The 216,603-nt window shown below is 39.8% G+C and overlaps 5 protein-coding genes, 1 long non-coding RNA gene and 1 pseudogene across 7 annotated transcripts in view; 4 read left to right on the top strand and 3 right to left on the bottom strand.

Annotated features, from left to right (window-relative positions):
* Positions 1-1,597: 1,597 nt before the first annotated feature.
* On the top strand, positions 1,598-23,011 carry LOC117530831. The gene is made up of 3 exons (XR_004566457.1): positions 1,598-1,638; positions 5,104-5,108; positions 22,871-23,011. It is a non-coding gene; the product is annotated as an uncharacterized LOC117530831 (long non-coding RNA).
* Positions 14,377-45,191, bottom strand: cpn1 (carboxypeptidase N, polypeptide 1). The gene is made up of 9 exons (XM_034193769.1): positions 44,565-45,191; positions 37,935-38,131; positions 35,735-35,890; positions 26,432-26,608; positions 26,201-26,312; positions 17,164-17,303; positions 16,151-16,250; positions 14,890-15,008; positions 14,377-14,794 (listed from the first exon to the last, which is right to left on the bottom strand). The coding sequence occupies exons 1-9, from the start codon at positions 44,788-44,790 to the stop codon at positions 14,684-14,686; spliced, it is 1,338 nt and encodes a 445-aa protein (XP_034049660.1). The 5' UTR covers positions 44,791-45,191; the 3' UTR covers positions 14,377-14,683.
* Positions 45,192-48,842: 3,651 nt separating this feature from the next.
* LOC117531243 (integrin beta-3-like) lies at positions 48,843-95,158 on the top strand. Its single transcript, XM_034194255.1, is given in 17 exon segments — positions 48,843-48,991; positions 53,209-53,294; positions 53,487-53,691; positions 54,023-54,275; positions 62,305-62,467; positions 62,619-62,780; positions 62,874-62,969; positions 65,016-65,105; positions 68,737-68,871; positions 69,978-70,413; positions 85,278-85,415; positions 85,418-85,450; positions 85,453-85,501; positions 87,216-87,316; positions 87,649-87,768; positions 91,895-92,061; positions 93,699-95,158. Coding segments are annotated over 17 exon segments (2,418 nt in total). The 5' UTR covers positions 48,843-48,876; the 3' UTR covers positions 93,768-95,158.
* A 3,260-nt stretch (positions 95,159-98,418) lies between these two features.
* On the top strand, positions 98,419-128,939 carry LOC117531487 (annotated as a pseudogene).
* Positions 128,940-129,030: 91 nt separating this feature from the next.
* becn1 (beclin 1, autophagy related) lies at positions 129,031-134,524 on the bottom strand. The gene is given in 13 exon segments (XM_034194603.1): positions 129,031-129,747; positions 129,932-130,074; positions 130,172-130,232; positions 131,463-131,612; positions 131,741-131,747; positions 131,750-131,886; positions 131,968-132,162; positions 132,253-132,389; positions 132,482-132,572; positions 133,766-133,824; positions 133,925-133,989; positions 134,059-134,194; positions 134,353-134,524. Coding segments are annotated over 12 exon segments (1,341 nt in total). The 5' UTR covers positions 134,186-134,194; positions 134,353-134,524; the 3' UTR covers positions 129,031-129,578.
* A 644-nt stretch (positions 134,525-135,168) lies between these two features.
* Positions 135,169-177,950, top strand: LOC117531486 (breast cancer type 1 susceptibility protein-like). 2 transcript variants are annotated; one of them, XM_034194601.1, is made up of 21 exons: positions 135,169-135,323; positions 136,501-136,589; positions 136,691-136,744; positions 136,884-136,964; positions 137,078-137,166; positions 137,250-137,286; positions 137,403-137,521; positions 138,247-141,087; positions 142,586-142,659; positions 144,831-144,966; positions 145,307-145,355; positions 147,487-147,572; positions 148,679-148,914; positions 149,058-149,145; positions 152,754-152,831; positions 153,011-153,051; positions 153,502-153,585; positions 156,835-156,892; positions 162,589-162,662; positions 163,857-163,917; positions 177,672-177,950. In XM_034194601.1, exons 1-21 carry the CDS (start codon positions 135,303-135,305, stop codon positions 177,764-177,766), a joined length of 4,491 nt encoding a protein of 1,496 aa, XP_034050492.1. In that variant the 5' UTR covers positions 135,169-135,302; the 3' UTR covers positions 177,767-177,950. The 2 variants fall into 2 exon arrangements, with proteins under 2 accessions (XP_034050492.1, XP_034050491.1); XM_034194600.1 differs by having other exon boundaries at positions 145,307-145,364.
* Positions 177,951-200,845: 22,895 nt separating this feature from the next.
* LOC117531033 (rho-related GTP-binding protein RhoN-like) overlaps positions 200,846-216,603 on the bottom strand; it is a 58,498-nt gene continuing 42,740 nt past the window's right edge. The window contains exons 4-5 of the mRNA XM_034194039.1: positions 205,707-205,841; positions 200,846-201,736 (exon numbers count right to left, since the gene is read on the bottom strand). Of these exons, the coding sequence (XP_034049930.1) occupies positions 201,482-201,736; positions 205,707-205,841 (390 nt within the window). The 3' untranslated portion in view covers positions 200,846-201,481. The remainder of the gene's footprint in view (positions 201,737-205,706; positions 205,842-216,603) is intronic.

The following is a 216,603-nucleotide window of genomic DNA, read 5'->3' as shown; positions in this document are numbered from 1 at the left end:
AAAAAATAGTAAAAAAATAAATAAATAAATAAAAGGCTGGACAGATTTTCCCCAAAAATAGTCTCAAGATGAGGATCGGTCAATGTCAACAAAAACAGGGGCAAAAGCATATTTTCTGCTATATCTTTGCAACCAACGGCCTAGATAGGTGACCTAAAGTTTCTAGTGATCACCAAAATATTTACGATTGATAGGTAACATGAACTTATTGACATGTCAAGTCAATTTTATTTGTATAGCACATTTTCAACAACACAAGCTGCCCAAAGTGCTTCACGTTAAAAAATATCAATCAATCAATCAATAAATAAATATCAAAACATTACAACAACATTACAAAAAAAAAAAACAAGGGCAATTAAATCCAAAAACAAAAGAAAAGAAAAGAAAATCCAGACGCATACAGCTTAAATTGTATTAAAAGCGCAAAGCAAAAAGATAAGTCTTAAGAGCAGATTTAAAAGTCTCTGGAGTTGGAGCAGCTCTGATGTTTAAACTTTTGCTCCTACTCACTTTCATTCCTCTTCTCTCCAGAGTGTATCTCCACATCTCCAGGCTAGTTTCAACCTGCTCTCTACTTTCACTACAGATCACAGTGTCATCAACAAATGTCATAGTCCGTGGAGTCTTCTGTCTGATCTCGTCCGATAACTTGTCCATTACCATTGCAAACAAAAAAGGGCTCAGAGCTGATCCTTGGTGTACTCTACCTTGAATTCTTACTGCTCATCTCACCAGTGTCATATTGTCCTTGTACATAAGAATCCTCTACTACCCTCTCTCACTCCAGATGTCCTCATGCAATACCACAATTGTTCTTTTGGCACCCTGCCATAAGCTTTCTCTCAGTCCACAAATACACAATGCAACTCATTCTGGCTTTCTCTATATTCTCCATCAGTATTCTCAGAGCAAACATTGCATCTGCAGTGCTCTTTCTTGGCATGAAACCATATTGCTGCTCACAGATCTTTACCTACTTTCTAAGCCTAGCTTCTACTATGCTTTCCCATAGCTTCATGCTGTTGCTGATCAGCTTTATGCATTTGTAGTTGCAGTTCTGCATATCACCTTTGTTCTTAAACATCGGAACCAGCATACTTCTTCTCTATTCCTCGGGCATCCTCTCACTTTCCAAGATTTTATTAAACAATATGGTAAAAAATTCCACTGCCATCTCTCCTAAAGATTTCCATGCCTTCACTGGTATGTCATCTGGACCAATTGCCTTTCCACTCTTCATCCTCTTCATAACTGTTCTTTCTTACCAATACCCAGCACTTCCGGATTTACTCTCTGTACAAACTAAATTTATGTTAGAATCTAAATTAGTTTTTATTTTTGTAAATGTGCTTGTGTTCTAAATGTAAAACTTTTATAACTTTTGTTTATAAGTGTAATTATCAGACTAACCCAATAATGTCATTGGGTCATTACCCGAATAGGGTGTGTGTGTGATTTAAATTTTAGTGGCAATGACATGAAATCTTGTGACATGTCCACCATGTCATATGCAATTTCTACCATAACTCTAAATGGTAACAAGTTCCCCCAAATAGATCATCAATTTTACATTGTTTGAAACTACTGGCGTGGGGGCAGTGCAGTGGCTTAGTGGTTAGCACTGTTTGCCTCACAGTGAGAAGATCATGGGCATGATTCCACCTGTCCTTTCTGTGTGGAGTTTGCATGTTCTCCCCCGTGTTTGCGTGGGTTCTCTTCGGTGTGCTCCGGCTTCCTCCCACATCCAAAGACACGTAGGTTAGGTGTTTGGAAACATTAAATTGTCCATACATGTGTGTGCGGGTGTGACTGTGTTTGTCTCTCTCTCTCTCTATATATATATATATGTGTGTGTGTGGCCCTGTGACAGACTGGCGGCCTATCCGGGTGAGACGGGTGTACCCCGCCTCATGCTCTATGACTGCTGGGATAGGCTCCAGCCCCCCGTGACCCTTAATTGGACTAAGCAGTTGAAGATGAGTGAGTGAGTGAAACTAGTGCAGAAGGTATGTTAGTGTTTTAATGTCCTGCTCGGTGTGTAGTGTAGTGTAGCCAGTCATTATTGTTCGCAATTGGGCAATATTCAATCAATCAATCAATTTTTATATAGCGCCAAATCACAACAAACAGTTGCCCCAAGGCGCTTTATATTGTACTGCAAGGCCATACAATAATTATGTAAAACCCCAACCGGTCAAACGACCCCCTGTGAGCAAGCACTTGGCTACAGTGGGAAGGAAAAACTCCCTTTTAACCAGGAAGAAACCTCCAGCAGAACCGGCTCAGGGAGGGGGCAGTCTTCTGCTGGGACTGGTGGGGCTGAGGGAGGATAACCAGGAAAAAGACATGCTGTGGAGGGCAGCAGAGATCGATCACTAATGATTAAATGCAGAGTGGTGCATACAGAGCAAAAAGAGGAAAGAAACAGGCATATGGGAACCCCCCAGCAGTCTACGTCTATAGCAGCATAACTAAGGGATGGTTCAGGGTCACCTGAATCCAGCCCTAACTATAAGCTTTAGCAAAAAGGAAAGTTTAAGCCTAATCTTAAAAGTAGAGAGGGTGTCTGTCCTCCACTGATCTGAATTGGAGCTGGTTCCACAGGAGAGGAGCCTGAAAGCTGAAGGCTCTGCCTCCCATTCTACTCTTACAAACCCTAGGAACTACAAGTAAGCCTGCAGTCTGAGAGCGAAGCGCTCTATTGGGGTGATATGGTACTACGAGGTCCCCTAAGATAAGATGGGACCTGATTATTCAAAACCTTATAAGTAAGAAGAAAAATTTGTAAATTCTATTCTAGAATTAACAGGAAGCCAATGAAGAGAGGCCAATATGGGTGAGATATGCTCTCTCCTTCTAGTCCCCGTCAGTACTCTAGCTGCAGCATTTTGAATTAACTGAAGGCTTTTTAGGGGAACTTTTAGGACAACCTGATAATAATGATTACAATAGTCCACCTAGAGGAAATAAATGCATGAATTAGTTTTTCAGCATCACTCTGAGCACAGACCTTTCTGATTTTTGAGATATTGCGTAAATGCAAAAAAAGCAGTCCTACATATTGTTTAATATACGCTTTGAATGACATATCCTGATCAAAAATGACTCCAAAGATTTCTCACAGTATTACTAGAGGTCAGGGTAATGCCAATCCCAGAGTAAGGATCTGGTTAGACACCATGTTTCTAAGATTTGTGGGGCCAAGTACAATAACTTCAGTTTTATCTGAGTTTAAAAGCAGGAAATTAGAGGTCATCCATGTCTTTATGTCTGTAAGACAATCCTGCAGTTTAGCTAATGGTGTGTGTCCTCTGGCTTCAGGATAGATAAAGCTGGGTATCATCTGCGTAACAATGAAAATTAAGCATACCGTCTAATAATACTGCTAAGGGAAGCATGTGTAAAGTGAATAAAATTGGTCCTAGAACAGAACCTTGTGGAACCCATAATGACTTTAGTCTGTGAAGAAGATTCCCCATTTACATGAACAAATTGTAATCTATTAGACAAATATGATTCAAACCACCGCAGCGCAGTGCCTTTAATACCTATGACATGCTCTAATCTCTGTAATAAAATTTTATGGTCAACAGTATCAAAGCAGCACTGAGGTCTAACAGAACAAGCACAGAGATGAGTCCACTGTCCGAGGCCATAGAAGATCAATTGTAACCTTCACTAATTGCTGTTTCTGTACTATGATGAATTCTAAAACCTGACTGAAACTCTTCAATAGACCATTCCTCTGCAGATGATCAGTTAGCTGTTTTACAACTACCCTTTCAAGAATTTTTGAGAGAAAAGGAAGGTGGAGATTGGCCTATAATTAGCTAAGATAGCTGGGTCAAGTGATGGCTTTTTAAGTAATGGTTTAATTACTGCCACCTTAAAAGCCTGTGGTACATAGTCCAACTAACAAAGATAGATTGATCATATTTAGATCGAAGCATTAATATGGTTTAGTGACACAATATAGTGACACAAGTTGATAAACAACACATTACGCGGTATTTCATGTATAAAATTATTGCAGCATCATGGCCACAGACAGCAGAAGGACAATACTGGTGTAACAATTTATTAAATTAGACACACAAACAAAGACAGGAGTCCTAAAATAATTTAACCAGCAAAAACTACAGCTTTCACTACTATTGATGTTTGGAGCAGCCATCGTTGGATTGTGAACCCGGGGAGATAACATGTTGAATTGACGACTTCAGGTGGCAATCCAATTAACAAATTCCTTGCCATAACTGGGGAATTATGAACGATCCGAGTACAAATGAAACGCGCCATATATTGGAGAACTTACTTTTCCAAACGGCAGGCAGGTTGGTTAGTGGTTAGCAACTGTTGCATCATAGTGTTAGATAATATCTGTGCTAATTTCCTTATTTTATGTTGGTTCAAGGATTCAACATAAGTTTCACTTCCAACACGCATGTGTAAGTGTTCAGATAAAAGGGAGGGCTCCCCTGCTGTGGGAACCAATAAGACAGACTGTGAGACTAATCCACACCCACTGTAACGCCCATATGGTAACGCCCACATTGTCTTGTATAAAGGTAATGTTTCAGCCATGTTTGTGGTCCCTTCACAAGATGGAGTATGTCTGTGGGACCCAACGTCCCCCTAAAAATCGGTCCCCCTGATGACGCGGTTCACAGATTAACACCTCATTTCTGCTTCAAACTGCACACCAGTATCATTCATCATAAAAGGCGGCGGAAGCGATCAGAGCGCCACGGCTAAACGAGCTGCTAGCTGATGCGTTCACTGCGCGTCTGACATTTCAAAAGATCACGGAATTTTGCCTCGTTTCTGCTTAAAATGGCCTAGTTTCTGCTTAAAACTGACTTTAAGAGGTTTTACCTTTATCATCTGATGGTTAATAATCCCATTAATTCATTTAATTGCTTTGGGTGAAGAGACTCTGTCTTAGACGAGCTGGTGTGGTCTGAAATGGTGCATGAGCAGATGCAAAAGGCGGACCGATTTTTTGGGGGTGGACCATTCGGTCTGCGACACCGGGCCTGGTTTCAATGTGACTTTCAATAAATTCAAACTGAGGAATATAATGATTTTGTTCTTTGTAAGGGGCAGTATATTACATAAAGAACAGGGAGAAATTACAATAGCAAGAAGGTCTTGGGACCACTTTCCACCTGGTCCTTTCTGTTTAGACTTTGTGTGGGTTCCGTCTGGGTGATCAGATTTTCAAGGGGATGCAGGTTAGATGAGCTGGACACTTTAAATTGACTGTAGGTGTGAGCATAGAATGTGTTTGTCTGTCAACATGCATGGTCCTATGATGAACAGGTGGCCTGAAAATGAATAAATACATTTTCCGCAAGAGTTTCCTGATCACGCGTTCAAGTCTTTTTGCCTGAGCTGGCACTCATAATTTCAGATTTTACGACATGATGAATGTGGCATTTGTAGCCACTCCCCTTTAGGATATGATATCATTAAAATTGCTATAAAGCATTCCAAACGCCCCCCCCCCCCCCCCCAACTTTTCTTGGACAAATTGCAGCTCTTTTATAGGAGATCATTATGACAAAATTATTTTTAGAGGTATAAAATTGCACAAGGGCTTCTATCTCAGATCATTGTGTGATTGTTTATGTGTGGTGTTTGAGAGAGAATGTCATTTTTGCTGTGTCTTCAGTAATGGCAACTTCCTCAAATGTGCTCTTCTCAACCAGAACAATAGCAGGAAACAAAAGTGAGGGGTCAAGTTCACCCTCAATTACAGGCAAGGAAAAGGAAAAAAGATACACAGAAGCACACAAATAGCCTGACTTGTTCACACAAGAACATTATGTACTCGCGAAAGATCTGCTGTGCTGCATCTGATATATTTTGCTCCAGATATCTAATACGAATGTATACATATTAGATTCTACAGCAAGTGATGTCTTTCTTTTGATCCAGATTCTGGGACAATGTTCCAAAACAATAGGTATTGCAAAGGTTTTGAAGCACATTATGGAAGAGTGATTCAAGTTTCTGTTTCACTAATTTGGGGGAACACTGAAGAGTTTTTGTATCATCCCCAGTCACACGTATTGTCAATTTTTAAAGTTATGGATTACTTTATGGTTTTTCTTCTAAATCAAGTTGAGTATTTCCCCACCTATTGAATGTCATATCTCCTTGCAACTGCTATGTTGTTAGCTGATGTTCACATGAAGATGAGCGGCCTGCATTAACAAATTATTTATATTTTACAGAGAAAGCTGTACAAGATTTTTTTTCAGTGTCACTTAAAGATGAGGAAAACAAATACAACAGGGTTCCAGTGGTGGGCACAGTTCAGCTAATCTGCTAACAGCTAATTAGTGAGTCTAACTGTTTTTTTTAGAAGATAGCTTTTCAGCAAACTTTGAAAACCATTACCAGACCAATTAGCTTGCACCAAATTTAGTTCTGCAAACTTTACATCAAATTCCAGCTCCAAATCTGTATTTTGTTATAGCCCAAAATCCAAGTCAAAGTTAAATTCATATATTAAAACTAACGTTATTACAGCTAACTTTTCAGATATCAGATTAGCAGGTATCAAAGCTAACTTTTAGGTTAGCAGTAGAGGTGGGCGAAACTGGGAATTTTGGTATTGATCCAATACCAAGTAAATACAGGCCCAGTATCACCGATATCAATACCGATACCGATACTGATACTTTTGCATATTTAAGCTTCATAGATCCAAAGGATCCAAAAGACCCAGGATAGAATTTTGCCAAACATTGTATGTGACAACAAAATACTTTATTATCACAATCAGCATTTTTGTTTAAAAAAATATCACTCAACACAACTTAAAACAAAATCTCCTGAGGTAGAGGGCTAACTCGAGGAGAGCACTGAGTGGGCGGGCCAGGCTGAGCCTACCTGCATGGCTGTTGGCTGGTGCCGCTGAGCCACGTGACGGCGCAACAACAAAAGACCAGAGGAGGGAGGGTGCACTGCTCCGTGTTGTGTGACACAGCGCAGCGCTGCTCTTACAGACAAAGAGTAGACTTTGATGAATCTGCATGCGCAGCAGTCAGTGTGGCCGGAGAAAAAAAAAGCTTGAGTATCAATCTTTTTACACGAGGATCGTTCAATATCAATACCAGCGCTGGTATCGATATTAGGATCGATCCGCCCACCTCTAATTGGCAGTGCCCAACACTCTCAGGTTGTAACTCTATAAAACGTTGCTGCCATCCTTCTGCTTCCCCTGGTATCTCAGGGTCCCCACAGCGGCTCCGTTACAGATCCTATTGGAAGTTGCCATGTTTACACATGATGCCCTTCCTGACCCAATTCTCATTCTACGTACTGATCAAAATCTGCTGCACATCTAAGATCTGATGGGATCAGGTGTGCTCAGAACAGCATAGCTGTGTCTCTAGTTATATATGAAGTCCTTCAACTAAAACAGTGTTTTGAAGATGACTCTTCAGAAACAGTATCATTTTTGTTCAGCGTCTGGTCTTACTGGATCATCATGACCAACAGATTACTGTCAGATTGATTTGCAGTACAGTTTGAGTCAATGAACTTGGATTAAATTAGTGTAGGAAATTGTTGGCACTTTACAACTCGTGGGATTCATTGACGCCACATTTTGCCAGCTAGCGTGCAAACGTATTTCCACACAATGCTGTAATACCACTGAGAACAGCCCAGATCAGTGACACTGTATAAACGTTGGCTTTGTCCTGCCTCACAGTGGCCACTTTCACTCTCGGAGTGTTTGTGGGCCGATTGTTATTTTCTGCCAATTGTCAGTGACTGTTTGCTCTGTAGGCTGAGAACACACTGGCGGTCACACAATCATTGTATTGTGTCCCTTTGTGAGAAACTGCTGTCACAGTACTGCAATTGACTGAACAATAGCTATTGATGTTCCTGGACTAATGTATGAACTGATGTCAGAAACTGAATGTGTTATTCTAATTTATGGATGATCACTGTAACATGACAGTGCGGTGATGACTCATGAAAAGTTGCTCATAGTTCATGAATGAATTTTGGATTATTTTTTTTTGCCTTTGTGATACAAATAATATGCCAGTGTTGTCATGATCTGAAGACTTAATTTGCTTTCATCACATGAATGCTTCATCCGTCCATCTGTCCATTTTCTGAATCTACTAATTCCAGTTAAGGGTATATTTCAGCGGATAACTGAAAAACTGCTTCAAATGGTGATGCAAGCACCAAATTTGGCACACATACTCCTTAGACATTACTCTTTTAAAAATGCTGAGTGGCCACATGAACTTTCAATAGGTGGCCAAGAAGGGGTCAATCGAAAAATTACACAGGGGTCAAAATTTAAAAATGCTCCAATCATATTGAAAGGTATTCCATATTATTTGTCTGATCATAAAGATTCCAAAAAGGTATAGTTTGGACTATATGTGAATGAATGTTCTGGAGTTATGGGGTAAAAACAGCAAGAATGGTGACAAAGGTCAATTTCAATTTGTACAGGGGTCAAAAGTTAAAGTTGCTACAATTTTGGTAAAAAGTGATGCATATTATTAGTTGAGTGAATATGGTTTTTTAAAGGAATAGTTTGCATCATGTAATATGCTTAGTTATCATGTTTCAGGGGAGCATGTGTCACATGTCACAGAATCCAATGGATGCCGACATTGTTTAACCTTTACTTTGCAAACTAAGTAAACTTATAAACAAACTCTGTGCTTGTTCTGTTAGACCTCAGTGCTGCTTTTGATACTGTTGACCATAAAATGTTATTACAGAGATTAGAGCATGCCATAGGTATTAAAGGCACTGTGCTGCGGTGGTTTGAATCATATTTGTCTAATAGATTACAATTTGTTCATGTAAATGGGGAATCTTCTTCACAGACTAAAGTTAATTATGGAGTTCCACAAGGTTCTGTGCTAGGACCAATTTTATTCACTTTATACAGGCTTCCCTTAGGTAGTATTATTAGACGGTATTGCTTAAATTTTCATTGTTACGCAGATGATACCCAGCTTTATCTATCCATGAAGCCAGAGGACACACACCAATTAGCTAAACTGCAGGATTGTCTTACAGACATAAAGACATGGATGACCTCTAATTTCCTGCTTTTAAACTCAGATAAAACTGAAGTTATTGTACTTGGCCCCACAAATCTTAGAAACATGGTGTCTAACCAGATCCTTACTCTGGATGGCATTACCCTGACCTCTAGTAATACTGTGAGAAATCTTGGAGTCATTTTTGATCAGGATATGTCATTCAAAGTGCATATTAAACAAATATGTAGGACTGCTTTTTTGCATTTACGCAATATCTCTAAAATCAGAAAGGTCTTGTCTCAGAGTGATGCTGAAAAACTAATTCATGCATTTATTTCCTCTAGGCTGGACTATTGTAATTCATTATTATCAGGTTGTCCTAAAAGTCCCTAAAAAGCCTTCAGTTAATTCAAAATGCTGCAGCTAGAGTACTGACGGGGACTAGAAGGAGAGAGCATATCTCACCCATATTGGCCTCTCTTCATTGGCTTCCTGTTAATTCTAGAATAGAATTTAAAATTCTTCTTCTTACTTAGAAGGTTTTGAATAATCAGGTCCCATCTTATCTTAGGGACCTCGTAGTACCATATCACCCCAATAGAGCGCTTCGCTCTCAGACTGCAGGCTTACTTGTAGTTCCTAGGGTTTGTAAGAGTAAAATGGGAGGCAGAGCCTTCAGCTATCAAGCTCCTCTCCTGTGGAACCAGCTCCCAATTCAGATCAGGGAGACAGACACCCTCTCTACTTTTAAGATTAGGCTTAAAACTTTCCTTTTTGCTAAAGCTTATAGTTAGGGCTGGATCAGGTGACCCTGAACCATCCCTTAGTTATGCTGCTATAGACGTAGACTGCTGGGGGGTTCCCATGATGCACTGTTTCTTTCTCTTTTTGCTCTGTATGCACCACTCTGCATTTAATCATTAGTGATCGATCTCTGCTCCCCACCACAGCATGTCTTTTTCCTGGTTCTCTCCCTCAGCCCCAACCAGTCCCAGCAGAAGACTGCCCCTCCCTGAGCCTGGTTCTGCTGGAGGTTTCTTCCTGTTAAAAGGGAGTTTTTCCTTCCCACTGTAGCCAAGTGCTTGCTCACAGGGGGTCGTTTTGACCGTTGGGGTTTTACATAATTATTGTATGGCCTTGCCTTACAATATAAAGCGCCTTGGGGCAACTGTTTGTTGTGATTTGGCGCTATATAAAAAAAAATTGATTGATTGATTGATTAATCCTATTAGCGTTCCATTTCAAAATGAGCAAATATTTGCACAAAAACAATAAAGTTTATCAGTTTGAACATTAAATATCTTGTCTTTGTGGTGTATTCAGTTGAATATAGGTTGAAGAGGATTTGCAAATCATTGTATTCTGTTTTTATTTACATTTTACACAATGTAAATGGTCCCAACTTCATTGGAATTGGGGTTGTACTTTATCACAAAAATCAAAGGAAATAGTGTCAGTAGTGGGATTGTAGCGGTTGTACTTTTGACATTTTATGACAAAATGTTTGTTGGGCAAGAAAACTGTAATTTCTAGGCATCTTGGAATTTGAATTTTGATTCCAAAATTTATATTATTAAGCACACCTGTTCAATTGCTTCTTAACACAAATAGCTAATCAGCCAATCACATAGCAGCAATAGTGGTGAAGACGACTTACTGAAGTTCAACCCAAGCATCAGAATGCGGAACAAAGTGGATTTAAGTGGCTTTGAACGTGGCATGGTTGTTGGTGCCAGACAGACTGGTCTGGGTATTTCAGAAATTGTTGATCTACTTATGCAACCCATCATGTTGGCTTTTATATTTTTAATTAATTTGTATCAAGTTGGAGAGATTTGCTTTGAGTTTGAGTTTAAGGATGTATATTTTAGATTTTTTTTTTTTTTTTTTGTATTTTTTGTACGGGTATTTGAAATGGCATAAACAAATTCAAATGCATGAAATACCAAGGGGCCAAATATGTTTGGAGTGAACTGTAGGTATGTCCCTTTTGGGCAACTGTGTCAACATGGTGGTGCAACATGGTGGCCCCTATGAAGAGGCTCACTCCAGTGTAGATATGAAGGGCTTATTCAAGCTTATGAAAACACATTAATTATTGCAAGTAGTTAATGAACACATGGTTATGAATGCTGTATTTCATTTACACTAATAAACACCACTTAATGTAGCTGATCCATTAAAGCTACACTGTAGCTTTAAAGGGACTCTAGTGTTCAAACCTTGGTATTGTTTGTGTTTTGGAAATATTCAATGTCCACAATCAATGGATAACAATTGGTTAAATCAGATCAGATTTATTCCCACCTCTGGGGACATCAAAGAACCAGTAGGGACCATCACACAACCCGTTGGGGCACTAAATCTCAACATCAAAATTTACAGTGTCTACTTTCAAAAGTGCTTACATTATGATGTATACCACATCAAGGCGGGGATAGGTACTAACATTATACCAAATATGAAGGAAATATACTGAGCGGTTGTTAAGATTTAATTCTGTACAGCCAGAGATAAGACTAACAAACAAACCCATGGATGGTTCTAATATCCTGTGTATGGATCTCTCACCCAGTTGGAATCACAATGTCACGGGACTGAAAACTCAAATTTGGGGCTGCAGCTTTGCACATGAACTATTATAAAGAAAGAATATAGTTAAAATTTTCAAAACAGACATTTTTTAAGAAGGTCTTATAAGAATTTCTTGAAAACACTCAAAGAGTCTGCTTATTTAGGGAAAGCAAAGCAAAATGGGATGCCACACCCTACCCTACCATCACCACTGATTTCCCCTTAGTTTTTAAAAATGATACACATATATTTTTATCAAATCATTTTTTTAATATATATTGAAGGTTGTTATTGCACATTCAGATGTGGAACGTTGGACAGAAATGTGTCCATTTGTGATGAAACAGATAACATCCTGTCCTTTACTGCCATCTCCAGGAAGCTGAAGCTAATTCTTGTCACAAAGCTTCTGCGTCTTCAGCACTGTATTTCCCAGTTAAGAATCCTTTTATTTCTGTTTTCATACATGCAGCTGTATTGTGAGACCTTCCAACATCTAATAATTGTAATGAACTTCCATGAAGTTCCGGACTGGACCACTATGGACCAGTTGGTTCTGGCTGCATCCCACAAAGCTAATGCTAATTAAAATGGCTGACTGATAGAGTAAATTAAAGTATGGCATGGTGGATCAGTGGTTTGTACTCTTGCCTAGCATGGTGGTCTAGGGTTTAATTCCACCAATAGAGCCCTCTATAGTGCTCTATAGATTCCACCCATGTTCCTTCCTGTGTGCAGTTTAAATGTTCTCCCCATGTCTGTATGGGTTTCCTCCAGGCTATCTGGTTTCCTCCCAAGATCAAAACATGCACATTAGGATCTGCTCCTTTCTCTATCTTGACCAAGGCAGCATCTCTACATCTGGAGTTGGTCCTCGGGTGCCGGACTATGGCTGCCCACTGCTCCTAGTGGGTGGATTGTATCTAATCATAAGTAGGATGATTGAGGTTTTTTATTTCAAGGTTCTGTTGCAGCCTTTGAAGCAATAGAGAAAAAATCAAAATAGTCATTGGCAAATCCTATACAGTGCAAGATAATATTTTTGCCATAATATACAGTTACTCTAAGTAATATACAGTCACTCATAATATACAGTCACTCTACAATTACACAGTTACAAGTTTATGAATTCAAAATAAATGCTATGTCATATGACCTTTTTTGCTGACAATATATCAGCAGTCTGAGCAACTGTCTTAAAGCTATAGGGCCTTATCAAATTTCACAAAACTGAGAAAATGTAGTTTCTGCTGAAATCCAAGCATTATAATGTAGGTTTATTTTTGTAACATGTAGCAAAATTACAGCTCATTTTAATGAGGAGGACATATTAATCTGGGGGGAAATTCCATAGTGAATATTGTCTTGTCCTTCATCGGGATCATGCAGACTAAGTACAGGAGGAAACGCGTGTACGCATTCGTGAAATTTTGAGATTACCTGTGACCCATCTCGTATGTTAACATCCATAAGATTTCTTGTACATCAATTTCAAATCTATCAAATGTTGGTCATAGCATCTAATCCCTTTTAATTTCTCTCCCTCAGGGGTTGAAATTCTAAATAGTTTCCAGACAGCATGAATTTGATCATATTGGCAGTATCATTTTATGAATCCCTTATCTTAATGCTAAGAAATAAAATTATAGTGGTGCCAAAGAAAGTTAATTTTATGATTTAGATCTAAAAAAAAAACAAAAAAAACCCAAACCAAAATAAAACAAAACAAAACAATAATAAAAAAAAACCCAGTGGCACTCTACCTTTAAGTAATATGAAGTATACAAATACTCACAAGTATATAAATACAAATATTTGTGTAGTGACCCTTGAGGTTTTAAACATTACAATTTTCTGTGTGCATAGGAACAAGTTAGTACTTTCAAGGAAAAACATAAACCTGAAACTACCAATCCTTCTTCATTTTTAGTGTTAATAAATTCACTAGGAGCATGGCATTATGCTCATACACTGCTTTTGAATGAACGTAACCAGAATTAGTTCAATCAGCTAAATGCTAACTTGGTAAACTAGCATATAGTGTGATTGAAATGACTGCAACATTTAGCTAGTAGGTAGTTAGCATGTACAGCACAACGTGTTGTATGTGTTGTCTTGTATTGTCTTACAACTCACTGAAAATTATTAGTTTATTTTGAAAATTGATTATACTTGAGTATGACAGAATTTGTCAAACTAAATGACATAGCTAGCTAACATGATAGCCAACAACAAAACAAAAACAAAAATGAATACATGAAGGGAGTATATTTTTGCTCTTCAATTGTCTTATAACTTATCAGTTTGTTTGTAGAACAGTTTTTCCTTTTGGTTTGGCATAAATTCGGATTATGTTACATAGCATGCCTAACAAACTAACTGCTGCCAACTTGGAGGCTGCTTCTTACTTCAATTTAATATGATAAGTCTGTGAAACTTAATATTAGTTCCAAGCTTTATTAAAGTCTTTCTGTGGAGCTACTATAAGCTGCATTTTAAACTTCTAACCAAATGATATAAAAGTAATATGAGATTTACCATTGGTATTTACCATTGTAGTTACAACAATAACTATATTACAAGTTGGTGTTCACATTCACACACACACACACACACACACACACACACACACACACACACACACACACACACACACACACATATATATATATATATATATATATATATATATATATATATATATATATATATATATATATATATAAACAGCAACATTTAGACATTAAGAGATAGTCAAATATAACAGCAAAAACATTCTTTTAATTTTCATCAAATTTTGGATTCATAATTTAAAATGCTCTTTACAAGTACAGGATAGTTGTGTTCATACAAATATGCACTATTATATAAATACAACAGGCTTCCAGCATCTCATTAATACAGACAGTTTATATTTATCAACAAAAACTACAGAGGTATGATATACATAATGATGGGACTACACGGGTAAAATCACATACATACATACATTTATCATTTCCATCATTTGTATATGTGTGTGCCTGTTTTCAGTGTGTTTATTTGTTCATGCAGTTATTGTCCATGGCTCATCTCGGGCCCAGTTTTAAGGGGATTTTGTTTGACAAGAGGTTCTTCTTGCTGTTGTGAGGCTTCACTTTCAGGTTTTGTTTCGGCGCTGTTTTCAAGTAAAAATTAAGCTGACAGGGAAGATATGAGCAAAAGGTGAGTGAGTATTATCAACACTGAAGTTATATACACACACGCTTGGACAGCATTCTCTTGTAAAACACACCTGTATAGCCTCTGCTGGTCCCACTGTGACCGTAGTGGTAGACGGGATGTGACCCAGAGCAGATGCTGTGACAGTGTAGGTGCCTGGTAACAGAAGTCTGAAATAGTCTCCATCTACTCCTGAAGATGTACAGAAAAAAATTACACATGGGTATTTTTGTTATGAAATTATCTTCGCAAAGGATGACATCTTGGTTTGTGTTGGTGGTTTGTGGAATACAAACAATAAACGTTTGGGACAGACACCCACAACAAATGGGGGTAAACTGGACAATTAAACATACAGGACCTGTGTTACTAAAGGTTTGTGTGTGTTAGCATGTATGCAAACCCCCCAGCACTTGCAAAACTTGCCTTTATGAATATGCAATTTGGGGTTTGTCCACAAGAGTGCACAAAACTGTGGGAGGAAACATGCAAATAGGTGCGATTTGCACATACAACATGATTTATCAAGCTCAATGGGGGAATTAAAATGAATTGTGAAGAATTAAGGAAAAAAGCACTCTTGGGGAGTGTAAATGTTTTTAGAGTTTTCTTTGAATCGCTTTTAAGACAGTGCTCCTTTTAAAAATTTTGGTCTTTTGTTGAATATTAACTGGATATTTGTGTTTTTATTCTTGTATGGTATATGATGGCGTTTGTATTATGTTTGTTGTAATTATTGTTTTGCTGCTTTCTTGGCGAGTCCTCTCTTGTAAAAGACATTTTAATCTTTTACCTGGTTAAAAAAGGATATATATAAAAGTAAATTTAGCGAGTGCCGATATTGTCTGTTTTTTGCAAGTTTGACACTTTGGCGTTAAGTTATTGCGTTTCACGGAATACCTTTACAGATTTTAAACATTTTTATTTATTAATTTATTTGTGGTTCTTTAAAGGTTTTGACATTGTTAAATTACAGACCTCCCTTTCAAGTCAAATAAAACCCTTGTCGGTGCAATTATTGTTTAATCCCAAATAAAATCTTTTATAAAGTGGAGAAGACCACCTTAAAGAAATAAAATATATTTAAAAGTGAAAAATGGTCACACATTTTACTAATTTATAATATATGGTTATTGAAAGACATTGCATAATTAGGAGCTTTTCCTTATTTTTAGATATTTTAGGCACATTAGAAGGGCCTAAAATCTTTGCTTTTTGTAGATCATGCTGCGGAAACTATTTCATACACTAAACATTTTTAAATCTGTCAAAGCAATATTTGTAGTAAACACAGTAACCATGTGTGCACAGAAATCTATCGGTGCCCTTCTCACCAGTGGTTATGTCATGGTTGATGCCAGCCACAGAGATCTCAGCATTGCGAATGGGATTGCTATTGTCATCATACACCATTCCTTTGATCCCATGGTGTATCTGAAATGAGAAAATGATGATTTGATATTGGACACCATGTTGCTGAGCTGCTTGTCTGCAAAAATAAAGAAAAATGGCATTACAAAACTACATGTCAAGAACAATTTTCTTAATTGTTCAACCTTATCAACCTCATTTTTGTGATCTACAGTAGACATATAACCAGATACAGCTGCCACCAGGGGGCCACACAGGAAATGTGTCAAGAAAACACAATTCAAAATCTGTCAAAAAGTCTATGTCATTATATAACGTGTACTTACATAAACACAATAAATTATATTATATATTGTTTCAATTTCAGGTAAATAATCAGCTAAATGTAAGCGTACCGGAAGGGTAAACTCAAAAATTTGTCTGATGACCTTTTTTCTACATATATATACAAATGTGGCAATTGAAAATTATTTTCATTTTAAATTTTTATTAGCCTAAATTAGTTGTTTGAAGGAAATTTGGAAGACTGGGAATATTTAAAAGTTGCAGTGTTTTATGCTCCTTTTAATTTGTGTAGAACATTGATCACGCATGTTACTATATGTGTTCTGTGTTGCACAGCCCTCCTTGGAATTATTTTCACCAGCCGCCACAGTATATAACAGCACCTTTTCAGTTTGGTATCACTGCCCTAGAAATGTTTCTGAGCTTTCTCTTGTGACTCCAGAAACGCGATTAAGAGCCAGTGCCACGTTGTATTTCATCTCCGACAACTGGGATAAAGGGCATTTTGTCTTCAAACCAAGAGGCTCTTTTCTTGCTTGAAAGAGTAGGTTTATCTCGTTGAACATTACAATAAATGTCATGCAGCGCATTCTGAGACATTATACCCTCGGAATGTGAGCCAATCAAAGCCAGGGACTCTTGCCAATGCATCTTGTTGTGTGTAAGTCTGTGTGTGTGAGTGTTTTCTAGCCTGTTCCAGGTATGACACCAGAGCTTCTCGGTTGGCGAGCCATTCTCTGCGTAGTGCTGATGCTGGAGGAAACTTATCACAACTCAGTTCCAAGGTGATTTCGAAACAGTTGGTGTAGAGGTAATTGAAGTCTTGCATGCCTGAAACATAAAAATGATTGAGACACAGTTGGAGTGCATATGAATCTTTTACCTTTGAATCAGAAACTGTTTTTTTGAGGGCAACTGAGGTAAATCTGGGGCATAGCCATGAATGAATCAAGGTCAAGGTTAACTTTATTGTCCCAAGGGAAATTTATCTTGGGCTTGCAATGCTTTGGTTAGAATAGTAAAAACACATACAATCATACAACAACAATATAATATACAATTACGGGAACACAGGAAACAGTCAGTTAAAATTACATAGTCTTCGGTCAGACCCCTCAACGCCCAGTAATGCGTCTGTAGGTACTATCCAGATTTATTCAAAGGAGTAATAGACAAAGGAGCAAAATAATTTTTAAATCTGTTACTCTTATACCTCTTAGAATGAAGTATAAGAGTAGAATGAGGTATAATTCATTCATTCTAAGAATGAATGAATTAATTTATTTGGCGCACACGGACCCAAAATAGTAAAGAAAACTCTAAGAAAACAATTTAATAAAATGTACCTATGTGCCCGAAAGGGTGTAGGCAGAAGCAAAAGCTTATAAATGCCCACGCCTTTAACCAAAAAGATAAAAAATGTATACATATGTATATATAACTATACATATACCCATGATAACAAATACAAAATATAAATTAATCACTGAACTAAAATTTCAAAACACAAACATGCAAACACCAGTGCACCATGCACACACCCCCCCCCCCAAAAAAGAAAAAAAAAAAATAGAAAAACCTGATTCATCATGCTATAACAAGTAATTAAATATTTTTTATAGAGCCTTTTAAAGCCAACCAAGGTACCAAATGATTTAATATTATCAGGATACTTATTCCAAATATCAACACCTTTAACAGAAACACAATGACTTTTTACAGTAGTTCGAATCTTTCATTTCTCAAATAATAATGAGCCTCACAAATTATAACTGGAGTCCCTCATTTTAAACAGGTCCTAGACACGTTGTGGTAAAAGTTTATTTTTTACTTTAAACATAATTTAACATTTTTAATGTAGTGGGGAGTGGGAACTGTTGTCCACTAGGTGTCATCATCGTGGTGCTTCATGTGTCTTGAAGCACTGAATGAATTTTTGAAGTAGTTCATTCATTTTCTACACACTCTCTTACTCCAGTTAAGGGTCACGGGGGAGATGGAGTCTGTTCCAGCAGCCACAGGGCGAGAGGTGGGGTACAGCCTGGACAGGACGCCATTCTATTGCAGATTGAAGTAGTTGTTTCACACAGTTCACCACTGTGTATCACATTCTAAAGCACTTGTTTTGTTTAGTGTTTCAAGCTTTTTGGAACAGTGGCAACTGTTTTGAAGGAACGGCTTCATTCAGAATTTTGTGCATTTCAAATAAGTGTTTTTTTTTTTTTCTGAAGCAGTTGTTTAATTTAGTGTGTCACACATTTCGAATCTCTGGTTTTGTAAATGATGCATTTTGTTTTTTAAGCGTTTCAGCACTTCAGAACAGTGATTTGCTTCATTTGCTGTTTTTGTCATTTTAAAAACTGAATTGTTTTGTTGGACAATTCATTGATTTTATTTGAAGTGTGTGAAAACAAGTAATTATTTTAAAAAGAAATGAGTTAATTTAGCAATTTGCACATTTTGAAACAGTGAATCATTGTATGGAACAATTTGGAACAAGTTACTGCTCCACATCAGGCAAGCCTCTTCATTTTCTGTTTTTAAAACTAATCTTAAAACCCACTTTTATGTGCTGGCATTTAACCCAGAATGAGATTCTCGATCTGTTTTGGTTGTTTTAACTGTTTTTACTTGTTTTTTATTTGTACTTTGTGATTTGTTGCCTTTTTATGTCCCCTTGTATACAGCACTTTGTTTCAGCTGCAGCTGTTTTTTTTTAAAAGTGCTTTATAAATAAAGTTGATTTGATGTGATTTTGATTTGGTTCAGTTACTGTTTCAAACATTTAAAGGAATAAAGCATTTTGTGATGCAAATGGCCCCATTTGTTCAAAAAGCAGTATGTAGAAAATTTAGGGAGGTTTCAAACAGATATTGATCCCAAAACAATACCTGTATAATGTAAAACAAGCTGAGTATGACAGTTTTAAAAATGTGCATTTTTGGTTAGTGGTCAAATTAAGTCCAAATAATTTATTAAATTTAGGTTAAAATAAGTGATAAATTAATTACACTTACACTTCTTAGTTTCATTTGGCCTTGATAATCACCAAAATGAGTTATTTAATGGCAATTTTGGTGCCAGTCTTTATTGATGTATCAATTTAGAAAGAAATTAGTAAAAGGGAAGAGACAGGTAGACATGAGCCTGACAGCAGTAGTTGACTTTTCACAAATTTCATCTGCAAATCTGAGTGAAAAATTTAAAATTTGACCTCTGACCCCAATGACTTTGACCTTTGACAACTTTGACCTCGCCTGGGCAATTCCAGAACCTGCCTACATGTATGTGCCTGTTTTGGGGCATATTGAACCAGTTCACTTAATCTGCATGTCTAAAGACATGCTTCAGCCACAGACTGCTCCTTTCCAAGTGCAGGACCAACAGACTGAAAAACTCCTTTGTCCCTCACACCATCAGATTGTTCAAGTCCTTACTCTGGGGGGAGGAGGAGTAACAATAAGACAGGGGACGGGAAGGCGAGGAACAGTCGTAGCCATTAAGCCAATAGGGAGCAGTATTTCTGGTATTTGTATTTACATTTTGCAAAAAATTTTTTTACTTCTACTTTTGGTGCTCTGTGTGCTTCTTACCCTGTGTGCTGCTGTACAATGCTGCTGGAATCTCAATTTCCCTGAGGGAGTCTGTCTAATCTAATCTAATCTAATTGGAAATTTTATAATTGTTCAGGTCTCCCTTGTAAAAGAAATCTTGATTTCAATGGGACTAACCCGGTTAAATAAACATTAAATTTAAATTGAAGTGGAAAAACTTCAATTTTAACCTTAGAACCAATGACTGACCTTTGCTAAATTGGATGTCACCCGGGCATTTACAAATCCCACAGACGTGGGGTCATCCACATATCATATTTAGAGGAAATCAGCCTGGGACCTGGTAGGATTAAGGGAACAACCAAAATGTTGACCTTTAACCACAATGACCTTGACTTTTTGCAAAATAAATGCTTTTAGGGAAGTTCTGTGGACATCTTACAGCATAGAAGGAGTTTGGTGGAATTTAGTCCAAACACCTTGGAAGAATAGTGGAACAAGCACACAAGCAAGCAAAAGTTTCTCAAATTATATTAGTAAAGGAAAGAAGAGGCCTCTGTGTGTTTGTGTATCCAGAGCATCAATTAAAATCCAGAAAGAGCTGACTTTCATCCATTGGCATAATTATATATTTTTTCATGAGGATTCAAGAGGTGAAAACAGCAAAGTGATCAGAACAATATGCACTTTCACAATAAGAGCCCGTATTTCAAAATAAAAGCCTGTGAGGTTGCTGCAGACCAGACAGAATTCATCAGTCTGTCCATCCTCCAACATCCCAGACAGCAGATTCACATCTGGACATTTTCTGCATGCATGTGCCCCCAAACTCAGAATTAACATGTTCACACTCTGGACAAAACAGCAGAATTGTGTCTCAACAGTGTCTCAAACAGGCCAAAAGGAATATATATATATATATATATATATATATATATATATATATATATATATATATATATATATATATATATATATATATATATATATATGATCTAATGTGAACACTGTCACAGTGCAAATATAAAACTTCAGTTATTCATAATTTCTTTACTTGGAATATTGTACTGGTTAAGCAGCTTCAGAAAAGCTTATTGACAACAAAAAATCATTTTTGAAAATTGAACACAACTGAAAACAGATTAAACCTTCAGTAAAGACTTTCATGAAAGCCAAGACATTTTTTTATGTCAGCACTTAAAAAAATGTAGCATAACTGTAAACAGATTTTCCTCAAAAGTCAGCTGTCCTCTGTATATAGTACAAACGACTACATCTAGAACCCGTGCTTCCTGGCGGGTCAGCGTCCTAGTTTGCTATGAAGCTGTATGCCGCAAAAGCTTTTTTTCTTCTTCACTGAAGCTGAAGTGCAAATAAGACCCAGATTTACTGCCAAAGTTCAAACGTTAACATCACAGATTGCGATATAACACATGGATCACATGAAGTTGTGAAACAAATATAACAAACGCCCACTAAATAGCACTGAAGGCATTTTTGTTCGAATGAATGGCTCAACAGATTCAGAACCGAGGACTATCAGATCAAAGACCCAGGAGCTGAAATTTGAAACATGTCATGACAATTTAATGAACTTGATTAAGCTGCCAAGCTGAAAAATATTAACTATTAATCAACTCTTTGAAATGATGTTTTCTATACCAATACAGTAAATCAAACAGTTGGCTTAGAGGACTTTAACATGCCTGCCAGTGCTTAAGCCCTTATAATGCCTGAGGGCTTTTAAGGGGCCAAAGCCACTAAATAACATTATACATAAAACCTAACTCAAATAACAGACCCTCTTTTTGCACAAATCAGACATAACATACAGTATGTGGTTCGCTGAGGAATATTCTGTTTTTAAACAATGTAGAATTTGAATTAGATGCCAAACAAAATGCCAAACAACACATTACATGAGACTATTACAAACAATGTGAGTATTCTTAAAGATCTTTTAAATTGTTCATATGTAGCAGCAAGCAATTTTTTTGCATTTGAATGGTCATAATAGCACAAAAAGTCAATAATAACAATAGCTTTTTTGTGTAAAATGCAAGTTCAACTGCATTAATTTCTAGAATAAGTATGATCAATGAATTTATTGTTGATTTCTCACGAACACAGATAGTATAAAAGTAAAATCTTCAACCTTCTATTTCACTGTTCACTGCTATCATGGTGGAGACAGAAGCAAAAGCTGGATTCTTTCAGTGTTGGATTGTGAAAGAAGCAGTGAAAAGGTTAAAGATGGAAAAAAAATGTGGCCAGGCAACCCTCCAAAATACTCTGAGCCCATTTTTTAATAACAAAACTAAATGTCATGAATGCGGCTAATGTTTTCCCGTACTACTTTTATGTTTTCTCAGTTTTTCCCCACAGCCAGTAAATGGTTCAAGGACAACACTGTCTTTGTCTCTCGCAAATGTCCCATGACATCTCATGGTCATAGGCCCTGCTGTTCCCGCCTTCTTACAATACATCACCTGAACTCACATCCATCATCCATCACCTCATCACTCTCTGTATATATACTGTACATTGTTTTTGTTTTTTTTGTTTGTTTTGTTTTTTTCTATCCCAAACTGGTTCAGGAGGGTTCCCTTCTTTGATGTGTGTCACTCTGCATCCTTTACAACACTAAAGTGTTTTTGCATATTTCATTTGTATTTATTTATTTCTATTTTTTGCTCCTCGCATTGATTCCACCATTCTGTCTACCTTGTCTGACTAAATTATTTTCATATTGAATGCATGGTGCAGAGTGTTTGGTGCACATATGGGAGTGGTACAACATGAGTTTTTTTTTTTTGTCTGTTTGCACTGTTGCCTCATAGCAAGAGGGTCATGGGCTCGATTCCTACCTATGGTCCTTCTGTTTGGAGTTTGCATGTTCTCCCCGTGTTTGCGTGGGTTTCCTCCGGGTGCTCTGGTTTCCTCTCACATTTAAAGACATCCAGGTTACGTGAATTGGAAACTTTATAATTGTCCAGGTCTCCCTTGCAAATGAGATCTCAATCTCAGTGGGACTAACCTCGTTAAATAAAGGTTAGATAAAAATAAATAAATAAATAAATAAATTATGCACTTTGCATTTAGTTGTAAAAATGGACTTGGGAGTTTTCAAATCAAATCAAATCAATTTTATTTATATAGCGCCAAATCACAACAAACAGTTGCCCCAAGGCGCCTTATATTGTAAGGCAAGGCCATACAATAATTACGGAAAAACCCCAATGGTCAAAACGACCCCCTGTGAGCAAGTACTTGGCAACAGTGGGAAGGAAAAACTCCCTTTTAACAGGAAGAAATCTCCAGCAGAACCAGGCTCAGGGAGGGGCAGTCTTCTGCTGGGACTGGTTGGGGCTGAGGGAGAGAACCAGGAAAAAGACATGCTGTGGAGGGGAGCAGAGATCAATCACTAATGATTAAATGCAGAGTGGTGCATACAGAGCAAAAAGAGAAAGAAACACTCAGTGCATCATGGGAACCCCCCAGCAGTCTAAGTCTATAGCAGCATAACTAAGGGATGGTTCAGGGTCACCTGATCCAAGTCAAGCTTTCAAATGAATTAAAGCTCTGTCTGGGTTTTGGATTAATTAATAAACTGGAATGGAAGATTGCTGCTAATCCTCCGCCCCGGCCCGTGCTACGAGCGTTCTGGCAGTTAGTGTGACTCAGGGGTGTTGACTCATTTAAACTAACATATTCATCCTGCTGTAACCAGGTTTCTGTAAGGCAGAATAAATCAATATGTTGATCAATTATTGTATCATTTACTAACAGGGACTTAGAAGAGAGAGACCTAATGTTTAATAGACCAGATTTAACTGTTTTAGTCTGTGGTGCAGTTGAAGGTGCTATATTAGTTTTTCTTTTTGAATTTTTATGCTTAAATAGATTTTTACTGGTTATTGGTGGTCTGGGAGCAGGCACCGTCTCTACGGGGATGGGGTAATGAGGGGATGGCAGGGGGAGAGAAGCTGCAGAGAGGTGTGTAAGACTACAACTCTGCTTCCTGGTCCCAACCCTGGATAGTCACGGTTTGGAGGATTTAAGAAAATTGGCCAGATTTCTAGAAATGAAAGCTGCTCCATCCAAAGTGGGATGGATGCCGTCTCTCCTAACAAGAACAGGTTTTCCCCAGAAGCTTTGCCAATTATCTATGAAGCCCACCTCATTTTTTGGACACCACTCAAACAGCCAGCAATTCAAGGAGAACATGCGGCTAAACATGTCACTCCCGGTCCGATTGGGGAGGGGCCCAGAGAAAACTACAGAGTCCGACATTGTTTTTGCAAAGTTACACACCGCTTCAATGTTAATTTTAGTGACCTCCGATTGGCGTAACCGGGTGTCATTACTGGCACTGCTCATATCTGTGTATCGCTTTGAGCATCAGATGGAAAATTGCAATAGAAATGCAATCCATTTAGGCATCAGATTTGTTTTTCCACTCTACATCATCCTGACAACAATAGCATTTCCTGGAGAAGCAGTTCTCTATTTGGGGAGACATATTCGTCATGCTCCATTGTGCAATAGCTCACAGCTATTTGAAACGTACAAAACATTAACGTGATTGGCTGTGATTATTGTTTGTATATTTATGTTGTATGTCTTCCTCAGCAATGCAAACCCTGTAAAAACTCAAATAACGTATGCACAAGGAAACAGCCACACAGTCTTTGTGCACTAGTCGCAGTGCTTTTGTTGCACATGTGACCTTCTCTTCACATTTGCGATCAGGAGACAGACAGTGGTCTGGCTGTTCTTGCAAGTCTTTCGAAGCATGTCATTAATGCTGAAGTCAACATTAGTGCCTGTCATCATTCTGGCAGAAGACCTTGAACATGGGAGGCCTGCTGCACGTGGGAGGCTTTGTGCCTGTGGGAGGTTCTTGCATAGAGACGTGTACTCTGGTTAGCATTGTTTTTTTTATAATTTTTATAATTTGGCAATACCAGCACGCTTCCAGGAACGTCATTCCAAATCAGTACCATACCATAGAAAAATGCACATGCAGGCTTTTGGATTTCAACCAATTTTATCGTCTTCTAAGTAGACAGTGTATATATGTGTATACATATACCAGTTTGAGACAAATGACAAATGTTTGTATCTTTGACTGTATCTTTGTTTGACTGAAGATCAAGGTTGGGTAGGATTACTTTGAAAGAATACATGTGGATTACATGTATGTATGTACATACATTTGGATTACTTGTAATCTGAGTACTTTTGGATTACATTTCAAAGTAATTCTACCCAACCTTGCTGAAGATCAAGCCTGGAACTGCCTTTAAAGGATGTGTTTTCACAAAAATCAATGTCATTGGAGTGAAAGATCACAATTTGGATTCACTTTAATGTCCTCCAAACCTGATGCTCATATATGTAGGTGTATTCTGGGATCAAATTTCCCAGAGGACAATCACTGGGACCAAGATCATGTCTACTAGTTGGTCTCTTTGTTGGCCTTCTTCTCCTCCAAGGTCCTCTTGTTGATTTTGATCCAACTTGCTATGCCAACAAATGCTGACCCTAAAATTGCCCTTAAAGAATAATTTTGGACAAACGTCAAGGAATTTGATTTTCAACCTAATTTTAACCAGTTGTTGCAAACATTTAGGTGGATTCCAGTACTGTCATGGCAAGGTCGGCCAGAGGTCAAACATTTTGGTAAAGGTCAAGGTCAAAGGGATCAAATTGCTGAGCCCTTACTGTCGCCATACCCATGGATACTATTATCATAGTGTATGTATGCATGTATGCAGCAACCCCACACATATAGACTACATCCCCTCACACACAATCTCCACCAACGCCCCACCCATAGGGTGAATTTTTGCTTGTATATCCATTTTCCAGTCTTGCCAGTATCCGTGCCATTTTTTCACCAAAGATTGAAGATCTTACTTATTTTTTCACCATTTTATTGGTTTTTATTTATTGGTTTATTTTATTGTTTTCAGAGCAGAAGCTTCCTGGTTCAAGTCCACCCCTGCACATTATCCATTTAATGTGGAGTTGTGTCAGAAAGGGCATCTTGCGTCATAGTTGTGCCAAATCAACATACATAATGGATCTGCTGTGGCAACCCCCAAGTGAAAAAGGGAGAAGCCAAAAGAACTTACTTTTAATAATTCAGGAGTACGTAGTACTACTTACCTTTGGACAGAGAGTACCAGCTAGCCCCGTTGGTGATCCCCTCATCAAAGTAGTCCCCACAGTTCCATCCATTATGCATCCAGCTGTGAGCGTACGAGTAAGTCCTCGCCAACTGTCACACAAATATGTATACTTGATTATCAACTTGTATTCATACACATACAACACAAACACACAAGCTCAGGCGTGTCCACATCAACATCTGGAGAGGACTTTTCATCTGTACTACACCTTTCTAAAGATTTTGTCATCCGCAGTGGCTGCATATGTCGTTCTTCCTCGAATGCGGGGGTCTCTAGACTTGTCAAAGGGGTAGTTGGCCACGACAGCTCCTCCATGAAGGTTGGCCGACAGGACAAAGTTGTAGTTTTGCATCCATTTTATGACAGCTAGTGTTTCTGGCTCAACCTGCGGAAGACACAGTATTTATTGAAAAGGTTAAACATCATGTGGCTGTTTGAAAGGTAACATTGTAGTTTTCTGAACCTAATTCGCAGGATTTAGTTTGGCAGCCCAATATGAAAACATGACATTTTAGATTAGATTAGATAGAACTTTACTGATCCCTTGGGATGACTCCGTCTGGGAAACTGAGGTTCCAGCAGCATTGTATAGCAGCACACAGGGTAAAAAGCACACACAGTATAAAAACTGAAAGTTAAAAACAAACAAACAAACAAAAAAACTGTTTGCAAATAGAAATAGAAATGCACAAATCAAAATACCAGATATACTGGTCATACTGGTTTCCCGGCTACTACTGTTCCTCTCCTTCCCATCCTCTGTCCATTTCCCATGTATTTAGGTTTAGACACATCTCAGTTGGACATATTCTATAAGTCATTAGTGTAGTAGTGTGCATATTTTGTTTGTAATGTACAACATTAGTCACATTTGCCCTTTACAGTGTCCAGTTACTGAAAAACTGATCCAGCTTTAGTCATTTTATTTGGCAATTTTGTAAATTTTCCATATGTTCCAAGCATATATTTTAATCTTCTTCCAAACTATTTTGTCCAGTGAATGAAATATCTGTGCAGAAGTATATGTTGTGTGTTTCTGTCCACATATTCAGTTCACTATCATTCCCCCAAAAAATCATCCAGATGCTACAAACTGTACAATTTTCACAAATTTATGATTTTGGCCTATATATGCATGAATCTATTTTTTGCAAGTTTTCAAACTTGACTTTTACAGTTTTAAAGTCTTAATGTTTGCCATATATGGGGGCATCGGTTACCATGAGATTACATGTCTATACATGTTATTCCCAAGTAAGTGGTAATTGGTAAAGTCTTTGGTGATGGGTGAATGCTTCCTTCTCTGCAAGACAGTGGCCAGTGTGGCGGCGACAATATGGCTCCTGGATTAATAGCAACACCATTGTTTGTGTAGTTTGCCATCATTCAACATCTTGGAAACTTGTGAGAAAAACAGTCTAAATACTGAAATGTTACCTTTTCGTAATCTAGTTATGTCAACTAGTTTCACAAATGTGGTTGTTTAAATGGGAAACATAATAAACAATTAACTGTAACAGTTTAAAACAATTTGTCTTTCCCATTTAAGTAACCAAGTTAAGATTAAGTAAATACAGCATTTTATTTTTAGAGTGAAACCACAATGGGCAATTACTCAAGCATGTCCGACTCTGGGTGGGGAGACTGGCATAGACAAACTTTTTGTTTACTTTAATGCGATTAACATTCATTAAATCCAATTCCCCTAATGGCTTACTTTAGGCAACACTAAAAAGTGAAACTTGGATGCCTTTACAAAAATTTCTGTAATTTGTTATACAACCCCTGGCAAAAAATTATGGAATCACCGGCCTCGGAGGATGTTCATTCAGTTGTTTAATTTTGTAGAAAAAAAGCAGATCACAGACATGACACAAAACTAAAGTCATTTCAAATGGCAACTTTCTGGCTTTAAGAAACACTATAAGAAATCAAGAAAAAAGATTGTGGCAGTCAGTAATGGTTACTTTTTTAGACCAAGCAGAGGAAAAAAATATGGAATCACTCAATTCTGAGGAAACAATTATGGAATCACCCTGTAAATTTTCATCCCCAAAACTAACACCTGCATCAAATCAGATCTGCTCGTTAGTCTGCATCTAAAAAGGAGTGATCACACCTTGGAGAGCTGTTGCACCAAGTGGACTGACATGAATCATGGCTCCAACACGAGAGATGTCAGTTGAAACAAAGGAGAGGATTATCAAACTCTTAAAAGAGAGTAAATCATCACGCAATGTTGCAAAAGATGTTGGTTGTTCACAGTCAGCTGTGTCTAAACTCTGGACCAAATACAAACAACATGAGAAGGTTGTTAAAGGCAAACATACTGGTAGACCAAGGAAGACATCAAAGCGTCAAGACAGAAAACTTAAAGCAATATGTCTCAAAAATCGAAAAATGCACAACAAAACAAATGAGGAACGAATGGGAGGAAACTGGAGTCAACGTCTGTGACCGAACTGTAAGAAACCGCCTAATGGAAATGGGATTTACATACAGAAAAGCTAAACGAAAGGCATCATTAACACCTAAACAGAAAAAAAACAAGATTACAATGGGCTAAGGAAAAGCAATCGTGGACTGTGGATGACTGGATGAAAGTCATATTCAGTGATGAATCTTGAATCTGCATTGGGCAAGGTGATGATGCTGGAACTTTTGTTTGGTGCCGTTCCAATGAGATTTATAAAGATGACTGCCTGAAGAGAACATGTAAATTTCCACAGTCATTGATGATATGGGGCTGCATGTCAGGTAAAGGCACTGGGGAGATGGCTGTCATTACATCGTCAATAAATGCACAAGTTTACGTTGATATTTTGGACAATTGAAAGGATGTTTGGGGATGATGAAATCATTTTTCAAGATGATAATGCATCTTGCCATAGAGCAAAAACTGCGAAAACATTCCTTGCAAGAAGACACGTAGGGTCAATGTCATGGCATAGGGTCAATGTCAACGAGCAGATCTGATTTGATGCAGGTGTTAGTTTTGAGGATGAAAATTTACAGGGTGATTCCATAATTTTTTCCTCAGAATTGAGTGATTCCATATTTTTTTCCTCTGCTTGGTCTAAAAAAGTAACTGTTACTGACTGCCACAATCTTTTTTTCTTGATTTCTTATAGTGTTTCTTAAAGCCAGAAAGTTGCCATTTGAAATGACTTTAGTTTTGTGTCATGTCTGTGATCTGCTTTTTTTCTACAAAATTAAACAACTGAATGAACATCCTCTGAGGCCGGTGATTCCATAATTTTTGCCAGGGGTTGTACTACGCCTATATTTATTAGTTTTTTCTCAAAGTATATTTATAATATGGTTGAAATCTTAAATTATAAATATACTTTGAGATAAACAAACAAATTTAAGTGTAACAAATTACAGCTTTTTTTAATTAGTTGAAGTTTTTTTTTTGGGGGGGGGGGGGGGGGGGGGTCTGGATGTGTAATAGTCTCATGCAATGTGTTCATCCACACTCCAGGCCAGTAAACAGTTTTACTTCTAAGAATCTTCAGTTTACCTGGAGCCTACTGGCCTTGAACGCAGCTACTGTAACGTTGACCATAAAGTACAGAACTGCTGATATACTTACAATCTGTGAAGTGCGATACACATGTTGGAACTGTCAGTTAAATATCGACACACGTTTGACCAGAAATGTGCAAGCCTCAGTGTTAAATACTCGTATATAAGCTCAGAGAGGGAATATCATGCCAGATTAAACAGAAATAAATCTCTGATTATAAATGACTAAATGTTTAAGGATGTATTCCACAGGCCAATCAATTGTCAGCGTGAAGTCTTGCAAAACCAGCCGAGATTCATGGAGCAAAGTGGGAATGCTCTTCAGAGGCCGTGTAACTGTTTCTAAGAACAGATCCTGCTGTCAGTGGGCGGATGGTAGAAACATTTCCAGCATGGATTCCTGTGTAGATTGAACCATGGAGAACTTGTACCAGTGGGTTTTGAGGACAGAATAAATGATAGCCCTGTTTGCCAGTTTGCCATGTTTGAATCCATGAATGCACCACCAGGTAATCCAGAAACGGCTTTACCTGGACCATTTAACCCAGAGCTAACCCTTTCTCTCGATTTAAAGAAAATAAAAAAATCTTGGAAATCCTTTGTGTTTTGCAATACAGAAGGGTGCAACTGCACACAATGTACGAGGCCCTTGGAGCCCATTTTTACAAGAAATGGTCTGTATTAAAATAAAAGAACAATTGGCTATTGAATGTTAATGGGAAACGTTCAGCAAGCCAGCAGCTGACTCCTTACCATTAAAGTGATTGGAATTTTCGTTGACTGTGTTTATGTAAATGCTACATTACCAACACAATTGGACCAGGCGTGTCTTTTTTTTTTTTATTTATGGGGGCTATTCTCCCTGAGGCCCTGTTCAGAGTTGGGTTGCAATCTGGCTGGAGCCAAATTCAATCCGGATTGCTTTCTAGCCAGATATTGTTCAGACCTGGGGCCTCATGTACAAAGTGTGTGTACACACAAAAACGTGGCATACGTCCCATTTTGGCCGCTTGTACCTGCGACCTAGTTCTTCCAGTCATGACCCAACCCTCATGACCATAGGTGAGAGTAGGAACAAAGATTGACCAGTCGATTGAGAGCTTCCCCTTTTGGCTCAAAACCCTTTTCATTACAACAGTACGGTAGAGCTGCGCAATTCTCTGGCCAATTTCATGCTCCCTTGTCCTCTCACTTGTGAACAAGACCCCAGGGTACTTGAACTCCTTCACTTGGGGCAAGGCCTCATTCCCTACCCGGAGTAGGCAGTCAATCGGTTTCCTGCTGACAAACTGATGGGCAATTAACACACCCACATGTTTGCAATTATATGGGTGGGCATAAATGTCTCTCCACCGACACCCAACCTGTTGGAGCTTGAGAGGTGCTGCAAAGAGGAATGAGAAAAACTGCCCAAGGATAGGTGCGCCAAGCTTGTGGCATCATATTCAAGAAGACCTGAGGCATGTAATTGCTGCCAAAGATACATCAACAAATTACTGAGCAAAGGTTTAGAATACTTATGTACATGTGATTTCTTAGTTTTTCAGTTTTAATAAATTTGCAAAAATTTCAAAAAAACTTTCTCCATGTTGTCATTATGGGGTGTTGTGAGTAGAATTTTGAGGGGAAAAATGATTTACAGTGTAAATCATTTTTTCCCACCATTTTGGAATAAGGCTGGAACATAACAAAATGTGAAAAAGTGAAGCGCTGTGAATACTTTCTGGATGCACTGTATACATGGCTTATTCGAATAGCACCATTCACATTCAGAAATAACCTATTGGGGTCTAAGTTGCCAACCCCAGTCTGAACATGATCAGCACTTTTCTCCCCAAATGTCCTACCTTTCTCATTGTAATCAAGCCTGTCTCTTGGACGATGCTAATTATGCATTTTTACCTCAAATATGGCAATCGGGTATTGCAAAGGCTCTTTCTCTGTCCATCTGTCCGCCCATCTGTCTGTGCTCAGCATAACTCCAGTCCTATTACTGCCAGGGTCTTCAAATTGACAGGGAACATTCTTGGGACTCAGACCTTGGACATGTTCAAAGATGGCTAACGTTGACCTATTTTAAGAGGTATTTTAAGAGGCTAAAAGTCACATTCTGTTTCAGTCTGTTCAGTTTTGTTTTTGAGTGGCTGGTCTCTCCAAAACCACTTTGTTTTGTGTGTTTATATACATGTTTCTCATATATAATGTAAACTGTCAAGAAATAAACACTTCCAAAACTGAAAATACTGTTTTTGGAATCTAATAACACCTATGAACTTATTTAAAAGGCGTTTCGCGGATGTTAGCACGGTGATGTCACAGGCTGGTAGCTAGCTGAAAAATTCCATTTCGTTTGTGTGTAAATACTAGTATAACCTCCTTGTCGAATATTATGTAAAAGGTTGCAAGAAATAAACACTGCTAAAACTGAAAACACTGTTTTTGTAACCTGATAACACCTCTGGAGTAATTTACAAGACATTTTGCAGATGTTAGCGTACATGCTATCTTCAGCTAACTCAAAGCTAACTTTCTATGGAGTTAAATTTGTCTCATTAATACCTGCAAATGCACAGACGGTGATCTACATATATGCCTTGATTTGCGCAACCTCTGCTCTTAAAATGTAAATATAGTTTATGATTGTTTGATAGAGAGGCTTTATTGAATATATTCAAATTGTACGTAAGACTGAAAATTATAAAGAACACATACCAAGGGTATTTTCATGCTAGCACAGTAAGACAAATTGAAATATTCAGAGAGCACAGCAACACCACACGCACATTTCAAATTATCATGGATGTTAAGAAGATGATACACAGTCCTTTAAACAGTCAAATTCAAAAATATCTAGAAAATTATCCAGAAAATTTGCTGTTTTTCCGATATTAGCATGGGGCAGAAAATTTGGCAGTGATTGCTGACTCATTCTAACCAAAATCAAATCACTTCACAAAGCTGAAATGAAGACACGATTATACGGACAAGAGCTGGCATCATGAATATTCATGACATAACTGAATTTACACTGTTGTATTTTAAGTATATATGTTGTCAAAATTTTGGACACATTTTCCCATTCAGTTGAACGGGAGAGAGAAAGAGAGTGAGAGAGACTGCATTATCATTGTTGTATTGTCTGATGAAAATAAAACCCACTAATTTGACCTCAGAGCGAGCAAAAATGTGTGTTTCAGCAAAAATTACCACCCGACCACATGCGCTCTCATCTTTCCTTTTCTTGTGTGCCAGTATAACACTCTGACTGAAACTTAGTATACTGTCCATGCACACCGACAGTCATCCTGCAGAGCCACAAATGCAAAGACTGCCATACTGGAATATACATTATTAATGAAATGATGAACTTTATCTACCCAGTGGTGCTCACAGAACAACGGGCGTTTCTTAATGTTCCGTTGACGGGACATGCAGATGCATGCAGAGTTCCTGACAGTGGAAAATGTTTGAAGTGTTTTTGCCAAGTTGCAAATATATTGACGGGGTTCGGTGTTTGATCGGCTCGTTTTCATCAGTCCCACAGCAACAAAAGTACATACAACCACTTCACAATACTTGCTGTAGTCAGTGGAAAAAGTCAGTGTGGTGGATGGTGGGAATGAATGAATATTGCAGAAAAGTAAGCATCTGTGCTTGAAGGATTTCAGGGTGAAACAGCAGGTTTGTATATGTGAAGCTCTCAGTTCTCACAGCGGTGACGGAAACACAAAAAATGTTTCACAGAAAAACTCTGGATATCTAATCAGGTGTTGTGATTTCACGGGAAGACAGCGGCGAACGCTTCAAGGATGTCTGTGCTTTTGTTATTTTGTTGCCTTCCTCCAGCTTCCTTTTAAAGCATCAAAAAGTCTATATTCTGCAACAAGATAAGCAAGCATATGCAACGCACATATGCAACACAACAGCACACAAATCTACACAGCAAAAAGACATCAGGCAGTTCAACATATGGGTGAAATGATTACCCAGTACCCACACATTCTGGGAGAAATTACAACCTTAAATTTAAAGGTGTATTCTCTCTTGTTTTTGTTTGTTTGTTTTTACCATATAAGTCACACCACTATAATTTTGTTCCTTAGTATTCAAATAAAGGATTCTCAACCTTATATCGCCAATACGATCAAAATTTGCCTCTAGTTAAAACAGTTTAGAATTTTGACCCACTTGGGTTAAAATACAGCAACAGGACATCATGAAGCAATGGGAAACTCACTTTCCCAGCATGCCTGTTGAGAGCCAGCTGGCACTACTCCCTGTCTATCTACTACGCATTACACACACATATTTACACTTGGCCAGTACCCCTTTGCTTTGAGTTAAATATATATGTCATAGAACCATCCCTGGTTCTCAAGACCAGGCACCTAAGTGGCTACTCTACTCTTTTCTACCCTTCTATTTTATTCTTCCTTTTTAGATATTTAGATATACCTTAGTATACTAGCATAGTTACACCGTAGAAATGGAATATAATATATAAGATATACCTTACTGAATTTTCATAGTAGCATTCCATCAGTTCCATACTGTTGGCCCATGTATGTCTTGTTCCAGTAGCCCATTTCCCATCAATTGTTCCTCAACAATAGAAATCCTATCACCAACCTGACAATTGATACATGACTTATACATAATAACACAGAGCATTAATCCATGGCCACTGTACACCATCACAGGCAAATCCACGCATTGTCTTCAAAGCACAAAATGACCATTTAGAAAAGATTGGGTCTTACCAGCTTGACAGTTGTCATGGGTACATGACATCACACTTCAGACCTCTATAGAACTGGGAGGCTGTAAAGATGTCATGGCGATGTTACGCTAGACAGTAAAATCACCAGTGTAAAACTAACACTGACAGTGTACATATGGTCGTACACTGGTCAGAGTGTTAATTTAACACTGGTGATATTACTGTGTATGTTATGATGTAAAGTAATTCATATTGGCCCAATATGAATTACTTACCATTACCAACTAGCCTAAAATCATTCAATCAACTGGGGCAGTGTGACATCAGGAGAAATCAATATATCATCCAAGGGATCCTGTCAACTGGACTAACCCAATCCAGTCAATGGTTCATCCAGTATGTCATACTTGTCTGCAAACTGGACATGTCTGGGCTTGCCACAATTAGCAGTAGGTATGGTTGAGGAAATTAGAAATTAGCAGCAGGTATGGTTGAGGTTACATGTAGTTCAAAATCAGTTTGCTTTTTAGTTTCTTTCATTTCCAAAGCCATGGTCTGGAGGCCAACAAGACCACACAGCTGCTTGTTCAATTCTAAACACATTTAATCTGCATGAAACATCTTCACAGTATTATACTGTGTTTGGTGATCATAGTTCAAGAGCAAAGCCTGGTTGTCCAGAAACCAAAAGGTTGCTGGATCAATAACTACTCCTGTATGTGCAGTTATCCTTTGTGCAGATACCAAACCGATAAAAACTGTGATGTGTCGGCATGAAGAAGGACTTTAATCAAAATGATAAAATAACACAACAACAGCAACACATCAACCCCATACAGAAATAAGAAAAACATGAACTTGTAAACTCTATGTCAGTTTGACATTACTTTAAATACGTATTTTGAAATTGTTTGAGGAATATTATAAAATGTACAAAATGTTTAAATGTTATCTCATATACATTGGCACAAACACCTAAAGCAATAACTAATAAATACTCCTATTACGAATAATAATAATAATAATATCAACAAACTACCATATTGGCCCAAATACTAAACATGTTTACAAAAAAGTATAACTGAAAATATGAGGTCATCTTATATTTTGGGTCGTCTTATATTCAGGCGAATATGGTATATCACAGTTGCTCATTGTTGAAATCTATATTTAGCAGTTATGCATGAAACATAGTCATCCTCTCTTCGGAGAATTACAAGCAGCACACGAATACATGAGGTTTTGTGTGTTTATACCACACACCTGTTGCTCCCAGTTGTCTGGCAGGGGCAGGTGATGGTTTCGCCCATTGTTCTTCTCATAGTAGTACATGAGCGCATTCAGGTCTGGAAAATTCCGGTTCAAATCATAATCTCTGGCATTTCCTCGGCCCACCAGGTAGCCGTTGAACTCTGGACCCTGTTGGCCAACACACATGATTTTGTTAGTCAAGAGTTCCTGTTTGGGCTGAGGTGATCAACAATACAAAACAAATTGGATTTTAAATACAATATTTGCACACCATTTGTTGGTCAAAAGCAATGGAAGAAATTTTAAAAATCCAGTTTTGCACAGTCAATTTAAGGAACCCGACAGTGAAATTATTTTATTATAACATTTAACTGCTTTCAATAAGTAAGTCAGAGGAGTTCCCAAAAAATAACTAAGTCATTTGCAGAAACCCTGATTATATGGTCTGATCTGACTGGATTCCATTATATTTTGGGACATACTCGTATTTATGGGATAAAGGGGTGGTGCCAGTATACTGTATTTGCAAAGTTTTTCACATGGCTGTAAAATAGACAGTTTTACTAATAGATTTTTTATGAATCTTAGTGAAAATATTGGGCCTAGTTTGGTTTTTATGTACATGTAAATAGACAAGCAAAGACTTTAAATGTTGAAATAATTAATTATTGTCTTTCTTTCTTTGTACTGAACAGATTATAATTGCAGTACTGGGCATAAAAAGTAATCTGAAACACAAGCCAGGAATTTTTTGAGGGGGGGGGAGCAGGTGGCCAGACCTGTCAAATCTTAAAGTGACCAGACAAATCTTAAAGTGGTCATATTATGTTTTAATCCACGCTTTAGTTTTTAATATGGTTGCAGTTTCATATACGACTGTAAGCAACTGGTTCATCATTTTTGTCCCACAGCAGCTTGTATTCAAGGTTCTTGAAATGGAGCAATATCTCCACCCAGTGGACATTTACTATTAATGCAGGTACAATAGAATTTAACCAAGACCTCAAATTTTAAATATTCTCAAAGTCTCACAATTTTATGACTGAGCATATAAAACCTCTTCTGAAACAATTTGGCCTCAAATTCTTGACTTCTTTTGACATCCGATAACCGCATCTGGATTTATATTTGTTGTGGGAGATGAACTCACCATATCTGTCCAAAGGGGCAGGGTGCATGACCAGTAGCAACTCCTTTCCATTTAAAGCGACAGGCACAGACACATGTTGTTTCTTCACGACTTGTATAGTAATTATTCAGCATGCTGCATTACTTTGGTATCAATGGGATATTTTCAGCTAAAAATTTTAATATCTATGTATTTTCGAGTCACCTAATAATCAGATGAAAAATTTGTGTATTATGACCCTTCTGACAGTACAAAATTTAAGGCATACACTCTGAATGCTCGCTTAGTTGATGAGAATTTTCTTGTTTTCTTCAGAATTGTAACAAACTGTTCTAAATATGGCTTCAACTTAACCCTCCCAGAAAAACCCTGTTGGATTTGCAGTGTGCATTTATGTACACAGAGATCTTATGTTTCTGTTGTTTCTCAAAAGATTCACAGATGCTTGGAAAAAATAAGGCCATTGTTTTCCTGAAGCCACTGCTCCCGAAACATCTACTGATGCACCAAATTACAGTCCCTCTGCTTTTCTGAGTGGAAACGACAGGGACTGTGAAGAACAACTTGTCTCCTTAGGACATATAATTATACTCAGAGATTGTGTCCATTTGTGTTAGGTGGGGAGGGGAGGTGGAGTATATGTGTCTGTTGGTTCTCAGCCCATTTAATTAGAAAGGCGGGGAACAAACAAGTGGATTCACGAAAAATATAGAGCATATACATATAGGTTTTAGACCTGTAGGCACATGCCTTATGTGAACATATATATATTTAGAGCAGAAATGCAGTATATTATCTGATGGCGCCAGAGAGGCTGCTTGAGTCAGTCTGTCCAAATACCAATGGATATGGACCTGACTATGTAATAACTATATGATCTTAACTTATTTTATCACAATTTATTTGTGTGTATATTACTGATGTTTTGACTTTTAATCTTTGTTATTATGTATTTGTTCATTTTCTTTCATTTTTCCATAGAATTTTGTATCCAACATCTTTTGTTTTAATGTACTGTATTTTGATTTTTCTAAATACTTTGAAATGTGTGACATAAAGGTGATAAATAATTGATGATTTTACCTGTTTGGCAGCCACCTCATAGCCATCGGGGTTCATGGATGGCAGGATGTGGATGCGTGTGTCGTGGATTAGGCTCACGATCCGTTGGTTTCTGGCCCGATACTCCTCACACAGAAACTGGGCGAACTTGATGAGCAGCTCACGCCCAAGCACTTCATTGCCGTGCATGTTGCCCACATACTTGAATTCGGGCTCCACTGGGGAAAGGAAGTGAGGCATAAGGTCAAAGAGCCAAATAGTGGTTCCGGGAGAGACATTAAAAAAAAAAAAAAACTGGCCAAGCATGCACACACATACCTACAAACCCTCTATATCTGTAACATTTATGCTTTTTTACATTGTGTTGATAAAAATTGGAATTACTGTGTTAGCGGATGGGCACCATCTGCTGTTTATATCACGCATTGTTACAATGACTTGACTCCTGATGGACCATTTTAAAGAAAACACTACCTGCAGTTAGCATATACTGTATAGATATGCATTAACAGTTAAAGATGGAATATGTGACCACGCCTTAGTGGTTATTAGCATTAGCATATGGGGTTGACCCTGTATGCTAATCCTAATACTACTAAGGCATGATTGAAACATTTGATTACTGATGGACCATTTTAAAGAAAACACTACCTGCAGTTAGCATATATAGAAATGCATTAACAGTTAAAGATGGAATATGCAACCATGCCTTAGTGGTTATTAGCATTAGCATATGGGGTTGACCCTGTATGCTAATCCTAATACTACTAAGGCATGATTGAAACATTTGATTACTGATGGACCATTTTAAAGAAAACACTACCTGCAGTTAGCATATATAGAAATGCATTAACAGTTAAAGCTGGAATATGCAACCATGCCTTAGTGGTTATTAGCATTAGCATATGGGGTTGACCCTGTATGCTAATCTAATACCACTATGGCATGATTGAAACATTTGACTACTGATGGACCATTTTAAAGAAAACACTACCTGCAGTTAGCATATACTGTATAGATATGCATTAACAGTTAAAGCTGGAATATGTGACCACACCTAAGTGGTTATTAGCATTAGCATATGGGGTTGACCCTGTATGCTAATCCTAATACTACTAAGGCATGACTGAAACATTTGATTACTGATGGACCATTTTAAAGAAAACACTACCTGCAGTTAGCATATATAGAAATGCATTAACAGTTAAAGCTGGAATATGCGACCATGCCTTAGTGGTTATTAGCATTAGCATATGGGGTTGACCCTGTATGCTAATCTAATACCACTATGGCATGATTGAAACATTTGATTACTGATGGACCATTTTAAAGAAAACACTGCCCGTGGTTAACATATATAATTACGCATTAACAGTTAAAGGTGGAATATGCAATCACGCCTTAGTGGTTATTAACATTAGCATAGGGGTCAACAGTTAGCTGTTGACCCCTATGCTAATGCTCAAGGACCCTTTTGATTGTGTATTTATGAAGCCAAGCTAAATGGAAATAAACACAGTAAATAAACGGCATGAAAAATAAAGAAGAAAATGATGTTTGATACTTTAATAAATACAGATAGGTTAAGTTACTAACTACCAACGTAATCATTTTCTCATTTACTATTTTTGTTTTCAGTGTAGACTTTGTCATAGCAATATTATTTTTATATAAATTTTGTTTTTATGTTTGGTGCCTTATAAATCAGAAGTTTGGATTTTTTTAAGACAAACATTGCTTAAAAGATGCTGTAACATGAGCAGCATATATGTAGAGTTTGAAAGCTTCAGTGTGTTTCAGTGTAAAGATATTGTTAGTGCCAAAGCATGACTGAAATTTTCAGCAAGCCATTACTTAAAAAGATATGCATTTTTATTATTAATGGCATCGAATAGTGTAGAACACTCCCTGCAAAATTTAACTATGCACCATGAGCAATTCTATATACACAGAATAACAGCTCAGTTTATATACTCATATACGAGGTTTGTTAGAAAAGTATCCGACCTTTTTATTTTTTCAAAAACCTGATGAATTTGAATCACGTGTGCTTGCATGAGCCAACCTTGAACCTTCATGCGCATGCGTGATTTTTTTCACGCTTGTCAGTTGCGTCATTTGCTTGTAAGCAGCCTTTGTGTGAGGATGGGTGGAGTCTCTCATCGTTTTTTCTTTGCAAGGAAATGGCGGAACGACTGGAGCAGCGCGACTGCATCAAATTTTGCCAGAAACTGGGCGACAGCCAGGTGGAAACCATTCGGATTATTCACACGGCTTTGGGTGACGATCCTCTGGGCATCACACAGATTACGGAACGGTACAACCAGTTTAAAGACAGCCGCACAACGATGGAGGGCGAGCCACGCTCCGGTTGGCCATCAACATGCTGAAATGACCAGATCATTTCCAAAGTGAACGCTGTAGTGATGTGGGACCGTCGTGTGACTAGCCAAAAAATTGCAGAAGAGGTGGACATCAGCACTTTTTCGGCACATTCCACTGTGACAGAAGATTTTGCCATGAAAAGAGTTGCAGCAAAATTCATCGACACGAAGCTGATGGTGCAACAAAAGCACCTTCGTGTTGAAGCCTCACAGGACATGTTGTGACATGCCCACCTCGTCCACAATTTCTTGGATAGTCAAACGACTGAAAAGCCACCGAAAGCCGTCTGAATCTTCCGAATGGTGGAAGAGCTGGGCATGTTACAACATGTCCTGTGAGGCTTCAACACGGAGGCGCTGTGCCATGAAGGGCCAAAACACTGCAGGTTTTCCTATCTACCAATCACTTCAGCAGGTGATTTCATTAAAGATCAGGTGTTTATGTTCGGGGGAGAAGCTCATCAGCAACCCACCTGTTGAGGTGACTGGTTGCAAGAAAAACCAGCACTGTCTCGGCCCTCGTTGCCCACCCCAGGACTCCACCCATCCTCACACAAAGGCTGCTTACAAGCAAATGACGCAACCGACAGGCATGAAAAAAAATCACGCATGCGCACGAAGGTTCAAGGTTGGCTCATGCAAGCACACCTGATTCAAATCCATCAGGTTTTTGAAAAAATAAAAAGGTCAGATACTTTTCTAACAGACCTCGTATATTAGTATCACACTCCTCTCTCTTAAAGCTTCCATATCTCAGGAATTAAAAAAAGATATAAGCCATAAAATTTCCACACTAGTTGTTGGATACAATGAGATTATCTACATAAAGTATGAACCAAATCCAGTCGCAAGGCCTCTGTTGATTTGATATCGAATTATTCAAATGCAACATTGAATCACGGTTACTGCTTTCTTTACTGCAGCCCATTAGGGGTCAAAAGAACCATGCCAACATAACAATGTCAAGTATAAATATACGGTGTGCTCATCAGGAAATCTCAGAACACTTTTGTCATTGAAGTTTACATGGTTGCTTTGGATTAGTGACCAGACTGATGCTTTCTAAGGTTTCATTGATAAATGCATCAGTAGTCTTGCAGTATTTTTTTTCTTTGTTTTGCAGCAATAACTTTGTACTCATAAAAATTTTCTCCATTCTGAGGGAGATTGGGTCTGCAGACTGATTAGGTTTGATTGAATGATTTGAATAAGGTCATCTGGCATTCTTGTGGGTATCTGTGATTGGCTGAGCCACTTATCCAAACAGTCTTTCACTCTGTGTCGGGTTCCCTCCTCTGAGAGGTTCCTTCATTTATCTCTGTTGCAGTGCTGAGAAAACCAATAATCCCTGAACTCCACAAAGCACAATGTTAAGTCCAGTAGAACTTATTTTACACGAAATGTATATTTTCAAGAAAAAGCAGTTTGCTTTGGTTTCTCATTGGCGAGGGGAGAAGCAGTTACTTCCAAATTTAAGAACAGCTTTCACTAATTGCTTTAGGCTGTTTTAAGAGGCAGCTCGGGCACTGCGATTCTCATGCTTTTCTTTATCGAGGGGCCAACTGGCCCCGAGTTCAGAAAACAGAGCTGGCTTGAGTGTGCAGCTTTAAAATTGCACACACTCAGCGGCATGTGAAAGACGTGAACTTCCTTGAGGGAGCAAATGGGGTTAACCCAGATGAGACCTCTGGTCGCTCCCCTCCGTGAAGGACACGGTTCCTGTTTTTAACCTCGGTCACCTTGCAGCAGAACAGGCGCACATCCTTCTATTCTACTAAAGGAAACCCGTACGTGTGCGGAGAGAAGGAAAAAATACACACTTGGCCGCAGGCTTTTAATTGCTGTTAAATTATTGTATTATATTTCATGCATACCTTTAACGAGGTTATGATTCTCCATTTGCAGCAGATGGTTTAAAAAAATAAATTACAAAAAAAGACCTGAAGGCCTCATTCAGCGGTTATGACTCAGAGAGGGAAGACAAGCCGCGCTTTTGTGAGAGCAAGTTCAGGGTTAAAGCCCAATGTAAATGTTTGTGTTGTCTGCCCAGTTTTGACAAAGTGAGTGTTCTGATTGGAAAGTGAAATCTAAAATGAATCGTAGATGCCCCTGCACACTCATATCTTTTCCTTTTGCTCCATTGTGTATGTAAGCTTCTTTTTTTTTTCCATTGCAAACATTCTCCCACAAAGTGCTTTCACAGATGTCTTTCAAGAAATCTTTTGTGAGCACAATACATTAACACATTAGACTGAAATAACTTATCACCCCAACCAGGGACGCAGCCAGAAATTTTGGGATGGGGGATGGGGTGGGGGGTTGTAGTATGTAGTTCTTCAAGCATTTTGAAATACTAACTTCCTGAAGTAATTTTTTTTTTTTTTTTAGTGTCAATTGATTGTTTCAAACTAATTAAATATTTTTCAAAGTATTTGCATTGTTTAGTGTTTGATTGAGCATTTTGAAAGCATGAGTCATTTTCTCAAGCAAGAGAGTCAAGCATTTCAAAATAATGAATCTGTGCCTGAAGCAGTTGGATTATTTAGTGTGTCAAACATTTCAGTGAGTTTTTGTGCAAAAGAAATGTTTTATTTAATGTTTATAACCTTTTGTGAAGCAAAAAGAGAATCTTTTGCTAATCTACTTATTATTAACACAAAGTATATAAGGGTGATTCTTAGACTACGGGCACTTATGTCCTTTGATCATATTGTATGAAAAACAGAAAAAAGGGGAAATTTCACACTTTTATAGTTATCTTTACAATGAAAGTGTGTTAAGAACTTTGTTCTAGTAGTCTATGATGACTTTTTCACCTTTTTTCAGCATCATTATATGCAAATATTGCCGTTTTGTGCTTGTCCCACACCCAGACTTTTGATCTTCAATGATAAAAATGAATGGTAAAGAAATGTTTTTTCTAATGTTTTAAAATATCTCTGAATAAAATATCAGTAAAATAATCAAAACATAATTGGGGTATTCAATGTCATACAACTGTTCTGATTTTTTTAAACAAAATGTAGTTGTCCCACACTATTGCCGTAATTTCCACCACAACACATAATGTCCCTTTAAACAGTTTGTATGAAAGATTGTTTGGGTAGTTTCTATGGAGATAAACAGTGACATCAGAGCACATGTATATAGCGCCAAATCACAACAAACAGTTGCCCCAAGGCGCTTTATATTGTAAGGCAATGGTGTGGTGGAAATTACATTTAAAAGGCCAATAGTGCCCGTAGTTAAAGAATCACCCATAAGTTATACAACTCAAAGTCCCCTCCCCCACACAGCCAAAATTCATTTTAAGTGTTTCAAAACAATCCTTTGTTGTTTGGCACACTTGGTTCATTTAAGGTTTTGAGTGTTTTGAACTGTATATTTTAAAGCAATTGTTCAATTAGTTTTCTGTTTCAAAACAGTTAGATGCTGTTTGAAGCACTTGTTTTATTTACTGTTTTGAGTGTTTTGAACTGTGTATTTTTTAAGCAATTGTTCATTTAGTTTTAAGTGTTTCAAAACAATCGGTTGCTGTTTGAAGCAACTGGTTCACTAAATGTTTCAAACATTTCAAAAAAATCTCTTTGATGCACGAGATTCAGTTTTTCTTCCTAGTATTTTGAAGCAGTGTCTTATTTACTGAAGTGCCTTTTTTTTTCATTTTCAATTTTGAGCATTTTTGAAAAGTGACTCATTTTGTTGTTAAGCATTTATTTCCAAACATTTTAAAGCAACGTGTGTTTTACAAAAGTAGTTGATTTGTTCTGTGCAATGGACTAAAATTGTAAGTGTTTGTGCTTCTGACACCAACTGCCACTTCAAGAAAGGTGCTGTGAGCTTCTAGAATTGGAACAAGGCTCTACTTTGAAAATACAAGGCTCTACTTTGAAAATCACTTTTAAAAGTTTGGGTTTTAGTGTCTCTGAAATGTATAAAAAAAACTGGAAATTTGAACAATACATCCAGAATTGTTAATGACAGCTTTGTGCACTGCTGCAAGTGCTGTGGGGTGGTGGAATTCTGAGATGATCCAGCTTCATTTCTAGAAGTTTACACCTTCCCATATTGCAGGCAACAGACTAATTTACTGTTTCCTGCTTTTCAAACCAGCGAATCATTTTGTGAAACAATTTTTTTGGTTCAAAGTTTAAAAAAGTTTTCTTTTTGCCATCACTATTTGTGGTATATTGTGCAAATTGTGGAATAACGGGCAAATACGCCTGTCCACACTGAAATGTCCCCCTATGAATCAGGTGTTACTCACGTGTTTCATGGATACCCGGGTTGTCGCTGACCTCCAGCACATAGAGGTGGCGCCCTTCAACGCTGCGCCCGATGCTGTAGATACGGGTGATGTAGGGGCACTCGCTCTGCACTGCAAACAGGGCTCGCACCAAATCCTCATAGCGGTGATGCTGGAAGTCCGAACCGGCAACCAGGAGCCCCAGCAGGAGCGCCCCCAGCCAGAGCAGAGTCCACCCCTGCTGCATGGTCCCTCGGCACGGCGGGAGGCCGAAGAGGAGGTGTTGAACTTCCTGCAACAACACAACACACACTTTGGAACAATTTTTGTATCTACATAGCTCCTCCACACACCGAACCACTGTGTTGCTCACTCCTCTTCTTTCTCCTGCTGTCTGCGCCTCCTCCTACATACAGTCCTCACACACTGAAGAGCAAGTAAGGACAGCCCCCCCACTCCTTTGTCTGACTCGCCTCCTCCAACAGCTGCTTCTCTCTCTCTCTCTCTCTCTCTCTTTTCCCTTTGGGTCCTTGTCAAGTACATGCTACTTGCTTTATTGGCATACGGAATACTTCAGCTTCGAGGAGTTCACCCCATGAACCCTTCAATGCGCCGCGGCACATAATCTGAATTTCACTCCGCTACTGGGACACTCATTTTCTATCCCTTTCTTTGTGTGTTTCTAACTCCCTTCCTGGGAAAAGAGGGTTGTTTCCCCGGCACTACTCTCCCCAACTCCTGCAGCCCTCAATCATCCATTCATTAACTCTTAAGTCAACACACTAGCCCTGTATATGTGTGTGTGTGAGCACAGATCGGTGCAAAAGAGCGCTTTTGCAACCTTTGCACAGGCGAAGTGGGATTCATAGTTACACTTATGAAAACATACCCACACATGTTGCTGCAGCTCAGAACAAGTGTGGTGAGTAAACTGCTAAAAGCTACGGGTTGATGCCAAGACTCTCGAGGGGTGCTGTCAGTCAAAGCAGTTGGAGCAAAACAAGAGCTTTTTCCTCTCAGAAACGTGCGCAACTGGTTATGGAAGATTGTAAAAAGATGGAAACATATCGTATAGTGCATACATCTGCCAAGGCTAAACAATGTTGGAATTTTGCATTTGGATGAACCGCATTATTGCATTGGGAACTGGATCGAGGCCTTTTTAACTAACAGGAGAATGTGTGTTTGTGTGTGGGGAGACTGTACAGATATGGAAGAAGTAATAAAGAATCAGTAATTGGGTCATTTCCCTTTACCTTGCATGTGAATGACCTACCCAACTACGTGTTACCAACCGTCAAACCCCTTCTTGATGAAATGATGCTGTATAATGTCATAAAAGATCCAAATTTGAGAAACCGGCTTCTAGCTGGTTTGGCAAGATTGAGACGATGATCTGAGACTTGGTTAATGGATTATACCTTGGGTAAATGCAAGCAAATGCATTTGGGCAATTGCAATGGTGGATATGACTATCATCTTAGTTCACGGGTAGTAGTTGAGGAGTCACTCCTTGGGAATCTATCTTACGTAGACAGATCACAGGTCGAGTCAAGGAGATAGGCGTGTTTGCCGCAAAAGACTTGTTTCCTGGTACACATTTCACATGGCGGTAGATAAGGCCAACAGTGTCTTGGCTAGGATTCAGAAGGCTTTTCCTTTTCTGGATAAGGACAATTTCATCACAATCTACAGACTTTAGCTCAGACAACTGCTAGAGTATTGAGTGCAGGTTCAGAACCCCATTTGGTGAAGAATGTTCACGTCTTGGAGGATGTATGGAGGTGAGCCACAAAATGGGTCCCATGTCGAGGCAACATTCAGCTCTGCAGAGAGTCTGAAACAGTGCGATCCACCCTCAGTAATGAGAAGATGCGAAATGGATAGTGAATATCTGGATTAAGCTTCTCCTGACGTTGTCTCCATCAAGTTAGTAGCTGGATTCAAGGCCCATATTCACAAATGCTGGAAGAAAGAAATCTGGATATTACTAGCAAACAGACCAGTAGGTCTGACTTCAGCAATTCCCAACTGAACTGAGCTGAATATTTGTACAAGCATTGGCTCAAACATTCCTACATTGCCTACAACAAGGAGCAATGTCATTTCAGTGTAACATAGAACTCATGTATTTAAACTCTTTTGATAATTAATTGTTTTATTCTAAGTGTGAACACATTTGGTGTTTTGTCAAAGATGTTGGTGGTAAGGTTTGTGATTGTCCTGTATCAAGACTCTGATCCAGGCTTTCAATGATATCTCGGACTCCGCACTTGGAAGTATATCTGTAGTTGGTGTTGTGCTTTTAGAGGCTTCATTTATCTTTGCAGTGAAATTCAGGTCTCTGGATCATCACCCTTTGCAACCGAGACACCTGAGAAGAGCTCATGAAGTCATGAGGTTGCTGGACAAAGGGCAAAAGTGGTTGATGATGATAATGATGACAATGATGATACAGCTGTAGTTCTTGTTCTGAAACAGTCGTGATTACAATAAAATGTCATATTAAGCTCATAGAAACGCGTGACCAAGGAAGAAGACTGCATGTTTATATAGCATAGCATAGCATGTCAACTTGAATACAACAATACTACTAATTTTATTCTAACTTTAAGCCTCAGGCAACATGTCTTGATGTGCAATGAAACAAAAAGAAAATAAAGTCAAGTCACATAATAAGATTTTCCAAAGATTGATATTTCAGTACACTTTATCATTTTAGGGGTGACATAGTTGTATTTTTATTTTTAATTTTTTTTTTCTCCAATGTCATTTGCTCTTGGTCATTTCTTTAGCGAGAAAGACAAATATTTAAAATACAGTTTAATTAGAAGCACTCCGTGGAGTAGAGGTGGGCGGATTGATCCTAATATCGATAATATCGATACCAACGCTGGTATTGCTACTGAACGATCCTTGTGTAAAAAGATCGATACTCAAGCTTTTTTCTCTCCCGCACGCACTGACTGCTGCGCGTGCAGATTCATCAAAGTCTACTCTCTGTCTGTAAGAGCAGCGCTGCGCTGTCACACAACACGGAGCTAGGGCACCCTTGTATTGTGGTTTGTCAGCCCTCTACCTCAGGAGATTTTGTTTTAAGTTGTGTTGAGTGATATTTTTTTAAACCAAAATGTTGATTGTGATAGTAAAGTATTTTGTTGTCACCTACAATGTTTGGCGAAATTCTATCTATGGCTTTTGAATCCTTTGGATCTATGAAGCTTAAATATGAAAAAGTATTGGTATCGGTATCGATATCGGCAATACTGGGCCTGTATTTACTTGGTATCGGATCAATACCAACATTCCCGGTATCGCCCACCTCTACTGTGGAGCAGTTGTTGAAAAAAAAAAAAATACACCATCTGGTGGCAAAGATACATTTTAACTCAGGGGCAAATCTTTTTTTTTTTAAAATCATATTTACATTATCGAAAATGTGTTTATCATAAAAACTACAATGAAAGTGCTCTCATCTATCTATCTATCTATCTATCTATCTATCTATCTATCTATCTATCTATCTATCTATCTATCTATCTATCTATCTATCTATCTATCTATCTATCTATCTATCTATCTATCTATCTATCTATCTATCTATCTATCTATCTATCTATCTATCTATTTTAATAACTTATCTACATATTGTTAATTGAATTCATTATTTAATTTTATTTTAATAGCTTTGCCTGCATTCAAATACGGACTTTATCCCTTTAGCCATTATGATGTAATATGTTTCATGCAGTGAAGTGAAAAAGAAAGGTTTTTCATATTTAGCTTATAAAAGCAAACATCAGTAAATTGATGCCATTATATATATATATATATATATATATATATATATATATATATATATATATATATATATATATATATAACAACCATTAAATATTCTTAATGATGGAATCTTTAAATATTACTACTACCCTAATTATCCTACAGCTTTTAATATGTGTTTCATCTAATGTCCACTAGGGGGCAGTACATACTAGTTTTTTTTTTTTAAATAATGAAAACTTTAAAATTAGATTTGTTGCATGCTGCGTCAAAACAGTAAAAATATATTCAGTGCGTGTTTAAGTAACTGACAGATGAGTAATAATACTCTTTGTCATACTTAACTTGGTTTAAAATATATGGTTTTTGTTGGATTTTTGAAACTAATATTAAACGTACTCTGCCAGCTAGAGATCAGATCTGAGCCTTTAATGCATCACAGATGTAGTCTCCGCCCACTACACCTAACTGTACAACAGCAGCAGCGGATGGGCAGATGTGGGGGAGCCAGTTGACTGTATTTGGACTTAAGTCGACTTCAGGTTAGTTCATGGGCTTTATGGTTCCTCGGCAGGCTGCGTCCTGCACCAGGATGAGTGCTCCGGGTGCGCAAAGGATCTCTTGGATATGCGTTTTAATCTGTGCGGGAATAACACAACTTCACGGTGAGTTTAAATTTATGCCTTTTGTTGTTGGTGTAACAGATGGAGACTTTTAACAGTGATGACAAGTTTGCTTAAAATATTTATAAACTTAAAGTCCTTTCCAAGATTACTAGAATTTACATATATTTCATTGCAATATAGATTTGATTACTTAAATTATTATCTATCTATCTATCTATCTATCTATCTATCTATCTATCTATCTATCTATCTATCTATCTATCTATCTATCTATCTATCTATCTATCTATCTAGTGTAGTGTATATAATAGTTGTGTGAGTGTGTGTGTGTATATATATATATATATATATATATATATATATATATATATATATATATATATATATATATATATATATATATATATATATATATATATATATATATATATAGTAGTGTTCAGAATAATAGTAGTGCTGTGTGACTAAAAAGATTAATCCAGGTTTTGAGTATATTTCTTATTGTTACATGGGAAACAAGGTACCAGTAGATTCAGTAGATTCTCACAAATCCAACAAGACCAAGCATTCATGATATTCACACTCTTAAGGCTATGAAATTGGGCTATTAGTAAAAAAAAAAGTAGAAAAGGGGGTGTTCACAATAATAGTAGTGTGGCATTCAGTCACTGAGTTCGTCAATTTTCTGGAAGAAACACGTGTGAATCAGATGTCCCCTATTTAAGGATGAAGGCAGCACCTGTTGAACATGCTTTTCTCTTTGAAAGCCTGAGGAAAATGGGACGTTCAAGACATTGTTCAGAAGAACAGCGTAGTTTGATTAAAAAGTTGATTGGAGAGGGGAAAACTTATACGCAGGTGCAAAAAATTATAGGCTGTTCATCTACAATGATCTCCAATGCTTTAAAATGGACAAAAAACAAAAAAAACAAAAACAGAGACGCGTGGAAGAAAACGGAAAACAACCTTCAAAATAGATAGAATAACCAGAATGGCAAAGGCTAGACCCATTGATCAGCTCCAGGATGATCAAAGACAGTCTGGAGTTACCTGTAAGTGCTGTGACAGTTAGAATACGCCTGTGTGAAGCTAATTTATTTGCAAGAATCCCCCGCAAAGTCCCTCTGTTAAATAAAAGACACGTGCAGAAGAGGTTACAATTTGCCAAAGAACACATCAACTGGCCTAAAGAGAAATGGAGGAATATTTTGTGGACTGATGAGAGTAAAATTGTTCTTCTTGGGTCCTAGAGCCGCAGACAGTTTGTGAGATGACCCCCAAACTCTGAATTCAAGCCACAGTTCACAGTGAAGACAGTGAAGCATGGTGGTGCAAGCATCATGATATGGGCATGTTTCTCCTACTATGGTGTTGGGCCTATATATCGCATACCAGGTATCATGGACATGCCCTTGAAATGGGTGTACTATTACTACTAATACTAATACTAATACTATTTTAGTGATTCACAGGATTGCTAAAATAGCAGTTTGAACATAATAGTTTTGAGTTTGTAGCATCAACAGCAGATGCTACTATTATTGTGAACACCCCCTTTTCTACTTTTTTCTTACTAATAGCCCAATTTCATAGCGTTAAGAGTGTGAATATCATGAATGCTTGGTCTTGTTGGATTTGTGAGAATCTACTGAATCTACTGGTACCGTGTTTCCCATGTAACAATAAGAAATATATCGAAAACCTGGATTAATCTTTTTAGTCACATTGCACTACTATTATTCTGAACACTACTATATATATATATATATATATATATATATATATATATATATATATATATATATATATATATATATATATATATATATATATATATATATATATATATATATATATATATATATAATGTGCTGCAGGAAAGGTTCAGTTTATTTTTCAATACTTTATAAGATATTGCAGTCAAGTTCCCTGTAACAGAGGCATATCGAAAACGGTGGATTTGAGGTTTAAACCCTCCCCAATGAAACAAGGCTTTTTGATCCTTTCCACCAGATGTTAACCAATTTAACCAGGAAGTGATCTATTTTTAAATTGTCAAAATATACTAAACTAAACAATTTCTTCTGACAATGGGTCATTGTTCTGAAGTGTTTAAAACAAATAATTGTTTCTGCTAAAATTAACTGTTTTCAAATTGTGTTGTATGAACCATTTGCTTCTGAAAATGGTTGAGTGTTTCGAAACTCTAACGGAATTTTTTTTTTTTTTTTGTCAGAAATGAGTGTTTTTAAACTAAATGGAAGGATTGCTTCTGAAAATGATTTCCTGTTTTGAAATGCTCAAAACAAGATAAAACCACCATTATTTCAGAAAACTATTCACTGTTTCAAAAAGGCTCAAAATGTTGTATGACCCAGTTGCTCCCGAAAATGATTCACCAGTTTGAATCATTAAAGGAAACATTTTCTCAAGGAAATTAGTTATTGTTTCAAAATGTGCTGAATAAAATAGTGGTATCTAGTGGACAGTTCTTGGTTGAGAAATGATTCACAATTTTGATTCTTGGGGTCAATTTCAAGGTCACAGCGAGATATTCAAGATATTGTCATTCCTGCCCTTGTTAGTACGATATCTCAAGAACCAGTTGACAGATTTCATTCATATTTGGCATAAAGGTGTACTTGGGCGATCCCCCGACACCAGTCGATTACAGTGACCTTGGGGTCAATTTCAAGGTCACAGTGAGATATTCAAGATATTGTCATTCCCGCCCTTGTTACTACGATATCTCAATAACCAGGTGACCAATTTCATTCATATTTGGCATAAAGGTGTACTTGGGCGATCCCCCGACACCAGTTGATTACAGTGACCTTGGGGTCAACTTCAAGGTCACAGCGAGATATTCAAGATATTGTCATTCCTGCCCTTGTTAGTACGATATCTCAAGAACCAGTTGACGGATTTCATTCATATTTGGCATAAAGGTGTACTTGGTCAATCCCCTGACACCAGTCAATTACAGTGACCTTGGGGTCAATTTCAAGGTCACAGCGAGATATTCAAGATATTGTCATTCCCGCCCTTGTTAGTACGATATCTCAAGAACCAGATGACCGATTTTATTCATATTTAGCATAAGCGTGTACTTGGGTACACCTTGACACTTTGCATTACTGATTTCTGGGGACCGGGAAGATATGTCATCTCCTGATAACTCTTGTTTTGAAATGGCTGGGAATGTTGAATGATTCTCTTGAACAAAAATTGAAAAGTTGTTTCAGAAAATGACTCACTGTTTTGGAATATTTAAATGGTAAACGGACTGCATTTATATAGCGCTTTTCCATCTGCATCAGATGCTCAAAGCGTTTTACAATTATGCCTCACATTCACCCCGATGCCATACAAGGCGCTCACTACACACCGGGAGCAATAGGGGATTAAAGGCCTTGCCCAAGGGCCCTTAGTGATTTACCAGTCAGGTGGGGATTTGAACCCATGATCTTCTGGACTCAAGCCCAACACCTTAACCACTAGACCATCACCTCCTCTATAATAATTTTTGAAAAGGGGCTTGAAAGTATTGTTTCAGACAATGCTTGAAACACTATAACAGCGATGTAAGTGGTACCAATATGAGTCATCAGTCCATAATGCTTAAAAGGCACAATGAATCAGTTGCTTGAGACAATGAAAACTAGACAATTGTTTCAGAATACGAATACTTGCTTTGAAATGCAAAAGCATTAAATGAAACATTTTCATCAGAAAATTAATTAACATGCTCAAAACACTACAGTGGTGGTATCTAGTGGACAGTGGGGATTTCTTGTTTCAAAAATGGTTAATTGTTTTGAAAATATAAATGAAACTATTGCTTCAAAATGCTTGAAAACTGCATGAAGCAAATACTTTGGAAAACCTTTTCCATTTTCCATTTTGAAACATTAAAAGAAAGATTTGCTTTTGAAAGTGATCCGTTGTGTTGAAACACTTGAAATACTGACAAAAAAAAAGGTTCTTTAAAAGATTCTTTCTTCCAAAACTGTCAAAGCTCTACAGTGATGGTCTCTAGTTGACAGATGTACAATTCAATATTTATAAAATTATAACATTTTATTTTTTATGGTTTGCAAAAATAGACAATACAGAGATTTACATTTGATTGATAAATGTGTAATGAAATTCCAGTTCAGTCCATCATAAAATACTCAGTGTCAGTAGCTTTTACTGTGGGGGGAAAGGGGTGGAGTCATCTGAAAATGGTAAAAATAATTTAATCTTCCTTCCAGGGTCAAACGTGTGCACCTCCAGAGGGGCGAGCACGTGCAAGCAGTGTCTGGCTGTGCACCCGAGCTGTGCCTGGTGCTTCCAAGAGGTGGGTGACTTTTCCACTTCACTTCATGTCGGAAACGATTTTTGCACCAGGCTGGTACGCCCCAGTAATCTGGATCATCCAGATGTATCTGTGGAGGAAATACTGTACAAAACAAATTGAAATCAGGTTACACACAACTTTTCTGTGTTGGGTAGCTGATACCTGATGGAACATTTCTGGTTGTTCTTGCAGGACTTTGGTCACGGGGTTCCCAGCTCTTCCCGCTGTGATCTGAAGAGTAGCCTGGTGGCAGCAGGATGCGCTCCTTCAGCTCTAGAGTCTCCAGCCAGTAAACTGCAGATTATTGAGGACCGGCCCCTAAGCAACAAGGCAGCAGGAGCCACGCAAGATGTGACCCAGATCAAGCCCCAGAGACTCCACATCACCCTCAGGCCAAGTTGGTTTCTCCCTACAAGTTTGTGGGTTTTATGTCCCACCACTGTGGACATAGTATTTGTGGCATTCTGTTGTCATGCTGGTGTGTGTGGTTATATTCTTGTGAAAATTAGTTCTGTGCATTCTAATTCTAATGAGGGGATCACAGTTTTTTTGAACAAAGAAGAAGGAACACTGCATTTCCACAGTGCTTTTCCATTTAGCAGATGCTCAATGCGCTTTACAATGATGCCTCACATAAATGGTATAACTCAAGAAAAAAATCATGGGAAAAAGGCATTTCTTTGTCAGTTTAAAACAAGCCTCACTTTTTGTCAAATTTTTTTTTGCAGATGATGCCAAACGCTTCACAGTGAAAGTGCGTCAGGTTGAGGACTATCCCGTGGACCTGTACTACCTCATGGACCTCTCCTTCTCCATGAATGATGACCTGTTCCGCCTCAGGACACTGGGGAAGGGCCTGGCCGAGGCTATGAACCGCACCACCAGCAACCTCCGTATGGGTTTTGGAGCATTTGTTGACAAGCCGCTTTCACCGTACATGTACATTTCCCCACAAGAGGCTGTGAAAAATCCTTGCTACAGGTAAATGAAAAGAATGGATGAGGTAGCATGGAACTGAAACCATTCAGTTTAGAGCCTGATGTCACCTCTAGCTCTGGGGGTGCTCATTGAATGTAAGTATCAGCAGTGCCTTTTGCAATCTGTGTTGATTTTCCCAAGGCCCTTTTTTTTAACCTGATTGCTGTCTAGGGATCACCTGAGAGTGTGCAGGATCCCCAAGGACTCGTTGGATGCCAAAGCCAGGCTATACACAGTTATTGCCCAGAGTGAGGGCTGAATCTTTGAATTTTTCACTGTGAATACTGGCGTTCATCAAGGATCTGTTCTGGTTCCTTGACTGTTCAATGCTTACATGCACTGAGCACTGGGTAGGTTTGTGAAAAACAGCAGCTTAGATGCCTTTGTGGGTGAGACAAGGTTTCCTGGCCCTAACCTAGACCGTTCCATAATGTAGTAAATTTGGCGATACCCAGCACCAGCACATGCTCCCCTCCTGGACCCGACTTTACCTTGTTGATGTCATATTAAAATTGAAAGATTACTCTGTATTCAACTGCTGCTACAATACTGCTTACCCAACCCAGACTCCTTTTCTTTTTTTGTGATACTGTCACAAAATATATTACATTTTTGTGATGCGGCCACCCGTCACTCACAAACTTTAATCGTAACACTAATCCTGTGACTCAATGGCTAACAGACATAATGTACATGTGTACAAAGCCCGAAAGTGGCCATACTGAGGAAAAATTTTAAAGAGGCCATTTTATTACATTCTGAGGACAATTTGTGCTCACGTTTTAATCTTAATGAAGTTGTTGCAACATTTTATTCACTCCTGCATGTGAGAGTTCATTTGCACATTTTAATTAATTTGTTAGTTTCTGTTTGAACCAGTGGCTCTGAGATAGACTGGCGTCCTGAGCAGGGTGTACCCTGCCTCACGCCCTATGACTGCTGGGATAGCCTCCAGCCCCCCTGTCACCCTTAGTTGGAATAAGTGGGTATATAAATGGATGGATGGATGGTAAATATGAAGTATATGGCTTTATGAAATATACTCATGGATCAGATCTTGGCTCAGGACCGTGTTTTTGAGACCCCTATTCCCTGAAGTACTTTCTATTTTATCCATATATAAGCAAAGCAGACATAATGATGTAACACTCAGCCTGATTTCTTATCTGAACACATGTAGTGTGTAACTGAAACTAGATGTTCCTGATGTAAAATTTATCAATGCCAGGGTTTTACTTTTCTGATTTTGCTGCTTGTTTCTGTCTGCACAAATGTGGGAAATTGCTGCATTATGCAGATGATGTCATACTTGTGCTTGCACCTTTAAGCACGGTGTTGCGCTGTAAGTATACAGGCGCACTCAGAATCACAGCACTTGTTACAGTCTTAAAGTGACTGCCCAGTGCTTAGTCAGCTACAACCACTGATAATTTGCTCGTACAGTAAAACTGTCCTAGTGCGAGCTGGTGGAACCCTGCCCCAAATCTGTTTGGAGATTCAAATGATTTACATTCCCCCTTGGTGCATTTTTTGCAGATTTCTCACCCCCAGGAGTGTTTGGATTGTTGATAAGACCAGACTTTGGTTCAATTCAGATATACTGTGCACACAGAGGATGTGATGTCACGTCTGTTGTTCTGGATTATTAGCCATTATGTCAACAGACGGGCAATCTGTAACAGATCTGTAGCATTTTTTTTGTTTCAGACTTGATATGTGAGGTTCTGTGTAAATTATAATTAGTGCACACTCTTAACTCCTCCCTTCTGAAAAGATACAATGAGAAATATGTTGCACCTTGTCATCTTTCATCACTATAACCACTCCTCAGACACTTATACATAGGAGCCAATTCAACAGACAGAAATAGGTTTATCACTGTAGTTATTTTTGTCTAAATGTATTTATTTTCTAAGCTCAATGTTCCTCAATTTTTAACGGGATAAAGAGGCTGCATATACTGGTTAAGGAAGGCAAATTATTGATATTCATTTATATTTGTGTAGTAACATAATTTACTGCCCAATTAATAACTACATACAGTTGCAGAGATAATTTTATACACTTTAGGTTAAAAGCATTCAAACTCAGTTTTCCCCAACTGCACATATTCCATTTTATCAAACAATATGTGAGTTCATTAATTTAGACCATTGGCAAGGAGCATGATTTAGAACATAGATACAGATACCCTATGGAGGAATTTCCATAGGGTATCTGTATCCTTCGTAGGGTATCTGGGCTTAACCTCGAGGACAGGGTAAGATTTTCAAATATCCAGTTGAGCTAGTTTGGGCATCTGGTGAGGGTGCCTGAGTGCCTCCTACTTGTCTCCATATGCAGGTCTTCCAGGCATGTCAAACTGGCAGTTGGTCCCAAGAAGGGATATTGAAGATGGCAGCCACCCATTACACCCATTTTGGCATCTCTTCACTGGCTTCCTGTCCCAGTGAGATCAGAGTTTAAGGTTCTGCTACTAGCCTATAAAATTGTTCACAGACTGGCACCTCCCTACCTAGCTGACCTAATTAAACCCTACGTACCGGCCTGGGCTTTGCATTCTCAAGGTCCAGGACTACTTTGTGTCTCTAGGGTGAATAAAAAGTTTGCGGGTCATAGAGCTTTCTCTTATCGTGCCCCTGTTCTGTGGAATGACCTCGCTGCATCAATAAAACTGTCAGATTCTGTAGAGGCTTTCAAGTCCAGACTTAAGACACACTTATTTTCCCTTTCGTATGGCTAGCATACTGGCTAGTATGTTTCTATGCTTTTAATGTTTTAATTCATTTTATTAGGAAACAGAGCGTGCCACGGCCTCAACTTTACCTAAATTCTGGGTCTTTTAATGAAGCTTAGGGCTAATGGCCGGCAATCACCTTAGTATTTCTTCTGTTTTTCTTGTTGCTTAATGCTGACAAATTACACTGTATTTGTTGTCTTTCTGATGCTTGATTCTGCTTTTTTTCTTTTCTCTCTGTTTGAGGTGCGGCTCCATCCAAAGATGGGTATGGTATCTGTGGTATCTATACATTTCCTGTATATTCATTTTATGAATTATTTTGTAATTTGTGTCTGTAGCATGGCCCAAGCAGAGGGTCACCCCTTTGAGTCTGGTCTGCTTGAGGTTTCTTCTTCAGAGGGAATTTTTCCTTACCACTGTTGCCTGTGTGCTTGTTCTAGAGGTTGGTAAGGTTAGACGTTACTTGTGTGAAGCTCCTTGAGGCAACCTTGTGATTTGGCAATATATAAATGAAATGAAAATTTAAAAAATGATGAATTCCTCTTTAAACAGAATGGAATATTCCAAAAGATCCCAGAAATGGATGGAATTGTTTGGCCTTATGTAATGGCCTACTAGACGAAAATCAAAGCAGTGAAAGATGTCTACAACCCCTGGCAAAAATTATGGAATCACCGGCCTTGGAGGATGTTCATTCAGTTGTTTAATTTTGTAGAAAAAAAGCAGATCACAGACATGACACAAAACTAAAGTCATTTCAAATGGCAACTTTCAGGCTTTAAGAAACACTATAAGAAATCAGGAAAAAATTGTGGCAGTCAGTAATGGTTACTTTTTTAGACCAAGCAGAGGGAAAAAAATATGGAATCACTCAATTCTGAGGAAAAATTATGGAATCATGAAAAACAAAAGAACGCTCCAACACATCACTAGTATTTTGTTGCACCACCTCAGGCTTTTATAACAGCTTGCAGTCTCTGAGGCATGGACTTAATGAGTGACAAACAGTACTCTTGATCAATCTGGCTCCAACTTTCTCTGATTGCTGTTGCCAGATCAGCTTTGCAGGTTGGAGCCTTGTCATGGGCCATTTTCTTCAACTTCCACCAAAGATTTTCAATTGGATTAAGATCCGGACTATTTGCAGGCCATGACATTGACCCTATGTGTCTTTTTGCAAGGAATGTTTTCACAGTTTTTGCTCTATGGCAAGATGCATTATCATCTTGAAAAATGATTTCATCATCCCCAAACATCCTTTCAATTGATGGGATAAGAAAAGTGTCCAAAATATCAACGTAAACTTGTGCATTTATTGATGATGTAATGACAGCCATCTCCCCAGTGCCTTTACCTGACATGCAGCCCCATATCATCAATGACTATGGAAATTTACATGTTCTCTTCAGGCAGTCATCTTTATAAATCTCATTGGAACGGCACCAAACAAAAGTTCCAGCATCATCACCTTGCCCAATGCAGATTCGACATTCATCACTGAATATGACTTTCATCCAGTCATCCACAGTCCACGATTGCTTTTCCTTAGCCCATTGTAACCTTGTTTTTTTCTGTTTAGGTGTTAATGATGGCTTTCATTTAGCTTTTCTGTATGTAAATCCCATTTCCTTTAGGCGGTTTCTTACAGTTCGGTCACAGACGTTGACTCCAGTTTCCTTCCATTTGTTCCTCATTTGTTTTGTTGTGCATTTTCGATTTTTGAGACATAATGCTTTAAGTTTTCTGTCTTGATGCTTTGATGTCTTCCTTGGTCTACCAGTATGTTTGCCTTTAACAACCTTCCCATGTTGTTTGTATTTGGTCCAGAGTTTAGACACAGCTGACTGTGAACAACCAACATCTTTTGCAACATTGCGTGATGATTTACCCTCTTTTAAGAGTTTGATAATCCTCTCCTTTGTTTCAATTGACATCTCTCATGTTGGAACCATGATTCATGTCAGTCCACTTGGTGCAACAGCTCTCCAAGGTGTGATCACTCCTTTTTAGGTGCAGACTAACGAGCAGATCTGATTTGATGCAGGTGTTAGTTTTGGGGATGAAAATTTACAGGGTGATTCCATAATTTATTCCTCAGAATTGAGTGAGTCCATATTTTTTTTCCCTCTGCTTGGTCTAAAAAAGTAACCGTTACTGACTGCCACAATTATTTTTCCTGATTTCTTATAGTGTTTCTTAAAGCCTGAAAGTTGCCATTTGAAATGACTTTAGTTTTGTGTGGTCTGTGATCTGCTTTTTTTCTACAAAATTAAACAACTGAATGAACATCCTCCAAGGCCGGTGATTCCATAATTATTGCCAGGGGTTGTAAATTTCAAATAATATCAAGATGTAAAAATGCTCACCTTAGCGAAAAAGATTTCTTGAATCCACACCAAAATATCAAGGATTCTTTCTTTGTCCGCATTGAACCTCTGCATCATGCTCCAAGAAAAATGGCCTGGAACATCTTGAGTGTCATAATCTTGTTGGAAACCAATGTTAAAACGTCTGATCTATCCCACATCCAAATCTGCTCCAATGATGTAAGTTAAGCCAATTTTATTTACAACCCCAATTCCAATGAAGTTGGGATGTTGTGTAAAATGTAAATAAAAACAGAATACAGTGATTTGCAAAGCCTCTTCAACCTATATTCAATTGAATACACCACAAAGACAAGATATTTAATGTTCAAACTGATAGACTTTATTGTTTTTGTGCAAATATTTGCTCATTTTGAAATGGATTCCTGCAACACGTTTCAAAAAAGCTGGGACAGTGGTATGTTTACCACTGTGTTACATCACCTTTCCTTCTAACAACACTCAATAAGTGTTTGGGAACTGAGGACACTCATGACTGGGTATAAAAGGAGCATCCCCAAAAGTCTCAGCCATTCACAAGCAAAGATGGGGCAAGGATCACCACTTTGTGAACAACTGCATGAAAAAATAGTCCAACAGTTTAAGAACAATATTTCTCAATGTTCAATTGCAAGGAATTTAGGGATCCCATCATCTACAGTCCATAATATAATCAGAAAATTCAGAGAATCTGGAGAACTTTCTACACTTAAGCAGCAAGGCCGACAACCATCATTGAATGCCCGTGATTCAATCCCTCAGGCGGCTCTGCATTCAAAACCAACATCAGAAAACCATTGTGAGTTAACACAGTTCGTCACTACATCTACAAGTGCAAGTAAAAACTACCATGCAAAGCGAAAGCCATACATCAACAACATCCAGTAATGCCACCGCCTGCTCTGGGCCCGAGCTCATTTGAAATGGACAGGCGCAAAGTGGATAAGTGTGCTGTGGTCCGAGGAGTCCACATTTCAAATTGTTTTTGGAAATCATGGATGTCATGCCCTCTGGAGAAAAGAGGAACAAGACCATCCAGATTGTTACCAGCGCAAAGTTCAAAAGCCAGCATCTGTGATGGTATGGGGGTGTGTTAGTGTCCATGACATGGGCAACTTACACATCTGTGAATGCACCATCAATGCTGAAAGGTACATCCAGGTTTTGGAGCAACACATGCTGCCATCCAAGCAGCGTCTTTTTCAGGGATGTCCCTGCTTATTTCAGCAAGACAATGCCAAGCCACATTCTGCACGTGTTACAACAGCGTGGCTTCATAGTAAAAGAGTGCGGGTACTAGACTGGCCTGCCTGCAGTCCAGACCTGTCGCCCATTGAAAATGTGTGGAGCATTATGAAGCGCAAAATACGACAATAGAGACCCCGGAGTGTTGAAACTGAAGTCTTACATCACACAAGAATGGGAAAGAATTCCACCTCCAAAGCTTCAACAATTAGTGTCCTCAGTTCCCAAACGCTTATTGAGTGTTGTTAGAAGGAAAGGTGATGTAATACAGTGGTAAACATACCACTGTCCCAGCTTTTTTGAAACGTGTTGCACGCATCCATTTCAAAATGAGCAAATATTTTCACAAAAACAATAAAGTTTATCAGTTTGAACATTAAATATCTTGTCTTTGTGGTGTATTCAATTGAATATAGGTTGAAGAGGATTTGCAAATCATTGTATTCTGTTTTTATTTACATTTTACACAACGTTCCAACTTCATTGGAATTGGGGTTGTATATTGCCCCAATCACAACAGACATTATCTCAAAGGATGTTGCAGGTCGAGAGTTTATGCTGTACTATGGAGATCTAGCATCAAGCAAAGAGCTAAACACTCCCTTTGACAGGATGAAACTTCTAGCAGAAGCAGCACTGACTTACTGATTGGTTGGTTTGATGTGTTCTTCTTCATAGATCAGTGCCCCCACCCTTCCAGGAAAGTGTCCTCTTACTCAGTTTACAATGATTTGAATAGTACCAATGGATGGAAGTATAGACAGAATGATCAACAGACAGATAGCTTAGGGACAATACAGCAGTGTTCAGAATAATAGTAGTGCTATGTGACTAAAAAGATTAATCCAGGTTTTGAGTACATTTCTTACTGTTACATGGGAAACAAGGTACCAGTAGATTCAGTAGATTCTCACAAATCCAACAAGACCAAACATTCATGATATGCACACTCGTAAGGCTATGAAATTGGGCTATTAGTAAAAAAAAGTAGAAAAGGGGGTGTTCACAATAATAGTAGCATCTGCTGTTGATGCTACAAACTCAAAACTATTATGTTCAAACTGCTTTTTTAGCAAGCCTGTGAATCACTAAACTAGTATTTAGTTGTATAACCACAGTTTTTCATGATTTCTTCACATCTGCGAGGCATTAATTTTGTTGGTTTGGAACCAAGATTTTGCTCGTTTACTAGTGTGCTTGAGGTCATTGTCTTGTTGAAACACCCATTTCAAGGGCATGTCCTCTTCAGCATAAGGCAACATGATCTCTTCAAGTATTTTGACATATCCAAACTGATCCATGATACCTGGTATGCGATATATAGGCCCAACACCATAGTAGGAGAAACATGCCCATATCATGATGCTTGCACCACCATGCTTCACTGTCTTCACTGTGAACTGTGGCTTGAATTCAGAGTTTGGGGGTCGTCTCACAAACTGTCTGTGGCCCTTGGACCCAAAAAGAACAATTTTACTTGTATCATGAATGCTTGGTCTTGTTGGATTTGTGAGAATCTACTGAATCTACTGGTACCTTGTTTCCCATGTAACAATAAGAAATATACTCAAAACCTGGATTAATCTTTTTAGTCACATAGCACTACTATTATTCTGAACACTACTGTACCTCTGCTGGTTCTTGATGATGTCTGATCAGCTGATCTCTGTTTGATTGAAAGCATTAATACCACCTGCCTACCTCAGTTCGGCTACAAACACGTGCTGTCGCTGACGGAGGAAGTTGGCCGCTTCACTGAGGAGGTGAAAAAGCAGATGGTCTCCAGGAACCGAGACGCCCCTGAGGGAGGCTTTGATGCTATCATACAAGCTGCAGTCTGCAAGGTGGAGACTCTTTCATTTTCTGTTCTGTCGCACTCGGACATGTTGATATTTTGGGATTTCAAATGAAGAAAAACTGGACAGTATATGAAAATTTTAAGGCATTGCCTTGATAATCTCAATAAACATCCATTTAATGTTTGACCGGAACCAGAAGCAGATTGGTTGGCGTCCTGGTGCGTCCCATCTACTCATCTTCACCTCAGATGCAAAAACTCATGTGGCTCTGGACGGCCGTCTGGCAGGAATCGTGCAGCCAAACGATGGGCACTGTCACCTCAACTCTGACAATATGTACAACATGTCGACCACCATGGTTAGTGTCTGAGTTTGCACAAGTAGCAACAGGTTCATGTATATGCACACACACTTGTATTTATTAACCACATTGTCTTGTTTGGGTCTACAGGATTACCCCTCTCTTGCATTGATCACAGAGAAGATGTCCGAGAACAACATAAACCTCATCTTTGCTGTCACCAACCCTGTGGTTGCTCTATACCAGGTCCATACCTAAGACATTCACTGTATTTTATAATGTCCCTTCTTTATCAACATAGAAAATGCTAAAATGCTCACTATTCCATTTATGTGTTTTGCAAAAAAATTCTCACTTACAACCACACAAACTCCAAATTCAAAACAAAGCATTTTTTAATGATCTGGCGCATCAAGATTCATTAGGTTGTAATCAGGTTGCCCTTATTATATGCCTTTTTAATTTGGATTTGTTCAAGATGATGGCATTTATTGCTTTTGAGTTATTATGTTAACGAACTGGCGGGGGTGGACTCATTCAATTATCGAATTATTTATTCACTGCATTTACAAGATGCATCTTACGAGGTCTGTCCATAAAGTATAGGTCCTTATTTTTTTCAAAAACTATATGGATTTCATTCATATGTTTTTACGTCAGACATGCTTGAACCCTCGTGCGCATGCGTGAGTTTTTCCACGCCTGTCGGTGACGTCATTCGCCTGTGAGCACTCCTTGTGGGAGGAGTCATCCAGCCCCTCGTCGGAATTCCTTTGTCTGAGAAGTTGCTGAGAGACTGGCGCTTTGTTTGATCAAAATTTTTTCTAAACCTGTGAGACACATCGAAGTGGACACGGTTCGAAAAATTAAGCTGGTTTTCAGTGAAAATTTTAACGGCTGATGAGAGATTTTGAGGTGACACTGTCGCTTTAAGGACTTCCCACGGTGCGAGACGTCGCACAGCGCTCTCAGGCGGCGTCATCAGCCTGTTTCAAGCTGAAAACCTCCACATTTCAGGCTCTATTGATCCAGGACGTCATGAGAGAACAGAGAAGTTTCAGAAGAAGTCGGTTTCAGCATTTTATCCGGATATTCCACTGTTAAAGGAGATTTTTTTTAATGAAAGACGTGCGGACGGGTCCGCGCGTCGGCTCGCAGCCACCGCAACGCTCCGCCACAGGAAAAACACCTCTGTTGGAAGCCTTAAAGACAAGTTGGAACATGTCCAGCTGTTAAACAATTTCTCATATACTCACTCCACTGAAAGCCATCAAAAGCCGCCTGGATTTTACAAATGGTTATCAACACGGAGGTGTTTTTCCTGTGCCGCCGCTCCGCGCCGGCTGCGTCCCGACGCGCGGACCCGTCCGCACGTCTTTCATTAAAAAAATCTCCTTTAACAGTGGAATATCCGGATAAAATGCTGAAACCGACTTCTTCTGAAACTTCTCTGTTCTCTCACGACGTCCTGGATCAATAGAGCCTGAAATGTGGAGGTTTTCAGCTTGAAACAGGCTGATGACGCCGCCTGAGAGCGCAGCGCGACGTCTCGCACCGTGGGAAGTCCTTAAAGCGACAGTGTCACCTCAAAATCTCTCATCAGCCGTTAAAATTTTCACTGAAAACCAGCTTAATTTTTCGAACCATGTCCACTTCGATGTGTCTCACAGGTTTAGAAAAAATTTTGATCAAACAAAGCGCCAGTCTCTCAGCAACTTCTCAGACAAAGGAATTCCGACGAGGGGCTGGACGACTCCTCCCACAAGGAGTGCTCACAGGCGAATGACGTCACTGACAGGCGTGGAAAAACTCACGCATGCGCACGAGGGTTCATGCATGTCTGACGTAAAAACATATGAATGAAATCCATATAGTTTTTGAAAAAAATAAAAAGGACCTATACTTTATGGACAGCCCTCGTACATGTTTGCAGTGTTTTCAAAAGCAAAAAAGGGTTACAGTCAGGAAAATTTAAAAGCCTTTTTGTTTTGGTGTTCTCTTCTGCTTATGTTATTATGAGCAAAAATACTTTTAAATGCAAGATTCAAATCACAATTTTACACTTTATTGGTAGGAAATTATGATCAAAACACATTTTATTTTTGACAATTCCAGTAAGGTTTTGTCACATGGTTTTACAAGATTTTTCCAAAATGTTATTGAGCCATGTATATTCCAATTATTTGGAATTGATGACTTCTCAGTCCTTATAGACTGATAATAGATTGTGCAGTTTCAATGACTGTGGAGGATAACAAGTAATTTTTTTTTTATTGTTTTTTTGTCGTATAGAACTACAGTGAGCTGATTCCTGGCACCACAGTCGGAACACTGTCCAACGACTCGGGCAACGTTATCCAGCTCATTCTGAAGGCCTACGCTGTAAGTGTTTTACACACACACACACACACACACATACACACTCTCGGTCAGACAGTGCTTTGAGATGCGTTTGTTGACACACACCCCCACACAGTCTGACTCATTCACACCAGTAGATCCACAGATTCCGCAGTGGCTGAAGTGTGAAGATGACCAGATTTGGGTGTCTGGCTTTGTTTCCTTATTTACATTTTTAGGTTTCCTTCTACACAGAACAAGTGAATGGACAGAAAATGTAACTTTGGGAACACAACGCATGCATGATTGTAGACTATATGAATTTGCTTGTACAGTACTTGGACTAGCAGTTATGTCTTATTGCGCACAAATTGTTAAACTTGAAGTTTCCTCTGAGTTTAAAAATGTGCAAAAATTCAGTGAGATTGTATAGGCCTGCCCTGCGACAGACTGGCATCCCATCCAGGGTGTACCCAGCCTCATGCCTATGACTGCGGGATAGGCTCTAGCCCCCCGTGACCCTTAATTGGAGTAAACAGGAATAGAAAATGGATGCATGAATAAGTTTTAATTACAGCTTATTATGCACAAATTATTAACCAAGATAACAGTTATATGTTATGAATTGTGCAGAATCTCTTTCACTTGTACAAAAGGTAGAATCTTTCAACTTGTATGTATCAACAGCAGCATTTATGCCTCACTATCCGTAAATTATTAAACATAGTGTTTATGTTAAAGTTTAAGAATTTGTACACAGTAAATTTTGCAGAGTAAAATATACTCTGCCAGGATAACATTTGGTCCCAGTCCAAATAGAGTTAAATATACTCAATTAAAGAGTGAAATCAGCTCTACCATCTTGTCAAATCAAGTTTTTCAACTCCAGTAAGAGTCATTTACAGCATGATAGAGTTGATTTTACACTGTGATAGAACTGATTTAGCACTGTTTAGCTCTATTTGGACTGGGACCAAATGTAGTCCTGACAGAGCATATTTTACTCTGCAAAATTTACTGTGTACAAGAGTTTCTCTTGTACAAATTATTAAACCTAGGAAAATCTAGATATTATCTTGCGAAAATAGAATGTATAAAGTGTAGGCATGAACAGGTAGATTTTACGGGTTTGCCAGTACTTGGAATGGCAATAATTCCTTTTTGTGCAAAATTATTAAACTTAAGAGTTTAAAAACCATACAAACGAATCATCCATTTTCTATACCCACTTCCTCCAATTTAGGGTCACAGATGGGGCTGGAGCCTATCTCAGCAGTCACAGGACGTGAGGCGGTGTACACCCTGGACAGGATGCCAGTCTGTCACAGGGCCACATATAGACAAACAACACATTAATACACACACCTATAGACAGTTTAAAGTTTCTAATCCACCTAACCTGCATGTCTTTGGATGTGGGCGGAAGCAAGAGCACCCGGAGGAAACCCACGCAAACACAGGGAGAACATGCAAACTCCACACAGAAAGGCCACAAGTGGGAATCAATCGCATGACATTCTTGTTGTGAGGCAACAGTGCTAACCACAAAGCTACTGGTCTGCCCCATACAAGAGAACCCTTTTTGAAAAAATCTGTCAAAATGTATAGACTTACAGCTAGTTAAAGTAAATGTTTTGCCTTATTATGTGCAAATTATTAAACTTAGAGAAACCTAGAGTTTCTCTTGCACAGATTGTGTAGAATGTTTAAGCCTGTATGTGTCATGATTTGTGGTGTGGCACAGAAGGTGGTTGGACACAAAAGCAAACTCAAAGACAGAATGTTAGGGTTAGTTAAAAAAAGTACATAGTGTATCAGTCAGCGAGGCAGAAGTACAGGTAGACGTAGTGCTAAGGCGTGGACCAAAAAAACAAGCAGGGTTCAGGTACATGGCGTGGTGGAGTTCAAAGGCAAGACAGAGGCAAGATCAAAAACAAGCAAGGCCAAAATATGGACAGGCAATCAAACAAGGTCAAAACAAGGTTGTGAGAAGGGCTGGAATGACAACAAAAATGTGTAATGAACTGGCGGGGAAGTGGTGAACTGAAGCTGCTTAAATAAGGCCGGTGGTAATCAAAGGAACATTCCTCCTGTGGAGGAATGTTCTTCACAGTTGTGGAGAACATTCAGGAATTTGGTGTGGCTGGATGAAACAAAGATGAGGGAAGCAGGTGCAAGATAGTGCAGTGAGACAAACGCAAAGTGAACAGGACCTGACAGAAAGATGAACCTAAAATCACAGTGACCAAAATAAAACAACAAAACCAAAGACAAACAAAACTCAAGACCTAATAAATAAGAAAAGATAAAGGAGACCCAGCATACCGAACAAGGAATTAGCCAGAAACCAAATATAAGAACTGAAAAAGATTGACATGAAAATAAAGGTTAAAACTAAACACGAGTGGAAATCCAGAAATTGAGTGGAAACACGAGTGATAATAGAAAATACGACTAAAGATACACGAGGGAAAAACAATAGCTGGACAGAAAATAGAACTGAATAAACCACATGACTAAGTATAATAAACAGAAAGAAATGACAATGGTATGACAAACTGAAGGAACACAATAAACAGAAAACAAAACCAGAGACTGCAAAATACCAAACAGAAAATAAATGATGAATAGAAAACAAAACCAGTGGCAGTAATATGACAACAGAAAATCAAAGACAGAGGATCGAAGTAGTGGGCAAGGGCGCAGGCAGAGGACAGAACAAGACACAGGTCAGGACTAGTGCAAATCCTGACAGTATGTACTTAAAGTACCATTTATACCTGATGGTCCTGAAATGCTTAAACTAAGGGTAGTATCTCACTGGGCTGCGACTGTTTTTTTGGAGTAATTGGAGACACAAGTTTTCAGTTAGAATCTCACTGAACTGGCACTTAGGGCACATTAGCACATTTGGCACAAATGCTGTCCAAATTTCGCAAGGAGTGGTGGTAAAAATAAGGCCAACAGTCACAAGTAGTTCAAATACATATTGTGTGAATGCCGCTCGAATGCTGCATGGCACATTTGCAAATGTCAAGTGGTACTCGAGCAGCCTTCACAGGTGCAAGGATCTTGCTGATTTTCACGTGAATCCCGATCATGATGTTTGTGAGCAAAGTGCTCAGGATGGCTGTGGGCTGCTATTATGTGAAAAGAGGCTGTGGAAATACCCCCAGACTGTAGCCACGGAAGGCAGAGCCCTGCAAATAATATTAACCAAAAAAAGCCTAGAGTGGCTCTATAGAGGATAAAAAAGGAAGAAAAGTGTTGATGGAAGTGCACTGACTGACTAGCAGAATGTTGTCCAGAGTGACAGCCTGCTGCTTCTCGACAATACAGTATATACAGTTGCCAAGGATAACACAACAAAGCATTAAACTTATTTCTATTGTGGTCCTCAAAAAACAAACAAACCCAAAATCCAGATTGTGCACCTCATCAGCCACTCAGCCACTTCCAGAAGTGCTAGTGAGCTACTACCCTAAGGGTTTACAAACTGAATCATTTGTACTAGAGGACCCTACCGTAGATGCTTTGTAACAAATTTTTTTTATTTAGTTGAATCTGATTCACTGTGCACTTGCACACCTACATTTTGAATCCAACATGAACATATGGTTTTAATACTTAGACTGTCTGTTTTCATTCTGTTTTTCTTTCTTGGTGTTTTCAGAAAATCCGCTCCAAAGTAGAACTGGAGCTTCAACGTGTCCCAGCAGAGCTGTCCTTGTCCTTCAACGCCACTTGTCTGAATGGAGAAGTCATCCGTGGCCTCAAGTCTTGCTCCGGGCTTAAAATAGGAGACACAGTCAGTCGAGCGCACTAATATGTAACAAATGACTGTGTATTAAAATGATCAGTGCTGGTTTCATGTCACAGGAATGAGTACAAACAAGTGGTTTGACGTCATTAAATTTGGGCTGGTTGATCATCTTCTTCTCCACATGTTTAACTTTTTACATATCATTTTCATGAAGCAAGTGCGCATAAAACCATAAATAAATTGGGTTTATGTTTATGAAAATTACAAAAAAATCTCAGTTCTTTGAGTATGGGAGATGCGTAGAAAGAGCTTATGGAGTCATGAGGTCTGACTTCAGGGTCATGGGCATGTGGCGTGTTCCTCCCTATATAGCCCAGCGTTCAGGCGCCTCAGTGTTGAGGCGCCCAGCAGATGGAGAAGACCAAGGGGACGTCCACCTTCCACCTGCCTGTGGCAGATACACGGTTACTTTGAAGACAAGGGGATGGGCTGGTTGTCTGCCTGGGTGATCCCCATCCAGGATCCAAAGCAATTTCACGGTGTGGTGGATGCGGCACCACCGCATGCTCCCAAACTTGACTCAGAGGTCTTGTTACCTTTGTCATCCCAGCTGACCTGCCATGAATTAAAAAAAAGATTTCTGCTGGACATCACTTGACTGTAGAAGTAACACATCACTTACTTCCATGTGCTATTTTTCACCATCTTTTTGTTCTCTTTCCATTTCCCTCCCTCTTAATATCAGATTTTCCTCTTTTCTTTGTCATTTGGGGGTTTTCTGAACTTTTTCCTTCACCATTTCCTAAACAGAGCAGATTTGTCTGCATGGTATTCTCCCTGTCCTGGTATTGTATTTCTTTTCTTTATCTCGGCTTCTTCTTCCTCTAGATGACATTTTTTTGGGCCTCCAAGCAGTTATTTCTCCATGTTTTCTCCTCATGTGTGTCCATATATGGCTGTCTCTCCAAATGGAGTAACGGCACACACTCTACGGACATCTACCAATTGTCCATGCACTAGAACCTTGATTGAAAAACATATGCAGTGTCCCCTGTGGCGCATCTTTCATCTGTTTTAAATGACTACACAGTGCTGCAAATCTGAATGCTTTTTCCAATGAAACGCTTCACTGTATACATCCATCCATCCAGGTGTCTTTCAGCGTGGAGGCTCGTGCTCGTGGTTGCCCTAAACAGAAGAAAAAAAGCTTCATCATCAAGCCGGTGGGCTTCAAGGACTCTCTCTATGTCACCGTAACCTTTGAGTGTGACTGCAAGTGCCAGAATAAAGCCCAGCCCAACAGCCTGAAGTGTAATCATGGCAATGGCACCTACGAGTGTGGCATCTGTTTGTGCCACCCAGGTCTATTGGGGCCGCGCTGCGAGTGCGCCGAGGGCGACTATAATCCTTCGGAGCAGGACCGCTGCAGCTTGCCCAGACGGTCCCGGGCTGCCGTCTGCAGCGACCGCGGGGACTGTGTTTGCGGTCAGTGCGTGTGCCACAGCAGCGACTTTGGCAAAGTCTGGGGCAAGCTGTGTGAGTGTGACGACTTCAACTGCCTGCGCTACAAAGGTGAACTGTGCTCAGGTAAGAAGCTGATTTTAAGACGTAACGTGTAACATGGATTTGTGTGAAGCGTAAGAAGCAGCTTAAAGTAACTTGAAGCAGTGGTGTCAAGATGGTGCCCTACAGGCTGGGTAAAGGTGCCTTGACACTTGCACGAATTTGATCCGCGCATTGGTATGCAGTCTGCCTTGCCAGAGAGTAAATGTGCTGTAAACTCATTGTAAACTCGTAAACTGTGCACGGCTGCATGCAAGTGCGCAAAGAAAATTTTGAAATGTTCAAAATCTCTGGCACACATTAATTTTGTGGACTACATGTGAACACTACACAAACAATTCAAAAACACTGTGTGTCAGTGTGAGTCAATGCGTTAGCGATGCGCACCACAGCGCAGCTCATCTGAACGATTATGATGAGATGTTAAAACTATAATAAACAGAATTTTACAGATACACATAAGGAGGAATGAAAATGCAACGGTTATATATATATAAAACAGTTATATTTATTATATATAACAAATAATTACCTATGAGATGATTCCAAATGCGTTCTCCACCTCATGAAGTGCACGAGAACAGCAGCAGCTATAGAAAATTCCTCTGTGATTCCGGAGCAATAAGAGGTGGTTTCATCAGCCAAATTTTGAGAGCAAATGATTAATCCACTATGAAATAATTATTTTATATAATGCAGTGTCCAGCGGCATAAAGCGCATCATCCAGCAGAACACTCTCACTCTATTCACTCTCCTTTCTCAGCACAGGACTTCTTGGATTACTTCAAGAAGAAAATTGAGGATATTAGGTTGAGTATATCTCAGCAGGCTTTGGCCCAACCACTGCATACTGCTGTGGAGGTGGATGCGCCCACTGAGGTGGTATCCAGATTTACAGATTTTGATGGTATCTCGCTAGGCGCACTGACGAAGCTCGTGATGTCTACTAAAAGCACAACCTGTTTAATTGATCCTATACCAAAAAAACTGTTTAAGGACCTGTGGCCCATTCTTGGACCAACTGTGCTGGAAATTATAAATCTCTCATTAACTTCTGGATCTGTTCCTAAGTGTTTTTAAGTCTGCAGTGATCAAACCATTACTTAAAAAATCTAATCTCGACCCTAGTGTATTGAAGAATTATAGACCGATATCAAATCTGTCATTTTGTTCTAAAATCCTGGAAAAAGTGGTCTCGCGACAGCTCGTGGACTACCTCACTGAGAATAATCTTTTTGAGCCACTGCAGTCTGCTTTTAGAAAATTTCACTCCACAGAGACAGCACTTACTAAAGTAGTGAATGACCTTTTGCAAGCAATGGACTCGGATATCACTACGGTCCTGGTGCTGCTGGATCTTAGTGCTGCATTTGACACTGTGGATTACCATATTCTACTCAATAGGCTGGAGAATCACTTTGGGATTACTGGAACTGCTCTTGCATGGTTGACGTCGTACCTGTCCAGTCGTTCCTACTGTGTATTGTGTAATGGAACCTCCTCCGATCATAGAGACATGAAGTTTGGGGTTCCTCAGGGATCTGTGTTGGGCCCCTTGCTTTTTTCTCTTTATGTAGCACCCCTCGGGAATATATTGCGGCATTTTGGGATTCCCTTTCATTGCTATGCTGATGACACTCAATTGTATATGCCAATAACTGCTGGTAATATTACTCACATAAAATCCTTGGAAGATTGTCTTGCATCAGTAAGAAGTTGGATGTCTAGTAACTTCCTACTTTTAAATTCTGATAAGACTGAAGTTATGGTTTTTGGTCCAGCGAGATATCGGCATCAATTTGATCAGCTAGCATTTAGCTTAGGTCCGTGTGTTATACATCATACGGATAAAGTGAGGAACCTTGGAGTAATTTTTGATCCTGCGTTGTCCTTTGATCTCCACATTAGAGACATTACAAGGACTGCCTTCTTCCATTTGCGAAATATAGCGAGGATTCGTCCTATTCTGTCTATGGCTGATGCTGAGACTTTGATTCATGCGTTTGTCTCTTCTAGATTGGACTATTGTAATGCTCTATTCTCTGGCTTACCGCAGTCCAGGATCAGGGGTCTTCAATTTGTTCAGAATGCTGCTGCCAGACTTTTGACACGGAGCAGAAAGTTTGACCACATTACGCCAATCTTGGCGTCCCTGCACTGGCTTCCTGTTTCTGCAAGATCAGATTTTAAAGTACTGATTTTAGTTTATAAAATTGTTCATGGACTTGCACCTCCCTATCTGGCTGACTTGATAAGCCCCTATGTACCAGCTCGGGCCCTGCGTTCTCAGGGTGCAGGACTTCTGTGTGTTCCCAGGATGAATAAAAAGTCTGCCGGTCACAGAGCTTTTTCCTATCGTGCCCCAGCTCTGTGGCACGATCTGCCGGCACACATTTGGCAGTCGGACACTGTGGAGACCTTTAAATCACGTTTAAAGACTCATTTATTTTCCATGTTTTATCATTAGTGTTATGATGTGTTTTTAATCTTGTATTCTTTTACTGCTATCTTTCTTTTATGGTTGTTTTTAATTGTGTTTTAAATTTTTAATTGTTTTTTATGTTGTGAAGCGCCTTGAGACGATTTTGTCGTGAATTGGCGCTATATAAATTAATAAATTTGAAAATTTGAAAATTGAAAATTTGAACACAGTGGGTCACATTGGCATGACAAATTGCACAGCAGTGCGGGGGTTAAATGCGTGCAAGTGTCAAGGTGCCTTAAGGCTGCGAGTCAAACATTTCAGGTCAGATTAATAACATATAAGATACAGTCACCATGAATATTTTCCCTTCTGTAAAAAAAAATGATAAATGATTGGCATGAAGGACATTACAGTTCCCTGTCAAATTCAGTGGAAAATTTTTCAAAACATTATAGTAAAGCAGGATGAAGCAGCCAATCACATAAACCAGTGTAGCTTTCATTTAAAGGTTCAATTTTGAATAGCTGCATTGTTTTATTGTTTTAATTTTTCCTTATTTCTTTATTTGGCAAATGTGAGACAGCAGAGAAAGTTTCTGACTGATGACTTAAGCGAAAGAGGAGAAATATTGTTGCAGTAAATATAGAACTGGAACTTGATTGAGTTTACAAAGTTACAAGTAACCAAATATGGAGAAGGTGAAGAGCAATAAAAATATGAGTACTGCAGCATCGAGGAGAAAGCATTTTATGACGAAACACGTGTGATGCTTCTGACTTAGAATGATAATACATTTATGTAGAGTCTTTCAAGGTACATTGCATTCAGAAAGTATTCACAGTGCTTCACTTTTCCCACATTTTATGTTACATTCTTATTCCAAAATAGATTAAATTAGTTTTTCCTCAAAGTTCTACACACAATACCCCATAATGACAATGTGAAAAATGTTTATTTATTTATTTTTTTAGATTTTTTGCAAATTTATTTAAACAAACAAACAAACAAACAACAACAACAACAAAAACGAAAAGCTAAGAAATCACATGTACATAAGTATTCACAGCCTCTGCCATGAAGCACAAAATTGAGCTCAGGTACATCCTGTTTCCATTGATCATCCTTGAGATGTTTCTACAGCTTAATTGAAGTCTACCTGGGATTGGAAATGATTTGGAAAGACACACACCTGTCTACATATAAGGTCCCACACTTGTAAAGCGCTTTGAGCTTCTAATGGAAAATCGCTATATGAATGCAATCCATTTATTTATGTGCATTATTATGTGCATTATTCATGACCTGGTATAACATAAATGACATACCATATAACAGAAATATGCATCATATTTAAGTTAAATTGCCTCAAGTTGTGTATTTTACAATAGATTACAAAACATTGCAAATCTTGAATTACTTTAATTTATTCTGCCCACTAATATGTGTGAAGTACCCATTATATCGAGCCAATGGCCCCCTACTTCAGGCACTGAGGGGCTGTTAGCCCATGCCACTCTTTTAAAATATGAATTGCTGCTTTCTGGTTTGTAACAAAGTCCGTACAACAGCACTACTTGATTTGTTAGACATCACAAGTTCAGCCTGTCAGTGCTGAAGGCTGCTGTCCCACAGACTGATATAGCAGAAGATAGCAATATACAGACTGGAGCTGTGTCGTCTGTCTGTATGTATTTATTTGTTCAACTTCATCATGTCCCTTTGGCTGCTCCCTTGTTTTGTACTCGGGGTCACCACAGCAAATCCAAGGTGGATCTGCATGTTGAATTGGCACAAATTTTACACCGGATGCCCTTCCTGACGCAACTCCACATTACATGGAGAAATGTGGTAGGGGTGGGATTCGAACCACCACCCCTACGATTTGTTCAACTTCATAATAATATTATTTATAGCTCCCTGCACTTTTTGTGTGAAGGTCATATTGAAAGATTCTGTGAATTAAACATATGCTGCAAAACACTTTAATGAAAGTTTTGTGTTAGGAGTGTGTTCTACAAAATTTTGACACATTTTTGACTGCAGGCAAATATCGCCCTCAAATATTGGTATCGGCCTCCAAACCTTGTCGGTAATTGGTATCGGTCTTTTAAAATCCATATCAGTCAACCTCTATTCTGGAGTAGCAGGCATTATTTTCCAGTGTTCCAATTCCAACTTTGGAAATCCAGTTTTGTTAAAATATGCACCCATGTCAAAACTACATGAGGGTGGAGATCCATATGATGCTACGGTGTCATCCCCAATGAGATGCAGCAACTCAGCGTTTGTTCTTCTATTTGATATGTGGATCGAACCTGACCAGTAATGTGCCTTTGGGCTTATTAACTTTGAGGCCTGTAGCCCAGAGACTGTCATGACAATTGTGTCAGTTTTCTGAGCATGTTTCACAGAAAATGTGTACCTTTGAGGTTGACAGTTGTCTTCACCACACTGGCTTCCCACCCACATCATCTGGGAAGAATTACACGCAATACCAAATTCTCTGCTCAGGACAACGGTTCCTTTCACGAGAAACACATGGTGTGGTGTGGTGTGGTGTGTGTGTGTAAATTCAGGTTGTGTGTTGGAGCCACCTTTAGGCTGAGTTTTTTTTTGTACCACAGTTTAACTGGCTTTGGACATAAAACTAAAAATTTTCTCAGTTCTATGATTTGCTTCAGCCTGCGCAGATTCTCACTTCAGCGTGAGACAGCTAATCTGTTGCAGTTGAAACATCTAAACAAATAACTTTCTCAACTCCTGAGAACTTTAATTTAAAGCAAGATGACATCGTCTTAAGTGGTAGTTTTTACAAAGAGACAGTATGTCATCAAGTTGGTTAAAAGAAAAACATGATGCTTCATTGGGATGTTTGTCATTGAGGTTTTTGCAATCAGCATTTTCAGTTGAGTATCAGCTGTGTGAAATTTGCCTATAAACGTGACTATGTTACACAAGTATTACTGGTTTGGGGAGAAATCCCATCAGTAAAGTTGCCATTTGAATGTGCACCTCATGATGACAGTGTTGCTTTCTTTGATTCATCACCACAGACAACAGCGTATCAAAGGATTATTCTGACTCCACCAAGTCAGTTTCCTTTAAACCACAATGACCTAATGATGACTTTCAGGTTCAAACTGGTTATATAGGACTGCGGGTTTAAACTCTCAGTGGAAAACAGGAAAATTAGAAAAGCACTACGCATATACCTCCTATACAGGCCCTGAGGCCCATTGATGCCGGTGCTGCTCCCCTGATTCCATAACACCAAGTGGATGAGAGTCTACAACTCCTCCAGGTGGGATGCCAGCAGTGATGCCGGTAACGCGTTACTTAGTAACGCGTTACTCTAATCTGACCACTTTTTTTAGTAACGAGTAATCTAACGCGTTAATCTTTCCAAATCAGTAATCAGATTAAAGTTACTTCTCCATGTCACTGTGCGTTACTATTATTTTTCATTGTGGGTCGATAGCAGCATTAAACTTGGTCTGTGGGCAGGAGGTCGGGGTTCAACTGAACTGCCCACTTTAAGTGAGCTGTGAGCTTTTCATCCGCGTTTTTTTGCAGCTGCTCGACTCGTCCTCACCTCTTAAAGCGCGGTGATCAGCACACCTGCACTGAGCTTTACAAAGACATTTTTATACTTTTTTCCCTCCTTTATTTAGAATTCTGATCTGAGCCGCTCCGTATCGTCTCGTTAAAAACAGCTGATCCTCTGCGACGCGTCAACAACTAACACTGTTTTCCACTCAAATGCACCTAAACTCTCTTTCTGAGGACCACATGATGTGAAAACGCAATAAAACTTTCTTACCTGTAAATCTGGTCCTGTTTTCTGCATAAATAAATGTTATCCATTCTTTGTGCTCAAACGCCAAAGCAGGGACGAATCCAGATGGAATGGGGGCGTGGGGCAGGGATGTGCCCCTCACAACACCCCTAGATTAAAGGTCCAGTTTTGAAGCCGTTTTTTACTACAACTACTAATACTGCTTAAAATAATAATAATTTCGACAAGTAAAATGTTTAGAGAATTTAAATGTTAGAAAAATGTTAGAATTTAATAGTTACATTTATAAACAATGTAGGTTTGAAATTGCAAGTTTTACTGTTACAGTGCTGTCAACAGTTAAATATGAGGTCAAGAAAGAGGTCTTTATTTTACTTTTTATAAAACAAGTATTTGTTTTCATTGAAGTCAAGAAAGGGTGACTATAAAGTGAGTTTTGGCAAAACAGGTATCATTGTCATGTTGACGTGGGTTGTTGTCGGCAGCTGGGGAAAGTAACTAAAAAAGTAACTAGTAATCTAACTTAGTTACTTTTACAATTGAGTAATCAGTAAAGTAACTAAGTTACTTTTTCAAGGAGTAATCAGTAATCAGTAATTGGATTACTTTTTCAAAGTAACTGTGGCAACACTGGATGCCAGTCAGTAACAATGTAGGTTACTTTCCCAGTCAAGGGCTGTAGCCATTTACAGTTAGGTGGACTGAGAATGCTGATGAAGTGTTGTGTCCAATGACACATAGAGACTAGAACTATGTGCTCTACAGCTATATGTCCGCCAATGGAGTAATGTGTTAACTCATTAGCCGACGATGGACAGTTAGAAGTGCAGAATCAGAATTAAATTTATTGTCAAGTAACTTCCCACATACAAGAAATAAGAAAAGAATTGAAAACACTTCTGTAAGAAGTAAAAGAATCAAATAGGCAAAACTATATTCACTGTCAAATAAATATAATGTAGTGGAACTGGACTGTGCAAAAACAGGTGATTGGAGTACAGGCCGGGCTCAGCCCGAAAAGAGTGACGTGGGCCCGCCCTCCTGTGGGTTCACCACCTGCAGAGGGGGCCATGGGGGTCGGGTGCAGAGAGGATTGGGTGGCGGTCGAGGGCGGGTGGCCCGGCGGCCCGGTCCATGCTCACAGCCCCTGGCTGTTGGGACGTGGAATGTCACCTCACTAGGGGGGAAGGAGCCTGAGCTTGGGTTGAGAGATACCGACTAGAGATAGTCGGGCTCACCTCCATGCACAGCTTGGGCTCTGGTACCCAACTCCTGGAGAGGGGCTGGATGCTTCATTTTTCTGGCGTCACCCACGGGGAGAGGCGGAGAGCTGGGGTCGCATTGCTTATTGCTCCCCAGCTCAGTCGTCAAGTGTTGGAGTTCACTCCGGTGAACGAGAGGCTCGCGTCCCTACGCCTTTGGGTCGGGGACAGGTCTCTCACCGTTGTCTCGGCCTACGGGCCGAGCAGCAGTGCAAAGTACCCGACCTTCCTGGAGTCCCTGGGAGGGGTACTAGATAGCGCTCCAACTGGGGACTCCATTGTTCTCCTGGGGGATTTCAATGCCCACGTGCGCGGCGACAGTGAGACCTGGAGGGGGGTGATCGGGAAGCACGGCCTCCCCAATCTGAACCCGAGTGGTGTTCAGTTGTTGGACTTCTGTGCTAGTCACAGTTTGTCCATCACGAACACCATGTTCGAGCACAAGGGTGTCCATAAGTGCACATGGCACCAGGACACCCTGAGCTGGAGGTCGATGATCGACTTTGTAGTCGTATCATCTGACCTTCGGCCACATGTCTCGGACACTCGAGTGAAGAGAGGGGCAGAGCTGTCGACTGATCACCACCTGGTGGTGAGTTGGATCCGCTGGGAGGGTAGGAAGCTGGTAAGACCTGGCAGGCCCAAACGTATCATGAGGGTCTGCTGGGAAGACTGGCAGAACCCTCTGTCAGCGATGTCTTCAACTCCCACCTCCGGGAGAGCTTCTCCCAGATCCCGGGGGAGGTTGGAGACATCAGCATTCTCAGTGGACCATGTTCTCCACCTCCATTGTCGATGCGGCTGCTCGTAGCTGTGGTCGCAAGGTCTCTGGTGCCTGTCGCGGCGGCAATCCCCGAACCTGGTGGTGGACACGGGAAGTAAGGGATGCCATCAAGCTGAAGAAGAAGTCCTACTTATCTTTGTTGGTAGGTGGGACCCCAGAGGCAGCTGACAGGTACCGGCAGGTCAAGCGTGCTGCAGCCCGTGCGGTCGCAGAGGCAAAAACTCGGGTCTGGGAGGAGTTCAGGGAGGCTATGGAGGAGGACTATCGGTCAGCCTCAAAGAGATTCTGGCAAACCGTCCGACGCCTCAGGAGGTGGAAGCAGCTCTCCACCAGCACTGTTTACGGTGCGGGTGTGGAGCTGTTGACCCTGACTGGGGATGTTGTCGGGCGGTGGAAGGAGTACTTCGAGGATCTCCTCAATCCCATCGTCACGCCTTCCGAAGAGGAAGCAGAGACTGGGGACTCGGAGGCGGACTCATCCATTACCCAGGCCGAAGTCACCGAGGTGGTTAGAAAGCTCCTCGGTGGCAAGGCTCCTGGGGTGGATGAAATCCGTCCTGAGTACCTTAAGTCTCTGGATGTTGTGGGGCTGTCTTGGCTGACATGCCTCTGCAACATCGCGTGGCGATCGGGGACAGTGCCTCTGGATTGGCAGACCGGGGTGGTGGTCCCTCTGTTTAACAAGGGGGACCGGAGGGTGTGTTTCAACTATAGGGGGATCACACTCCTCAGCATCCCCGGTAAGGTCTATTCCAGAGTACTGGAGAGGAGAATTCGACCGATGGTTGAACCTCAGATTCAGGAGGAGCAGTGTGGTTTTCGTCCTGGTCGCGGCACACTGGACCAGCTCTAAACGCTCCATCAGGTGCTCGAGGGTTCATGGGAGTTTGCCCAACCAGTCCACATGTGTTTTGTGGATCTGGAGAAGGCATTCAACCATGTCCCTCGGCGCACCCTGTGGGGAGTGCTCCGGGAGTACGGGGTCCGGGGTCCTTTGCTAAGAGCTATCCGCCAGGGCTGCCCTTTGTCACCGGTTCTGTTCATTATTTTTATGGACAGAATTTCTAGGCGCAGCCAGGGTGTAGAGGGGGTCTAGTTTGGGAACCACAGAATCTCGTCTCTGCTGTTTGCGGACGATGTAGTTCTGTTGGCTTCATCAAATCAGGACCTTCAGCGTGCACTGGGGCGGTTTGCAGCCGAGTGTGAAGCATCTGGGATGAAAATCAGCACCTCCAAATCCAAGGCCATGGTTCTCGACCGGAAAAAGGTGCTTTGCCCTCTTCAGGTCGGTGGAGTGTCCTTGCCTCAAGTGGAGGAGTTTAAGTATCTCGGGGTCTTGTTCACGAGTGAGGGACGGATGGAGCATGAGATCGATAGACGGATTGGTGCAGCATCTGCAGTGATGCGGTCGCTGTATTGGACCGTCGTGGTGAAGAGAGAGCTGAGTAGGGGCACAAAGCTCTCGATTTACTGATCGATCTACGTTCCGATCCTCACCTATGGTCATGAGATTTGGCTCATGACCGAAATAACAATATCGCGAGTACAAGCGGCCGAGATGAGTTTCCTCCACAAGGTGGCTGGGCGCGTCCCTTAGAGATAGGGTGAGGAGCTCGGTCACTCGGGAGGAGCTCGGTGTCGAGCCGCTGCTCCTCCACGTCGAAAGGAGTCAGTTGAGGTGGCTCGGGGATCTTTTCCGGATGCCCCCTGGACGCCTCGCTGGAGAGGTGTTCCAGGCACGTCCCACTGGGAGGAGGCCCCGGGGAAGACCCAGGACACGCTGGAGGGTCTACATCTCTCGGCTGGCTTGGGAACGCCTTGGGAGGTGTGTGTGGATCGGGAGGTCTGGGCGGCTTTGCTTGAGCTGCTGCCCCCGCGACCCGACTCTGGATAAAGCGGAAGAAAATGGATGGATGGATGGATGGAGTACAGATGTACAGTACCTTACAGTGCATGTATGACCAATCTGTACTTTATGGTAGTGGGGGAAGGAGGTAGCATAAGTGGGGGTCTCTGGCATTGTTTATGAGTCTAGCTGTGGATGCAAAGAAGCTGCTTTTGTGTCTTGATGTTTTGGTCCTGTTGGACCTCAGCCTCCACCCAGAGACAAAAAGTTTGTGACCTGGGTGGGGGGGGAATCGGCCACTATCTTCCTTGCTCGCAGCAGGGCCCTGTAGGCATACAGGTCCTGTAGGGATGGCAGAGTGCAGTTATAATTCTGCCTTTTTCTACGGGGGAGGTGATGGTCTAGTGGTTAAGGCATTGGGCTTGAGACCTGAAGATCCTCAGTTCAAATCCCAGCCTGACTGGAAAATCACTAAGGGCACTTGGGCAAGGTCTTTAATCCCCTATTGCTCCCGGTGTGTAGCGAGCGCCTTGTATGGCAGCACCCTCACTTCGGGGTGAATGTGAGGCATTATTGTAAAGTGCTTTGAGTGTCTGATGCAGATGGAAAAGTGCTATATAAATGCAGTCCATTTACCATTTTTCTCTTACATACCACTGTGGTAAAAGTGAAAATCTTGGAAAATATTTTGGTTTCTGACACCTGTCACATATTTCACTAAAGACTGTGGATACCTCATGGTTCATGTCTATGTGAGCACCAAATGTGAAATGTGTGTGGTAATTAAAGATTTTTATGATGTCAAAAGGCAAAAAATGTTAGAGAAGAGGTCAAAGGAAAGAGATCAGACAAAGGAAGAGAGTTCAAAGGAAAAAAGCAATGGTGTCATAAATCATGAATTGTTGAGAAACATCAAAAGACTGCAGCACCGAGCTCATAGAGCACAAACCTCCGCTAACACTAGTTTCCAATTCCACAAATTTTTACCTTGGAAAAAAATTCAAGGCCAAAGTCCTGTTAGAAGCTAAAATATAATACAAAATATAGATCAAAAGGGTTTTTTAATGTTAAAATCAAATATCTGCTGAAGCCGCAATACGGATCAGATGCTGATCAAACTTAGTCTGTTCATTAAGAGTGCCACTTTACACCTCATTGTCACAAATGAAAGCGACTGAGGCACTTCTGATTGAGATATAATGCAAAATGTACACCTAATGGGCTTTTCAACATTAAATTCAAATGTCCACAAAATCCACAATCTGGATCAGATCAAACTTTGTCATGCGATAGTGAGTGCCAGTCTGCACCTCACTTTCAAATATGAGAATGACTGAGCTATATTTCATTAAAATATAATGAAAAATATACATTAAATGGGGTTCTCAATGTTAAATTTAAATGGCTCCAAAGTCCGTAATCCAGATCAGATCTGGATCAAACTTTGTCAGTCGATAAAGGATATCATCCTACACAAAGCTTTCAAACAAAGAAATTTGATCTTTTTCGAAAAAGGTATGAATTTGTGAAAATTAATTCAATGTTAAAGGGTAGGGGTTTGACCTATGACCTTGAAAACTGAGCCTTGCCTTTCAGGTTACGAATCCTCTGTAAAAATTTCATAACGATATGCGAAAAATTATGGGCTCTGAGCTGTTCACAAACAGACAAACAAACAAACAGGGCTGAAAACATAACCTTCGCCCAACTTCGCTGGAGGAGGTAAAAGGCATTACACAATGAAAAAGAAAGAAGTAAAGGAAATAGGTGACAACCAGCTACAAAAGGTTACTCTATCTCACAATGAAAAACAAACATAAGGGAAATAGCTGGTGATGTCATGAGGTAAGAATCGAACAACATCAAAGAAAAAAGCAAGAGATTTAAAGAAAAACTATGATGCCAAAACTTGAGAATGTTTGCGAAAAGATCAAAGAAAAACAACTCATAATGACAAAATGCAACACTTAATGATGTCATAAACCTTGTATGCTAAAGAAGAAGAGATCAAAGGAAAAGGAAATGAAAATGAAGAAATAAACTTTTTTTTTCTTTTTGTTTTCTTGATGGTGTGCAGAGAACCTCCAGCAGATCGTAAATGCCGCTTAATGAGAAAAACGCACAATTGCTTCACAAATTGCAGCCTGGCTTGTACTGAAGGAGTATTCCACTGTTTACTGCACATGGACAACATTTTGGAACAACTGCTTTCCTGCCTGATGCTATGTACATGACATCATCAGATCTCATATAGTTTCATATACTGGCTCCCCTTCTGCTCCCTTTATCCCCCCAAAAAAGTGTTTCTGTATTCCCCAAAGCCCATATATTATCATGAAAATACCTTTCTGCTTACTCACTGGCTGGTCTGCTGTCATGAGCCTAAAAATAAACCCATGTTTGGTCAGAATGGGCCAAGTAAGAGAGAATATTCTGGATCTGTGGGCATATGTATGCAGAACATGGTCTGCTTTTGTTGCGACATGCCATATTTATGGCCATTATCCCAACATGTGTGCACACACACACACACACACACACACACACACACACACACACACACACACACACACACACACACACACAATGGTCTAATTAGAAGCCAGCAGTCCTGTGGTCCGGTGATAATGACAGTTTGTTCATATTTCATCATTTATTCAGTCAGACGTTTCCAAGCAGCTTCCTGTCTCATTGTTTATCCCGGAATTGTTTTGCGGTAATACAACGCCACAACAAGGCAGTTGTGCTCTGCTGCTCCGTCACTGACATGCACGCAAATATGCAGAGTAATGCCACACCAGTGTGCACAAATACGAATATACACACACATATTGCAACTAGACAAAAATAAAAGCTCTCTAGACACCGCCAAAGGAGAAGGTTGACTTGCTGCCAAACGTATGATGGAGTACAAAAGGGCCAAAACATACACAGCCGCATTGTTTGAAATCGAAATAACACGCCTTCTATTGGAAAAGTATGAAAACCTTGTACCTCAACCAATAATTATTGTCACTCTTGCATAATCTGGTTATTATTTTATGACCGTATACTGAGCTGAGTAATTCCACAACCTGATTAAACAAACCATAACTGAAAGATATTACATTAAGTCACTGTAATCCATCTGTCTTCAAATTCCAATTAGGGTACCAGTAGGTTTGGGCGATGTCCGTTTAATTGGAAATTCATCATGTCTGCAGTAAAACATCGCAATGGATGATGAAATTGGACTAATTTACACTTGTTAAACTGTCTACTCATGAATGAAATAATAATAAATATTACTTTTTCTAACTATTACTAATTTAATAGGCTAAGTAACAGCACACCTTAGGTATTTTTCCTAAGCAGTTGTCGCTGGACCATCTTTAGAGATGTTTGGCGCAGCCAAGTGCTCCTCACTTTTTGGCAAAAGTCAGGAAAAAAACATTTTTTTTGAAGTCCTCACCGCATGACCACATGACTCCAGGCAAAAGAACCCTTCTTGAGATCCAAGATTTTTTTTTTTTTGAAAACTGTGTGAGAAGTTCTGCACCTCCACCGCCACCGTTCTTGCCGACCAGCAGCACACACTGCTAGAGAATGTTCCAGCTTCGTTTCAGCCCACATATGCCATATCTAATCCTTAAAGCCCTGAGGGTATTTAGTATTAGTATAATGTCCACGTGTTGCATATCAAAATGTTCAGAACAGTCTCAGCTTTCTGAATGTGAGGCATGTATTTGTCTAGACCACTGTATAAAGATATAATCTATTAGTAGCAATAAGCAGTATCACATACATATGAAGAGTTGCTGACACAAGATATAGTATATATCACCAATGCTCAATTTTATCTCTGGTGAAAACCCCAGTGCTAGCAAATATGTATTTACGGTAGCACGGATATTGGATTTACTATATGTGACAGCTTTTTTTTTCTTTTTTTGGGGGGGGGGGGGGGGGGGGGGGTGTCACGATGCTGGCACCACATTGTGTTGTCAGTTGGCATTCGACAATGGAAGATGACATTGTCCAACCGCCCAACTCTAGTACCAGTGGGGTTAACTTTGAACCTTTCAGTAGTACTGAGATTCCTTCAAAGATCTTCAATAAGCAAATTAATGCATAGAACTTTCCCAAAATGTAATTAGTAGGGGTGGCATTTTGACACAGCTTTGAGATAGAAGTCAAAATGGTTTAACACACCCTACACACCCCCGATCCAATACAGTGTTTGTAGGCCGTTTCGGAAGATTTCATGAAGATTTCAGGTGACTCTCTGGTAGGTGTTGCAAAGGCCAAGTCATTTTAAAATGGCAAGGAACATGAAACATTTGTGATTCTGGATCAAGTTTTCAATCCCTTACTGCAATCACAATACACAATACTGATAGATAAATGCACATGTTGTCATAGAGAGATGGAGGATAGAGTGATCCAGAGACACCTGATTCATTCTCAATGAACCAAAGGAAAGGTTATGACAAAATGTGGTACACAACAGGTAGCACCACAAATTAAAATGTAGACAAAAATCCTCATTTCGTACAACACACAACTCAAATCACATACTGAAGGTGTGTTCAACACTGCTGCAACTGCATCACCTGCCACTAGATGCCAGCACTGAGTAAGAAGCTTTACAACATTCTGAAACATTGTAAAACAATATAGCCAAATGTTTAGAATTTGTGAAACCTTTAAATTACATTTGTTGTTACTATGAAGTGTACAAATTGTTGTATTTCTATATTTTTTCTGTTGTCGTCCATGTTTTTGTCCTTTGTAGGCCATGGCACGTGTAACTGTGGCTTCTGTCAGTGTGCACCAGACTGGCAGGGTGAGAATTGTAATTGCTCCAGACGTACAGACACCTGCATGTCCACTGTGGGTCTGTTGTGCAGCGGTCGGGGACAGTGCGTGTGCGGGCGTGTGAGTGCACCCAGCCCGGCGCCTATGGGCCACGTGTGACAAATGCCCAACCTGCCCAGATGCCTGCACCATGAAAAGTGAGTCTTCAAAGAGATGCATGTTGCAGATAGAAAGCACATGTACCTCCATGATGTGCAGATATGTACCTCTGAGTATTTGGACAGTGACACTTTATTTCGCACTTGTGCCTCTGCACACCACTTGAAATTTTAAATGAAACAATCAAAACTGGCAAAAGGATGTACATATAAGTGTTAACTGAAGGAAGCTGGAGTAAAGTCCTGTCAAAGCTTCTCAAGGGAAAAACCGCAACATTTGGTGATGTCCAAGGATTCTAGACTTCATGTAGTCATTGACTGCAAATGATTAGCATGAACAATAATCCTTATTTTTAACCGAGGCCATCAAATATGGCCATCGGGTATTGCAAAGGCTTTCATCCATCCGTCCAGCTATCTGTGCTCAGCATAAGTCCAGTCCTATTACTGGCAGGGTCTTCAAATTGAGAGGGAACATTCTTGGGACACAGACCTGGGACAAGTTCAAAGACGGCTAACCTTGACCTATTTTAAGAGGTACTTTAAGAGGTTAAAAAGTCACATTCTGTACCTAATTTAATGGTATGATCTCTTGGACATGAGTGTGGTGACGTCAAATCCGGGAGTTTGCCTGCTGCTAACTTCACTTCATTTTTGGCTAGAAATAACATTTTTCTCATATATTATGTAAAAGCCAGCGAGAAATAAACACTTCTAAAACTGAACACGCTGTTGTAAACTGATAACACCTCTGGAAGGATTTACAAAGCATTTAGCAGACATTAGAGTGGTGACTTCACTTCTTGGTTTCACTAGCTGCTAACTTCGCTTTGTTTTTTGGATAGAAATAACACCTTTCTCGTATATTATATAAAAGCTAGCATGAAATAAACACTTCTTAAACTGAACACGCTGTTGTAACCTGATAACACCTCTGGAAGGATTTACAAAGCATTTAGTGGATGTTAGTGTGGTGACATCACTTCTTGGTTTCGCTAGCTGCTAACTTCACTTCGTTTTTTGGCTAGAAATAACAACTTTCTCATATATTATCTAAAAGCTAGCGAGAAATAAACACTTCTAAAACTGAAAATGCTGTTTTTTGGAAACTAATAACACCACTGAACTGATTAACAAGACAATTTACAGATGTTAGAGTGCACGCTAACTTCCGCTAACTCAAAGCAAACTTCCTATGGAGTTACATTTGTCTCATCATTAATACCTGCAAATGCACAGAGGGTGATCTACAAATATTCCTTGATTTGCAGAACTTCTGCTCTTGTCAAAAGCTCATATATGCACACACACAGAGCCTCATGCAGACGCCGTTAAAATGTAAATATTGCTTTTGATTGATTGAAAATGTACAAATTGTACTTAAGACAGCAGGATCTTAATAATTAATTGAACAACTGCAAATTATAAAGAACACAATGCTCATATGGCTGAGGGCATTTTAGCATTGCGTTATATTTTATAATTATGCTATTTTGTCCAATGAAAGGTATAAAATAATTGTATTTCATAAATTATTAATGTCATATTTTTTGTTAAACCCCTTTAAATAAAGCTACAGTTACAAATGACAAGCACATCTTAATTCTTTAATGTCAGTTATATGTGGAGGTTTACAGAGTCAAAATTATAAATATTGGCACTGTCCAAATAACCGTACTTGGGTAATGAGTGTATTAACTGTGTAACCAACCATGTGTGTGTTTTTTTTTTAATGATTTTTTTTTTCTCCCTTGTAGAGAATGTGTGGAGTGTAAACATTTTAAGAGGGGCAAACTGTTTGAGGACAACACCTGCTCTCAAATCTGCAAGGATGAAATTAAGTTTGTGGATGAATTAGGTGAGACACAAGAAAGACACCTAAAAGTCTCAAAATTCTTCAGCTAACATTATTGTGCCTCTTTTTGTGCATCCATGCCAAGAATTAACAGTATTCTTTTTACGGTTACTTACGGGCTCTGAAATGATGTATGTAATATTTTTGTCTCTCGAAATAAAGCTGAAAATTAGCTCTACAAAGCACATCTCATTGTTTCATTTCAGCTCGATTGTGGTGGTGCACAAAGGCAAAATTACAAAAACTGTGTCTCTGTCCAAATACATGTTGATCTGGCTGCTTATAAATGACTTATCTATCTTTGATGTACAATTTTCTGTTGGTTTTCCGTTCAGTGTTGCATGACACAAATGCGGTGAACTGCACCTATAAGGACGAGGATGACTGTGTGCAGCATTTTCAGTATTATGAGGACACCACCGGCAAGTCCATCTTGTTTGTTGTCAAAGAGGCAGGTGAGAAAAGTCCGTCCTACCTTTGCACCACTAACAAATTAATCTGAACTGAAATTATGTGTGGGCCAGACAATGAAAACCCCAAGACCAAGTCAAGTCTGGGAGTACGTGCATCCCCATATTCACTGCATCACGGAAACACCTTGAGTCCTGTATGGCAATGACCAAGACCATCCATTACCCAAGGTGGTTTCCTTGAGGTAATGAATGCGGGAATGCAGGCAGATAACCATCTATCTCCTGCAGCTAGGAGAAACACAAGCATCTCCTTGGCCTTCTTCAACCACTGGGGTCCTCAACACTGAGGGTGCCAATGTGCTGGATTACGTAAAACACACTCCATGGCCAAATGCTGTAGCTGATGTTCCCACACCATGCAAATTAGACTCCTTACCCGAGTCTCCTTGATGCTGATATCTTTGCAGGAGAATGAAAGTCCAAGTTTTTGGAGTCTTTGGACTTGGCATTAACCAGTAACCTAAGGCAAGGACTAGATGTCAGTGCTGTGGACAGATAATTACAAATAGGATTAAGGTTACAAGGATAAAATTACCACCTGCAAATGCATCATGATGCCACACCAAACACCTTGAGTGAGTTTACTTCAACCAAACACAAGTTGTCACTTCCCCTCTGCACACCCTCATCTGCTTGGTAAATTGGCAAATAGAATGAACAAGGGCCCCTAAAACCGCCTTTAATGTCCGCCGGTGCCGCAGAGAAAGTCTGTCCATGGCTCTGCTTTTAATGCATGCGTGTATTCAATTTAAGCACAACTGGGTAGCAGAGAAGAACACTAAATTTGCCTTGAATGCTGTGCACCCCACCGTGTCAAAGAGGGTCGTAAAGTGCTGCCAAGCTCCTCGAGGAACACGCTGACTCCACAGATCTTCAAGAGGACAGCGGGAGTGGGGAGGAGAGTAATGTGAGAATACAAAAAGAATATATATATAATATATATACTATATTATATATATATTAGTTTAATGTTCCTGCAAATTTTAGAGCGGAAAACATCCGCCTGAGAGACATGAATAAGAAACCAAAAAAAAAACAAACCCCAAATGTTAAGTCAGACCATGAATTAATAGGAGCGTTACGATGACAGTATGACTCCTTTCCCTTTGAAATTCTCAACCTTTGTAAGCACTTTTTTAAGTAGTGGTTGTACATGTAAAATGACGATTGATCATGTCATTTTAAATGTCTCAGGTTGATTCAGAAACTTATTTTGTGGTTAATGTATGAGGTATGGTTTTTTTTTAAACGGCTGGATGATCGGAAAAGAAATGACCATGACAGGCCGAGATGAGGTTTATTCTTCCAGACGGGACACGTTCTGTCCTTTATTGTGCAGCCGTCTTGTAACTTTACGAATCATTTACTGCTGACACCAGACCACAGTTAACACAGGAAAATATGAGCCCCAACTATTGTGTTGCTACTGCTTTCCACTCTGCTCCCATCCTTTTCTACTTCTCTGGATAATAATGCAGGTAGAGCTTTGTTTGTTTCAAACACTGAACTGTCTGGAAATAATCACGGTCCTCCCGCATTGAATCTGACTCAAATTTGCCACAGAGATTCTTTATAGGCTGAGCTATTGTGTACGTCAATTGTGTCAAGATTGGAGTATAGCCCTACAAGTTACTGAGGTTTAAATTAAAACCCCGCTTTGGATTCATGGTTTCTGGAGTCTCACTTCAGTCATAATGACGATCTATGTGAAGGTTCATACACAACTTCATCACAGTGCGGCCAGTATATAGTTAATTTTGACTTTGATCCTACTAGAACCCTAAAAGTTATTGGGGTTAAAAAAAATTACTACCATATTCACGTGTCTCACTTTACTACTGTAGATTACACAGTATCCACTTGAAATTTGGCACACAGCTTGCCCTTGATGTTGGTCAGTACAAACTTAATTTTCATTTTGATTGTACCAAAACCCTGAAGATTATTGGTGTTAAAACAAACCAAACTTTTTAAAGGACAGACATTTTCAAATTTTACACGTAGCTTCGCCACAGTTTTTATCCCCAGCTGGCCAAGCCCAGAAGAGGGATTATGCCATGGCGATTTCCGTCCATCTGTCTGTCTGTCTGTCTGTCGGCCCATCCCAAAAAGGGTATAAGCGTTCTGAAATCAACTCTCACTCTTTTAGGAGGAATTCATGAAACTTGGTACAAGTCCTTGTTATTGGTTGGTAATATGCATATTATTGTATCATTCCAGTTGGGCTCGTTTTACCAGAGTTATGGCCCTTGATTAACAAATCCAGACTCTGTCACTTTCATGCGTGGGTACCTGCATTCTGAAATCAACGCCACTCATATTTTTTAGGAGGAATTTTGTTAAACTTGGTACAAGTGCTTGTTATAGGTTGGCAATATACATATTATCATATCGTTCAAGTGGAGCCCATTTTACCATAGTTGTGGCCCTTGATTAACAAATCCAGACTCTGTCACTTTCAAAAGTGGGTACCTGCATTCTGAAATCAACTCCTCTCATATTTTTAGGAGGAATTTTGTGAAACTTGGAACAAGTCCTTGTTATAGGTTGGTAATATGCATATTATCATATGGTTCGAGTTGAGCCCATTTTACCATAGTTATGGCACTTGATTAACAAATCTAGACTCCGTCACTTTCATGAGTGGGCGCCTGCATTCTGAAATCAGCTTCTCTCACATTTTTAGTCGGAATTTTGGGAAGCTTGGTACACTTCCTTGTTATAGGTTAGTATTATGCATATTGTAATATTGAACAAGATTGACACATTTTGGCAGAGTTATGGCCCTTGATTAACAAGGCTAGACACTGCCAGTTTCAGCAGTTGTTGTCTGCATTCTGAAATCAACTATCATGTTGGGAAAGTGTAGTGACACGGACCCACAACAGGGGGCGTAAATGAACGGACAATGAAAGAGTCGAATATGAATGCTTTACTGTTGTGAATTAGCACAACCACAATACAGAGGAATACAGAATTTTGCAAACAGTCAATCCACAAAGGTGACATATGGACAGGCTCAAGGATAGAAGACGTCTGTCTGAGAAGAACCGGAACCACACGATTTCCTCCGCCACCGAACCTGGAGAATACTGGAGCCGCCAAGTCCCGAAACGGTGTACCACCGTCTCCGAATGTCGGATCTGTACTGCTGGCGAGGAGCAGAAACAATAAGATGTGGGTGTGTGCACACCCAGTAAACAGTCAGAAACGGGTGGGAAACACCTCCACCTCAAACACAGTACAATAACGTGCAGCGCCTGATAACCTATCCCAATTTGTTCGTGAGGAGCGAAGTCCGTCGTCTTCCTCATGATCCCCAATCCCAGCCTCCAGCTGCAGAGATTAATCAGGAACGCCTGCAAAGAATCTAGACAATTGTGCGTTTGGCACCAGAAAACGGCTGAGAGTTTACCTTCACAGGTCGATGATATCTCGGCAACGAGGTGGAGATGACGTCCGGGTTTTATGGAGTAGTATGATGAAGTGTAGATGGGTGACAGCTGTCATGAGATAATGAGTGACAGCTGTCACCCCCGGCTGTGTCCGTGGCGGCAGCGCCCTCTCATGCCTGAAGCCCACACTTCAGGCAGGGCGCCCTCTGGTGGTAGGCCAGCAGTACCTCCTCTTCTGGCGGCCCACACAACATATCACATACCTTGAAATGTTATCAGAATGTAGCAAGCACTTGTACCAAAGCAGCATTTGCCAGTGGGGGATATTGTGCTCTCAGAGCACTCTTGTTTATTTATTATGTATGAGTTTGTAGAGAAATTCATTTATCATGGTAGTCACTACTGTCTCTTTGTCATTGGCCTTTGAGCTAAGAGATGCCTTGGAAGAGCTTCTGGTGTCATGAGGTCGCTTGACAGAGGTGTTTGGCGATGCCAATATCTTTGCAGTAGAATGATGGTCCAAATCTTGAGGGTCTTGGTATTTCCTGTATGGTTGTGAGACTGGATGCTAACCAGTGATCTAAGATCTGGTCTGGAAATCCAAATAATCCAAGGAATGGCAGAAACAGTGCTATGAAATCAGACTTCCTCTGACCTGGAACTGGTTCATCTTCCCCTGTGTGTCCATTTTAACTGCTCATTTGTTTCTTCAGATTGCCCCAAAGGACCAGATATCTTGGTGGTGCTTCTCTCAGTGGCAGGAGCCATCTTGATCCTTGGTTTGGTGGCTCTCCTCATCTGGAAGCTGCTGGTCACCATCCACGACAGACGAGAGTTTGCAAAATTTGAGGAAGAACGAGCTCGTGCAAAGTGGGACACGGTGAGGCAGTTCTGGATGAAGCATTTACAGAATATTTGGAAATGGATTGTCGGGGTAGGGCGCCAAGCATTAGACTGCGTAGAAATACTTTTTTATGAGAGGTGCTAGCATTACCTACTCTGGATTCTTTTTTGTTTTGTTTTTTTCCACGCACAAAAAAGTGTTTTAATTGAAACACATCCATCCAATGCACAAATATGCTCCTTCATAAACACAAACAGACACATAGGGCCACACAGGTGGTGTCTCACGTTGGTTTTCTAAAGATGCTTTTATTATTTGTTGCATGCTGTTACTGCAAGAAGAACAAAGGGCAGCTACGACTCCCAGAGGAATAAGCTAGTGCTAATTAGCTTTTACTAGTGATTCACTGTTTTGTTTTTTTTGGCCTGGCACACTCAACACCCAAATGCCTCAAAGACATCTACACTTAAGGTGTAGATGGACTTGGAACAGAGACAAAAAAGTAAGCCACATATTCAAGATATTGTGTTTTTTTTTTTTTTTTTTTTTTACAATTTAAGGGTATTTGCCTGGAGAATACACTGGTCCTCGGTCCTGTAGTTCTCTATGGGCCCTGAGGTCCATTGGTGTCATGACTGAATGCCAATTCGATGTAGGTTACTTTCCCAACCATGACCAGTAACCATTTACAGCTCTGTGGATCGAGACAATGTATATGACGTGTTTTGTCCAAGGATACAGATGGGTAGCATGACCAAGAGTCAAATCCAGGTCTATATATGAGTAGCCCAGCTCCTTATCCCACTGAACTACCTGCTGTACTCTGTTAGGCTAACTAAGGGGTATGTTGTGAAAGTGTAGTGACACGGACCCACAACAGGGGGCGCAAATGAACAGCCAATAGATGAGCCAAAAAGTAACAATTTAATGTTGTGAAACGTGCACAACGAATATACAGACAACCTCAGAATATAATTACAGTCAAATTACAAAGGTGACGTGTGGGCAGGCTCGAGGATAGAAGACGTCTGTCCTGAGATGAACCGGAACCACACAATTTCCTCCGCCACCGAACCCAGAGAATACTGGAGCCGCCAAGTCCCGAATTCCCAGGTGATCACCGTCCCCGACTGTCGGATCTGGTACTGCTGGCGAGAACAAAGACAGTCAAGTGTGGGTGTGTGTACACCCAGTAACAATAACGGTGGGAATGCCACCTCCACCTCTCACTCAGTATGCTGATGTGTTTGCAGTGATCCCTCAGAGAAAAAGAGTGCCGTCCTGCACTCACTCAGCTTCCACAAAACAAGGAACCGGTATGCCTGCAAACACTCACAATGTACAGATTACAGATAAACACAAAAAGGCTGAGGATATTACCTACAATGAAGTACGATATCTCGGCAACGAGGTGGAGATGACGTCTGGTCTTTATGGAGTGTGATGATGAAGAATGTGTGACAGCTGTCAGGAATTAATGAGTGACAGCTGTCACTCCCGGCTGTGTCCGTGGCGGCAGCGCCATCTCGTGCCTGAAGCCCGCACTTCAGGCAGGGCGCCCTTTGGTGGTGGGCCAGCAGTACCTCTTCTGGCGGCCCACACAACAGGGTATACGCTTTCAATTTTGTGTCCCAGAATCTTACGGTAATCCTGATATGCTTCTGTCTTAACAGGGACACAATCCTCTCTACAAAGGCGCCACATCTACCTTCACAAACATCACATATAGAGGGAAGGACTGATGCTGCTGAATAAGGATGAAGGCCGAAACAGAAAAAACGTGCAGGCTTCTACTGTCACAAGAAGACATTAGTGAAGATGAATAATTATTTGTGCTTGTAAATATGTACAAATTATGAGGACATATTTTAATAGGGATTTGTCATAAACACACATGCTGACACTGACAGACTGACGTTTAACTTGAGAAGTGGTATGGTTAAAGGACCGGTTCACCCAAGTCAACTAACAATCCAGGTTGATCCAGATATGTTTTCCCCCTTAGGTTTTGAGACTACCCAATACAATGGGCAGAAAAGAGATACATAATTCAGCACTTTCAGACAACATTGTAAACATGGAAATAGCTTTGTTTAAGAATAGCAGCTCAAGCTGTTTTTTTAAATCTATTTTTAAGAGTTAAATATCCTCAAATTCCCAAGAAACTGTTTTACTATACACTTAACTTCCCTAAATTATTTTTCTGCTGCTAGATGTCACACTAGTTCCTTTTCAGAATCAAAGTTTCCCTCCTCAGCCACTCCTCCACAAAATTCCCTCCTCCACATTGAGCAGCTCTCTATGTGGAAAAAACCCAAACATATGTGGATTGTAGTCTGATCACATTCTTGGTCAGGGGCATTATTAGCCTCTAAATGTGATTTTTGGCGTATTTATGAAAACTATCTGGCCTCCACCACCTTGAAAAAAATTAAACTGCTGAATACAGGCGAGCAGTGAGTGCTGCTGTCTCTTTAGAACTGTAGGGAAAGGCAATGTGGATTCACAGGGTGGGACTCATATGCATTAAACGTGTACACATGGCCAGACTAATAATGTAAACAGTGGACAGAAAAGGTCACAGCACCGAGGGAGTGCTGCTTCATTTTCTGTACAGGCCAGTATTAAAACAAAAATATTTACATATAAAATGCTTGTTGGCTGCTATATTAATGTGTAAAATGTCATTTAGGACACCCGTAACATTAGTGAAATATGTCCCTGAAACAGGTCATTTTTTTAGAAACTCAAAATAGGATTTTTATTTCATTTTATTTTATTTTTTAGGATGCATGTACTGTTTTTGGATACAAAGTTTAGAATCTTTTGAAGACACCCATTGACACATTAGTCTGATTTATTTAGTGTTAAAAAAAAGCCTACCAGTGACCTTGACATTTGATCTATAATATGACTCCTTTAATTGTGAGACTGTTTTCTGTCATTTGGGTGAGGTGGTCTTTTTAGGTCAGGACTGAAGCGCAAATTTATCAAAATGCACAAAATGTTTTTTTTTTTTAATCAGAATGTTCTGAATTGTTTGTGGTACTCAGTGAGACAAAAGAAAGAATCTGTCCTTTCTTCAGTCAATGTGTATGTGGTTTGTAGTAAATTGTGATTTCCTCAAACAAAAGTATGTCTTTTCTTGTCTATGACAAGCTCTCATAAAGATACGTGAAAACATCATTTCCTAGGGAGTCTATTTTTAGAAGATATATTTACAATCATGAGTATCAATCTAGTGCCAACCCAAGGGCCAGATCTGACACAAAGACAATTTACAGAGCACATGATTGAAATTCAATAAATAAATTAATAAGTAAATTGATAATTGTTTATGCTATTGTTAAATCTGTTCCAGAAAGACATAGACCTCTATTCTCAATATCCTCAGTTTCCCTGAGGGAGTCTTCCCAAGCGATCACTAAAGTTCTATCTAATTTAATCTCTAATCTATACTCCTGAAAAGGTACTGGCTTCACCAAAAACTTCTATCAAGTGACATCACAACTCTATAAGCTCTTCCAAGGCATTTCTCGATTGCAAAAGCAGAGCATTCACTGCCGAAATAAGTGAAACTTTCTACAAGTTCAGCACTTTTGCTGCTTACATTTATACATTTCTGATCTGTCTGGGAAGTCAATGAAAGCCTGGATCTTAGTCTTGATCCAGGACAATCGCAAACCCAAAGCAAAAGGTCAGTAAACCTTGCACCGACAAACGCACGTAAACCGCTGGTCTCCACAACCCTACCCAACTCCCAGTCTGAGAAAGGATTGAAAAGTACGGTGGTTAAGGGATATTTCTGACAAACAGCAGAATTCTCTCAAAGATTTCTGAATTAAACATATTGTTTGGTAAATCTGACTGCGGTGCATCTGGAAAGTATTCACATCTCTTCATTTCCCCCCCACATTTTATGCTACAACATTCTTCCAAAAGGAGTCAATTCATTTTTTTCCCTCAAAGATTCTACTCACAGCACCCCATAATAACAACATGAATAAAGTTTTTTTTTTAAATTTTGCAAATGTATTAAAAAACTAAGAAATAACATGTACTTAAGTATTCACACCCTTTGCTCAATACTTTGTTGATGCACTATCAGCAGCAATTACAGCCTCAAGTCTTCTTGAATATGATGCCACAAGCTTGGCGCACCTATCTTTGGGCAGTTTTGCCTATTCCTCTTTGCAGAACCTTTCAAGCTCCATTGTGTTAGATAGGGGGTGTTGGTGCCACTCCTTTGATATCTTGGCTGTGTGCTTAGGGTCATTTTCCTGCTGAACGATGAACTGTCACCCCAGTCAGAGGTCAAGAGTGCTCTGGAGCAGGTTTTCATCCAGGATGTCTCTGTACTTTTTTGCATTGATCTTTCCCTCAATCCTGACTAGTCTCCCAGTTCCTGCTGCTGAAAAACATCCCCACAGCATGATGTTGCCACTACCATGCTTCACTGTAGGGATGGTGCCTGGTTTCTTCGAAACATGACACCTGGCATTCACGCCAAAGAGTTCAATCTTCATCTCATCTATTCAGAGAATTTTATTTTTCATGGTCTGAGAGTCCTTCAGGTGCCTTTTGGCAAACTCCAGGTAGGTTGCCATGTGCCTTTTACTAAGGAGTGGCTTCTGTCTGGCCACTCTGCCATACAGGCCTGATTAGTGGATTGCTGCAGAGATGGTTGTCCTTCTGGAAGGTTCTCCTCTCTCCACAGAGGAATGTTGGAGCTCTGACAGGGTGACCACTGGGTTCTTGTTCACCTCCCTGACTAAGGCCCTTCTCCCCAATCGCTCAGTTTAGACGGGTGGCCAGCTCCAGGAAGAGTCCTGGTGGATCCTAACTTCTGCCATTTATGGATGATGGAGGCAACTGTGCTCAATGAGACCTTCAAAGCAGCAAAAATGTTTCTCTACCCTTCCCCAGATTTGTGCCTTGAGACAATCCTGTCTTGGAGGTCTATAGATAATTCCTTTGACTTCATGCTTGGTTTGTGCTCTGATATGCACTGTTCCTTAATTTTGGAATTAGGCTGTAACATAACAAAATGTGGAAAAAGTGAAGCGTTGTGAATACTTTCCAGATGCACTGTATGTGTAGTCCTGTAAAACTGAGGTTGAAACTTTGTAGACGAGCTAAGAAAGTTTGTGCAACAAATACTCTGCACAACTGTTGAAGATTGCAGTGGATAAAATGCAAACACATGCTGCTGATTTGATTCAGGAGGCCATCTGGATTAAAATGTTTTGGCCAACCTTGAATATGATGTCAATGTTGTGTGCTGTGGTGTGTTGCCGTTTCATATAGCTTGGGGGATCAGTGGGGTCCATAGACCCGACTCATAATACACATGATTCTACAGAGCATTTTGCATTTCTGTTTGTTTAACATATGGATGAGTCTGCCCGAAACTGGACGCACAGCACTCAGCTTGAACTACTCCGGTTAAACACAGCATTCAGGAACAGAAAAGGCATGGGTGTTACACTTTAGAGCAATGGTTTTCAAACTGTGGGCGTGCCCTCTTGGGGGGCGCCAAAGTTCTTCATCGGGGGGTGCAAAAAAATGAATGTAAACGCTGTTAACCAACAAAAAAGAAGGGGGAAAAAGGAAAAGAAAACATTGTTAGCTAACATGCCAGCAGCAAAACTGATAAATTTTTAGTGCATAAATGTACCAGTGAGAAGACAGAGTTTGGGGAAACCAAACCAAACTCTGTGCGCGTCAAAGACCCAGAATCATAGCTCGCACTAAACAAGAGGTCAGTCTAGATGAGAGACTAAATATGCATAAAAGTTTAATTAATATTATTTGTTAAAATGTGTTAATTATGTCAAAGATGTTTAAAAACACACAGAGATGATTAAATGTAAAAAAAGCAATGTTTAAAATATGACAAAAGGTAAAAATACAATAACAGAAAGTTTTTTAAAAACTCCTTTAAAATGTTTGAAAAGGGTGTAAAATGTGTAAACATGTTTAAAATGTTTGCAAAGGCTGTAAAATGTGTAAATGGATAGACAGTTCCTTAAAAACACATAAATACATTTTAAATGTGTTTAACATGTGTAAAAGAATAAAAAGAAATACACAAAGATGTTGAAATTGTGTGCATGTGTGTCGGGGGGACGGGGAGGGGCGCAGCTATTCATTAGTTCTCTGAGGGGAGGCACTTTGAAAACCCCTGCTTTAGGGCATTTCAAACTCAGTAATAACCAAACATGTTGCATAACAGAAGTGCGGTTAGAACTCAGATGCATGCTTGTGTAAAATTAAATTTGTCATATATTGGGCCTGTAATCAAATTTGTCTCTGGATCTTACAGGGCAACTGGTGCTCTGCTGCCATCTAACGGATGTTGCAAGTACTGCAATCAGCTGTTTTGACTAGCAAAAACTGATTGTGTTGCAAAAGGTGATATGAATTAACCCACCTTTACCACTAGATGAACTGTACTGCACATCTGGCTCGGGTACAACTTGAAGCTGCATGTGACTAGATAAGGCAGTCTAAATGGGACTGAGTCAGTCTGACTGATTTTGTTTTCTTCTGACCTGAGGATCCTAAGCATCACATAAATCTGTCTCAGGTACTGCAGGAGGGGTTTTGATCTTAGAAATTTAAGTATGAACTCTAACATGGTGTCTCCTCAACACCTTTGGGTGTAATTTAAGGACCAAAACAACGCCGGCTGAAGCAGAAATGTGACAGGGTCTTCTCAGGCGGAATCAAAGCATTGACAGCCCCGAGTTCGCCCGTGCAGGGCCCGCAAGACGGACGAGGAAACCCCGAGGATCAAGGCCTCCTGTCCCGATGACACTAACAGGAGCCATCCGCACTGACCTTCTTAGCTAGCATTGGCTAAGCTAAACTAGCTAATGTCTTCCTTGTAGATTGAAGAATTATAAATGGGCAGCCCGAACAGTTTCGAGGTGTAAAACGACTGGGAGCTGTTAGGAGTTGGCAATAGCTGAATGGACGGGAAAGATCATTTTTAGGACTACGACGTGGTGGAAAGTGCAAAAGGTTTCCAGGTGAGCCCGCAGCTCTGACAGCTAATCGCTACTATAGCATGCTATATGTTAGCTTACTGGTTAACCCGACATGCGGAGTAATTTCGATATTATATTTATCCACCAACATCTTAGTAGTTCTGGAATTCGCAAACTTATAGTGTGAAGTGTTGTGTAATTTATTACCAAAATACCCTGCGCTTAAGATAGCCTTATTTTGCTGTTAGCCCACTTAAGTGTTAATTTCTTTATTAGTCAGTAACGGTGTCTTTGCTAACAAATTGTGTACATAAATTTATTTTAATGCTGTGAGTTTATAGGCTAGTTTATAATATATTTGAGTTTAGACCTTTTTTATGATAATAACATGTACATATGCTAGCTAGCCATTGTTGTTTCATTGGATAAATTGACAGGTATATTGAGCAAGATGACCTTGAATTGATTTGAGCTAACTCGCCAAAATGGTGGTTATTGTGCAAGAAGATAACTGGAAATCTATTGCATACAGATAGGTATGTATTTGGACAATGACACATTTTAAAATGGTGCCTCTTTACACCCCCACAATGGAGTTGAAATGTCAGAGTTAAGATATTATTGTACTGTAGGGTAGACTTTCATCTTTGATTCCAAGAAGATGCTTGTAGTCCATTGGCACCAGTGCTTAATCCCAGATTCCGTATTGACAAAATGGATGAGAGTCTATGACTTCTCCTGGATGGCACGCCAGTCCAACATAGGTTTCTTCCCCAGCCAAGGCCAGTATTAATTTACAGCTGGGTGGACAGAAATAATGCAAATAAAGTCTTGTCCAAAGATAAATACAGGTAGCACGACTAGGAATCAAACTCAGGTCTACATATTGGTAGCCCATTTCCTTAATCATGGATCTACCTGCTTTATTTTCTTGGTCTTTAAAGCAAAGGATTCAGAAAAAAGTCACTGAATAAGTCTTGGCCTTCGTTTACCTCAGTCATTAAGAAATACAAACCATATGGTAAATCTGTATGAGTAAGCAGTTCTCAAAATGTGAGTGACTGTGCAAGAAGGAGATTGGTGAGGGAAGCCACCAAAATAGGCTGTGATTGGGGAAAAGCTGGAATCGTGCAACCGTTGGTTGTTGCATTACCAGTCTCAGTTTTATAATGGAATGGAGCAGAGAAGGTTTTCCATACAAGAAAAATCAGATCAAGTCTCCCTGGTACTTTCTGGCAAACTGTAGCTGAAATTCCAGATCATCTTTTTTTAAAAACCTTCCAGTGTCACACCACCATGGAGGTGTGTCACTGATGATGCAGGATACCAAACTGTTCGTATTTGTTTTTGCCCACATTAAATACTTTTAGCATCCATGGATTCAATTTCCATTGCTAGTCCTACTTCTGGACAGTTGCAGTGGCAGCAGGTTGCAGTGTCAGGTAGTTAGACTTCTCAGGCTCATTGTCTTGGGGATACTGGAATGTTCCTTGAAGAGATGGGCTATATCATCCCTCAGAGTGCCTTCTAGCTCTTCTCTGAGGTCTCTTCCCATCATCCTGACTTTGCTTTCTTTTCAGCACAGTACTCTGGAACAGTAATTTTTAGATGCATCCAAACTACCAGTTGATCTGCCATTTATGAACAAGATCCCATTGTAGTTCACAAGAAGGCATTTGCACCAAACCCAGAGTGGAAACAATTGTGTATTCTGGCAGAGTACTACTTTGTTCTTCTTTCTTTCTTTTTTTCCCTTTGTGGTTACTTAGTGCACATATAAACCAACTCAATCGGCTGTTCTCCACATTTTTTTAAAGGGATGCCAGAACTACAGGCATTTCCAGATACTAGGAACACAATTGGAAACCTACATAACCCGGCACTTTCCCACCCTCTTCTACTGCTTAAGGGTCTATCTATATAATAGTAAGGTGCAACTTTGAGCATGGTGAATTATGTAATGGTAAATGGACTGCATTTATATAGCGCTTTTCCATTTGCATCAGACACTCAAAGCGCTCTACAATAATGCCTCACATTCACCCCGATGTCAGGGTGCTGCCGTACAAGGCGCTCACTGCACATCGGGATTAAGGACCTTTGCCGAAGGACCCTTAGTGATTTCTGGTCAGGCTGGGATTTGAACCAAGGATCTTCTGGTCTCAAGCCCAACGCTTAACGACTAGACTATCACCTCCCTAATGGTGTGTGTATAATTTAAAGAATCCCAAAATAAAATCTTTTTTGCAATTAACAACTGGCACAGTGACAATTGTTGCTGTACCCCCTTATAATTTATTGTTTAAAGCTTAGGATTCACCAACATACAACCCCTGGCAAAAATTATGGAATCACCGGCCTCAGAGGATGTTCATTCATTTGTTTAATTTTGTAGAAAAAAAGCAGATCACAGACACCACACAAAACTAAAGTGATTTCAAATGGCAACTTTCTGGCTTTAAGAAACACTATAAGAAATCAGGAAAAATAATTGTGGCAGTCAGTAACGGTTACTTTTTTAGACCAAGCAGAGGGAAAAAAAATATGGACTCACTCAATTCTGAGGAAAAAATTATGGAATCACCCTGTAAATTTTCATCCCCAAAACTAACACCTGCATCAAATCAGATCTACTTGTTAGTCTGCATCTAAAAAGGAGTGATCACACCTTGGAGAGCTGTTGCACCAAGTGGACTGACATGAATCATGGCTCCAACACAAGAGATGTCAATTGAAACAAAGGAGAGGATTATCAAACTCTTAAAAGAGGGTAAATCATCACGCAATGTTGCAAAAGATGTTGGTTGTTCACAGTCAGCTGTGTCTAAAACTCTGGACCAAATACAAACAACATGGGAAAGTTGCTAAAGGCAAACATACTGGTAGACCAAGGAAGACATCCAAAGCGTCAAGACAGAAAACTTAAAGCAGTAAAACGAAAATGCACAACAAAACAAATGAGGAACGAATGGGAGGAAACTGGAGTCAACGTCTGTGACCGAACTGTAAGAAACCGCCTAAAAGAAATGGGATTTACATACAGAAAAGCTAAACGAAAGCATCATTAACACCTAAACAGAAAAAAACAAGGTTACAATGGGCTAAGGAAAAGCAATCGTGGACTGTGTATGACTGGATGAAAGTCATATTCAGTGATGAATCTCGAATCTGCATTGGCAAGGTGATGATGCTGGAACTTTTGTTTGGTGCTGTTCCAATGAGATTTATAAAGATGACTGTCATTGATGATATGGGGCTGCATGTCAGGTAAAGGCACTGGAGAGATGGCTGTCATTACATCATCAATAAATGCACAAGTTTACGTTGATATTTTGGACACTTTTCTTATCCCATCAATTGAAAGGATGTTTGGGGATGATGAAATCATTTTTTCAAGATGATAATGCATCTTGCCATAGAGCAAAAATTGTGAAAACATTCCTTGCAAAAAGGACACATAGGGTCAATGTCATGGCCTGCAAATAGTCCGGATCTTAATCCAATTGAAAATCTTTGGTGGAAGTTGAAGAAATGGTCCATGACAAGGCTCCAACCTGCAAAGCTGATCTGGCAACAGCAATCAGAGAAAGTAGGAGCAGATTGATGAAGAGTACTGTTTGTCACTCATTAAGTCCATGCCTCAGAGACTGCAAGCATCTATAAAAGCCAGAGGTGGTGCAACAAATACTAATGTGTTGAGTGTTCTTTTGTTTTTCATGATTCCATAATTTTTTTCCTCAGAATTGAGTGATTCCATATTTTTTTCCCTCTGCTTGGTCTAAAAAAGTAACCGTTACTGACTGCCACAATTTTTTTTCCTGATTTCTTATAGTGTTTCTTAAGCCAGAAAGTTGCCATTTGAAATGACTTAAGTTTTTGTGTCATGTCTGTGATCTGCTTTTTTTCTACAAAATTAAACAACTGAATGAACACTCCTCCGAGGCCGGTGATTCCATAATTTTTGCCAGGGGTGTACATGATGCATGTCATGCTGCATTGTGCATTCCTCGGATTTCGTCTACTTCCAGTTTTCTGTAAATTCACTGTTTATCTCTTTGTAGGCATGATGGAAGGACTCCATAGCCCTGCTATTAGCCTGGATCCACGCCGGCAGGAACTGCTTGAAGCTCGTTTCACTGGTGTTGGTGTGGCAAAGGTTGGTGTGGTTAAAAAAAAAGAAAAGAAATTAAGTTGCATTTTTCTTTTTGCTTGTACACTTGTTGTAGCTCATGAGCAACCAATTGCTGATTATAACTAGCTCATAATAAGCAATAATTGCTGACTATAACCGGTGTGTGTCACTTCAATTTGACATTCGTCAGTGGAACACTTAAATATCTAATAATGAACATTTATGTACACATTTTTGGGTTTTGGCTTCACATATTGTGTAAGGAGATTTAGCTTGAATTTATTTTATGCTTTTGTATGTGTGTGAAAATGATTATTATGCCTTCAGTTTATAAAGGCTTGGAAATGTTTTCCCCATTATTAACTAATACAATGTTCAGGAGTATCTATCCCCTGCCCAGTTATAAGGACAGAAGGGATGGATATATATATATATATATATATATAAAAACACACAAACCAAGTTTATCAGGTTTTCACCAAATGTGAACCGGCCCCTCCCAAATGAGTGTATGTCAGACAAGTTTGAATTTGAGCATTATGGGTTTCACCAAGATCATCTAAGGAGTATTGATTCTTGTGCGCACAATAACTTGAACAAAATGTATGAGTTTTCCCTAATTTGAATCGGATGTCCCAAATGACTATCTTCTAGTTCAAACTTGCGCATGATTGGGTTTCACCATGTGTGTTGTCCCTCATGGTAATCATTCTCTGTCCCTGAAGCTTAAACAAGACCAGCTCTGTTTGGCTGATACGAGAGCTGGCCTGCAGTAACTCTTTTTTGTTTTGTTTTTTTCTTTTTATACTGGAGACCAGTGCCCCTGAAATGGCACTGCAGCAGCAACTTCTCAGAGTATCGTTAGCCTGTTGTAGCCCCGTGTTAGTGTGTAATAAAATGTCAACTCCTGAGCAAGCATTCACTATATTCTGAAACTGTAGTATGCTCTGAATTTAGCTTTGCTGATATTATGATGAAGATACAAGTATGTTGACTAGAGTAACTCTGTTAAAGCACAGTCTGAAGAAATGAGTTTAGGTCAGTAGTGCATATGTTCAGTTGGAAAAAAAGAATTCCTCCAGCTGTGTTACCTTGAGTATGAGCAGAGAAGCTCTACATGCAACAGTTGGAGTGCTCTTCTGTCTGTTAGTCTCATCAGACTGTGCAGCTGGCTGTGGATGGTATGCACCACAACACACTAATTCTTCCATGTGGATTTTAAACTTGAGATTTCTGAATGAACTCGAAGATGCATCTTACAAATATAGTGTATATGTTTTATGTATTGCTGAAATCTGCACTTTGTGTAAAGAGTTCCAGAGAAGTGAGGAAGGCTCATGAGAATACTGTCCGTATTCTATTGTAGAACAATTGGGGTGGGCGGTACACATGTGCTGTGTCATAGACGTCACCGCTGTGATAGTGCGGCATGACATGGATTTCACTATATTGTCAATGCTGTGAGAAATCAGACCAATGAGAACCCCCGCCAGGCCAGAAATATTATTTTAACTGCACCAATGGAAACCAACTTCTGTTAATTCTTATAGATGTAACTGGCTCTGAAGTAACTTTTGTCTTCATGTAAAAATTAAGTCATGTTACATGTAAATATGGTTGAACTATGATTATATTGTCTGACCCAGTGGATAATTTGTTTAAACATAAAATTCTAAACATCTTTGTTCATGAAGATTTTCATACAGATTTTAACTTTGAAGGAGCACATTTGAAAATTGTTTGAGACCTTGTGTAACAAACGCACCCCAAATGCTTTAATTTTACCTCAGTTTACTAAAAGAAAACACACACAAACAAATAATGCCGTCACCATCCAAAAAGTGAAAAATACCATGGTAAATAGGCTGCTTTATATAGCGTTTTTTTTTTTTTTTTTTTTTTTTTTATGCGCCGTGAGGCGGGGCATATAGCATCTGGGTTGTCCGTCCTTCCATCTGTTTGTCTGTCCATCCGAAATTTGTTCGCCGCAACATAGCTCGACACGTATTGCTCGCAGAAACTTCATATTTGGTGGGTACATGCCTTGGAGGAGTACTTCGCATGGGTTCAAAGGCTGGTGAACTTGACCTACTTTTCAAGGTCACCAATGGTCACAACTGTCAAATCCTTTGCCTGAAATTTGTTCGCCACAATGTACAGCACCTATTGCTCGCAAAAACTATATATTTGGTGAGTACATGCCTTGGAGGAGTACTTCACATGGGTTCAAAGGCCGGTGACCTTGACCTGCTTTTCAAGGTCACCAGTGGTCACAACTGTCAAATCCTTCGCTGCAACGTAGCTCGGCACCTATTGCTCACAAAACTTCATATTTGGTGGGTACATGGCTTGGAGGTAGTACTTCGCATGGGTTCGAAGGGTGGTGACCTTGACCTACTTTTTAAGGTCACCAGTGGTCACAACTGTCAAATCCTTCGCCTGAAATTTGTTCACCACAATGTACCTCGGCACCTGTTGCTCGCAAAAACTTCATATTTGGTGGGTACATGTCTTGGAGGAGTACTTTGCATGGGTTCAAAGGCCGGTGACCTTGACCTACTTTTAAAAAATTATCAATAGTTGCATTTGTTCGAAGGCTACCGACTTTTTATGGTCACTGTTGGCCACATCCTCTAAATAAATATAATTTCAGTCTCCAATTTTTCCACTGTGTATCCCAGTTTACATCAAACACATAAGGGTTCAGCCAAATACCTACCCCACACATGTGCATATTACTGCACTTTACATGGAAAATAGTACTGCGTGCGGGGCATTTCGTGACAAATGTTTCTAGTTTCCATCTGCATCAGAAGCTCAAAGTGCTTTACAATTATGTCTCACGCCCATTCACACAGAACACTCGCACGCCGATATCAGGGTGCTGCCATAGAAGGCGTTCACTACCACACTGGGAACAACTAGGGGAATATAAGATCCCTTAGCAATTTTTTTCAGGTCTACCTGGATTTTGAACCGAGGAGCCTCTGATCTGAAGCCCAACACTTAACCACTAGACCATCACCTCCCCATGGTATCAACTTTAGGTCACCTCACCCACCTGTAATTAAAGGTATTGTGCATATTTATGGCTGTTTTTAATGTACTGGTATCATTTCACACAACCCTGTTGTCCGCATTTTTGAATGTGTTTGTAAGCACAGCAGGTGACAGTCATCTTTTTTTGTTTTTTAAAGCAGAATTCAGCAAACAGCGAATCATCCAATCAGTCTGTCTGCAGTGCGGGATCACTCAGTGACAAGGAACTGGAGGTTGGTGACCTGCAAAGAATTAGCAGCTTTAATAGGAGACTGTAGTCTCGTTTGAACCCTCCGTGATATCACGGATTTGACCACTTACGGGGACCTCCGTTTAATATATACACAACATAACTTCACATGGGTAAATGGTGTAGGGTTGTGTTTTGGCTGCAATCACCGAAGCAGTCGCGAAAAGGTTTTTTTTGTTTGTTTGTTTTGTTTTCGGTTCCCGGTGTGTGAAGAGGCAAAGAGGAAAAGGCGAGGAGGCAGGAGATGTCCTGTCGGTAAGGGTTTGAACCACATCACATATCCACTTTCCCACCGCATCATCACTTTTTCTTTGCATTTTCACTTTGTTTGCGTGTAATTTGCCCAAAACCCCTTTGAAAATGCTGTGGTTTTTACCCCTGTAGTAGAGAAATTACGTCATATGTGTCATATTATATCCCTTTAGCGCCCCGCCCTCAAATGAGACTGCACTGCCCTATTTGTGCAAGCTGTACCAAATGCTTCTGTTTCTGTTGTGTCCAAAATCAGGTTTTAAAACTAGGCCACTCTGCTTTCTGGTTTGTGTCAGGCACCAGACAACAAGGCCAGTGACCATAGAAACAGGAAGAGAAAAGGAGATGTGTTTGACAGCACCAGCCTGGGTGAGTCCAGTCTAGATCTTGAGTAGGCTCCACAGTCTCCAGTCCACATCAGCTGTACGTCCACTGAGCACAAAATCTGTCATTTCCAAAAGAAAACATGTCCATATGTCAGATATTGTTCTGCAGGTGAACCTTTGGTTCTCAACATTTTTTTTTTTTTTTTTTTTTTTTTTAAAGTGAGGAAGCATTTTTGTGTGTCAGGGTTTGACTCAAGATATGAAGATCAAAATTAACATTTTGTTACTTGCTCTGTTTTCTAGGAAAAGGAAGAAGTACACAAACTAACGATTTTGACGTGAGTACAACCTGATGGATGTTGCCTTGTTCTATCACTTGCATTTAATAAATGCACATTGTGTTTTAACCAGTGTTTTGTGCAGCTTTGAAATTTGTGTTTCTGTATTAACATCTCGCTCATATTCCGGACTGTGATCTTTCATTGAGTTCTTTGTAAATGACATCTTTCTGTGTCCTTTCTCTGTGGCAAAAATTTCCCACTTTGTCAAACTGTGAACAGTTTGCTGGTAGCAGTGGTCTCTGGCACCATTCCTGCCCGGGTCATCCCTGTGCTGGTGCGCCTCCTCTTCACAGCTCTCACTGTCTAATCACTCAGGTGAGCACCACCATCCATCTTCATAGCGCCCCACCTGTCTTGCTTATTATTTATTTTAATTTTCAGTTGTCCCTGTGTTTTAAATCCTCTTCAGTCAACCCCATATTCAGCTGTTGAACGTTAAGGCATTTTTCCATTTCCAGTTTGTTTTGAATGTCCTCTAAATTGGATGCACTTGTCAGGAATATTTGCTTCATTTTAACAGTCAGTAAAATTCAGTTTAGCAGAGGCATCATGGCATGGGTCTGATTAATTAAGTCAACCAAAGTGACAACATCTGTTTGTTTAAGGTGAGTAATTTCGAGTCAGTGTTTGAAAAAAAAAATGGAGCCTTTCACAAAATATATAGATACACTTCTAGTGGTGGAATCCACGAAGCCATTGGCAGCCTGGATCTTGGTCTTGATCTAAGACGATCACAAACTCATACTCTCCAAGGCTTTAATCTGCTTCTCAGGCGCTGCACTGAAGGCATTGATTGATTCCACAAAGAACACAACATTTTCTGCAAAGTTGGGGTCAATGAGACAACATAGGCCACAACATTTCTTTTCTTTTTTTTTAAACTTTATTTTTATTTAGCTTTTTTTTTTCCCAGAAAAAAAGGCAACAAATTACAAACAGTAGCTAAGCAAAACACAATAACACGTATAAAACACTATTAAAAGCAACAAAGGTTGAGAGCGTATAAGTTCAGTACTAGAGGTAATGAGATCAATATATATAATTATTCTTACAAACCATACATCAAGAATAAAACAGGTTGTCACCTTGTGTTTTGAGATACATGTCCCATTTTTCCCAGAGAGCATCGTATTTGTCATTTTGGAGTCTTAAACTGAAAGTCATGCGTTCCATGCACTGGATGTTTGAGATAATTGTTACCCATTGGTCAATAGTAGGGGGTTCCCCACATAGCCATCGCCTTGTTACAGCCTTTTTACTTGCTGCCATAAATATTTTTAAGAGGTATCGATCACCTTTGGGTAAACTTAAGTCCATATCCCCCAAATAAAAAGACAAACGTGAATTCAGTATCATAACACAAGACTTCTCTGACAACACCACGAACACTGTCCCAGAAAGGTTTAAGAACAGGACATTCCCAAAATATGTGTGTGTGATCAGCTTCACAACAGCCACATCCCCTCCAGCATTTAGCTTCTGTCCCAGTCTGTTTGGACTTTTGCTTTGGAGTTATGAAATATCTATTAGAATTTTTCCATGAGAAGTCCCTCCATGTTTGTGAAGCAGTAGTTGTGATTTGTGTGTTAATTATGTTTATCCATTTTTCAGGGGTAATTACAATCCCTAACTTTTTTTCCCATTTTGCCTTTACATAATCTGTTGACTAGCCTCTTAATTCACCTATGCATCTGTATAACTCTCCAATAATCTTTCTAAACAATTTTGTATTGTAAGCCCTAATAAACATTTGTGTTACACCTGATGGGTTTCTTGGTAAGAGTCTTTTAATGTTATTTTCAAAGTAATGACGTAGTTGGAGGTACCTGTAAAAATCTTGTCGTGCAAAGCCATATCTGTCTGACATGGTTTTAAAATCTAGAAGTTCCCCATTATTGAGTATGAGGCACAGTGCTGTGAGACCTTGTCTCTCCCACTGGGTAAAACCTCCACCCTCTACAGCAGGCTTAAAGTTTGGGTCATATATTGGCCACGTTAAGATTCTGATTTTTTTTCTGAATGTTGAGCTGTTTTACTATTGTAGACCAAACTTCCAAAGAACACCTTACCCACTGATTCTGGATATCATACTGTTTGGCAGTCAGTGGACATCCTAGCAGGCTCTGCAGAGGCCTATCTAACAGTGACAGCTCCATGGCTTTCCATTTTGAAACATATTCTTGATTACACCAAAGCATCAAAGGTCTTATCTGAGCTGCTAAATAATAATCTTTAAGGTTTGGTAAGCCCATCCCTCCACTATGTTTCGGCAGCTGCAGAGTTCTGTATCTCACTCTAGGGACTTTGCCATTCCAAATGAACTGAGAAATCACCTTGTCCCACTCTCTAAATTGTTTATCTGGGATATGAATGGGTAGGGACTGAAACAGGTAAAGCAACCTGGGCAAAATATTTGTTTTTATTGCCATTATTCTGTTACCCAGATCCAGGGGCAGAGGGGTCCATCTATCAAGATCATCTTTTATGTGTTTGTTAATATGGGTGTAATTTTCTTGATACAACTGAGATATATCTTTAGTTAATGTCACACCTAAATATTTAGAGAGGCAGAGTCCAATTAAACTTGTACTTATTTTTAAGATCTGGAGATGAAATAAAGTTAAGAACCAAAGCCTGTGTTTTATCAATATTGAGAGTGTAGCCTGATAAAGTGCCAAAAGTATGCAGCAGATCCATTAATCTAGGAACCCCAGACGCCGGGTTCTTGAGGCTGACTAGAACATCATCGCATAAAGACATATTTTGTACTCTGTCCCTCTTATTATAATACCTTCTAAGTCTATATCTTGTCTAATGGCTTGAGCGAGTGGCTCAATAAACACGTTGAAGAGCAGCGGGCTGACCGGGCAACCCTGGCGGCAGCCATGTTGCAATATATTGTTCTGGAGAGGCCCCCATTTACTTTGATTCTGGCCATAGGAGATGTATATAATGTTCTGATGATATTTATAAACTTCTTATGGAAACCAAATTTTTCCATAACTTTGTAGAGGAACTGCCATCCCACGGAATCAAACGCTTTTTCAGCGTCCATGCTCAGTAAAATTGCTCCACATTTTTCTTTGTTTATATACTCAATGATATGCAAGGTCCTCCTATATTGTCCTGAGTCTGTCTGCATTGGATGAAACCGTACTGGTCCTCATCGATCAGGAAGGGCATCATCTCTTCCATTCTTTTGGCAAGAACAGATGCAAAATTTTATAGGTCCTGGTTCAGGACACTAATGGGTCTGTATGCTCCGCATTCTGTTAAGTCCTTACCCTCTTTTGGAATAACTGAAATTGTGGCCTCCTTCCAAGATGGGGGAGAACTCCCTCCTTCAGGGTGTAATTGAAAGCTCTTTTGTAATAATGGTATTAATTGCTCTCTAAGTGATTTGTACCATTCTCCTGGGAATCCGTCAGTCCCTGGAGACTTATCGGACTTCAAGGAAGAAATTACCCTATCAATTTCTTCAGAAGATATTTCTTTAATTAATTTATCATTTTGCATTTTGCCAAGAGAGGGCAGGTCCAGCTGGTTCAGGAATGCTTCAACCTTGCAGGCGTTAAATGTTGTAGGTTGGGTGTATAAAGCCTGGTAATATTTCTCAAATGCTGTTTGTATTTCCTCTAATTTATATTTTAACTTTTTAGTAATGGGATCTTTAATTTTATAGATTGTATTTTGTGTTTGCTGTTTTCTCAGCCTCCATGCTAGTATCTTTGAGGCTTTAGAGCCTGATTCATAATATGTCTGTTTTGTAAATCTTAACTTTTCTCTACTTCGTCACAGTATAACTTATCAATTTCTTGTTTAATTGGTCTCATTTGCTGAAGTAATTGTGGATCCTTATTTTTGCTGTGCTGTTGTTCGAGCTCTAGAAGTATTTTTTGCAGTTCTAGGAGTCTTTGAGTTTTGATCTTTTTAACAAAAGCAGTTTCTGATATAATTTTCCCCCTCAAAACTGCCTTTGCAGCATCCCACAGTATGACCGGGTTCACATTTCCATTGTCATTATCCTCTAAGTACATTTTAAGTTCGTTGTTAATTTTTTCCCTGAACCCAGGGTTATTTAGCATACTAATATTTAATCTCCATGTTGTTGTTTATATTGCACTAAGTGCAATTTTAAGTGGATAGCAGAGTGATCTGATATGTCCCTCTGACTTATTTCACATTCTTTTAACCTGTGTCTTTCAGAGTTATGCATAATAAATAATCAATTCTTGAGTAGGCATTATGTCGATTTGAGTAAAATGTATACTGTCGAACCTGGTTGTGAAAATCTCTCCAGACATCTATCAAACCAAGGTCCTGAACTCTTCTTTTAAACCATTTTTCAATATTGGTGGTTTTCCTTTTTTTGTTAGTGTCCATCTTTGGATTTAAAAACATTGTTGAAGTCACCTGCACAAATCAGAGCTCCTGTCTGGAGTGCAATTAGTTCAATATTTTTTTTAAAGAACACCTTATTACTAGCTGGAGGTGCATAAACATTCAGCAAAGTCACCTCTTTATCATCTAACTTACCCTTCACCATTATGAACCTGCCCTCTTTGTCTTTGGTTTCTGACAGAGGCTCAAAATGAACAGAATTTGGAATCAGGATAGCTACACCCCTTTTGCGCCCCTGTTTTAAATGATGAGAAATAGATATGTCTAAAACCCATTTTCTTTATTTTCTCATGCTCCTGGCTTGTTAGGGGGGTCTCTTGCCAAAATATAATTTGTGTCTTCTCCTTCTTTACCATAGATATTATTTTACTCCTTTTTATAGGGCTAGTCAAGCCATTTACATTAAGAGAAACAACCTTAAATTCCTTGTTATGCATGTATGTACCAGAGTCCTCTCAAATTTATGCTCCCAAACCCAAACAAAGAACAGTTTCTATGAACAATGAGCACAGAACGGCTGCAACACTAAAGAAATACAGTAAATAATAAAAACTGGGCTTCCATCAAAGAGGCTGTCCGTGGACCTCTTGTGTAGGGGGATGTTTTGACCACTAAGTGGCAGGGCCCCCTCAAGTCATTTATGTGGGTGGCTGTCATTCAGACTCTGTAGACTGACTACCTCGTTCTTAAATAAAAATAGGCAGGATTAAAACAGTTAATCTCGTCTGTATGTTGATCGTGATCCATATAGACACTTTAAAGATGGGGGAGGGAAAAAAGGGAAAGAAGAAAAAAAAATCTGCTCACTGTCCTGTTTCAGGTTACCAAATAGGAAAAAAGAATAACTTAACACTCCTCGTTGTCTGCGCCGATCTGTCGGTTAAATCCGCGAAGCTTGTCTCGGACCCTTTGCTGGTATTCACCTCCGGTTCCGCGCCGGCCGCTCTTCACCTTCTCCCAGCGGGGGCCCGGTCGCGGTGCTTCTCGCTGTCCGCCCTCAGGTCTCAGTGGTATCGGGAGGCCCCTTGCTCGTAGATCCCGGGCGGATTGGTCCGCACTGTCATAAGTGATAATCCCCCGACTCCAGGAAGACTCGCATTTTAGTCGTCGGTGTGTGGAATCTGATTCCCTCTTCTTTCAGAACTTTCTTGATCGGTGTGTATTCCCTCCTTTTTTCCATCACACCTGTTGCGTAGTCGTGGTCGAAATACAACCTTTTCTCATCCAGGGTTATTTTTTTCCCCCACGCTGCGCTGATCTTCTCCTTAGTGGTGTATTTCAGAAACCTGACTACCGTCGATCTTGGGGGTGCAGTGTCAGCAGGTTTAGGTCCAGCTGCTCTGTGTGCGCGTTCGATGCCGAGGTCATTCAGACCGATGCTCTCACCCAGTTCAGTTTTTATAAAGTTCTCCACAAAGCGGAGCATTGAGGTCCCCTCAGCTCCCTCCTTGATGCCGTAAATCCGAATATTGTTGCGGCGTGAGTGTCCCTCAAGCTCCGTAATCTTTGCTTTCAGCTCCAGCTGGGTTTTCTGCATCTGGGTTAAAACCTCCTGCACCTCCACGCCAAAAGTTTCCACTTCTCCGATGCGCTGCTCGGCTTCGCCTAGTCTTTTTAAAGTGGTCTCTATTTTCCCCGCAGCTTCCCCCAACTTCTGATCAATATCCGTTAACTGTTTGGAAATATTGTTTTGTAGACCAGACATGGCTTTAACCATGGTTTCATTAATGATGTTGCGGATGGAGGCTAACGTTACCGTTTCTGCTAGCATAGCCTCGTCGCTGCCGCTTGTATCTTCGCCGTCGACCTCCTTTTTTTAACTTCTTAATGCCATTCCAAGACCCCTTTCTTCTCTCCCTGACATTGTTGACCAAAAGACACTTTGGTTGTAAAACTCCTGGATTTAAGGGGGTTAATGGTAGATCAGTCAGGAGCTGAAACTTTATGCTGCCATCGCCGTCATTGCGCCGTCGGAAGTCCGGCCACAACATTTCTTGAGTATGAAACCAGATTGTTCTGGCCACTTAGCAGCACTGAATACTGTTAACAGTACCTTGGTCCGCACGGAGAGCAGGACAGTACTGTTGTACTTCTAGTTATTGCAATCCATGTGATCACCCTTTCTTTGCCAGACTGGAACAGCAATTCTGTGTAGACTGACACAAAATCAGTATGTTTGGTGAAGTTCTGTTTCAAAATGCACCATGAGACTTGCAGAGTGATTTATGAACGGTACTTACTTAGTTGGATATGAACTGACAAATTACACAGTTGGACAGTAGTTCCCGTACGTACTAGAAGTCCTGACCGATTTACTAAAGATCACATAAACTGTGCCTGATCTAAAGTCATATGGTTTAGGTTCTATATTCACTTTGGTTAATATGTTGCCTTAGTAAGAATCTTCCCAGCATGCAGGTTTCAGAGCAAGATTGAAGTAGAGTTTTAAGTAGATATGGTGAAAAGGCTCTAGTACTGCTGCAATAAAGATCTTGACAGTAACATGATGATGGGAATACACAGTATGTTTCAAAATATTAAGAAAGACATGCTAGAAATATATGTTTGACACTCTTACTATAAATAACACCTGTTGACCTTCATTTCTTTTCATGTTTTCTTCTGCATGTCAGCTCTTTAATTTTCCTTTTCCTCCTTTTTAATCTGTTATTATCCTGTCTGTGTTTACTGTGTGCTTACATTTCTTTTTAATAGTCTCTCTTCATTCTCTCTCTTTCTCTTTCTTTCTCTTCCATGCAGGTACAACATGGCAGCCCTTCATCCACAGAGTCATCTACCAGCTATCTTAGGATGGTCCCCACACACTCCTTTACACATAGAGCTACCCAGGTAAATAAATGAATGATGCTGATCACTACTTGGAAACTTTTGTTGTTGTGTTTTTGGTATGTTCTGAATCATGGTTTAGAAACCAGGGCCCATTTATCAAACTGTGCATAGAAAAGGCTTTAAATGTTGTCCTACAAACAACATTTAGTATAAGTACAAAAATAAATAAATAAAAATCCTTATTCATCAAACATGCACACGCCATTCATACTTACATCAGTAAGGATCAGCTATTCATAAATCCCACATGTTCTAAAGGACATACTTGTGCACGTTCATGACCTTTTGCATTCAGAAATGCCCTCAACCATGTATGTTAACAAAACATCAGTCTGTTGCCAAGTTTGAAAGAGTAATTCCTTCATAAGCTAAAGCATATTTAGTGAAGTAGGCCAGACCTACTCAGATTTGGTAGCCAGTAACAGCATAATGGAGTGAAAGACTTTTTTGTGCAACTCAGTCCAAACATGGTATGTTCCAAATATTGTGAAGATTGGGCAAAATGTAGAGTAGTCATGAAAAACACTTCTTCAAACAATTCAAAATGGCAGAAAATGTTCTGGGCAAAAGTGGGTGTGCCCAGTGTTTTTATCTGCAGGCTACTCAAAAGATATATGTCAAAAAAAATTTTGATTCTATGTGTTATGGTTCAGGAGTAATTATCCAAAAGGTAAGTGTGGTTATTATAGCGCCACCATGTGGTTTTTGTGAGTAGTCGGTGCATTGTGGAAGCTACACAACAAGTTTCATTGTCATAACTTCTATGGTCTCTGAGCAAAATACTGTATTACTGAAGAGTTGGAATATTTCAAAATGACTGCAAGGTTACAAAATGGATGTAGGTGGGGCCAACATGGCAAGATGCACCTGAACACAAGGAACACCAGGAAAAAAAGAACTGCGATTCTAAGATGTAGGGTTCAGTAGTTATTGCCAAAAGTATATTGCAGTGGCTGTAGTGTCCCCATCAGGCCGCTTAAGGTATCAGTTTTTGAAGAAGGCCATACTGATCAAGTTTGACTCCAAAAGGGTAATTCCTTCATGGTTGCTGCTGTGACGCTGTGTCTCTCCTGTGCAAAGCTTAAGCTAAACGTAGCATGTGGACATCGCAAACCTTTAGAGCTCTAAAGTTTTTTAACAGAAGAATTGTGCAGCACGTCTGTGTCACGGACCAACGTCGGACAGAGAGAAGATGGCGAAAAAGACTGTTTGAAAAAGTCTGATAAGGACAAGAATTTGTGGAATTGTTGCTGGCTTCATGAACACACCTGAAAGATAAAAGAAACGGGAAAAGTGAATTGTGCCATCAGGAAATGGAGTAAGAATTTTTTTCTCTCTGGAAAATAAACATTGTGCTGTTCAAACAGGATTTTAGACAAGATTGTGACTTTTTTCAATAATCTGGACTTTCTTTCATTGGAAAAAAGACTGTGGCTTTGAATGGATTTACATGAATTTACACAAGAATATGTGGCTTTTTTTACTATAAGGTGTGTTATTGATATTTTACCATGATTTTCAAAATATTCTCCAAGCTTTAGCTGTGGTTTTTGAGATTTGTTTGAGATTTTTTTGTTTTGTTGATGCTGAAAATGTATCATTTGATACAAAATTAATCCTCTCCCTCCCAACTGTTCTGTACTTTGCTGCACGGTGAAACCGTCTGATAAGACCGATGATTAAGTTGTGCACATATCATTCATCACAGAACCTACTGTGGACAAACTGTATCTGCATGAATTACCAACCAGTTCTCATTTAAGTCAAAATGGGAGCCTTGCTACTGTCAAGACATGAAGTTTGTAAAATGTGTAAAAATAAATAAATAAAAGATTATAATTTTGCCTGGGCTGAAGAGGATTAATTTGGTTTCTGGGATCCCATGGGGCCCGAGACCTTGGCTCCTGGGGGCCTATGCCCCCCAGACCCCCTGCAAATTTTCCTAGGATTACACAATTTTCATTTCATAGCCCTGATAAAAATAAAAACTCTCTTAAAGAAATTTGAAAAACAGTAACTTGGGCACATTTTTTAAATTAAACTGCAAGGAGGGAAGCTATTTTCTTTATGCCTTGTAGTAGCTGTTGGAGATCAACTTGCTTGTTTCTGAGGGCAAAGGCTGCTGAGTTCACATATGCGTAGGTGTCTTTTGTAGGTTTTGACACCAATGATGCTATGTATCTTTCTAACTTGACATAATTAATTGCATAGTTATTCATTCAAGGAAGTTGCATGCTCTGACTGCAGTGTTTTCTAGTTGCAGTTTCATGGTTTAACCATTAAATGCTCTGTGTGTGTATGGTCAGTTGTGCGGAAATATTTTCAAACATTACGTAGCTTTACGCACAAATGTGTGTGTACAAACTATTTATAAATAGTTCTCAAACCTGTTCAATGAGACACTTTAAGAATCATGTTCTGATTTTAAAAAAATGTTCTTCATATGGCCAGTATACAAATGTTAAATGAAAGGGTAACTATGCAAAGCAGATAAACATACAAGCGTGAAGCTTTTAGTTGCTAAAAGTACTTTCTACACACAATCAGCTATCTGTACAAATTCCCCTAATTGGTCTTGGTACAGGTCAACCTTTTGAACTGACATGTAATATCTAGGAGATACGAAGCCTGATTTAAATGAATTTGAGTTGATGGTGCACTTTGGTACTGAATGGTTTTGGGCTCTGCATTGTTTGTGTGGTATGACATGTTTATTGTTGGCATGTTGTTGCCTCTGCCCTCCTCCCCCAGTCAGAACTGACACTGATGAAAGTGACAGCACTGGAGAAAGACAAGAACATTAGTCTGGAGAAGAAAGAAGGGCAGATAGATGACCTGCTGAGAGTAAGTCAAGTAGAGATAAGTGAAATATGTACTGTATGTGTAGTTTTTACAGCCTGATGTGAAGTTGTTGGACTTGTTTTTCCTCTTTTCTTCTCCTGTTGATCACAGTTACTGATATTTGTGATATTTCTTCTGTGACTAAACACAAAGGTGTTTATCAGCCCTGCTTAGCTGTGGCTTTATTAATCAATACCTAATCTAAACAAATACGCCATGTGTCAGTATGTAACCTGGACCACTTGGGTTAGAGCTTATTGTGAATGATGAGCTCAGCTTTCTGAATGGTTCCGCTAAATGTCAGCTAACCAAGTGCTAATACAGATACCTGTCACAACACATCAGTTTGAAAAGTAAACTGCTAACCATGCGGTTGTAATATTGATGTAAGTGTCATAGCGATGGATTATTTTGGCAGGCTAACTGTGACTTAAGGCGGCAGGTGGACGAGCAGCAGAAGATGCTGGAGCGCTACAAGGAGCGGCTTAACAAGTGTGTAACCATGAGCAAGAAGCTGCTGATTGAAAAGGTGACTACAGATAATTATTCAATTGCAGGAGAGCGAGTCCTTCTTTTGCACACAAGTGCTTACCTTAATGTTGCCACTGTTGTGGCGGAAACAACAGAATCTGTGTTTCACTTGAGGTTCATGTGTCATTTTGTTTTTCTTTAGTCAAAGCAGGAGAAGAGGGCGTGTCGGGACAAGAGTATGCAGGACCGTCTGCGTCTGGGCCACTTCACCACTGTACGCCACGGAGCCTCTTTCACTGAGCAGTGGACGGATGGATTTGCCTTCCAGAACCTCATCAAGTCAGCATTCAGATAGTCACCACATTGTCTTTCTATGTATTCTACATGCATGAAATGTGCACATTATATTGCTGTTGTGTGCTCCAGGCAACAAGAGCGAATCAACTCTCAGCGAGAGGATATTGAGAGACAGAGGAAGCTGCTGGGGAAAAGGAAACCCCCCTCCATGGTCCAGACACCGCCACCCAGCCTGGAACAGAACAAACGAAAGAGCAGGAACAATGGCCAGGAGAGTGAAGCGTAAGGTTTAGTTTCTACCAAATACGCTTCTACAACAGAACATGGAGCAACTCCATTAAAAAAAAAAAAAAAAAAAAAAATCTGCATTCAGGCACAAATTAATTATTGGCTCTTACCCATTTACTGCAAATATTGTTGTTTCTTGGCTTAAAGATCTGCATTGTCGCAGAGAGTTGGAGTTCTGAGTATCTGACTCTTGTTCACTGGAGAAGGCAACTAATATCTCTGTTAGAATTTTATATTATTTATTTTTGGGTCATCATGAAGGTGTGGTATTTCAGTGAACATTTCATTTTCAGACTACCAATAGATTTTTGTCATTTATAGTTATGATGATTTGTATTGTAGATTTTAAATTGAGATTTTATATTCTTGTATCAAGAGTGATAATTTGGATGTGTGACAACTGAATCCTTTATTACAGACAGATCTATCTTTTTAAATTATGGATGTTGAATCTGTATGCTATGTCAGGTTCTCATAGAATATTAGACTTTTCTTTTTCATCTGACAGAAAAGTGTTCAGCATTGTTACGTTTGTTTAATCACTGCAAAATGTACCAAGTCAGTAATTTTACCTACATAGTAGTAAACATTTGTAATGTTTCATCACACAGGTTGTCACTTGCAGAATATCATGAACAGGAAGAGATTTTCAAACTTCGAATTGGCTACCTAAAAAAGGTATCAGCTTCCCACATGACCAGTTGGATCTATTCTTGCATCACTTGATAAGTGCTGGTGGTCATACATGCATGTGTCTGTACACAGGAAGAGGCAGAGATCCAAGCAGAGCTCCAGCAGTTGGAACGAGTCCGTAACCTGCACATTCGGGAACTAAAGAGAATCCATAATGAAGACAGCTCTCAGTATGTGCATTTGTTTATGTATTTTTCCAACATAGCTTATGTGTCTTGTGCTAGACAGGCATGTGACTTTTATCTACATTTGGAAACATTACCCAACTCTCTGTTGCCATTATCTTAAATATTAATCTGACAGATTGACTCGGCTGCCACCTTTTCCATATGCACAGCTAGGAATAGCTGCCATTGGTTATATATTTCATGTTTGTAGTATTAATATCCTGCAGAATCATAGTTTGCCATTAATTCAACTTTCCTTTGCTCTGTAAGTTTCTTTAAATATTCTAGGTCCTCAAAATGACATTTGACATATTACTGTAGCAGCCAACAAGTATTTTCTGTGTAAAGATTTAGTGACAAAATGGTGTCCATCCTGTGCAGAGGGAAGCAACACTGCCTTTGGACTCTGAGCTTTTCTGCTCCATTTACATTCCTGGTCTGTTGTCTGTGCGTGCATGTTTAGTGCATGAGATTTCTGTTTGTCTAGCCCTCTTAAACCATTGCTTATCCTTACATTTACAATGAAACAGCACTATTCACTGCAAAGCTGTCGAAAAATTTTCCAAAAAATAGTTGTCAACAATGACTTACCAGTAATTCCATCAAAAACCACATTCAGAAGCTAAAAATGCCTGTAACTGAGAACGTGGTTGGACTACAATCAAAGTACCTCTGGTTTTTCCCCACATGGAGAGCTGTTTGATCTCTTAGAACTAGGGATGGGTATTGATAAGATTTTATCGATATTGATGCCATTATCGATCCGATTCCTTATCGATTCCCTTATCCATACTGCTGTGAATTTTCAGTGTACTAAAAGTAGGCTTTACAGATTTTCTATGTCAGCAACATTTTATTAAGTCTTAAAGTAAATAAATGTGAAATTGGTCACTGGATCCTTGATTTCTGGACATAAATAGAAATAAACTAAATCTGTAGTTTTTCCTTTCAGACATTGTGGCATGAATGTCACGCCATACTGCTGAGCTGAACTCAGCCGGCTGCACTTCAGCGCAGGATGTCTTATTTTGGGAGGAAAAAAACATTTTGATCGATTGCAGTTTATACGTTGTATTACAACGTTTGGAAAGAGGTGTCATTTGATTTTAAATGGCAATTTGCTTTGAAGTTATTAATTCCGACCAGACTCTATCTTTCTAACCTGACTTGGGCCGCCCAGTGTTTGGAGCTGTGTGAATGGAACGGAGGATGATTCTTGTTTCTTTCTCGCAACAAGATAGGAGTTCCAGTTAGTGACTTTAATCTGCACAAAAGTGACTCATGATTGACATATTTTAATGGCTTTGAGAGGATTTGTTGCTTCTGAAAAGCAGTGAAGCAAGGAACCAATGAAGCAGCAGGTTGGAGCACTTCTTCATTGCTTCAAGCTTCAAGGCAGAGCCACACTGCAGAAGCAGTTGATTACAGACCTGCTGCACGGTCTGCAATCAATGTACAGAAATGATCATTTTCTCGTCAGACACCTTCAAAAATAATGGGCGCTCTGAAGGACCGATAAGGGAATCGTTAAGCACAAAGGCTATTGATGTCGGTGGATCGAATCATTTCTTAACGATTCTCAAAAGAACCAGTTACCGATACCCAACCCTACTTAGAACACACCAACTGCTGTTCCTTCTGCTCAATGCGGAGAATGGAGGGTTGGGGAGGAGTGGCCAAGGAGGGAAGCTTTGGTTACGACCTGAAATGTGGGAGACCTAGTTACAGGAAAAGACTACCTAAGAGACAATGTCAAGAAACTATATTTACCTTTGCTTTTGTACCATTTTGTGAGCTTTAAGATTATTTAACAAAAAATTATTTTCCCAAGAGTAGTGAACATATTGATTTAAGCTTGCGACAGTTTTGTCAGCATTCAGAAGGTGTCTGTTATTTTCTTCACACACCATATCTAATTGTTAATTTGACATTTCCAACATGTTTTGAACTTGGCAGCTACGTTTGGCTTTGTGCTGCACCTTTTGTTTTGTGGGGTTGTGCAGTTGATGAAGCACAGACAATTAAGGCAGTTCTCCTTTTTTTGTAGATTTAAAGACCATCCCACACTGAATGACAGATATTTGCTGTTACATTTGCTTGGAAGAGGTGGCTTTAGTGAGGTTTACAAGGTAAGCATGCTACTTTATTGGTTCCCTGCACAAGTACCTGTTATTGATGTTATAACGTACTTGTTGGCATTTCAAAGGTCTTGTAATAAAGTAATTTCCAACACTTATTTGCTTCAAAAAATATCAGATCAGTAACTTCCTGGTAATATTGTGCTTTTGCTGCCTTCCTCGGTAGGCCTTTGATCTAACAGAGCAAAGATATGTAGCCGTTAAAGTCCATCAAACTCAATAAGAACTGGAGGGAGGAAAAGAAGGAAAGCTACCACAAGTAAGTTTGACCGTTTGCCCACTGCCTGTGCTTCGGTTTGTACAAAGGTACTTCAAAAAGTTCTCAGCCTCTCAAAAGTATCAGAGGCTCAAGATTTGAACCTTCGTCCACCAAGGAAGAGTGAAGCCGGAACATCAGTGGACCAAGAGCATTGCCATCAAGGGAGACTATTCTGAAAAATAATTCAAGAACAGTCTTTCTCCTGTGACATTATCTGGGTGATGGCTAGAGAACTTTTTGAAGTATCTTTGTGTCTTTGCAAAATGTTTGATCCAGACAGAAATGTTACCTTATGGAACTTCAGACCTGAATGAAATGTGCATAATAACTAATACACAGTATAAAATCAAAACCTGTTGTGACATTTTTCATTAGAATTTGACTGTGAGCAAAACCAATTTTTGCCCCCAACACCACACAGACTAACTGAATTTGTTTTGTGTGGTTTTCTTTTTCCTCCAGACATGCCCTGTCGAGAATACAGAATCCACAAAGAACTTGACCATCCAAGAATAGTTAAACTCTATGACTACTTCTCTTTAGACACAGACTCGTAAGTGATACTCTGCCACGAAGTCTATAAATGTGTCCAAGTACAATAGTACGGGAGCAGTTGGACAGTGCAAGAATCATTAAGTTCTGAAGATGTCTGTATGTAGTATATATTTTAAAACTGTATTATTCACAATCAAAAACTCGGTGATCAATTGTAATTGTAATGGGATCATATTAATAACACTGATCATTTCAAAATGGATAAAAGCCAATGAAATTATTCCAGCTTGAAGAAGTAAAATTTGCTTTGTACATTTTCAAGTTGTGCTTTGAATCTGTCTTTCACAGATTATTTTACAAAAATCTGACTTACTGGTGTTGATATGCTAAATATTTATGGGGGTTTATTTAAGGGTTGGGTAGGTGTTTTTAGTTAATATTCCCCATTGGTCCACCTGTTGGTATGTCTTCTTCAGGTTCTGCACGGTATTGGAATACTGTGAAAGGCAACGATTTGGACTTCTACTTGAAACAGAATAAGCTAATGTCTGAGAAGGCGGGGCGCTCTATCGTCATGCAGCTCGTCAGCGCCCTGAAATACCTCAACCAAATTCGGCCACCCATCATCCACTACGACCTTAAGCCCGGTAGTGTCTAACAAATCCCCATTGTTAAATGTCCAGAATTCATGTGGATGGAAGGATAAAACAGATTGTTAGATTTTTTTTTTTTCCAGTTTGGAGTGGACATCCTATTTTGCACACAGGAATTTTTTAATAATTTTCTTTACCTTGCAAGATATTTTTTTATGTATAAATCACTGCTTAAGATAAACGCTTGGTCTTATAAAGTTTTTATAACATGATACCATAAAAATCGTGGTTCGAGTTTAAATTTTTTGAGGTGCTGTATATGTTTCTGAGAATGTGATTTGGAATGTTTGTGGCATGTTTATGGCTTTGTGTTTAGGAAACATCCTGTTGGTTAATGGTACAGTTTGTGGGGAAATTAAGATCACTGATTTTGGCCTGTCCAAGATCATGGATGATGAGAACTATAATTCTTCAGAAGGCATGGAGCTGACCTCACAAGGAGCAGGAACTTATTGGTACATAGCTGCCACTTCATTTTCAAAGCTGAGGATGGAAGTAAATGTGAAGTGTTCACTTTCTGTGCCGACTGTTTGGGTTACAGGTACCTCCCTCCTGAGTGCTTTGTCGTGGGCAAAGAGCCTCCGAAAATATCTAATAAGGTTGATGTTTGGTCAGTAGGAGTCATTTTCTACCAGAGTTTATATGGGCGCAAGGTAATGATTAACCCACTTTATATACAGTACAGGAGTTTTTGTCATGTTTTTCTTATTGCCTGTTAATTCTGTCCTCATTTCTCATTTTAGCCGTTCGGCCACAACCAGCCCAGCAGGATATCCTCCAAGAAAACAACTATAATGAAAGCCACAGAGGTGCAGTTCCCCCCCAAACCTGCAGTCACCACAGAAGCAAAGGTGTGTGTTGTGTGTGTGTGTGTGTGGTTGTGTTGTGTGTGTGTGTGTGTGTGTGTGTGTGTGTGTGTGTGTGTGTGTGTGTGTTGCGCTGCGCTGTTTGCTCACAAACACTCATTTCTTAGTGACTTGAGAATACCTGTTTGAGCATCTATTACCGCTGTGTCTCTTTGTAAATTTTTAAGCTGAAAAGTCAGGTGTTTAAGCCAGTGGTGATGATATACTCTAGGGTGGGTAGGATTACTTTGAAATGTAATCAGATTACAAGTAATCCAAATGTATGTACATACATACATGTAATCCACATGTATTCTTTCAAAGTAATCCTACCTAACCTTGTGTACTGTATATGTAATGTGCTAATCCTCATTTGTTCACTCATATGTTTTCTGTAGAGTCTGTTTGAAATAAGAGTGAGTTATAGTGCATCTAAAAAATATTCACTTTTTCCACATTTTATATTACAACCTTATTCTAAAATGGAATAAATTCATTTTTTACCCTCAAAATTCTACTCCCAACACCCCATAATGACATGAAAAAACTACAAATAAAAAACTAAGAAATCACGTGTACACAAGTATTCACACCCTTTGTTGATGTACCTTTGGCAGTAATTACTAGCCTCAAGTCTTCTTGAATATGATGCCACAAGCTTGGTGCACCTATCTTTGGGAAGTTTGCAGATTCCTCTTTGCAGCACCTCTCAAGCTCCATCAGGATGGATGGTGATCGTCGGTGCACAGCAATTTTCAGATCTCTCCAGAGATGTTCAATCAGATTCAGGTCTGGTCTCTGGCTGGACCTCTCAAGGACATTCAGAGTTGTCCTGAAGCCACTCCTTTGTATCTTGGCTGTGTGCTTAGGGTCATTGTCCTGCTGAAAGATGAACCGTCACCCCAGTCTGAGGTCAAGAGAGCTATGGAACAGGTTTTCATCCAGGTTGTCTCTGTACATTACTGCATTCATCTTTCCATCAATCCTGACTAGTCTCCCAGTTCCTGCCGCTGAAAAACATCCCCATAGCATGATGCTGCCACCACCGTGCTTCACTGTAGGGATGGTACTTGGTTTCCTCCAAACATGGCACCTGGCATTCACGCCAAAGAGTTCAATCTTTGTCTCATCAGACCAGAGAATTTTGTTTCTCATGGTCTTGAGAATCCTTCAGGTGCCTTTTGGCAAACTCCAGATGGACTGCCATGTGCCTTTTACTAAGGCATGGTTTCTGTCTAGCCACTCTACCATACAGGCCTGATTGGTGGATTGCTACAGAGATGGTTGTCCTTCTGGAAAGTTCTACTCTCTCCACAGAGGAATGCTGGAGCTCTGACAGAGTGACCATTGGTTTCTTGGTCACTTCCCTGACTAAGGCCCTTCAATCCCAATCGCTTAGTTTAGATGGGCAGCCAGCTATTGGAAGAGTCCTGGTGTATCTGAACTTCTTCCATTTATGGACAATGGAGGTCACTGTGCTCATTGCGACCCTTCAAAGCAGCAGAAATATTTTCGTACTCTTCCCCACATTTGTTCTTCAAGACAATCCTGTCTCAGACAATTCCTTTGACTTCATGCTTAGTTTGTGCTCTGACATGCACTGTCAACTGTGGGGACCTTATATGTAGACAGGTGTGTCCCTTTCCAAATCATCTCCAATTGACTGAATTTAGCCCAGGTGGATTCCAGTTAAGCGCAGAAACATCTGGAGGATGATCAGTGGAAACAGGATGCACCTGAGTCAATTCTGAGCTTCATGACAAAGGGTTTGAATGCTTATGTACATGTGATTTCATGTTTTTTTTTAAATTTTTAATAAATTTGCAAACAATCTCATTTAACTTTTTCAAATTATCATTATGGCGTATTATGTGTAAGATTTTGAGGAAAATAAATTAATTTATTCCATTTTGGATTAAGGCTGTAACATAAAATGTGGAAAAAGTGCAGCGCTGTGAATACTTTATAGAAGTACTGTAGGTTTGAACGATACGATCTTGGCAGTGCTTGCCTGATAATTGTGGATCTGTCGGTGTACTTAACATGACCCAGCCATCAGTACCTGCTAGCTAATGCTTACATACAAATTGAATACAAAAATTTCAAATCTCTGAAAATAATGGAGCACTCTTTTCTCATGTCTGTTTATGCCATCAATTGTGCAGCAGCCATATTATCTCATATTTGCATTTATACCCAGGAAGGAGCTGGCAGCCCATTAGCAGCTAGAGGGTAGTTGTCACTTAAATTGATCGCCCGCTTGCATACGCATACATTTATGGCGTACATCAAAATACACCTGTTGTACAATTGTCATGAATGGGCAAACAAGACCAAAACCTTTTGTTTTTATTTATACAGGCTGTAATTGTTTATTTCTGCTTAAAAGTAAGACATTTTAACATGGGTTCTATGGTGAGTGATTTGTACAACCCCTGGCAAAATTATGGAATCACCGGCCTCGGAGGAAGACCATTCAGTTGTTTAATTTTGTAGAAAAAAAAGCATATCACAGACATGACACAAAACTAGTCATTTCAAATGGCAACTTCTGGCTTTAAGAAACACTATAAGAAATCAAGAAAAAAAATTGTGACAGTCAGTAACGGTTACTTTTTTAGACCAAGCAGAGGGAAAAAAATATGGACTCACTCAATTCTGAGGAATAAATTATGGAATCACCCTGTAAATTTTCATCCCCAAAACTAACACCTGCATCAAATCAGATCTGCTCGTTAGTCTGCATCTAAAAAGGAGTGATCACACCTTGGAGAGCTGTTGCACCAAGTGGACTGACATGAATCATGGCTCCAACACGAGAGATATCAATTGAAACAAAGGATAGGATTATCAAACTCTTAAAAGAGGGTAAATCATCACGCAATGTTGCAAAAGATGTTGGTTGTTCACAGTCAGCTGTGTCTAAACCTCTGGACCCAAATACAAACAACATGGGAAGGTTGTTAAAGGCAAACATACTGGTAGACCAAGGAAGACATCAAAGCGTCAAGACAGAAAACTTAAAGCAATATGTCTCAAAAATAAAAAATGCACAACAAAACAAAACTGTGACCAAACTGTAAGAAACCGCCTAAAGGAAATGGGATTTACATACAGAAAAGCTAAACGAAAGCCATCATTAACACCCTAAACAGACAAAAACAAGGTTACAATGGGCTAAGGAAAAGCATTCGTGGACTGTGGATAGACTGGATGAAAGTCATATTCAGTGATGAATGTCGAATCTGCATTGGGCAAGGTGATGATGCTGGAACTTTTGTTTGGTGCCCGTTCCAATGAGATTTATAAAGATGACTGCCTGAAGAGAACATGTAAATTTCTACAGTCATTGATGATATGGGGCTGCATGTCAGGTAAAGGCACTGGGGAGATGGCTGTCATTACATCATCAATAAATGCACAAGTTTACATTGATATTTTGGACACTTTCTTATTCCATCAATTGAAAGGATGTTTGGGGATGATGAAATCATTTTTCAAGATGATAATGCATCTTGCCATAGAGCAAAAACTGTGAAAACATTCCTTGCAAAAGACACATAGGGTCAATGTCATGGCCTGCAAGTAGTCCGGATCTTAATCCAATTGAAAATCTTTGGTGGAAGTTGAAGAAAATGGCCCATGACAAGGCTCCAACCTGCAAAGCTGATCTGGCAACAGCAATCAGAGAAAGTTGGAGCCAGATTGATCAAGAGTACTGTTTGTCACTCATTAAGTCCATGCCTCAGAGACTGCAAGCTGTTATAAAAGCCAGAGGTGGTGCAACAAAATACTAGTGATGTGTTGGAGCGTTCTTTTGTTTTTCATGATTCCATAATTTTTTTCCTCAGAATTGATTCCATATTTTTTTCCCTCTGCTTGGTCTAAAAAGTAACCGTTACTGACTGCCACAATTTTTTTTTTCCTGATTTCTTATAGTGTTTCTAAAGCCAGAAAGTTGCCATTTGAAATGACTTTAGTTTTGTGTCATGTCTGTGATCTTTTTTTCTACAAAATTAAACAACTGAAGGAACATCCTCGAGGCCGGTGATTCCATAATTTTTGCCAGGGGTTGTATTTGGAACCAGCCTCAAGTGGCGGTTCGAGGTACTGCCACATTAGCTTCATTTTTCACTACTGGAGGTACTGCTTGATGGCATCTATATTTGGCTTGCAGTAAACGTAACAATCCCTTTACAGCCTCAGTGTTTACATGATGAAAAATGTTAATTTTATCAAGTCTGCAAGACAGAAGTGGTAGATTGCAAAATGACTTTTTTTTTTTTTTTTTAACTGCTACTGCCTCACAGGCCTTCATTCGGCGTTGCCTGGCCTATCACAAGGAGGACCGTGTGGATGTGTTGCAGTTGGCAAGTGACCCCTTCCTGATGCCTCATATTCGAAAGGCCCTGGGCAGTAGTACACCACTGGTACCTCCTTTTCCCTCCACCTCCAGCTGCTACAGCAGCAGTGCCTCCAATTGAAGAAAATCTGGAAGGACAAATCCACCTGGAGATGTTTCGGTAGAATCTTTCTAGTTTTCTTGCATTGAATGAGTGATGTGCTGGTGTAATAGCAGTGCTGACTACAGTCATTCAGGTGGTAAAAATGAAGGACCACACTCTAGCTGTGGAATAAATAGAACTTAACATTTTGTGCATGCACTAAGAGAGACACTCTGGCTCATTTTAGGGGCTGTTTACACAATTAATAGTGAAAGCACTCTTAAAAGAAATGCACAACAGACAGACTGAACGTCTACCTGCATTCTGTTGAAGGTTTACAGAGAATTTTGCAGCATGGGAATTCTTTCTGTGTTGTAGTTGTCAGATTGAAATAAGTTTCCCTCTCATTTTGACCCCTCTGCCTCCTCAGAGGGGCTGGTACAAGAAACAAAAAAGAGTGACTGAACCAAAGATGGCCTGCCTTGATGTGGCACCATTAGGAAAATCACATGATTACATACAGAAGAGGGCTGAATCTAGGAATAACTGGCTTTAAAACTATTTTTAAATAATGAGTAGTTGGAAATCAATTTATTTCAATTAAGTCCATATTTTTCCATGAAATTTACCCCCGTCGGTGTTTCTTTAACCTCACAAGGGGGTGGCTGTGAATGAGTGTTGTGAAAAGAGATATGATCCTGAGCAGAAGAAACTATAAATAAATAAAATGGTGACCTTTGTGGTGTCATACTCATTTTGATGAATTTTGAGAGTCAGCCCAGTGAGAGTGCCATTATTCATACATAGTAATATAGCAATGTGACAATCTCACATTTATTTTTCACAGTATAAGTTTGTTACATTCCATCATTAAAGGCAGCAGTTGTATCCAACAGTGGTGGTTTAGGTGAATGATACAATGCAGTCATCTGGAATTCTGTCCAAAAGTCTTATTTATGACCAAGTTAATTTACAACAAATGTGACAACGCAAAAACTGGAGAGATGTAGTCATTGAAGGTGTTAATGCGACAGGGGGTCACCACCGTCAAGACTCCCAGGTGACTGGTTCTGTCAGATGAGCCTTTCTTTCAAAACCCACGTGAGGAGTTCTTACACGTTTTATTGCACTCTCATACAAGAAACACCATGTTTTGAATAGTGAAAATGTAATGAAAGTAGAAGACATTCTTGCTTTTAGAGGCCACACGTTAGCAACTTGCATGTTGTTGTTGCACCCATAATTTGACTGCACAGTGAAATGTACACCAAGACCTGAACAGTGGTCCAGAACAAAAAGTTGCACAATGCTGTGCAAACAAGTCCTCTTCTTTTAACAGTTATCCAAACAATTATATGCAGGGCGAATGACTAGCGGGTTATCTGTTGTAGAACTGTGATGTGACCCATGCCAGCCCCCACTTGAGGTTGGTCAGCATAAACTTTAGTGCCTTGGTCCACTGCTCCTCAGAGTTGAATTGGGTCTTGATGGAGTAGGAGCCGCCACTGCCGCCCGTGTCCTCGATTTTACCTTTCTCCACATCCATCCTGAAACATGCAATTTATAATCAACTAGAATCTCCACAAAAAGGCCATTAATACCCAACACCCAGTTTGCTTGCACATGCCAGTCTCCAGCGTGCATGTTACCAGCAACTATTATTTAATCACCGGGCAATTCCTTTTCAATAAATTCAATAAAAGTGGGATGCACAGCTGAAGGTTATCTAACCTGTATGGGAGGCAGAAGCCAGTGTCTCCTTTTTCCACCTCCTCTTTGAACTGCTGGACACAGTCGAGAAAGGCCACCATTGCATGGTCAAACTTATTATCCCAGAAGAACCTCAGACCACCTGAGCAGTAAAGTGGAAGTTCCTGTGAAAACACACAAAATTTGGGTAACACTGGAGCCCTCAAAAGTATATCAATGATGTGACTGGTGGGCTTTGTTGAAAATTTTATGTATCATTACCTTGGACTTGTCTGTCAATGACTCCAGATATGAGTGGTTTCCATATGGGACAAGACGATATCTGAATAAGGAAGTGATACTTGACTTTTTTGTTTCCTTGCACAATCATTGCATATACAGTGCATCTGTAAAGTACTTGTAGCACTTCAGTTTTTCCACATTTTGTGTTACAGCCTTATTCCAGAATGGAGTAAATTCCATTTTTCCCCTCAAAATTCTAATCACAACAACAAAGTGTTTTTTTTTTTTTGCAAATATATATATAAACTTAAATCATATGTACTTAAGTATTCACACCCCTTACTCAATACTTTGTTAATGCACCTTTGGCAGCAATTACAGCCTCAAGTCTTCTTGAATATGATGCCACAAGCTTGGCGCACCTATCTTTGGGGAGTTTTGATCAGTCCTCTTTGCAGCACCTCTTAAGCTCCATCAGGTTGGATAGAAAGCGTCGGTGCACAGCAATTTTCAGATCTCTCGAGAGATGTTCAATAGGATTCAGGTCTGGGCTCTGGCTGGGCCACTCAATGACATTCACTGAGTCCTCCTGAAGCCACTCCTTTGATATTTTGGCTGTGTGCTGAGGGTCACTGTCCTGATGAAAGATGAACAGTCGCCCCAGTCTGAGGTCAACAGTGCTCTGGAGCAGGTTTTCCTCCAGGAAACAGGGTGCACCTGGCTAGCTTCCAAGTCTCATAACAATACAGTAAGACACAAAGCACCAGGACCCTAAAGACCTGAACATGTTATACAAAGGTTTCTGCATTGCCAGACACCTCTGCTCAGAGACACTATGACTACATAAACTCTTGCAATCTCAAACTCTATATACCCAGACATGAACGCCACTGCCAAGACAACTGAATATGTCAAGTTTGACACTTGAACACTTGCATGAAGGCCTAGATCTTAGTCTTGATTCAAGACAACTGCAAACCAAGACACTCAGACTCCTCACTCATCTTCACAAGTGCAACAATCAGGGCATCCATTAATTCTGTTAAGATCACAGCATCTGCAAAGTTAAGCTTAACAAACCAAATGGTTTCAACGACAATCATCAGCTGCAAATAAGCAATGCTGATATTTGCTCTTATGACAGCAGACCATACAAATAATACAATCCAAGACAACTACATTCTGTTATCTTAATTTTGTACTTCCATATTTTCATGGAAAATATACATTGTTAGGAGGAGATTGAACTGACAAGTCCTAAAAAAAGTTAAGTCAGATGCACTTTTCTGGTGAATACATGTTATTGAGTGTTTATAAAATGAAACTGTACCTTTGGAAGCATAAACCCATTTTGTTGGCCAGCGCATGAAGTAGTAGCACTGTCTGCCCCCAGGCAGCATTAATCTCATTCCACTCCACAGGGACGCTTGGGAGCCGTCCCAGACGGAAGTTGTTAATGGTACCGAACTGACCACTGTGCCTGGACCAAAATGGAAAGACAAGGGTCACAGAGTGAGAAAGCACACTTAAACACGTAGGGTTTTTTTAAAAACTGCTTCTTCTTTGTCAAAGAAAACACATGGACGTAAACACAATAAACATGCGTACCAGATGTGAATGTGGCATTGAATACATTGGTCTTTTTCAGCCGGTCTAATTGGCTCTGACAGTAACGCATCTGGTTATCAACACTCTTCAGCTCATCGTCCAGCTCCAGCTGTTGCCGTTTAAACTCGCTGTACTCCTTTTGGTACCTTTACCATGTCAAAAAACACAAACCAGTGAGAATAAATGGCTGTCAGCTGCTGCATGACATAAATATAAAGCCCACTCACTGGAGCTCCTCTGTGTCCAGCTGTTGAGAATGCATTCGGCTCTGGGCCAGGTCCTGGGCCACAGCAGCCCTCTGATCCTCCACTGCTTCCAGCTCCTGGACCAGTGCCTCCTCTTCCTCTTTTAGCTGCTGAAGTTCTGCCAGCAAGGTCTCCTCTTCCTCCACTGGCAGGTGTGACAGCAGCTCCAGACACTGCCTGAGAATACATACACCAAAAGCATGCCATAGTGAATGACACCCCCAAGAAGAAACGCATGGATTACAGCCGTAACATTTTGGAACTCACTTGTAATTCTGGCATTCATTCTCTGTGATGTTGAGCTGTGTGTCCAGATGGTCTAGCAGTGTGTCGGTGCATTCTTCGCACAGCGGGTGGTCCACATCTGTCTGTCCTGACATGATGTCAAACAGGTCACTAGTGACCTGTGTAGAAAAGAGTTGCCATTATTTATCCACATTACAAGCACATGATGGTGCATTTTAAGGATTTAATCTATGCTAAAAGAAATGTTTACCTTCAGTCTACGACTCAAATTTTCCATGGTGCCACCATCAGATGCTTCTCCAATCAAAGTGAAGCTGTTGGCACTCTCAGTAGACATCATTCTGCAAAGAAATGCAAGCTTATGTTGGCTGTGTAGGATACTGCAGAGGGTTAACATATTTGATGCAACAGATCAATTTATAAAGCAACTTTGTTTAGCCTACCTAATATCCCAGAGTGACCATATGAATGTGTTTGCCTCTCTACATGTGGCCCTGTGATAGACTAGCGGCCTGTCCAGGGTGTACCCCACCTTTTTTCCAATGACCTCTGGGACAGGCTCCCACCCTGGAACCCCGGGAACCCTTAATTGGAATAAGAAGTACAGAAAACAAATGTATACCCCATAGATGTGAACTGCCACCTGCTGGATGTAGCACCCACCGTAATGTGCGCTAACAAGCGGCATTTGTGAGGAGAGACATGCCTATTGTGTCACCAAATATGGGATGAACTATACAACACAAAGGGAAAGTAAACTGGAATTAAACAATGGGTACGTGTTGCAATTGTGGATGAAACCAAAACTTTCCATTGGCACCACAAAATTACTCAAGGTAAAGTCAAAACCTTGCAAAACCTGCATGTCAAACACTGTTCTTGAGTCTCCGTAGTATGTAAAGGTGAAAAATTGCAGTGCTACTGTGCAAGACTTTCAGAAGTATGCCAAGTCATGGTTCTGGATGCAGAAGTACTGTTCAAATTTCTAACCTTTTTTAAAATGAATTCAGAGAAATTCAGTCCTAACCCCTAAAGCAAAACGTTTAACAGCAAGTGATATGTAGTTCTTATGCAGCTGAGACATCTGGTTTACAGCCTTGCTCCACAAAGAGAAGTGTGCAGCGAAATTCAAAATCTCCAGTGTTTGTCCACCTTTATATATTGTGTGGAACATCTATATGAAAGGAAGTCCTCACGTGCTGTGCTTTGACACATATTGAACAGTTCAGCAATGAGCATCCATGTAAAATTATGAATTTCATATTTAAAGGCTGGTCTGTATGTGCACTAGCACACATGTTGCTATCTCATATTTGGAGGAGGATTTCTAAAGGTGCTCAAAGTGACATTACTGAAAGCACACACAGAAATCAGCAAGTCCCTTTGGCTGCACCCTTGTTTTCACTGGGGGTCACCACAGCAGAGCCAAGGTGGATCTGCTTATTGATTTGGCGCAAATCTTACACCGGATGCCCTTCCTGATGCAACTCCACATCAATAATTCAGTAAAACATTAATCCAGTTCTGTTCTCACCGTGAAGGTGGGATGTATTTTCTTGCTACACCATCTTGTTTGTTTTCTACAAAGGTCTCCTGCAAACAAAAGAACAATGTGAGCCTCACAAGTGGTTCCAGACTAAACACTGGAACGCTGAATTGTAAGAACGATTTGTTTTTGAGGTCCTTTTTTCACCTCTGGTGCTGTCTCCCCGTCACTGCTGTCGGCCTGTTTGCTGGGAGTCACTGTGACTAAGGGAGCTGAAGAGAACAGAGAAGTCACTGTGTAACTGGTGGACCCACATAAATTTGCACACAAGTGGACCGTACCGATGAGTTCTTGGATGGTGACTCGGTCGAGTACGTTGAAGGAGGTGTCGAGCTTCAGAGGCTGACAGCAGCGCTGACACACGAAGCTAACCTGCATGGTTGTGCTCGACGATTTGGAACCCTCCATTGAAAGCTAAAATGAGAATGTGAAGAAAAGTAGTGGCAATATCAAAAACTAGCCGAGTGGAAACCCTGACAATTTATCCGTCATTTTTCAAAAGAACTCGCTAAACTGTTAGCATGCTAACGTTAGCTAGCAGCTAGTCTGCGTCGAGGAAGTCGATGGACTTACCGTTGCTTTTAAAGAATGAAAATTATTACATAATAGTCCTCTTACATGCAAAAAAGTTTTTAAAAATAGCTTAAGTAGTTGACGTGTTTATCACGTTGATTTTGCACCTCAAAACAACTTCCCCGCTACAAATTTCGGTGTTGTTATTTACGGAGGAAATGACATCACCGTGTGAAAGTTTCATGGAAACAAATTTTTCAAATAGAGTATTACCATGTATCTTTTTATAATCTTTTAATTTGGATGGTAAATTTCACATCCATACGTGCAAGTTTGTAAAAATGTCCCCAAAATTGAAACTTTTCTTGTGTGAGTTTTGTGGATATTTCAAATTGTATCATTCAAGAGTTAAAAACAACAACAACAAAAAAAACATCTTCAACCGCTTATCCTGGACCAGGTCGCGGTTTTTTTTTTTTGTTTGTTTTTTTTGAAAATGTAAGAAAGAAAAGAGCCGCTGAAGTTTACAGCCGTAAAGGGTGCATTAACTTTTCTTTTAATCCAGTTTTTCTTCTTTTTAAACTTGTGCGACTAATTTAGAACTGCTTGTTGTGGTATATGTCAATAAAATGAAGTTGAATCACAAGATCTGAATTTGAATGACTGTGGAAATATATGGAGAAATTACGTTTCATCATTGCATTCAGTTTCAAAATATTATCAAGTTTTCAGATGCAATTATTCATCTAGAGCTATTCAAATAATTGAAATTCAGTTTTTAGAGACACATATTTCTGCACACAGATACTGCAAATATATCTTTATGGTGATAAGATTATACGGAGCCCCGGACAATTTATTGTTTGTCGGTATGTTTCACGCTGCACGAAAGAACCGTGGACACTCCTTACCAGCAGGTGGCTGTATGACTCCACGCCAGCCGCCGTTACACACAAGTAGAAGAAGGTGATAGTTGCGGGAAACTGAAGCTAATGTTTGCTATGTTGAGCTAATGACAGCAAAAAAGATCAAGGTATTTGTGTAAAAATTAATATTTTTCTTTCAGCCTGTAGTGTTTTTAAACTGTGCTTTACGGTTTGAGCCAAGTGTGTGACTGACAGTGTATTTTTGTCGATTGCTTCATTATGAAAAAAGTTAAGTTAGTTGTGCAACCTTCCAAACAAATCACAATGGCTAGCCAATCTAGTTTTAGCACTGACTTTAAGTTGACTGTCAAGAGTTTCAGTGCAATTGAGTTTGTTAGAGCTACTCACAGGATGCTTCTGATACAAAGTTACAACTTTATAATAATTAATGATTTACTGTCAGTAAGTCGTTTAAATTGCGTGGTAGTGTCGAGTTCACATTATAAATATGGGAACACTTGTCAGAGCACTTATCTAAAGTTATCTGCAAAGTTTGATCGAAAGATTAGGTGTTCTTAAGATATCTTTCTAACATAGAAACGTGGCTGCACAGAGACCAAAACAATCACAAGAATCCCTATATTTAAGAAGTGGGAACCCAAAAATATTTAGAATTATGTCTTGATGAATTTATGTAAATGATTAATGGTTAAAGGTAGCTGCTATTAAAATATTGCTTGTGCAATCAATTAATTGCCTTAACCATGCTTGTAATCCAGAATTTTAATTACAGAATTTGAAATTTGTTCATAAATAAATGCAGATGTTATCACTTGCCTTAAATTGAGATGGTCCTGGGTTCAAATCTTGTTAATTTATGTTTGGAGTTTGCATGTTTTCTCCATGTTTCCATGGGTTCCTTCTGGGTCCTCTGGCTTCCTCCCACTTGCAAAGACATGCAGCTTAGGTGAATTGTAAACTATGAAATTGATTATAGGCATGGATGAGAGTTTGAATGAGTTTGCAATAGACTGAAGGTCTGCCCAAGGTGTGCCCCACATTTTGACCAGTGATCACTGGGATAGGTTCCAGCTCCCCGTGAACCTTAACAGGAATGAATAAATGCAAATGAACCAATTGTGTATATTCAGAATATGGAGTAAAATGACCAAAGTTACAGAACAGCATCCTAAAACAGCTTTCATAATGTATAGTGGAAAAAATACATACATAAAATGTATGTACAACCCAGTTATTACCAAACTGAGATATTAGCATTCAACTTGGCTGTGAAAGTGGCATCATGTTGAGAGCCTTTGTGTCTCTGATAATTATTCCATGTAGTTTTTTGAGAACACCATGAAACCACCAATGGCCACCGATGTTAAAAAGGGGATTGCAGTTCTGTGGGAGACTCTGCAGTGCCCTATATGGTGAGCAGTATTTCAACAGAAAATGAGTCTGAAACTCCTTTTTAAATTGAAGTGATATGTTAATTTTTTTTTTTTTTTACTTTCTTTCACACATACGGTAGTTTGGATTTAATGACTGTACCAGTGTCGACTAAATGTGACCACCAGTTTTGCAAGTATGTATCATAACGTCTCACAGTTTAAGTTCAGTAATCCTGTTTTCAAGAAATAAATTTAAAGAAATTGTTTACGTGTGATATTTATGTGAAAGTGAATATTTATGTGGATGTGAAAAATAAGTGTGTTTTCCACAAGGTTTTGTATGATGAAAATTTTGGAGAACAACAAACCCAACAAGGCCAACTGTCCAGTTTGTAAAACCAAGATAACGAAAAGGTTTGGTCTAATTAAGAAGATGGCTTTGTAATAATTAATGGACTCTTGACATGTCTTTTATGCTTTGTTCTAATAAAAAATACATAATGTCTGTTTGTATTTGACTTGTGCAGGAGTTTACAGGAGAGCCCTGGATTTCAGAGACTTGTAGTCGGATTGCAAGACATGATCTTGGCATATGAACAAGACACAGGCACAAACTGTAAGACAACATCACTAACTTTATAACGTGACTGTAGAACTGACTTGCATTATATAATCTAACGACAGTATCTTACCTTGTAGACTTCACTGGGATGTATCAACAAAGAAAACGCAAAATGTAAGAAAGCTGATCAATTCAAATTAAACATGTATTCTGGCATTAATTTAACTAAACATCTGTGCTAATTTAATATTGTTCCATTGCATTTTGAATTCACATTGTCATGTTTACAGTATCACAGATGCTGAGGGTACAAAACGTCCTCATATGTCAACTGGCGATACACCTATTTCTGATTGTGACAACAAGGACAGTAATGATCCTCCAAAGTCCCAATCATCAACCATTGCTGGTGAAGTGACCTTCTGATATCAGATTAACACGTTCTCATTAAATAAGTTATCAGAATTAATTTATTTGAAAACTATTTTTATACCATTATGGCATTATTACTTATCAACCCCCCCCCCCCCCCCCCCCCAAAAAAAAAACATAGTCTAAACAAAAGTCATATTTACTTATATTACTGTTGTCGAGTTCTGTCAGAGATGTGGTCTAAAGTAGATATACTATTAAAAAAAAAGCACATCAAATTTGGATGGGTTTTATTTTATTGCTGGCCTGCTTTGGGATGCCTTGCTGTCAGAAAGTATTTGTCAATAGTAAAACTTTTTCTTTCCCCTTCGTGTCTCTGTTCTCCAGCAAATAGAATTTGACAGTTAATATGAATATATTCACATCTGTCCCTGCTCAGTATTCTTGAGGAACGACATAAAGATTTCCTCCTTCCCTTAACTCACAATTCTGCCGATGCAAGCACACTGTAACTTCCTACCAATAGAATCAAGACATTGTTGAACTGGACATGCTTTTGTTTATCAAAGTAGGTAACAGATCACTAAGGATGAGAATCTGAAAAGCAATTGTTCTTGATTGTTTATAAATGGTGATCCAGTTCTCTGGAATACTTTAAATTTTCTTTAAGATAATACTTAGCTAATCCATAATTTGCTATTTAAAAACTTTGCTGTGTAATGAAATCATAAATATTTCTTTTTCTCTCATACTTTCTATTAGCAAAACATGGATTTGCAAGACTCATGGGGCTCGACGACTCGAATCAACTGACTGTGGAAAATGAAGGAGTTGATAGTGGCCTTGGGGAGCCACCTCCAACTTCAGAAAAGAAAGTGCAGAGCCCAATAAATATTTTAGATCTCACAGATATGTCAGACGTTGTGGAAGGAGCAACATCAAAACACAATACTAGGTCAAAAATTGGAGTTGTCCAGTGTGAGAATGCCTGTGACACAAATGTGGAATGTCAAATTTTAACAAAGTCCTCAAGGAAGAAGAAAAAAAGGGATTTGATATCTGACCAGATTACTGTCCAGAAACAGAAGAAAAGTTTAGAGAAAGTTGCCGAGTGGCTCATGAAAGTTCCAGTTGAGTCAGATCTGGAGTTGGAGAAAATCACTGAGGATAACTTTGGCTCAAATGATGCTGACAGCTGTTCTTCCTCTTCAACAGTAGTTATGAAGAATATTAGTGATGTCCTTCCAAAGAGAGAGGAACGTGCTAAAGCCCTTGAAAACCAGGTTTTTGGGGCCGTCTATAAACGAGAGCGAAAAGGCAACCAGGCAGGCTCTCCGCCACAAAAGGTTTTTGTCGAATCACCAACCCATTCCGTAATTAACAAGAAACCGATTTCAAAAAGGTCTTCAAGAAGGAGGAAGAACAGCAACAAGCACACCCCTGCTGATTTTCCCAAGAACTCAAACACTGAAGAAGAAAATCAAGGTCGCATGGAAGAAGAGCAGGATTGTATAGAACAAGTAAATGACATCACCAAGGACCTCTTGGAAGTAGCAGAACTGGTGGTTGAGGAGGCTGATGACATCATGGATATCAAAGACAAATGTGTAGAAGAGGTGAATCCGTTGCTGCAGAGTGATGATAACAAAGCTGAAGTTTACTGTCCAGTGTTTGATGTTGGACCACATCATCCAGAAATAAAGTCTGACAAAAGTGCCCAGAACATATTGCAGCAGGTTGACAGTGATTTGCAAGAGCAACTGAAGTTTAATTTGGAAAGCAATGAAATAAAGAAATCTGACAAAAAGAAAACCACAAGTACTTGGCCAGACAAAACCAAGTCTGCCAGAGTGCCAAAGCCTCTTGTTATAGTTGCTGTTCAGAGTGGAGAATGCAGTCCAGTGGGTGCGCCAAAGCCTAAATCTACACCCGAAGAAGTGCAAGTCCACATTGAGAATTACCCTAGTAGCGAGGACAGAGAAACCCCTCTCAGGAGGAGCGCAAGGAGAAGTAGAAGACTTCAGCTGTTCACTCAGGAGGTTCAAGAAGGTCATAAAAGGACATGTGCTTCAACAAAATTGAAAAGCAGTATGCCCGATAAAGACAGCAGTGTAGCACAAGAGTTTGAGCAAGTTAAAGACTGTATGTTAAATAATGTTTCATTTAAAAATGGGCAAACGCTCAAGCTGGCTAAAAGAAATGGATGTATTTGTCATGAATCTATAGGAGGAATCGATCAAATTGAGTCTGACAGAACAACAGAAGCACCTACAACTGTAGAAGAGGAGCCCATTGCTGAAGTTCCAAATCCACAAACACTTTTGGAAGGTAGTGCTGCATGTTATGTGCCCATCGTCCCGAGTTCTACAAGTCCAGCCCAAGCAGCTACAGCCGAGGAAGTGCCTGGAACTGTCTCTTCTGATCCTTTTCAAAATAATAAATTTGAGAATGAGCTGGAATCCTCATTGTGTGCAACTAAATGTGCCAGAACAGAAAATGAGGAGGACAAGAATGACAGTGAGACAGACATCGAACAACTGCTGAAGAGTTTCAAAGCCACTAAAAGGAAGTCTTTCCATCTTTTTGGGTCAAATGTGAAAAGTGGCTGTAATTTAGATAGTGAAGATGGTCACTGTACTGAAACAGAGGAGAACCATGATGCTGGTAGTGGACCTGAATCTACAGAAAATCAGATGCTTACAAATGCAAATAAGTCTGAGATTATTTGCCAAGATGTTTTGAAAATCAATGACAGCTCATCTTGTAGTGATTTGATCCCACCTTCTAACTCACCTTTCAGTTATCACATGTTAAAACAAAATCTGGAAATGACATCAAAAAGAAAAGCAATTGACAAAGTAGGTCAAGTGGTAATAGAAGGCTCAATGCCCACTGCCAGTTGTGCAGTACAGGATAGTTCTGCTCATGTTAATAATAGTGGTAATAGTACCCTCAGCCCAAATAAAGTGTCAGAATTTGAAATGGAGAGTCCTCAACTTTCTGTTGTGCCTCAAGTAGTTGATTCTGGGATTCGCTTCACAGCTATAGATTTGGCCAAAGATGTGGAATGTGAGGAGAAACTACAGAAGATACCTTTAAAGTGTTCCGATGTCACAGAGAGTCAACGGGATTGTCCCAAAAATGATTCAGACAAACTACAGGAAGGACAGATACAGGACAATGGGTCAGGTAACACGGGTGAACATATGTCAAATGCAGAATCCTCTTTAACACCAGATCTCCAAATAATTCAAGATGCAAAGACAAACAGTTGTGCAAGTGTGGAGCTGTTTGCCAAGTCGATTATCAAGCACAACCCAAGGAAGAGAAAGGCTCAGAAGTTGGCATCTTCATCTGAATCTGACAGCAGTGGAGTTAAGGAGAAATTTCCAACTTTAACTCAAATTTTTGGAATTGCAACTTGTCGTCCTGCAAGTGAGGATCGCTGTGTTCAGGATCCTGGAGGCACCAGTGAGGCTAATACATGTGAGGATGGTGTTGCACCAGAACAGTTGACCCATCCACTTGCATGTCCCAGCCCTGAGTGTGCTGATGCTGATTCCAGCCAAGCATCTGTAGACCTGTTCGGCACACCAGAGGAATGTAAGTTGATTTCAGTGGTGACACCTTTTTTTTAATGCCGTGATTTCAGTAGGGTTGGATAGACTAATAAAAGTCAGTTGTCTAGTTGGGTACCCCTAATTGTTGGTGACTAATCTGCCAATAAATTCATAAGGTCAAGTCTAGAAGTTGACATAGTTAAAAAATGCAAGAGATGCCCTTAAGTGAAGGGAGTGCTGGCTGCTGGTGGATGCTGACCTGTGTTGGTTCATGCTTGATCTCTGTCCTCAGTGAAACAATATCTGCAAAAGTACCATGTCTGTTTGTGATGGCTATGCAGGAATATCGCAACTAGTAGTAGCTGAGAAGCTAGTGTCCGACTAGTCAACTAGAAGAAAATTGGTTGTCTGGTATTAGCTGGTTGTATTTGACTATTCCAATTAGATGTTCCAACCCTAGTTCTCTGTTTGTCAGATTAATGTGCCTGTTGTGTGAACCTGAGAATTTGGACTTGATAAAATTTGGTATATGTATGTTTGAGCAGTGGCAGGGTTCGGTTGTTTTAGCTGAGTTGATAAAGTAATGTCACAAGCTGTGTGCTTCAGGGTAATCTCTTCCCAGTCAGAAGGACAGGTCTACACTTGGAGGTATTTTTTCTGTACAGTCCCCCATTTTTAAAGAACCAAAAGTCATTGAACAGTTGGACAATTGATACGGGTTTTTCGCCTCATAGTGCCATTGATGAGTCTGCAGATTAAAAGATTTCCAGTTGATTTCCAATGCTAAGTAAAAATCCACTGTTAAATTGAAAAATAGGAGTACTAAACTATAATTTTTTTTTCAGAAAGCAATGTGAGACTCGAACCTAGACGTCATGTGTTTTCTTTGTGAGTGTCTCAGAAGCTGTGACTTTTGAAGAAACTGCCAACTCTACAGAGTCTCTGCAGTCACAGCCATTGAAGCTTCAGTATTGTCAAGATGTCAAGTCTAGGAAACTTTAACACACCATGACTATCATTCCATTTACTGTTTTTTTTTAACTGAACTGAATTCTAGAGGATTTGAAGTCATCTCTGGAGCTTTTAACTTCTGATCTGGAATAATATATTCTCAACTGTGAAACAGAACAGCAGTCAGTTGTCCAGTTACTTTTGAAACCTTAAAGCAATGTCACATTCATTTCTTATTTTTTTTCTTAATTTCTACATTGGTCATCTGATTTGGATGTAATTACCCTCAAATCATACTAACAGTCTGCACTATGGGGGGATTCTAATCAGTAATAGTGAAAATAATTTTTTTCAATGTACAGATATGTAAAGAAGAACCTTACAGTGCAGTATTTGCAGTAATTATTTACCATGCGCTTCACTCCTGATATTCTTAAACATGATGATGGTTGTGCACGGTTTTTAAAAATTTTTTGATCTGTAATCAGATCACGTTCTGCTTTATTCCCCACTGTGTAACTGTGTCTTAACAGTGTGTGAAAATTAACTTATAGCAGCATTCAGACAGTTTGATGATTTCTTTTCTGCAGGTGATGCCCAAGTAAATGAAACTGGTGTTTCCATGGAGTCATCACAGTTCTCAAGTGAGGTTCTTGTTACACAGGTAAATGTGACTGTTGTTGATTTTATTTGTGTCACTGCCAATGAGCACCTGTTTCCAATCCAAACCAAAAAATGCTACTTTCAGAGTTTAAACAGTCTGGTTCTTATCAAATAAAAACTTTAGATGTGTCCATCTTTTTCTTTTTCTTTTTTTAATAGTAATGTACTGTCACATTATGCCCTGTGGAGGGCAGTCGCTACACTTTTTTGTCTGAACTGTCAGTTCCTGGATGACGGACTACCCATCTGAGTAAAAAATGTCCCCCTCAGCAGCTTTCTAAATTGCATTTCATTTACGTTCGAAGAAATGCCGCCTAGGAAATGATTCTTATTTTCCACCTCATCCATCTTCCAGTATTTTCACTTTTATCTGTCTGCTATGTTTGACTGGTAGTTCAAGTTCTACACTCCAGGCTTCCAAGGGGCCCAGGTTTCCACATGTCTGAATGTACTCCTTAGATCTCTGTGTGTTGTGCTTGTGTGTGAAGTTACAATTGCCAGATTTTATTTGGTGGTACTTGATACATTAATCAGTTCACGTGTGAGGATGAAATTCAACCTCCCTATCTGATGAAATGGTGAAATGAGTATGAATTGAATGAGAAGACTTCCTCCTCTGACATTAATTTGTTCAGTCATGCAAACTAGAACACCTTTAGCAAATCACAGGACTGACATTTCTCAAAAACATCTAATGGAATGACTAATTATTTCTCCCCACACACATTTTTTTTACTGTTTATATGCCTTATATTTTATAAATCTACTCTCATACATATGTGTATTCTGCTCAGTAACTGCTGTCTAGTAGATGAAGCACCCAATTTCTTTTGATAATGCCTAACAGACTGAAGGTCTCTGTTCAGTGATGGACAGTTATTGCCTCCTCTGTGAAGGTTATGTTTTCAGTCAATCAATCAATCAATCAATTTTTTTATATAGCGCCAAATCACAACAAACAGTTACCCCAAGGCGCACATGAAAATTCAGTAAGGTATGTCTTCTAGAATATATTCCATTTCTAAGGTAGAACTCTACTAGTGTATACTAAGGTACATCTAAATGTCTAAAAATGGAAGAGTAGAATAAAGTAGAGCCACTTAGGTGCCTGGTCTTGAGAACCAGGGATGGTAGGTTTTTTTTTTTTTATGGGAATCCCAAACTTAGATATTATCTCTTGATATCTATTTAAAAAATCTTTTAAAGTGAAGAACCAATTTGTTATACAGAAACCCTTGTTTAACTAATCTACTAGTAAGTTTATGGTGTCTCATGGAAAAACTTTTGTAATTATCACAGATACGACCCATTCTGAATAATTGGGAGGTATAAACACTGTATGTAGGTTTACTCGGTATGTTACTACTCATATAAGGAAATTTTACAATATGAAAGTTAAAATCATCCTGTTTGTGGAAAACTGCTGTTCTAAACTGTCTATCTATAATGCTCAACTCTATAAGTATGAGAGTTTGTTATTGTTTTCTGTAGTATTTTTAAGCTCTAATGCTGATGGATAAATGTTCATTTCTTTGTCGGTTGGTTGGTTTGGTTGTTTCATAACAGGATTATGCAAAATCTACTGAACCGATTTACTTGAAACTTGATGGAAGAGTGGGGTAGAGGCCAAGGAAGCCATGACTTTTGGAGTCGATCAGTTTAAGGGGTGAATCTAGGAATTTTTATTGTTTGTTTATTTTTGTGTTTCATGGATCCTGTCTTAAATAATTTATGTTTTCACTTTACGTTGGGGGGAAAGTTCCTGGATCTGCCACGTTAAACAGATCTGCTGAAAAAGGAAATGGTTTCTTTTTTGGATCATACCCCACTCTTCCACCAAGTTTCAAGAAAATTGGTTAAGTAGTTTCTTTGTAATCTGCAAACAAACAGATGTGAATGAAAACATAATTTCCTTGGTAAATGTAAAAGAAAAATAAAATATGTAGACATGTGGAGTGCTAAAATATAAGAACAGGTCAGATTTGATTTGTTGGTGGGGGTATCCCCTCTGAGTACCATTCTAATTGTCTCTGTGACTAGACTAAGCAGGCTGTTTTTTTAATGTATCTCTATAATTTGTCAAGAAATGTTGCATTGCTGCATTCATCCTATGAATCTATATGACTCATTGGCAACATGTGCTGATCTGTTTTGTTGTTTCTCCACTTTTAGCAAAAGATAGAAATGCAGAAGGAGCTGGTAAGGCTGGAGAAGTTGATGGCTCTGGTGTCGGAAGTGCTTCAAGAGAAAGAGGGCATGCCTTCAAAAAATGCACCTTTGGAAATTTGTGAAAGCAGCAAAACCACAGGTGGGTAGATAGCAATTTAAAGATAATATTGATGGTCATAACAGTTTGAAATTCACTATTTGAGACTTTACGATGTTCAAATTTAACAAATCTTCTCTAGTGTTAATGAATTGTAGTATGTTTTTGGTCATAACATTTTTACGTACCATAATCCAATTTTCAATTAAACTGTTTTGTGATATGTCTTGCTGTCAGACATACCTTGAGGCATAGTTGATGTTTTCTAACAAACTTATATGTCCCGTCATGGGCCTGAAACTTTAAACTCTTTATTGTTAAACGCATTCATTAGATTACTGACAGTTGACAAGAACGTGATAGTAATGTTTTGTGCCACCAGCCACTGATGCCATCATGCCTCCTCCTTGTGACCAGGGCACAGACCTGAGGTCAGTCAGGTAATTAAAGCCATGTTGTTGGATCACTTGATACACATTTTTAACTGCAACTGATCTAAAAGGCCACAAAAACCGAAGAGCAAAATTAAACTAAACCCCAAGGCCTAAAAGAGGACCTGGCAGTCATTTCTTACACTATAGCCAACTTGAAAATGAAAACAACATTGCTTTTCTGGAAAAAGACAGTTTTTATTTGGTGAATTCATACAGTTACCTAAATGACTTGGAAATGGAGAAACAGAGGCTACATCTCAATATAAGCAGATTATTATGTTTAAGTACTGAAATTTTAGTCCATTAAAATAAAATGGTTCAAACAATAATGGCAAAATAAATTACAGTGAAAAGTGAGCTTACAAGTGACAGAGCTGCAAGTCTGTATCAATGGATGGTGCCCCCTCCCCAAAAAAAAGACTGCTTCTTGAGTTGGTTATAGTTGTTACCCATGAGACCAAATTGGCATAAATCAAACTTCCCCAAATTCCTCCTAGCTTGTAGTGAAAGCAGAAGATTAGGACCTGCCAATTTTAAGTTTGCACTATGATGCGTCATCACAGTTCCTACTTTAGATCCTGGACCTGGTTTCATAAAGAAGTCTAATCTTTTAGTCTACTAAGCTTACTTACTCCACCAAGGTTAGTTGCCCAACATTATCCATCTAATCTCTGTTTCGCATCGACGGCTAAACTTGTAGATTGGCCATTTTACACTAGTCAATCATTTTCATGGTCATAGCGGCCTCGTGAGTGCCATTGCTAAGAAAGGCCTCCAATGTGTGACAGTTTTGTTTACTTCCGGGTTAGTCCGTCTTCTACAAACATGGCTGTCAGCCGCAGTAGAGGAGAAGTGCTCCCAACCTCGGCATCTGCAAACATCTCCAATGGATTATTCTGGTCCCAGAACACCCTCTCCTGCCACAAGTCATTCCTTCCTTCCTCCTCCATCAAGTGGTGGTATATGATAGTTGCTTTTTTGAGGTAAGACACTGAAGTTTTATTGAATAAAATAAGATTAGCCTCCTCTGTACCAGGCTAAAAACTTCAGTCGGCTAATGCGAAACTTTAGCCGACTAAGCACTTTGTGCAATGACGTCAAAAAATTAGTCAACTAAGTAAATTTAGTTTAGTAAACAAGATTAGACTGCTTAATGAAACCGGGCCCTAGTATTTTAATGTTGGGAACAAGAACCACATATTTGTTGTTCAGCACCACTTCATGTTTGTTCAGAATGCTTAAACAGTGCCAAAGTTACGTTTATGAACCAGATCAGAGCCTGCCCTGTTTTGATGGAAATGCCTGAAGTGAATTGAAAAACATTTATTGTCACACCTGATAGACAGTAATAATTGCATTGAAACGGTAACTGCCTCACCTCTTTGCATTTCTTTCCTCAGAGGGTTGTATGCATTGTTAATACTTTTTAAATGGAGCTATATTTCAGCAATATGGCCATATTAAGCTCTACAATAACTCAAGCAAGTGGCATATAATTGGTCTTTTACAGTCCATAGCAGATTGAGAAGTTGGCGATTGTCTCTGTGTTGCTAGTTTTGTTCTCAGAGGGTGATGCATCTCGAGAGGACAGGCGGATAGTCTCGCTAATGAAACCAGAATCTGCTTATGCTGTGGAGAATAAAAAAGTCATTACTGACAGCATCTTATATGTCATTTAGAGCACTTAAAGGGAAACTTGTGTTGCCACAGTAATTTATCTCTTCCGCTTGAGTGCACCCCCCTAACCTCTTGTCTTGCACAATTCTAAGTGCTGTCCTCCAGAGAGAGAGAGATGGGGGGGAGGGGGGGAGTGTAAAAACAAGAAGATGCTAACTTGCTTACAAAATATTAAAAACAGGTTCCACTGAGTTCACTGGTGTAATTGGGAAGAATGGTTGGGAAACAAGTTTTCATGATAGGATTATTACTGAATGTGGGTACATTGTGAGTATTACTGTCTAGGCTTTTTGCTGCAGGGAATTTTAAGCGCAGAAATAAGACTGTCACAGATATGCTCTTAATATCTCTATCAGTGCTTCGTCAGTTGATGATCCTTCATGTGCCACTTAAGCATATTTCCCTTCAGTGTCCCACAAAGGTTAGTACAGTTTATGAATCTGTTTTGCAGAAACTCTGTTCATGGTGTAAGTCGAGATCCCAGCACGGATGATGATGAAAAGGTCGTCCAGCATGGTGGCATTGAAGCGAAGGAGGGTAAGACCACTGCCATGGATCAAATGGCATGACTAAATCAAAAAGATAAATCGGCAAAATAAAAGCGCTATAGGAGCAGGCCAGTCATTCTCTGCATCAGCAACTTTCCTAAGGCATTCCCAAGCCAAGCTGTATAATAAAGTCCTTCCAACGTGTACAGAAACTGCTGTAGGAATCCTCATCCACAGAATCCTGTTATGCAAACAAATCTATTTTTACCACATGAAATACTTCAGCACACTTTCTGTCACTGACAGAAGAACAGAGAGTTGTCTTTGAGCTCCTGAGGGATCATGAAGTTCCTTGTATTGCTACATGAGCTCTTTCATCCCACTAACAAATCTGATTTCCCCTGCTTCTACCTCTAAGCTTATTCTTTCAGTCAAATCATTCATGGATCAGAATAAGGAAAACTGCTGTATTATACATTACCAGTGACCATTAGACATTAACATTATTATGTTGACTGATGTTTTTTATGTCAGTTTTTAATCATTTTAATTTGGGGTAAAAATGACAACTGAGAACATGTTCAAAAACAATGATGTGTAGTGTTGATTTCTGAATGCAGAAAGATCAAATTCAAATTTTTAACTAGTCGTGCTTCACGGCTGACACCTCTTCCATTACGTTTAACTAATTTCGGGGTCAACGACCCTGCGCCCTGCATGGTTTCCATATCTCCCTATTGCAAACCCAGCTGATTAGTTAAGCCTGAACCATCCCCCTCCCCAGCTCCTGAATGGCTGAGCACACCTGACTTAGTTAATTAGCAGTGGGTGGAGCAGGGAGAGTTGGAAAACAGGCAGGCCAGAACACCTCAAGGACCAGATTTGGTGACCCCTAATCTAATATCCTTGCAACTGATCTTCTCAGTTGATACTTTAGTCCTGATCATCTGTGAAATCTCCTGCAGAGGCCAACAGTAGCAATGAAAACCTGCACTGTCTAGACCTTTCATGCCCAACCTAGCAATAGATAGAGGGGTCTAATAGTATCTCTTATTTCTTCCAGAAATCTGTTTCTATAACCGATGGAATTCTGTCAAATTTGTTTGAATTTTTATTATTATTATTATTATTATTGCTTTTTTGTTGTCTTTACAGATGGGAAACTTTCTTTACACACTGACTTGGATGTAAGAGACACTGAAGTCTCCAAGACAGTCAGTTCAACTGCCAAGGCCAAAACCCTGACTGGTTTCGAGTCGTTATCAGATGAGCAAGAAGACAAGGAAAATAAAGTGAAACTTCCCAACACATCCTTGGTACAGTGTCCTCCGAGAGACAGGACTAACGCCAATATGGTGTTTGTTTCATCTGGATTAGGACCAAGAGAACAGGTGCAGTCACAAAGTACAACCTTATTACCTAATGTTGAGCAGGGGGATGTTTTTGTTTTCATTAAATTTTACCAATCACATTAATCAGTAAAGTAACTTTGCATACCAGCATCCAACAAACAATCAGATGATGTCTGCTACAGATGATGGTGAAAAGGTTTGCCAAAAGAGTTCGAGCCTCTGTGGTTTCCCAGGTGACAGAAGAGGTGACTCACATCATAATGCACACAGGTATGACATATTCTCCTGGTCACCACCTATGAATCATTTATCAGGATAATGAAGTGATCCACTGGACTTGAATTATTGGTTTCCGGTAAATGAACTTGATATGCAGTAAAGTAGTTGAATTGGTTCTTGAAGTTTCCCTTTAGAATTTTTTTGGTCTTAAATATTTTCTTCGGCAAGAACATTGACATTTCCAGACGTACACATATGTTTAATTTTGCATTTAGTTACAGCTTGTTTTGTGTGCCTTTTCAACCCTTCCTTCGCGATAGCTGTTTCTCCCGCCTACACTCTCATCTAAATTCTGCTTGTTACTAATTACCTTCTCTGATAGATTATTTTTAATTTCAAAGCTCACTGTCTCCAAAGCACCACATTAACTGTCGCCTTTTTAAGTCCTTTTTAATGGCAGCTGTTTCCCTGGCAACGAAAATGTGGGAAGTTTAAACCTCTTGATCTTTTGTGGTCTGTGTTTAGAAAGGAGCAGGTGATGCCCCACCCAATTTGGGGAAAGTAATTTCAAGCCTTTAAGAAGTTTTCTTTTTTTTCTTCAGTTGCATTCCTTTTGTGCTTGTCAAATGTCATCATAATTTTCAGACGGTAGAAGAACTGATCCTGATAATTAACAAGGATTTCAGTCTGTTAAACTGGTTTTAGTCACAGCAGAATTGTTGGGTCCTGTTTAAACCGCTAATTTAGGATCGCAGAGCACTTTGTCAAACAGCTGCACTGAGACACCTCAAAGTTTTTTTGGGGAGGGGGGGGGTTCTGAGCGATCTATGGTCGTGTTTTTTTTTTTTTTTGCGATAAGCACACATGATGCAGCAGGAGCTCAACCAGGGAATTCTGTCTACCTGTCTACAACTGAAGACAGCCGTCAGTATTGTTGATACCCCGTCACACACTGAATGCCAGTCGAATGACAATTCAGGCCACATTTGGGAGATGTCAAGGTGTATTTGCAGGCGTGTTCAGGCACATTCTGGACATTTGGCCAGAAACATGCCAAGCGTCCCTGTGAATGTGATCAGAATGTCACAAATGCTGTTTTGATGCCATCCGATTGTTTAGAATGCAGTCAGACAAGCAATTTGACTGCGGTTCGATTTTTCTCCACTTCGACTGCACCCCAAGTGTTTTAAACATTATCAAAGCATTAGGGGTGGCCGTACAAATTGGGCCGACTGTTTGGACTCTACTCATAATGCTGTCCGATGCCTGCAAATACACCTTGACATCTCCCAAAAGCACTAGTGCTGCTGGAATATATTCTGCAGAACCGCAATCATACGGCTTGTAAGTGCATTCTTAAGAAGGCAGCTGTCTAGGTACTCTTACAGTGTTCCACCTACATTTGAACGGCGTTCGGAGTGCAGTCTGGGTATTTGGACGGCTGTCCTCCACAGTTCTTATTCTTTCCCAGATGTGGCATAAATTTAGTTTTTTCTTTTCTTGACATTCCGCCTGATTTCAGTTTGACTCATGTTCATTCATACTAAGTGTGACAGGGCCCTTTGGTGTGGTCCAGATCATAGCAGCTATGCTATGGTCACTATTTAAGACCAACTGAATTTCAGTTGGTGTTTTTTTGTTTTTGTTTGAGACACAGCTGTCTGCCATGCTTAGTCTGTATTCTTAGAGAAAAACTAAATCATTACCAGAAAGGAAGAATTGTAGTGCCCCTTACCTTTGCATAAGTTGTTAGCGCTCTTTCTATATAGATGGAGAACTTCTGTACATTCAGCCAATCAAATGATTTCATCCAAATCCTAATTTTGCATAAAGCACTAACAACAATCTTCTCTTGTCAACTGAGTTTGTCACTGATTTGCAGCCAAACACCAGTTACTGACCAGGTACTGACACGTCGTGTGTTCCAGCTTGACTGCTTAACTGCAGGAGCAGGTTTGTTAATGAGCCTGTCAGCATTAGCACAGTGAACAGCTTTAAAACATGTTTGCAGGAGTCAGTATCACTCAGTCAAGATGAAAAAAAATTATGTTTTTCATTTGGACGATTACCTAGTGATGTTGGGTGTTGGGTATAGATGGTGTTGATGATGCAGAAACAGAAAAGTTCCTGTTATTCCTCACCTCATCATACACATGTAACAAAGTCTGTTCATGTAGAATGAGAGTAATGATCATGCAAATGGGTGCGTGTTGCAGGTAACAACTGAATGAAGCTGCGACAGGCTAAGGGTTATTATAGTCTAGTCAAGTCTGGGATTATTCTATCGACATTACCAGACGCCTCTGTCCTGCTACCTCATCAATCCGTAAGCGCTTCCCCCATGTCTCTCGATCTTATATTATTTTGGAAATGTTCAAAAAAGATGGTGATGGACAGCAAACTTCATGTTAGCTGCAAGGTTTTTGCCAGCACTCTGTATTGCCGTGTGCATCTTCTCAGTTTGAGCGTACTTGAAATGCATGTGACGTGATCTCTACTGTATTTCTTCATGAGGTATAAGATGAAATGTTGTGTACTGTCACAAAGACAAACGGGAAGGCGTTACATATTTGAACTTTATATCACAAAGCTGCGTGCACAGCACACTCATCCATCACCATATACAGGAGTTTATGAGTGCGCCCCCCCAGGATAGCTCCATAATTCTCATTTGTCTTGGGGTCAAGAGCAATGATGAGCTGTTTGAGACCTTGAACTCTCGCAGGTTGAATATGGTAGCGTCCATGTCTATATACGACTCTCCATATTTGTCCCTGCAGCAGTGACGCTGGGACCACAACCTGTTGCGTTGCTCATGGGCAGACTTATCATAACATCTATGCATTTCTGGGCTTGCATCAAAATAATAATAATAAAAAAAAAAACAGCACAATTAGGATCTTGCATTTATAATCAAAAGCACTTGCAAACTGCTGCCCCATCAACAATTACTACCTGTGGCAATAATGCAATTACATTGCAGTGACAACTGGGGGGGTAGCCCCTGATTTAAAGGCACATGTACTCTTTTTCTTTTATAAAAGCCAGCGTGTCAGTCTGTGAAGTTTGCGTTGAAGAGAAAACAACGCTGAGCCTTTTCTGATGAGTCCAGTGTTTATTAACGAGGATACACAGTAATTTTTATGAGAAGCATACGTAGTGCTGCTCAGTTGGGACATATTTATACTTTGTTTGCATCACATTAAAGACTTAGCGTTGTCCCTCAGAGCACACGGGGGTTCTCGCCTACGCACATTTTCTGTGTATGTGTGCGATGTTTTCAGCTTCTTTGTCATTGTCGTCTGCCTCAACTGGTGTTTTAAATGTGAACAGTCTGCTTCAGATCACCAAGAGTCATTCAGTAAATTCTTCTGGGAGCTGAAAGATGATGCACTTGCAGCACAAATTAATGAAATGTGTCTACACGTGCATAAAATACATGCATTCATGAAACCATGTCTGAAGAATCTATTGTTTTTATCTAAAGCAGCAGTAATAAATGGGTCATTTTTAAGGTGCATGGCTGTCAGGTTGCTCATCAGGACAAAATGTGAAATCCATTGGAAAATCTGAATCTGCCTTTTGTGTGTATTACCTCGTGTATAACTGGAGTTAAAAGTTTTAAATGTGGTTATTCATCCTTTGTCCTCCTTTGTCAGATGAACAGCTGGTATGCGAGCGCACGCTGAAGTACTTCCTTGGCATAGCAGGCAGAAAGTGGGTGGTGAGCTTCCACTGTGAGTCTGACATACCTCATTGTCGAGCTCCTTCACTAATGTGTTTGAAACACTCTAAATGCAAAACAGCATGATGAGAGGGAGGCACATAGGCTGGAACTGAAGGGTTTTTACATCAAATAGTGTTTGTGCCTCGTATAATAAACTTCTAAAATTTTGTTCTTCTTTCCTTCTCGTAGGGATTTCCGAGTGCTTCAAACAAAGACAACTCTTAGATGAGGTATGCTTTGCTTTATGTTTTCTGACTTTGAGCAGTGATCTCCTCTTATATCTCTGTACGTCTCAAAATTGAATTAAGGCCACATGATGAATCTCTCCATGCGGTTCGCAGCGATACCTCATAAATTATTTGCCGTCCATTTGCTTTAGCAATCCCTGCAGCTGTTTCTTTGCCAACCTTCATTTCATACCACCATTAATTAAAAATACTTTTTCTGTCATCTCTGTCAATTATCAGATGAAAACCCAGATTGTGAAATGTGCACTGAAGAGCATGTGACCATCAAAATAAATGTCATTTGAAACAGTCTGGCAGATTATATCCATCTTTGCATCATTGCCCTACCATTGATTTTTGGAGTGAGAAATTGCACCAGGTGTTTCGAAACCAATAGCAACAGCAAAAATGCTGAGTAAGGCTCTAGTCTTAATTTGGTGTGTTTTTCTGCAGAGTCTGTTTGAGGTGCGAGGTGATGTAGTGAACGGGCCCCTTCATCAGGGCCCCATGAGGGCTCGCACCACTGATGACAACAATGTGAGGTCCATTATGTTACCATGTTATACTCTATTTATTTGATCAAATTAGAGTCTAAATGTTAGTCAAGTTTAGAAATCTGACAGTGACATTGCATCATTTTGTTCGCCTCATCTGCACTGAACAGTGTTTTTACACCACAGCTGTTTCAGTTACTGACTAGACCAGCCATTCTCGAATGCAAGAACACTGGGGGCCACTTTGAAACCTGAAAATTGTCTAGGGCCCACCCAAAATGTAATCAATATTTTGATCGAAACAGGAGACTTTCCAAATAGGTATTATGTTAAACGAGGCCAGATAAATGATGAACGCATAATTTAAATCCCGTTGCTTTATTACTTTTATCAACTAACAAGAAGTAGCAGCAATAAACAACGGTATTTTTAAGTTTAAACCTGACAAATTTGAAAATCAAAGGCTTTTTAACGAATTTTTTAATGACTTCTCATGGCCCACCTGCAATACCTTCATGGCTCCCTGATGGGCCATGGCCCACTTTTGGGGAATCACTAGACTAGACCTGAAACTGTTCAGCAGTTAATTTGGCAACACTTTACAATAAGTACACATGAGTTAAGACTTATGTTCTGTCATCATTTATTATATTCATGTTAGTTAATATTTATTACTGTATTACTCTAACTAATGAAGCGTTACACATGTTTAGTAATCATCTATTAAGGGTCTTGAGTATCTTTATTAATTATTAAATAATGCATAAATGAATACCTCAGTTAACAACACTCTTAATAAATGATTATTAAACGCAGTTAAGTCTTAATTCACTGTTAATGCTTATAACTGAATCAATTAATGTACACATATCGTAAAGCCTTACCATTAATTTTCTGGTAGGTGGACAGAAAAATAATCAACTATTGTTAATTAAATAAAACAAAAAGCCAATTCTTGCCTATACATATATATAAACTATTTGGATGTTTATCAGACAAAACAAATAATTTTGTATGATGAAATCTTTATAGACTCAAACAGAAATAATAAGTAGCTTGGATTTTAATTCATTTTTACACCTGATTTTAATTAATATATTTTATGATATCTTAAAATTACATATAAGTATTAGAAGATACGTTTGGATGGATGATGTGAAGAACAAGAAAAACTGACAGGAGGTGTGGCCGCTCACTGAAGCAGCAGTGGAGATCTGCCATTCTGGACATCCTAGCTGGACAGTACTGTGTCTGGACAGACATGGACTAACAACTGATCACTGTGATGCGCATGTGTCTGTTTGTTGTCATCAAGTGGACATAAATAAAAACATATATCACTGTGGCGACGGGCTGCAACGCACGGTGCGCACATGGACAGGCTGCTCCGCAGCGGGCGGTCTGACTGTCACGTCACCCACCTGAGCTCTGTTCCACATGATGTGGTGTCCTGCGGTGCGCTGTCCACAAGACACACGTGTTGGCAGCACATGCGCGCGGGCCGGCAGGACACGCACCAGCAGATGTGGACATGAATGAGATGAGCGAACTGCTTCTCATTTATGTCATTTCATGACTGTGCGTCAGTGACCATGGGTCATCTACAGAAGAACACATGAATCATATTTGTATTGCCTGCTTGATGAGAGGGATTTAATACACTGCGATGTTTTTACATGATGCGTCATTTTATTTTTATTTTTAAATATGCCATGTGCTTCCTGATATGAGGCTGTTTCCAGCACCTGTTACAGGACAGTGATGGTAGCTCACTGGAAAAGTTTCTGACTGGCAAAGCTTTTGGAAGGCGTGGGTTCGAATTCCGTGGGTGACATGTATTTTTTATTTTCCCTTTATTTTCTGCTGGCAAAAGCTGCTGGAAAAGTTCCTGTGTTCCCGTGTACACTGAACCGTCACAGCATGTATTTTTCTTATTTTTATTTATTGTTTTCTTCACACAATGTGTTCCCACGTGCACGAACCGTTGCACCAGTATCATGCATACCTGCCCACTGGCGCGATGTTTCGTGGTGCGCATAAATCGAACTGTTTCGTGCTGGTTCGCCGTATTTGACCAAACTTTGCGCTGTGTGTAAAGGGGCCCTAAAGCATGTCAGCAGCAATTCTGTACATTTCTGTAGAACTGATTAATGTAATTCTGGATGAAAATTGTGCATCATCAAACATAAACCTCTTGGGGAAGAAAGGGTACCTTTTAATAGTACACACAGAAATCAGGAATGTTATAACATTTTTTTATTAGTATATGAAGAAAACGTATTTCAAACAGATGAGGAGTCAGTTCAGGCCTCACTGTTAAAAGGATATTTCGGGTTTTCTCACAGAAAACGACTTAGTACCCTGAAAAAAATGCCGGATTTCATATTTGTTGAATCTCTGCCTTAAAAAAAAAGTCATGCTAATTGAATTAACTAGCAATTTCAGGCTTATTTAATTGGCTTTAGCACAAATCTAGTACTTTGATGAAGGTAGACAGTTTGTCCTGCTCATGTTTACCTTCTCTGACCTGCAACAGTGTGACAGACAGATGAAGTGTGTTACCTGAATGTTGATGACAGGAAATCGGCTGAAGCACCTCTGTGTGTATGAGTGCGAGACCAAGCTTGCACTCATACGTGGCTGTCATGTGTCTTATCACATCACTAACTCTGACACCTCCTGAAGGGCATTAGGTGTTGTCTAAATTAAAAATCTGTAACAGAAACGCTTTTTCATCTCACCGAGCACCTCTGGCTAATGGTCATTGTGGACAGAGAGGGAAGTGTGTGAAATTAGTATTTCTGTCTCTGGGAGTTTGGACATTTATCTTCCACACACTTCCATCCAGCCACGTACTGTATACGGCTTGCACATTTCCTTTCTGCAGTTCAAGGAAACAATATTATATTCCCATTTCAAGAAAGCTTATTGACCGTGAACGCAATAAAACAATATGCCTCTGGTGTCAGGCAGGTCATTTTTCTTTCCTTTGAGCTGGTGTTTTTACTGTGAAGGTGGTACTGCTTTTGATTTCGATTTAAATTATCCCTGACAAATAACCAGTGAGTGCAAATTAACAAGAACTAGACATTTCCCAACAAATAATACATGCAAATTATTTAAAATACCTGGTGGTTAGATGTTAACAGTTAAGACAGTCATCTGTAATGATGACTTATCCATAGTATTGTTGAGCAATTTCCAAGTTCTTACATAACTAGTTAAATAAAAAGACACAGAACAAATGTTCTCTTATGTAACTGCAAAGATACATTCATCCTTTTCTTTTCAGCTACTCATGAAGGACTACAAGATCCACTTCCATGGAACTTTTACAGACATGACTTCAGGTAAACCCTGCATGCAGAATGCATGCGCGTGCATGTGTGCATGTAATACATCTTTCCACATCATGAGCAACAGAAACCTCGAGTCGACAAGCCATGCAAAATCCGTGCATTTCTGACTTTTTTGATGTGATTTGTCAGCCGTTAATACAGCGTTTTTGAGGCATCAGTGGCGTCCCACTTGGTGCATTCACTTCGCCTAGCATGGATGGTCAGTGTTTTCTTTTGAAGAATCAAACAATGCGTATTTTATACTCTCAAACTGGGTGAAAGCATGTCCATAAGCAAAGTGGCGTAAAATTGCATATATGCGTCCTCGATCCTCACTCTCTAATGCTATTTCTTCTTCTGTAGCGTTTTTTGGTGGTTGGCCGCGTTCTTTTGGCTATATCACATCCAAACTGCAATTGCAAATAAATATCTAATAAATGTTCATATTGTAATAACTGTGGACCTGTACAGTGTATGTTGAACTTGTAATAAATACATTTCTAGCTTGCATGCGCGCGCGCGTGTGTGTATGTATGTATGTATGTATGTATGTATATATATATATGTATGTATGTATATGTATGTATATATATATATATATATATATATATATATATATATATATATATATATATATATATATATATACGTACAGTAGTGTTCAGAGAATAATACAACCGCTGGCAAAAATTATGGAATCACCGGCCTCGGAGGATGTTCATTCAGTTGTTTAATTTTGTAGAAAAAAAAGCAGATCACAGACATGACACAAAACTAAAGTCATTTCAAATGGCAACTTTCTGGCTTTAAGAAACACTATAAGAAATCAAGAAAAAAAAATTGTGGCAGTCAGTAATGGTTACTTATTTAGACCAAGCAGAGGAAAAAAATATGGAATCACTCAATTCTGAGGAAAAAATTATGGAATCATGAAAAACAAAAGAACGCTCCAAGACATCACTAGTATTTTGTTGCACCACCTCTGGCGTTTATAACAGCTTGCAGTCTCTGAGGCATGGACTTAATGAGTGACAAACAGTACTCTTCATCAATCTGGCTCCAACTTTCTCTGATTGCTGTTGCCAGATCAGCTTTGCAGGTTGGAGCCTTGTCATGGACCATTTTCTTCAACCTCCACCAAAGATTTTCAATTGGATTAAGATCTGGACTATTTGCAGGCCATGACATTGACCCTATGTGTCTTTTGACAAGGAATGTTTTCACAGTTTTTGCTCTATGGCAAGATGCATTATCATCTTGAAAAATGATTTCATCATCCCCAAACATCCTTTCAATTGATGGGATAAGAAAAGTGTCCAAAATATCAATGTAAACTTGTGCATTTATTGATGATGTAATGACAGCCATCTCCCCAGTGCCTTTACCTGACATGCAGCCCCATATCATCAATGACTGTGGAAATTTACATGTTCTCTTCAGGCAGTCATCTTTAGAAATCTCATTGGAACGGCACCAAACAAAAGTTCCAGCATCATCACCTTGCCCAATGCAGATTCGAGATTCATCACTGAATATGACTTCATCCAGTCATCCACAGTCCACGATTGCTTTTCCTTAGCCCATTGTAACCTTGTTTTTTTCTGTTTAGGTGTTAATGATGGCTTTCGTTTAGCTTTTCTGTAGGTAAATCCCATTTCCTTTAGGCGGTTTCTTACAGTTTGGTCACAGACGTTGACTCCAGTTTCCTCCCATTCATTTTTCGATTTTTGAGACATATTGCTTTAAGTTTTCTGTCTTGACGCTTTGATGTCTTCCTTGGTCTACCAGTATGTTTGCCTTTAATAACCTTCCCATGTTGTTTGTATTTGGTCCAGAGTTTAGACACAGCTGACTGTGAACAACCAACATCTTTTGCAACATTGCGTGATGATTTACCCTCTTTTAAGAGTTTGATAATCCTCTCCTTTGTTTCAGTTGCCATCTCTTGTGTTGGAGCCATGATTCATGTCACTCCACTTGGTGCAACAGCTCTCCAGGGTGTGATCATTCCTTTTTAGATGCAGACTAATGAGCAGATCTGATTTGATGCAGGTGTTAGTTTTGGGGATGAAAATTTACAGGGTGATTCCATAATTTATTCCTCAGAATTGAGTGAGTCCATATTTTTTTTCCCTCTGCTTGGTCTAAAAAAGTAACCGTCACTGACTGCCACAATTTTTTTTTTTTCTGATTTCTTATAGTATTTCTTAAAGCCAGAAAGTTGCCATTTGAAATAACTTTAGTTTTGTGTCATGTCTGTGATCTGCTTTTTTTCTACAAAATTAAACAACTGAATGAACATCCTCCGAGGCCGGTGATTCCATAATTTTTGCCAGCGGTTGTAGTAGAGCTATGTGACTAAAAAGATTAATCCAGGTTTTGAGTCTATTTCTTATTGTTACATGGGAAACAAGGTACCAGTAAATTCAGTAGATTCTCACAAATCCAACAAGACCAAGCATTCATGATATGCACACTCTTAAGGCTATGAAATTGGGCTATTAGTAAAAAAGAAGTAGAAAAGGGGGTGTTCACAATAATAGTAGCATCTGCTGTTGACGCTACATACTCAAAACTATTATGTTCAAACTGCTTTTTTAGCAATCCTGTGAATCACGAAACTAGTATTTAGTTGTATAACCACAGTTTTTCATGATTTCTTCACATCTGCGAGGCATTAATTTTGTTGGTTTGCTGGTTTGGTTTACTAGTGTGCTTGGGGGCATTGTCTTGTTGAAACACCCATTTCAAGGGCATGTCCTCTTCAGCATAAGGCAACATGACCTCTTCAAGTATTTTGACATATCCAAACTGATCCATGATACCTGGTATGCGATATATAGGCCCAACACCATAGTAGGAGAAACATGCCCATATCATGATGCTTGCACCACCATGCTTCACTGTCTTCACTGTGAACTGTGGCTTGAATTCAGAGTTTGGGGGTCGTCTCACAAACTGTCTGCGGCCCTTGGACCCAAAAAGAACAATTTTACTCTCATCAGTCCACAAAATATTCCTCCATTTCTCTTTAGGCCAGTTGATGTGTTCTTTGGCAAATTGTAACCTCTTCTGCACATGTCTTTTATTTAACAGAGGGACTTTGCGGGGGATTCTTGCAAATAAATTAGCTTCACACAGGTGTCTTCTAACTGTCACAGCACTTACAGGTAACTCCAGGCTGTCTTTGATCATCTTGGAGCTGATCAATGGGTGAGCCTTTGCCATTCTGGTTATTCTTCTATCCATTTTGATGGTTGTTTTCCGTTTTCTTCCACGCATCTCTGGTTTTTTTGTCCATTTTAAAGCATTGGAGATCATTGTAGATGAACAGCCTATAATTTTTTTGCACCTGCGTATACGTTTTCCCCTCTCCAATCAACTTTTTAATCAAACTACGCTGTTCTTCTGAACAGTGTCTTGAACGTCCCATTTTCCTCAGGCTTTCAAAGAGAAAAGCATGTTCAACAGGTGCTGGCTTCATCCTTACATAGGGGACACCTGATTCACACCTGTTTGTTCCACAAAATTTACAAACTCACTGACTGAATGCCACACTACTATTATTGTGAACACCCCCTTTTCTACTTTTTTTTTTTTACTAATAGCCCAATTTCATAGCCTTAAGAGTGTGCATATCATGAGTGCTTGGTCTTGTTGGATTTGTGAGAATCTACTGAATCTACTGGTACCTTGTTTCCCATGTAACAATAAGAAATATACTCAAAACCCGGATTAATCTTTTTAGTCAAGTTAAGATGTTGGGCTTGAATCCAGAAGATCATGGGTTCAAATCCCTGCCTGACTGGAAAATCACTAAGAGCCCGTGGGCAAGGCCTTTAATCCCCTAGTTGCTCCCGGTGTGTAGTGAGTGCCTTGTATGGCAGCACCCTGACATCGGGGTGAATGTGAGGCATAATTGTAAAGCGCTTTGAGCGTCTGATGCAGATGAAAAAGTGCTATATAAATGCAGTCCATTAAGTCACATAGCACTACTATTATTCTGAACACTACTATATATATATATATATATATATATATGTATACACACACACACGCCGTTAACAACACATGACATATTATGTGCCATGTCATAAGAAGATGTATTTTTCTGAGATATGCGAATGTGCCAGAGTTAATGGAGAATGTATTGAAGGTGAATTTAAAAAAATTAAAGCTAAATTCTCTTTCTTTCAAAGATCTGCGAAACTGGCATTAATTTCTCACTATTTCAATGTGTAATTCTGAAGCTTCCCAGAAAGAGCGGCACCTGCAATTTCTTTTTATCACATAATTTATGTGAAAGGTTAAAGCTGTTCATTGGCCTCAGTCAGATACGTGGTTATAAAGTGTCTTCCATCCCCGTTATAGCCATCTCTATTCTCTAATTGCTCAGATTTTTTTTTCCTTCATGCCCACTTTTGTTCTGTTGGTACAAGAGCGACAAGGCTCGCCGTTACTATTTGAGACATTTCAGCTTTTAAACAAGAGGATATTCAGCACCGAATGTCATTTCAAAAAGTGTTTTAATACACTTTAGTACACTTTAATTTGTATGTGACTCCAAACTGCATTCAATCACAGACGTGCTGTTTACACAGATCTTTGAATTAACAGTTCCTTAAGACTTTTATTGCTATGGGATAGGACCTTGATGTTCCCCTGAAAGAAATAAGGGAAAAATAGGACTAAAATTCACACAGGTTTTGACAGGCGTGAAGAAAATGAAAATAGTTTGTTTTTAACCCTTTCACAGTAGCGTTAGAGAGATGTGACAGTATGTGGGTGGACTAAAAATGTGCTTTGGAGGTCTTTGAGGTGTTTTTGGTGTTGTCTCACCATATGCCTCTACTGTTGCTCTGCAGTCAGTTTGCTGCCTGGAAATAAAAGTGGCGGTTTTGAGGTTCTCTCACAGAATGCTGAAACCGACGACCATGTGGTAAAAGCTGGTCTTCCTCTTCTATACTGTCGTAGACTGTGAACTTTCATCCTAAGGGTTTAAACTGTAAATGCCTTACATCCAAGGAGGCGGGGAATTCTGTTTCCCTTATGAAATGTTCTGCATGGATGAAAGAAAAGCTGTATCATGTGTGAAGCTCTTGGGGGGGTGGGGGGGTGCATTGGTAAGACGCTAGGCAGCACTTTTTAGTTTCCTTTTTCCTGCGCCTCTAAAAGCGCTCCTGCAGCGTACTCCCTCTGCCTGCAGGATCGATGAAGCTTTGCTAATGGGTCGACATCTGCTAGCTAGTGTGAGTAGCTTAAAGTATTTATTATGTGTAGGACAAACAGGATGACGGAGACAGTTTTCTTCAACCCTACAGGATTTCATCCATTATTAAATCATTCAAGTTGTAGATGTCACAAGGACGTTGTCTGCATCACATAATAAGCAGCTCGATGTTTTTCAAATATGAATATTGTCATTTAAAAGGAACACTGAAGACGCTGGTGACTTTTCATTAGCTGTTTTTGTGAAAACATTTTGCAAAGTCAAATTGTGTGTCATCTGCTTTGGAAATGCATTGATTTTAGTGGAGACTGAAGTATTGACTTGTGTTTAAATCCCTCTGATCAAAGGAAATGTGATCTTTAAATTTCTACTCGGTATCCTTGGGGTCAAACACTGAATTTAGTTGTGACTCTGGATAATACATGGTTTTTCCACAATGGTCATCAGTTAAGTTTTTGCTGTTGTGTGTTGAACCTAGATGACATGGAGTGGATGGTGACATTGTGTGGAGCAGCTGTAGTGAAAGATCCGCTTCTCCTAGAGAGTAAACAGGTAAGTTTGTAGTTTTTCCCCACTTGAATATATGACTATAACTACACCAGAGTATAGACTTATTCTACTAACAGAATTCGTGCTGTCCTCATGTCTTGGTATGTTGGGGAGAAAACACAGCTTAAACACTGCGGTGTTGGGCCTGTTTAGTTTTTACCAGATTGCAGCAGACTGATGCAGATTCAGTTTGAATTCTTTCTATTTAGTCAGTAAAGTTCAAAGCCAAAAGTGTATTGAACTGTTCTCCAACTTAGACAAAGCTGCAGCCTCCATAGCAGTTTTATAATTGGTCTCTGGTATTTGATTTTCTCTGAAAACAGCACATTCATGCAGTGTTCAGACAATGTCACATTTGTTGTGGTTAAAAACCGAAAATCGACTCTTGCTGCAAATCCCACATCCAACAACCAGCACAAGCTCAGTCATCAGTCTGTATGCTCATGTCAAGAGCAATATCTCAAGATCTTTTTATGCAAGACACTGTATGAGGCCAAACAATGAGCTTTGGACAAACTCTTTCACATCTGGTGAACTTTAACTTTGTATTTGCTTGCAATATCCCATAAATGTGTCTGCCACCTGCTCAATGGTTAATGGATGCTGGATTAAAAATGGATTAGGAATCGGTGTGGTTGTCCATGAAAGAGAAATCATTTCCACGCAGGAATGTACTAATTCAGAGAAATAAACTTTCTGATTAACAGTGGTTAAATTCTAGAACTCAAATGGTATGGTCATACCTCCACACAACCCAGCAGAAAGGTTTCTGCATGTATTTAGCTGTAAAGCTCGATATGCAGTGAATGGGCTCCATGATAGAGTATGGTACTGTTTCTGCAGAGGAATACAGGTATACATGGATGATAATTTTATTTTCTGATTGTTTAGAAGTACTTATATTATAAAAGTGAAATAAACCATTCACAAGTACACACAGGGATGTGGTATTGGTTTTGTTTGAATGTAGCTGAAACAGACACTTGTTCTCTCACTCTCACTCAATATATGTGCAGTTTGATGTTGCATGTAGCATGAAAATAACTTGTTGGCCAGTTTCTTTCATTTCCAAAGCCTAGCCCTGGCTGTCACCAAGGTCGCTTCTGCTTGTGCACAATACTGTGTATATTCAACAGAAAGGTCTTGTGTATTTTGTAACACTGATTTATTCATCGTTTCTGCCCTGTTGTTGCACAGAGGTCCAATCAACTGGTTATTGTACAGTCTGGATCTGAATTCACGCCGTCCAAACACAGCTGTAAGTCTGAACATAACTTTTATTATTACCTGCTGTGTTTTTTATACCTGCCCCACACACACCATATATACAGTACATATATGTTTTATTTATATACGAGTGTGTGTGTGTATATATATATATACACACACACACAAGTCAGGGAATATTCCTGCACTTGGCCTGAACAGTGCCATATGTGTATGCACACATGACACACAATTCAGGTTTTGCGATGATTGCCATCAAACCACAGAAACGTTCCTGGGTCGACTGACAAAAAAAGCGGTACAAAGGAGACTACAAAGGTGAAAATGACTAACTGCACACAGCCGTTGTGTTGACCTATTAATGTTCTTGCTGTTGTTGTTTGACACGTCTTTGATTGTTTCATTGCTGGAAGTAAAAAGTCACAAATGTGTCGTGAACAGCGCAATTAACTGAGATAAATAGACGTTGCTTGGATGTAGCTCTGATTGTTTTGTATGCATAAATGAGCTTTTCTCAGCAAAGAATTTTAGAAAGTCGATGTGATGCATTGAACATCAGCAATATGTGAGGGACAGTGATGCCGGTAACGCGTTACTTAGTAACGCGTTACTCTAATCTGACCACTTTTTTTAGTAACGAGTAATCTAACGCGTTAATCTTTCCAAATCAGTAATCAGATTAAAGTTACTTATCCAAGTCACTGTGCGTTACTATTATTTTTGCATTGTGGGTCAACAGCAGCATTAAACTTGGTCCGTGGGCAGGGGGTCGGGGTTTGACTGAACTACACACTTTAAGCGAGCTGTGAGCTTTTCGTCCGCGGTTTTCTGCAGCAGCTACGACTCGTCCTCACCTCTTAAAGCACGGTGACAACAGCACACCTGCACTGAACTTTACCAAGACATTTTTATGCTTTATTTTTCTCCTTTATTTAGAATTCTGATCTGAGCCGCTCCGTATCGTCTCGTTAAAAACAGCTGATCCTCCGCGACGTGTCAACAACTAACACTATTTTCCACTCAAATGCACCTAAACTCTCTTTCTGAGGACCATATGATATGAAAACGCAATAAAACTTTCTTACCTGTAAATCTGGTCATGTTTTCTGCATAAATAAATGTTATCCATTCTTTGTGCTCAACCACCAAAGCAGGGGCGAATCCAGATGGAATGGGGGCGTGGGGCAAGGATGTGCCCCCCCAACACCCCTAGATTAAAGGTCCAGTTTTGAAGCCTTTTTTTGCTACAACTACTAATACTACTTATAATAATAATAATTTCGACAAGTAAAATGTTTAGAGAGAATTTAAATGTTAGAAAGAATTTAATAGTTACATTTATAAACAATGTAGGGTAGAAATTGCAAGTTTTACTTTTACAGTGCTGTCAACAGTGAAATATGAGATCAAGAAAGAGGTCTTTATTTTACTTTTTATAAAACAAGTATTTATTTTCATTGAAGTCAAGAAAGGGTGACTATAAAGCGAGTTTTGGCTAAACAAGTATCATTGTCATGTTGAGGTGGCAGAGGGTGGTTGTCGACAGCTGGGGAAAGTAACTAAAAAAGTAACTAGTAATCTAACTTAGTTACTTTACAACTGAGTAATCAGTAAAGTAACTAAGTTACTTTTTCAAGGAGTAGTCAGTAATCAGTAATTGGATTACTTTTTGAAAGTAACTGGCAACACTGGTGAGGGAGGATCACACGTTCGGTCTGACCAGTCAAGCCTGCAACAAAATGGAAAAATCAAGCAAGACTGATTGGAACGAAAAAGCGTCCAGTGTTACAGAGCTCGCATTTCTTATCATGAAAATATTATTTCCGTTCACACAAACACAGCTCTATATTAATATGGGGAATTTTCCACTCATATTGCATTGCAGATAATTGGGTGTGTAATCACTTTTATCAGTCCTTTGAGTTTTTATATTTTGTTGATTTTGGCTACTATAAATTGTCACAAACCTGTGTTCTATGTGGGTTGGCTGTCTCTAATATTTCCCATTCAGTGGTTTTTATTTTGTTTGTAATTCCACAACCGAGGCCTCCAAATGAGACATATTTCCATTTCTCCATGTGTTTGATAACTGTCTCAATTTCATATTTGATGAACTTGCACCCCTTCCCTGCAGGTTTCTTAATTTTTTTGCCTCTCCTTTCTGTCGTTGTGTTCTCTGTAAGGAGTGCTGGACACAGAGAGGTTTCATATCCAAATATTTAATTGGGAGTGTGTCTACATCCGTTCATGGCTAAAGATGGGAATAGAAAGCAGGATTGTGCACATGCATGTACAACCCCTGGCAAAAATTATGGAATCACTGGCCTCGGAGGATGTTCATTCAGTTGTTTAATTTTGTAGAAAAAAGCAGATCACAGACATGACACAAAACTAAAGTAATTTCAAATGGCAACTTTCTGGCAATAAGAAACAGTATAAGAAATCAAGAAAAAAAGATTGTGGCAGTCAGTAACGGTTACTTTTTTAGACCAAGCAGAGGAAAAAATTATGTAATCACTCAATTCTGAGGAAAAAATTATGGAATCACCCTGTAAATTTTCATCCCCAAAACTAACACCTCCATCAAATCAGATCTGCTCGTTAGTTTGCATCTAAAAAGGAGTGATCACACCTTGGAGAGCTGTTGCACCAAGTGGACTGACATGAATCATGGCTCCAACACGAGAGATGTCAATTGAAACAAAGGAGAGGATTATCAAACTCTTAAAAGAGAGTAAATCATCACGCAATGTTGCAAAAGAGGTTGGTTATTCACAGTCAGCTGTGTCTAAACTCTGGACCAAATACAAACAACATGGGAAGGTTGTTAAAGGCAAACATACTGGTAGACCAAGGAAGACATCAAAGCGTCAAGACAGAAAACTTAAAGCAATATGTCTCAAAAATCGAAAAATGCACAACAAAACAAATGAGGAACGAATGGGAGGAAACTGGAGTCAACGTCTGTGACCGAACTGTAAGAAACCGCCTAAAGGAAATGGGATTTACATACAGAAAAGCTAAACGAAAGCCATCATTAACACCTAAACAGAAAAAAACAAGGTTACAATGGGCTAAGGAAAAGCAATCGTGGACTGTGGATGACTGGATGAAAGTCATATTCAGTGATGAATCTCGAATCTGCATTGGGCAAGGTGATGATGCTGGAACTTTTGTTTGGTGCCGTTCCAATGAGATTTATAAAGATGACTGCCTGAAGAGACCATGTAAATTTCCACAGTCATTGATGATATGGGGCTGCATGTCAGGTAAAGGCACTGGGGAGATGGCTGTCATTACATCATCAATAAATACACAAGTTTACGTTGATATTTTGGACAATTGAAAAGATGTTTGGGGATGATGAAATCATTTTTCAAGATGATAATGCATCTTGCCATAGAGCAAAAACTGTGAAAACATTCCTTGCAAAAAGACACATAGGGTCAATGTCATGGCATAGGGTCAATGTCAATGAGCAGATCTGATTTGATGGAGGTGTTAGTTTGGGGGGATGAAAATTTACAGGGTGATTCCATAATTTTTTCCTCAGGATTGAGTGATTCCATATTTTGTTCCTCTGCTTGGTCTAAAAAAGTAACCGTTACTGACTGCCACAATCTTTTTTTCTTGATTTCTTATAGTGTTTCTTAAAGCCAGACAGTTGCCATTTGAAATGACTTTAGTTTTGTGTCATGTCTGTGATCTGCTTTTTTCTATAAAATTAAACAACTGAATGAACATCCTCCGTGGCCGGTGATTCCATAATTTTTGCCAGGGGTTGTAGTGTCACAATGAGTGCGTTTTATAGAGGAGAACCATGTATACACACAGCTTTATGACCCTTGTGGGGACGATGCAGAATTTCAGGTTTAATTGAGACTAGATCTCACGTGTAAAGGGTTAGAGAAGCAGCATTCCAGTACCACAGAGTCCTGCTTTGTTCATGTACGGATGTGTAAAACGGATTATCTGCTACACCACACTAGAAAGACATGGTTACAAAATTTATGCATAACTTTGCTTCAGACCTCTAAACCTGTGGAGTATCAGATTGGAAAAAAGTACCTTTGAGGAGCAGATGGAACATTAGGGGTTGATCAGAAAGTCGTTTTTGCAACTCGATATTTTATTAAATTCAGCTGCAGGAGAATGCAGATAGAGTAACCTCAGCATAGTTTCAGAGAATGGGCATCCACTTTCGGAAAAAAAAAAAAATTTAATTCAAGAATCTTTTTGTCTAACTGCTGCATGTGATAACACCGGTGTTCTGATATAGAATAACACTTTCCCAAGCATATTGGAATATTTTCACCACACACACACAAAATTGCACATCCTTTATCAGGACTATTGTGTTTCTGTATCAGGACACTTCAGACTGCATTATTACTGTTATAGCAGAAACACTAACCAACGAAACAAAGGGGAGGCTGTGTTTAATTAAGACAGCAATGGAGGTAGTTAAGAGGATTTATTAAAGACTGCCGACTCAACTCAGCTTGTTTAGGAGGCACAGATGACAAGCTGGTTATTGCAGACTATGGCTCACTTTTATTCTTACTACAACTTTTACAGCACAATTTTTCCCCCCGTGTGTCTCTGTTGCATTCAGTTGTAACAGTCAATGACTTAGTCCATTAAAAACTTCTGAAGTATATTGCATGTAAAAGTCCAGACCCTGAATATTAGAGTATACCCCCCCCCCAGATATACTTACAGGAAAAATCAGTCTTATATTCAGAACAATATGTTAGTTGGCATACCACACCATCAACATTCTGGATGCTGACTTTATGTGAGGTTTGTATGTTCTTTGTGGGTTTACTCAGGTTTCTTCCCACAATTCAAAGACATAGAGGTTAATTGGTGACTGCAAATTGGCCAGCCCACTGATAGGCTGGTTTAATACCTACCCACCACTTGTCCAGTGTGTGCTCGAGAAGGATCAGTGTCCTCAGCAGGATAAAGTGAAATGACCAATTTCACAAATTGTCAAGGTCTATAGTGGTTATTGGATCATTTGGCTTGAAAAGTGCCCTGCCCACCATGCGGTCATGACACCACTGAGACACCGCTGTAATGTTATTGCTGCGTCACTGCCATGAACAGAATTTGACCTGACAAAAAGTCATTAGGAAATATCACAAATCTATTACGATACCAGTAGGCTGTGCCACAACGTATAAAAGATGTTGCCATGAAGCAGCCTTGGTTTGCGATATGGCAACATCTTTATTGGAAAGTGCAGCTTATACTTGTGTGCTGTTGTATAATCATGTATGGGTTGTATTGGCTCCTTCAAACTATTGTAATTTATGTAAATCGTACTTTGTGCTGATCATGGGTTAACCCACTGGTGAAGATCTGTAAACAAACACTGAATGACATTATCACAACTCTGCACTCATGCTGGAACTTAACAAAACATCCTAGCTTTTATTTATCATGCTCACCTATATACGACCTGTGTCCCAATGTCCCAGTGGTGCTACACTGAAAACATATGACCCGACTTAACATCAATTTCTCCTCGTTTGATTAGCTTAGCCTCCTCAGAAAAGAACTATGCAATTCTATAGGAGCTCATTGGCACCATCTTGCGGGATTTGTTTTTGGCCCTTCGAGCCCTGTTGCTACCATGTGAGGTGACACCAGAGCACAAATGATGTAGGGCATGGTTCATCATGGCACAACATGGGGTATCATAAATGGACTGCATTTATTTAGCGCTTTTCCATCTGCATCAGATGCTCAGAGCGCTTTACACACTAATGCCTCACATTCACCCCGATGTGAGGCTGCTGCCATACAAGGTACTCACTACACACCGGGAGCAACTAGGGGATTAATGACCTTGCCCAAGAGACCTTAGTCATTTATCGGGCAGGCTGGGATTTGAACCGAGGAGCCTCTGGTCTCAAGCCCAACGCTTAACCACGAGACCATGACGTATCATGACGTTTTGCCTGAAGTCAACATGATGCCAACAGAACTTGCCAACTCGTAGCTTTGCCTATAGTTGAATGAACACTATGGTGCCTTAGTGGTTAGCACTGATGCCTCACAGTAAGAAGATTCTCTTCCTGCCCTTTCTGTGTGGACTTGGCATGTTCTTCTTGTGTCTGCATGGGTTTCCTTCGGGCACTTCCTCCCACAATCAAAAACATGCTTATTTAGGGTTGGCTCTTTTCTGTGCCCCTGACCAAGACAGAGTCTATACATCTGGTGTTGGTCTCTGGGCAGCGAACTTTGGCTGCCCACTGCTCCTAGTGGTTGGATTGTGTCTACTGTAATTAGGATGGGTTAAATGCAGAGGACAAATTTCGGTGTATGTATGTACAATGGCAAATAAAAGAAAAAATATTAATAAAATAATAATGTTAAACACCATCAATTGGAAACTGGATATAGATGTTCACAGTAGAATATTTTCAGCCTGAAGGTCCCCACATGTGTAGGACTTCCAGTTGATCAGCATGTATGTTGTTGTGACCATTTATCCATTACTGTGTGAGATGGAACTGATTGTAGAATGACAGGACGGTGAAATGGCAGGCGCTGCCATCCAAAACGAGGCAGATTCCTGACACGAGGGAGGGGAATGTCTTAGCAGGATAATAAGTGTGTAGACTGGTGGTTGGCTCTCACTGCGGTATTGTATCACTTCCTGTTCCGGAGCACAGCGGTGTTTTTCTGTATCTGTTAGCTGTTTAATCTGCGCAGTTAGATTGATCTAGTTATCTAGATTACGATTTGTTTCCCAGTGTAATCTTTACGTGCCTTAACTAAAGCACTCCTTCTGCTGAATCACCTCTAAATTATTTACACATTATTCACTTTGCGTGTTTTTAGGAATCCGCTAGCTTAGCGTAGCTACTAGCTCTTAGCCGATTTAGCATGGCGGCTTCTCCTGTCTCTCCCGCACTTTTCTGCTCTGGGTGTGAAATGTTTAGTTATTCCTCGGCCTCCTTTAGCAGTAACGGTACTTGTAATAAGTGTAGCTTATTCATAGCTTTGGAGGCCAGGCTGGGCGAATTGGAGACTCGGCTCCGCACCGTGGAAAATTCTACAGCTAGCCAGGCCCCTGTAGTCGGTGCGGACCAAGGTAGCTTAGCCGCCGTTAGTTACCCCCTGGCAGATCCCGAGCAGCCGGGAAAGCAGGCTGACTGGGTGACTGTGAGGAGGAAGCGTAGTTCTAAACAGAAGCCCCGTGTACACCGCCAACCCGTTCACATCTCTAACCGTTTTTCCCCACTCGACGACACACCCGCCGAGGATCAAACTCTGGTTATTGGCGACTCTGTTTTGCGAAATGTGAAGTTAGCGACACCAGCAACCATAGTCAATTGTCTTCCGGGGGCCAGAGCAGGCGACATTGAAGGAAATTTGAAACTGCTGGCTAAGGCTAAGCGTAAATTTGGTAAGATTGTAATTCACGTCGGCAGTAATGACACCCGGTTACGCCAATCGGAGGTCACTAAAATTAACATTAAATCGGTGTGTAACTTTGCAAAAACAATGTCGGACTCTGTAGTTTTCTCTGGGCCCCTCCCCAATCGGACCGGGAGTGACATGTTTAGCCGCATGTTCTCCTTGAATTGCTGGCTGTCTGAGTGGTGTCCAAAAAATGAGGTGGGCTTCATAGATAATTGGCAAAGCTTCTGGGGAAAACCTGGTCTTGTTAGGAGAGACGGCATCCATCCCACTTTGGATGGAGCAGCTCTCATTTCTAGAAATCTGGCCAATTTTCTTAAATCCTCCAAACCGTGACTATCCAGGGTTGGGACCAGGAAGCAGAGTTGTAGTCTTACACACCTCTCTGCAGCTTCTCTCCCCCTGCCATCCCCTCATTACCCCATCCCCGTAGAGACGGTGCCTGCTCCCAGACTACCAATAACCAGCAAAAATCTATTTAAGCATAAAAATTCAAAAAGAAAAAATAATATAGCACCTTCAACTGCACCACAGACTAAAACAGTTAAATGTGGTCTATTAAACATTAGGTCTCTCTCTTCTAAGTCCCTGTTGGTAAATGATATAATAATTGATCAACATATTGATTTATTCTGCCTTACAGAAACCTGGTTACAGCAGGATGAATATGTTAGTTTAAATGAGTCAACACCCCCGAGTCACACTAACTGTCAGAATGCTCGTAGCACGGGCCGGGGCGGAGGATTAGCAGCAATCTTCCATTCCAGCTTATTAATTAATCAAAAACCCAGACAGAGCTTTAATTCATTTGAAAGCTTGACTCTTAGTCTTGTCCATCCAAATTGGAAGTCCCAAAAACCAGTTTTATTTGTTATTATCTATCGTCCACCTGGTCGTTACTGTGAGTTTCTCTGTGAATTTTCAGACCTTTTGTCTGACTTAGTGCTTAGCTCAGATAAGATAATTATAGTGGGCGATTTTAACATCCACACAGATGCTGAGAATGACAGCCTCAACACTGCATTTAATCTATTATTAGACTCTATTGGCTTTGCTCAAAATGTAAATGAGTCCACCCACCACTTTAATCATATCTTAGATCTTGTTCTGACTTATGGTATGGAAATAGAAGACTTAACAGTATTCCCTGAAAACTCCCTTCTGTCTGATCATTTCTTAATAACATTTACATTTACTCTGATGGACTACCCAGCAGTGGGGAATAAGTTTCATTACACTAGAAGTCTTTCAGAAAGCGCTGTAACTAGGTTTAAGGATATGATTCCTTCTTTATGTTCTCTAATGCCATATACCAACACAGTGCAGAGTAGCTACCTAAACTCTGTAAGTGAGATAGAGTATCTCGTCAATAGTTTTACATCCTCATTGAAGACAACTTTGGATGCTGTAGCTCCTCTAAAAAAGAGAGCTTTAAATCAGAAGTGCCTGACTCCGTGGTATAACTCACAAACTCGTAGCTTAAAGCAGATAACCCGTACGTTGGAGAGGAAATGGCGTCTCACTAACTTAGAAGATCTTCACTTAGCCTGGAAAAAGAGTCTGTTGCTCTATAAAAAAGCCCTCCGTAAAGCTAGGACATCTTTCTATCAATCAATCAATCAACTTTTTTCTTATATAGCGCCAAATCACAACAAACAGTTGCCCCAAGGCGCTCCACATTGCAAGGCAAGGCCATACAATAATTATGAAAAACCCCAACGGTCAAAACGACCCCCTATGAGCAAGCACTTGGCCACAGTGGGAAGGAAAAACTCCCTTTTAACAGGAAGAAACCTCCAGCAGAACCAGGCTCAGGGAGGGGCAGTCTTCTGCTGAGACTGGTTGGGGCTGAGGGAAAGAACCAGGAAAAAGAGATCGATCACTAATGATTAAATGCAGAGTGATGCATACGGAGCAAAAAGAGAAAGAAACAGTGCATCATGGGAACCCCCCCACAGTCTACGTCTAAAGCAACATAACCAAGGGATGGTCCAGGGTCACCCGATCCAGCCCTAACTATAAGCCTTAGCGAAAAGGAAAGTTTTAAGCCTAATCTTAAAAGTAGAGAGGGTATCTGTCTCCCTGATCTGAATTGGGAGCTGGTTCCACAGGAGAGGAGCCTGAAAGCTGAAGGCTCTGCCTCCCATTCTACTCTTACAAACCCTAGGAACTTTCTACTCATCACTAATTGAAGAAAATAAGAACAACCCCAGGTTTCTTTTCAGCACTGTAGCCAGGCTGACAAAGAGTCAGAGCTCTATTGAGCTGAGTATTCCATTAACTTTAACTAGTAATGACTTCATGACTTTCTTTGCTAACAAAATTTTAACTATTAGAGAAAAAATTACTCATAACCATCTCAAAGACGTATCGTTATCTTTGGCTGCTTTCAGTGATGCCGGTATTTGGTTAGACTCTTTCTCTCCGATTGTTCTGTCTGAGTTATTTTCATTAGTTACTTCATCCAAACCATCAACATGTTTATTAGACCCCATTCCTACCAGGCTGCTCAAGGAAGCCCTACCATTATTTAATGCTTCGATCTTAAATATGATCAATCTATCTTTGTTAGTTGGCTATGTACCACAGGCTTTTAAGGTGGCAGTAATTAAACCATTACTTAAAAAGCCATCACTTGACCCAGCTATCTTAGCTAATTATAGGCCAATCTCCAACCTTCCTTTTCTCTCAAAAATTCTTGAAAGGGTAGTTGTAAAACAGCTAACTGATCATCTGCAGAGGAATGGTCTATTTGAAGAGTTTCAGTCAGGTTTTAGAATTCATCATAGTACAGAAACAGCATTAGTGAAGGTTACAAATGATCTTCTTATGGCCTCGGACAGTGGACTCATCTCTGTGCTTGTTCTGTTAGACCTCAGTGCTGCTTTTGATACTGTTGACCATAAAATTTTATTACAGAGATTAGAGCATGCCATAGGTATTAAAGGCACTGCGCTGCGGTGGTTTGAATCATATTTGTCTAATAGATTACAATTTGTTCATGTAAATGGGGAATCTTCTTCACAGACTAACGTTAATTATGGAGTTCCACAAGGTTCTGTGCTAGGACCAATTTTATTCACTTTATACATGCTTCCCTTAGGCAGTATTATTAGACGGTATTGCTTAATTTTCATTGTTACGCAGATGATACCCAGCTTTATCTATCCATGAAGCCAGAGGACACACACCAATTAGCTAAACTGCAGGATTGTCTTACAGACATAAAGACATGGATGACCTCTAATTTCCTGCTTTTAAACTCAGATAAAACTGAAGTTATTGTACTTGGCCCCACAAATCTTAGAAACATGGTGTCTAACCAGATCCTTACTGTGGATGGCATTACCCTGACCTCTAGTAATACTGTGAGAAATCTTGGAGTCATTTTTGATCAGGATATGTCATTCAAAGCGCATATTAAACAAATATGTAGGACTGCTTTTTTGCATTTACGCAATATCTCTAAAATCAGAAAGGTCTTGTCTCAGAGTGATGCTGAAAAACTAATTCATGCATTTATTTCCTCTAGGCTGGACTATTGTAATTCATTATTATCAGGTTGTCCTAAAAGTTCCCTAAAAAGCCTTCAGTTAATTCAAAATGCTGCAGCTAGAGTACTGACGGGGACTAGAAGGAGAGAGCATATCTCACCCATATTGGCCTCTCTTCATTGGCTTCCTGTTAATTCTAGAATAGAATTTAAAATTCTTCTTCTTACTTATAAGGTTTTGAATAATCAGGTCCCATCTTATCTTAGGGACATCGTAGTACCATATCACCCCAATAGAGCGCTTCGCTCTCAGACTGCAGGCTTACTTGTAGTTCCTTGGGTTTGTAAGAGTAGAATGGGAGGCAGAGCCTTCAGCTTTCATGCTCCTCTCCTGTGGAACCAGCTCCCAATTCAGATCAGGGAGACAGACACCCTCTCTACTTTTAAGATTAGGCTTAAAACTTTCCTTTTTGCTAAAGCTTATAGTTAGGGCTGGATCAGGTGACCCTGAACCATCCCTTACTTATGCTGCTATAGACGTAGACTGCTGGGGGGTTCCCATGATGCACTGTTTCTTTCTCTTTTTGCTCTGTATGCACCACTCTGCATTTAATCATTAGTGATCGATCTCTGCTCCCCTCCACAGCATGTCTTTTTCCTGGTTCTCTCCCTCAGCCCCAACCAGTCCCAGCAGAAGACTGCCCCTCCCTGAGCCTGGTTCTGCTGGAGGTTTCTTCCTGTTAAAAGGGAGTTTTTCCTTCCCACTGTAGCCAAGTGCTTGCTCACAGGGGGTCGTTTTGACCGTTGGGGTTTTACATAATTATTGTATGGCCTTGCCTTACAATATAAAGCGCCTTGGGGCAACTGTTTGTTGTGATTTGGCGCTATATGAAAAAATTGATTGATTGATTGATAGATATTTGGGCACCAAGAAACCTGCTAAGAGGAAATATCAGATAAGAGCCAGTGGGGAAATGTCAAAATATGTTGGCCACTGAAGAGAGAGACTGTCATAATACGAGGGCAGCTGACAGTTTGCAAGAGAGAGTACGTGGCTCTGATTCCTCCTCTTTTGGGATCCTAATTTACACTGCTGCATATTTAATGTGGCTTTCCTTCTTCTTTGTCCTCTGGCGCCCATTGTCCAGGTAATGGAGTAGCCCCCCACCTCCCATATTCTGTGTTATTGATTAGCAACACTCAGATGTGTCTCAGCTATCTTCTGATTTACATGACACACTGCGGATTTGTTAGTTCACATTATTGCCTTAGAGCAAAAACATGGCTACTCTTTTTACACATGTATGAAATCTAATTTACTTTGCTTCTAACGGAGACCCGCTTTCAAAATTTTACACTGACCTTTATATGAATAATTCATTCATTTTCTGTACCCACTTGCTCCAGTCAAGGGTTACAGGGGGCACGAGGCAGGGTACACCCTGGACAGGACGGCAGTCTGTCACAGAGCTACATAAAGTGAAAATATATTGTGTGCAACATGAAATTAATTTTGTTTTGTTTTGCGTAAACAACAGGAGATAAATCATATTGGAACAAACAAGCTGATGCTTGTTCAATTTCTGGGTATCGAGCACGCAGACATTTGTGTTCATGCCAACATGAAACATTTTCGTCCTGTCCACGGGGTATGTAGGTTAGAAAGTAGGACTGGATTGGAACCCCTTGGTAAAACATCCACATTTTCTGTTTTTAGTACCACAGATTCTCAGAAGGTTTGGTACAGTCACAGTGGAAAAAAGCTTTTAAAATGGATCTGCTTTTGTCACAGAGGGTTTTGATGGATCAGCAATTAGCGCTCTTGCTTCCCAGCAAGAAACCCTCCAGGTTCAAAGGGCCTTTGGCGTCAAATTTGGTCTGGTGACCCAGCGCAAACTACAAAATGTTCTGATGCGCCTTAATGGGCCTCATAGCCTTTATAGGACTTACCGTACTACTTCTTTGTTTTGATGCATCAAAAATGTAGCCTTGTTTTTCCTCAAGATGTCTGTATTTTCTGTAACAACTGAAACACTTTTTTTTGTGATCAACTCAGAAATAAAACATTTCACGAACAAGGACCCTGTCCCCGAGATTAGCAATTCCCTCAATTTCCCTGAGGGAGTCTTCCCAAAAGATGAAAAAAGTTCTATATAATCTAATATAATCTTTAATCTAAATCAGAAAGGAGATGATAAGTAGTTTGCTGCTGTCTGGGCAGGTGGAGATGATAAGTAGTTTGCTGCTGTCTGGGCAGGTGGAGATGAGCCGTTGTGGGAGATCCATCTTGCTCGCACAGAAGCCGCCTCCTCAACAGAAAAACTACAGCTTCACGCTTCATAGACATGAGCCGTTACACCAATAAACCGTGTAACAAGCCATATTATTAGTGCGTTAATGCGTGAAAATGGTTGCACAGCCGCCATTCAGTCATGCTAACATTAGCCATTAGCATTGCGCTGTTACAGATTGTCGTTTTCAACACACAAATAATTAAACCCTTCATGAATCATTTCTTCAAGACACTTTCCTTTGTCACCTCATCGGCCACAATCTGAGAATAAACTTAACACTTATAAATTAATAATAAAAACAAAACCTCTTTGTGTTTATTGAATTCAATGTTGTGCTTTTTTATTTATTTTTTGAAGCATAAAAAACTTGGTAAATTGGTAACTGCTCTTCACCCAAGCAGATTGGGTCCCTCTGCTAGTAAATAAAACTTAAGCAATTTGAATGATCAAATCTTAATAGTAAAAGTTCATTATCAGTATACCTATTTTCAAAAGCTGTAGTTGTGCCTGTTTAATTTAATGTAATTTTTTAACATCTCTTCCTCACTGTCTGCTCCACAGCTCTGTCGAGGGATGCTACAGTTGTGACGCGCAGCTGGCTGTTGGATACTGTTGCCACCTACACCCTCCAAAACCTTAATGACTACAAAACATGAACTGAGGATCTTGTTGCATCATCACTGTATTTCTGTGTTGTCAGCTAGTTGTCATCCAGCTCCTTATATCTTTTTAAAATTTGAACATTCTAACTAATCTGTCATCCACCTGTGTTGTTGATTAGCTCAAAGCACTTTGTACTGCATATGCATAGCATGATGTACATAAAGTTTAATGTGAAGAAGATGTTTTAATAGTGTTTCCTCATTTTTGTTCTTTTGTAGTACTGGTCAGGAACACAGTAGTCCGCCAATGATTCAGAAGAATGCTGTAATACCCTGATGGTTGCAACAAAACCATTTTAAATCTGGGATGGAACTAACAGTCAGTCTATTGTCTGTCAGCGAGTGATTGGTTGAACACACCTGGCTGAGTTGATCAGTTTTGAGTGGAACTGGGGAGAAGAAAAAGGATGAGTGATCACTACTCTCAAAGATTATGCAGATATTCTACAATTATTTGCAGGGAAATGATCTATGATGGTGGCCCTTAAATGTTTTGTCATTGTTGAAATACATCATGCAGAGCAGGTGACTCTGTGGCATAGGAGTTGGGCGACCAGTTTATACACCGGGAATATTTTGAGGACGAGTAACATTCCGTGCTAATTTGGCAGCGTCCTTTACGGGCACTCACTATATACATGATTTGTTTCACTCTAAATGAAGAGGAAGACAACCTGCAAATGACAAGATGTGTTAAATTTATTCCAATTCTTTTTCCAATTGTTTGCGTCATGGCCTCACTTAAAGGGTCAACTGATATGGGATTTGATTGAACAGTGGCCATACTAACCAAAACCTGCATTGCCATGATCAGCCTCAAACTTGTGCAGGGGATAATCTACAGTTTTAAATGTGATCACGATCCATGACAATCTTGTTGAGTTCTTGCGTACACTAAGTTGAAATGCAGTCAAGTGTTGAGTGCATCCAAGGGCTTATTGGTGACCTTGTGTACCAAGGTTCTTGAAACTTGGTGAGGGGGAGGTATTTTCATGAGGTAACCTTGTGTAGCAAGTTTCTTCATAATCCATGAATACTTCATGGTATCTCATATGCCAGACTTTAGCACCTTAATCCTCTGATAGCCAGAATTAGAATTAAAATGTACAAGATCAAACATGTCTGAGGTTTCAGTGAGAGTTTGCCTTGATACATGAAGCCTCAGTCAAGCATTTGTGAAAATGTAGTCTGTATTAACGTGGGTAGCCAACACAAGCCCCCATCTGGTTTGGTTGGTAAGCTTATTTTCTGAAAGACCCACATCACCTTTATCTTCAGTTTCCTGGGACCCCAGTTCAGACTTTGCATTGTTGGAGGCAGTATGACACTCAGCTCTGAAAGTGACATTTGGGAACTTGGTTGCAATCGGGAAATGGAGCCTTACAGCCGGCGTCACAGTCCAACATACAGGCCATTAGTTCACCAACCCCCTTTATGAACACAAGGTTTCAGAGACTCAGGACCCCCTGATAGCCATAATTTTAATTGAAATAAACTCACCATAGAACCTCTCCTTGATTTTTAGTAAGATGACCTTGTGTACCAAATTTCATCTTGATACATGAAGCCTTGTAAAGATACAGCGTACATACACATCGACCACACAGACGCACAGCCTTCGCATAAGTGCACAAGTACAAATACTTGGCTAATGATCTGAAACCATTTAAGGGGCACTGTACCATCTACATTCCACTTGTGGATGCATCTATCTGCGATTTGTGCTTCAGACATTTGAGACGTTTCAAAGCACAAACCTGTAAGGCACAGGTTTTTGAATTTCTTTGGATTACATTTGATTTTGAGCCAGAGGGGATTACACTGACGTTTCATTCTACTTAAAAATAAATTCTTTCTGTTCCTTTCACAAGCATGTAACAGTGTGGAGTTGGATTAGTGGTCTGGCAGAGGTCCAGGTTAGACACAGCTGATGGGTTGAGACTACACCCATGGACTTTGTTTGACTGCAATGCAACATACGTTTCAGTAATGTAAAAATGTTCTGCCATGACTAGATTAGATTGTCATTAAAAATGCTTCAAATAGCCAAGAAATGCAGCTATTTTAAACTACTGTGGTGGAGGAACATAAAAATGGGCCAATAAATATTGTAAAGCTCGTTGTTAAATATTTTAAAAAGAATTTTTAAATCTTTGGTGTGAAATATGTCATGAAAACAGTTTTAATGTCAATATATGAATATGCAGTGTAGTATGTACTTGGAAGCCATGCAATGTGTTTTATGTTAGTGATATTTCAGTCATTTAATTGACCGTATGCAGCAAAAAATTGTGCAGTTACAGTTGACATGAATGTGTCTATTAGAGGACTGTTCTAAAGCTATAGTCCCTTTCGATTTATTTATTTATGAAATCATTTGGGTCATTAGAAGTATTTTCTTCTGTACTACTATGATTTCATTACTTCGTATTCAAATAAAGCATTCACAATCTTACTATCAAAATGCTCAGAAATTCACCTTTTCTAGAAAAAGTATTTTGACCCATGTGGGTTAAAGTACAGCTACAGAGTGGAAGAAAAGTGGTTGACCTTCGGTTTTGCTGGATATCTGCTAGACACATGTAAGACAACCGTCATGCAGATGTCCTGTTGGTAGTTAATGTTAAAAAGCACTTTGATTTTTTTTTTTTCTCCCTTCTTGTGAAACAGAAATTCCACATTTACAGTTTCTACTGAATGCAGCATGAACTTCAAAGTTTATGTGCTTCCTCCTTCATGTAGTCTGCAACATCTCATCTAGCAAACTCACTATATTTGCCCTGGAGTCTACACCAGATAAATAATTTACCAGCAATAAAATTAGCTGTAATTTTTCAGTTATACCACAGATGTAAAGGTATTTTTAATTACTAGATTTCAACATGAAGTAAATTTTTGACAACTTTGTTAAGGGTTCCTCATGAAAGGAAGATTCTGCTGAGGCTAGTGTAAACCTGTGAAGAGTCTATCCTCCAAACAACCACACTCAAGCTTGAATTGCGTAAGGTGCTTGGTAAGCCGGAGCGTTTCCACAGCTGCAGCACTTGAAGCTGTTAGTGATGATAAACTCACATTAACTGGAGCATTGATTTCCTGTTGTGAGCTGACCTTGCACGCTGAAATATGAATGGATCAAGGCTTTATATGAAGTAGAGAAGCTTGAATCTTAGACTGGACTGGGTTGCTTGACCTGAGGCCACAAAAGCTAACTCCAGCTTTTGTGGCTTCTGTTTATTCTTCTCTACAAGAGTCAAGACAGAAGTCAGACTACCAGAGCAAGAATTTTAGCTGAGGAAGCTTCTGCGATTTGAAGCGAAACGTCCTCGCGTCAAGCAACCCAGTCTAGTCAAAGAGTCAAGCTTCTCTACTATGGAAACCACCTGGACAACTGAGAGCAGAAACATTGCGACCAACTGTGGGCATGAGGCCCTGGCACTGGTACGTAAGCTGGAAAAGACTGCTAAAAAGATAGCTAACTTTAGAAACCACTTAAGATTTAACCTGAGATGCAAACAAAACAATGTAATTCCGAAATGCATGAAGCAAAAGGCACTAGAAGCAGGTCACACAGCAGAAAAGATCTAGCACAGTTACCTTAGGAGGATTTTGGGTCTTAGAATTAGATGCACGGTGGTCCTGAACACATCGGACTACGAGGCCAAGATCAACAACCTGCTCAGTGACGCCAATACATACGAACATCTGAAGAGAGACCCCATGAGCGGCTATAAGAAGAAAATCATTAGCTACCTCCAAAACCTGGAGAAAGAGGGACTCATCGACAGGCAGGCATACTACAGACTGTACTCTGGGGACGCCACTCCATGCATCTATGGACTGCCCAAATTCCACAAACAGGACGTGCCACTCAGGCCTATTGTATGTAGCACAGATTCCATCACGTACAATTTGGCCAAGCACCTCAAGTAGATTTTGGCTCCCCTAGTGGGTAACTCAGACCACCATGTGGAGAACACACAAGATTTTGTGAACAAGATCAAGGACCTGCAGCTGGAGGCAGATTAAACTATGGTGTCATTTGATGTGACATCGTTGTTCACCTGCATCCCCACCGCTGAGGCCATCTCAGCTGTGAGGCAGAGACTGTTGGAGGATGTCTCTACTTGAAAGGACCAAACTCACACCAGACCACATCTGCCAACTCTTGGAGATCTGTCTTAACACCACGTATTTCCTGTTTAGGGGGAATTATTACAGGCAGATCCATGGTTGTGCGATGGGGTCTCCGGTATCTCCCATTTTGGCCAATCTGTACATGGAGCGAGTGGAGAAGACAGCCTTGACGTCTTTCACGGGCATCCCTCCCAGTCACTGGTTCAGATATGTCGATGACACATGGGTTAAAATCAAGCAACAGGAGGTTGAGGACTTTACAGAACACATCAACTCGGTGGACTCCAATATCAAGTTCACACATGAGGATGCCAGACAACGATTTAGCCTTCTTGGACTGTGATGTTATGATTGGAGAGAACAGGCAGCTCCAGACAGGGGTTTACAGAAAACCCACTCACACTGACCAATATTTGCTCTTTGGCTCAAACCACCCCCTTGAACACAAGCTTGGGGTGATCAGGACTCTTCAACACAGAGCCCTACAGGTGCCCACAACTGCAGAGGGAAGGGCTAAAGAACAACAACTTGTCCGGAAAGCCCTCACAGTATGTATGTACCCACGATGGTCCCTGGATAAAGTGCAGAAGTCCCAGAGAACAAAGAGACCAGATAGACAGGAGATGGAGACAAGAAGAAGAGTGTCTCTCCCTTATTTAGCAGGAGTAGGGGAAAAACTACAGAAGATCTTTAGACAGCACAAAATCCCAGTTTACTTTAAACCGGTCAACACCTTGAGACAGAAATTAGTTCACCCTAAGGACAGGATCCATAGTTACAAACAGAGCTATGTAGTGTATTCTATCAGATGTCAGGAAAACTGTAACGAACACTACATAGGTGAGACTAAGCAACCTTTACACAAAAGGGTAGACCAGCACCGCAGAGAGGGCGCCAGTGGACCTCAGTCTGCAGTTCATCTCCACCTTAAAGACACTAACCACACGTTTGAGGACAAGGAAGTTAAAATCTTAGCCAGAGAGAAGAAATGGTTTGAGCGAGGGGTCAAGGAGGCATTCTATGTGAAACAGTTGAAACCCAGCCTTAACCAGGGAGGGGGTCTGAGACACGCTTTGTCCAATGTTTACAATGGGGTACTCAGGTCAAAGCAGTTTCAGTCTTTTGTTCATGGTAATGAGTCATTCACATCATCAGGAGAGTTGTCCGTCCCATCATTAGGAGGGACAGCTGCCCTGTCATTAGGAGGGTGCTAACTAAAGCACAATAGGTGCTAATTACAGCTATTGTTTAGTCACTAGCCTATAGCAGTCTGCCTCTCAGTAGGAGGGGTCTGGTTAGGTTTAAAACTTCGGCTTTTGTGGCTTCTGTTTATTCTTCTCTACAAGAGTCAAGACAGAAGTCAGACCACCAGAGCAAGAATTGTAGCTGAGGAAGCTTCTGCGATTTAAAGCAAAACGTCCTCGCGTCAAGCAACCCAGTCCAGTCGAAGAGTCAAGCTTCTCTACTATGGAAACCACCTGGACAACTGAGAGCCTACACAGAAACAAGCTTTATATGAATGAAGTCTTAATACTGCTGAAACTGTAAAACACGAATGAAGCAGCCGATGCAGATCAGCATTGAATGGATGAATTTTGGATGACCTGTGCTGGAACATAATCAATCGTGAGTAGCCACAAATCTGAGTGCAAAATCCCAAAAAAAAAACAAAAAAACAGTGCACCTTCATCCCTCTATCATGATAGTGTATGTGAAAGGGAAATATACAGTGTGTTGGTAAGCAAGCATATGTATAGAATCAAGAAACTACAGTGTGTGAGAGTGTGACTATTAATGTGACTGAGTGCATATAGTTGAGGTGGTATACAGTGTGCAGTGCTACCACAGTAACTTTGAAAAGTTACTTTATTACTTACTTTTTACAGTTACTTTATTAGCAGCTGTGGACAGCTTGTCAGTAGCTGCTGAATGTAACTAATAAAGTAACTATCAATCTAACTTGGTTATTTTCAAGACTGAGTAATCAGCAAAGTAACTAATACTTAGATTAGATTAGTTTAGATTAAGAGTAACCAAGTTACAACCCCAATTCCAGTGAAGTTGGGACGTTGTGTAAAATGTAAATAAAAACAGAATACGATTTGCAAATCCTCTTCAACCTATATTAAATTGAATACACCACACACACAAGATATTTAATGTTTAAACTGATAAACTTTATTTTGTGCAAATATTTACTCATTTTGAAATGGATGCCTGCAACACGTTTCAAAAAAGCTGGGACAGTGGTTTGTTTACCACTGTTACATCACCTTCTAACAACACTCAATAAGTGTTTGAACTGAGGACACTCATGATTGGATATAAAAGGAGCTTCCCCAAAAGGCTCAGCCGTTCACAAGCAAAGATGGGGTGAGGATCACCACATTGTGAACAACTGCATGAAAAAATAGTCTAGTTTTAAAAACAATGTTTCTCAATGTTCAATTGCAAGGAATTTAGGGATTCTATCATGTACAATCCATAATATATAATCAGAAAATTCAGAGAATCTAGAGAACTTTGTACATGTAAGCGGCAAGGCCAAAACCCAACATTGAATGCCCGTGACCTTTGATCCCTCAGGCGGGACTGCATTAAAAACCGACATTATTATTTAAAGGATCTTACTGCATGGACTCAGGAACACTTAAAACCACTGTGAGTTAACACAGTTCGTCGCTACATCTACAAGTGCAAGTTAAAACTCTACCATGCAAAGTGAAAGTCATACATCAACAACATCCAGAAACGCCTCCGCCTTCTCTGGACCCGAGCTCATTTTAAATGGACAGACACAAAGTGGAAAAGTGTGCTGTGGTCTGATGAGTCCACATTTCAAATTGTTTTTGGAAATCATGGACATCGTGTCCTCTGGACAAAAGAGGAAAAACACCATCCAGATTGTTACCAGCACTAAGTTCAAAAGCCAGCATCTGTGATGGTATGGGGTTGTGTTAGTGCCCCTTGGCATGGGCAACTTCCACATCTGTGATGGCACCATCAATGCTGAAAGGTACATCCAGGTTTTGGAGCAACACATGCTGCCATCCAAGCAACATCTTTTTCAGGGACATCCCTGCTTATTTCAGCAAGACAATGCCAAGCCACATTCTGCACGTGTTACAACAGCGTGGCTTCATAGTAAAAGAGTACAGGTACTACACCGGTCTGCCTGCAGTCCAGACCTGTCGCCCACTGAAAATGCGGTGTATTATGAAGCGCAAAATATGACAACAGAGACCCCGAACTGTTGAACAACTATTGTCGTACATCAAGCAAGAATGGGAAAGAATTCCACCTACAAAGCTTCAACAATTAGTGTCCTCAGTTCCCAAACGCTTATTGAGTGTTGTTAGAAGGAAAGGTGATGTAACACAGTGGTAAACATACCACTGTTCCAACTTTATGAAAACATGTTGCAGGCATCCATTTCAAAATGAGCAAATATTTGCACAAAAACAATAAAGTTTATCAGTTTGAACATTAAATATCTTGTCTTTGTGGTGTATTCTGTTTTTATTTACATTTTACACAACGTCCCAACTTCACTGGAATTGAGGTTGCAAATTACTAGTTACCTTATTAGTTACATTATTTATTATTTACAATTTGATGGCAGCTGCTAATAAAGTAACTGCATAAAGCTGCTAGTAATGAAGTAACTAAACTAACTAAAAAGTAACTGTGGCAACAATGACAGTGTGTATGTGAGAATGCATGTAAGCCCAAGGGAGTTGCTGTGTGAGAATATTCATGTATGTGAGAGTGACTATTAATGTGACAGTGAGAGTGCATATATTGAGACAATGTGTGTATGTGAGAGTGCACACAAGAGGATATACACTTTGTATGTGTGACAGTGTGACTGAGTGTGCATATATTGATAAAATATAGTGTATATGTGAGAGTACATGTGAGAATACACATGGCGTGTGACTATTAATGTGACAGTGAGAGTGCATATACTGAGAAAATGTGTGTATGTGAGAATACACACTGTGTGTGTGTGTGTGAGAGACAGTGTTGCCACAGTTACTTTGAAAAAGTAATCCAATTACAGATTACTGATTACTCCTTGAAAAAGTAACTTAGTTACTTTACTGATTACTCAATTGTAAAAGTAACTAAGTTAGATTACTAGTTACTTTTTTAGTTACTTTCCCCAGCTGCCGACAACAACCCACGTCAACATGACAATGATACCTGTTTTGCCAAAACTCACTTTATAGTCACCCTTTCTTGACTTCAATGAAAATAAATACTTGTTTTATAAAAAGTAAAATAAAGACCTCTTTCTTGACCTCATATTTAACTGTTGACAGCACTGTAACAGTAAAACTTGCAATTTCAAACCTACATTGTTTGTAAATGTAACTATTAAATTCTAACATTTTTCTAACATTTAAATTCTCTCTAAACATTTTACTTGTCGAAATTATTATTATTTTAAGCAATATTAGTAGTTGTAGTAAAAAACGGCTTCAAAACTGGACCTTTAATCTAGGGGTGTTGTGGGGGGGCACATGCTTGCCCTACGCCCCCATCCCATCTGGATTCGCCCCTGCTTTGGCGTTTGAGCACAAAGAATGGATAACATTTATTTATGCAGAAAACAGGACCAGATTTACAGGTAAGAAAGTTTTATTGCGTTTTCACATCATGTGGTCCTCAGAAAGAGAGTTTAGGTGCATTTGAGTGGAAAATAGTGTTAGTTGTTGACGCGTCGCGGAGGATCAGCTGTTTTTAACGAGACGATACGGAGCAGCTCAGCTCAGAATTCTATAAAAATGTCTTCGTAAAGCTCAGTGCAGGTGTGCTGATCACCGCCCTTTAAGAGGTGAGGACGAGTCGAGCAGCTGCAAAAAACCGCGGATGAAAAGCTCACAGCTCGCTGAAAGTGGGACGTTCAGTCGAACCCCGACCTCCTGCCCACGGACCAAGTTTAATGCTGCTATCGACCCACAATGAAAAATAATAGTAACGCACAGTGACATGGAGAAGTAACTTTAATCTGATTACTGACTTGGAAAGATTAACGCGTTAGATTACTCGTTACTAAAAAAAAGTGGTCAGATTAGAGTAACGCGTTACTAACGGCATCACTGGTGAGAGAGACTAGTAATGTGACAGTGAGTGCATATATTGAAAAATTAGTGTGTCTTTGAGAGTGCACGCAAGATGATATACACCTTGTATGTGTGACAATTAGTGTAATGATGAGGTGTATGTACTGAGAAAATATAGTGTGGATGTGGGAGTGCATGTGAGAATGCACACTGTGTGTATGTGTGTGTGAGTGAGTGACTAGTAATGTGACTGCATATGCTGTATTGAAAAACTAGTGTGTCTGTGAGAGTGCACACAAGACGATATACACCTTGTATGTGTGACAATGAAACGGTGAGTGACAATGTAGTGTGTATGTGAGATTGCACATAAGGCAGAATATACACCTTGTATGTGTGACAATTAATGTGACGGTGAAGTGCATGTATTTGAGAGATAGTGTGTATGGGAGAATGCAATATAAGACCGAATATACACAAAGTATGTGTGACAAAGTGGCAGAAAGAGTCGGTGTATTTGAGACAATAATATTGTCCCATATGCATGCACTCACACATACACACTGTATATTGGATTGAATGTACAAATATGAGAACACACTTAAGAATATACACCATGTATGTGAGACGTTTAAGGTGACTGTGAGCGTGCAAGTATTGGAGTCATGAAATACTGTGTATTGGACAGTGCATGTGAGGCAGATTGTACCGTGTGTGCCACAGGAGTGTGCAGAATGTATGACTTAAAAAAAAAAAAAAAAAAGAATCTTTGCCTCAAATCAAAATTTCTCCAGTGTAGACTCAGACCCAACCAGAATTTGTGTGATGCAGAATGTGGCGTAATCCCTCACTCACTCATCTTCAACCGCTTATTCCAATTAAGGGACAAGGAGGGACTGGAGCATCCCAGCGGGCACAGGGTGTGAGGCGGGGTATACAGGGCCACATACAGAAATCCAAACACATTCACACCCGCACGCACACCTACAGACAATTTAAACATTCCAGTCCACCTAACCTACATGTTATTGGATGTGGGAGGAAGCCGGAGAGAACCCATGCAAACATGGGGAGAACATGCAACCTCCACAACAGAAAAGCCACAGGTGGGAATCGATCCCATGACCTTCTTGCTGTGAGGCAACAGTGCTAACCACTAATCCACCATGGTGTCATGGCTTAATCCCTGCAAAATCTAATTTATTAGTTCTTAAACTTAAAAGCAGAATGAAATTTAAAGGATGCATCGTTAGTTTGCTCTGAACGAATATCTGGAATTGTTTTGTAGACTTTAATGTCACTGACATCTGTTTGCGGGACAAATCGCTGCTCTGAGTCACATCTCCACAACCAGACGGGTGATTGCTGAGAATGAAGAAAGACTAATGTCAGCACGTTTGCTCTGAGGCTTTTTAAATGCCAGATGTGCAGTGTAAGACACCAAAGTGCCCGTGCGCTGTGTTCCCGCAGTCAGCTGATTTTCTTTAAGTGTAGAGCTGCAGTGGCGTGCAATTTAAGTTGCATTTGGGGTGGGGGGGAGATCAGTTTCAGCGTGATAACTGATGCATGCTCACTCAATGCAACACTTCCTGTCTCTCATTACACCAATTAACTGAAAGGTGATGAGTGATTGCAAGAGTGAAACCACGAGGCTGCGCCACATTATTTGTTGATTTTTCACACATACAAGGTGTCTTTTTTGTAATGTGACATAATTGCATGATGTCTGCAGCAGTAGAGAACATCAGTGTTGGACAGGTCAAAGTCTCGCAGATTATAACCAGTTTTAACAGTCTGTTGCAACAATGTAACTAAAGTTGCATGTGTGAGTGAGATTTTGCATTTAAAAAACACTCCTTAGACATCTGCAAATGTTGACTCTTGGGCTGGTGCCCCCCTATCCTCCTTCACGGATGATATTTCTGTTTAAATGTTTCACAGGGGAAATTAGTGCAAAAGAATCTGTCTGGCCATCTGGAAAGCTTGTTTGTATGTGAGACAGTGCACGTGTGTGTACATGTATGCAAACACAGATGATCAGATCAGCATTTGTTGCAAATACCAGAGGGCAGCGATTTTATCCCTACGGCTAAATTCAGCGCAATTACAGACATTGTTCCCATTTGTTTATGATACAAATTATAACATGTAATCTGTTACATGTTATAATTTACAAAAACCTCCATCTGTTGGAGGTTTTTGTTGTTGTTGTTTTTTAAAATAAATTCTAGAAGTCAGACCTGGATCAGTCTAATTAGAGATGCAGTGCCATATGTAGAAATTTAAAGTAATCCTGAGCAATGTCACTGGAACAGGATTAATTAATTGTGCATAACAATTAACAATGTGCACCTACAAGGGCCAACAGAAACACTCACATGGAATCAGGACCACAAGTATTTGGACACTGACACTATTTTGAGAATTTTGCCTCTGCACACCACTGCAATGGAGTTGAAATTAAGGAATGAAAATATTGCTGTTGTGTAGACTTTCAGCTTTTGTTAAAAAAAAATGTAACAAAAATGTTACAATAAACATTTAGGAATTGCAGCATTTTTAGATGGGCTTCCCATTTTCAGAGCCCATAAGCAACTGGACAAACTATAAGATTTTTTTTTATTTAAATCCATCACTTTTACAGCAACAAAATTATGTTATTTGGGTACTTTCTGATCATGTGCAACCATTGTACTTATCAAACCCATGCTTCTGTTTTTTCAGTGTAATGAGGGAAGCCGAAAGACTCCTGGACAACTTTGAAGGGAATTTTAATCCACAGTTACTGTGAATGGATAAACTGTAAAATGCGCCTTTGATGTGTTGCACTTCCAGTTATACAGCTTCATGATGGAGGGGGGAAATTTTAGCTATAGTTTGAGTGAAGACACATGGGTGGCTCAAGCTTAGATTCAATCTGTTTTCTTGTTTGAGTAGTAGAGCAGAGAAGGATTTCAAGAGCTTCAGTCTCCCATGTGCCTTCTAGCAAACTAGCTGAATTTTTTTTTATTTCTTTTTATTGAGGTTCACACAGGCAATGTAACTATTTCAATTCAACAGAATTATAGAACCATTTTTGAACATTTTTCAAACAAACAAACAAACCAGGCAAAAAAAAAAAAAAAAAAAAAAAAGCGCAGCAGGTCGCACCAGACAAAAATCATAAAATAAAACTTAAAAGGTGGGGGGTATACAAAACAAGATTCACTCACACAGATTTAGGCTGGCATTAAAATGGTCATATTATATTCCCCAATATTGTCAGTTAAATAATAAACAGTTCAGTCTGTCTGGGTCCACTTTCTCCAGGAGTGGTTGCCATATCGTGGCAAAGCCCTTAATGTTGTCATGAATGTAGCTAAAATTTTAAGAAAATCCTCCTCTGAGCCACGGTTATCATGAAACAAAAGTCATACCCACATAAGCTTGTAGCGTCTTCAGATTTTTCATGGGTGTCTTGGTGGCTTCCCTCACTAGTCTCCTTCTTGCATGGTCACTCAGTTTTTGAGAACTGCCTACTCCAGACAGATTCACCATACTGTTTGTATGTCTTAATGAATAATGACAGTGAAGTCCAAGAACATAATTAGTGATCTGGACAAATCCATCTGCTGACCCATGTAAAGAAAGCTGACTGAAAAAGTGATGATTTGCATCAGCAGCAGTCTTTCGGCATAGTTTGTCCAATTACTTGTGGCCTTTGAAAGTGGAGGTGATATGTATGAAAATGTCTTCATGATTAAGCTCCTTGAAATAAAGCCAAAAGTTGACACCACAAACACATCTTGGTTGTTTCATTTCAACTCCATTGTGTTGGTGTACAGACGCAAACCCCTCATTGTCCAAATACGTATGGACCCAAGTCTACGTGCATATCCTCATTGCACTTTATTTGTGTTTCCTGACCCAGTCTGCTCTCACAATTTGCTGCTGTATATCCCCAACGACGCCCAGGAGTGCAGTTATACCCCCTCGGCCAACGTTGATTAAAAACCGTCACACCAGTATCTCTTCAACAGAAGCGCTTAAAGCCGGCTCATGGTCAAGCATCTAGAACACCGGGCGATTAGCTTTCCCTGAAAAGGGTCACACTTTAGCCCATGCAACTCCACGTTAGTTTTGCAGATGCTACAACACCAATTCGCCATTTCAGCAAGTTCACATGCAGTATGTGTGCTGTGCATGTATGCATGTTTGGGTGTGTATGTTGTTTGGCGTATTTGTACAAACGGTCACATTAGCTGCCTTTGTCGTTGCACAGCAAGAGCAGAGGGAGACGAAATGGGAACTGTCGTGGACATGGCACGCATATATTTTTAATCCCCTCAGTTTTACATACTCTTTAAATGGGTCCTGCATTTTTAATGACCCGCTCTCTCCCACTGACACAACAGCCATTATCCGCCTGGTGCTGTTGTGCTGCTTGCATCAGGTAGTCGTGCAATGTTTTGCTGTGAGCTGAAACATCATGCGCTTTTCCTTCCCTTGTCATATTTCAGAATTGGGATTGGAGTCAAACTGGAATGATAATGGTGTCGCCGGCCATCTTTTAACCCTCGTAGGATCAGGCCTGACGTTTTACGGCTTTTGACTCTGTGCAATAGGAGAGGCATTAAAGATATAAAAGTGTTGATCCTCAGTGATCACTGATCAGTGCTGCTTTGTTACTGGATTGAAAAAAAATGTGCCTCTTACAAAGCGTGCTTGTGTCAAGGTAACAGTACATATAATAATGGGGGGGGGGGTCAGTCAGAGAAGCAGGAAAACCATAATTAATTTTTTAATTACAGGCGAACTACTCATGTGTGAGCGTGCTCCTACATGTTATATTGCATGTCGGTGGTACATAATATCACAAGAAGGTGTAAGGGTCTGACAGTTTATCTGGTCGGTTGCTTGGTTTTTGGTTTGTTTTTGTTCTCATTTTGTTTTTGTATTACTTTTCTGTGTATTCTTTTCTTGTGGGGTTTTTATTGCTGGGGTCTGTCTGTGGTTCTCTCTCTCTCTCTCTCCCTCTCTGGCCATGCCCTGCTTCTGGTTTCTACCATGCACACCTGTCTGTAATTGGCTGATTGCCACCTGGGGTTTTATTAGCTCACGGGTTGTGTTGGTTCTTTGCCAGTTTGTTGCGCCCTGTGCCTTCATACCAGCTCTCGTTCTTGTGTTTCCTAGATCTGCCTGCTTCAGTGTGTACTCGACCTCTTGCCCGTTTATTCCGACCTTGATTAGCCTGATGATCTTTGTACTGCTGCTGTGCCTTTTGGACTGCCTTCCTGTGTACGGACCATTGCATTCCTTCTCACTAAAGCCTTTTTGCAATTAGAGCTGTGCCAGTGAGCCTTGCATTTGTCTCCTACCAAGCCAGTCTGTCAGAAGCTATTAAGAAAGGTCCTATCCTGGATTTGGAATTTGAGTTAGGTCTATAAATGTTTGGGTGTTGACATGTTGTGGAGGGTCCACTGGTTCTAACCTCTTTTTATTATTACCTGGTGTATATTACAACCCCAAACAGATTTTAAAATTCACAAAAAATGTCATACTTACAAATAGCTAACAAACCATATCCATTTTTGTTCAATTTACAAAAATAAAACATATGATTCTGTTGACATACACCATTAATCACCTTTAATTGCACTCTTGTCTATAAATCTATTGAATTGAAAATCAACAAATAATGGTAATTCACCATAATTAAATTATTTATTTATTTTAAAAGGTTGAGATCGAGATCTATTTTGCAAGAGAGACCTGGACAATTCTAAAGTTTCCAATTCACCTAACCTGCATCTCTCTATATGTGGGAAGAGACCGAAATACCCAGAGGAAACCCACACAAACATGGGGAAAACATGCAAACTCCACACAGAAAGGCCACAGGTGGGAATCGAGCTCATGAACTTTTTTTGCTGTGAAGCAACAGTGCTAACTACTAAGACAGTGCTAAATGTATTTTTTTTTTTTTTATTGTTACACTTTTGTAACATTACTTAACCTACTTTAGTGCAACATATAGCCTACCATAAATGTAAAAACAACTTCATCATGTTCTCCTTAATACTAGGACTTGTGGAACTTAGGACGAGTGGGAAGTTACCGACATGTCATAGTATGTTGGGGTTGAAACCGAATAATGGCTCCGAGCATATATTGTTCCAGGAGGGACACTGTAGCTGTAATTTTCCCAATTTCACTACAAAAACTGTGATTGGTTCAGCCCAGTCTCACGTTTTGTTTTGTTGTTTTCGTCCTCCCGTCACGAAATGATTCAAATTTTAGTGATGGGGTTTTTCTAACTCACTATTACTTGTAGTAACCCTACTCCTACCCCCAACTCTAACCTTAACCATAACCTAACCCTACTCCTTCCCCTATCCCTAACACCCCCCCCCCCCCCCCAACCCCCACCCCCGGGCTGTACTTTTAATTACATGCACCTGTCATGGAATAAATTAGAATAAATTTGTGCTCCCATGATGAAAATTTAGCACTTTTTGTGACAATATGGCGAACCTATAGATTAATGTATATTTTGTGCTTCTGAATCAAAGCATGCTGTGAGACTGGGCTGGATTGGTTAAGCAACTATGCAAAATTTGAAAGTACAGTCTCCAATCATAGCTCATAACGCCTTCTGAATTTTCATGGGTGCTTTGGTGGCTTTCTTTCACTCACGCACAGCCTGCTTTACCATACCGTGTCAAACTGTTTCTTAGTTCTTAATAATCAAACTCCAAGGGATTGTTAGATTTGGTGGGAACAACTTGTTATCCAACTGTTTTTAACTCATCTCTGCACTTGGACAACTTGGTCCTCTGGTTGAACCTTTGTTCCACAACCTTGGGGCAGTTTGAAGTACTTTTTTAATTGACGATTCTTCAGATTTCTTACTGGACGTTTCTGTGTAGGCTCTCAGTTGTCCAGGTGGTTTCCATAGTAGAGAAGCTTGAATCTTCGACTGGACTGGGTTGCTTGACGCAAGGACGTTTCGCTTCAAATCACAGAAGCTTCCTCAGCTAAAATTCTTGCTCTGGTGGTCTGACTTCTGTAATGACTCTTGTAGAGAAGAATAATCAAGAAGTCACAAAAGCTGGAGTTTTAAACCTAACCAGACCCCTCCTACCGAGAGGCAGACTGCTATAGGCTGGTGACTAAACAATAGCTCTAATTAGCACCTATTGTGCTCTAGTTAGCACCCTCCTAATGACAGGGCAGCTGTCCCTCTCCTGATGGCTCCCTTGACGGCTCACTGAGAAATTTAGTCCTTTAGTGAGCACATCCTTTTCTGTCTGTGTAAGAACCCTGTTGGAGAGATTCTTTACCCAATTTTCCCTGTTGTCACTAATTTGTCTGGGTGTATCTTTAAAAAGACTCCCACTGAAAGTACGCCTTTTCTGCACTAAAAGGTTGTGAAACTTCCTGATTTGCCGCTCCTTACTTTTTAAATGCTCAGCCATTTGAATTTTAGCTATGAAGTTTGTGATCTTATTATGGGCCTCTTCTTCCACTAAAGTTTCTAACGTTTTGTGCAGACTATCAAGATTATTTTGGAGGTCTACTTACTGGACGTATAAAGACTTTTGCATTTGCTTGTGTTCAGATTGTGGTGTTCCTCACGTATTATTGCCGGGGCCTATACACCTCTTGCTTATTGAGCCATTTGTGTGGGATGTCATTGAGCCTTGAGGCTGCAAGGACGATGAGTGTTTGCTTATTTCAGCTGGAGGCCAGAAAGTCTACAAAGTGGATTTTTTTTTTCTTCATCTTCTTTGTGGCATTAACAAATATTTCTTTCAAGCGCAATTCGAGGCTGCGCCTCAGGCTGCTGTCGCTGCGGCCTCGTTTCTGATTTTTTAGCGCTTGCAGCCTCACTGCTGTGCCAGAATGTAGAGTCAGAGTTATATGTTGGAGCTCTTAATTAGGTTTTATTATGATGACAGCGAGCCAGCCTGTAGGCTTATTCTCTGTGTAATGATGATCATAATAGAGAAGGTGACATTTTAGCTCATAAACATGATCGGAATTACTCCAGGATCATTATCCTTAATTATGACCAGCCACTCTTAACACATCACTGATTGAAATATTATGCAGACATTTTAATGCGCTATATGCATTACTGCTGTGGACGGACTCGTCGGTGCTGACCCGAGGTCAGCTCTGGTCGCACCTCGGGCGCGTGGTGCGACCTTGCACTCCCTGCACGGCACCGTGGCGGCACTGTGAAATGTCACTTCGGTGCCGCTCACAGAGTTGGCACGTTGCTTGCAGAGGCTGGAAGACCAAACGGAAGAAGAGTCACCGTTAAAGGTCAGACTACAGTAATATCCCCCAGAAGGTGTTTCTGTAAGTGTGAATAACGTCAGTATGAAGATGCTATTTCTGATTGCTGAACAAATGAGATGTTCACCACCAAGGACACACCTTGATGACAGCCTGATAGGATATCCAGTGGACCCTGAGTGGGTCAGTCATGTTTACATTTAATAATGGCAGTTTGTCAGCAAAATGGCAATACATGGTTGTAGACAAAAAGCCTTTTTTTTTGAGCCAACATTTGATGCCACCATAATTTTGAGGAAAATCCAACAAATGTACTACATGGCTTCAGGGCTAAAATGTGGCTGCAACACATCTCAGTGGTGTCACTCCTGAGAGGTTGTTAAATGTTAAAGTTCTTCACTGTAATTTGGCATGTAGACAATCAGAGGACTTGACTGATGGCTTGGCAGGCAGCTTTTGTTTGCCACGCTGCCAACAAAATGATTGTAATGGTGTCTGTCTGTCTGTTTGCAGCGATATCTTCCAATCGCAAAGAGCAATTCCAATCAGATTTGGGGGATAAACTCTTTGGATGGATATCATGACGGTCAGAAAAAGAAACTCACAAAACCTCATCTGGCCTGACCAGAGATAGAATTCATCAAATATTATAACAATCTGAAGACTAATAATGTCATTGCTACATAGATATGAGTAGAATAAATTAAGTAAAAGTAAACAAATGTGGATATACATGGAATTAATTTAAACTGGATTAAAATTTTGTCATTAATTTATTCATTTATTTTTTGTGCATTTTGTTTCCATATTTATTTTTTGCCACAATACAGTTTCCTTTGTAATTTATTAATTTATCCATGATGTAACCAGCAACCAGGGGAGCCTCTTCAGCCACAGACTGCTCCTTCCCCAGTGCGGGAATCATCAGACTGAAAAGCTCATTTGTCCCTCAGGCCATCAGACTGTACAACTTCTCACTTGCGGGGAGGAGGAGTAACAGGAAGACAGAGGATGTGAAAGAGAGGAACAGTAATAACCAGTAAACCAGTATTGATCAGTATGTCTGGTATTTATATTTATATTTGTGTATTTATTGTTATGTGTTGGACGCGGGCGGAGAACCGACCAGCGTTTGACAGGACCCAGTATAAAATAAGTAGAGCACGGTACAAAGGATAACAGAATTTAATAACATAACAGTGAGTGCTAAATAATAAATGAGTGCGCGGTCTGGCGAGGTGGAATAATGGTGCGCTCCCAGCAGCACAAACGGTCCGGAGCCAGAACAGTTAGGACCCAAGGACCCCGCCGACACCCCCCAGGTGGCTGCGACCAACCGAGTCTGTGAAAGAAGAAACCATCATGTGAGTCCACCACTCCACACACAGAGAGACCACTCAAAGGTGTACATAAACAGCAAACACTTCCTGGCTTAATCACCAATCAGCTTCCCACCCTGCAGGCATGGAACACCCAGTTCAATTCTCCACTGCAGTGGAAGCTGATTAAACGACTAACATAACAGCTCAATATAATAAGGTGTGAGGGACACCACATTTACTGACTGTACTCATGTTAGTCACAAAACCTAAAGTACCTCAGGAAGTGTGCTGACGAGCGTGAGACCTCACCCCCTCCTCTTTCACAGACCATGGCATCAAACCTGGTACGGTCTCTGCATCCATGATGATGAGATGGCTCTCTATATGACGATCTCACCCGTCTGGTCACAAGGTCGAGTCTCTGGCAAATACACACTGTGTACTCCAGACTTAAATGCAACCATGCCCCAATCCATAAAGATGCACCACAGCTGTGAGTCCTGATGAGCTCCACATGACAAGCTTCAGGTGATCAGGGTGAGGTCCTGATAACTCAGCCACACAGCCACTCAGTCCTGAACGCATGCCACCTGGAAGGAAAAACAGAAGACAGAAAACAGAAGACAAACAAAAGCCAGCCAGGCACGCCAGGCACCCCAGCCACAACATTTATATTAATATTTCCAAACTGTTTTTTTTTTGTTTTTTTTTTTTACATTCACTTTTGATACTCTGTGTGCTTCTTACCCTGTGTGCTGCTATACAATGCTGCTGGAACCTCAATTTCCTCGAGGGAGTCTTCCAAAGGGATCACTAAAGTTCTATCTAATCTAATCTAATCTGATCTAATGTATTTTGGGTCCATATTTATTTATATGTTTATTTTGTTTCACTTTACATTTTCATTTGTGTTTAATGTATACATTTATTCTTATAGAATCTTATCTCCAAATTTTTTTTTTCAAATTCCATTTTATATTTTTATTAAAAAATAATTACCTACGCCAAGGAGGTTATGTTTTCGGTCGCGTTTGTTTGTTTGTCTGTCTGTCTGTTTGTCAGCAGGATAACTCAAAACGTTTTGAACGGATTTTGATGAGATTTTGTGGAGTGGTTGGAAATGACAATAGAAACAAGTGATTAAATTTTAGTGGTGATCCGGATCATGATCCGGATCCAGGAATTTTTTAAAGGATTCTTCACCACTGCGGGATAGGGGGAATTTTGACATTCTAGTTTCTAACTCCACAAAAACAAGGCAGAAAGGCTTGAAAAAAATTAGGGTGTAACATAGTCAAATGTTCTATCAAACAACAAAGTTTGGTGATGATTGGATCCGGATTCTGGATCTGGTGATCCAGAATATGCAAAAATATAGGGAAAATAGAAAATGTGTCAGTGTGAGGTGACAAATGAAGCTATAGATGCACAACTAACACCAAATTGTAGCTGAATCTGTACTGATTCAGTAAGGTGTCATCAGATTTGATGTAGCTTCAAATGTTATGGCGCTAGATCCAGAAGAAAACCGCCATTACCGAAAAATCGTTTTTATACAATAACTCTTGAACTAATAAAGACATAAAAGTGATTCCAAGTTCTAGTGGTATGTTTTCATGGTCAAGGATGTCAAATATAAAGGAAAGAAAAGTGTATGTATCATAGTTTTGGTTGTAACACTGAATTGTTGAATAGATCACTGTGCCAAGGAGGGAATCTCTTTAGGGTCAGTGACCCTGTGGCCTTGTGTAGCACATGCAACACTTAAAAAATAGTTCTATTTCAGAATTTACTGTTATTTATTTAGAGAAGTGTTTCATAAATGTTAAAAAATTCATATATTTGCAGTTTAGTTGAATAATAAATTGAATTTTGTCGCTTATTTGTTTTTGTTTGTAAGCACATGCAATATCAATATCAGTGCTCAGATGACAGTAGCTTCTGGGAAAGGTGCAAGTTGCACCAAACTGTGATGCCAAGCGCTAAGGATACATGCTATCCAGTCACAGCAGATGAAACCTTTTTTAATACTGAACAAACATCATTGTTAGACTTTTTTAGGTTCAATGATTTCACGGCATGTAGATGTTATGGAGTCAGTGACCCCATGGCTTTGGTGGAGATTTGCGCTCTCTGAGTGCTTCTAGTTAATTAATTCTTTTCCCTTTTTTTGCTTGCATTTTATCTCCAGGTGTATTTACTTTATTTGGTCATGTGAAACATCACGGTAATATTCTCATGAAGTGAATAAAACTTTTTTCCCACTTCAGAAATCATGTCATTCTGCATCATAGACTAAATTTAAGACATAAAACAAGCACGCGTAAAGGAGGTTATTTGGGGTCAAGCTGGTTCTTTGTCAACTCACACTCGTGGTGTTAGTGCTTCAGATAAGCAGCTGTTTGCTGAGCAGCGAGACCCGACAGCACAAAGCAGACACCGTGACCTGGTATTTATTCAGCATTAGCACCAAGCAGCCGCACAGGAATGGACCAGAATTCATAAACTTAAATATTAATCAATAAAAAAGTTTGTTTGGAAAGGCGGGTCTTCATGCAGAGGCCAAGTGAAACAATAACTGCAGATGAACCAAATATTTCTTTGCTGGTTGAATCTTTTTTCAGTGTGATGGTGCAGATAGATGTTAGATTTCATGTTTAAATTCTTCTCAAAGTTTTCCACATGGAGTGACATAGATGGATCTAAAGATCCAGTCACAGGAAAGACAGAAGCAGCGGTTTATATCCCCCAATTTCATAAGTCGATCATAAAAAGACTGTCATATCATTTAGCTGTCTTTTTCGTGGAACTGTGGTGGGTTTAAGTTCAGTCACCATGCTCCACACCCAAACAGGTGGTGGCAGTAATGCACCGTGCCAGTTTGCAAACCAGCAATAAACTCGACAGAAGAAGAAGTGTATGTCAGAGCAGAACCCAAACATTATTTTTAATAAATTTGTAAAACTTTTTTCATCTTGTCATTATGGGTGTTGTTTTTTAAATGCTTAAGTAGGCAAAAAAAATTCCTGATTGTATCAAAGCACTAAATAAATAAAAAAAACACTTTAGAATTCTTTGGAAACACTAACTGAAACAACCTCCTTAAAAAAAAAAATCACTCTTTCAAACATCATAAAACACTAATTTTAAAAAAGCCTCAGAAAGTTGTCATGATTGGGCTTGCGGGGTGTGTTGGGGAGTTTTGTTATTGTATTATTTTTTTCTGTTGTGTTATTCTTGCTTGGGTTTTGTGTCAGGTACTTTTCTTGTCTGGTGTCTGGTGTTTGGTGTTGGGCGTTTCCCTCCTGTCCTCTTTCCTGCTTGCCACGCCCCATTCCAGATCCTTCCGCCACACCTGTCTTGCATTTCCTCCTCATCACTCCCTCTTTATTAGTCGTGCCTTTTCCTTCACCTGGTTACAAGATTGTTGCATCCTGTGTCTCTTTCAAATGTTGGTCTTCAAAGTATTTCATCCTGTTTTTGCTTATCCATGTCTTTGACCAGTCTGCCTGTTTTTTTTTGTTTTTTTTTTATCTTGTCTCTGCCAAATGCTTCAGCTACTGTTGCTTGTTATGGCCTGTCTTTTTGTGTATCAAACCCAGCCTGAACCGACATTAAATTCAGTAACTCTCACATCTAAATCCTGCGTTTGTGTCCAACCACTTCGCATCCTTAAGCCTGACAAAAGCAGTTACTTCATAAAATGTTTCACTTTCAAAAAAATTCAAAACCCTAAAATGCTTTGACGTTAATCACAAATGCTTCAAAAAATTATTCGCTGTTTCATGAAGCTCAAAACATAGAACAGTAGCTTCAATATTTGCACTGAAAAAGAGAATAGTTGAACCAGTTTGAATTAATTGTTTCAATTGGAAAGATCTAAATGAATTAAGTTATTTGAACTTAAGCTTGTAAGATAGAGTTGATCTAACTTATTAACTAAGTTCAAACAACTTAATTCCTTTACATGTTACCAACAAACAACTTTTTAAGTTGGTCTTTTTTCAGTGTGGGTTACTGTTTTGAAATGTTTTGAAGCACAACAAAACAATTGTTTCAGAATATCATTTATGGATTTGGGAACATCCAGAACAATAAATGAAACAACTTGCTCTGAAAGTCATGAGTGTCTGTAAATCACTGAGATAGTGATGTTCAATGAGCAACGCCCCACACCACCACCTCCACCCAAAACAAATAAATGTTTCCGCCCCTGTGCAAAAAAAAAAAAAAAGAAAAAAAAAAGAAGTGACTCACTGTCAATGGCTTTGCAGAGATGTTTTATTTATGACACGTACAACAACAATCTCCCTCTTTGACTTTCCTTCCCAGTGCGGAACATTATTAAGAATAATATTAATTTCACAACACTCCGGTATAAGGTGATATTTTGAATATTAAAAGCACTTGTGGTTTCAGAAAATTAATGCCATCTCAGCACACTTTTTTTCCTCTCTCTCTCTGCATTTTCTGATTTTCTGTTTAACACACTGTATGAGGCGCAGCAGTGGAGTTAATTCCTTGACATTTACAGATAACGTGGGACAGTTTGCGTGCATCATTTTGTGCTTCATTTACTTAAAGAAGGAAATAGCATTTTCAAAACAGGAAACAACACGTTGATGTGATCTTTTTCCCCGTCCTCATTTTCGGCTATTTCCTGTGTCATTTGCTAACTGACTGACACAAAGTGTCTCTGTCCCATTTACTCACATTAAAAGCATCAAAGACAAACGGCTCTTGTGATGAGAAAACGGCCACACAGAGATGAAACGATCCCTCCAGGCGCTCCACGGGACAGCACTCAGCGCATTGTCCCTTTGATGCAGTGCAACAATTTCACAAAATAATCACCAATAAATTAAATTTGTGTGCAGAGCGGTTCCTCGGCACACGCGGCCCTACATGAGCACGCAGCTTTTGGCCCGGTCCTTGTGGATTGCCGGCGGGTGCTCCAGAATCTCAGTCCGAGGCGGTTGCTGGGAGATTCGTTTGAGGCCGCGACGTGAGCCGGCACGTTTCAGCTGAGGCCGATGGATGCGTGACACAGACGCCAGGGTGGTGACGTGGAATACGTCACGGACGCTGTTCTCCGAGTACTTTGAGGTACACTCGGCGTAGGCCACAGCTCCTATCTGCCTCGCCAAGTTAGTGCCCTAAAAAGGAACAAAAAAAGAGAGAATTTCAGCCTGGAGCAAAGTGAAACTTGATCATTTATTCTGTGTTCATTTCTATTAATGTCTGGTTATATTTATATGTATAGACACAGTGTATTTGGTTTTTCTAAGTAGATTATTGTTTTCTTTTTGATGCAGATGTCGACTTCGGCCAAGGAGGAGCTGATAAAATTTTTGGTGCATATCTGGATCAAGCGTAAGATCTTACATTGATCTATGATCCGGACTCCTTTAAGCTTTGATCCTATCTACTCCAATCCTGATCAAGTGGTGCTCTTTGATCTGTCATATTTGATCTTTGATTGTAATTCTTTTTATCCTAATCCAGCCTTTGAGCTTTAACTCCTTCAATCTTGTTCAGGGGAATTCTGCCTGCCTTTGTTCTTTTATCTTCAAGCTTTGATCTTGTTTCCTTTTGATCTTGATGCTGTCTTTGGTCCTTGATCTTGAGCAATGAGCAAATCCTTTATTTGACCCTTGATCCTTTTCCTTCGTTACAGGATACAGTCAATTAAGATTTAGGTTTTGTCATTAGGATCAAAGATCTGGATATGCCACTCAATCCTGATTTATTTCATCTTGATCTTGGGATCAAAAAAAGACAAACAGCAATGAAAATCTAACTTTCTTTATCAGGTTCAAAGATTAGAAATCCACAGGTGTGTGATTAAAATCAAATGTTAGCAATTAGGATTGAATCAACAATCAAAGATGAAAGAAGGATCAAGATGAAAGTTTAGTAATCTGAATCATCTTATCTTAGTAGATCAAAGCATGGTGTTTATTAAACATCACCAAAAATGTGAGTAGGAACAAAGATCGGGATCAAAGGTCAGCATTCAAGATCAAAGTGTGATCATGCACAAAGATCAATCAACGATGAGTGACTAAGAACATCGATTGGGATAACAGTTCAGCAATCCATTTCAAAGGTCAGCAATCAGGATCAAAGCATTGTGATCAAGATCAAAGACAAGCAATCAAAGATGAGTGATTCGGAACACGGATCAGGTTCACATGTCACCAATCAGGATCAAAGGTTAGATTTTGCATGTGGGTTTCCTCTGAGCACTCCAGTTTCCTCCCACCATCAAAACGTGCACATTAGATTCACCTCGCAACAAGGACTGGCGGCAGGATTGGCACTCAGTCACTCGAAGGAACACTGAAAACTTCGAGGGTGGGAGGGGTGGGGTGGGGGGTCTGATGTGGTGCTGGTGACATTGCTGGAGGAAAACAGTGACACACGATTGTGTGTGTGTTCCTCAATGTGATCACGCTGTAACGTGCTATTAGGTGACTGAAGAAAGTGCAGCTGAAAGCTGGTACTTAGGAGCAAACTGTGCAGGATTCAAGTAGTGGAAATGATGCTGTTATCATCTTAAATGGTCTCTAAACCATGCTGCGCATTTGATAAATCTCATAGAAATGATATGTGCGTGTGTGTGTGGGGGGGGGGGGGGGGGGAGTGGGGTTGTATTTACATAACATATGTTAATAGATTTGATTTTCAAAAAGACACACAGTACTGCAGTTTGGCTTCTCCCTTGTTTCACTCTGGGTCACCACCACAGCAGATCCACCTCAGTTGAGGTGGCCTTGAACCAGGAACCTTCTGCACTGGAAACAAGCGCACTCTTGGCCACCGCCGCCCCTTCAGTACTGTATTGTGCATCGTAGAAATTACATTGATGAGGATCACTACTTTTTCCCATGCTTTTAGCTTATCGTTGCCGAGCTTTAATGGATCCTCGACCGCAGTGCTCGTTCGGACACTTAATAGACGCATGTGCTCGTGATGGCAAGCTGGGGTAAACAGAAAGCCGCGTTCCTCCACACAACTATAAAATATTCAAGGTCTACTACCATGAAGCTTGATCTCCTTCCCAGTGGAGGTTTAGCACCAAACATGGCATTGCATCAATAACACTTGTCTCTCTCATTTACTTGTGTTCAATATTATTTTGCCATTATATTATCCTGCCGTCCCCCACTAATGTGGACAAGTATCTCTTCCCTGTGAGTGTGACTCCCTCAGTATTTAGTCAGTTACTTCATCCCTTGTTCTGTGTATTAGCCCTGATTTCTAACCTATATTGTAATCCCACTTTTGTCCAGTGATTTTGGACAAGTGACACCTTGTTTGTGGATTATCTACCCCCCCGACCTTAATATAGTGAAAACCAATACAAGGTTAATACAGGTTGTGCTTACAGGCCGTAATCATGTGGCTCATGGGCTACCAGTTTGAGACTTGTTATATGTAGAGTACAATTCCATGAAATATGTTTCCCCTCATATCTTTTACACATGGAATACTACAGAGCCCCTAAAGAGACATGGGCAAAAGAAAACTTTTACAAGTTCTCACGATGTTGATTGCCCAACTTTGTTAAAACACACAATGTAAAATGCTTTAAAATATTTTTTTTAAATACAGTTCCAGTTCAAATGTCCACAAAATCCACAATCTGGATCAGATCCGGATCAAACTTTGTCAAGCGATAGTGCGCGCCAGTCTGCACCTCACTTTCAAATATGAGAGTGATTGTGGCATGTTTGATTAAGATATAATGTAAAAAATATACATTAAAAGGGGGTTTTCAATGTTAAATCAAATAGCCACAAAATCCACAATCTGGATCAGATCCGGATCAAACTTTGTCAAGCGACAGTGAGTGCCAGTCCGCACTTCACTTTCAAATATGAGAGTGATTGTGGCATGTTTGATTAAGATATAATGTAAAATATACATTAAATGGGGTTTTCAATGTTAAATTCAAATGTCCACAAAATCCACAATCTGGATCAGATGTGGATCAAACTTTGTCAAGCGATAGTGAGTGCCAGTCTGCACCTCACTTTCAAATATGAGAGTGATTGTGGCATGTTTGATTACGATATAATGTAAAATATACATTAAATGGGGTTTTCAATGTTAAATTCAAATGTCCACAAAATCCACAATCTGGATCAGATGTGGATCAAACTTTGTCAGGTAATAGTGAGTGCCAGTCCACACCTCATTTTCAAATATGAGAGTGATTGGGGCAAGTCTGATTAAGATACAATGTAAAATATACATTAAATGGGATTTTCAATTTGAAATTTAAATGGTCACAAAATCTGTAAACTGGGTCAGATCCCGATCAAACTTTGTTAGTCGATAATGGATACCATCCTACATAAGACTCTCAAATATGAAAAAAATTAGATCTTTTTTGACAGTTATGAATTTTTGAAAAATTCATTCAATGGTAAAGATAGGGATTTTTTCTGACTTTGAACTTTGACCTATGACCTTGAAAATTGAATCACTTATTGCCTATCAGGATATGAATTTTCAGTAAAAACTTCATAATGATATTTGAAAAATTGCAGGCTCCAGGCTGTTCACAAACAGATAAACAAACAAACGGGTGAAAACATAAAGTAGGTAGTAAAGGTAGTAAAGTAATTTGTCGTGATTAAAAGTTTCTCTGATTTCTGATCAGTTTGTGCAGAGAAGTTTGACTAACATTGTTACCTTTGCTCTGTGAGGGGTATGAGAAAATGTTAATTTGTTGACAAAGGGTTGCCAAGAAGTGGGAATTCACATTTACATGAAAATAGGCTATTAAAATTCATGCATGCCACTCTTCATCGCTCCAAGACACAAAGAAAATAACAATATTATCACATCGGGCCATTTGTCTTCTCCTCTCTGTGCGTACGTGCACTTTCATATTCGTGGCCGTTATGATCTGAAGCAAATGTCATTTTAAGAAATGTTTTGAGCACTGGTTTGTGCACACAGTAGAGCAAAGTGCTGGGTGACATTTGTCAGTGACAATACTAATACGTTTGTATGTAAATCAGCGTCACTTGAGGCAAGTAAATTCACTCCAGCCGAAAATGAGAAGGAAGCACACTTAAAATATCCAGTGTGCCTTTTAAAGCCGCTGTGTACCTGTTCATGGGTGACGGGAATGAGTCTGTGCTTGGACAGTTCTCGCATGACGGTGATGTCTGTCCTCTTGTCCAACTTGCAGCCGACCAGCACCACTTTGGCGCTGGGACAGAACTCCTGCGTCTCACCTTGCCACTGTAATAAAACAAAACAAACACATAATCATGAAGAATTATTTGATTCTCAACTGTCATAAACTCCTCTTAACTAAAATGTTTCTTAACATTATGTATCACTATTGAACAATGATAAGTTTGTCAGTTTATTTATTTTATTTTTTCATGTATGTGTACATGGGGAAAAATGCAGTTTCTTTACACTCTAAGCCAATATACAATCCATCCAGAAAGTATTCACAGCACTTCACTTTTTCCACATTTTATGTTACAGCCTTACTGCAAAATGGATGAAATTCATTTTTCCCCTCAAAATTAAACTCACAACACCCCATAATGACATGAATAAAGTTTTGTTTGTTTTTTTATTTTTGCAAATTTATTAAAAACGAGCAAACAAAGATTTCTGACATCCACCAATCCAGAACCAGATCACCTCCAAAATTCAGTGGAGTCTTCCATGCTCTAATATCTATCTGTGGTGTAAATTTGGTGAAAATCCGTCAAGTACTTTTGAAGTAATCCTTCAAAGCCTTTATAAAGTGAAATGGATCTCCTGCTAACAGACAGACAAATAAACACTGATGATTCTATTACATCCTTGGCAGATGTAATAAAAAAAAAGAAGAAAGAAATCACATGTATATACACTCAACAAAAATATAAACGCAACACTTTTGGTTTTCCTCCCATTTTGTATGAGATGAACTCAAAGATCTAAAACTTTTTCCACATACACAATATCACCATTTCCCTCAAATATTGTTCACAAACCAGTCTAAATCTGTGATAGTGAGCACTTCTCCTTTGCTGAGATAATCCATCCCACCTCACAGGTGTGCCATATCAAGATGCTGATTAGACACCATGATTAGTGCACAGGTGTGCCTTAGACTGCCCACAATAAAAGGCCACTCTGAAAGGTGCAGTTTTATCACACAGCACAATGCCAAAGATGTCGCAAGATTTGAGGGAGTGTGCAATTGGCATGCTGACAGCAGGAATGTCAACCAGAGCTGTTGCTCGTGTATTGAATGTTCATGTCTCTACCATAAGCCGTCTCCAAAGGCGTTTCAGAGAATTTGGCAGTACATCCAACCAGCCTCACAACCATAGACCACGTGTAACCACACCAGCCCAGGACCTCCACATCCAGCATGTTCACCTCCAAGATCGTCTGAGACCAGCCACTCGGACAGCTGCTGAAACAATCGGTTTGCATAACCAAAGAATTTCTGCACAAACTGTCAGAAACCGTCTCAGGGAAGCTCATCTGCATGCTCGTCGTCCTCATCGGGGTCTCGACCTGACTCCAGTTTGTCGTTGTAACCGACTTGAGTGGGCAAATGCTCACATTCGCTGGTGTTTGGCACGTTGGAGAGGTGTTCTCTTCACAGATGATGCGAAGGAGATGTGTTGCACTGCATGAGGCAAATGGTGGTCACACCAGATACTGACTGGTATCCCCCCCAATAAAACAAAACTGCACCTTTCAGAGTGGCCTTTTATTGTGGGCAGTCTAAGGCACACCTGTGCACTAATCATGGTGTCTAATCAGCATCTTGATATGGCACACCTGTGAGGTGGGATGGATTATCTCAGCAAAGGAGAAGTGCTCACTATCACAGATTTAGACTGGTTTGTGAACAATATTTGAGGGAAATGGTGATATTGTGTATGTGGAAAAAGTTTTAGATCTTTGAGTTCATCTCATACAAAATGGGAGCAAAACCAAAAGTGTTGCGTTTATATTTTTGTTGAGTAATACTTTGTTGATGCACCTTTTGGCAGTGATTATAACCTCAAGTCTTCTTGAATATGATGCCACAAGCTTGGTGCACCTATCTTTGGCCAGTTTTGTCCATTCCTCTTTGCAGCACCTCTCAAGCTCATCAGGTTGGAGCGTTGGTGCACAGCCATTTTCAGATCTCTACAGAGATGTTCAATCAGATCCAGGTCTGGGCTCTGGCTGGGCCACTCAAGGACATTCACAGAGTTGTCCTGAAGCCACTCCTTTAATATCTTGGCTGTATGCTTAGGGTCATTGTCCTGCTGAAAGATGAACTGTCGCCCCAGTCTGAGGTCAAAGTGCTCTGGAGCAGGTTTTCATCCAGTATGTCTCTGTACATTGCTGCATTCATCTTTCCCTCAATCCTGACTAGTCTCCCAGTTCCTGCTGCTGAAAAACATCTCCACAGCATGATGCTGCCACCACCATGCTTCACTGTAGGGATGGTGTCTGGTTTCCTCCAAACATGATGCCTGGCATTCACGCCAAAGAGTTCAATCTTTGTCTCAGTAGACCAGAGAATTTTGTTTCTCATGGCCTGAGAGTCCTTCAGGTGCCTTTTGGCAAACTCCAGACGGGCTGCCATGTGCTTTTTTCTAAGGAGTGGCTTCTGTCTGGCCACTCTACCATACAGACTTGATTAGTGGATTGCTGCAGAGATGGTTATCCTTCTGGAAGGTTCTTCTCTCTCTACAGAGTTCAACACAAATTAATTTTGTGAAAAATAGAAAGTGACATCACCTGTAATGCTACTAAATATCTAATATTTGATCTAAATATAAATAAGTAAACCTGTTACCACTTTCCAGCTTGTGGAAAAAAAAAAAGTTTGGAAGAAAATCAAGTTGTATTTAATAAAGTTTTTACATTCTATATTATTATTGAGAGATCATCAGAAGGTTTGTGTCGTCATAAAGCAGAAATCACTTTTTTAAATTGGTTTGAAAATGGAGTATGTTACTTGGAATCTTTCTTAAATAAAATTAAAATAATTGATTAATTGATTTTTGTTGAAACAGTAATGTTTGGATATTTCAAATTGGATTTTCTGTTGACGCACCAATTAACAAAGAAAAAAAATCAAACATTACATTTTTTATCAAAAATCTACAATACCTAAAACTTTTGCACATGACAATAAATACTTCTTTTGTTTTTAATTTTCAGCGAACTATTTCAATATATGAAGCTGAAAATGAGAATTATATCTGGCTTTAATTTTGGTTGCCTTTTCCACCTGTAATTTAGTAAATACTGTGTATAATTTCTTAAACTGCTGCTCATACATTAGCCTAAAAGTGAACTGAGTCAATATTAGTGCACAGCCGAGCCAAATGAGGATGGATGTAGTTGATTAAATTTACTCAGCCATCTGTGAACTGCCACCGGTTTATTTCAACTTTTATGGTCAAATCACCTGTTTAAAATAAATACAGACATAACGAGGGCCATTTCAGATCACAGGTTTAGAAGACTGAGAATGTTTCTTTCCAGGTAAAATTGATTGCACATTCATGAAGCTCCGGCTTGAACCAAACATGAAGCTAATTGCATCTGTTACAAAAAAAAAAAAAAAAAAAAAAAAAGGCCAATTCAGTGACAGAATTATTTACACATAAAAGGTACAACCAAATGCACATAACTGAATAGACTGGCGATTTTACTTTTTGTACCATACATTTTTCAAAGCAGTTTGTAGGCGCAAACGAAACCGTTGATTTTTTTTTTTTTTTGGCTGAGGTGTCTGTGGTGCTGATCAGATACAGGTTCATAAATAGTTGGACTTCAGTGTCAAGACCAAGTCTAGGCTTGAGTCTCTCATGTGCCTTGTGGCAAAATGGAACAGGAATTTCACTTAAAAAAAAAAGAAAAGAAAATCCTTCTGTATTCCAATCCACCTCCAAGTTGTACAACTGGTGATTCCTGCCACTTTTCCGGTTTGACGTGACAGCTGATCAAGCAGCTCGGACACATCCTTTAACTCTTTCTGGGAGATCCCGAGGCATTCCCAAGCCAGTTGGGGAAAAATAATCCCTCCAGTGTGTCCTGGGACTTCTTGTTGCCTCCTGCCAGTTGGACGTACCTGGAAGACCTCCGTAGAGAGACCATCAGCTGGCATCTGAAGCGAAGAAGCAGTGGCTCTACTCCATGTCCCTCCCAGATATTTGAGGCTCTCATCCAGGCACTGAGTGTATGCCCAGATTCCCAACAGAGGACTCTCATTTCCAGTCTCAGTTCTGGAATTACTCAGGCAAGGTCAAACGTGCCAAAGGTCAAAACACTGGAGTCAAGATCACTGGTGCAAAATCAAAGAACAAAATTTAATTTATTCACTCTTTTATTGATTACTGTACCCATATGAGGTGGGTTCTGGAATTACCCAGCAAGGTCAAATTTTCCAAAGGTCAAAGAGGACAAGGTTATGCCTATCTGTCTGTTTGTTGATACTCCTCCCCGGTGCTTTTGCTGATTTCTACCAAAACTAAAAGACTGACTCTGAAATCATTCTTTGGCAAAGGTCAAGGAATTTGATTTTCAGTCAGAGTTGGTCCAAATGTGGCACACAAGGTTATTGGGTCAAATGTTAGATTGCTGTAGCCCTGACTGTCTTCATGCACTCAATAAAACTGATGCATTGGATGAAATCAATTCAATTATGAGTAGTATATGCAGCCCCAACTCAAATAAAGCACACCCATGCAAGATCATTTAATGTAATTTAGTTGGGACTACATATATTTATTAGATGGAAATCCTGCCAATATGTCATGATCCAGCCCTTTAGGGGCAGTTGTTGTAGTTCTTGACATTTTTCCATTCCCATGCTCAGAGCCTTTTGCATTTTTTAGTCATGTCATGTATCATAGTCTTGCTTAAGTTATGTTTTGGTTCATGTCAGGTTTCCATGCTCAGTTTATTATTGGTTTTGTTTATTCTCTGTGTATCTTTTCTTCGCCACATATTTGTTTTTTTCTTTATTGTTTACTTTCACTCTTGGTCCCTCAGGTTGCTTTAGTCTTAGTTTAATTATGTTTATCATATTTATTCTATTATGAGCAGGGGTGGTGGCCAAGTGGTTAAAGTGCTTGGTTTCAGTGCAGAAGGTTCCGGGATCAAATCCCACCCCTGCCACATTTCTCCATATAATGTGGAGTTGCATCAGGAAGGGCATCTGGCGTAAAACCTGTGCCAATTCAACATGCAGATCCACCTTGGATTTGCTGTGGCAACCCCGAGTGCAAACAAGGGAGCAGCCGAAGGGACTTACTTACTTATATTTATTCTATTATGCTTTAGTCACAGGTTTTGATTATTTGCCTTCAAGAGTTTTCTCATCTGATTATGTTCCGTTTGTTATTTATTGCATTCATTGCTTATCAGTTAATTCCTTTTATTTATTGCACTATTTTGTAGTCTCTGGTTCTGTCATTCTGTTCATTATGTAGTCTTAGTTTATGTTGTCACCTCACTATTGGTTATTGCATTCACTTTGATATTTTAATCCATCTCACTCCGGTTATAGTTTTGATTGTGATTATTGATCTCGTTTTCCGCCATTTACTTAGTTCCCTCAGGTCTTGTTCATATATTCTATTTTAGCTTTGCTCATAGTTCGCTGTTTCCCCTCACACCGTCTGAGTATGTTTCCACTCCATATCACTGCACCAGCCATTGTGTCTTTGTCTCACACTTTGTATCTGTCTGCTTTGTATTTTCATTCACTCCCGCTCTTGCACCTGCTCACGTGTCTTTATTTCTTTCATCACTCCACTCTGTTTTCCTGCCTTCACTCTCTTGCACTTACCTTTGTCTTCCCTGGTCACGCTCTCTTCCAGAACCTTCACTGACACCTGTGTCTTGTTCTACTAATTACACCACCAGTTATTTAAGCCCTCAGTCTTACAGCTTACTGCCTGATTGTTGAATGTTAATCACTTTCCAGCCCTCACACCTTGCCTTGTTCTGCCTCGTATTTAGCCTGCTGGTATTTGACCCTGTTTTGTCCTCGACCACGTTTTTTGTCTTTGTCTCTGACTGCCACCACGCTGTGTTGTTTGACTTCCGCCTGTCTGTTGGACCTAGCCTCAGCCTGCCGTCTGTCTGCACCTTTGCCTCGCTGCTGGACCATTTGTGTACCGAATCCCTGCCTGTTTTTACGATTAAACCTTATTCTAACTGCCCCCGCTGTGAGAGTTTGCATTTGTGTCCACCTGGTTTGTGCCACGCCCTGACACCATAATTGAATTGAGTTCATCCAATGAGTCATTTGTTTGTCACTCAAAAAACTGACTCATTGGATTGGATTCCATGTCAATCAATCAATCAATTTTATTTATATAGCGCCAAATCACAACAAACAGTTGCCCCAAGGCGCTTTATATTGTAAGGCAAGGCCAGACAATAATTACGTAAAAACCCCAACGGTCAAAACGACCCCTTGTGAGCAAGCACTTGGCGACAGTGGGAAGGAAAAACTCCCTTTTAACAGGAAGAAACCTCCAGCAGAACCAGGCTCAGGGAGGGGCAGTCTTCTGCTGGGACTGGTTGGGGCTGAGGGAGAGAACCAGGAAAAAGACATGCTGTGGAGGGGAGCAGAGATCAATCACTAATGATTAAATGCAGAGTGGTGCATACAGAGCAAAAAGAGAAACACTCAGTGCATCATGGGAACCCCCCAGCAGTCTAAGTCTACAGCAGCATAACTAAGGGATGGTTCAGGGTCATCTGATCCAGCCCTAACTATAAGATTTAGCAAAAAGGAACGTTTTAAGCCTAATCTTAAAAGTAGAGAGGGTGTCTGTCTCCCTGATCTGAATTGGGAGCTGGTTCCTTATTCCATGTAATAAATATATGTAATCCCCACTAAATTAAATTAGATTGTCTTGCATGAATGTGCTTTATGTGGGTTGAGGCTACATATATAACCTCAATTCCAATGAAGTTTGGACATTGTGTAAAATGTAAATAAAAACAGAATACAATGATTCACAAATCCTCTTCAATATTCAATTGAATACACCACAAAGACAAGATATTTAATGTTCAGACTGATAAACTTTATTGTTTTTGTGCAAATATTTGCTCATTTTGAAATGGATGTCTGCAACACATTTCAAAGAAACTGGGACAGTGGTATATTTACCACTGTGTTACATCACCTTTCCTTCTAAAGCCGCATTCACACCGCACGCGATGCAAGCGACAGGTTGCCATGTAATCCCTATGGAAGGACGTATTGTGGCGCCACAAAAGTTCAAGCCACGCAAAGCGACACGATGGACGCGAATGAAGTGACTGGCACGCTTGTGGCGCAATATCGTGTCGCCCTCCTCCCCAAGTTGATAAATCTGAACTTTTTTGTCTTGTCGCGTCGCGATGACCAATCAGGGACTGGATATGTAGTGACGTGAAGATGTCTGGAGTTTATACTTGATGTAGACATGTCCTGTGTCTGGCAACCACCCTGTGAGCAGGACTTATGACAGAGTTTGATGAGGTGAGAGCGAGCAGCACTGCAGCAGCAGCTAGTTTTTTTTTTTCCACATGCGTGCGAATGAATCATCCGTGAAGATCATTTTATTTACTACGATAAAACAAATGGTGACTGGTTTATAACACAATGATGACAGAGTTTGAGGGAGAGAGAGTGAGGAACCACAGCGGCAGCCAGTTTTTTTTTTCTTTGTTTGTATGTGCCTGCGCAAACGGGACAGGAGGTCCTCAAACTGGGTCCTGGAGAGGCAGAAGTTCCGCTGAAAGTGGCCGTCATCCAGATCCAGCTCCTGCAGCAAATGATGAAACTCCCCGAATTGGGAACATCTCATGAGGATGTTGTGAACCCAGCGACAATGCCGCTGGCGACGTTTGCCGGCTTTCCACAACAAATAGAGCACAGCAACTCACTCCGTGTGATCAAGGTCCGCCATGTTGACTCAATGGCGAGCGGAATGGAAGCTCCTCCTATTTGATGATGCAGGCGAAGTTTCACAGCGAAAGTTTCCGCCCAAGCAGAGCGACACACCGGGCGATGGTGGCGCATCCATTGCCAGGCGAGGGAAGCGAATTTGTGGCGTCGCGTGCGGTGTGAACGCAACATAAGAACACTCAACAAGCATTTGGGAACTGAGGACACTAACTGTTGAAGCTTTGTAGGTGGAATTCTTTCCCATTCTTGCTTGATGTATGACTTCAGTTGTTCGACAGTCCGAGGTCTCCGTTGTCGTATTTCGCGCTTCATAATGCGCCACACATTTTCAATGGGCGACAGGTCTGGAATGCAGGCAGGCCAGTCTAGTATCCGCACTCTTTTACTACGAAGCCACGTTATTGTAACGTGCAGAATGTGTCTTGGCATTGTCTTGCTGATATAAGCAGGGACGTCCCTGAAAAAGACGTTGCTTGGATGGCAGCATGTGTTGCTCCAAAACCTGGATGTACCTTTCAGCATTGATGGTGCCTTCACAGATGTGTAAGTTGCCCATGTCATGGGCACTAACACAACCCCATACCATCACAGATGCTGGCTTATGAACTTAGTGCTGGTAACAATCTGGATGGTCTTTTTCCTCTTTTGTCCGGAGGACATGACATCCATGATTTCCAAAAACAATTTGAAATGTGAACTCATCAGACCACAGCACACTTTTACACTTTGCGTCTGTCCGTTTCAAATGAGTTCGGGCCCAGAGAAGGCAGCTGTTTTTCTGGATGTTGTTGATGTATGGCTTTTGCTTTGCATGGTAGAGTTTTAACTTGTACTTGTAGATGTAGCCATGAACTGTGCTAACTGACAATGGATTTCTGAAGTGTTCCTGAGACCATGCGGTAAGATCCTTTACACAATGATGTCGGTTTTTAATGCAGTGCCGCCTGAGGGATCAAAGGTCACGGGCATTCAATATTGTTTTTCAGCCTTGCTGCTTCCTTGAAGAAAGTTCTCCAGATTCTCTGAATCTTCTGGTTATATTATGGACTGTAGATGATGAAACCCCTAAATTCCTTGCAACTGAACATTGAGAAACATTGTTTTTTAAACTGGACTATTTTTTTCACGCAGTTGTTCACAAAGTGGTGATCCTCGCTCCATCTTTGCTTGTGAACAACTGAGCCTTTTGGCGATGCTCCTTTCATACCCAGTCATAAAACTCACCTGTTTGCAGTTAACCTGTTCACCTGTGGAATGTTCCATACAGGTGTTCTTTGAGCATTGTTGCCCCTGTCCCAGCTTTTTTGAAACGTATTGCAGGCATCCATTTCAAAATGAGCAAATATTTGCACAAAAACAAAAAAGTATCAGTTTGAACATTGAATATCTTGTCTTTGTGGTGTATTCAATTGAATACAGGTTGAAGAGGATTTGCAAATCATTATATTCTGTTTTTATTTACATTTCACACAACGTCCCAACTTCACTGGAATTGGGGTTGTATTTATTAGATGGAAATCCTGCACATAACTGAATTGAGTTCATCTAATGAGTCATGTGTTTGTGTGATACACTAAAAAACTGACACACTGGACTGTATTCCATCTAATAAATATGTCGTCCCAACTAAATTAAATTACATTGTCTTGCATGAATGTGCTTTATTTGAGTTGAGGCTACATATATTTATTAGATGGAAATCCTACACATAACTGAATTGAGTTCATCCAATGAGCCACTTTTTGAGTGAGCCCACGGGTAATTACTCATGTATTATGAAAAACAACAACAATTAATCATTATCACATGACAATCCTAAAACATTATTCTGACAATGACAGATACACATTGATCACAAAAACAATGAGCGATACAACGGTTAGTTGTCTTGTTCAGTATAACACAAGCCCACAGCAACACAATGCACACGTAAAAATAACAATCGCACACTCATTACAGACTACAGATGTAACTCAAACAATTAAGAATCGCCTCTTTCTCTTAGACTCATCTCATTATTTCCTCGCAGCATGGCACAACATCCACGATGAACACTGTGCCTACATTTATTCTCCAGCACAAAAAATAATAATTCTTTTTTCAGCGACATCTGTGTTGTTGCTGTCATGGGCAACAGTGCGTTGTGCTGATGTGCACAGCGAGCCACTGCCTTTCAACACTGTGCAACTGGTGAATAGCAGCAATTTGATGATTCACAAAAGGCTTATGGGAAGAGTGGCTTATTGTTTGTGTTGATGTGAAGGATTCGAAGAGTTTGGTTTGAGGAAAAAGGAGCAGGATGGAGCCGTCGGAGTTTTATCAAGGGGTGAAAACTGAAGCTCAGTGTTCTCAACAGCTTTGCTCGCCATTTGGATTGTGTTCGAGATGAATGTCAGAGATATCTGAAACACTTTGTAAAAAAAAAACAAAACAAAAAAAACAAACCAGTAACAAATAATGTACTACAGAAGACGTCAGTTTGTTCTTCCTCATATTGCAACTATATTTTCAAAATAAAAGCATTAAACTTAGTTGAACCTTGGGTGTCTTTGTTGGGGAGGAAAGGTTTGTTGACTTTGACTTTTTGGAAGCACTGGAAATGCTGTGCGAGAAATGCGAGAAGTGCATCCGTATGTGGGAAAAGTGTTGAACTTGTTGAGATGTTCACACATTTCAGTAGTGACATTCCTGTCTCTAGGTCCTTGGACTTTGAGACTGGGAGATGCGTAGGGAGAAGCGTAATCAATCACGAGGTTGCTCTACAGAGGTGTTGGACGATGCTGATGTCTCTGCAGGATAACGAAGGTCCACGTCTTTTGGGTTGTGGTGCTTCCTGTCTTACTGTATTGTTGTGTGAGACTTGGATGCCAACCAGTGACCTGAGGCAACTACTGGATGCCTTTGGTACATGGTGTGTTTGGAGGGTCGTTTGGTACCACTGGAATGACCTTGGTGCATTTTTCTGGGCATGATGATCCGGCACACAGCTGCCTCAGTGTTGAGGACCCCAATAACTAGAGGACCAAGAGATGCCCACGCATGATCTGGCTGCAGCAGCTACTTTTG

This window comes from Thalassophryne amazonica, chromosome 18 (genome assembly GCF_902500255.1).
Source record: "Thalassophryne amazonica chromosome 18, fThaAma1.1, whole genome shotgun sequence".
In the NCBI taxonomy this organism is placed as follows: domain Eukaryota; kingdom Metazoa; phylum Chordata; class Actinopteri; order Batrachoidiformes; family Batrachoididae; genus Thalassophryne; species Thalassophryne amazonica.
The sequence above is the reverse complement of the archived record's forward strand: the minus strand, read 5'-3'. Positions and strand labels throughout refer to the sequence as shown.

Coding starts and splice junctions, on each gene's coding strand:
- cpn1 (XM_034193769.1), bottom strand. CDS start 44,790: ATGCAGCAGGGGTGGACTCTGCTCTGGCTGGGGGCGCTCCTGCTGGGG. Junction 38,132..44,564: donor CCCGGGTATCCATGAAACAC/GTGAGTAACACC, acceptor TCCTTTCCCCAG/TGGAGCCCGAATTCAAGTAT. Junction 16,251..17,163: donor TGGTGTCATACCTGGAACAG/GCTAGAAAACAC, acceptor TTCTCATTTCAG/ATACACCATGGGATCAAAGG.
- LOC117531486 (XM_034194600.1), top strand. CDS start 135,303: ATGACAGCAAAAAAGATCAAG. Junction 136,965..137,077: donor AAAACCAAGATAACGAAAAG/GTTTGGTCTAAT, acceptor TGACTTGTGCAG/GAGTTTACAGGAGAGCCCTG. Junction 141,088..142,585: donor GTTCGGCACACCAGAGGAAT/GTAAGTTGATTT, acceptor TCTTTTCTGCAG/GTGATGCCCAAGTAAATGAA.